Raw genomic sequence first — 288,358 nt, 5'->3', positions numbered from 1 at the left:
ACTTTAAATAAAACACTGGATTTGCTCCCACTAGGGGCCAGAAAAATGTTGACACAAGCACTTATCACGTCCCGCCTGGATTACGGGAACGTGCTGTACTTGGGAGCGTTTGAAAAGAATCTTGGCCGCCTACAAGTTTTACAAAATGCAGCAGCTAGGTTGGTAATGAGACTACCTAGAAGAGCGGCCTCCAAGTCTACCCTGGCAGCCCTTCACTGGCTTCCTATCAAGAAACTGATCTTGTTCAAATCCCTGCTCATATGTCACCGTATCCTCTGACACAAGGCTCCCTCCTATCTAGGAGATCAGTAGGGACAGGACAATTAGTTATTCCCAGGTTTCAGAAAGCAAGGATGGGTGGCCGCTCTTTCAGATTCCTAGCCGCACAAGGCTGGAAAAAACTCCCGAAATGCCTTAGGCTGGAAAGCTCTGAGTCCAGGTTTAGGAGTCTTCTCAAAACCCACCTATTCACTATATAGTGCCGAGCAGGAATCGGGGTTCGCTCCTTGACTTCCGTTAGGTCTCTTCTCTCCACAGCGCGGGGACACGCCGGGAAGGCGTTACCAGGCGCTTTATAAGCCTTTATTATTATTATTATTATTATTATTAGATCATCCTGGAATCAAGAAGGAACCTCTGCAAGGAGAAAGCTGAAACTGAAGAAGGAAGATTGCCCAGCTGTTGCTCTGCTGGATTGCCCTGCTGTTGCTTTGCTGCCAAGGAGAGGGGAAGGACTTTGCTTTGTGCTGTGTCCCCTTGCTTGAAGGAATCTCCAAGGGCCTGAGAAGAGCTGGCTCCCTGTTCCGAAGTCCCAGGAACAAAAGGACTTCACCCCCAGCTTCCCTTGAGCTCTACTGAGAGAGTTCTGTCCTTCCTGGAGTGCTTGACCCCTGTGTGGTGCCTCTGGAAGTTATACCTGTGCTGGGAAGCTGGAAACTAAGCTTGAGAGACTTTGCTACAGAAAAGTTATTGCATCGCTCGCTGCGGAGCGCATCCCCGACAGTGCGAGGAAATTCCCGCCGCTACGAAGGTCGCGATCACCGCAGCGCCTGTTGCCGCTGCCAGAGCCGTCGCATCCTTCGTTTGCGGAACGCACCCGATCGGTGCGGGAAGTCTAACATCGCTGCGAGTGTCGTCGCAGAGCCTGTCATCGCTGGGTGAGATCGCCGCACCACCTGCTTGCGGACCGCATCACGTCGCTACGAGAGTCATCGCCAAAGCCATCGCATCGAGGAGCTGCGCGAGAGACGATCACCGCTGGTCCGCGCATCGTCGCCCCGGAGATCGTCGCAACTCCAAAGATCGTCGCATCGTGCCTTTGCGAGAACAAACTTCCTTCGGACCCTACGCACCGGAATCCATACAAGTGGCCTTTCTCCCCATACAGACCGGATTCGTCGCAACACGCCCTCCGCTGCAGCGGGGCTGTCGCAAACGCCTCCCCAGGGTCTCAGGAGCAACGCATCGCTTGTTTTCCACAGCACCAGCTTCTGCTTTTGGAACTTTGTCGCAACTAAAGGTACTGTGAGCTAAACGTGACGCAACTGTGAACTTTTCACATAACTGTGGATTATTTTATCGCAACCTAAAGAATTTTATCGCAATCTTAAGAACTCTTTTGAGACCATATTCTTGAACTGTGTATGTTGGATTTTTGTTGTTTTGGTCTTGTGTAGTTTAGATTAAATACCTTTATTTTTCTAAACCGTTGTGGAGTCAGTTTGTGGTGTTTTCACTCTGTTACTGTGAGTGTTGGTACAAATACTTTACACATTGCCTTCTGATTAGCCTTGACTGCTCGTGCCAAGCTACCTAGAGGTTGAGCAGGGGTTATCTCAGAGGGTTTCCTCATTACCCTGACTAGAAGCAAGGGTCCCTATTTGGACAGTGGTAACTACCACTACCAACTAGAGACCCCCATTTCTAACAGTACCTCTATCTGAAACCACCTCCTTAGGAAACCCTACCCTGGTGAAGACACCTAGGAGAGCCTTGGCTACTGCAGGAGCTGTAGTAACCCTAAAGGGAATTGCCTCAGGGTACCTAGTAGCATGATCCACTACTACTAGAATTAAATTTGTTCCTTGAGGCTGTGGGAGGTTCAAGTGGACCCACAATGTCCACACCTACCCTTTCAAAGGGCACCCCCACCACTGGCAGTGGTATCAGTGGGGCCTTTGGCTTACCACCTGTCTTGCCACTGGCCTGACAGGTAACACAGGAGCTCACAAACTCCTTCACTTTTTGGTTCAGTTGGGGCCAGTAAAAATGGTTAACCAACCTTTCCTAAGATTTGGTTTGCCCCAGGTGTCCAGCTAGGGGAATGTCATGAGCCAAAGTTAGGAGGAACTCCCTGTACTTCTGTGGCACTACCACTCTCCTGGTAGCTCCAGGATTGGGGTTTCTTGCCTCAGCATACAGTAATCCCTATTCCCAATAAGCACTGTGGGTACGACTAACATCTCCCTTGGCTTCTACAGCTGCTTGCTGCCTCAGGCTTTCAAGAGTGGGGCAGTCTCGCTGACCATGGCACAGCTCTTCCCTAGTGGGTCCCCCTGGGCCCAGGAGTCCAGCCTGGTAAGGCTCAAGCTCCATAGGCTCAGTTACCTCTAGGGTTTCCAAGTCCTCTCCCTGAGGAGAGGGGTCCTGAGAGGCTGTGGCTGTGTAGAAGATGGTTCCCCAGTCTCCTTGCTTTTCTCTTGGTTGGTTGGGCCATACTTTCAGGCTCCAATCTCACTTGTTCACCCTTCTTTTTGTTCTGTGCTCTGGTTTGGATACACACCAGTCTAGGGATACCCAGCATGGCTGCATGGGTTACTTGCTCAACTTCAGCCCAGGCTGAGGTCTCCAGGTCATTTCCAAGCAGACAGTCAGTTGGCAATTGTGGGGAGACCACTACCAGTTTCAGGCCAGTAACTTCCCCCATCCCAATGTCACCATAGCTAGGGGGCGTTGGGTGGTAATGCTGTCAGCATTGGTGACTGGGTAAGTTTTCCCAACCAGGTATTGTTCTGGGGAAACCAGCTTTTCCCTTACCATAGTGATGCTGGCACCCGTATCCCTCAGGGCTTCTACTCTACTTCCATTGATGGAGGGGTATTGCAGATATTTGTTACAGTTGAGGGCCACCCAGCCACACTGGCAACCTCCATATTCCCCAAGGAGACTAGACTAGCTTGAGTGTATTCCCAGATTTGCTCTGGGCACTCCTCTGATCCCATCTGTAGATTTACTGTCCCTGGAGTAGCTGGAATGGGTGCCTTAGGGGCTTTGTTGTAGGGGCAGTTCTTGTCTACAGTTAAATGTCCCGACGTCTTGCAGTTGTTACAATAGGCCTTGTTAGGATCAAAGTTTCTTCCCCTATAGGGCTGAGGCACATAAGGAGTAGATTGGGACCCACCTACCTGAACAGGTTTTTGGGGCCCTTTGGAAGGCTCAGATTTTTTATCTTGGGGATTCTCACCACCTTTCCCCGGGGGGGGGGGGGGTTGTGACCACCTTCTTTTGGTCAGCCCCAGTGGCTGTCCTTGTCACCCTAGTCTTGACCCAGTGGTCTGCCTTCTTTCCCAATTCTTGGGGAGAAATTAGACCTAGGTCTACCAAATGCTGATGTAAATTTTCATCTGTGCAATTACTCAAAGTGTGTTCCTTCATAAACAAATTATACAGTCCAGTAAAGTCATGCACATTGTATCCAGTTAACCAACCATCCAGTGTCTTTACTGAGTAGTATACAAAATCTATCCAGGATTGGGTCTGAGTTTTGTGTGCCCCCCCGAACCTAATTCTGTACTCCTCAGTGGTGAGTCCAAATCCCTCAATCAGAGTCTTCTTCGTGAGGTCATAGGACCCTGCATCTGGCCCAGAGAGGGTCAGAAGTCTGTCTCTGCAGTTACCAGAGAACAGTTCCCACAGGAGAGCCCCCCAGAGAGGTTTCTTTAGCAGTCTGATATCACAAGCCCTCTCAAAGGCTGTGAACCACTTGGTGATGTCATCACCTTCCTCAAATTTAGGGACAATCCCTTTGGGGATTTTAGGATCATAAGATTGCTCTCTATCCTTGCTATTGGTATTGCTGCCACCAGAGACGGGGGCTAGGCCCATCTCTTTTCTTTCTTTTTCTAGAGCCAGGAGCCCGGTCTCTAGGTCTAATCTCTTGGCCAACGTTGCTAGGAAGTTGTCCTCTGCATTGGGGTGCCCCCCAATGGGTTCCCTGGGGCCCAGTCCACCTGTGTGGTTCCCAGGATCCCAAAGGCTGACTCTTGGAACTAGGGCTACAGAGACCCCCTTCTTCCCTAACGATGGGGGGGGGGGGGCATTATCCTCCCCCTCTTCCCTCTCTTCATCCTCTGTGTGGGTGTCACCTTGCTTAGAGGGGTGGTCTTTTGCATACTCAGCCAGGAGCTCCTGGAGCTCTTGTTTGGTTGGATGCAGACCTACAGTTATTTGTTTAACTTTGCATAGGGCCCTCAATTCCTTCAAGTCCAAGTGCAAGTAAGATGTGAAGTCGAGCACCTCCACCAGGTCTTTGTTATCTTCACTAACAGCTGGGTTCCATTGAGACATTATAACCTGATAGTTTTAACCCTCTACCCTAGCTTGTAGTGACTTTTATTTTTCAGAAATTCTAATGGGACATAAGTAAGGCCTTACCAGAGGTTTAGAATTTTTGGAAAGACCAATTTCAGAATTCTAAAGGTAATTTATGAGTTCTGTCATGTGATCAGATGGTAACCAAGTAGTCCAACAAATGCAAGTTTGTATCCCACCGCTGATCCACCAATGTGAGAAAGGGGCTCTATATATACTGGACAATAAGGCAGTACAGTGTGTATAGAGTCCACAAACCCCAAAGGTATAAAAGAGGTTAAAGTCAGAACTGACCTTACTCTCCAAAGTGGTAGCTTGGTCGAGCAGTAAGGCAGTACCAGAGGACAGTGTAAAGCATTTGTTGTACACACTCAGTCAACAAAAGGTTTCACACACTCAAGAACTGAATTCCAGGCCAATTGTTGTTATATCCTCAGATATAGTTGTTTTATTTTTAGAACCAACAGTTATAAAAATATACTTTTCGAGGTACGAGTACTCTCATGTAAATACTTTGCAGAGGAGCAATAAGTTTGTACACACAATAATTACCGGATAGCTAATAAGCAATACTGTTCTGATACACACTCTAGCATTGAGCTCAATCGGTTTTTCATAGGAAAGTACAGTTGATTACTTTATGGATTACTTTGGTAGTTCCAGGACTAGATCTTAGATTCAGTCCTGGGGTCTAAGCCGAAACCAGAATAGCAAAAACGTTTTAGTTACTGTGATGAATTTTCCTGAATATAAAGCTGTTTTAAAAGTTCACACTTAGAAACTTTTCAAGGTGATTCTGACAATGTCATCCAATGGGAGGAAATCCAGGTTACAGGTAAAGTACGATCGTGTTACTTTTGTAACCCAGCACTAGTCTCCTAGGGCCAGCACTGGGGGCTTAACTCAAAACAGGTAGGTAATTGCGTTTCAGTATTTTGTACGATTTTTAAAGAATATTTGCAGTTTTCAAAAGTAGACAGAAGAAATTTCATAGAAAAGCAGACAATGGGTTCCTATGGAGAAAATACAGGTTACTAGTAAACCCGCTAGGGATTACTTTTGGGGTTCAGTACTGGGCTAAAAGGTACAGTACTGGCTTCTCTCCTGATCGCAGGTGAGTATTTTTGAATTCTTTGGCTGATTTTGTAGGAATATTTTCAGTTTTCAAAACTTCACACAGAAAATTTTCGGGTCAAAATGGGTCAATGTTATCTAATGGCAGGTAAGTGAATTACCGGTTTCCAGGTGAGTGCTTGGTTCGTGAAGTTAGAGTTCTGGGCGTAGACTCAGGGGTCCCCCAGGGTCAGGTGAGTACAGTTAGTTCAGTCCCAGCGGCACAGGGGCGACCGGGTGCAGAGGTAGATAGGCCCAATGTTATCCAATGAGGGAAAGGAGGCCTTTGTTGGTGGCTGCTGGCTAGCCGGCCACGTGGCTCTGGGATATGGGATCCTGGTCACTTGCTCTGGCCAAGGGGGGTAGTAGGATAGGGCAAAGAGGTTACAGCGAGCGGCACTCGGGCGGCTGGGTGCAGGGTGCTTTGGAGCCGTCGTACGCTCAATGTTATCCAATGAGGATCTTGAAAAAGGATCAAAGGCTGCAGGCTCGCCGACGGTGACTCTCCACGGGCGACCAGCCCTTCGAGAGGTAAGTTGGGATGATGGAGCACAGGTAGGTACCCCAAAGGGAGGCACAGGGAGCCGCGGGGCGCCGGGTGCAGGGGTGTCTTTGGGGGTCGGAAAAGCTTACCCTCGGCTGGTCGCGGTTGGGGTGGCCCCAGGTTCTGAGTCTGCAGGCGTCGGCTGGTTCATCGAGGAGGGTCTTTGGGCACTGGACTTCGGGTCCCAGTCGCCGGGGGGAAGTCCTCGTGGTCTTGGTTCGGGTTGGCTGGCCCGGGCTCGGCTGGTGCAGAGTGGGCTGGTCCGGAGCTTCCTGGTGAGCACCAGGTGGGGTGTTGCAGCAGAGCCTCTGCTTATGGGAGTCCCAATCTTCGAGAGGGTCAAAGCAGGCAGGTCCTCTGGGTGTCCCAAGGTTGCTGTCCGTGGAGGTCGCCGGGATTAGGCAGGAGCAGGTTCCAGGATCAACAGGCCGGTAGGGCTGGGTCCAAGTCAGTTGTTGTTGTCCTGTTGTTAGCAGCTGCGCGGCGAGTCTTCTTCTTCTTTATCTTCTTTCTTCTTTTGCTATCGGGATCTGAGGAAGGAATGTTCAAGGAGCCCCTAAATACTAAATTTAGGGGTGTTACAGGAAGGGCAAAGGCAGGGACCAATGGGTCCCTGTCCTGGGTTGAGGACACCCCCTAGCCTGCTCCTCACCTGTGGGAGGGGGGCAGGAGCATAGCTGGGATTGGGCAGAGCTCCCCATCTACAAGATGGGCGGAGCCCGGGTCGTGCTTCACCTCGCCTCCTCCACCTGAGGGGTGGAGTTGGCAAAGGTTGGCACACCCTCCTTCCTGACGTAGTTTTTCCCACCAGTCTTCCCGCCAGAGTGGGGGTAGAACGGGTGGGGGGGTCAGTTGCTGGGTACAGCAAATGGTCTGGAGAAGCTCTAAGAGGCGGTATGCCTTTGAAGCTTCCCCCTGTCCATCCTGGGGGAGGAGACATAGCACCTTGCCTAGGGTATGCATTGTTGCAGGCCCAGGAGATCGGGGGGCTCTCCACCCAGGGGTCCAGCAACATGTCTGCTGTGTGGCAGCCTCTGCAGCCTCTCAGCCCAGACGTGGATTGTAGGTTCGGGTTTTGGAGGGCATCTCTAAGATGCCCTCTCGTGCATCTTACATTAAATCCCACACTGGCATCAGTGCGGGTTTAATGTGCTGAGAAGTTTGGTACCAAACTTGTCAGTCTTCAGTGTAGCCATTATGGTGCTGTGGAGATCGTAATGACAACCTCCCAGCACCATATACTCTTAAATGGCATCACTGCACTTACAGTGCCCAGAAATGGCCCTGGGTACTGTAGGGGCACAGGGCTCATGCACCTGTGCCCTCACCTCTGGCATAGGGCACCCAGCTAGGGGGGTGTCTGAAGTATGCCAGGGCAGTGAGGACTGTGGGCATGGCACACAGGGATGTGTGCCATGTCGACTCTCGTTTTAGTTCTGTACTTAGGCACTCAGCCTGCAAAGGCAGTGTGTGGGTGCCAGGGTACATGGCCCCTGAGGGTGGCACAATAAGTGCCGCAGCCCTCAGGGGTCTTCTCTGGTCACCATGCCCTGGGTACCTAGGGTACCATTTACTAGGGGCTGACAGGTGGCCAGAGATGCCAATTGGTATTTTGTTTCAGCATAGCTTTTCTTTTTAGGGAAGGAACACAGACCCTGGGTACCTGATTGGCAGGGACCCAGGGCATACTCAGTCAAAGCACATCCGCAGTTCAGAAAAAAGTGGGGGCATACCAAGGCAAGAAAGATGGCACTTTCTCACATCAACCCTGAGCCCCCTGTTGTCCCTGCTCGTCCCCCTCACCGCTGCATCCGTGCAGCCTCTCGTGCCCATTCGCTGCCCCTGCCACATGCCTCCCGCCTCCCAGCTGGTCCTCCCTCCCAACTCCCCTTATATGGCAACCACTGTGCGGCTGCGCCGCTGGCGCGCCTAACCGACCGCCAGAACCCCTGGCCTCCGCACCAGCCATGAAGTCCACCTCCGATACGACGCCAGCACCCTCAATGCTCTCAACCCAGGACGGACCTTCACCTGCTGTAGGGCCACCCCGAAGCGCACCCACAGTCCTTTCGCCAGCCGGAACTGTAGCTTCTCCTGCATCAAAGACGCTGTGACACCCGCCACGCCTGAACACAACCAGCTCCGATGCATCCTGATGAACACCCGCCCCGCACGCAAACACGCCTTCGAGCTCTGGGACCTACTCGACACCTCATCACCAGACGTCGCCTTCCTGACTGAGACCTGTATGAACAAAGCCTCCTCTCCAGACATCGCCATAGCCATCCCCGACGGATACAAGATCGGCCGCAGAGGCCGCACCAACGGAGTCGGAGGAGGAATCGCCATCGTCCACAAGAAGACCATCAGGGTCTCTACAAACACCAACGACACTCTCAGCACCGCCGAACACATGCACTTCCAGATCCACATGGACCCCAAGACCACCCTAAGAGGCACCCTCGTCTACACACCACCCGGACCCCGACCACAATTCTGCGACGCCATCACCGACCTCATCAGCATGCACGCACTGACCTCCACCGACTACATCCTCCTCGGAGACCTGAACTTCCATCTGGAGAACAACAACGACAGCAACTCCTCCACCCTGATAGACAACCTCGCCAACCTCGGACTGGAACAGCTCGTCACAATGCCGATCCACATCGCCGGACACATGCTCAACGCCATCTTCTCCTCAAGCTCCCACGTCTCCTTCAGCCACGTCTCCGAACCCACCTGGACCGACCACCACTGCATCCACTTCACCTTCTGGAAACCCGTCGCACATCACCGCACCCTACAGACCCCCCGTCGCTGCTGGGGCAAAATCACCGAAGCGCAACTACAGACAAACCTCGCACTCAACCCACAGACCAACCCCTCCAACCCCGACGATGGTGCTCGCACCCTCAGGTGATGGATGAACGACTGCGCCAACGCTTTAGTCCCGCTGAAAAAGCAAACCCTCAAAGACACCAGCAAGAGAGCCAACTGGTTCACCCCGGAACTCCTAGCGTCAAAGCGCACCTGCTGGAAGTTGGAGAACATATGGCACAGCAAGAAGAGGCTGGGCAGCCCACAAAGACGCCATCCGTAACCACCACCACCTCATCAGGACCACCAAGAGGACCTCCTTCAAAGACCGCCTTGACAACAATGCACACAACAGCAAGGAGCTCGTCAACGTCATAAAGGAACTCTCCAACCCCAGCTCCAACACCAACGACATCCCGCCGTCGCAAGCCCTGTGCGACTCCTTCGCCACCTTCGTCCACTGCAATATCACCGACATCCATGACATCTTCAACCCCGGACGACCCTAACAGGCCCCAACACACCGGACCCACCACACCCCACCGACCACGACCCCCTGACAATGTGCATTAATTATAATGGGGTGACCCAGTGACCCTCAGAACCTGGGTAATAAGCTTCAATACTAAAATTACATCAGTCCAAAGTTTTACATTAGGAGATTACTAATGTAAAACTTTGGACTGGTGTTATCTTATATATTTACATGTAATTGTGTCACTGAACAGTCACCTAATCACTGATCACAATCACTCACCTCAGCACTTCACCCTAATTGTAATTTTAGTTGTTTTTGGACAGCCCAGTTTTTTTATATTTGAATTATTTCATGCAAGGTGACACAACTAATAATAACCTTGAAAAAACTACAAATTGTGGTGTGTGTTCTTCATATGGAGTATTTCCATGATTAATAATGTGAAATACACTAAAAGCATTAAGTATAATTTAACTGACCTAAGAAATTGTTTTGAATTCCGACAGAACCACTGTTTGCTTGAAACCCCTGACAATGTGGGCCAACGTGAGTGTAGGAGAGTAGGGTCTGCTATCCTATGGTCACCCCAAATTTTTGCTTTTTGCTTCACTGGTTTTCGACTACTGAGGCTGTGGGCCTGCTGATCAGACCCCCAGCCTGCTGTTCTCTCACTAAATTACTGACACATGTGCTATAGGCACATACCACAATTGGAAATGGACTCCTTGTCAGCCCCTGTATAATGCACTATAGGTGCCCAGGGCATAGGGGCCACCAAGGCCTACCAGGAGCTGCAGCATATCTTTTGCCACCCCTGGCTGGTTCTTAAATTGACACAACTGGCTGATCACTCAGCTGGGGTAAGGTGGTGTAATCACCCCTTGCTTAGATATAGTATACCTATATCTAAACCTATATCTGGACACATGTAAACCTGTGAGCCACTCCTATGGAAGGCCTCATCAATCCTGGAGGCAGAGTGCGTGGTTTTATGTGAGATGGAGCTCTAGCATGAGCTGAGCCTGTCTGCAGCTGTCGGGAACAACTCCCTAAGCTGTTTCAGGATAATGCCATACCATATACTCTTAAGTGCCTTATAATCCTCGCGGTTAAATAGCAACTTTGGTTTGGCTTTATCAAAACATGTCGTGTAAGGTGTCATACGATTTGGAATACTATCCCCTCGCCAGTTCTGGCGACGGGGATAGCATTCCACCCCTCTAGAGGGGTAGGACATGTTGCTTTACTTAAATGCGGTTAATTTCTCCAAAGACCGTAGATCCACAAAATGGATGCCTCTGCCACAGACAAATGTCTGGACCCCTGCAGCTGACCGAAACTCGGCCAAATGGGTCCTGGACAAAGGGTTTCCTGTCGCAGGAGGGTGTCACCGCCCTCCAGACAGGAGATAGTGGATTGTAGCAGGGAGGTTTGAAAGAAACCAGACACTGCTTGGGGCGCACAAGGCTGCCCCTTGCATAATCCGGCCAAACCGGTTCTGGGGCACTCCAGCCCTCGTGCCAGGGCGGCCTGGATCAAAGGAAGGGGGTGTATCCACCCACTTCCTGGGTCCCACCCATAGGGGGGACCTAGCAGGTAATCACGCCCCCCAGATTCGAATAAGAGTGGGAGCAGTGCCAATGCACATCAGATTTCCTGGAAGAAACATTAGAAACGAAACTCTGGACCCTTGGACCTCCATCTCAACGTGGAAGCCTGAAGAATCTCCCTTGTGGTCAAGGAGTGACCACCCTGCAGCAGCAGGCACCATCCAGCCCTCGACGTCTACTTGGTTGCAGTTCCCGCCGGAACTCGAGCGACTGAGATCAACGAGATCAAGCTTGCCTGCCTTCCAACAGCCCGATCCATAGTCCCTGCAGAGCTGAGACCCGTGGAGGCGACCGGAAGCGTGGGGCACGCCATCTTGAATTGACCACGAGACGCTGACCGTGCAGCCCACGAGTGACCCTCGAAGCTGTGCACCGGGGTTTGAGAAGCCCCCACCCTGAGCTACTCTTGAGCCGAAGTTCAGCCCTCCACACTCATTGAGTGCTGCGTGGGGCCCTTCTGCTCCATTTGGCTCAACGCGTTGGCCCGGTCACTTGCCAGCCGGCTAGTGGTCCCTGTGCCGACGAAACTACAAAGAAGACTCGTGAATCTGGTTGCTCCAGATCCACACCAGCTCCCCTGAAAAGGAGCCCCCACTCTGACCTTCCTGGTTCGAGTGAGAAGCAATCTCCCGGTTCCGCGTGGATTGCTCTTGCCAAGTGTTGTTTGCTCCAAACTTGAAGCCGACAGCGCCGACGGTGAGAGCCTGCGTGGGACAGATCGTGACCTGCTCCTGGACGTTGCAGATGCCCCAGAGCCCACGTGACAGCGGAAAGAAGCTCCTCGACGACCACCTGATTGCGCCCGACATTGCCTGGTTCCGTCCTGGTTCCACCCTGGTCACTGCTGAGTGACCCAGACTCTGTCCCCTCTGCTTTCAGGTACCCTTCGACTTGAGTCCACCCTTGGACTCCACCGGACACTTCATCTTCAACCCGCCTGCAGCCCTTTCAGCTTCAAGCACCAAGAGCCTGCGTGTCAAAACCCGACGCCACTTCGACCCTGTGCACCCACTTCCTGTGGGTGAGGTAACTTTGCTCCGCCGGTGTTCCCACACTGGTGCACATCTCTAGGGTCTGTGTCTTAAGTTTTGTTCCTCTAGGTTCAGCGGAAGTGTCCTTAAACTCTAACTTTACACTTTTTACGCACCATTGGTTAACATTGGTGCATGCGTGCGCTTTCCGCACATCTCCCGAATCCCGAGGGCCATTCCCGACTTCAGCATTGCTTGTCCTGACTGCTCCCAGCGATTCCCTAGGCCCTAGGCCTAACCACTGCTCGATTGGTATCTCTTATACCACTTGTTTAGTATATGGTTTGAGTGGCCACCCGCCCTCATCCATAATTGTGCAACTTGTATGTTTAAACAGTGCTTTTGATTTAACGCTTGTTCCCCTTTATTCATAAAGAATACTGGGGATTGTTTTTAGTAATAAACACATATATTTTTATAATATATACTTGTGTGGTGTCCTTTCATTTGATATTACAGGATTGTATGTGGTAAAACAGCTCGCTTAACACGACCTCTTAAGTTAAGCCTTTAGGCTGCTTAGTCCATGCTACCCCTAGGATAGCTTGTCTAATAAGGTTGACTTACAACCAGACACCATAAGGGATTGTTTCGTCTGATAATAGGTGGTTCCAGAATTGGAAACATCACCTATCAGGCCAACTTCTCACATTGGTGAGCAGCGGTGCGGATTTGAGCTTGCTGTTGTTTTACCATTGCAATCTTTGTATCAAATTGAAAGATCACATCAAGTACCTCTAGGTACATATAAATCAAAAGCTTAGCATATTAAGTTCTACTGAACTTAGTAGTTGTAGATTAAAGGGATTAGCACACCCTGACTACAACTCACTAGTAAGGTACAGTAGGAAAACACTTAGTGTAGGTAGGTGCATCACTTACACCACACTAGAGTCATGTCTGACACAGGAAAAGCCTCAGGGTCTACTCCTGTGACAGTTGACCTTACCCAGGCAACTTCCAGCTATGACAAACTAACCCGAAAGGACTTGGTTGCCTTGTGCAAATCAAGAGGGTTAAAAAGGGGCAGAAGCCCCACCTGCCAAATCCTGGTGGACATCCTAGAGCAGGATGACTTAGAAAGGGCGAAGGAAGCTTCCCTAGAAACAGGAAATGGAGGGAACCCCCCTGTAACTGATCCCCCTCAGGAGGAAGATGAGGAAGAAGAAGAGGAGGAGGAGGAGGACTCAGAAGTTGAGGACCCACTAGAACAGGATCAGAGGGGTAGCCAGGTCCCAGTTGCCAGGCTTAGCCAGGCCAACTTAGACCTACTGGGGAATGGAGAGGGCCAGCACCTCCCCAGATCCCACCATGTTATTCTCCCAGGCAACAGAAGGGTGAGATCTCCCTCAGGGGACTCTCATATTTCTAGTGCCTCCAGAGAATCACAGAGAGGCATGACTGCTTCTCAAAAGCTAGAGCATAGGGCCAGAATGAGGGCTGTCAAACTCCAGATAGAGAGGGAGGAGGTAGCCTTGGCTCAAGCTAGACTTGCCTTGGCAAGAGAGCAGAAATTAAGTGGCTTAGATGCCACTGGTGGCAGCAATTTTCCAAGAGAAAAAGACAGGGGCTATGACAATAGAAACCTGACAAAAATTGTGCCCCCCTTTAAAGAAGGGGATGACATCCACAAATGGATGACTGCTCTTGAGAGAGCCTGCATGGTACAGCAGGTTCCTCAGGATCAGTGGGCTGCAATTTTATGGTACTCCTTTTCTGAGAAAGGGAGGGACAGGCACCTCACAGTTAGACCTGAGGATGCCAAAAACTACACTGTTTTGAAGAGTGCTCTTATTGAAGGGTTTGGCCTAACCACTGAGCAATACAGGTTGTTGTTCAGAGACACCCAAAAAGCACAGAATCAAGACTGGACTGATTTCGTTGAGTGTGCCACTAAGGCTTTGGAGGGTTGGTTGCAGGGAAGTAAAGTTTCAGACTATACAGGATTGTACAATCTTATGATGAGAGAACAGATCCTTAATAACTGTACAAACCAGCTGTTGCATCAATACCTTATTGACTCTGATCTGACCTCTCCCCAAGAATTGGGAAAGAAGGCAGACAAATGGGTCAGAACAAGGATTAAGCAGAAACCCCAGAACCAAGGTGGTGACCAGAAGAAAACAGACCAGAAGGGTGGTAATCAGAAAGATAAAGAAAAAGACCAGAAGTCTTCAGGCCCCCAAACTAATAGTAAGGAGGGTGGTTCCCAAAATGGAAACAAGAAGAAGAAGAACAAAGGTCCAAAGACACCTTGGTGTAATACCTGCAAATCAGTTTCACACTGGGGCAGTGAGTGCACCAAGGCAAATCCAGTCTCCACCACTCCAGCTCCTAAAGCAACTGCAACCCCAAGTACAGTAAGCAGTGGTGGAACACAGTCCAAGGGTGTAGCTGGGTTGACCCTGGGTATTGAAGTAGGATCTGGCCTAGTCAGAATCCCTACACAGGCAGTTCTCCTGTATGATGTGGACATAGAGTTGCCCACTGCAGTAAGCCCCAGTAACCTGGGCAAATACAGGCAGACTCCCTTAATTAATGAGAAACTGGCTCAGGCCTACAGGGACACATGTGCCAGTGTCACAATGGTGACACCTGACTTTGTGGACCCTGGACAGATTGTACTAGGTGAAAGTTACCTAGTGACCAATGCAAGCAACTGCACTACTTCTCATAGTGTAGCAGTTGTGAACTTCTCCTGGGGAGGGGTAAATGGCCTAAAGAAAGTTGTTGTGAGTGCAGACCTTCCAGTAGACTGTCTGTTAGGCAATGATCTTGAAAGCTCAGCATGGTCAGAAGTGGAGTACAGGACTCATGCAGAAATGCTAGGGATTTCAGAGCATGTCCTTGCCATGACAAGGGCTCAGGCTAAGAAGTGCCTTCCTGAACCAGTGGTGGATCTTGGAACAATAGACCAACCACAACCCAAGAGAAGGAGCAAGAGAGGAAAGGCTGAGCCTTCCACCTTGCCCCAGGTTGAGGATCAAGTTTCAGAGGAAACTGATTCTGCAGTCCAAGAGGAGACTGTCTCAGAGGAACTTGAACCTGACCAGGTTGAGTTTCTGGGGACAGGGGGACCCTCAAGGGCAGACCTGAGGCAGGCTCAATTAGATTGCCCTTCCCTTGAACCCCTCAGACAGCAGGCTGCTGCTGAGGCTGCTGGGGATGCCCAAGGTACCCATACTGTGTATTGGGATGATGGACTCCTTTACTCAGAGGCTAGAGACCCCAAGCCTGGCATGACCAGGAGGTTGGTCATACCTCTGCAGTTTAGTGGGTTCCTTCTTACCTTGGCCCATGATATTCCCCTTGCAGGACACGTAGGCCAGAACAAGACGTGGGACAGGCTTGTTTCACACTTTCATTGGCCTCACATGTCAGAAAATGTCAAGGAGTTTTGTCGCTCCTGTGTCACTTGCCAAGCCAGTGGTAAGTCAGGTGGCACAACAAAGGCCCCCCTAATACCACTACCTGTGGTGGGAATTCCCTTTGAAAGAGTTGGAATTGATATTGTGGGTCCAATGGACCCCCAAACAGCATCTGGGAACAGATTTATACTGGTGGTAGTGGATCATGCCACAAGGTATCCAGAGGCTATTCCCCTAAGGACCACCACAGCACCTGTGGTGGCAAAAGCCCTCATTGCATGTTTCTCAAGAGTGGGCTTCCCAAAGGAGGTGTTATCAGATAGGGGCACCAATTTTATGTCCAGCTATCTGAAAGCAATGTGGAAGGAGTGTGGGGTAAACTACAAGTTTACCACCCCCTACCATCCACAGTGCAATGGGCTTGTGGAGAGATTTAACAAGACCCTTAAAGGCATGATAAAAGGATTACCAGAGAAGCTCAGGCGGAAATGGGACATTCTTTTACCCTGCCTGCTCTTTGCTTACAGAGAGGTCCCACAGAAGGGGGTTGGCTACAGCCCTTTTGAACTTTTGTTTGGCCACCCTGTGAGGGGTCCATTGTGTTTGGTGAAGGAAGGATGGGAGTTACCTCTCAAACAACCCAAACTAGACATAGTGGACTATGTACTTGGTCTCCGCTCCAGGATGGCTGAATACATGGAAAGAGCATCCAAAAACCTGGAGGCCAGCCAAGAATTACAGAAAGCTTGGCATGACCAAAAGGCTGTACTGGTAGAGTTCCAACCAGGACAGAAGGTGTGGGTACTGGAGCCAGTGGCTCCAGCAGCACTCCAGGACAAATGGAGTGGACCCTATCCTATCATTGAAAAGAAGGGGGAAGTCACCTACTTGGTAGACTTTGGAACACCCAGGAGCCCTCACAGGGTAATCCATGTGAATCGCTTGAAAGCATTTGTGGACAGGGAGGACATGAGCTTGCTCATGGCCACAGATGGGGATCAGGAGGAAGAGAGTGACCCTCTCCCAGACCTGCTTTCTCAGAACCCTGATGATGGTTCAGTTGATGGAGTAGCCTTGGCAGGCAGCCTCACTGACCAGCAACAGATGGACTGCAGACAAGTTTTGCAGGCCCACAGGCATTTGTTTTCACTCACACCCAGCCAGACTGACTGGTGTACCCATGTAGTGGACACTGGTGACAGTCTGCCTGTGAAGAATAAGATCTACAGGCAACCTGACCATGTCAGGGATTGCATCAAGGCTGAGGTGCAAAAGATGTTGGAGCTTGGAGTGATTGAGCCATCAGAGAGCCCATGGGCCAGCCCAGTAGTCCTGGTGCCAAAACCTCATACCCAAGATGGAAAGAGAGAAATGAGGTTTTGCGTGGACTACAGGGGTCTCAATGCTGTCACTAGGACAGATGCTCACCCCATTCCAAGAGCAGATGAGCTCATTGACAGATTGGCTTCTGCCAAGTTTCTGAGCACATTTGATTTGACAGCTGGCTACTGGCAAATCAGACTAGCTGAAGAGTCAAAAGCCAAAACAGCATTCTCTACCCCTAGTGGACATTATCAGTTTGTGGTAATGCCCTTTGGTTTGAAGAATGCACCTGCCACTTTCCAAAGGTTGGTGAACCAAGTCCTTACTGGGTTGGATGACTTTTGCGCAGCATATCTAGATGATATTGCTGTCTTTAGCTCCACCTGGGAGGATCACCTGATCCACCTGAAGAGAGTTTTGGAGGCCCTGCAAAAGGCAGGCCTAACTATCAAGGCCACTAAGTGCCAGATAGGGCAGAGTAAGGTTGTATACCTGGGCCACCTAGTGGGTGGAGGCCAGGTTCAGCCACTGGAGAGCAAAATCCAGGCCATACAGGACTGGGCTCCTCCAGTTACCCAGACACAAGTCAGAGCCTTCTTGGGCCTGACTGGGTATTACAGGAAGTTTGTGAAGAACTATGGGTCTATAGTGACACCATTAAATGACTTGACATCCAAGAAGATGCCAAAAAAGGTTCAGTGGACAGTTAGCTGTCAGAAGGCATTTGATGACCTGAAGAAGGCCATGTGCTCTGCACCTATCCTGAAGAGTCCTGACTACTCCAAACAGTTCATTGTACAGACAGATGCTTCTGAGTTGGGGGTGGGAGCTGTGCTCTCACAACTTAATCAAGATGGTCAAGACCAGCCCATTGCTTTCATTAGCAGAAGGCTGACCCCTAGAGAGAAACGTTGGTCAGCCATTGAGAGGGAGGCCTTTGCTGTGGTTTGGGCACTGAAGAAGTTGAGGTCCTACTTGTTTGGAACTCACTTCCTGGTTCAGACAGACCATAAGCCCCTCTTATGGCTTAATCAGATGAAGGGTGAAAATCCCAAACTGCTCAGGTGGTCCATTTCCCTACAGGGGATGGACTTTACAGTGGAGCACCGCCCAGGGACTGACCATGGTAATGCAGATGGTCTCTCCCGGTACTTCCACTTAGAACATGAAGACTTATCTGGTCAAGGTTAGTTTAATGTCCCTGCGTTTGGGGGGGGTTGTGTAGGAGAGTAGGGTCTGCTATCCTATGGTCACCCCAAATTTTTGCTTTTTGCTTCACTGGTTTTCGACTACTGAGGCTGTGGGCCTGCTGATCAGACCCCCAGCCTGCTGTTCTCTCACTAAATTACTGACACATGTGCTATAGGCACATACCACAATTGGAAATGGACTCCTTGTCAGCCCCTGTATAATGCACTATAGGTGCCCAGGGCATAGGGGCCACCAAGGCCTACCAGGGGCTGCAGCATATCTTTTGCCACCCCTGGCTGGTTCTTAAATTGACACAACTGGCTAATCACTCAGCTGGGGTAAGGTGGTGTAATCACCCCTTGCTTAGATATAGTATACCTATATCTAAACCTATATCTGGACACATGTAAACCTGTGAGCCACTCCTATGGAAGGCCTCATCAATCCTGGAGGCAGAGTGCGTGGTTTTATGTGAGATGGAGCTCTAGCATGAGCTGAGCCTGTCTGCAGCTGTCGGGAACAACTCCCTAAGCTGTTTCAGGATAATGCCATACCATATACTCTTAAGTGCCTTATAATCCTCGCGGTTAAATAGCAACTTTGGTTTGGCTTTATCAAAACATGTCGTGTAAGGTGTCATACGATTTGGAATACTATCCCCTCGCCAGTTCTGGCGACGGGGATAGCATTCCACCCCTCTAGAGGGGTAGGACATGTTGCTTTACTTAAATGCGGTTAATTTCTCCAAAGACCTTAGATCCACAAAATGGATGCCTCTGCCACAGACAAATGTCTGGACCCCTGCAGCTGACCGAAACTCGGCCAAATGGGTCCTGGACAAAGGGTTTCCTGTCACAGGAGGGTGTCACCGCCCTCCAGACAGGAGATAGTGGATTGTAGCAGGGAGGTTTGAAAGAAACCAGACACTGCTGGGGGCGCACAAGGCTGCCCCTTGCATAATCCGGCCAAACCGGTTCTGGGGCACTCCAGCCCTCGTGCCAGGGCGGCCTGGATCAAAGGAAGGGGGTGTATCCACCCACTTCCTGGGTCCCACCCATAGGGGGGGACCTAGCAGGTAATCACGCCCCCCAGATTCGAATAAGAGTGGGAGCAGTGCCAATGCACATCAGATTTCCTGGAAGAAACATTAGAAACGAAACTCTGGACCCTTGGATCTCCATCTCAACGTGGAAGCCCGAAGAATCTCCCTTGTGGTCAAGGAGTGACCACCCTGCAGCAGCAGGCACCATCCAGCCCTCGACGTCTACTTGGTTGCAGTTCCCGCCGGAACTCGAGCGACTGAGATCGACGAGATCAAGCTTGCCTGCCTTCCAACAGCCCGATCCACAGTCCCTGCAGAGCTGAGACCCGTGGATGCGACCGGAAGCGTGGGGCACGCCGTCTTGAATTGACCACGAGACGCTGACCGTGCAGCCCACGAGTGACCCTCAAAGCTGTGCACCGGGGTTTGAGAAGCCCCCACCCTGAGCTACTCTTGAGCCGAAGTTCAGCCCTCCACACTCGACGAGTGCTGTGTGGGGCCCTTCTGCTCTATTTGGCTCAACGCGTTGGCCCGGTCACTTGCCAGCCGGCTAGTGGTCCCTGTGCCGACGAAACTACAAAGAAGACTCGTGAATCTGGTTGCTCCAGATCCACACCAGCTCCCCTGAAAAGGAGCCCCCACTCTGACCTTCCTGGTTCGAGTGAGAAGCAATCTCCCGGTTCCGCGTGGATTGCTCTTGCCAAGTGTTGTTTGCTCCAAACTTGAAGCCGACAGCGCCGACGGTGAGAGCCTGCGTGGGACAGATCGTGACCTGCTCCTGGATGTCGCAGATGCCCCAGAGCCCACGTGACAGCGGAAAGAAGCTCCTCGACGACCACCTGATTGCGCCCGACATTGCCTGGTTCCGTCCTGGTTCCACCCTGGTCACTGCTGAGTGACCCAGACTCTGTCCCCTCTGCTTTCAGGTACCCTTCGACTTGAGTCCACCCTTGGACTCCACCGGACACTTCATCTTCAACCCGCCTGCAGCCCTTTCAGCTTCAAGCACCAAGAGCCTGCGTGTCAAAACCCGACGCCACTTCGACCCTGTGCACCCACTTCCTGTGGGTGAGGTAACTTTGCTCCGCCGGTGTTCCCACACTGGTGCACATCTCTAGGGTCTGTGTCTTAAGTTTTGTTCCTCTAGGTTCAGCGGAAGTGTCCTTAAACTCTAACTTTACACTTTTTACGCACCATTGGTTAACATTGGTGCATGCGTGCGCTTTCCGCACATCTCCTGAATCCCGAGGGCCATTCCCGACTTCAGCATTGCTTGTCCTGACTGCTCCCAGCGATTCCCTAGGCCCTAGGCCTAACCACTGCTCGATTGGTATCTCTTATACCACTTGTTTAGTATATGGTTTGAGTGGCCACCCGCCCTCATCCATAATTGTGCAACTTGTATGTTTAAACAGTGCTTTTGATTTAACGCTTGTGCCCCTTTATTCATAAAGAATACTGGGGATTGTTTTTAGTAATAAACACATATATTTTTATAATATATACTTGTGTGGTGTCCTTTCATTTGATATTACAGGATTGTATGTGGTAAAACAGCTCGCTTAACACGACCTCTTAAGTTAAGCCTTTAGGCTGCTTAGTCCATGCTACCCCTAGGATAGCTTGTCTAATAAGGTTGACTTACAACCAGACACCATAAGGGATTGTTTGGTCTGATAATAGGTGGTTCCAGAATTGGAAACATCACCTATCAGGCCAACTTCTCACATTGGTGAGCAGCGGTGCGGATTTGAGCTTGCTGTTGTTTTACCATTGCAATCTTTGTATCAAATTGAAAGATCACATCAAGTACCTCTAGGTACATATAAATCAAAAGCTTAGCATATTAAGTTCTACTGAACTTAGTAGTTGTAGATTAAAGGGATTAGCACACCCTGACTACAACTCACTAGTAAGGTACAGTAGGAAAACACTTAGTGTAGGTAGGTGCATCACTTACACCACACTAGAGTCATGTCTGACACAGGAAAAGCCTCAGGGTCTACTCCTGTGACAGTTGACCTTACCCAGGCAACTTCCAGCTATGACAAACTAACCCGAAAGGACTTGGTTGCCTTGTGCAAATCAAGAGGGTTAAAAAGGGGCAGAAGCCCCACCTGCCAAATCCTGGTGGACATCCTAGAGCAGGATGACTTAGAAAGGGCGAAGGAAGCTTCCCTAGAAACAGGAAATGGAGGGAACCCCCCTGTAACTGATCCCCCTCAGGAGGAAGATGAGGAAGAAGAAGAGGAGGAGGAGGACTCAGAAGTTGAGGACCCACTAGAACAGGATCAGAGGGGTAGCCAGGTCCCAGTTGCCAGGCTTAGCCAGGCCAACTTAGACCTACTGGGGAATGGAGAGGGCCAGCACCTCCCCAGATCCCACCATGTTATTCTCCCAGGCAACAGAAGGGTGAGATCTCCCTCAGGGGACTCTCATATTTCTAGTGCCTCCAGAGAATCACAGAGAGGCATGACTGCTTCTCAAAAGCTAGAGCATAGGGCCAGAATGAGGGCTGTCAAACTCCAGATAGAGAGGGAGGAGGTAGCCTTGGCTCAAGCTAGACTTGCCTTGGCAAGAGAGCAGAAATTAAGTGGCTTAGATGCCACTGGTGGCAGCAATTTTCCAAGAGAAAAAGACAGGGGCTATGACAATAGAAACCTGACAAAAATTGTGCCCCCCTTTAAAGAAGGGGATGACATCCACAAATGGATGACTGCTCTTGAGAGAGCCTGCATGGTACAGCAGGTTCCTCAGGATCAGTGGGCTGCAATTTTATGGTACTCCTTTTCTGAGAAAGGGAGGGACAGGCTCCTCACAGTTAGACCTGAGGATGCCAAAAACTACACTGTTTTGAAGAGTGCTCTTATTGAAGGGTTTGGCCTAACCACTGAGCAATACAGGTTGTTGTTCAGAGACACCCAAAAAGCACAGACTCAAGACTGGACTGATTTCGTTGAGTGTGCCACTAAGGCTTTGGAGGGTTGGTTGCAGGGAAGTAAAGTTTCAGACTATACAGGATTGTACAATCTTATGATGAGAGAACAGATCCTTAATAACTGTACAAACCAGCTGTTGCATCAATACCTTATTGACTCTGATCTGACCTCTCCCCAAGAATTGGGAAAGAAGGCAGACAAATGGGTCAGAACAAGGATTAAGCAGAAACCCCAGAACCAAGGTGGTGACCAGAAGAAAACAGACCAGAAGGGTGGTAATCAGAAAGATAAAGAAAAAGACCAGAAGTCTTCAGGCCCCCAAACTAATAGTAAGGAGGGTGGTTCCCAAAATGGAAACAAGAAGAAGAACAAAGGTCCAAAGACACCTTGGTGTAATACCTGCAAATCAGTTTCACACTGGGGCAGTGAGTGCACCAAGGCAAATCCAGTCTCCACCACTCCAGCTCCTAAAGCAACTGCAACCCCAAGTACAGTAAGCAGTGGTGGAACACAGTCCAAGGGTGTAGCTGGGTTGACCCTGGGTATTGAAGTAGGATCTGGCCTAGTCAGAATCCCTACACAGGCAGTTCTCCTGTATGATGTGGACATAGAGTTGCCCACTGCAGTAAGCCCCAGTAACCTGGGCAAATACAGGCAGACTCCCTTAATTAATGAGAAACTGGCTCAGGCCTACAGGGACACATGTGCCAGTGTCACAATGGTGACACCTGACTTTGTGGACCCTGGACAGATTGTACTAGGTGAAAGTTACCTAGTGACCAATGCAAGCAACTGCACTACTTCTCATAGTGTAGCAGTTGTGAACTTCTCCTGGGGAGGGGTAAATGGCCTAAAGAAAGTTGTTGTGAGTGCAGACCTTCCAGTAGACTGTCTGTTAGGCAATGATCTTGAAAGCTCAGCATGGTCAGAAGTGGAGTACAGGACTCATGCAGAAATGCTAGGGATTTCAGAGCATGTCCTTGCCATGACAAGGGCTCAGGCTAAGAAGTGCCTTCCTGAACCAGTGGTGGATCTTGGAACAATAGACCAACCACAACCCAAGAGAAGGAGCAAGAGAGGAAAGGCTGAGCCTTCCACCTTGCCCCAGGTTGAGGATCAAGTTTCAGAGGAAACTGATTCTGCAGTCCAAGAGGAGACTGTCTCAGAGGAACTTGAACCTGACCAGGTTGAGTTTCTGGGGACCCTCAAGGGCAGACCTGAGGCAGGCTCAATTAGATTGCCCTTCCCTTGAACCCCTCAGACAGCAGGCTGCTGCTGAGGCTGCTGGGGATGCCCAAGGTACCCATACTGTGTATTGGGATGATGGACTCCTTTACTCAGAGGCTAGAGACCCCAAGCCTGGCATGACCAGGAGGTTGGTCATACCTCTGCAGTTTAGTGGGTTCCTTCTTACCTTGGCCCATGATATTCCCCTTGCAGGACACTTAGGCCAGAACAAGACGTGGGACAGGCTTGTTTCACACTTTCACTGGCCTCACATGTCAGAAAATGTCAAGGAGTTTTGTCGCTCCTGTGTCACTTGCCAAGCCAGTGGTAAGTCAGGTGGCACAACAAAGGCCCCCCTAATACCACTACCTGTGGTGGGAGTTCCCTTTGAAAGAGTTGGAATTGATATTGTGGGTCCAATGGACCCCCAAACAGCATCTGGGAACAGATTTATACTGGTGGTAGTGGATCATGCCACCAGGTATCCAGAGGCTATTCCCCTAAGGACCACCACAGCACCTGTGGTGGCAAAAGCCCTCATTGCAGTTTTCTCAAGAGTGGGCTTCCCAAAGGAGGTGTTATCAGATAGGGGCACCAATTTTATGTCCAGCTATCTGAAAGCAATGTGGAAGGAGTGTGGGGTAAACTACAAGTTTACCACCCCCTACCATCCACAGTGCAATGCGCTTGTGGAGAGATTTAACAAGACCCTTAAAGGCATGATAAAAGGATTACCAGAGAAGCTCAGGCGGAAATGGGACATTCTTTTACCCTGCCTGCTCTTTGCTTACAGAGAGGTCCCACAGAAGGGGGTTGGCTACAGCCCTTTTGAACTTTTGTTTGGCCACCCTGTGAGGGGTCCATTGTGTTTGGTGAAGGAAGGATGGGAGTTACCTCTCAAACAACCCAAACTAGACATAGTGGACTATGTACTTGGTCTCCGCTCCAGGATGGCTGAATACATGGAAAGAGCATCCAAAAACCTGGAGGCCAGCCAAGAATTACAGAAAGCTTGGCATGACCAAAAGGCTGTACTGGTAGAGTTCCAACCAGGACAGAAGGTGTGGGTACTGGAGCCAGTGGCTCCAGCAGCACTCCAGGACAAATGGAGTGGACCCTATCCTATCATTGAAAAGAAGGGGGAAGTCACCTACTTGGTAGACTTTGGAACACCCAGGAGCCCTCACAGGGTAATCCATGTGAATCGCTTGAAAGCATTTGTGGACAGGGAGGACATGAGCTTGCTCATGGCCACAGATGGGGATCAGGAGGAAGAGAGTGACCCTCTCCCAGACCTGCTTTCTCAGAACCCTGATGATGGTTCAGTTGATGGAGTAGCCTTGGCAGGCAGCCTCACTGACCAGCAACAGATGGACTGCAGACAAGTTTTGCAGGCCCACAGGCATTTGTTTTCACTCACACCCAGCCAGACTGACTGGTGTACCCATGTAGTGGACACTGGTGACAGTCTGCCTGTGAAGAATAAGATCTACAGGCAACCTGACCATGTCAGGGATTGCATCAAGGCTGAGGTGCAAAAGATGTTGGAGCTTGGAGTGATTGAGCCATCAGAGAGCCCATGGGCCAGCCCAGTAGTCCTGGTGCCAAAACCTCATACCCAAGATGGAAAGAGAGAAATGAGGTTTTGCGTGGACTACAGGGGTCTCAATGCTGTCACTAGGACAGATGCTCACCCCATTCCAAGAGCAGATGAGCTCATTGACAGATTGGCTTCTGCCAAGTTTCTGAGCACATTTGATTTGACAGCTGGCTACTGGCAAATCAGACTAGCTGAAGAGTCAAAAGCCAAAACAGCATTCTCTACCCCTAGTGGACATTATCAGTTTGTGGTAATGCCCTTTGGTTTGAAGAATGCACCTGCCACTTTCCAAAGGTTGGTGAACCAAGTCCTTACTGGGTTGGATGACTTTTGCGCAGCATATCTAGATGATATTGCTGTCTTTAGCTCCATCTGGGAGGATCACCTGATCCACCTGAAGAGAGTTTTGGAGGCCCTGCAAAAGGCAGGCCTAACTATCAAGGCCACTAAGTGCCAGATAGGGCAGAGTAAGGTTGTATACCTGGGCCACCTAGTGGGTGGAGGCCAGGTTCAGCCACTGGAGAGCAAAATCCAGGTCATACAGGACTGGGCTCCTCCAGTTACCCAGACACAAGTCAGAGCCTTCTTGGGCCTGACTGGGTATTACAGTAAGTTTGTGAAGAACTATGGGTCTATAGTGACACCATTAAATGACTTGACATCCAAGAAGATGCCAAAAAAGGTTCAGTGGACAGTTAGCTGTCAGAAGGCATTTGAAGACCTGAAGAAGGCCATGTGCTCTGCACCTATCCTGAAGAGTCCTGACTACTCCAAACAGTTCATTGTACAGACAGATGCTTCTGAGTTGGGGGTGGGAGCTGTGCTCTCACAACTTAATCAAGATGGTCAAGACCAGCCCATTGCTTTCATTAGCAGAAGGCTGACCCCTAGAGAGAAACGTTGGTCAGCCATTGAGAGGGAGGCCTTTGCTGTGGTTTGGGCACTGAAGAAGTTGAGGTCCTACTTGTTTGGAACTCACTTCCTGGTTCAGACAGACCATAAGCCCCTCTTATGGCTTAATCAGATGAAGGGTGAAAATCCCAAACTGCTCAGGTGGTCCATTTCCCTACAGGGGATGGACTTTACAGTGGAGCACCGCCCAGGGACTGACCATGGTAATGCAGATGGTCTCTCCCGGTACTTCCACTTAGAACATGAAGACTTATCTGGTCAAGGTTAGTTTAATGTCCCTGCGTTTGGGGGGGGGGTTGTGTAGGAGAGTAGGGTCTGCTATCCTATGGTCACCCCAAATTTTTGCTTTTTGCTTCACTGGTTTTCGACTACTGAGGCTGTGGGCCTGCTGATCAGACCCCCAGCCTGCTGTTCTCTCACTAAATTACTGACACATGTGCTATAGGCACATACCACAATTGGAAATGGACTCCTTGTCAGCCCCTGTATAATGCACTATAGGTGCCCAGGGCATAGGGGCCACCAAGGCCTACCAGGGGCTGCAGCATATCTTTTGCCACCCCTGGCTGGTTCTTAAATTGACACAACTGGCTAATCACTCAGCTGGGGTAAGGTGGTGTAATCACCCCTTGCTTAGATATAGTATACCTATATCTAAACCTATATCTGGACACATATAAACCTGTGAGCCACTCCTATGGAAGGCCTCATCAATCCTGGAGGCAGAGTGCGTGGTTTTATGTGAGATGGAGCTCTAGCATGAGCTGAGCCTGTCTGCAGCTGTCGGGAACAACTCCCTAAGCTGTTTCAGGATAATGCCATACCATATACTCTTAAGTGCCTTATAATCCTCGCGGTTAAATAGCAACTTTGGTTTGGCTTTATCAAAACATGTCGTGTAAGGTGTCATACGATTTGGAATACTATCCCCTCGCCAGTTCTGGCGACGGGGATAGCATTCCACCCCTCTAGAGGGGTAGGACATGTTGCTTTACTTAAATGCGGTTAATTTCTCCAAAGACCTTAGATCCACAAAATGGATGCCTCTGCCACAGACAAATGTCTGGACCCCTGCAGCTGACCGAAACTCGGCCAAATGGGTCCTGGACAAAGGGTTTCCTGTCACAGGAGGGTGTCACCGCCCTCCAGACAGGAGATAGTGAATTGTAGCAGGGAGGTTTGAAAGAAACCAGACACTGCTTGGGGCGCACAAGGCTGCCCCTTGCATAATCCGGCCAAACCGGTTCTGGGGCACTCCAGCCCTCGTGCCAGGGCGGCCTGGATCAAAGGAAGGGGGTGTATCCACCCACTTCCTGGGTCCCACCCATAGGGGGGGACCTAGCAGGTAATCACGCCCCCCAGATTCGAATAAGAGTGGGAGCAGTGCCAATGCACATCAGATTTCCTGGAAGAAACATTAGAAACGAAACTCTGGACCCTTGGACCTCCATCTCAACGTGGAAGCCTGAAGAATCTCCCTTGTGGTCAAGGAGTGACCACCCTGCAGCAGCAGGCATCATCCAGCCCTCGACGTCTACTTGGTTGCAGTTCCCGCCGGAACTCGAGCGACTGAGATCGACGAGATCAAGCTTGCCTGCCTTCCAACAGCCCGATCCACAGTCCCTGCAGAGCTGAGACCCGTGGAGGCGACCGGAAGCGTGGGGCACGCCATCTTGAATTGACCACGAGACGCTGACCGTGCAGCCCACGAGTGACCCTCGAAGCTGTGCACCGGGGTTTGAGAAGCCCCCACCCTGAGCTACTCTTGAGCCGAAGTTCAGCCCTCCACACTCGACGAGTGCTGCGCGGGGCCCTTCTGCTCCATTTGGCTCAACGCGTTGGCCCGGTCACTTGCCAGCCGGCTAGTGGTCCCTGTGCCGACGAAACTACAAAGAAGACTCGTGAATCTGGTTGCTCCAGATCCACACCAGCTCCCCTGAAAAGGAGCCCCTACTCTGACCTTCCTGGTTCGAGTGAGAAGCAATCTCCCGGTTCCGCGTGGATTGCTCTTGCCAAGTGTTGTTTGCTCCAAACTTGAAGCCGACAGCGCCGACGGTGAGAGCCTGCGTGGGACAGATCGTGACCTGCTCCTGGACGTCGCAGATGCCCCAGAGCCCACGTGACAGCGGAAAGAAGCTCCTCGACGACCACCTGATTGCGCCCGACATTGCCTGGTTCCGTCCTGGTTCCACCCTGGTCACTGCTGAGTGACCCAGACTCTGTCCCCTCTGCTTTCAGGTACCCTTCGACTTGAGTCCACCCTTGGACTCCACCGGACACTTCATCTTCAACCCGCCTGCAGCCCTTTCAGCTTCAAGCACCAAGAGCCTGCGTGTCAAAACCCGACGCCACTTCGACCCTGTGCACCCACTTCCTGTGGGTGAGGTAACTTTGCTCCGCCGGTGTTCCCACACTGGTGCACATCTCTAGGGTCTGTGTCTTAAGTTTTGTTCCTCTAGGTTCAGCGGAAGTGTCCTTAAACTCTAACTTTACACTTTTTACGCACCATTGGTTAACATTGGTGCATGCGTGCGCTTTCCGCACATCTCCCGAATCCCGAGGGCCATTCCCGACTTCAGCATTGCTTGTCCTGACTGCTCCCAGCGATTCCCTAGGCCCTAGGCCTAACCACTGCTCGATTGGTATCTCTTATACCACTTGTTTAGTATATGGTTTGAGTGGCCACCCGCCCTCATCCATAATTGTGCAACTTGTATGTTTAAACAGTGCTTTTGATTTAACGCTTGTGCCCCTTTATTCATAAAGAATACTGGGGATTGTTTTTAGTAATAAACACATATATTTTTATAATATATACTTGTGTGGTGTCCTTTCATTTGATATTACAGGATTGTATGTGGTAAAACAGCTCGCTTAACACGACCTCTTAAGTTAAGCCTTTAGGCTGCTTAGTCCATGCTACCCCTAGGATAGCTTGTCTAATAAGGTTGACTTACAACCAGACACCATAAGGGATTGTTTGGTCTGATAATAGGTGGTTCCAGAATTGGAAACATCACCTATCAGGCCAACTTCTCACAGTGAGCATCGAAGACACAATCAAGACCATGGGCACAATCCACTCCAGCTCGCCGTCTGACCCTCTTCCACACCACATCTTCAACAAAGCGGGCAGCTCTATCGCATCCCACCTGCGCAACATCATCAACCTCTCCTTCGAGACCGCGACCTTCCCTGAGAGCTGGACACACGCCGAGATCAACGCCCTACTGAAGAAACCCAAAGTGGACCCTAGCGAACTCAAAAACTTCCGGCCCATCTCCCTGCTCCCTTTCCCAGCTAAGGTCATCGAGAAGATAGTCAAAATCCAGCTCTCCCGCTACCTCGAAGACAACAGCATCCTGGATCCATCCCAGTCAGGATTCTGCAGCAACCACAGCACCGAGACCCCCCTCATGCCGCCACAGACGACATCAGGATCCTACTGGACAACGGCGAGACGGCGACCCTCATCCTTCTGGACCTCTCCGCCACCTTCGACACCGTCTGCCACTGCACACGACTCCATGACGCAGGGATCCGAGACAAGGCCCTGGACTGGACCTCCTCCTTCCTCTCCGGCAGAACCCAGAGAGTCCGCCTCCACCCGTTTCGATCCAAAGCCTCCGAGATCATCTGCGGCGTCCCGCAAGGATTCTCCCTCAGCCCGACGCTGTTCAACGTCTACATGGCACCTCTTCCATGCATCGCCCGACATCACGACCTCAACATAATCTCCTAGGCCGACAACACGCAACTGATCCTCTCCCTCACCAAGGACCCCCTCACCACCAAATCCAACCTCCACCAGGGAATGAAGGCCGTCGCCGACTGGAAGGAGGATTGCCGCCTTAAGCTGAACACAGACAAGACGGAGATCCTCATCCTCGAGCCCAACCCCTCAGCATGGGACGACTCCTGGTGGCCCGCAGCGCTGGGGACACCCCCTGCACCTACCAACCATGCACGCAACCTGGGAATCATTCTCGACTCGAAACTCACCATGACCAAACAAGTCAACGCTGTTTCCTCCACCTGCTTTAAAACCCTCCGTATGTTTCGCAAGATCTACAGATGGATCCCAACAGACACAACAAAAACAGTCGCCCAGGCCCTAGTCAGCAGCAGACTCGACTACGGAAACACCCTCTACGCTGGAGCCCCGACCAAGCTCATCAACAGACTGCAAAGAATCCAGAATGCCTCTGCACGCCTGATCCTCGATGTCCTGCTTTGCGACCACATCACCCTCCACCTGAGGAACCTGCACTGGCTCCCCATCGACAAAAGAATCTCCTTCAAGCTCCTGATTCACGCACACAAGGCACTCCACAAGACCGGCCCAGCCTATCTCAACAGTCGACTCTCCTTCTACGTACCCAACAGGAATCTCCACTCCGCAGACCTCTCTCTGGCCACCGTCTCACACATCCGCAAAACCACAGGCGGAGGCAGATCCTTCTCCCACCGCACCACCAGGACCTGGAACACCCTCCCCCTCAACCTACGATAAACCGAAGACCTTCTAACCTTCAGGAGACTGCTCAAGACCTGGCTATTCGACCAGTAGCAACACTCCCCCCCCACTCCCCACCCACAGCGCCTTGAAACCCTTGCTGGTAAGTAGTGCGCTTTACAAATTATTTGATTGATTGATTGATATTGTTCTACTTACAACTGTTCTATTGATCTCCTATTGTGTGCTTTATGTTCTATCCTTGTGTAGAGGATAGTAGAGATTGTTATATTAATAAATACATATTTTTATATAACTACTGTGTGGTTCGCCTTCATTTAGTCATTCAGGAGGTGATATTCTGGTAAAACAAGCTGCTTTACATTCCTTCAAGATTAAGCCTAAAGGCTGCTCCCCACAGCTACCACTAGGAAAGCTTTCTTAAGGTTATCTTTGATCTCATACATAATAAGGGCCGTTTGGACTGGTGCAATGTGCCCACTTTAATTAGTGGACAGCACATACCAGGCCAACTTCTCACACTTTGGAATACCGAAAGATCGAATAGGCGACTATTAGAATTGACCTCATTTATTTATTACATTTGTAGAGCTCAACTGTCACTAAACTAGTATCCTGGCGCTAAACTTACATATAGGTAATCTACCGTCCGCAGACTGCACAGGCACACATTGTGGACCAACTGGTTACTTAGGAAATAGCCAGATCTTCAAGGCCTTCCAAAATTGCAACAATTCTATTGAAGGCTGAACAAAGCGCGTGGGGGTATATCACTCCACAACTCCACTGCTTCGACTATAAAAGCCCAACCTCCTTGTCTTGACTTTCGGAAAAGGTGTTTATGTTTATGTTTATGTTTGACATTTATAAAGCGCAGCTTATACCCGAGGGCGTCTTGGCGCTGAGATTTGCAGAATTGTTGTTCAGTGCGGCTTGTAGTATCCGAATTGATTCAGAGATAACAACTATTGGTTAAACAACCATGTCTTTAGTTTCTTGCGAAACTGCAGAAGTGATGGGCTTAGTCTGATATCTTGTGGCAAGGTGTTCCATAATTTAGGTGCCGCTGTCAAGAAACGACGGTCGCCCCATGAAACTGTTTTGGACCGAGGGACCATTAGTTGGTTGAGATTGGAGGACCGGAGCTGTCTAGGGGGCAGGTATCGAACCAACTGGTCCTTTAGAAATTGGGGACTTTTATTGTTTAAGGACTTGTAGACTAAACATAAGGATTTAAATTTAATCCTATTATGGATGGTCAACCAATGTAAATCTTTTATTGTTCCTGATATTGCTGCAAATTTTGGAAGTCCGGAGAGTAGACGTGCAGCAGCATTTTGTATCGACTGCAGCTTTTTAAGGACCCTGGCCTGAGTGTTTAAAAATAAACCATTGCAGTAGTCAAGGGCCGACAGAACCAGGGAGCTAACCAGAGTTTTAATGGCAGCTGCTGGTAAGAACGGACTTATTTTCTTGATCATGCGTAGCTTATAGTGTGCCGTTGACGCTACTTTATTCGCATGGTCTATGAAAATGAGAGCATCGTCGAAGGTGACTCCTAAATTTCTGACCTTAGCCACTGGGGTTGGGAGAGCTCCGAGAGTAGATGGCCACCAGGTTGAGGACCAAGGTGGTTCAAGTGGTCCAAAAATGACCACCTCGGTTTTTTCAGAGTTTAGTTTTAAGCTGTTTATCCCCATCCAGTCATCTATGGCCAACATTCCTTCTTGAAAGCATTGAGCCACCTCCAGACCATCGCCTTTAATGGCGAGTACCAATTGCGTGTCATCTGCGTAGGAAGTTAGGCTCATCCCATGGCTTTTGATGACACTAGAAGGTCCGACACATAGATATTAAATAGTGTCGGACTTAGGGATGAGCCTTGAGGAACTCCACACGGCAGAGACAACTGAGCAGATTGGTATGTCCCCAGGGCGACAGCCTGGGTTCTGTCCTTGAGGAATGAGGCGAGCAATTTAATTGCCGTTTGTCCAATGCCCATATTACCGACACGGTCGATCAAGATCTTATGATCGACCGTGTCGAAGGCTGCAGACAAGTCCAACATTACCAGGAGTGCTGTCCCACCCTGATCTCGTATAACTCGCACTTCATCTGCCGCCTTAATTAAGGCTGTTTCGGTCCCATGATATTTCCGGAATCCGAACTGTGTGTCATCAAGCCGTCTGTAATTCTCAAGATACTCCGAGAGTTGTAGATTCATAGCCTTTTCGACCACTTTTGCTATGAAAGGGAGACTGGCAATGGGCCTGTAATTCTTCAGGTACTATGTTGCTTTTGTTTTTTTAATTCTTCTGTGTACCACAATGCTGTTGGCCTAGCTCGGTTATTGGATATAGACTTCGTGGGAACCAGGAGATTAGTAGCATGGCCCATCCAGTCGTGGAACTGTGATGTTGCCATGCTAGGATCGAGTGAGATCACTGGTCGCGTGATGTCTAGCTGATCTATCAGTTTTGAATGATTAATATGTTTCCAAGCTTTAAAGGGAGTGTGGGGAATAGTTTTACATTTGTTATAATCCGTGGTTGGGACTCTTATAGTAAAAAAGATGGCGTGGTGATCGGTCCAAGTCATCGGCAGAATGTCGGAAACTTGGAGGCCCTTAACATTAGAGAAAATTCCGTCTAATGTATGTCCTGCCTCGTGTGTGGATGAAGTCACCAATTGTCTGAGCCCTAATATATCCATGTCTGAAAGCAAGGCCAGAGTATCGCTCTGGCTCTTGTCTTCCAGATGGAAATTCATATCACCTAGGACCGTACAAGAGTCCTCAATGGCCAGTGATTCCAGTATGGAACTTAGGCCTGACAGAAAGTTTGCCCTGCCTCCTGGAGGTCGATAAAGGAGTATCCCTTTAATATTACATAGGGCACTGAGCTCAACTCTGAACTGTAAGGCTTCGCATGAAGTTTCTGGGATAGGTGATGTTGTAATACCAAACCTTTCTCTGGCTATGATTGCTAATCCTCCTCCTCTTTTCCCACCTGTTCTATCCTGTCTATAAATGTTATAGCCATTGGGTGTAGCAACCACAAAGTTTGCCCAGCTGGAACGAAGATGCCTTCCAGGAGTATACCTTTTCAGTCTGCGTTGTAAAGGGCCAGGCCTTTTCCTTGTAGTGCCTTTAACAAAAATACACATGGCCTGTTATGGATCACCATTTTTAAAAAGGGTGGAATTGGAGAAAATTGAAAGATAATTGAAAGAGCTGATGCTAGTGCTGTTGTAAAGTTTTTGGAATGTGTTTTAATGAGGGAAGCATTGCTAAAACATTATTAGTGACAATGGTACACAATTTAGATTTATCAGTGTGCGATTTCTTAAAAAAGAATGGTAATATACGTCATCATACTGATCTGTATCATCCAGCTGGTAACAGGACTGTGGAGAGATTCAAAAGAGTTGTCAAAGGTACTATCCAACTAGGTGTGATGAATGGTAAGAATTGGAAGTAGAAGTTGAAAGAGCCTGGACACTTCTGTTTAGTTGCAATCCAGTGTCGGTCTTCCAATGGTTCTTTTTAGCAGCATAGAAGCGTAGAAGGGAGTAAAAGGTCATAAATCAATTTAAATACAGTGCAACCGAAACGGCTACACAAGAACCCAAATTGACAACCAATTGAAGGTTAGTAAAGTTTATTACAAGTTCAAAAATAGCTGGGAATACACAAATATTAGCATGAGTATAAAATACAGGGGAAACAAAAGAAAACCAAAACTTCTAAAAAGGTTCACTCAGTGGGGCGTTAAAAGAACAATAAGTTCAAATCTCTCTGCACTTCTGTGTACCGCATTTAGTTCTAACTATCTCTACTCTAATTCTAGAAGTCGAATCTCTAAATTAGCATATAAGCAAAAGATTTTCAAGACAAAAGGTGTCAGCGGGTAGAGCCTTCCTAAAAAGTCACTCCACCATGAGATGGGTCCTAGGCATGAAGCTACAAACAAGGGAAGGGAAGCGAGATAGTACTCGGGTGCTCTCTGTCGAGATGGCAGGCAGGATTGGGGTTTCTGTCAGTCTCTATAATGCATCATATATTCAAAATCGTAGTCTGCAAATACCCCATAATGCTCTTCTCTCAAATACTCTACAATGGGCTAAGCCACAAACTTTTCCATGGCGTCAACTCCCTTCATGGCCTTCTCCATAGCCTTCTCCATGAAAGCCCGACTGTGGCAGTTTGTCCTTCGTCTTTTCTCCTTCTCCCGTGTGAAAACACCTCCCACCACCTTATCTTTCTCAGACTGGCTAACTGTAAATCCTTCACATAATAATTTCCTTTCAGAAATGAGGACATTTCAAATGTGTAGCAATCAAATTCGGGCCTATGACTTAGTCTAAATCAATGAATTCACCATGCTGTATATGTAAATAATTACATAAACCATTAGTATTCATTACAAAAAATGTCTTTAGTTCCATTAAGATGTGTCTTGAACTGTACATCTTTAGCCTACAAGGGCGTCTACAATTAATTGATCATTGAGTCACATTCACTAATGAGGCGTATAACAAATTGCACTGGCTACATTACCCAGCACAAGTAATATGTGTTAATTATCAGCCTCTACATTAGAACATACAAAATTCATAAGAACATGCTACTTGATTGATGTTTCTTCTAGCATCAAATTTCTCTCATAACATTGAATAATATGTGAGTGCATTCTACAAGCGATTACATTGCACTCCTATAGGGTACACCATGTAGGATACAAATTTTACACTTTATCAGCCCCCCTCTGATGACATTAAGTGATTACAAATCATCCTATCTCATTAGGTAAGCCTATCAATGATCATTTAGGATAATGATTTATCAGAAGGACCGATCTAAGCAGATGTGGTTGCCATCCTCCAGTGAGGAGATTTGTAAGGTTTATTCCCTTCCCTAACTACAACTCTGTATCTATCTTCCTACTTTATCTATTAACTTCTTTTCTACATCATTTAATACACAAGTCAAGTTATGTCTATGGGCATAAGCAGTATCTAACATAGCAGTGGGCACAAAGTAATTCCCTATCATTTCAATCATCTTCTTTGTGTTTATAAACTTGCACTTCGAACAGTACTGCATCAGAGTTAGAAAAATAATTCATATTGACCCTTCTTATAAAACATGCTAAGGAGCAAACTACAACTAATGCCATAAGTCAAATGTAAGTGGTGGTAAGTAATACCTTCCTCTATTGATGCGGGTAACTGCATGCACACATATCAATCTCTAGCTTCAATAGTGTCTACATACTCATACAAAAGCCTAGAGCAAGAGTTAAGGATGTAATCGCCCTTAGACAAATCTACATGGAGATGTTGTTCTCCTTGAGCAGCTAAATCTTTGTCTGATCCCAGAGTACCTCTTTCTGAAACCCTTGGCTTAGAGGTAACCACCTCAGGGACACCAACTCTATGCATCTCCTCCGAAGATCTAGAAGCTGACTCTACTATTAGTACGACTATCACTACCACTACAATAGTTATAGGGGTGCCTATGAAACATTTGTGCCAATGGTTCGAATTTCCAGTCTACATTCTAAAGCAGATTCAGACCCAAATTTGAGTGAGAACAAAGCAGCCACAGAGTCTCTTTTCTCTGTTAGGTTTCACTCGAACAAAGCAGGAAACACAAAAGTCTCTTACGCTGGTTTCCGATGCTTCTCTCTCTCACCTTTTTCTTTTTCTTTATGTTTTTCTATGTGCACAAGTTTGTAAGACTGTCTTAACACTACTCCATCTTCTTGTAGGTGTAACCCCCTAATTTTATTCTTTGTCTACTCGGGTCTAGGTAATCTTCTTCCTAAGCAGTTTTAGCACAGTCATCAAAGTTCATTCAACATCTCTAATAAGATCTGAACCTAGTTGTTCTCCAACCAATTGCAACAGATCAGCTCTCAACTCTGCTTCTTCTGCTGACGCTGGACCCATAGGAGGGAAGGTGACATCATTCAGGATCAGGGTTCGTAGGCCACTCAAATTTGGTGGGTAGGAAACGGCCAATGAAAGTAGAGCATGCAGGTTAGTCCCTGGAATCTTCAACAGGCTTTCGATTATCAGCACTGATGTCCTAGAACTCGCCCTCGTTGGAATTAGCAGACAGGTAAGTCCACTCAGGAGAAAAGTACCTCTGACAAGGCACCCTAACTCTCTTTGACCTCCTTCAACAGGCTTTCGATTATTAGCACTGATGTCCTAGAACTCGCCCTCGTTGGAATTAGCAGCCAGGTAAGTCCACTCAGGAGAAAAGTACCTCTGACAAGGCACCCTAACTCTCTTTGACCTCCTCGAACTTTGTCTCTCACCTTGTTTGGATTCGTACATTTCAGCAATTGGTGCAAGCTCTTTCTCAGATGCAAGTCTCAGATGTCTTCTCCGTTCCGTTTTGGCCAGGTCTCATTCAGGTCTGTCCTTGATTTCGACTGCACTTGCCTCTTCCATTCACTAGCTTCTTCATCAGGGTCGGACTCTCGCTCAGACACCACTGTTCTCTCCCCTTCAGAAATGGCGTAAGTATATTTTTATTCAAATGGATCTCCTTGTATTGCTCTAAGTCTTGTTCAGCCTCTGGCGATCCCTCTACAGCTAGGCTTACCCTCAGTGATGACCCTCCGGTCACGTCCGTCAATTTTCCTGAAAGAGGAAATGTTTCTTCAGAGGGTTTCGGTACTCTGCATGAGTGAGAGGCATGAACCCAATTCAGGACTCTGCAGTACTTAACAGCATAACAGCAATCGTAATCACTAGTATCACTTGGTATGGACCACGCCAGCTGGGTTTGAGACAATTCTTTCTTACATGTCTTTTTATGAGTACTCAGTCGCTGGGAGTCAAATTGTGACAGAGTTCTCGCGTCGTTGATACAGACGCTGCTTCAACCTGATGAGACACAGAACTAACCACAACAGCCAATCATTTACAGTAGTCCAGAACCAAATCATCTGATATATTCACAAGCACGTTGGCAGGCAATCTTATCACTCTCCCCATAAGAACCTCATGAGGGGAGAAGCCAGTTCTTCTATCAGGAATACTGCTCAGACTCATCAGCACAAAGGTGCACTGCATCAGGCCATTCAGAGAAGCTGAATCACACACCTTTGCCAATCTTGAGTTCAGGGTACCATTGACCTGCTCAACTATTCAAGAGGCTTCTGGTCTGTAACTTCAATGTAGTCTCTGTTTTCTAACCGCAAAACTGCACACAGTAACTTCAGGACCTCATTATTAAAATAAGTCCCTCGGTCTGACTCCCAATATAGAAGGAAATCCGAACCTCGGAATGAATTCCAACAACATCTTAGCTACCATGAGACTGCCACATCTACTGGTTGGATAGACTTTGACCCAAAGGGAGAATAGACACATTATGACCGCAATCTATCTCAATCGATTGCACACAGGCATCTCGACAAAATCCAGCTGCATCCTGTTGAAAGCTCCTTCTGCCCTCCCTTTGTGGCTTAAAATAATGTCAGTCCTTTTTCCTGCATTCATTTGCGGATAAGTTACACACCGAAGACACAATGCCTCTGCATCCACTCGAAACCTTGGATTAAACTATGTATGCCTAAACATCCTCACCAGTGCATCTCTTCCCAAGTGTGCTGCACCATGAATTTGTCTTGCTATCGAGTGCAAAACTGCTCTCTTATCAGTCGATACCCGGATATCATCCTCTCTCTTCACACAACCTGCTCTGACCCACCCTGACGTTCCTCTTCAGAAACCTCCTACTGTTAACACTTCACCTCACCCCACATTTCGGCAACAGCCAACATCATGCTGAAATCTGTCACATCTGTTTCCTCGTTTCTGTATTACCCATTGAAAGGACAAGCTTTCATAGTACAATAAAGCATAATTTCATTTGTGTAATTGTTTTCGGCAGTAACATGGTCCGTTTCCTTGCAGTGCGCAGAGCACTTTACAACTGAAACTTCCTTCGGTAAATGTAATGCTTTCAACAATTTTTGCACAGTTTCCCTGTTTCTGATTGGAGACCAAGATGAGGTCATAAAACCCCTTTTTACTCCACAACTGTCCAAAGTCATGAAACACTCCGAACCTGTATTGGCTGTCAGTATATATTGCCACTCGGAGGTTCTCAGAAACAGGGCAACAAGTTCAGCACTTGCGCAGAGTATACTCTGTGTAACCAAGCAACTTCAACCACTCCAGAAATAGTACAGACAGCAATAGCTGCCTTCAGATTTCCTTCATTGTCTCTTAAGCATGAGCCATCGACAAATAGGACATAATCCGAACTGGGCAGTGGCTCATCAACAATTTTGGGACGTGGTATGGTGCACAGTTCAGTGACATTGAGACAGTCCTGGTCTTCACTTGCCTCCCCCTCTGGATTTGGAACAGGTAACAAGGTAGCAGGGTTTAACACAGAACAGTGTTTCAATGTAACACTGTCAGCTGCCAAAATTATCTGCTCATTTTTGGTCACCGATTGTTTGTCAAATGCTGCATCTTTTTCCTAGTTAACAGAATTTCCAATGAATGAGGAACATATACAGTTATGCTGCTCTTCCAACTTTCAATACTGATACCAGTTGCAGCAAAGGATCTGAGACATTCGGGCAACGCTGGAACTACATGATCCAGTGTAGCACATAAATAGGCCACTAGTCTATGGACACTTCGATGCAAATGGGTATGGACAGAGAATGCGCAACCCTCCAGTTCATGACTGAATAGTGAAAACACTTTGATGTAATCAGGCATTCCTAATGCAAGAGCACCACACAACCGCTCTCTCAGCTCCAAGACAGCAAGCAATAAGTTGTTATCCCATGGCACCGGAACTGACACGTCCTTGTGTGTCAATGTCAGCAAGGGCTTGGCCATCAGAGAAAAATTTGGGATCAACTGTCGACAGTAGTCCACCATTCCCAAAAACATCCTGACCTCTTTCTGAGTGCGCAGCGGGTTCATTTGCATGATCGTCGAAACCCATTCTGGTGACACCTTTCTCTTGCCTGTCTGAATTCGATGTTCCAAGTACTGTACCTCATGCAGACAATACTGAAGTTTGCTCTGTGACACTTTATGTCCATTGTCAGCCAGGTAATTAAATAAAGCAATGGTATCATCTCTGCAAGCAAGTCTTGTGTTAGATGCAATCAAACGATCATTGATGTATTGGACCAGAATCGAGTTGTGGGGTAAGACTAGGGACTCAAGATTCTTCTTCAAAATCCCACAAAGATACCCTTGTGGGTTACACCACCATGTTAAGACACAGTTTCCCAGCCGTAAAGCGTATAAAAATTGCTTCTCCTCATGCAGTGGGATCGAGAAGAAAGCTTGTCAGAGGTCGATAACCGTGAACCACTCAGATTCACATGGGATTTGAAACAGTATCATAGATGGATTTGGTACCACAGGAAAACAAGGAACCATAATGTAATTAATGCTTCGGATATCCTGAACAATGCAGTTCTTGCCCCTGAGCTTCTGGGAGCCCAAAATAGGAGAATTACAAGGACTCACCAGGATCTCCTTCAGGATGCCGTGTTCAATCATTGAGTTGATCACAGATGTGATACCAGCTACAGTTTCAGGGGTCAAATTATACCCTGGGGTTCTCTGAAAGTCATCAGTTGGCTTAAACTGTATGCAAACTGGTTTGATTCCTTTGATGAGACCTATCTCTTCACCTGTGAAGTCCCACACCACCATTGAGACAGTGTCCCAAAGATCTATTGGCATATCCTCGACCGTCAGCAGAAGAAACATGGTGACATACAAATTCTGATTTGCCAACTTGAAAGTAATATCCTCACCTTTTGTTTGCAATTCTATTCCCTTCGGGGTGCAGTATATGGTACAATTCAATTTACACAACAAGTTACGACCCAATAAACATAAAGGACTCGAGTCAAACACCACAAACTGGTGTATCCCTCCCTAACCCTGCGCACGTGATCTCAATAAACCTCAATAAACCTCCAATAACCTCAATAAACCTCTAAGAAAGTTAGTGTCCAGCCAGGTAACTCGTGGTCCCGCTGGCCTATACTCCATTGTCCACATCTAGGCCATCTTCAGGGTCCACTGGAGGCACCAGGGTCAGACCTCGATACTCCGCCCAACGCTTCCAAATTTTGTAATGTTTCCGGGGGCATCCTCTGGCCTCAAACACAGGCCCCATTAATTAGTCCATCCCTGCTTTCCACGCATTCAACGGGGGGGCACGATCTCTCTTCCATGCTTGTGCCAAGTCCCGTTTCGCCACTATAAGACCTAACAATAAAAGGTGGCGCTTGTAAGTATTCCCCCCCACGCCCTCCAGTACATGGAGCAGGACCAGTCTAGGGGTACGGGGAAGATCCCATCCCAGCACCTCCGAAAGGCAGCTCCACACACCCCTCCAGAATCTGGTCAGGCCCACACACGACCATACAGTATGCAACAGGGTTCCGCACCGCAAGCACTCCGGGGATCCAATCAAGCCTGCCTTCCACAATCGCTCCCTCGTGTAATAGGCCCTATGCAAATATTTAAATTGGACCAGCCTGAGACGCACCGCGACAGCAGTCCCTCGCAGGGACTCCAAGGCTTCCCTCCAGTCATCCTCATCCAGGGAACCCACATCCCCTTCCCAGGCTTCCTTCAGTGTGCATAGAGTAGAGGAGCAGTGGGTGACAAGGGTTTGGTAAATGCGTGAGACCTTCTTGTCTCCAAGATCCCCCATAAAGACTTTCGCTTCCAGGGGGCTGAACGGTAGCGATTCCAGGCCCACTAGGCTGGGCTCAAGCGCGTGGCGTAACTGCAAATATCTGAAAAATTGGGTATTGGGCATATGGAACTCGTCCCTCAGCTCCTGAAACGATTTGAGGGCTACTCCGGACACAACGTTTCCCAGCAAAGAGATCCCTATAGAATCCCATCCGCCAAACCCTGCCAGCGCGGCCAAAGCGGGGAGCCGCCCATTACGCCACAGAGGGGTCTCCGCCGTCAATCTGCCCCACCAGCCCATGCGACGCAGCGCCTGTCGCCATATCACAAGGACCACTTGTGTGGCATGAGGCAGCTGCCTCCTCAGTGCGGCTGAGTACAAGAGCGTATGCAAGGTGTTAGTTTCCATCACGGAGCGCTCCAATGCATAAGCTGGATCCTCCCTATCTCCGTACCACCAGTCATTCAACACCAACAAGTGGGAGGCCTGGTAGTATGACAGCACATCAGACGTTGCGAGGCCACCACAGTAGGTGGACAGAAAGCAGGTACGCAGTGCTACCCTGGCCGTGCCCCGCCCACAAAAAGCATACCAGCACCGAATTAACTTGCCGAAACCACTGGGGCGCGACGAGGTGCGGATGATTCTGCAGCTGATACAGGAGGTACGGGAGTGCAACCATTTTAAAGATCGCAGACCTGCCATAAATGGTGAGGGGCATTGGGGACCCCGTTTTAATGTCCGACTGGACCTTTTCCCACACCGGCAGAATGTTGCGCTCCCAAGAGATCGTCATAGACTCAGACAGGAACACGCCAAGATACAGCAAGCCTCCATCTGCTACCTGCAAAGTCGATGCCCAAGAGCCCGCATACGCTCCGTCTCCCAACACCCATAGGGTGGACTTACGAGGGTTAAGGTAAGGACCCGAAACCTCACCAAATATGCGCATAATCTCCAACACCCGAGGGCCCGATCTATCTAAGTCCGTGAGGAAAAAGAGGACATCGTCCGCGTAAAGTGCGATCCTGTCCGTGAGTCCCCGGTCCCACTGAAAGCCGCGCAGCTGTGCGTCAATTCGCACCCAGGAGGCCAAAGGCTCCATAGCCAGTGCGAATAGGTACGGGGATAGCGGGCAATCCTGACGGGTCCCCCGACTGATTGGGAACTTCTCGGAGACCGCCCCGGAGACTCGCACGGACGCCGTGATGTCGGTGTATAGCAGCTTGAGATAGGAAATAAAAACCGGGCCCAGGTTAAGATGGGGCAGGAGCGCAAACAGGTAGGTCCAGCTTACTGAGTCAAACGCCCTGTCAATATCTGCCAGTAGTAGGGCCGCCCTCTCTCCCGTGGCCCCCATCGCGTCCACTGCCGTCTGTGCCCGACGAATATTGTGTTGCGTTGCCCTGTGTGGCATAAAGCCCGTCTGGTCCGGATGGACCAGATCCGCCACATAAGGGACCCTGTCTTCAGCAACTGTAATAACCTTCACATCGGAAATTCATCTCCCCTTCCCTGGTCCGATCACTTTCTCATCCCGCTCACCTGGACCCTGCCCGCTCACCCCCCCCCCCCCCCAACCCCCCGATGGCACAACGATCACGCAATTGGTCTAAACTCCACTTATCTGAGTGGGAGGATCTCCTACAAGGTACCAAACCCACTACCACATCCGTCCCCACCCAAGACAATGATACCTATAACCTATGGATCACCAGCTCCCTTGATACAGTTTTACCGCTAGAAAACTACCACCCCAAGCGGGGCAATCCTACAGCCCCGTGGTACACAAATGAACTACGAGAGGCAAAACGTGTTTGCAAACGACTGGAGAGGAAATGGCGCCTCAGTTACCTCCCATCACACAAATCCAGCTACAGAACAGCAATTAAAAACTACAAAATGGAAATTCATCTAGCTCAGGCTAAATACTTTGAACTCAAGATCGAGAACGCAGCTTCTAAACCGAAAGAGATCTATCAAATAGCCAAAACACTCCTACAACTTCCAGAACCATCGAAGCACCATAACAACACTCAGACCCACTGCGAGGAAATAGCTGAGTTCTTCCACCAGAAAATAGAAACCATTAACTCTTTTTTCCCCCACCCCGTCACTCTACCCACAGATCTCACCAACACAGGGTGTATGACAGTCCCTTTCCACGATCTCAACAGCTTTCCCCCTTTAGACCTTACCAAGTTGGAGAAACTTATGGGACAGGTTAAATCTGGATCACCCACTGACCCGGCACCCCCCAGTACTCTCACCCAGATCACACATCTGATCTCGCCCACCATCTTAGACCTGCTCAATTCCCCTCTCCAAACTGGCATCGTCCCTCTTTTATGGAAAAGAGCAATGGTCAGAGCCCTGTTAAAAAAACCTAATCTTGACCAATCTAACCCGGCTAACTACCGCCCCATCCCCCTCTTACCATGGCTCAGCAAACTCCTCGAGAAGCATGTCAACTCCGTTCTCACCGACTTCCTAGAAATCAATAACATCCTAGATCTTTCCCAGACCGGCTTTAGGCCCCGTCACGGAACGGAGACGGCACTGATTGCAGTGACGGAGGAGGCACGAAGGATCCTGGACGATGGTGGATCCACGGCCATCGTCCTACTCGACCTAAGTGCCGCCTTCGACACTGTTAATCATAATATCCTGCTCCATCGTCTTGAGGGAATAGGACTGTCAGGGACCGCTCTCAGCTGGATGAGATCTTTCTTGACTGACAGATCCTTCAGGGTTTTTGAGAAGGACTTCTCCTCTGCCAGTAGACCTCTTAATTGTGGAGTACCTCAGGGCTCCTCCCTGAGCCCCACCCTTTTTAATGTCTACCTGCGTCCCCTAGCTGATGTCGTCCGCCCATTTGGTGTGAAGATCGTCTCTTATGCGGACGACACGCAGCTAGTGGTATCATTGGACCCCCCCCGAACTCTCATCACAGCCTACACAAATGCCTGGAAGCAGTCGCCACCTGGATGTCCGGCTCCTGCCTCAAACTTAACGGGGACAAAATAGAGATAATGCTCCTTGGAAACAACATCGCAAAAACCATCGACCCCATCTGGCCTCTCTGTTTAGGCAACCCCCCGCAACCCAAGGAGCAAATCAAGAGCCTGGGCATCTGGCTTGACCACACCCTCACCTTCAACCATCAGGCTTCCAAGCTAGCTGCAACTTGCTTTGGGTTGATGAGACTGCTTCGGAAAATTCTTCCCCTCCTCCTATTCCACTCAAGACGAATTATGGTTCAAGGATTGATCCTCTCCCGCCTCGATTGTGGTAACGCTCTGTACCTTGGAGCTCCCCAATTCACACTCAACAGACTCCAGGTCATTCAAAACTGTGCGGCAAGAATCCTCCTGAACATTCCTCGCCGAACCTCAGTAAGAACAAGACTGAGAGACCTTCACTGGCTCCCGGTGAGAGCCAGAATCGAATTCAAGAGCATGTGCATTGCACATCGCTCTTATTGGGGAACAGGCCCCCCCATCAACTCTTCCCTTTTGAAAGCATATCAGCCCACCCGTTCTCTCAGATCCGCGACCTCTCACCTCGCCTCAGTACCACGCATCAGGAAGGCCAGATGTGGTGGTCGATCGCTCTCCTACAATCTAGCTAGGATCTGGAACTCCCTCCCTCTCCACATCAGATCCGAACCTAACCTCCTCACCTTTCGGAAAACCCTTAAAACCTGGCTATTTAGCAACACCTTGGCCTAAAACCTCACTCCGCCTCCCCCTCCCGCCTCTCTGAATCAGCTCAAGCTCCCTATAGCGCTGGGACGCCCCTGGGTAGCCAACGCGCTCTACAAATCCTCATTCCATTCCATTCCAAGGGAGAAGACGGTTCGCCAGTGCCTTAGCCAGCAGCTTAGCTTCGACGTTAAGCAAGGAGATAGGGCGGTAGGAGTCATGGCGATCCGGCGGCCTACCCGGCTTTTGAAACACCACCACTTCAGCGTGGCGCCAGTCAGCTGGCAATCTCCTCAGCTCCCGTGCCGCCTCCAGCACAGCTCTGTAGTGGGACCCCAATTGGAGGTGGAATTTCTTATAGAACTCGCACGGGAAGCCACTCGGCCCAGGAGCTTTCCCGGGATTGAGCTGACCTAGCGCATCACCCAATTCCTCCGCTGTAAGAGGGAGGTCCGGTGCCGCTCACGTATCATCAGAGGGGGCAAATCGGCAATAAATGTATCGACTTCAGCAGCCGGCAGGCAGTCCCGTGGCACGTATTGCCCCGCGTAATATCAAGCAAAGCTAGCCGCCAGCTCCACTGGATCCGTTAAAGTGACCCCGGCAGCATCCGTGAGTCCCGGCAGCGTCAGTGGTTGCAGGGAACACTGGCACAGCCTATGGAGCATAGTGCAGGACTTGTATCCCCATTGGTAAACCCTACTTAGCGTGGCCAGCCACGCCTGTCGGGCCTCATCCATCAACACGGACACGTAGGACCGCTGTGCCTGCAAGAGTAGCCGCACCGCCACATCATCTCCCCCCCCTTGACACCGCCTCTCAAGAACCTCCACACGTGCTGCGGCAGCAACTATGGCTTCCTTACGTTGGCGACGGGCCGTCGCACACCACGCGATGTCAATTCCCCGCAAAGTGGGCTTCATGGCCTCCCATACCACCGTCACGTCCGTGTCCGCCCCCAGGTTTTCTTGCCAATAATGGGCGATCGCCCCCTGCAGATGATGCACAGTCAGCCTGCTGGAGATGCCATGAAGACATCCGCCACCGAAAGGGTTGTCTCTTTCTGCACAGCTCAACATCCACAGCCACTGGGGAATGGTCAGATAGCCCCCTGGGCAAAATGTCTGCCCCACGCACTCTGCTCAAGAACGCACCGGGCACAAATATATAATCCAGGCGCGAGAAGGAGCCATGCACAGCTGAGACGTAGGTATACTCACGAACTCTAGCATGCAAGTGTCGCCATACATCAATCCAACCCAACCCGTCCACCATTGCACTCAGCCGGGTGGGGGCAATCATAGTCGGAGTCTCCTGCAGTCTCCGACGGTCCATACTCACATTCATAACATCATTCCAATCACCCCCTAGCACAGCCAGGGACTCCGGGATCTCCGTCCACACCTCAAACAGCCTCTCAGCCAGGGACCACTGCAATGGGGGAGGCGCATATATACTCCCAAACACAACAGATTCTGAGCCCACCATCCCCTTCACAAAGACGAACCGACCTTGCGGGTCAAGCCACTGCCTCTCATGCACATAAGCCAGCCTGCGGTGGACCAATATGGCGACTCCCCTAGAGCAAAAACAAAAAGGAACAATGTGGAGAGAGGGGTCCTAGGGGAATAGAGTTTATAGACCCGCTTGTATCTTGTCCCCCAACTTAGACTATATAGAAACACACAGAAGATACCAAGGGTCTTTATGAAATATTGATACAGTCAGTACTAAATCTACAAACTTCAGAACATCATAGGCCTGATGAAAGCCCGGATGGGCTGAAACATGTAGACCAACATACATCTTTGATGAATAGTAATATTATTTACACACTATATTCACTCTGCTTTTAGACATGCCGTCTTGATGGTCACACCTATTAAAATTGTTTATTAGTCATCAAAACAGGCATTTTTAATATCACTTTCTTTTGAGCACTGCAACTTCCCCATCAGCCTCTCGAATATCTTTCTTCTGGGTGATGGTTTTTCTTCTTCAGTTGATGGTCCCTTTCTAGCTATCCTCATTGAATGTAGTGAGGAAGTGTCTAGCGGACATCATCTGTTTCCACAAAAACCCAGATGATGAGGCTCCGCCAACTGGTGGGCTGATGGGTTTCTTCTTCCTGAAGTAAGGAACTCCCTTGGTTTCTCTCCTGAGTTATCTAGATAACCTCTTGGTATCTGAAGTTTGTAGATTTAGTACTGACTGTATCAATATTTCATAAAGACCCTTGGTATCTTCTGTGACTCCCCTAGAGCCCCTGGTAAACCCAGCGTGATAGACCTGGTGGTAGCCAAAGCGTTGTAGGCTAAGCACTTTCGTCCCCATCATATGAGTCTCCTGTAGCAATAGGACATCTGCAGCTTCCCTCTTGCCCCAACGTAGAATCGCCCCCGCTTGATTTTATCCAGCATCCCTCTGACATTCCAACTCAATATATGCATGGACGCCCTAGGGGGTCCTGAAGGTGATGCATCAGCCATAATCCCAGGGAACATCAAACCAGAGCAACCAGTAACAGGCCCGGGCAGACCACACAATCAGAAATGAAGCAGTAGAAATCACGTCCAGCCCCCACCAACCCCCCTCCCCCCCCACCCATCCTCCCCCAGAATACCCCCCTCAACCCCACATCCCCCCCCTATACCTCATAGAACACTGAAGTACCTGTCGCGGCATGGGTAACATCGGGCCCAAAACAGAGCGCCCAAGGCCAACCATACCAATGGATCCCAACTACCCACTCAACTAGGAAGAAACCCCCCCCTCCAACTCCCTCCCACGTAGGAGACAAGAAGCCCCTGCATATAGGCTCCCTGAACCCCACCCCGCAGCCCCAAACAATCATGGAGAGGCCATGCAAACAGTCATCATGTACTCAGTCTTCGGCTGTTCGATTAGCGGAGGGCAGCCCTCCGAGCACCCCCGGCAGGGGCCCAAGAAGCCAGCAGATAATCGCACTCCTCAGCGTCCATCTATGTTCCTTTCCGGAGTGGTCAGAGTCGGCAGTCGGCCCATCCTGTGCTTCACTGCGAGAGGAGGAGCGTTTCCGCGCCCTAGATCTCCTGTGCCGCTTGCTCCGGACAGCGTGGTCACCTCGCTCCTGCGACAAGCCCCTCGACGAACCCGGGTTCAAGCCCGCCTGGGCGTGTGGCCGGACCCTCACCGTCTCGTCGGTCCATCTGAAGACCTCCTCTGTGGTATCAAAGAAGTGGGTCCGTGACTGAAATACCACCCGCAGGCGGGCCGGATAGAGTAAGGAATACTGGAACTTCAGGCCTCTCAGTTTCGCCTTGGCCGCAATGAAGGAGTGGCGCTGCTGTTGTACCATTTTTGTATAGTCCGGAAAGATCATGATCTTCTGGTTCTCGAACGTGAGCTGATCCTTAGCCCTCGCCTCCCGTAGGATGGTGTCCTTATCATGAAAGTTCAGGAGCCTAGCAATCACTGGCCGGGGCCGCTCCCCAGCAGGCGGCTTCTGTGTTAGAGCCCTGTGTGCCCGTTCTATCACAAAACAGCGCGACAAAACATCCGGGGGTAGCCAGCTCTCCAGCCACTGGGTTAAGAAGTGTTCCATGTTCCCTTTCTCGCAACCCTCCGGAAAGCCCACAAAGCGTAGGTTATTCCTGCGCGCCCGCCCTTCGGCGTCCTCCACCCGGAGCGCCAGGCCTCTTTGAATGTTCTCCATCGCTGCCACTTTTTGCTTTAGGGTTCCCACGTCGTCCTCCACGCACGAGATTCTGGACTTGGCCTCCGTGATGCGAGTCACCGCATTGCGAAGATCTTGACGAAGCAGAGTCACATCAGCCCCCACCGCTCCTATCTTGGCGTCCAGCATATCCCTGGATTGGGTGATCGCCGCCATAAGCGCCGCGTTGTCCGGCCCCGCGCCCTGGCCACCGCCAGACGCTCCGGGCCCCCCACTCGGCCCGGTGAATTTGTCAATGGGCCCCTGTTTGGCGGACCCACTGCCCCCTCCACCTCTGGTCATGTCGGGGATGTATGGGGGGCAGCTCCCAACAGTCTAGGCGCGAAATGTCTCAGGGAGGGCCTACTGCGCCACGAGGATCAACTAGAGCCACTCCACCCTATGGGCTCCACTGCCCCAAGGCCCACGAGTCCAACACGCAGTCGTCTACCAACGATCAGGGACGCCTCTGGCCTCCAGGCAAGCCCGGACGTATGGTGGGGGGGTATAATGCGGCTCCAGTCCAGCTATGCCTCCCCGTCCGTGTGGCATAAGTCCAGGCCCCTCAGCTGCCAGCGGATCGTCGGCTCCCCCACACCACCGCCCAGAGTCTTGGGGCAGTCGACTGGCACACCAGCAGCTCCTCCGCCACTCGTCAGCACACACGGGAGCCCGGGGACACTCACTGTTTACTTCCCGCCACTGCTCACGGGCACCCTCGAATCAGGGAGTCCACTGGCCAAGAATCCGGACGAGCACCAGCACAACAGCAGCTCTACCGCCACTCAGCCGCCTACATGGGGGCCCCGGGGACACTCACTGTGCACGTCCTGCCTCCGCCGCCACTGCTCACGGGCACACCCCAGATCAAGGAGCACCAAGCTGTGCAGGCCGGGTAGGATCTCGCCCCGGTGGGCTACAGCGCTGTCGGCCCCTCCGCTTCACTGCGCAGGCCTCCTCCGCTCACCACTATATACTGCCGGGGACCTCCAAACTCGAGGCCCCGGTCTCCGGATCGCGATGTAAACCGCAGTCCGCCTCTAGAGCCTCCTTAGCGCCAGCAGCCACACCTGTGCTTGAGGGCCCTGCCGAGTCCCCACTCTCCTCTCCGCTTCCGATAAAAGCCCCAAGGCAGGGGCCCAACAGCCGTAGCAGCCGGCCAGCTCCGGATGTCCCCGACCGGGTGCCGCCAAAATCGAAGCCCCGGCTGCTCACGCCGGGACTAGGCCTCGGGCCGCCACAGCCGCCAGCTCCGCCCCCGAGGGTCCGGGAGCGCAAATCGCCGCACCGGAAGGCGCCCCCAGCCGCTCGCCACCACAGCAGCAATTGTGGGCTACAATGCGGATCCGGGGGCCAGGATAAGTCGTCGGATCAGGATCGGGCTGGTGGGAGCTCTAGCAAGCTGCGTCCACCATCTTCGCCCGCGAAGCCACCTCGTTTGATCAATTTTTACCCAATCGATATCCTGTGGGGACTATGTTGGATTGTAACCACGTGATCACCTGACCATATTTCTTCATTACCATCGGTGACTGAGCATAATTTACTGGGTCCCTATCTGGTTCCTTTTCAGGCCACTTTATGGTTATGTTACATGCAGACCACAAATCACTAGGGATCACAATTTCAAACATTTTCAAATCAATCCACAACACATTTCACAAACCGATCAACATGTTCCTGAATGTGTGTTCTTAAGCCAAGCACGCTCTTCCTCTATCTCCTGGTCAATGTAGATAAGTCTGTGATTCCCTTGCAACATGTTAGTTCGGGTGAAATCTACATCATACTTATAAGAAAGTACAGTCAACTTCTCATGTGCCTGTCTTGCCCCCCTAGTGATATACTTCGCCATAAACAGTAATTTGTCAGGTTCATATGTCTCTACTCAATCAAGTGCCAGATTCTGATTATCTCATCCAATTCAGCTCTGATCCTTACCACATCCACCAATTTCGCCTCCACTGCAGACCTCATAATACCCTGACTGAATTATGTAGTCTGACTCTCCTTGGTGTTACTGTGATCTCTAAGCCATGATTCTAAATCTCAGACATCAAAGATGTGCTTACTGCTGGAGGTTCCCTGTTGTGCCCCTTCTTCCTGTGGCATGCTATTTTGTACTCTAGGAAGTGTTCTCCACATTGTCAGGTACAAATTTGTGTTACTCACAGGTAGGGGCCTCATAACATGATAATTACTTTGATCTACTAAAGGGTAAGCCGATGCGCCACAAGGAATACTCAAGTATACAGGAGCCAAATCGTTAAACCCATCCACCTTCCGTTGACATGTCAGGTGATGTTCCTTCAATGCCCACATGTTTTTGATTACTTTCCTTCCCTGCTGAGCTCGGATCGCATATGGGGAAAATAGGCCCAAATGTGACCGGTACTTTAGGAGCTTTCGTTAACCTCGAAGCAGCATTGTTAGGGTTACTCAGATTTGAGCTCCCTGTTGCCCCTCTTCCTACCTCATCTCTCCCCTCTGAAAAGCCCACTCCTGTCGATATGCTTCCCACAACACCAGTGCTGACAATCTCCCCATGGGTTCTCCCGCTCTCATCCTGCAGTGCACAATAAGGGGAGTAGACATTATGTAACTAATCAATCCAACAGGCTATCATGAGTGTCATTGTTTCCACCTATCTCCTTTTTCCCCTTATCTCTTGTATCCTTCTGTCTCAGCAACGCAGGATATAATCTCTCTGACTCTACCATGTCTACCTTCTATCTCTTTAACTTAGCATTCCACTGTGCCTCTTGGTAAGCTCACATTGTTTTCTTCATCCTTCCATGATAGTTTTCTTTCTGTTTATCATGAGCCGCACAAATCCATGCATCAAGCACCTCAAACTGTGTAGGCCTAGGTAAATGTTTATTGCACGCATAACTCTCCTCAACTGGTTAAGTATCCCCAGCTTGAAAGTGGCATACCATGGAAGTGCCAATGCCCCCTCTTTCTCAGTGATCTTGTGCCAATTTTGAAGCCAAATAATAGTATTGAGCCCTTAATTTGGTGCCATATAATGACCTGGTGTGTCTTCCGGAGGTGCTTCTTCACCCACTCTTGTGATAATGCCCTCATTCCCTCGAAACATGTCTCACAGAACCCTAAAACATTGCATGTTTTAGTTCCTGTTTCTGAAGCTCTACAATCCAAGCACAATTTAAATCAGTTAATGTGAAGATGCAATCTCAAACACCTCAGATGTAATCAACAATTGTCAACTAATCCCAATGCGGTGTTACACCAACCAACCTATCCCAGCGCGGTGCAAACTGAAGTCACCCTCACTCCTTACAGCGGCTCACCCTCCTTCACAATTTCTGTGTACACATTCACTCACATAGTCATCTTATAAGCTGTAATTGTATTTCTTTCTAAAAGAAAATAGAGAAATGCTCATACAAGAATACACACTTACAGCGAAGCCTTGACCATCAGGGATTCACCATCATCCCTTTCACACAAAGTTCCCTGTCTTAGGTGGGACCATCGACAACGTCTCATGATGACCCCTCAGCTCTTCAGCAGACAATCACAAATCTGTGTCTTCTACACCTTACATATCACAGGATCTTAGGTTACTTCGGGCCTGATGACCATAAATCTGCACATTGGATCACGTTGAACCCGACAACTACATTCACTCAGTTCTTGTGACAAATCCGCAAGACATCATACAATCAAATCATCACCGCAATCTAACACACTTCACACATGCCCTATTGATACTCACCCTTCCTTTCGCTGCTGTTTTCACCATGCATCGCCAGACTCCGTCCTCTGCGGTTCATGATCATTAGGGCTGTGCCTGGGGAATTTTTGGGTCAGGGCTCTAGACCATTCTAGATTTGAGTTCTAGGTTCTCCACTCACTGCATGTGCTAACCATCCGACTCTGCTACCAACTGAAAGAGCCTGGACCTGTCTGTTCAGTTGCAATCAAGTGTTGGTCTTCTGATGGTTCTTTTTAGTAGCATAGAAGCATAGAGGAGAGTAAAAGGGCATAAATCTATTGAAATAAAGTGCAACCCAAACAGCTACACAAGAACCCAAATTGACAACCAATTGAAGGTTAGACAAGCTTATTACAAGTTAAAAAATAGTTGGACATACACAAATCTTAGCATGAGAGAATAAAAATACAGGGGAAATGGGAGAAAAACAAACATTGTAAAAAGGTTCACTCGGTGGAGCATGAAAAGAACAATAAGTTCTATGACGATTACGCATGAGATGAGAGAGCAAAAGTTCAAGTCCTCCTGCATCGGCACTTCTGATTTACAGCATTTAGTTCTAACTATCCCTACTCTAACTCTAGAAGTGGCATCCCTAAATTAGCAATTAAGCAAAGGATTTTCAAGAGAAAATGTGTCAGTGGGTAGAGCCTTCCTAAGAAGTCACTCCACTACGAGATGGGTCTGAGACATGAAGCCACAAACAAGGGAAGGGAAGCGAGATAGCACTCAGGTGCTCTCATCAAGATGGCAGGCAGGAATGGGGTGTCTATTGCTCTCTAATATGCATAACATATTCAAAATCATAGTCTGCAAATATCCCATAATATTATTCTCTAGTGTACTCTACAATGGGCTCAGCCATAAACTTTTCCATGATGTCGACTTTCTTCACAGCCGTCTCCAGGCACACCCCTCTGTGACAGTTCGTCCTTGGTCTTTTCTCCTTCTCCCGTGTGAAAGTACCTCCCTCCACCTTATCTTTCTCAGCCCAGGCTAACTGTAACTTCTTTATTCCACAACCTTGTCTAACAGAACAATACCCCTACTCTTCACTGGCAGTCGTTGTCCAACCAAAATGCAAACGTGAGACTGAAAGCATTCTACGAAACTCATATAAGAATTTAAACATTTGTTTCAGAAATGAGGACATTTCAAATGTGCTGGCACAAAATTTGGACCTATGACTTAGGTTAAAATAATGAATTCATCATTCTGTATATGTTAGAAATTACGTAAACCATTAACATTCATTACAAAAAATGTTTTTAGTTACATTAACACGTGATCTTGTACCCTACATCATTAGCATCTAACACAATATATCATTAGGTCACATTCACTAATGAGGCCTATAACAAATTGCGTTGGTTATATTTCCCAGCACAATGTTGTAATCTTGTTCTTTGTCTCTTTTAATCACAGCAAGAGAACCGGTGTCATCTTTGTTATTGTTCCACTACCACGACCTGATTGGGTGTATGTGGGTTAATCACTATATGAAGGTCATATTGATGTTCCCACACTAGTATAGGTGGGCCAGATTCCGCCACATACACCTTACGAGTGATGATTCTTCCTCCAAAAGTGATTACAGAGTCCATGTACCCCAAGATCGCAATGGTCTCTCCTTTGTAGTGGATGCCAACCATCTCTCACCACTTTCCTTCTTCGGCTCGTTGTCCTGATTACTTTCTCTGAACCATGAACTTCACGCTGCAAGCTCATCCCTGAGCCAGCAATTTGTCGCCAAAATAACTTGTGAATATAAAGCACCAGGGCTCATTGACTTTTGAAGTAAATAGCTTTATTAAGCCTCGTGGTCGAGCATGATCTTTCTCCACGCCAGCTCAAGGCCAACTGCCAGGAGTAGAACGCCGAGCTTTCCAGTAACCACCGAAACAGGGAACAATAACAAAGATGACATCGGTTCTCTTGCTGTGATTAAAAGAGACAAAGAACATGTTATACTTAGCTTGGGTGACTTCCCTGCTACTCAGCTGGTGTGGCTCTTGGAATGCCTGATGACAATAGAATCATGGGTGCCTGGCTTGTGTGGAGTGGCAGTTGATGGCAGGCAGGCTGAGTGGCAGGGAGGCCGCTCCTGGTGGGGTATTTGTCATCTTGACTTATTTACTTGAAACCTAACTTGAAACTAAGCTTAATTAAAACCAGCGTGTTATATATACCTGGCTCAAGGACCTCTTTAATTACAACATTTTTGGCGACGATGGCGAGAATTAAAAGAACCTACACATGAAGGAAAGAGTCTGGGTCTAAGATATTTTAAAGAATCTACGCATTGAGGAAGAAAGAATGAAACTAAGACGATAAAGAATTTAATAAAAGACTGTGTAACGTAGAAACGCCTTGAATGCCCCACCAGTGTCCTATACCATTCGGACAGCCTGAAGAATGGGCGTTTGAAAGTTATCTGCTTTGATCAGAAGTTTCATGAGTGAAGACTGCGAATGAAGTAAGTGGAATCTGCCCACAATTTTTAGGTCTCGCCTAGACGAAAGCAAAAGCGAAGCTTTTGCTGTCTAGGGAGACAACTTATGTCGCCACTTTCCTGGGATTCCGGGGAATGTAGACAGCAGACTGTGACGAGCTTGTCCTCCTGGCGATTGTATCTCGTGAGCGCGCACGTCGCGTCGCCGTCCCTGCTATTCCCATGCACAGAAAGGCTCCCGCACGCATGCGCACATACACACACTGCATACACACACACACGCACCCCCCTTTAACAGACACACGCGCAGACAGACACACGCACGCACAGACACACTACAACAGACACACGCGCACACCCCACCCCCACTCACCCCTCCTCCTCCGCAACACACTCACCTGTTCTGGCGGTGCTCGGCGTGCCTCTCGGGCGGCGGTTGCGCTTTGCGGGGCTCTCTCACCACATGAGAGCCCCGCCTTCTTCATGCGCCCGGCCGCTCTTCACCCGGTCCCCCATCTCGGGACCGGGACTCGATCAGGAGCCCTCGGGGCTCCTCGGACAGTGGCTTCTCTCTCGCGCCGCGATGGGGGCGGGACTTCCGGTTGGGGCCGCGCTGCGATTGGCCGGCTGCCCAACCGCTTCCGGGTCGTCGTAGGCAGCGCGGCGGCCCGGCGGGAAGCGGGAACTTGTTTTTTAGTGCTGCAGTAATACCAGGATCAGGGCGCAGACGGCATTCCGTGTTGTGTGGTAATAAGGCCGCTCGCACAAATTCAGCGGACCAGCCGTATATCTACGGCGGCCCCATGTCTACTTCGGTGCCATGCTGCCCTATTAAAGTCACCCCCGCCACACACACATGGCTTACCACCCTGTCTTTCCAGCCTCCGCTCGCTTCCCCTGCCCCTCTGCCTATCCATGCCTCTGGCGCTCCTGCTCATTAGTTTCTTCTCCCTCCCTACCCGCTGTCTCACTCTCTTCTCCCTTTCTATCGCTGTTCCCCTCTCCCCCTTACGCTGTTTCCCTCGCATCTATCGCTCTCCACCTACCGCTCGAGTCCCCTCTTGCTTTCTACCGCACACTCTTCCTCTTTCACCGTGCCTCTCACCCTCTTTCTATCCATCCAGTCCCCTCGCCTCTGCATTGCTCCTTTCTACCATCATGTTCCCTCTAGCCCTTCTTTTCTAGCTCTCTCCCCTTCATCCCTTCCTCTGTGTTTCTCTTTCCTCCCCATATTCCATCCTCCTGTTCACCGTGCCTTCTCGTTCCTGCTTTAATTTGCAGCAATATTTTCCTCTGCCCCCCCCACCCCTTCATTCGTCATTTTATCTTCCCTTGCGGTTAGTCGCTATACATTTATAGCTTTCTTCTTTAAGTGTTCAGTACACACGTGCTCACATTTCTTTTGATTAATCTCAAGCTTTCCCTCTATGATTACAGCATTGTTCCAAGTCTGTAAGACACAAAGTTTCCTATTCATGGATTTTATTTGACAACCTATCTCTTTTTAAACAAGCATTTACAATGCCATAGGTCTCGCATTTGCGAATGTTTATGCTATTGGCATTGGAAATGACAATGCCTTTTATTTATTTGTTTAAAAAACCAACACATTAATAAAAGGCATTGTAATCAACAATGCCAATAGCTCAAACTGTAGTAAATGCGAGACCTATTGCATTGCAAATGCTTGTTTTTTGAGGAGCCTGCTTTGTTATCCTGCTGTCTGGGAATATTTTTGTTTTGGGCATTCTCCCCTGGTACAAGATTTTCACTGTGGCGCAACAGGTTTGGCACATTCTGATCAGTGATGTGCTTAATTTAGTGCCTCAGCCTGTGTTGGGAGCGTCGGACTTTGAATTCTACTTTGTGGGCAGCTTGGAGGGTTGACAGAAGCTGATCTATTGGATACCTGACTTGTTTGGGCTGTTATCAACTCGTGTGTATTATCGGTACAGCACCATTGGGATAAATCCTGCACCGTAACGTTTGGAGGTTCACCAGCTGCTGTGGTATCTTAAATGAAGACTCTTTGGCTCCCCAGAGGAATTTCAGCGGATTGTTGTGAATATCAGCACCCCTGGTGAGCCTTCACAATTTAGTGAAGGGCAGTGTCCATGTGCTGCGTGTGTGTACTAACTGTGAGTAATTTATTTTGTTCATTTTAATACCGAGTGTGGTTGCGTGTGCTCCATGACAGTTGAACCGCAGCTACACATTCAAAATGTCACGGATCACGAGCCATCTACAGAGCGCATACACTGAGCACGCGCTGTCTTACCTGCCTCGTGCGATCCAGAGTGCGCGCAACTCACCTCTTTACATGGATTGGCTGGTGAGAATTCTATAAAGTTTTCTTGTTGAGTGGTAGCATCCATTGCTTCATGTTGACGTTTGTGAGCACGAGCGTGCTCGGAGCCACCCGGCGAACATCTTCTGAGCGCACTGCCATCTTGAGTTTGCTGCATTACATCGTGTCTGGTGTAGCTGCTTATTACGTTTTTGCTAACCACGAATTGGAACTGTGTTGTATTGGAATCGTGGCCAGGGAGGTTGCACGGAGCAGTTAATCGATTGTCTGTTTTCTCTTCTCACGTATGTTTGCAACCAACTTCAGTATGATGGGTATGAAGTCGGAGAGTGGCGGATTGCTCACCGTTGGTGGTATTCATTTCAGGCATCTTCATACGTGTTCCCTGTGCAGCTCTGGTGAGTGTTTAGAATTCTTTCACCAATAAGTTGCAGGAGAAACATTTTCGTATACAGCGAGGCGCAATCTGAAAATGTTCGAAGAGACATTAGCTGCAACATGACACACTAACACTTCATCTTTTCGGTGAGATCATCTTTTACGTTATCTGTTCTCTGGAGTTCTGCAAGTTGTTGAGGAATAAATACAGCTTCTGGCAGTTTAAGGATAGAGATTACAACTTCATTGGAGACCTCGGGTGAGAGACCGCTCACCGGAGCATGAGACTTTCCCTTTCATTATATTGCTGGTCACTATAATGTTTGTATCGTTGTTTGTGTGTGGGTTCAAGGTCATGGTTTGTGCCTAAGGTCTGTATCAGTGTATATTGCACAGTGCAGCCATCTTAGGGGAGGTCATGGGGTGATGATAGTTCTTGGGGTGTTTAGTGCCTAAGTGCTGTTTAGTTTCGGTGGTGAGTGTTCAGTGTGTTTGTGAAGTTGGGGGTGGTGAGTGGTGTGTGCCATATTAATGTGTATTTGTGGGCTGGTTAGTGTCTCATTGCAGTTAATTTTGGGGTGGTGAGTGCCCTGTGCAGTTTATTTTAGGGTGGTGAGTGCCCTACGGTGGTGAGTTTTTGGAGTGGTGAGTGCCCCCTGCAGTTTGTCTTAGGGTGGTGAGTTCCCTATGGTGGTGAGTTTGTGGGGTGGCGAGTGTCTGTGTAGTTTGTTTAGGGTGGTGAGTGCCCTATGGTGGTGAGTTTTTGGGGTGGTGAGTGCCCCGTGCAGTTTGTTTTAGGGTGGTGAGTGCCCTATGGTGGTGAGTTTTTAGGGTGGTGAGTGCCCCGTGCAGTTTGTTTTAGGGTGGTAAGTGCCCTATGGTGGTGGGTTTGTGGGGTGGTAAGTGCCCTGTGCATTTTATTTTATTTCTGAAAGTTTACTAGATTTTCATGCATTTATTGTTATGCTAACTAGTGCCATTTATGCTTGTTTTAATTTTTTCCTGAGGGAGGGGGCAATGTAAATGTTAAGTTTGAAAATGCATTGCTTATTTTGGGAGATAATGTCTTTCTATTTAGAATGCAATGTAAATGCTTTCTTTTCACAATGCATTGTATATTTTCATTGTATATTTTGATGGTTGTTCACATTTCCTTCCTTCACTTGTGAATTGTTGTTTCCCTAAGGAAGGGGGATATGCTATACTTAGCTTGGGTGACTTCCCTGCTACTCAGCTGGTGTGGCTCTTGGATTGCCTGATGACATAATAGAATCCTGGGTGCCTGGCTTGTGTGGAGTGGCAGTTGATGGCAGGCAGGCTGAGTGGCAGGGAGGCCGCTCCTGGTGGGGTATTTGTCATCTTGACTTATTTACTTGAAACCTAACTTGAAACTAAGCTTAATTAAAACAAGTGTGTTATATATACCTGGCTCAAGGACCTCTTTAATTACAACATAACAAGATTACAACACACAAGTTATAAGTGTTCATTATCAACCTCTACATTAGAACGTACTAAATTCATAAGAATACTAGATTGACGTTTTTTCTAGCATCTAATTTCTCTCATAACATTGAATAATGTGTTTTCTATAAGCGATTACATTGCACGCCCAATTGTACCCCACGTGGGCTCCAATTTTCCACTATATCAAAGTGAAGAAAATGCTTTGGGCTTATAGGTCTGTACCTCAGGATCAGATATAGTCCATTTGAGGTACCGTAAGACAGGTTAGCTAATAAACCATATATAACCATAACCACATTAAATTGCGTGCTGACTTAAAACATGTAAAATAAAACCGCAGATCGGTTAAGGCTGCTATCAAAGAAAATACAAAAACAAATTATGTAAAGTAGATGTGGACAAACAGTTCGGGAAAGGCGACAGGTGTCAACTGGAAATGTTCTCTTTTCAGAAGACCGTAGAACCTGGGAGCATCATGTTAGTCAGTGCGCATGCCTTAGCTGGCCTCACAGGCGAACAGACTAGACTGAAAACAGACGGAGCTACGGTGAAGGCCAGTGAATGCTGTGGATGTGGATGTGGCGAATCTCCCGCGGGGATTTAAAGAATAACGTCACGCTGCCTCGTCACGACACTTTCTGGCGAGGCGAGCTAATGCCCACGCGGATGGAGGAAATGCGGGGGGTGGGGGGGAGTGCACGCTGTCGCGCGCAGCGGGGAGGGGGTACGCTTCCGGAGCGCAGGGGGCGTGACGCGGGCGGTGGGCGGCGCCAAGGGAAGGTTTGGACGTAGCTCCGTATCCGGCCGGGATAGGCGGCGGAGGGACCTGAACCTGGAGACGGGAGACGGTGCCCGGGCACCCCGCGCCGCGCTGGCAGCCGCCGGGAGAGGTAACGGAGCGTTCCGTGGTCCAGTTGCTTTTACAGGGGAGTTTTCTTTTTGTAAAGGTCAAGCCGAGATCTCCTCCCCCGGGCTCTGTACCCCGGGCGTTGAGTGACCGCAATTGCTTTCTAGGATCTGCAGGCCTAGAGGTCCTTCCTCTCCGAGGTTCAACATACCCAGAGCAAAGCCTTTAGCATCGCTGCTGCCCAGAGCATCCCCCAGCAGGGACCGTTACTGGGAGAAGGTGGGGCTCTGTGCATCCTAAGTATAAATTAAAGAAAGTCAACCTCCAACGCTAGGGACCAGCTTTACTGAGACTGAGGCACTCGAAATGGCCAACTAGCAGTCTGCCTAGCCATGCCTGTAGGGGTGCCATGTTTCCATCACCCGTCGACTCGCCCCCTCTGTCGGCTCCTCTGGCTGTGTGGTGCTGATGGCACACAAAGGAGTCGCAGAGCAGGGGCTGCGCGATGAGCATTGTTGGATGCTGTGCACTGGGCATTGTTTGCCTACGGTGCCGGGAGGATTGTTCGGAAGATGTGAAGAAACCTTTGTTCTGACGTGCACGGATTTGTGCAGAAGACTGTTTTGGGGGTTTTGTATGGTCTGGCCAACTTTGCAGTAGACCGAGTTTGTCTTTAATTTGACAGCTGCTTCTATCAATGGTATGATTAGAGGGCCTTCTATGAAGTCGCCGAGGTGCCTGTTGATACAATCGGTGCCTGTCACGAATCGTTGTTTCCTAGGTAGGTAGATGATTGACTGCAAAGAAAGATCTCTCTTTGCTTACAGATGTTTATTTTGGCACACCTCACCTCTTTGAAGCAGCAGCAAACCCAGAACTCACCCAGTGTTGGTGGATCTCAAAATATCAATACCACAAAGCTCACATTTGTATTAAACGTCATGCTGATAACTCCATACCATTTCGGATCTACTTCAGTCTGTATTTTTCGGAAAAACTGCTGTTTTATTAATGTGATAAAAGTAGTCGAGGTTTCCTCACGCTGTACTTAAAAGATGTGGGAGAACACAATCGGATGTCACCTAGTCATTGACGCGATAATAAAACTGATTATTTACAGTTTAACATTGGCAAATTGTTGCTGACTATAATGCACAAAATCAATACATAGGTGATGAAGATATTTAAGACGGTTACTTACGAACTTGAAGAACAAGGTCAGCCTCGTCAAGAATACGCACATACATAACAGAGCACAGATTAACATATACAAACTAACGTACAACACAATAGCAAATTGGTCGTAAGAGCTCCAACCTACAAGCAGTTGGTGGTCAGAAGAGCTGAAGCTGGAAGATGATTGTGTTAATCCGCAAAGGATGCCTGGCTGTACCTGCATTGGTAAAATAACCACTTATTGCATTGCATTTCGGTAAAATAACACATAATAATGTAATGCATTTCATACCTATGCTCATCAAGGTGGACCAAGTTTAAATTGATATGTTTTGCCATTTAAATGCCCAATAAAAATGATAATCCTCCTACTTCTCCTCATTTATCCAATGGCTCCTAAGCAGCATCCATCTCCATTTGCGGAGCATTATGTATCTGTTATGCGCAATTCCACCCTACTCACATCCACACCTCGTACAAATGGACCACATGGTTGGGTCCCTTTGTGTTTACAACAGAAGAATGCCTTCCAGTCTTCCCGTTCATTCTCATGAATAGTCCTTTGAAAATACGCTCCGTTTGTTCTTTTGCAATAAGCAGCCACGACCGAGGTAAATTATCAGCAAAATGTAACATACAGAGTTGTTTGTACAATAGGAAACACACTGTTCAGTTGGCGAGATAAGAGATTAGAGGGCATCTCGGGGACAAAAGGGAGAGTGGGGAACAATTTATGATATAATCTGACAAGTTACTGGTTATTACTGGACTTCTGAAAGGGGTGATTTGAGTTTGATGCCTAAAAGTAAGCTTTCATGAACAGCCGCCTGGGGTATAGGAAGATGCAAGATGTTTTCCTGAGAAGTTTTGTAGCAGTTTCTGGTGTTTACAGTAGTTGCAGTTGATTTTATAGTGAAAAACGTTTTACTATGAAGAATTGGAAATTGATTTGCTAGATAGACATGTTCAAGGTGACAAATTGTTTTGTGGCAGAGACAATGTATTTTAAAGAGGCACACTTCTGTTGTGAGCAATTGAAGTTGGGTCTTGAAGGGGACTAGTTCAGTTGAAGAGAAGACTCAGTATGGAGTCAGATGAAAGTAGTAAAAGTTACTGGTGGCTCTTTTTGTAATGTTGCCATTAGAGGATCAATTCTCATAGCCCTTTCCATAGTTAACACCTGTTAGTAGCAAAACCTTGTTTAAAAGATCTATGCTCGTCCATCCAAAACTAGGCATTTCTAAAGGTGGTAGAAGCGTCTCTTTTAGTGGACACATGATAAACACTATTTCTTCATCTAAACATCTGCACTGATGTTAACAACCTCACTGCTGGAAAGAAAATCTAAATGTAACTTTTTCTAAATAGTTTTTAGCAGTTACTCCTCCATTATTGAAACACCTTCAACCGAATTAACAGTTTATTAATCCGAGATTCTGTGGAATTCTGAAGCATGCCTTCAGTAATTGAGCTAAGAACTGAAACGACTCCTGCAGTAACAGGATTTGGCCTTCGTCAGATCTTGTGTGCTCAGAAGACTGGGCCTGGTTTAACGTTGGATGGAACAGAAAAGCTTCTATTTGTGTAGGAAGTGTTAATTCTGGAGGATAATTCGCCAGAAGAATTCCTCACCCCATACATAATCTGCTTGAGGAAATTGTGCTGCACATTTCTCATCTGACGTTTGTACTTCCTTTGCAGTTCAGATGATTTTCCTTTGCCACCCACCTCTAAATTAGGCCTTCTGTTCGTTCACTGTCTAGGTAACATATGGCAATTGGAGAGCTACCCTTTTCAGCATCCTTTGAAGAGGCCTTTGGGCTGTTAGCACGTTGAAAACGTAAAAAGTAAAAAAAACAAAAAAAAACGACTTCTTGTACTCCGGAGATAAGCCCACCGTCCGAATAAACCCCAATTCGCGTTCGGCACACAACAAGTGTGTAAACTTGCTCAGTGAAAAAGGAAACACCTCAATTTGCATTTTTCTGTGAGTGCTTTTACGTCTTAATTTCTAGATCATCTTGTCAGAAAGAGGCATAACACACAATTTTGATATTCTCACATGCTTTACCTGGTTTCGAGCTGCAAAACTCAGAAGCTTTTTATTTTTTTTGTCCTCATTCGCCATCAGATAAATTCAGAGCTTATTCGATTTACTCCTATGGCCCCAACTGGAGCGCTCTGTATCTAGATGGATATACTTTACACAGAGCCTCTCTACAGACAGAGCCTCTCTACAGATTTGTTCTGTATCACCCGGGCGCCTCACTGAAGCCAAAGAGATTAAGTAAGTTAGTGTTAAGGCTTAATCATTGTACTGATTTCATTTTATTGATCCAAGCTGCTCAGCCATTTCTCACATGGGCCCCAGAAATCGTTTCTACTGTTTGTCTTTTTTTCTAATCTAACTCTGTCCAACTTCATTGTGTACTTATTAGAGATCACCCAATCCAGTAGAGTTAAGGAACTATCCTTGACCCATTTTTTGCAGATTTCCCTTCGTGTTAGTAAAATCAGATATAGACCTAATCTATTTTCCCAATTTGGCATAGACTCATAATGTGGAAACAATCCTAAATTTGCGTTCGGCACACGAGAGTGTAATATTGCTCAGTGAAAAAAGAAACCCCTCAATTTGCAGTTTTATTTGGGTGCTTTTACTTCTTAATTTCTAGATCATCATGTTAGAAAGAGGCATAACACATAATTTTTGTATTATCACATGCTTTACCTTGGTTTCGAGCTGCAAAACTCAGAAGCTTGATATTTTTCCCTTTGCACATTTAGTCCATTATTACAGTGAAATTTGCATTGAGTAAAATTTCTGTTCCAAGTCATATTTGTGCAGTACTTGAAATGGTATACTAGTTAGTGTTTATTTGACATCTACCCGTCAGTACAGTCTGAGAGACTGTTTCTTTGGCAACTTGTAACAGCGTTTCAGTCCCAGGTTTACTTTTGCATCCATATAAGGTAAAGGCAACTTTTAAAAACACCATCCAGTGAAAGGAACAAGCTTGTCCTTTTAATGCTCATCACCAAACAGTCGGAGATCCTAGCACACCCTGATTCCTGTAGTCTTAAAGATACAATTCTACCTGTCCGCTTGGTTTTAAATGTAACTTATCAATGGTTTTGTTTGTTACACTGAACCCTAGTTAAGTGGACTCTAAGCAATACCAATTACGTTTATATCCCTCACCAATAGCTTGACCGGGGAGGGGTAGCTGGCCCTATGAACAGGTGAACATACACACACAAGTAAGAAAAGTTTAGAAGCATTGACTCTTTTTTTCCACCTCATTTTTAGGTCTCGTCTGAGCAGCACATGCATGCGGTCTCTCCGAGACATGCTGTATCTACATTATGGGCTTCAAGCACTGTCCGTCTTTTCTGTTGGTTCCTCTTACTGTCCTTTGTAAATGCTGGCTTTTGTTTGGTGAATATGCTTAGTAATCCCTCCTTTTGGACTTTTGTAACCTCCCATGAGGACTGCCCATTACATGTGCTCCTACTCTTCATGTTATTTAGGATAGTTTGAGAGCACTCTACTTTTTTGGCCTGCCTCTGATCATGTTAAGTGTTTGTGTTCTGTTTACTTTGTGCCAACTTGATGAAAAGTTTGCAGCCTCTTCATTTGCCAGGCTTGTTTTTTTTTAGGTGGGCTTTTCTAACTGTAGCTTTCACCCGAGCGTATGTTCACCCGATTTTGTACATTTCATTCTAAGGGAGTTCAACCATTTCTGGATTGGCATTTAGGTACTTTGTACTTTTGTTGAATTCTGTATTTTGCTTCAAATCGCCATTGTGCACTTTTTATTTTTTATTTTTAATAATAGACACCGGAAGTCGACTCCACGACTTGAACCCTGTTCCCCAGTTCCTAAGTCGGCAGCTTTGTATGTGACGCCACATCGTCTCTCTATTGAGGACTCAAAGAGAGTTCTTTTGCTAATGCGCTGAATTTCTCATGCACGTCTTTGCCCCTGCATTGCTGTCTGTTACCTGCCCCTTCTGCTTCCATGCCCTTAAAGCTGGTGCGCGCTGAACAGCAACCTCACAGCCTAAGGTCAGCTTGGCATGCATCTATTTTTGTCTGGCTGAAATGCTGCACTCCGATGCGGGGCTAAGAGTGTTCTCCATGATGAGCCTATTCTGCACTTCAGATGCAAACCTGTCTGCTTTGTTAGTGCTAGTTGTGTTTTACTATCCAGCTTCTTACATGTCCCTATTTGTGATGAATAACGTTAGTTGTATCTCGTGTTTGTTTTTACTTTTGAATTAAACAAGGTAACTTTTCCCTTTATAAAATATATAGACCCATATAGAATAAGATCATTAGATGTTCAGTCTGTGCAGTATGAAGTACACGGTTTTGTGGGGTATTGTTTTATATTACAGGTTTTGTTCAGCCTACAGCTCGCAGTATTAATAGTTGATTCAGCGTTTCATCCTTTTGAGGTTGATAAAAAGCTTTGTTTTTTTTAAATGGACGATGGTAACACTTGTATGAAGTACAGTACAAGCACGAGTAACACAACATGTTTAGAAAACAAGTTATTCATTAGCATTTGTTTGTTAATGAAGTATAAAACCCATTTAATGCATTTAGTGTGCCTAGTATATACTTACAGTATATGGAAATACATCTTTCTCCAATTAACTTTGCCTTTGGGTGAGATCATAGTATACAAGATTCTCACCTTCTCCCTGCTGTTAGGACAGCTGCTGAGCTTTCTGTTTTGTGGCTGCTAGCTATATTTATGTCTTGCCTACTGGACAGCACATGTACTATCTCCTGCAAGATATACTGTCAACTTACTGTGGGCTTATAATCTTTCCATTGCTTACCATTGGTTGGCTTCATTGTCATTACCATTTGCTTGCTTCGTATTCGTTGGCATGTTTAGACTGTCCGTCTTGTTTGTCCCTCCCCTGAAGCATGTGACAATTACTTGTCTTTCCATTGCTTCCTTTTCAGGCGATACTATTTTCTTTTAGTTTAAGCACATTACAAGACTGTTTGTGTTTTCCAGCTGTCTCTCTTGTTTACTTTTTTCCCTTCCGCTGCTCTCATTTTTCTCTCCCTAGTGCTATTCCCCACCCCTGCGTTGCTATATCGTCTATGTGCTCCCACCCAGTTCCACTTTGTCTTGCCTGTTTGCTCTCACCAGCCTCCATGTTGCTTCCGCCACCTGTGCCCTCTTGTTGCTCTACTCCTCTCTGATTAAGCCCTTCCTGTTGCTTTCCTCCCAATCCACACTTTGCTTTTCTTTTAGATTAGCAATCCAATTTAGATTAGTAAATAAAAAGGAAAAAAGGCACTCGCATCAATCTGTAGGCGCATGTGTGCTTGGTGCATATTCCTACAGTATGACTCGGACAGCCGCATATGCTTATGTTTTTTTCTTGTTTTTTTGCCAAGCTGTACAGCATCAGTGATGTTGTGCAGCATGGCTAAAGCCATTGGCATAGGTCCCCAAAGTTGGACCTATTGGCTTTACCAATGCTTGTTGCTCTTTGAAATGTAGTGTGTGTGTGTGTGTGTCATTGCTCACTGCAGACTTGATGATTCTTGAGCATTCTGCTGCAATAGCACATTTTAGCTTCTACCTGTAAAGCACTAGTATGCTGGCTTCAGCGTGATAGGTTTGAGTGAGGGGCAAAAGTATCCCTCCATCCCCACTGCAGCTCGTTAAGAAGGGATTTCCTCGAGGATGGTGAGATTTCCCCTTATTCTCCCTTAAATTAGCTCTTTAAATGAAACATGTACAATCTCACAATCATAATCCCATGTATATGGTTCTGTAGTTCTTTGTATTTAAGTGTATCTTTAAAGTTCCTTATGAATTCATCCCACATCTGGAGTGCTCTGTGCACTGGTAGCACCACAGCATCATAAAGTCACTTGTTGTACTGAGGCTCCCCACGTGAAGTGTGAACTGTCCATACAGTCCGCGTGGCTTGTGAGTGTTCAAAAAAGCCCTAGGTTAAGAGGGGGCACTCGTAAAAGTATAGTGTTTTGATGACGTGTTTACCCTTTCTATGAGTGTTTAAGGCTCTCCTGTCCAAAGAACTGTTTGAGAAAACCGTGGCCACATTTTTTAAAAAATGTACAAAAAGCTGTAGGTGGTAAAGATAGTTCAGAAAACACACTTTCACGCAACATATTATTTTTCATAGCTTTTATCTATGCTTTATCTACTTCGCTTCTTTAATTTTTCCACCGTCACTTCCAAGAATGCTCTTAACTACATGGCACGGATGGAAATCTTCTTAGAAGCGCAGAATGGGGGGAAAAACATAAATATTGTAACCCTTACCAGTACACAGCACAGTTAGACCATTTTTAGAGGCTCATTCAGCGGTGCTGTTATTCTTGTTTTAGAGACCTTAGTTTCGCCTAATAGACTGGTAACTCCAGTTTTACAAAGTATACTCTCGGATGACAGTAGTAATTACTAGTCAAACGTCACCTTTTTAAGTACATATCTCAAACAGTCATTCTGTCTACAAACATTAATTTGCTAGTTGATGACATGCGCTCTTTTTGCTACCGATGAGTCTTTTCATTTGAGAGAAAGGAAACTTAACCATCAACATTAAAAACGTATTGTTTTATTTTTAAAAATGCACGGGCATATGAGCTTTTTATTTTCCGTAAATGCATGCTTGGTGAGCAAATACCATCAGTAAGATCACCTTCATCCAGTGCTATTGTGTACTATTGCCATGTATGGATACATTATGCGTCCCTCTCTAGCACCATATTTTGCCATGGATGACAACTGTATCACTAGAATTATAGTACTTGCTAGAGCCATAATTCTACCAAGAGCGGGTACCAACATGCTATGAATGTCCACAATAGCCTGATTTTATCCACCATTGTACCACAGTCTTACCACAGTCTTTGCCATACCAGGAGTGGGCACCGTCGTGCCATGTATTCGCCCAAAATGCAGCAAATGACCATTGTTCTTCCCTGGCCACTTGTAAATCAGAAGTGTACACCATCATGTCATGGATGGCAATATTTTGCCAAGATTTACAGTTACTAATTCAAGGTTGTCATGCCAGATGAGGGAATCATCTTGCTATTGATGTCCGCAATAGGTTTCGATTTACCCCAATATGCTTCGGCCATTATCAGGTTGGGGGGTGAGCACCAACATGTCATGGCTGTCCAAAGGGGTGGTCACCGTGTTGTCACGAATGTCCACTATGTGACAACAGTTACCACAGCAATTCCTCTCAAATAAATTCACAAGCTTACACTCTCACATGTCGTTCAGGATGGTTTTTTTTTTAATACTTTCCTTCTGCGGTTATTAATGTCCTGACATCTGCTGTTGCTGCCTCACACATCTGCCTCTGCTGCAGGAGTACTGGGCTGCTATCCAAGCTGGATTTCCCAAGAAATGACAGACCTTGCGTCATCTACACTGAAATTGTGCGTGACCTGATTCTACATTGCACCGTCAGTAGTGTGACTCATGGCCTGCGTTTGGCTTTGGCGCACTGATGCACAATACTGTGCTTTGAAGCGTGGGACTGCTTGTCGGACCAAACCCCTCTGTGATAGAACATTGTGATCTCTAATTTTAACCCATAAAACTTTCCTTGGCTGATGGGCTGTGCTGCCCTGGCATTTAGTGCACAGTTTGTATTTTTTATCTCTGTTGCATTGATTGTCTCTGGAAAAAGTGTGGCATAAGCATCTCTGCAAACAAGTGTGGCATAAGCATCTCTGCAGAGTCTTACGGAGTGACATGTCGTCAGAGCGTGGTGGATAGGATGGGCAGCAATCAGACACCTAATTTGGCAACCCCCTCCGCATACAATTAAACATATTCGCGGATTGTCAACAAAAAGGGAATTATGGTGCACTGCTTTGTAAAACTGGTGGTTTATTCATTAAATGACTATTGTCTGGTGAGCCAAGCTACTACTTATCGGCGTGTTTTCGTTCATCAGATAGACTGCCCAACAGATAAAGAACAGCACTTTCAATATCTCCAAAAGATCCCTTTTGTTCTTTATTTGTGGAAAGTCTACTTTGTGCAAAAGATTGGTTACATTGGAAAGCCTAGGATTATGTTCTTGACTAAATACATTTCCTTTTATTCATTTCTTGCCAATCTAACAAGGCGTTTCACTGAAATAGTCTTGGGTTACACATTGTCTTCATGCAGGTGTGCTGAAAGGTGTTCTGGATTACCTGGTAGGGGCAGGTGAATCAGTAGGTGCAATTTAAGAACTCATTGTAAAAATATGTAGCAGAGATTTTTCCCCTTAGGCCCAGAAAAGTTCCTGCAGACATTTAAAATTTTAGAAAATTACCTGCCGTTTTCAGACCTTAAGCTGAATTTTCAAGCAGATAAGAAGTGTTCTGAGACATAAGACGTAACTGCAGAATGACAAAGGATAATGAACCGGGCCACAAGTAGCCTCTCAATCAACATATTTTATCAACACCATTGGCACTGAGTTGCTAATTTATTGTGATAGTAGCCCAGCTAAGGTTGCATGGAGGACTGAGCAGTGCAGTGTGTAGTGAGTATATTCAGGTAAGCTCCATCTGCTGGCACACGTTGGTAGCTCTCCATTGTTCCAGATCACTGAACTTGGCAAACACATGCTCCAGGATGAAGAAACCAGAAAATTTGCCCTGTGGCAATATATTAATACACAAAGCTGGTATCAGAACAGAGAGTTTGACTGGAGGTTTTGGAGGGGTGTCTTAACAGTTTGACATCAGCATACATGGCGGTGAGGAGATGCTGTAGAAGGTGAAAGATAACCTACATATTTTAATTGTCTTCCTTTCTATACATTCTGGAAAATTGAAAATAATGAAACACAGCAAGAAATGTTTGAGGTTATTTAATTGTTTATGGCTTACATTTGCATTGCTGTAGGAAACTTGGTTCACATCAATTGGCAGTTTCAGAAGCTCTACCACAGACAACGAAGTCCTCTTTTGTGTGACAGAATGGTTAACATTGTTCAGAGTTCTGTTCAGCGTCTGAATCTTTCTGTAGCTCTGAAGTCCTCAGGTTAAGGGTTTAAGTCACTTAGGAATTTTGATTTTCAAAATCTTCTAAGCACCTGGAGAACTTGTGTTCAGCTGATCCCATTATGGTTTATATTGGTAGTCATGCATATCTTTTTTATTTTACCATGGTGCTGTCAGTGGATTATCTGAATATTTCCAATTCAGCCATTCCCATTCAAGGAACCGCAAAGACGTGAGTGGCAGTTACGTTCTGGGGTGATGAGGCAAAATGTACCCTTTGATTAAGGCTAGAGTTCCAAGACCATATAAGGATAAGAAGCAAGAGGCTAAGTTCCCTTATAAGGATGTGGAACTCGAAGGCGACTTGTAAAATCCCTTTACATGTACAATTGAGAGTATGTATATCCCAAATGGTCAAATAAAGTACGATTTTGCTACATGGCTTATCTAATGTGACCCCAGAGAACCAAAAATATATTTAATTTGCTGTATATCTGTAGCCTATTGTCCTGTTTGTATGCTCTCCTCCCGGAGAAATTCGAAAATACATTTTGGTATGGACAAATTCATAAAACACTAATTCCACAATGAACCAATAAATTTCCACCGGATATTTGTCAATCAAAAGTATTTTTTTATCTATAACTATTATAAGCTATTATGTGGATCAGTCACATGCCATATTTTTGTGTGATCTCCTGTATGTAAACTCAAACAATGAAACATATATAAAATACAAGACATCCCCATTTAACAATAATACAATAATTCTTGTACATTACAAGACTGATGTTATTCCATTTCCTATCTTCTTGCTACTTTATTACTACAATCGTAAAGTGAATATTAGGGCAATTTATATCCCACTTGGAGGTATTCCTCAGTTCAATAGATCGCGGGGCACTAATCCCTTTGTACTTGCATTAATTGCTCATATTGTGTTTTGGTGGACTCTTCCGTTTCTAGGGTTGATGGCGTTTCGGTCATACTCATTAACAGCCTCATCAGGACTAGGAAGACCATAGAACCTTGTGGCCCGGTGGAGAAGCAGACCAGGACAAGTGGTTAGGATCAGTTACTTGGGTTTATTTTAACAGTATATGTGACACAAAGAATTCTGGGATTTGTAGTCCTGTCCTTAGTTTCCTTTACTGTTGGAGTGAGGGTCTTGGTTGTAATCCAGTACATGGGGTGGCTTGGCTTCCGCAGCTCGTGAATAGACAGGAGCGTAAGAGGAAAAAAAAGAAAATAAAGGGAAAACCGCAAGGAAGGTGTTTTGCCTTCTACAAACGTCGCGGGGTTCAAGGGGTGCAGGGAGGCTTTTCACCACTACCGTCACCAGTGACTTTCGTGCAGGAGACGTCTTTTTGCAAGGGAGCCCAGTTACGGCGTCAGGGATTTCATTCCTTTACACCCCCTCCCTTCGAATCCTCCATTATGCACCGCCAGTTAAAACCAAGATGCCTCCGTACCTTGTAAAGCCACGACCCTCCGGGGCAGTGGCGGGAGTCTCCGCGTTGCCAGGTCGGGTCTGGCTGCCCGTCTGTTCTTCCCTTGGCCGCCTCCGGAGTCGGGCGTTCTTCAGCACGTCCTGTGCCTTCCTCGTGGTCCTGCCGGTTTCCAGATTCCTTCCTGGGCTTCACAACGAATGTTTCTACGAGTGTCTGCTCTTGCCTCTTGGTCTCGCTGGGTCCGAATGAACGACCTCCTCCTCTGGCGCCCTCCGTCTTGAAGTGCTCGGGGTCATGTGACGCAGTCACATGATCTGGAATGTGATGTATTCCTATAGGTTCTGTATCGATCCCCCTATTCCTGACCCTATTCTGGTTAACAAGCTAACTAGCAGCCATCCCATGATGCAGAAACCGTTATCTGATTACGCCAGACCACGGCACAGGAGCGCGTTATCTGATTAGGTCATAACGCTTGCCATCTAATTAGGCAAAGCGATATTCCTCCAGCCCCTGATAAGGCATACGGAGTTCTCAAAACAAATCAAACCTATGACAACCTGGGAAAAACCCTGCGGCCATTGTTTTGATTTCCCCGAGAACTTCAGTAAAAGAATGTGCTAACGACCAGCTCGTATGACATCCTTATTGACGTATCTATGTCCATCCTTACGTCAATCTCGGCACCTTACAGGTATAAATATTACCGATATTGCCTTAAGCAAACACACTCGGTGGTGACGAGATCGGAGCAGCGAGACTTGCCGAAGCCCAGCAGAGAGCGAAGCCCACTGGCGCTGCCCCGCCTTCCTGACGCGCTGAGAACGAGACGCTGTTTTCTCCTGCCGAGAAATCCAGCTCCGGCGCTTCCGAGCAGCCCTCGCAGGCAGCTTGGAGTATCGAGACCACAGACGAGAGATACCATCCTAGATTCAAGGTACAGAACTGAATAACCCCTTGCAGAGAATTCTTGAGTCAGTCACTTGGCAAAACAAACTTAACTTAAACTGCTACTTTCTATCCCCACCCACGTATTAGGCTTAGGTCAGGTACACCGGGGTAGGCGTGGTTAGAAGCACCAGTTGAGTACGATTAGTCAAATGTTTATATGTATGTATCTATTTTATCCATTTTAAACACCATATGGCTTAGAAACCATATAAATGTTTTTACAGTATTATTTTATAATTCTGCTTTCATTGTATGCACTTTACTTAACCATAAGTATTGCAATAATATCGATTCATTTCTCTTGTACGAGAAAAGAGACTGATCAATAAATAACATCTTTTATTGAACACGCCCGTCTCTTCCTTTTCTCTACAATCTGGTGAAACTAAGAATGCACGTACTGACTGAGTAAAATAAGTTGTCTTTTGTTTTCACACGACTCTAGAGATATACTCTTGATTAGGGGAGAGCAAAGTTGTCATGTTCTATGGTTGTCAGAAACTAAATCCCTTCTTGTCTATCCAGGGAGGTTCAACTCCTCCTTGTCTATTCGAGAAAGTTTCTAGTGAACTCTGAGCTAGCTGGCAAACCCAAAACTTTAAGTCTAATATCGACAGTAGAAGACCTAGTTAACGTCTGGTCTAGGTCTATACTATTGGAGGTATTATTCCAATGCGCAGAGCCTATTGGGATAATAGGAACTACACTACATGGCGCCCAACGTGTTTGGATAGGCGATAAAACTAACGCAAGATTTTAGAGTAACTCAGTCGTGCTCTTTCACTCAGACCCCTTTTTCCCATAATACTCCAAAGACGTCTGGAGTGGGTGAGAGGTAAAATCCGCCAAACCTCGCAGGAGGGAACTCCTATGTATGGTTCTTGGTTCAATCAACGTTGAAGGATACACTGTTCCAAAATATTGTGCATCTAATCTTTGTTTCCATAAGGAACCTGATCTGCAAACAAACAGAATAACCTTCCTGACAGTAAAATGCCAGAAAGTGATGATGAAAGAGAGAGAGTTAGATTAGCAGCTGAAATAATAGAAGCTGATAATACTATGCAAGAAGCAGACCCGGATATAATACTCATCCCGGTCAACAAAAGAAGGTCTATAACGTTAAAACTTATAAACAATGGACTGACACCAAGAGGTGGTACAGTCATATTCGTAATTGAGGCACACGAATATCGGCAGACAGAGGTGTTCTATTCATGGATAAACTTTCCAGCAGCAAATGCTGTAACAAAGGAGTTCCACTTTTATAAAATAGAGGAACCTCCTGATGACTACACTCCTTTCGAGGAAGTGGAAGTACCACTCAAATTCCAAGAGCACCTGCTCTTGTTTAATGGCGCCCTAAAACATAATAATCACATCACCAGGCTCGGTCCACTAGGTAGACCAGGAGCAACGTGGCCAGTCCTAGCCGGATACACACCACATCCAGACATCGAAAGGATGTCTGCAGCAGATGTTTTAGTACAACTAAAACAATTAATTAAAATATATAGACAACTAGTCCAATATGTAATGCGGACTTCAACCATCCAACCTGTAGTTAAAATTCCACAGCTGACCCCACATCAGGGGAACACAAATAAAATTACACCACAGAACATACAGTCCTGCCTAGGTAAAGTACCAGCTAAACGGGAACAAATACCATTCTGGTTAGCACAAAAAATCACCCAAATAGAGGCGGTGTTTCCAGACACCACCCCTGTGGATAAACACAGGATTCTGACTATCTGTCTTCCAATGGGAATCGCACCACACGTGGAGGACTGTGACACTTGGGGTACAGTCTTTGCTTCCATTTACACAAAAACACATGGAGTACCATCCATGTCAGTAATACCAGATGTGCTAAAACAAATTCAAGACGAATACGGTCCAGAACCCGCTTTAACTCTCGGTATGAAATTACTAAAAGACTTCAAGCAGGTCTCGGCAATATTACTAGCCAACATAAAAGGGGAAGCAGCGAATGTGGCGATCCGCCAGAGGTTAAAAGAGACAGATATAGCAGACCAACCAGCTGAAATTGCCAGAATTATAGAAAAATCCTATGAAGAACTAGGTAGAGATAGTTTGGGTGGAATACCAGTGAAGCCCCAACTAATTGAAAGTCCTGAAAAAATATTTATTAAAAATAATCTAAACAGTCAAAAGAAGAACTGGGATGGAAACAAACAATCCAATCCAAAAGAAAAGAGATTCCAGTCGAGAGGAAGGTCTCCTCGGCGGAGAGAAAGATCTCCAGACCAAGGACCCAAGTCTCCCCAAAGGGAGCCCTCTGGGAAAAAATACAACCTTAGAAATAGGGATAACATAAAGAAACCGGATAGATATCAAGATTTTACACGTCCCTCTCAATCTTTTCAGACTTCCTCGCAGAAATCGGAAAGAAGAGGACGATCGGAACCCAGGGAAGGGCACGTCAAGTCCAAAGACAAGGAACCTGCTCATCCAAATAAAAAATTACAGTTTCCAAAGAAGAAGGTAGCCAGTATTAAAATATTCAACAATGCCGAGAATACTGAGGACACAGCTGAAAAACGGAGAGTGGGCTCAGACAATGCTAGACAGCGCAGCAGAAGTGAGCATAGCACGCAAAGTCCTTATGAATCATCTGGAGACAGTGGACACGAATGAATACATTCAAGTGGAAACTGCAGACACCAGAGTTAGCAAACCTCACAAAATATATGAAATAACTTTACGTATAGAAGGGGATAAGACTAGAAAAATAAGGGGCCTTTTTTGGGATAATCTCTCCAAGGGCTATGACATCCTTCTAGCTGAAAAAGATTGGCCACCAGAGTTCGTCAGGGAGTGCCCACATGGCGAAGAAATAATTATGCCTGCCTTCTCAAATCATATTCCAATTCATAAAAAATATACACTTGCAAGAAAGTGGGCAGTAGCTCAAGCTCCTGCTTTATATAAAAATCATGTAGGATGGGATGAGGACTCTCCTCCTCACAAAATCCAGTTGAAATCACAACCTACTGCACAAAGGCAGTATCCAATCAAGCAAGAAGCTAAAAAACAGGTAAAAGAAATTCTAGATCAACTAGAATACCAGGGGGTGATTGAAACTTGCACCTCACAAACGAACAACCCTTTGTTTCCTGTCTCCAAACCAGACAATTCATATCGTCTAGTTTTGGATTACAGACACCTTAACTCATGTTGCAAAACTTTTGCAGTACAAAACTCGCATAGTGCTGCACTAATGAATAACATAGTGCGCAAAAAATATAAAACAACATTAGACATCTCTAATGGATTCTTTTGTCAAAATATAGCACCAGAGAGCAGATACTTATCAGCGTTCTCAATAAATGGCGCTCAAAAAGAATTCTGTCGGTTACCCCAGGGGTACAAGAACAGCCCAGGAGTATTCTCAGCGAGGGTAACAGAGTTACTACAAACATATGATGACGAAGCATTATCTTATGTCGATGACATATACCTAACAGATGATGACTTGGATACTCACTTGAAGAGAGTGAACACCATAATACTTGGGTTCGCAGCAGAGGGTTACAAATTCAAGTGAAGGCAAAAGCCTGGCTGACAATTTCCTAGAGAAATGTGCCGTACTCCAAGCACCTAGAACACTAAAAAACCTACAGTCAATTTTAGGCTTCCTAAATTTCGGAAGAACATACATTGCAAACTACGCAGAAAGGGTCAAACCCCTTTATGATCTAATAAAACCAGATTTAAAAAAAAACAATTGGACTCAAAAACACACAGAAATTCTGAGATCCTTACAAACAGATATGTTAATTAAAACAAAATTAGAAACACGTGATAACACACGCAACCTTGTGATTCGAGTCATCCCAGGAAGATGCGGATTCACATACCTGACCTCTAATGAGGGAGAAAAGGTACCAATTGCATTCAAATCACACTTATACACAGAAGCTGAAAAGAAATTCAGCATTAAAGAAAACATTGTTCATGCAGTTCAAACTGCAATAGCTAGAGAAAAAGATAAAGCTGACGGTAGACACATCACAGTCAGAACAGCAGAATCAGCCTTTGAGGCATTAACAACCCCGTGTAATTTACCAACAACAGCATTGAATCCGGAATGGATACAATGGGTGAATTCCATTACAATGGACAAAGTAAAATACTACTTTGATCCAGAACTAGAGGAACTAAAATATCTAGAATATGAAAGAATATTCCCTCTGCCAATCGACATTCTGCCATTACGACAGTACGCTTGTGTAATCTATACAGACGGACATGCTCAACCATCCGTTTGGGGAGAACAAGCATACAACCCCACATGTGAGATTACAAAAGAAGTGTGGCGCGGAGGTATATTAAGACCTCTATTAACAAAAACACACTCAGTAGAAACTAATTCAGAACAACAGACTGAAATAATAGCATTGAAAATGGCGCTAGATAATGCAGATCGCGAATTCCCGACACTCATGGTGTCCGATTCGTATTACTGCGTCAAATCATATAACAGCGATTTACAGAAATGGATTCAAAACGGTTACAAAGATGACACAGGTGCAACAATAAAGCAAAAACTGCTTTGGGAACAAATAGTTCTGTTAAAGAAAGAACTACCAAAGACTCACGTGATACACTCACTGAGTCATCAGCGCGATGGCGTTCACGTTGCAGGGAATTCATTGGCTGAGAAAGCCACAGCGGTAGCAACTAAATCTGCTTCCGTAGCTAGAAAAAAGCGTGCAGTAAAATACATTGACGGTGAAACAATGCTGGCGGTGAAAACGTCATCAAAAGGCGACTGCTCAGCGTTACCGATCAGTTACCCACTCAAATATACATACATAATCGATGCGAACTCTGTTCCTTTTGCTCGAATCCCTGGAGTGGGGGATAGAGTAATTCCAAACAAGGACAGGAGAAATTTGTTAATAGCAGACGCACATATGGGCGAGGGTCTCGGACACCTAAAACTAAAAGATTCTCTGGAAGAACTACAATCAGTGTACTGGTGGCCAGGCATGAGCCTGCATCATCACATTTTTGTAAAAAAATGCCCGGGCTGCAACAGAGATCGCAGCGGCGAGAGGAACGGGGTAATACCATGGCGTTTCACTCAATAAGGGTTAAACAATAATCAGTGAAACAAGTGTAAATAATGCGTCCCATTAACAAATAAAGACTACGTTTCCACTTATAAATGTAGACCCCAGCACTCGGCTGACGTCGGGACTGTTATACAAAGATTTGCGAGTCTAAATGGCATATACGCTAGGAGCATACTACGTTTGACCAATGTTTTCACTTTAGCCCTCAAGCTTGTGGGAAAGCACGGCCAAATTAGCATAGCAAAGCGGGATTCTTCTCACTTCCTTCCTGAGGGATACAGGATGGTGTAAAGAAAAAACCAAGGCATAAAGCAATCTATAACAGCAAAGGTATTAGGTTCAGGAGCTGGTGGGTCAAACATCTAATAAGTGTCCAACGTAGTCTAAATAACTTCCCAAGAAATTCTCTGAAGGGATTCAGTCCGTACGAATTATTGTTTGGAACTAGGATGTTAGTCTTAGATCTCGACAGTCAGACTTCAGTGGTGAAAGAGAAAAGCTTTGATATCAAAGATCGTTTGGCTATTTTACAGGACTTAAACGAAACAAGAAAAGACCTGAGCAACATAAAGTTGAAACAGCAGCCAACAACCACTGAAGAACCACCACCTGTCCCAGCAAGACCTGTCTGGATTCCAAAAATCGGGGATCTAGTCAGAGAAAAGATCGCGGTAAAGAAGGAATTTGGGCCTTCTTACAGAAAAGCAGTTCCTGTCTTGTCCATCAACGGGACGAGATCAGTTGTACTACCGCCACTTGCTGGTAAAAAGGAGAACCGAGTTGTATCCATCGACCTGGTAAAACCACAATCATGTGGCCGATAACAAACAGTAGGCCAAGTGGACTCCCGATAAGTAGTAGAACACCAAGGTTTGCTACAAGTACAGAGGTGCTAACTAAAAGGCTAATCACATTCGAAACGCCTACAGAACAACAACAAGGACTATGCAACAATACAATGGAACTCACACCTCTGAAAACCCAAATAAAACCATTTAGTAGAGACACACCAACCTACAATGAAGTAACAAATGAATATGCTGAAGCTGCAAGAAACAGTAATCCTGAAGCGATTGGTACAATAGACAGAACGGCATCCGGCTACTTCATCAACTTTGATGATTCTTCTGAAGATCTAAGTGAATCAAAGACACAGCCATCAACAAAAACTTTTAAAGATAAAGCTAAGGAACTCTTGAAAGCACTGAAAGAAACCTATCTGATTTCTCCATGGATTGAATTTTGGGTGTCCTTTGGTGTATTTATCCTCATACTTTGGCTCATCATGATACTATGCTTGGGACGCTTCATTGAGGGAAAATATGCAAAAATGGACAGAGCAAGCCAGAAAATCAACTTGATCCTCAAGCCACACACGTCTTCACACGTCAAGTAAAGAGAACTTTCTTCAGTCAACTTCACAGCCAATCCTATACCGGGTGGGGTAGCATGGGACAATACTGACTATGAAATTTATGGTCCGGTTGAGATCCTCAAATATCCACACCAAATTAAGATCTCGTTGAGTGACTTTGTAAAACCAAACTCATTTGCTGATGATTGGGACTTTGAAAGTATTAATGACATGATGTCTGATCTAGTGATGTCTGCTAAATTGACCAAACATGATTATTTGCAGGGTTCATCTAATTATGATAGTATGTACTGCTACAACCACTATGGTAACCATTTTTTACATAAATCAGCACAACCTAGAAATGTTTTAAATTATAATCAATGGGAACATTGTGCAACCCCTCCAAAAGGAAGCTCAAGAACCTTTTATGACAAATATTCATACTTTTCAGGGTTCAACACAAGTAATGCTGAAACATTTTATTTCAAATTGTCAAATAAGACAGGAACAAAAACCATGCTTACAAACACGAAATTGATATATTCGGACTCATTTTTTGAACAAATGAATACATTTGGTTTTGATTATTGGGATAAAAATGTGGAAATAAAAAGTGTTTGGGGTACAAAAGAATGGCAAGTACAAGGTATAGAATCATTGTTTAGAGCCTGCATGATCCCAGAACAAATTATATTCTTGAATGAAACTATTCAACAAACTACCTGTCTTGGATTAGCCAAAATCAAAGACTTAAATAAACCGTCTATTCCAAAACCAACAATGAACAGCAATAACTCTGCAGATGAAGAGATAGACGTAAACTATGTATTAAACCAAAACGGAACAAATCCTGATTGGAAACAATGGTTAATCTGGCCCACAGATACTAATAACTGTCAAGACAGATTCCTGAACAAAACACAGGGGTTCACATTGACCAGGCCAGACCCTAGATATTCCCAAAGACAACACCCAGGGATAATCACCACCTACAGTGTGGGCAAACTCTGCCTTCAATGGCTACAAACTTCCACACTGACAGAAATTAAGCAACACCTAACTTTACTTACTGATGGTGCTGACTTGCGTGATTTCATTATGGGACCGCGCAAACAGCGTCAAAAACGCTTCATAGCAGCCTCTATATATGCAGCTTACAACGAAGCCTGGAAGATAACTCAAATTGAGACAGCAGAAAGTATACGGGAAATTGACCGTATCAATTTGGAAAAATCACTTTCTGTAGTGGACAATGGGTTAATGACTCTGTCCTCCAGAATCTTTTCATTGGACAGCATTGTGTCATCAGCAATCGACATAATATCGCAAGACTTACTGTTGTTACAACACGGTCAGTCTCAATTGCGTTCTATTGTACAGCTTGGCTGGACGTTACAAAATCTGCGTTCTGGCTATGTGCCTTGGCGTTTAATCAACACAACGTCACTATTCCATATCTTCAACCTTACTGATAAACAAATCAGTATGGCACAAAAGGGTGCTGATTATACAATCCTGAGCATTGAGAAACTCGAGAGATTACCATTGACAATGTCAGAACGACCTGTCATTGAATGGATAATACATGGGATAATTAATATTCCAATATCTACTTTGAGGTTTCAATACTGCCAAAAATATATACAGGCTGGCATGTACGAAAAATTGGGAAAAGGGTACATTAAGACAACATGGAACTTGCCCTATTCACATGCATGTGTCAGTAATAAAGGACAGAAAGTGTTTCTTAGTGGCAATAATTGTGCAATGTCACTAAGTGGTACACTTCTGTGTAATAGAATTAGTTTGCATGGAGCCTGTGAAGGGAACTCAAATAACCTTTCATGTCACCAGCTAGGCACACCTGCAACAGAGATAGAACCATTCTTTAAAAGACTCTATAACGGGAGTTACATTCTAATTGTGGATCGCAGATGTTGTAGTCTACTGCCCGGGGTTCCTTATCTCGTTAGTACGACTGCGAAGGTCATGTGCTGTGGACGCTTATTGTTCCCCAGCTCCTTTCCAGACAGGGAGGCAAGGGCATGGCCTAACTTGAAAATTACTTCTATTCGAGTTGATACTTTAAGCAGAATGAAAACAGTGCTTCTTCAGACGCCGACCAGGCTCACGTCATCACAAGAAACATATGATCTCCTAGTCGCAAGGACGACTGCAGAGATTCACTCATTGTTATCAACTAATTCCCCCATACATTTCGCAGAAATCCTGAATGAAATCTTAAATATTTCTGATACCAGTGGAGTCTCAAATGTATTTAAGACAGTATTTTCGATGGCATTAACACCATTCAAAGCCATACTGGGTATTTTTCCAGACTTCGTCCATTCGATTTTTGGAGGAGTTCCCCTCATTTTGGGACTAATTGCAGGAATCCTATTCTTAGTCCTTATATTTCGTTATGGCAAGCCATGTCACAGACAAAACACCTGCGACAAGGAAAGAAACAATCCGAGCCATTGGATACCGGGACCGGATATCAAAAATCCTGGGACTAACCCGGCTTAGAGACCTGAACATGACTTGGTTTCTTTCATTTCGGCCGATATGGCAAAGATGTGTTTTACCTGTATTAAGGTGCATGCTGTGCGGAGAAGAATGCGTGTTGGACACCTGTCTGACGCTACAATCGGATGCGCCAATGGATGCAGAAACATTGTTGGGTCCGGTAAAGGCTCATGCATTGTGCTGCCCTCAACGGCTGCCAATCCTGATGACGGCATTCGTGGAAACTTCACCACTACGATTAAGGGGTAGTGAAGATCAAGATGAAAGCAGCATCGATCAGGTACAACCTTCTGTCAGCAATACTACTCAAAACGTCAATGGAGACAATCATGCACATGAATGCATGGTTACATCCTTTTCCGAGTTAGTGGAACTCTCACAGGAAGCTGTTGACAGCTTTTTCAGCAGTCTCAATGATATGATGTTCTCACCAGAGCAGAAATAACGACTCTTGAGCAAGCTAGCACACGGCGTTCCCGACACCTTGAATTTGGCCTTCAACTTTAATAATAAAGTAGCAAGATCGACTTTTCCTCCAGACAGCAATTTTTTTAGCAGCCCCAAAATATTTTTTATAATTTTTCGGGACACTTATCTTCTGCTTAAAGTAAGAACTATTCTTAGAGAACTAATTTCTGTTTTTAGAAACTTCATAGACATTAGCTGCCCGCTGGTATGTTCATAAATATATTTTTTTTTCTTGAACTGTGATGAAGTGGTCTCGAACTTTTCTTCTGTATTAAGAGCCATTTCATGTGTAATTCTCATATTCAATTACTAATAATGTATACATATGCGTGATTAATTTAGCATTATTCTACTGCTTAAGTGCATATAGTACATGTGACTATTTTTTTCCCGTATATTACGTAATTTCGAAATGCATTATATGTATTTTGGGGTGGTAAGGTATACACGATACTCTACAGTATGTTTTACTATGCCTAGATTCGTAAATATGGCCATAGTTAGCGTGGAGTGGGTGTGATGTATTCCTATAGGTTCTGTATCGATCCCCCTATTCCTGACCCTATTCTGGTTAACAAGCTAACTAGCAGCCATCCCATGATGCAGAAACCGTTCTCTGATTACGCCAGACCACGGCACAGGAGCGCGTTATCTGATTAGGTCATAACGCTTGCCATCTAATTAGGCAAAGCGATATTCCTCCAGCCCCTGATAAGGCATACGGAGTTCTCAAAACAAATCAAACCTATGACAACCTGGGAAAAACCCTGCAGCCATTGTTTTGATTTCCCCGAGAACTTCAGTAAAAGAATGTGCTAACGACCAGCTCGTATGACATCCTTATTGACGTATCTATGTCCATCCTTACGTCAATCTCGGCACCTTACAGGTATAAATATTACCGATATTGCCTTAAGCAAACACACGCGGTGGTGACGAGATCGGAGCAGCGAGACTTGCCGAAGCCCAGCAGAGAGCGAAGCCCACTGGCGCTGCCCCGCCTTCCTGACGCGCTGAGAACGAGACGCTGTTTTCTCCTGCCGAGAAATCCAGCTCCGGCGCTTCCGAGCAGCCCTCGCAGGCAGCTTGGAATATCGAGACCACAGACGAGAGATACCATCCTAGATTCAAGGTACAGAACTGAATAACCCCTTGCAGAGAATTCTTGAGTCAGTCACTTGGCAAAACAAACTTAACTTAAACTGCTACTTTCTATCCCCACCCACGTATTTGGCTTAGGTCAGGTACACCGGGGTAGGCGTGGTTAGAAGCACCAGTTGAGTACGATTAGTCAAATGTTTATATGTATGTATCTATTTTATCCATTTTAAACACCATATGGCTTAGAAACCATATAAATGTTTTTACAGTATTATTTTATAATTCTGCTTTCATTGTATGCACTTTACTTAACCATAAGTATTGCAATAATATCGATTCATTTCTCTTGTATGAGAAAAGAGACTGATCAATAAATAACATCTTTTATTGAACACGCCCGTCTCTTCCTTTTCTCTACAATCTGGTGAAACTAAGAATGCACGTACTGACTGAGTAAAATAAGTTGTCTTTTGTTTTCACACGACTCTAGAGATATACTCTTGATTAGGGGAGAGCAAAGTTGTCATGTTCTATGGTTGTCAGAAACTAAATCCCTTCTTGTCTATCCAGGGAGGTTCAACTCCTCCTTGTCTATTCGAGAAAGTTTCTAGTGAACTCTGAGCTAGCTGGCAAACCCAAAACTTTAAGTCTAATATCGACAGTAGAAGACCTAGTTAACGTCTGGTCTAGGTCTATACTAGTGGAGGTATTATTCCAATGTGCAGAGCCTATTGGGATAATAGGAACTACACTACAGGAAAGCCGAGAGACTTAAAGGGATAGTAGTCCTCGGCGGCGGGCTGAAAACATAAGAGGGAGAAAAATAAGGGGGAAAGTGTTCTATCGGGGCCTCCAGGGACTGCGCATCCTCACACACCTTAACCTTCATGGAGATGACTTCATAAGTGTTGTGCTCCGGTCACACTGCCCCAACTCTTCGACCATTTGGTTCAGAGCCCTGATGTCTCCTCAGTTTGTTTTACTTTCCATCAATTCTTGTTGCTTTTCAGTGCTGGTTAACGCTTGTGGGCTAGTAGTAGTAATTTGTTTTTTATACAGTACTTCATATAACACTTATGCTGGTTCGCAGCACTTAAAAGCAGGTTCTACTATTACCCAATTTAAAGCACTTGATTTACTGACAACAGAAGGATGAAAGGCTGAGCCAGAATCGTTTTATCTGAACTCATGACCTCTGGCTCACAGTATGTTTAACATAGTGTTCAGCTCACTGAGCAATCCTGCTAGTGAACATTTTAAATAAAACATCAACTACAACTGATGTTGCTCCACTCCGACTCCTCGCCTTGCCCCAGCAGTTGGAGTAAGAGATGCGCAACATTAGCCGGCAGCCCAATCAAGAAATGGGCGGTGCAGTGTGAGGTGGGTCTGGCTGGCACTGATGCGCGCATTTTTCTCCGTGAAGAAAATCTCACTTTTCTATAAGAGATGACTACACATACCAGCCTGCATGCTTTGCCTCACATACTGTCTCTTCAATGTGCTAAGGTGGCTGTGCTACCTGTCTCTGACTGTGGTCACGCCAATGCAGCTCAGACGGAAAGAGAGCAACTGCCCACACTTAATTATTTGCGGGTAATAATTTACTGCAAAAGAATAATGATATGATTTTCTTTTTGCATGTGCAGTCTGATGTTCAAACATTCCCAAAATAAGGAAATTAAAAACGTGCTTTTTTTAAGCTATAGCCCTCTACCACTTGTGATATTTCATGTTACTGTTTTCCTTGCGAACTGCGGCAAGATCATTTAGGGGATTGTTCTACAGGTTGATGGCCCTAATAAGTTTGATGTTTTAAAGGGTTTTCTTTTGATCATTTTTAATTAAAGTTCCACTGCAATTGCATTGCATCCTCACCAGTGCTTATGCATGTTATCTTTGTAAACAAGTGGGGGGATGCATCAGGGATGGTTGAGTTGAGATGAGGAGAAGAAGCAACTGGCCAGAGAACAATGTAGAACTAGCGGGTACAAACACATGGGCAAAAGGGCAAGGGGTGAGTACAGGCTGGAGAGGAGAAGCAATGGATGAGGGAGGAGGAGAGATGCAGCACGTGGTGGGGAGAAGAGCTAACTGGGCAAGTGCAATTTAGGTAAGGGGGTATCACATGAGGGAGAGAAATGGAAAACACATGCCCTCTTATGGAGTGCTTATAGAAATGAAGTAGTTCCCTGAAAGCAGACATGAGATCTAGGCACTCGTATATCGTAAAGCTGTAATGCTCCATTGGGGGGACAAACACAAGATTGATGGAAAAACCATCGACTAATAAGCAGGAAAATGAGTGACAGTAAGGCCAACCAATGGTAAGCAGTGGGCGGGCTCCTAGCACCTGTATGTTCTTGGTAAGCCCACAGTAAGTCTTGCAAGAGCCTCTAAAAACGTTTTCGCCAGGTGCGGCGCTTCCAATATAAGTTCCGACAAGGTAAAACGGACTGCAAAGTAAGGCGTATGATTTATCCGATTGACAGAGATCCCAAAAATACGTGGAACGCTGGGCGCACTCGCCACGGTTCTGAAATTGGACAAATCATACGGCTTACTTTGCCATCCGTTTGACCTTGTTCGAACTTGTATTGGAAGCGCCGCACCTGGCGCAAACATTTTTAGAGGCTTGGACCAGACATTTCTCTGGATCTGAGATTTGGTATCATTAGAGTCACACTGAATTAACGATTGTTGTATGCCCAATCGGGTCGAATTATCACCGGTCTAGATGTTTAAGCACCTATTATACTTACAGAAGCCTTGAAGAAGTCAAGGGTCTTACAACCCACTGTCGAAACACGTGTTGTCGGTTTTGCGCAGGAACACTGCAATAAAAAAATTAACCACGCCGGTTAAGGACCTCGTCTTCTTCATTTGTGAACTTCAAGAGCAGTGTTGTACTATTTTTTGTACTCTATTGCTTGTGCATAGGATTTGTTGAAATTGATCGTTTCGGGCCACCTGGTCCTTGTTTTGGGAGTTTAAGTTTTTTTTTTTCCCCCAACCTGTAGCACCGCATTTATTCTTTCCCAAACAAGTACTTTTCATGCTATTTGGTTTAGCGCCGCTGTAAATACCTGTGAGAATTAATAACCCCCCCTCTTTCTCATGTCTTGCAAGAGGCAGCACATACACTCTCATGTACCCGATGCCCAGAACATATTGTTTAGGGTCAAGGGCAACAAGATTTCATGTGTATTTTTCCCTTGGGCCAAGTAGGCCAAACCCCCTGCAGCACAAACCCTTTGACTGCCAGTTTGCAGTACCACATTATGGATCAGGGGAGGGTATTGTCTGCAGTTAAGGTAATATTTTTACCCATATGTTAATGCTGTTCAAACTTGCATTTATTGTTCATTAATTGAAAGCGTTTATTATTAGGGTGAGCGCTCTAAGTAAATGTAAGCTCCGACTGCACTACTGACAGAGGTTCCAGTATAAAAATGTGTACACACGTTTTCAATGTTTAGCAATATGAGGCTATGTATAATGCTCCCAGAATGCTCTCAGATTTGATGCAAATATTTGTAGAAGCTTGAAAGCAAGATTGATGATTCTTTGTTTTTAAAATAAAATGTTAATAAAAAAATGAAAGCAGGGAAGAAATAATTATGCTAAAGTACTGTAAAATGTCCGGTGCCATTTCTTTGCAGCATCATTTAGCAACGTGTTTCCCCAAAAATCAGTGTAACCACTTTTAATAAGATTGTGGGAAACAAAAATAAATATGCATTGGCAAAGCCAGAAGGTCTGAAGTTGGTGGTCAGCTTTTAGTTTAGTCAATGTGTGACTTGTTTTGACATGGTTTTTGTAAAACCATATTGGTGTAGGAGCTGACGGGCCCTAGCCATTATAACAAACATAGGTAAAAGGAAAAAAAAAATTTTTTGTCTCAAAGCACACCCCGCCACAGTAGTTACTGGTACTGATCAAAAATTCTTTGTGCGCTGTCAATCACAGTGAAGCCAGCCGATGCAGAGAGAGACAGAATTTTACACAAAACGTAACGGTCAACGCCAGGCCAAATAAGGGGCCCAATTATTAAAGAAAGTTTCAAAAGTGCACCCATGGTGTATGTCCTTGCTTTCTGTGCTGCTACACAGCTTTCTTGAATTCCCGAGAATTTACAGAAGTAGGATAAGAAATAGTACTCGTAGAAAATATTTGTGAACTTCATTTTAGCATGAGCAAATATGCATGTGTAGATTTGCCCATGCGAAAATCCGAGTGTTTGCAAGTTCACTTAACCTCCAACCACTTTCTACCCCAACTCTGGAAGAAGGTTTACGTCTGCCATTGTCAGGAGTAAATCTCCAACATTTCTCGGTATGGGGAAAGATTAGAGAAGAGTTGTTGAAAACCCTTAAAACATGCAAGTTAGTAGGTTTGCACAGACTCAAAACGGCATTCTAACCCTGGAACTATTTCTTACCCCTACCTTCATCCCCAGTATGTAGATCTGTGGAAACGTGGCAACATAAGGGAATTGCAAGTAATCAAACACTACTATAATCAGAGAGGCTGTATCAGAGCTCTTTTATAATGAGATTGCTGCCATAATTTGCTGTTGCACTACATTGCACCAAAGGGGCAAGTGGATTTTGTTACAGGACAAGTAGATTTATGAAGCAACTTGCCCCATGGACAAGTAGATATTTTATTAAATTCCACACCCCTGATAATATATTGGACAATGGTTCAACTTCTTAATTAGAGAGAACACAGATCATTAACTTGTTTTTCTGCTGTCCTTGAGAACGAGGTAATACTCATTATATCCAGCTTCCTCAGGTGATAAAGCAAGTATCTTCAATAGACACCAGGCGTCATAGGTTCAACAAGGCATCTTTGAACCACAAATGCATTTTAGGACAGCCATAATTCTTTACAGCTGTTTAACTTAAGTGCAGGAATGCCCCCTTCAAGTGAACCTTTTTAATGAGTGATTATCAACCACGTCTTCCCTTGTATAGAAATGGAGTAACGTAACCAAATAAGTATACGTTTATAATAGCTTAGTATCAACTCCAAATATCAGCTTGTTCTTCCCAGCTTTATTCACACATAACTCAAATCAGAGGCATGCAGCCACAGTATTCTTCTTAAAAGATTCAAGAAGAGTACATTAGCTCTTTTAACAAAGGGGTCGCAAATAGTCTCCCATATTTGATGTTAATATAACTTTTATCCCGGCATAATCCTACACATTTTGCTAGTCAAGCTCTCCAGCTGAAGTTTCCAGGGCAATTACTATTAAATAAAAGTGAAATTGCAGTGATTATCTCCTCTATTTTGGTGCCAACGACATGCCACCTAAAATAACAGCAGCCCTTTGCAAACTTCGAGATCGTTTTACTGATGGTGATATTTAGGCCATTTGCTGAGATATATTAATGAAGCCTAGCCAGTAGACGCTGTAAGCCAGTAGTTGTATGATCTAGAATAACAGGCTCTACTGCATGCATTTTAATTGTCTTTATATACCCAACTGTTGAGAAATACTGACTATTTTGAAATAGTGAAGCAGATCTACAATGTTGAAACTGAATCTAGCCATGAAGCCTTGCTTTAGGCAATTCCCAGTTTTAAATCTACACATGATGGATCAATCCCGACCAATTACCAACTTGACCCACATTATTGTAAAGTGTTATTATTGTAAGAAGACTTGGTATAATTCCTTACCTGAAGTTTTATAAAGAGCCTATTCCTTCTTGCACAGTTACTTTACTGAACAATCCAATAAAAAGCAATATAATGGGTATCTCTTATGAATGTTCTCAGATCAGCAGAAAAGTCTCTTAATTAATCCAGCATGACAGCAATCAATCGGCGTATAATCTAGGATCAAATTTGTTCCATTTGCAAATACATTGGCATTTGAGCTGGTAAATCACTAGGTAACTGTACGTTCAACGTGAAAAGCATCACATTCTGGGGGACATTTAACAATGTATGCCTATAGCAGCTTTGGCACTGAGTTTCAGAAACAGCTTTCCCAGTCCCACAAGCTAAATCGTCAAATAAGCCACCAGGGAAATCAAGAGCAAACTAAGTTCTCTTAAACTCACCTGTCGGCACAAACCTAGCTTCCAAATTACAGTTGTGTATGGAGTCAATTAAATATTGAGCTAAGTTAATTGTTATACCTCTACTAGGAAAAACATAAACTCGACCTAAAAACAAGGGTGCACAGTCAGTTTTTCCAGAGGTGATCTGAATACATACTCCCAAAAGATTAGCGTTCGCTATTGCATCCGTACAGATAACTCTGTTCATTGTAGTTGAAATTAACACTACTGAGCCATATTTCCCTCTGCCTTCTGCTCTTGTCCCTGCATGTGCCTCGCATCAAAACAGCCATTTTTGGTGGTGTTTTTCTTTTTCTTTTTTTCAATAAACTATTTTTCTTGGTGATGAACAAACCAGGGCTCGACCAATGTTACTAGACCTACAGGTCTAGAAACTTGAATAATCTACTCAACCTAACTGTAATGTACTAGACCCATAAACTGGTCTCAAATTGTATGATCCTAGGCAAATGGTCAGCCACTCCACCGGACTTCATTGGACTGATCACAGCTGCGTACACTTCAGCTTCAGGAGAACCACGACCCATCACCACCCGCAACAAGCTCCCCACAGGAGCTGGAGCAAGATCACCGCCGACCAGCTCACCACCTCCCTCAGCCAGAACCCTCCCGCCAGCACAACAGACCCCAACGAAGCAGCCCGCATCCTCACTCAGTGGCTCACCAACTGCACCGACGACCTCGCACCGCTGAAGAACCCTCCCAGCAGACCCGGCATCTAGAAAGCCTCATGGTTCACCGACGAACTCAAAACATCCAAGATAAAATTGCCGCACCCTTGAAAAAGCCTGGCGCCACGACCAGACCACAGAAAACATGACTGCCCTCAAAAACGCCACCCGCGCACACCACCAGCTGATCCGCACCACCAAAAGGACAACATTCAAAGAACGACTGGACAACAACACCCACAACAGCAAGGAACTCCTCAGCATCGTCAAAGAGCTCTCCAACCCCAGCGCCGGAAACAACGACATCACTCCCTCGCAAGACCTCTGCGACTCACTCGCCTCCTTCTCCACTGCAAGATCGCCGACATACACAACCGCTTCGGCGCACCAACCACGCACCACACCACTGAACCAACGCCCCCCACCACCACCCTCTGCGCCTGGACCCCGGTCAGCACCGAAGACATCACCTGCACGATGAACACCATCCACTCCGGATCCCCAACCGACCCCTGCCCCCACCACGTCTTCAACAAGGCCGACTCCATCATTGCACCCCAACTCCGGGACATCATCAACATCTCCTTCAACACCGCCACCTTCCCGGAGAGCTGGAAGCATGCCGAGCTCAGCGCCCTCCTGAAGAAACCAACAGCGGACCCCACCGACCTCAAGAACTTCCGCCCCATCTCGCTCCTCCCTTTTCCCGCCAAAGTCATTGAGAAGACCGTCAACAAACAGCTCGCCGCCTTCCTCGAGACGAACGGATCCCTCGACCCCTCACAGTCTGGTTTCCGAGCCAACCACAGCACTGAGACCGCCCTCATCGCAGCCACCGACGTCATCAGATCCCTGATCGACAACGGGGAAACATTCTGGGACTCTCTGCAGCGTTCGATACTGTCTGCCACCGCACCCTAATACAGCGCCTCAGCAACATCGGAATATAAGAGAAGGCACTGGAGTGGATCATCTCATTCCTCGCCGGAAGAACCCAGAGAGTCCGCCTCCCCCCGTTCAGATCCAAGGCCACCGAAGTCATCTGCGGCGTACCACAAGGATCCTCACTCAGCCCCACCCTCTTCAACGTCTACAGGAGCCCCCTCGCAGCCATCGCACGCCAACACAACCTTAACATCATCTCCTACGCCGATGACACCCAGCTGATCCTCTCCCTCACCAACGACCCCGCCACCGCCAGAGCCAGCCTACGCGAAGGAATGAAAGACGTCGCCGAGTGGATGAAGAACAGCCGCCTGAAACTGAACTCAGACAAGACGGAAGTCCTCATCCTGGGATCATCCCCCTCCGCCTGGGATGACTCCTGGTGGCCCCCTGCCCTGGGCACCACCCCCAAACCAACGCACCACGCACGAAACCTGGGCTTCATCCCGGACTCCTCCCTCACGATGACCAGACAAGTCAACACCGTCTCATCATCCTGCTTCAACACCTTGCGCATGCTCCGCAAGATCTTCCGATGGATCCCCACCGAAACAAGGAAGATGGTCACCCAGGCACTGGTCACCAGCCGACTGGACTACGGGAACACCCTCTACGCGGGAACCACTGCCAAACTACAGAAAAGACTCCAGCGCATACAGAACGCCTCTGCACGACTCATCCTGGACATCCCCCGCCGCAACCACATCTCCATCCACCTGAGAGACCTGCATTGGCTCCCCGTCAGCAAGAGGATCACGTTCAGACTCCTCACCCACGCACACAAGGCTCTCCACGACCTGGGCCCCAAGTACCTCAACAATCGCTTCACTTTCTACACGCCCACCCGCCAGCTACGATCGACCAGCCTCGCCCTCGCCACAGTACCACGCATTCGCAGAGCCACCGCCGGAGGAAGATCCTTCTCCTACCTGGCCGCCAAGACATGGAACTCCCTCCCCATCCACCTACGGCTGACCCATGACCATCTCTCCTTCAGGAAGCAACTCAAGACCTGGCTTTTCGAACAGTAACGGACCCCTCCCTCCCAGCGCCTTGAGACCCTTCCGGGTGAGTTGCGCGCTATATAAATTGCTTGATTTTACAGATCTGCCTTTTTCTCCATTCTCACATCTGAGAGCACCTTCAAATACGCGAGTTCAGCATTTCTGCTGTACATAAAACTTTTGTCTGATTAAATAGACTAATTTTTTTCTCAATACACTTTCCAAAGGGGACTTGAAGCCCTGCCCCTTATTCCCTTTGGCTTGCGTCATAGCTTAGGCTAAAACCTGGCTTTCTATTGTCAAGGAGGCTTTTTAGTCCTTCCTTGTTACCACCCTGTCCACTTTTGGCCCAGCCCAAACGGACTGGATCCTTTACTTGCGGCGTGATACTGTCTCCTTTAATTAGTGGGTGAGAACTTTCTTTTTGTCATTCCGGCTGCAAAGCGCGTTGCTCTAAGTTGTATCGGTTTTTTAAATTACTTAAATGAGCGCGGGGCCCGCTAGCGACACTGCGCTCACTTTATATATTTTCGTGGCGTTGTGGGCTCTGAATTGTGTGTGCTGCTTTTACATTCTGTTCTGGGATCGCTTTCAGCTGAGCTCGCGCCCCCTGCAGCCTCGCTCTGGTGACTGTTCTCCCTCCCACACCCACCCCTCACATCCATCCCAGGAGCGGCGCCGCCCGAGCCCCAGCGCTCCCATGTGTGCTGGAGCCCCAGGCTGTTCGCGCATCCCCCTGCCAGCCAGGGCGGCTCCGGTGGAGCTGAGCGGCAGCCAGAGAAGTTGAGGCCATTGTGCATCCTCCCTCCTAAGCAACACCGGCACCCCCAAGTAGGCGCCAATCCCACTGTGGTGAGGGTGTGCGAAGAAAGGGTTTGTGTCTGACCGTCTGCTGCTACCTCAGGGGGTGGGGTCTCTTCCTGTTACTTTTATGCTTGGGAATGTGAGGTTGGATGCTGCAGGAACTGTTAAGGTGGTCTGAGGGTTTGAAAAGTGTACTCAGCCCTTGCTTTTGAGAGTGGTGTTAGTGACACAAGATGCTGAAGTGGCTAGTTCTATCCTACCGACGATGGGTTGCTGAGCCAAGGAGCTGTAGGGGCAGAGTGCAGTGAAGCGAAGGCAGATGTAATCTAGGGGCTTAGCCCCCTTTTCGTGCGGTGTTTCGGAATAGAGGATGAAGCCCTCAATGCTGCCTACTAACGCAAGGTGTTGAGGCACAGTGGCTCACCTCTGTCAATGATTCTTCTGACCCCCCTGTGGACAGCTCTCTGCTAGTGATGCTGTGCACTGCATCTCTTTTGGTGCACAAGCCCTGATGCCGGCTCGGTGCACAGTACACTGTCACTTAGGTGGAGAAAGCGACATAGCTGGTACATCGGATTCCCACAACTCATTTTAAAGCAACTTGCACCACCTATAGTCCCTTGCTCATCACACATAAGGTAAAGTTCTGCTTTTCCATGGCCCTACTTCTTCAATAGGTGCAGGAGGATGCCGATATGGATCTTTGATATATTCATTTCTCCGGTGATTGTGGGATTCTGGACCTGTGATGGAACCCACCACCGCCCTCTCCTTTTTGTTGCGTTGCAGTCTGCAAACGCAGTGCAGCTCCGCGCATGGACCTGTAGGGGGCACGATCTGGGACTGGCTGCCGCCAAGCACACACCGTTTCCTACGGGGTCTGTGGAGGCCGAGCCCAGTTCGCCCGCTACACAATGAAGCCTGCAAACTACCATGTGACCATCTACCGGCCTGGGAAAATCTCAATGTGAACAACTGCCTACTTCAGCTCAAACCTGATATTTCCATCATTCAGAGTGCCCGAGAAAGACCGAAAAGAACTGTTCCACCTGGCACGTCCTAATCTGGATGGTCAGTGTGCTCCCTCGCTATACTATCACTGCCAATCAAAGTTGGTTTTCTCCAGTGCACGCTGCAGGGCCCGGCACTGGCCACCAGAGGGCGTTGCAACTAGTTTACTGCAGCGTGGAGAACAATGGGCTCCTTCTGCAGGATCTGGGGGGGGAATAGTCAGAGGAGTGGGGGGGGAGAGTCAGAAGTTGGGGAGGAAGAGTCCGAGGTGGGGGTGAAGGAGGTTGTTTGTCACTTCTTGGACTCTGTTTTGCATGGTGTGTAGACTTTATCATGCCATTTTACCAGCCGAGTGGTACTCCTTATATTTACTGGGAAAGAAGAAAGGCAGAGTAAATTGTCAAGGTTGTGTCCTGTGCTCTTAAAATTACAAACACACCTCTGTAGCGGGCACATAAACCCACTGGGCGATCGTGGTTGTTGTTACCCTGTAATACACAACGTTTCTCAAGTAGGCCAAGTTTTAAACGTTGTACTTTGGGAAGAGCTTGACAGTGAAGGGTTAATCGTCCTGGTCTTTCATTTCAAATGTATGTATGTGAAAGAAGACATTGTCATTTACAACACCATTAGCTCAAACTTAAGCAAATGCAAGACATATTGCATTTCTAATGATTGTTAACCCCATCCGCGCTAAGCGTTTTACCGCTGAGCGCTAAAGATTCGCAATTACCGCGTTACATGACGAGCTCAGCTCGTCATGAGCGTACGACAGGCGTACCTCATGACGAGCCGAGCTCGTCATGAGCGTGGAAGGGGTTAATAAAGCAATCTTTTTTTCTTAAATGCAGCCAGTTTTCCTTAAAGAAAAACGGAATATGGTTAAAAAACAAAAAAAATTAAACATTTGTTCTACATTTTTAAGAGTAGGCAGTGGTCCATTGGACCACTGCCTGAAATTAAAGCATATTTGTATCAATTCATAAAGGGGAAGGGGACCCATGGGAACTCATTCCCTTTTACGAATGGTTACTACCACTCTTTTGGTGTCTGTAAAAAAGAGAATGTTTTGCAACCGTAATTTGGTCTTAAAACATTCATACATATCACTGCCTAACATGCTACTTCTGAATACTCATTCACAAAACCAAATAATCTGATACGATAAGTTACCAAATTACAATTTGGTTTTTATACATTTTACAAACCATTCTCGTGGTCGTAAATGACCCGATTCTGCGAATTGGGATGTTTGCGATCTTTAAACCGGTTTTGTACATATGGCCCTATATGACTAAATCGTACTGTGGTAGTGCACTTTCATTTACAGACAGTAAATTTCCCATGGAAATGGCCAACAACGTTCCCACTCAGATGCAGTTTTACTGATAAAACTAAATAGTGTATAAACAATCTGTGAAAATTGGGTTTCAGCAAACCTATTTATCATTTACACATTTTTTTTAACAAACTTTAGTGAGCCATTGTTCAGAGTGCATTACAATATAACAACTGTTCATGGCATTTTTCATTTTTGGTGTAATATTGACACATCCGTTTCCATATGGAAAGATACATACGTCAACCCTCGTATCTGTCAATTACACATTATAGAAATAATAATGCAATGAATGCAGCATGCAGATCCATATATATATATATGCATTATGAACGCATCCAAGTGATCGTAGCTGGTTTTTATACTTTTATTCTCCAAACTAAATCAGAACTATCCCCCTCCCTACCCCACCCTCCCCTTCCTGGTCTGTCCGTATGCCTCCACCTATTCCATGCCATTTTCTTTTTGTAAATCATGGATTCCAACCCATATTGCCTGTACACCGTTCGTCATCCCTCCCCTCCTCCACAGTTGTCTTTGTCTACGTAGTAAATCTCTAATAGAATCAGGGAAGTGGGATATCCGACTGTGAAAGGTCTTCTAACATAATGTCCCAGTCCATGGAGATGGGACGTTTCCTCAACCCCCTCGCCTCCTCTCTTCGAAGCGCTGCGCTTTCAGCGCTACCCCACCTGATTACATCCTCTTTCCATGTATGTAACGGGGCTCCTTGGTGACTTTGACCTCATTGTAATTGCTCTGATCGCTAATATAAGCGCTAGATCTAGGAATCGTAAGTGGACCTTCTGAGCTTTGGTGCGCTTGCGTAGGCCCAAGAAGCCCTCCAATATGTTATCTGTCAGTATTAGATGTGTGACCTCCCCCAGTATGTTACGAATGCGTCCCCAATATTCCCTAAGGTGTGTGCAGGTCCACAGCATATGAGCAAAACCAGCCTCCTCCTCCCTGCACCTCGGGCAGTAGCTCTGGGCCTCCGGGAATATACAATGTATCCGCTACGGGCTCAAATACGCCCTATGGAGAACCATATACTGTATAAACTTGAGCTTGGCATTTCGGGAGACCGGTTTAGGGTGTTTCAAAATGCTTTCCCATGCCGGGTCTGTGATTACCACATCTGTAGTTTCTGACCATTTCTCACGGAGGTCCGCAAGGCATATGGAAGCCTGTGTTCGGATGCCGGTATATAACCACTTCACTAGGTGTCCACCCCTCCCCATGTAGTAAAGTAGATGGACCAGGTCATGTTGTGGAGGTTCGCTACGCTGGGGTGCCCATTTCGTCTTGATATAATGCGCCGTCATAGCATGTAGCAGATAAAGGTGGTCAGGAGCCCCCGTGGTCCTTACAAATGTATCATGATCTAGGAGTATGCCGTCTCGGAAGAATGGACCCACTTCCGTTACTCCCACATTTATCCAGTCCTGTATCCTAGCCATTGTGATCCTACAGCTCATGAGTGGCAGCCCTAGTAGCGGGATATTGGATGCGTAGGGGATCGTGGTCGACGTGTAATGTAGGGCCTTTTTCCAACATTGTAGTGCCGCTTTCAACAGCGGTGGAATATCAGATGGTATCTTTGCTCCTGGTAGCAGCTTATTATGTAGTGTCCCCCTGTCTAGCTCGTGAGCGGTACAGTTTATTTCTTGTAAGTTCCTGCCCGCCGTCCAGAACGACAGCCACTGTAATTGGGCGGCGTAATAGTATGCTCGGAAATCAGGGACACCCAGTCCTCCTTAGTTCGATGCCAACTGTAACTTTCTGAGACTTACTCTGCTCCTGCCTCCGCCCCATATGAGTTCCAGCAAGAGTGTGTCTAGAATGCGAAATGTGGCCTGGGACACCATCAGGGGCAGATTAACAAAAAAGTACAATAGCTGGGGCAGCATCACCATCTAGGAGATGGCTATCCTCCCCATCATGGACACTGGCCAAGAGGTCCAAAAGGAAATGCTCGAGCGCAGTGAGGCTATAGCCCTCATCAAATTACCTTCTAGTTTGTCCGATGGGGCCCTGTATATGTTCATGCCTAAGTACTTAAATGTGTTTAATGTCACAGGAATCTGATAGGTGCCAAATTGGAGTATGTCCGGACGAGGACCGTCTTGAAAATAAAAGGCATGGGACTTTCCTACGTTTATCGCCAACCCAGATATAGTCTCGAAGGCCGAGAAGACTGCAGGGAGTGGGTCTGCCCCACTCTCCAAATCGCGTAAATATGAGGATATCGTCTGCGTATATTGAAACGAGGTGTGTACTATCTTGTATTGGAATTCCCAAATCCCCTGACGACCGTCTCAAGGCTATGGCCAGTGGTTCTAATGCGAGCACAAACAGAAGAGGGGAAAGTGGCCACCCTTGCCTAGTACCTCTGTGTACCTCGTATTCCGGTGATATGTATTGCCCTTTGCGTGCCCTTGCCGTAGGTTCCACATAAGTAGGCGTATCCATCTCAGAAAATCGTGGGGGAGACCAAAATGCAACATGGCTGCAAACATGTAGTCCCATGTTATGGAGTCAAACGCCTGACGTAGGTCTAACGCCAGACATCTGGCCTTGTCACATTCCCTGGGAACAGCCCTCATTATATGGTGGAGTCTTCTAGTATTGAGTGAAGTGTTACATGCCGGAAGAAACCCACATTGGTCACTGTGTATAAGAGTGGGGAGAGCGGGGACCAGGGGATTGGCTAAGGCTTTACTAAGAATTTTGTATTCGGTATCCAGTAACGACAGCGGTCTATAGTTGGACATTTCAGTGCTTTCTCTACCGGACTTAGGGAGTGACACCACCATAGCTTGCATCGTGGATTGCGATAATCTACCAGTTTCCCAAGCCGTCTTATAGAGCTCCTCTAGTTTAGATGTTAGAATCTCCGAGTACGTCGCATAAAATTCGACAGGCAAGCCGTCTTGGCCCGGGGCTTTGTTACGGTTAAGGCCATTGATCGCTGCTTTTATTTCCAGTTGGGTTATGGGGCCTAAAAGGCACTTCCGCATGGTCTCTGTGACCTTGGGAAACTAAGTCATCGAAGGAGGCCTTTGTTAGGTCATCATCGATGTGCGTTGGTGCCGCGTATAGAGAACTGAGGTGATTACAAAAGGCTTCATTAATCTCCATTTGAGTATGTAGCAGGCCCCTCTGTGGTGTAGGAATACAGGTGATTAACGGTGTCTCCCATTTAACCTTTATTAGTCGTGCTAGTAGTGTACCTGACTTATCGGCATCCGTGTGTTTCAGTTGTGTATATGCTCGGTAATGCATGAGTCTAAGTGTTTCCAGAGTGTCTGCTTGTCTAATGCGGGCCTCCTGGAGAGTCGCCCTTTTATCAGCATCTGTTACTGTAGCTTGTTCTAACTCTGTCATCAGTGATTCTGTATCTACAAGTCTTTTGTGTGCATTCTGTCGCGCCCCTACAGTAGCAATAATTGCCGAGCCTCGAACCACCACTTTGAACGCGTCCCAATCTATGAGGTTTGAGGAGGCTGTATTCCAGTTGTCTGTGAAATAATTACTTATGGTATCTGATAATGTGGTCCGAAAGGGGGCATCCTCCAGGAGTTGAGGCCATAGTTTCATAGTCGGTACAGGGGTCGGAACCCTGCCCCAAGTTAGAGTAACCTCTAAGGGATTGTGGTCCGAAAATGTCTTGGCCAAGTATGTTAATTGGTGTATTTGTGTAGCTATCGAGTGGGAGCAAAGAAATCTATCGAGCCTGGTATGAAGCTGGTGGACCGGAGAATAAAAAGAACATTCCCTGTGCGTAGGGTGAAGCATGCGCCACGCATCTATGAGCGCCCATCCCTGCATCCAAGTGGTCAGAAATTCAGCCTGTTTGTGGGTATTTGCTCCGTGGAGCGGTGGATGGGATCTGTCTAATTCAATGTCTAGGACTGCATTGCAGTGACCTCCCAAGATACAGGGAATAGCTTCCCATCCTACCAAGGCTCTACCTAGATCAGTGAAAAATTTGTCTTGATCAACATTTGGTGCATATATACTACCCCGGAGTACAGGCAGGCCATCTAAAGTGCCCCCTCAAAAGGATATATCGTCCCTGGTCATCTACCTGGCGATCCACTTCCACAAACGGAACCCCATGGCGTATCCAAATGGTTGCGCCTCTGGCAAAGGCCGAATAATTAGTGGTGTATAAACGGCCTCCCCATTTTTTCCGGGTCTACACCACTTCCGCCTCCATCAGATGGGACTCCTGCGAGAACACAATCTGTGCCCTTCTAAGAAGGTAGGCGTGTACTCTGTGTCGTTTGCTCACAGCCCCCAACCCTCGTACATTTCGGGTCAATAGGTTGTATGTGCCTAAGCCGGTACGTGCATGAGACATACCTGTGTTACAAGTACCATTCTCCACGTAGTGCGGAGCCCACGAATATTTGCAGACCAGGAAGTCCCCAACCCTTGTAAACTAACTATAAACGGTGCAGCCAATAAACTGTGCTGAACCAAACCAAAACTAACAATGTATATAAACCATAAAACCGCACATGCGCTTTGTGGGGGGTAGGTGCAGCCAACCATACTGCCGTCGGTATGGGCATATAACTCCTGCGGCTCTACTGGGTCCCGGGGGGGTGCGGTCTGTACCTCTTAAATTATACTTGTCAGTGCATTGTATAATAACAGTTTTCGTAACCAGGAGGTCCGCTGGCAAATGCTGCCCACGAGTATCTGGGGTTAATCATTAACTTGTGGAATCTCGCTAGTCTGAATTACTGATCAGGATGCACCTAATAATAAAACACAACAACACAGTTTACAACACAGGCATCGCATACACTGTTAAACGCACAACCCCACAAGTACCATCAAGAAATGATACTGTCTAACTGTTAAGATCATGTCCATGATCCAGCGATCCTCCCCATGTGGACCTGATTGCGGGAAAAGTTCAGGACCGTCCCTCAGTTATCCAACAGTCCATCACCTGTTTGGGGCTTCGCCGAGGGGAAAAGAGTTATGCTATGTTCCGAGTCAGAGTGTATGGTGCTGTCTTCCGAGTCCGTCGAAATCTTTGTATTGTCTTCACGGAAGGATCCAGCGACCGCCAATGCCTCCTCTCTGTCCATCCTCTTCTGGGCTGGAGTCAGACCCAGTCTTGCCGAGTTCTTGGACTCTCCTCCCCGTCCCCTGAGCAGCTGTTGTTGCGACGGTACAGGGCTGGGTTGCACCGATCCTGACAGTCTCTCCTGACTATGGTCCAACTCCATCACCTCAAGCCATTTTTCCACATCAGTGGGGCTGTCAAAGAAATAAGATTTCTTGTTGTGCATGATTTTGAGCCTTGCCGGGAACAGTAAGGCATATTTAAGTTAAGCCGCCCGTAGCTTTTCCTTCACTGCTTGTAAAGAGGTCCGCTGCCCCATCATAGTGTAGTCCGGGTATATTGAGATCCGCTGATTTTCAAATTGGATGTTCAATTTTTCCCTCGCTTTTTGAAGTAGGACGTCTCTGTCCCTATAATTCAGGATTTTGACTATTAAAGGTCACGGGGGGCACCCACTTTCGGTGCACCAGTCGGAATCTGGTGCGCCCTCCCCACGCAAAAATAGGGGGATAGACCTTCCCGGGCGACATGTACCCTGAACCATGCTTCCATAAAATCCGCAGGTTTTGCTCCTTCGCTTCTCTCCGGCAGGCCAATATCACAAACGTTATTACGTCGGTTGTGTCCCTCCGCTTCCTCAATCCGGTCCTGGAGGCCAGTCTCTTGGTGTTTTAGTTGTTTTATTTGCGTCGCCTGTTCTTTGAGTTGGGGGTCTATGCTAGTCAGCGCCACGTCATGGCTTCTCACAGTGTCAGCGAGCTTCCTATGGTCTGCCCGCAGTAGAGTAAGGCCGGTCGTGAGGGCTCCTATTTGGTGTTCCATCAACTTCTTGGAGTCTCGGATTTCCTGCAATATTAAATCCAACTTTTCCGAGTGGGACTCCATAGGGGCAGAGGCTGACGTGCCCGGCGGCAGCCCTTTGTCGTCGGGTTCGTGCCCCCCCCCCCCCTTTCAGGCAATCCGGCGTCCAAGACTTTGCCTTTGAGTCTGCCCATCGTGAAAGTCAATTAATTGTAAATTGCGATATGAATGTTATGGGCTCGCACCACGTGCAATCAGTCCGCCTGGTAGTGACCAAGGCTGTAGATTCTCCTCCTCACCAGGCAGTGAATTGTAGCTTCTTCAAGTTCCTAAGCAAGGCCTCTCCCCCTCCAATCGCCGTCTTCGTCACCTCTTGGTGCCTCAATTTACAGAGCAGCCCTCGGGGGTCTCCCACAATAGGCTGCTTTCTGCAGTGCTGCGCCTCAATCCTCCTCCGTAATAGTCTCCCGCACACCCTCCGCTCCTGTCCCGAACCGCTCCAATGCAGCTCTGCCGGCAACGCATGTGTCAGCGGCCACTCCTTGTAATTTGTGTGGGGGGGTTGTGGAAAATCTGCACACAACCCAATGCTTAATGGTGTCACTGAGAAGCCCCCAATACATCGTATCTGCAAACTGTGTCAGGCTTCATATGCGGCTCCCCTGCCGTGCGTCTCCTTTGTAGTGCGGCAGGCCCCGGTGAGGCAATCTGAGGTGGGGAGAGCCACCCGGTCTCAGCACGAGTCTCCTCTCTGCTCCCCCCTCCGCGCTGTGCTGCAGCGTCGGTGCACAGCTCCCCGTACCTTCTGCTGGTCTCCCAGTCCGCCAAGCGCCTTCACGTGGGCAATCCGGAGCGGCCTCCAGACGCAATCTCGCACCCCAGAAGCTCATCCGATCAAGGACGGTGTGGGTTGCAGTTCAGCGCCAAGCCTTCCTACGTCCTGTCAGCAGGCTGCACGTCCCGCGGCCTGCCTCCGATGTCCTCGAGTCCTTCCCTGCATTCTCCGCCTCGTATTGGTGAGAAGATCTGCGTCCCGAACAGGTTGGGGTAATTCTAGGATCTCACTAACTCCATCCCCCCCCCACCCCCCCAGGGTCCGAAGCCTCATCAGGCTGCGACCGCCATTGTACGCGGTTGGCCACGCCCCCCATTTATCATTTACACATCACCAAGTGAAGTCTTTTGATTTGTTTTCATCCTATGATAAGCACTTTTTCATCACACAGAATTACATAAAATGGGATTTCATAACTACTGAAATGTTTGTGCAGTTCACTTATTAGCTATTTAATGTGTTATAAAATAACCTGACACTCTAAAGCCTTTCATTTCATAATCTTCATACTCTTTGTACAGCATGTCAGACAGTTCACTTTAACAAAATACTGGAACACTGCAGTCTGAGAAAGAAAAGTAATTGTAAGAAGGCATAAATTGACTTCTGCCCTGTCTTTGAACATAGAGTAAATGTGACCAGTTAAAAATAAAATTTGAAGGAATCTTTTTTTTTTTTTTTGCTGTTTCACTTTTTGAGTGAACAGAATACCTATTCTTTATTAGTTCACCAGAACGGGCGAGTAGTCCCTAAATATAGCTTGCCCTGATAAAATCTGACTCGGCATCGCGAATGGGCTAGTAGATTTCTCGAAGCCTGCAAACTCCAACTCTGATAGATAATGATAAGGTCCGATATCCATCTTTGTTACATCTGTCTTTTTTCAGTGACCTGTTTAAAAAAAAAAAAGAAAATTCCCATTCTATGCTAGTATAGCTTCATTCTCCCTCAATTTGCCTTACTTTGCAGCTTACCTAACGTTATGTTAAAAAAAATGTTATGTTAAAATGATTTTTATAGAGCGCACGGCTACTCAAAAAGAGTGTCCCGGCGCTTTTATTTGATCTTTGTTCCCTTATACCTATGGATTTTAAGTCTTTTCTTGTAAACATATTATCCAGTTGATCTCCTGCATAGGATTTGGGCCAGCTGTAACCTGTCATCCTTTCTCTTCACACTAACAATTCCTGCATTCACACAGGATATTAACTTCCCTATTGTGACTGTACCTTATGGTGCATTTGGATTTTGTGTCAAGTTATCAACACAGTTTTTATATGCTCAAGAACATTTAGAGTTCTTACTGTAAGTTAATGATCAATTATAGTAAACGTTTAACTAATTGCGCAATATTTGTTTTATTTATTGCTCCAAATCTTAGTTGTATCAGCATTATCTATTCTGAAGGTACTGGGCTAAGTTCCCACCTGATCACATTTGACTTTAATAAGTAGCTGCAGTACTGTGCTCAAATTGTCCATTATTTCATTACGAAAATGGCTATGGAGGAGCTCTATTCTTGTGGTATCTCCCTGGTATTCTTTGTTAGTTGTTACAAAGCCCACACTTGCCGTATCCGAAGATCTAAAATGACCGAAATACCTTAATAATAACCTTAGTATTTCACCACAGTTTTGGATATCTCTGATCAAAACAGTTGGGTTTAAAATGATAATTTTTCCGTACTAAATTTCCTACTGAATAATTCACCTTTCCTAACTAACCGTGGCACACACAACATCTCAGCACTCTGGTTAGCTGATGGGTTAGGTGCACTGAATCTAAAGTTATTACATCGTGCAGTGAATTCATCTTGCTATGCCAGCTAATTTAATGGCTGTAAACCATAATTAATAAATTATTCAATTGAAGGCAATTCTATGTTAGGGGAATGCAATTTATTTGTAAGACTTTGGAATTCAATATAAAGACATGTATTAGGGGAGATTACTAAACTCTGTGGGGCAGGGGGTTGCTGTTTTGATCCAGCTTTATAATCATTTTAGGTGCAGTGTTTGAGAGCCTTTGTTTCTATACTACTTATTATTCTTTCTCCATTTGGCAGGTTCCCTGAAACTAAAAGCTAAAGAAGGTTTCTCTTGTTAGGTAATACTAGACTCCCCATATTAGGGAGTCTGTATAACCTTCATTGGATCCAATTTTTCCAGTGATCTTTTACTAAGATTTTCACATGTAGCACTGAGAAGTTAAGTAACAGTATCCTACCAGAATATCTTGTAATTCCTGCAGATGCTGATCATTTTCCAGGCTCAGAGAATAAAGATGCAAGTCATCCCTATAGTTTTATTGAGAATTATTTATATTAATGCATTAATGATTCATGTAAGTGTTTAGCCCTCATGAACAGAAATATGAATTCAACTCTGTGAACTTTTGATTTGCAACCCATCAATCCAGTAATACTTTTTTTGTTCTAAACTGAAGTATGGATACTTTCCTTATATCATCAATCATTCTATTTTCTGTGTATGAAGAAATATCGGGCTTCAACCCATTTTTGAGAATCATTATTTTGCTCGATTAGCTACTCTTTTAGATTTACAATAATTTATTTTTTTATTTTTTTTAAGAAGTCATTTCTCCAGAAAGACACTTCCATGGATTCGTTGATATCCTGCTAATTTAATTCTGGGGAGAAATTGATGTATTGTGCAGTTGCTCATTAATCACTGTTCTCTACCACGCAGCGCTTTGTGCATGGGAGGGACAAAGTCTGTCCTTCTCTGCCTCATAGACTGTCAAATGAATAGGACCAAGGTGTGATGGTTCATTGTACGTGGATATGCATGTTTCTTTCAACACCTTCGGTCAGCAAGTACCTCTGAGCAATCAGCAGCTCATCCGAGCCTCTGTAGAGATAAGGTAGCTTATGTCGCACAGATCTTATGTCTACTGAGCCAGTCCTATTCTTAACGTCTTGCTGGTAGACGATCGACAGCCTGTAACTAAGTGAAGGCAGTGGTCATTCTTACTCTTCTAATAAATAATACATGTTTAGAGTTTCCACAGATTCCATGCTTGTCAAAGTAGGCATTTAGTTTGCATAACTAGAATAAGACAAAAGCTTTTTTTCTGAGAGGTATTGGGACGGGCTATTATCATTGCAAACTTCCTACATTGGTCGACTTGATTTATAAACTTTTTGAATAACATTTATTTAAATAACCTACAAGAAACAATACATGCTGCTAGAACTGGCCTGGACTTTACAAGCTAATACAGTGATAACCTAATTTCTTACTACAGGTGTATGCCCCCCCCCCCCAAAAAAAAATCTAGATTATGAGCTGGTTGATTCTTTTCTCAATGTTCTTCCATTTTCAAAAACAAACCATTGCATGTCATTTTAATCGCGCAGAACCTCTTCGGTATTAATGCACATCACAGGGATTTGCGATTGGTGCAAAGAAACTGTGCTATAGGTTTTGAATTACTGTACCCTCAACATATAGTATAAACACACGAGAATGACTGAAAAAAGAATAAAGAAATGAAATAAGTCATTCTTGGTCAAGTAAAACATTGACCTACCAGTCCTAGCCCTGAAATACACTTCTTTAGCAGATGTACATGTGTTAAGGCAACATACTCACATTGCAAGAGAGGCAGTGACTCTAGGAGTCTTTGCAACATTCTTTTTGCAGTGGTGAGCAGAAGCAAAGTCCGAGTGACCGTTTAACAGTTCAGTGGATGGAGAGAGCTGACCCAAAACCCTTTCTTGTATTTATATACTTATAGAGTTTTTTTTAAATTAAGTTATTGGACTTTGTCTGATAGTTGAGACAGCTAAAGTTATCTCTAGGCCAGACCTAAATAATTGTTTATAATCTCAGTTAAGAGGTGTTGTTACTACACAGCCCAGTGGAAATTTTGTATTGATATATGATGACTGAACGACAAAACTGTCCGCGCATGATTGAAACCTGTGACTTGTAGGTCTCTGGTCAGGTGTCCACCAATTTAACTATTCTTATAGGTTGCCCGTTTTAAATTTGATGCTAAATCATCTCCTCCACTGACGGTTCTGAAGCCCGCCCTGTTCAGAACTCCGCTCAAAGCAGACAATTCCAGTGTTCGTCCAGTATCTTGTTAGTCGAACTCGGATGCCAGCACAGTCCAAAGTGCAATACATTGTAAGCAGAGAGCCCTGCCCAGTTTACACCAAATATAGCCAGCTGCCTACCGGAAAGCACAAACCATCCCTCTCCTTGTACGGCATTAGTTGAGCATATCTTCCGCCCTGAGCCCAGAACTGTACCAATCCTAGGCAAGTGGGTAACTCCGTGCACCTTAATTTCTGTCAGTTAACAGTAATGGCTTTATGGCCTGGAAAGTCAAATAATCGACCTACAGATCATTTAATAATTGACTAGTCCAACTAGATCTCTGGTCCAACTTCTAACTGTAGAAGTAATATATTCTCAGGACATGTATTTTTTTTATTTTTCAAAATATTTCCACTATGCCAGCAGAGAGGGCTGGTGGCTGAGTGATTAAATGCATCCAATGCAAGTATGTGTTTGAACCCGGTGGTGAGTCCACTCTGCCTTTCTGAGGTTGATAAAATGAGTACCTTTGAGTATTTTAGCAGGCAGTCCTATATTTAAAGGTTCAAATGGAAATCTGGTACATTGCATTTCTGTGCTTGCTTAGATCCATGAAGTGACTTGATTCCTTCTCCACATGTAAAAACAAACTGAACATTGGCACTCATACGTCGGAGGGACTAGAGTGGCTGAATAGGAGACTCCCGTACCTTGAATTAAGTGTGATTACAAGATGGGGTTCCCTCTCTGTCCCAGAGTTAGGAACATCATTGATGAGACTCGGTACACAGATGGTGTGTGTTTACCAAAAGGGCAAGCAAAGCCACGTATGAGTGCCCTACCAGATAGTGACAAGACAAGGTGGGTGCATATCTTGAACCATTTGTAGGGATCCGTATCCTGACGAATGCCATCGACCCTTTTGGGCGGCTACCTATGGCAGAAACCTGTTGATACAGCAGATAAGGTAATGGGGTTGTTACTTTCCCATATACCCTTACATTGAATCTTTTTAGGTCTCGCCCTGGAATTCGCATCCGAAGGATGCGTCCAGGGCTGGAGACTTAAAGCTGTCCGATGCCGGGGAATGAGGGACAAAAAACTGTCACGAGCTTTAGCAGGCGGATTTGGCTGCGCGAACGCGCACGTTCCGTCCTGCACCGCCCTCCCAGCCTACCGCGCATGCATGCACACAGACGGACACAGACACAGACACAGACACAGACACAGACACAGACACAGACACAGACACAGACACAGACACAGACACAGACACAGACACAGACACAGACACAGACACAGACACAGACACAGACACAGACACAGACACAGACACAGACACAGACACAGACACAGACACAGACACAGACACAGACACACACACACACACACACACACACACACACACACACACACACACACACACACACACACACACACACACACACACACACACACACACACACACACACACACACACACACACACACACACACACACACACACACACACACACACACACACACACACACACACACACACACACACACACACACACACACACACACACACACACACACACACACACACACACACACACACACACACACACACACACACACACACACACACACACACACACACACACACACACACACACACACACACACACACACACACACACACACACACACACACACACACACACACACACACACACACACACACACCCCCCCCCCCCCCCCCCCCCCCCCCCCCCCCCCCCGTACATGCTCCCCGCCGCTCAGCAACGCACTCACCGGCTTCCTCTCCTCAGCTGCAAGGCCCGGCAGCAGGACTCTTCTTCCCTCCTTCGGCACCGGGGCGCAGGGTAGGCTCCTGCCTGCTCCGGTGCTCCCTGCTCCCAACACGGCTCCAATCGCGGCTCTTCCGTGGGAGGCGGGGTAGGCTCCCGCCCTCCTACTTCCTGTTTCCGGGTGTCGCGCCGGCCTGCCTGACTTCCTGGTCGCAGGCCGGCAGAGTAACGAGGATGTTTTGCGGTATGTATTTATTTAGTTAATTATGCATTTTTATATAGCGCAGACTTTACCCGAAGGCAGTATTTATTTATTTATGTAATTATGCATTTTTATATAGCGCAGACTTTACCCGAAGGCGGTATTTATTTATTCATGTATTTATGCATTTTTATATAGCGCGGACTTTACCCGAAGGCGGTATTTATTTCTTCATGTATTTATGCATTTTTTAGCTTGTACTCCAACATCCACTCTCGCACCAGACAATTTATACTACCCTGTCTTGTAGTTGGGCTTGGGAATTCATATTCCGGACAAATCGAACTCTCTGGGAGACCCAAGCTGGGGCCTTCAGAGGCAAAGTAATTAAGTCGAGAGGTCCCACCTTTTTACTAGATGATAGATAGACACGTTTTAGCCAATTTGCAGCTTCCTTGAAAGTTCAAGACCCTTTTATTTGCTGAAAAGAGATTAATTAAATATTGCCGCGCTTTCTGAACATTCCCATGAGATGGCAGTCCAACGATCCCTTTCCAGGCAGTAGCTTCAGGTGTCACTGAAGCAGACAAGGAAGTGAGCCCCTTAATTGGCATTCCTCGCGGTTTTGACACAAACCTTAGTTGCCTCAGTGGAATTACTGGAGTGCGCATGTGTTTACACCAATAGCCCGCGCAGACCTACCAAGGACCTTTACAGTAAAGCCAGCATATTGGTACGTCCCTGGTAGCACCGTGGGCCCGTCTAGCCCCAATTAACCTCTTCTTTATTGGTTTCCAATAGGTTTACTCGATGTGATTAGCACCTTCAGGGGCAGAGCTACACAATCTTAGTGTCTCTAACAGGAAGGCAGCCAGGTTCACAACACATATTGCATTGCAAATGCTATAGGTGTCACATTTGTGAAAGTTAAAACTATTGGCATTGTAAATGACAAAGCTATTACTTTAGCTATTACTATAGCTAAATAAAAAAAATGTAATTCGCAATACCAATGGCTCAAACTTTCCTAATGCGAGACCTATTGCATTGCAAATGCTTGTTTTAATCCTGCCAAGTGGGATCTATAATAAAGATAGCGGATACCCACTTAGTTAGTTTTAAATACTAATTCCTCTGCTTGAGGGATCCCGCTTCTAAGATTTTTCTTTTCTATATTCTTTTTTTCTCAGCACTCCTTTCTGGATGTTGGTTTGCACCAGGGAGTCACAGCGGCCCTGCGAGGTAGCATGCCACTTATTTACACCCCTTCGGGATTCCCAAATTGGGTTATATATTTTTGACTTCTTGCCTCTCACAAGTCTAGAGGATTGCGGTGTTTCATTCTTCTTTCAAAGGCAAAGTTTGTCTTTTCTCGAACAAGGCTGGGACTGGCTGGCCCACGTCGTATAGGGGAATACATATAAACAATAAAATACATTTCAGGGTATTACCCTCATTTACAAGTCCTTCTCGTGTAGTGAGTTGCAAGGAACGATCTATGTATTGCCGCATACAATTGTGCAGTGTGCCGATACAGAGTGCTAGAATACCTTACACTTTTTTCATTGTTCTAATTTACAGCATTTGGTGATTAACAACCTGGCCAAATGCGACCCAAGATGATTAGCCAGTATAGTTAACTAGTTAAGGCTTTGCCTCCCTTATCACTGTGACTTTCTTTTCCGGATTCCTTTGAACATGCTCAAATGATGAAAAACTGATGGCAAAAAATTGCTATCTGCGGCAGGGCCACATCATGTGCTGCCATTGTCCAAGTCACACAAAATAAAGATTAAAGCTACCTTTCCTCCAATCTTAACCTGCCTTTGTGGTGCCTAATATAACCAGGTAAAAAGAAAATTGCATTACACTCAAATTTACTGCATTTGTTAATATCCTAAAAAATCCTGCACCGTCCATTCTTTTTTCGTATACCTGCCTTTCAGACCCAGTCCTCAATTTTATCCTTATTCTCTAATTTTTGCAATAATTATTCTTCTGGCAAGTTCCAGAATCTTTTTAAGTAGATCGAAATATGATATGAAAAGGTATTGTATTTAAATTAACAAACTCCTATGATGGGGAACAGTATATTGCTCTTGATTAATAATAAAAGCACGAGAGTTCCTGCAGCCAGAACCCAATGGTTGTTCATTATCAGCTGCTTAAGCTTAGGAAAAAGCAGGGATCAAAGTAGACTGGGAGAGTTTGAAAGAAGAAAAGGCATTGCACCATTTTAGTTAAGTTAATCTGAACTATGAGAAAGTATTGAAGGTTGGGCTGTAAATTCCTCTTTGACCTTCTTTTGCAGTGGATTATAGTTTAATTCAAACAGTTTGACCGTTAATCATGATTCCAAGTGTTAGTTTAGTATACTCACTTCCATGAAGATAGAAGTTTTTCTGCTGCTTTCAAGAAGATCACATGATTTCTGAAGGTATTTATTTTATATTCAGTCACAGAAGAAAATTCTGTTATACTTGCGACTCCTTTGGGTAACTTACCCTTTCTAGAATGTAAATAATCAACCTAAACTATGATTTTTGAATTCAAGCTAAATCTGAAAACTGATCGTCACACATACTCTTCCCTACAGTATTTAATTCGAGGTAGCTCCTTCATATAAATAGCAAAGCAGTCTGGAGAACTGGGATGGGAACCCCATTAATTAAATTAACGGGAAACCGCCACTACAACTCGGCCGTTTCCATGCATAGCCTTATCCACGCATGTATTACAACGCATGCGTGGTTACCACGCATAGCCTTTACCACTCATTCCTTTACTACGAGATACATAGTAAAGGCGTGTGTTAAAGGTACAATTAAAAACGGGGGCTTGGGGGGTCCCTCCCCAAAAAAACACACCTGTTTCTGTTGTCTTCACAATCAATAAAGATTGATTGTTGAAAGATGTGGAGGCAATCGGCGTCGTTGGAGCAAACAGAAAGACACTTCCGCTTCCTCCTTACGACGAACAACGCATGTAGGAAGAGCATGGAGAGGAGAGGTAAGGGGGATTTTAGTAAAAAAATAAGAAATTTAAGGGATGAGGGGCTCTTGTCGCGCAGCGGTAAATTTTTATAGTTCGGGGAGGGGTATTTGATAGAAGGGGATGTAGGTGGGGAAATCGCGCAGGACAAGATTTTTAGTGTTCCGGGCCGGGGTATTTCTTGAAAGGAATGGGGGCGAAGATACTTTTCCTTTGTAACTTGCGCGTTACAATACATCCAAATGTGTCTTGAGGATGAAGTGAGGGGTATTGTTATATTGGTTGTATTGTACAATGAATTTAAACAGATCATCTTGAAAGTAAACTGCATATAAATGCAGCATGTGCCATCTAGTGGAGACAATAGATTCTTGTAACACAGCTGAATCCCACCGCTGAATTGGGGCATGGATCGGGTAACCTTCACCATGAATATGCCATTATCATGCATTGTTTTTAGAACGAAAATCGTTGTAAAGGTATGCGTGGTAACGGCGTTTTCGTGGTAAAGGTTATGCGTGGTAATGTCATTTGTGCTGTAACGCATGCGTGGTAAAGGCATGCGTTGCAACGGAATGCGTTGTAACGTCATACAACCAACGTAACTATATCATAAAGTCCCAGTTCCTCAGGTCGAATGCCTTTTCTGCACCAAATAAAGAATTACTAAAGAGTTTGTTGTCTCAGCGTAGTCAGTTTACTGTCCCAAGTAGTGAGTGTTTAGTGGCGTTGGCTATCCCAGAATACCCCTGTTTAATCTTCCTGGATTATTGAAGGACCTAAATCTTCCATTTGGTTTGTACAAACTTTCATCAGAATGTTATAGTTCAAATTCCGCTGAGCAATTGGTCAGTAGAATGCATACTTGGTGCTGTCTCTACCAAGCTTGGGGAACACCACTGTATTACAGATTTTAAATAAAGAGGTGTAATTGCTCCTGTTGATGTTGGTGAATAGAGATGTTCGTTAACATTTACAGCTCATTTTGGAGTCCATCAAGTCCTGCTACCATTCCATTTGACAAAGACTAGATTAGTTTACAAACCTCTTGATGTGTTATTTCTCACATGATCACTTCACTTTGTATGGTATAATTAAATTCCTGCTTGATTGTATTAAAGATCTTATGATACAGCTTAGTGTAGTACTGAGTTACCTCTTTCTCTCTCTCCCACTTTAGACTCCCCTGCACGTTTCAGGATTCTCAAGTGCAGTAATTTTGTTTATAATCTGCCTACATCTCACCTTTCAAGCTAAATAGTCAATCTACGTTGTTTACTTTTATGCCTTTCATCACAATTGAATTATGTTGAAACCTCTTCCTCACTGGCCATATTTGTTTCAAATGGTCCACATTGGTGCTCAAATTTCCTATATTTTCTAAAGAAGTACTTATAAGAACCTGTTTTTGTGAGCCCTGGACCACACACCCTCTGATATCTTAGTTTGTAAGCCCATAATCTGTGGGCTGCTTTATCGCTGATTTTTGGATCACACGTGTAGAAAGAAAATTAATTTCCTTTTCTGTTGTATAGTTTCTTAGGAATTTATTAATAGTCGGCATAACTTTGGCTTCAAGAAGCACTCTCCCCCTTCCTCTTTTTTTCAGTTAAACTGTAGTAGAGAGCAGTAGAGAGACGGACTATTAGTATTATTTTTGCTTGAGTTTTCTTGTGATTTTTTTTGCGCTATTTGTTTGCCGGCAGCTAAGCTACATAGTGACACTGTATCATTGCGCTCCACCAATACACTGTTGCTAATTTGTGGATGCTACACTGTGTGCTGAGTACTGCAACTTTGTAACGTTGTTTTGTGGTTGGCTATGGCACCTAAAGTAGCGCGTGGAGGGAAAACTAGAGCTACCGGAGAAAGTGCGGTAGGAACTCGAGCCGCACTAGCTGCCAAGCTATCTCAAGAATTAAGTAGTAAAGACTCTGAAATCAATGGGCTCGGCACCCCTAAGATTCCACAAATGTTTGTCAGCTACTGGAAAAAAGCTGGGACCCCTGTGGCTAGATCTATTGATCTGGATGTTCATGATGAAGTTAGTGCACTGGCTGGTGTTAAGTCGGTGCAGGGACAATCATCCTTAGTTGCACCTCCAGTAACAGTACCCGCTGGTCCTTCAGCCCAAGCACAGGTATTTCAAGTATCTCTGGCTGGCGACAAAGTAGTCAGTGATGGGGATGATGCTAATGTGGCTAATTGTGAAGACGTTAACGACCCAGTGAGCAGTAAAGACAGTGAGTTTTACTCACTCTCTGAGCATTCGGATGGATCTGATTTGGAAGGTGATTTGGAGGGGGACCTTTCACTTCAGGAAGAAGGACCTGGAGATATTACTACTACCATGAAGGCCGACAACCAAACTGAAAATATCTCTGGCGAAATATCTGATGAAACAGGCACAGTTTGGAAGAGACGTGGAAAGAAATGGGGCGCCTGCCACAGAACTATCCGATTAGGATCTCTCAGGTGGGGAACCGCTGTTGGATCTATCTTATCAAGCAAGTGGGGGCCCAGTTGTGGAGAAGAATCGTGAGGCCCCGCTTTCACGGTCTATATTCATACTGAAAATCGAGATCAAGCGAGCTTTTGCCCTAAGTGTCGCTAGAGGAAAACTACAGATCTATTTCTGAGCACAGGCTGGAGGCTCGAGCAGAGCACTTAAAAACCCACACTGCTTGTCGGAAACTACAAAATACTGTTCAGCGCTTGGCTAAAACATGAAATGACTTCACCGATAGAATGGCGGAACCTGAAGGTCGTATATCCTCATTAGAAGATCAAATGGCAATCCAAAAGGAAGAAGTTGCAGATATAAAGGCACATAAGGAGGATGTACACGATAAGCTTGCTGACTTAGTGAATCGACTGCGGCGTAATAACTTGTGTATTCTAGGGGTCCCAGAAGGGCTTGAGGGGCAAGATATTCGTAAATTTGTAGCCGAGCTGTTTGAGGAAGCACTTCCTGAGGTGAAAGAATGGAACTGGATCCGGGAAATCCAACGTGCACATTGATTTCCATTTCATCAACGACCTGCTAGGAGTGGCCAAGCTGTGCAACATCCACGAGCCGTACTGATCTCCTTGAATAACTTTATGGCTAGACAGGCATTGTATGACCTGGCTAGACCGGAAAAAAAGAGATACGGTAAAGGAATGCAATTCTTTGTGCACCCTGATTACTGCCATTCTACGGTTGAAAAGCGATGGCAGCTACGCCAGTTGATTGTTCCGTTCCAAACCAAGGGTTTACAGGTCTTCCTACTTCAACCAGCAACTTTAAAGACAGTTAAAGGACAGACTTGTTTTTTTTACTTCTGAGGCCGCTGTTAAAGAGTATCTTCATTCTTTGGGTTAAAGGTGTAGTGCATAGACATGGTTGCTACTTGTCTCCAATAGGATATGTAAATTTCTGGTAATATGCACTTAGTTTGTCTTTTTCCTTTGTTTTGATTTTAACTGCATATACTTTCTGATTATGTGTGGGCCGAGCATCCAGGGAGCCACTCACCGTGCATCACAAGGGCGATAGGCCCTATTTTCTTAGTTAAGGGGGAGGAACACTTCCGGGGTGGGTGGGGCGGTTTTGCTGGGGGGGGGGGGGAGATGTGTAGGGGGGCACTATTGGGGTAATGGGTTGGGTGGATATCGGGTTACGGGTGAAACAGGTAAAATGTCAGTTCATAGCATGTGCTGTAATGATTTAGGAGTAATTATTTTTTTTTTGTGCATTGATGACCAGCGACTTGCTGGTGGTAGTGGCTAATAATAGTCTACATATATGCTCATTTAATGTATGTGGGCTGAATAATATACTTAAGCGGAAACGCGTGATTGCGGAACTGGGGTTAATTAACCCTGATATTGTTTGTTTACTGGAAACGCATATACCTTGAGTGAACCGTAGGATACTGACTGAGCTGGGATTTACATTATTAGTGGCATCCAGACAGTCTATTATGACTAAAGGGTTGGCAATTTTGGGGCGCCGAGCGATAATTGGTACAGGGAGAGAGAGGGTGGACAACTTCGGGCAGTGGGCAATAATAGAATGCATTATAGGGGGGACTAAGACTACAGTATGTACTGTGTATGGATCTAATTTAGATTAAGTTGAGACTTTGGAGTTACTGAATGTTGAGCTTGCAATGTGGGGGACTCCCTTGTTATTGCTAGGGGATTTTAACATACAGGGGGAATCTTAAACCTGGGATCCCCAATCTATTGACTATAGAGGCCGCAAGCCTAAAGTATTTAGAGCGCTACGTCAATTATTGTCTCAACATGGTCTTGTGGACGGGTGGCCGCTGGGGAATCAGGGTGACCCCGGGTATACATTTTTTTCCTCTCCACACAATAAGTTTGTTCGGTTAGACTATATTTTTTTACCTAGATTTTTAACTATGGGGGCAAAGATGCAGGTAATGCTGCGTATTACGTCGGACCATGGCCCAGTGGTCATAGACTTGCTTCCCTTCAATATCATGCGGGAACAACGCTTATTTACATTTAGCAAAAAGCTTATAACTGATGAGGAATATATGTCACATTCAAATATGGGCTAAGTGGTTCTTAGAACATAATAGAGGAACAGCTAGTCAATCAATGGTTTGGGATTCTTTTAAGGCTGGGATAAGGGGCGAAACCTGTAGCTACGGTTGGGCTAAACAGAGGAAACGGAAAGCCTTAATAGAGGACCTACTTGTAGAGTTGAAAGAGCCCGAACATGAGCTTATTTTAGCAATTTGTGCACATAGGGATAGTCTAACTGCCCAGACTAAGGTGGCTTGCTGCAAGGCGAAGATTAATGGGGTTTGGAGTCAGGTAATAGCAATTCAGTATAAAATACAAAAAACTGAGAGATATGAATATGGCGAAACAACTGGTAGATGCTTAGCCCAAAGACTTCGTGGTCGGCAAGCATCTCAACAAATTGAGGCATTGAAGAATGATCAAGGAGGTATGGTTGAGACTATGGAAGGTATAATGGAGATATTTCAACTATATTATAAAGAACTATATACCCAGGATTTTGTATCTCAAGACCAGATTGAGAAATACTTGCTAGAATTTGACTTACACAAGGTGGGGCTCACTGAAAGAGAAGAATTAGAAGCCCCAATCTCTATGCTAGAATTACAGACAGCACTCGATGACTTGGCGGTTGGGAAAGCAGCTGGGCCGCATAAACTTCCTCTTGAGGTTTATCGAATATTTTTTCCCATTATAAAGGACGATCTGCTCACGACCTTTATAGCTGCTCAGTCTGGGAATCCCCCTCCATCGTGGGGTGATGCAAATATTGTGGTTTTCAAGAAGAAAAATAAGCCTCCTACACTCCCTGGGTCATATAGACCTATATCATTAATAAATGCGGACGCAAAGATATATTAAAAAATACTCGCAACTCGACTAGTCCACATTGTTCCATTATTGGTATCTCGACATCAACATGGGTTCCTTCCTGGTAGAAGTACGGTTAACCACTTGCATAGGGTCATAGCGTCGCTGGACTATGCCACTGTATTACATAAAAACATCGGTATAATATTTTTAGATGCTGAAAAAGCATTTGATCGCGTTGCATGGGCATTCCTCTGGTCTGTAATGTGCAAAATGGGGTTTGGGCCCCAGTTTTTGCTTGCTTTACAGACTATGTATAAACGACCGAGGGCTAAGATCAGCGCGATGGGGCAAGTATCAGCTTTTGTTTATATTACCCGGGGCACAAGGCAAGGATGCCCATGCTCACCGCTATTATTTGCTATTTATATTGAACCACTATTGCGAATGCTTGAGTCTACACATGGTATACAATCAATGGTAGTGGGTGAACATCAAGTGCGTGTTCTAGCCTATGCTGACGACATAGCGGTCGTAACATCTGATCCTGAGCAAGCACTATGCGAGATTGAGCACTTGACCCAAGTTTGGGAAGTCCGCGGGCTATAAGTTAAATATTTCCAAATCCCAGGTTGTGTGTACTGCGGGGCTCTGCCCTGATGAGCCGCGAGTGACGCAGGAGGCTAGATATCTGGGGTTCAAAATTAGGATGTCGTTTCAAGACATAGTCTCGGTAAACTGGGTTGATATATTAGGATCTGTTAAGAGACAGCTGGAAAAGGTGGAATGCCTTCATTTATCAATGGTAGGTCGACGGAATGTTTTAAAGATGTGTATACTACCCAGGGTGCTTTATTTTTTTCGGACGGTACCGTTGGAGTTGACACGTGCACAATTAATGCAGTTACAGTCTGTTACGGATAGGTCCATTTGGGGTTGGAAGAAGGCCCGGCGGGCTTCGAAATATGTGACGTTACCACTGTCGAGAGGAGGATGGGGCGTGCCAAATTTTGTCTTTTATTATTTAGTTTGTCTTCTTCAAAATATGAATATCTTGGTTATTGGGGGAAAAACAATGTCTTTTGAAACCCCGAATATTTACTTGATGTTATTAGGATGCCAGTCTTGTCAGGTCTTGCTTACATTTTTTTAACCAACCTATTTCAAAAGAACAAGATTTAAAACTGTATCTGCAGCATTTAAAGGTTGGAGATGGATGCGTAAAATGATTGCCCTTAATCGAATCAAATATTATACTCCTTTTGACTCCACAGAATTATTTCCCTCAATATTTTGGGACACTAAGATGAGGACATGGAGAGACGAAGGGATCTGTTGCTTAGGGGATGACTACAATGCTGGGGTTATTGTTTTATTTGTGGAGTTAACTGAACAATATGCAATTTCTAAAAATGATTTTTTCAAATATCTACAGCTAAGGGATTTTATTTTTAAGCATTGTAGCACTCTCTCTATTGTAACCAATGAACTTCTTGAAGCTTTGATTACAAGGGCTAAGATTGGGACTTTGTACGATATTTTATTGGCTAAGCAGCGAGATCATATCGAGGTTCAAGATTTGAAATGGAGTACTAGACTTGGCAACTCTGGTCTGTTTGTTCAAGAATCAATTCTTATGGCTAGCAAAGTAATTTTGACTGCTAATTTACGTGCCCAACATTATAAAACTTTGTTTAATTTATAGCATACACCGGAAAAAAGGTTGAAGTGGGGCGATGCTCATGATGGGCAATGTTTCAGGTGTCAAACCCCGGCTGTTGTCATTGTACATATATTTTTTGATGTACTGTGTTGGGACCTTTTTGTTTTATCTATTGCACAATTTCTGTCTCAAATAACAAGCGTTACGGTTGCGATATCCAGAGAGATGATGTTATTTGAGGTGTGCAAAGATGTTATTCAGCTTTATTATCCATATAGATTTTTCTTTTTTATGGCTATGGCAGTCGCCTGATTATGTATTGCTTCTATGTGGTTGAAACCAGAGGCGCCATCGTATGAGATGTGGCGTGCAAAGTTCTATAATGTGTTTCATTTGGAATTTAGCCTGTATTGTATTAAATCTTTAAAGAAAAAACAATTAGGGATTAAGATTTGGCAGCCCATGATGCAGCATATGGAGAGTTCGCTCTTCGATTAGTGTCTTTGTTTTGGTTGTCTTCTGATTGCTTTTAGCCATGTTATTTGCAATGCTCTTTTTTTCTCTTTTTTTTCTACAGCACATTGAATATTAATTGATCTATGTATGATTTTTACTTGTTATATATGCTATGAACTGATTAATGAAAATATTTTTTTTAAAAAAGGAATTTATTAATATTGATTTTATTTTACAATGAAAGTAATTGTTCTTGTAGTTTCCAGTATATGCCCTTGAGCCGTAGAAAATTCATGGTCTATGACTAAACAAAATATTTTTTCTGAATTAACATAATCTGAAGGCTCCTACATAGAGAAATCCATGCAAATCATAATATCAAAATATGATGAATCATACCTTTTAAACAAAAGATAAAACAAAAATTCATACCAGTATCTGTGTGGAGTATTCACAACCTCACTGCCTTTGTACAGAAATCCAGCTTGCCCCCTGTCATTTCTGGAATTTAACCCTCAAGGCCCAAATTGTTTAAGTAATGTACTCTCACAGCTCTATAGGATACATGGTTCTCAAAGTGATATTTCAAGGTTAACAAGGCAGTCTTTCTCTTCATTCTAAAAAAACACTTCCAGTTTCAAGAAATTGTCAACCAGTTTTCTCCTTAGCAGAGCCATTTTGGGATTTTTTTTCTTCACCCGTAGCTCATTATATTAGACTTCACTTTTAAATTTCCATTTTCTGCGGTGTAATTGCTACCGATCTAGCTGGTGTACTAGCCGAAGAATTGGGTACCTCTTGAATGCAATTGTATTAAGTATGTTGACTGAATGTCTTTTGCAGGAAAATAGTTGTGAGAAGTTGGCCTGGTATATGATGTCCACTAATTAAAGTGGGCACCTTGCACCAGTTCGAACAACCCTTATGGTGACTTAAGAGGTCAAAGATAACCTTAGAAAGCTATCCAAGTGGTAGCTGTGGAGAGCAGCCTTCAAGCTTAGTCTTGAAGGAATGTTAACCTCTTGGATGCTATGGGAATTCCCCTGCTGTGCTGGGATTTCGTGATCCTCATAGGTTCATGACGAGCTGGGCTCGTCATGAGCGTGCGAGGAGGCTACTGCATGACGAGCCCAGCTCGTCATGAGCGTGGAAGGGGTTAAGCAGCTTGTTTTACCAGAATGCAACCTTATTGTATTGGTTAAATGAAAGGAGAACCACACAGTAGTTATAAGAATATATATTTATTATTAGAACACCTTAAATACCTCACAGTATCTGCCACATGCAGATAAACACAAAGCAACCAATACTGTAGCACAGAAACAATTTTAAGTAGCACTAATACACAGTGGGCTCCCGGGGGAGACCAAACCATATACTAAAATAATGGTATAAGAACCACATCTCGAGTCGAGACGGTGTCTAGAGGAACCACCCAAGGTGAGTAAATAGGGGCCCCACAGAGGATGGGTGCAGTGTGAGAACACGACCGCGTGCTACGTGCAATTCAATGGGAGAGTTGCAGTTGTACAGTTTAACAACCCTTCCCAGTGGATTACGAGGAAACCCTTTGGAACATACAAGGTTGGAGAGCCACTCTACCCGTGCATACCGAAGTACCAGAGTTACCTATCCCAGGGAAGCCGGGTGCATAGGGCTAATGTGGTGTCAGAAACCGCCATCGTTCTCAATAGGAGCCACTGGTGGAAAGAATAAAAGTGTCTGATGGAACCCAGAGATGGATTCTTGATGGAAGGAGCCAGAAAGCCGAGGGGACAGAGTCTGGGACACTCAGGAGTGACCAAGGGCTCGGTAGACGAATGCCCACCGATGTTGGGTGCTTCAGGTATGAAGGAGACCTTGACTATACAGCTGCAGGGATCAGGAGACGTCGAGGACGACCAGGAGCCGGAGCGGGAGCACGAACAAGCCTTGGCAGCGGCAACCGACGAAGAAGGTCAAGAAAGGTTACGGTCTGGCCCAGCAAGGACCAGGGGAATCACCACAGCAAGGGGAGTCAGGGCAGGCCTGGAGCAACCAGGGGAGCCCAAGAAAAGCTGTGTTGTCCCTCAAATGGACCCACAGGCCGAAGGCACAAGAGTAGCGTGGGGACCTCTAGCAGTTTCACAAAGTAACCGCTTGCAGGGCACAGAGTGTGAGGAGGCCAAAGTCTGTTGTATGATATATGCGTAGAGGTTGGGGCAATTGACAGACCAATGCACGAAGTTGGGGAACACCAACAAGCATATGCACTTGCAAAAGTACACTGTGCACAGGGGTTCGGGTTAAGTGGTTCCCACGAGGGATACTGGCCTCAAACTTGGTTAGAGGGCAGCTCGACCTCAAGGAACGTAGGAGCCCACCTCCTGTGTTGCTGGAGCCTTCGGTGTCCGCAGGAGCTCAGGATAAGCAGACCGGTCGGTTGCGTTATGGTGCCTGTGAACGCAGGGGAGTGACTCCTTCACCCCAAGGGAGATACTTCAGTTGTCCTTGATGCTCCAAAGGTCCTGCACATAGTCTGAATGGTGCACGGGCACAGACTATGATTTGGACGGAGAGGGAGACAAGGTCGACTCAGTCGAAGTCCAGCGAAGTCCAGAGTGTCCAGGCGGTCAAAGGTCGGTGATTTCTTGTTCAGAATTTTGTCCATGTTGAATCTAGGGTCCTACAGCCAGGTACGCCCTTTTGTACCCACAGGAGAGGGTTGGACAGATTCAGGGTACCCTCACAGGGGAGGGTCAGGACAGGGGGGGAGGTTACTCCCATGACCTTTGTCCAGTTTCACGTCAGAGCAGGAGCCAAAGGACTGGACTATGAACAGGGATACCAAATGAGCCCCTTTTGCAGACTTTCATGCACTTTAGAAGTGCACCAACCCAGCTCCAATGCACTAAATCCTGTCCGGGAGGTGGTCACCTTCCTGTGACAGGATACCTATTGTGCTGCTTTCCTCTGCTCAAGCTTGGCTCAGCAGCAGGAGGGCAGAAATGTGTTTCTGGTGGCAGCAACCATTTTGTGCTGTCCGGGTAGAGAAGGCTGGTACCGGGTAGACCAGGGACCCGCAATGCTTGATTCAGAAGGGTGGAAGCATACCTCCCACACCGGTTACCGGTGTGGAGGTATGATTCCAAGGTGTTTGATACCAAACACGACATGGTTTGTTGCAGCCATTTTCGAGATAGCATTTTACGAGAGCATATAATGTACCTCTAACAATATATCTGGCGGCGTTACCGACAACCCGGGAGAATGGTGTCCGAAGGCTGCAGGGGTGCTTAGCTCATTCAGGGGCACCCTTTCACATAAAACCCAGCACCCTGCCTTCAGGATTGTCGGCACCGGCTATAGGGTAGACATACAGGTTTCAAGTGTAGTGACCTAAAGATATAGGTTTACAGTATCTAAAGTAAGTGGAGCATGCACCAGCTTGCACAGCCTGTAATGGCAGGCCTGTAGTTCTATTTTGCCTGGCCTCTTAAGGGTGGCATAATACATGCTTCAGCCCATGGGAGGCCTCTGGGGTACCTAGGCCCTGGGTACATGTGTGCCATATACTAGGGACTTATAAGGGTACCCCAGTATCCAATTTGGAGTGTACCTAAGTATGTGTCATGACGTTTTAGGGAGAAAGCAGATAATCTAGGGTCTTAATTAGCAGGATCCCAGTCAGACTAGAAAAAATCAGCAAAACACCAGGCAAAAAGTGGGGGTAACCATGCAGTCCGATCATACCTTCTTACAAGAGTATACACCTTCCGCCTTTCTAATTCACTCCTCACCAAGTTCTGCTTATGCCTTGATAACCTGTGACATTTACAGAGATTACAGTCAGGCCCACAACCAAGACAAGTGCCACTAGGGTTAAGAGTCAAAAAAGGTAAAAGTTTAAATATGTGCTTGAAGTGGAAATATAGAGGTGCAGGTACTCCTTTTACAAAAGTACCTGCTGGCTTGCTGCTGGGAAGTGCTGGTACTCTCCTATAAAAATCCCTTCCAAATTAAGGAAGTACAGGTACTGAGTGCCTGATGGTACCTACCCATTTAAAGTCCTGGCCTAAATCTTTCATGTTGCAGCCTTTTTTTTTCTTCTCGATGATTCGATACATATCCTGCTGCTCGATACGTCACGTCGCCGGCACAACAGCCACTTAATAGGGTAGCTCCGTCAGACCTGAAAATACACCCGGCAATTCAGTACGATAGGCACAACAGCCATTATATTCCACTTGTGATTATGAATTTAAGGTGACGTTTCAGGGAGAGTTCTTAGCTGAGCCATCCGGTTAATTGCGTCTTCAGTGTAAAATAACGAATAGCAGTATAATTGACCTGACAAAGTTCTTGCCTAAAAGCGGTAAACTCGTTGGCTATCTGGTGCTTTGTTTCAAATTTTAAAAGAGGAATAAAGAAATCTGACCATTGCTAATATTGGATAGACATTCATAAATTACTTTTCCTTTGGATATTTGGACTGGGTGGTGCAACCTACAGTTGGCAAAAGTTTGTTGGTTGTTTGATCGCCCTTTGGAGACAGCAGGGGCAGTGGTGTTGCACACGATGGGAGCATAATGCTCAAATGTTAGTTTGACCATAGGAGTTTTTAGAAAAAAGGATTGTTTTCCTTTGTCTTGAGGGAGGTGCGACACATACACTTTTAGTGTTTGTAAGGTTTTGTTGTTTATTTTCTGGTTCTAATGTTGCAGCCTTTTGTCGATAGACTGGGTTGCTTGCAGTCCAGTCTGTGCACTATTTGTTGAAGTGGACAGGCCTTTAATGCTGGTGTCTCCCTCCAGCTTGTCATGCTCTACCCCTGAGCAATATCTGCTATTGGGCCAGGCAGACTAAAAACCCCAAATCTCCTGTATATTGTTGTGCTTAACCAGTTATTCGGTTACTCCTTTTCATCTGGGACAGCTGGTTTGTGCTGCCCTGCCTGAGAGTGATGGGGACATATATCAACTATGCAGTGACCAGCTTTTGAAAGTAGGAGTGCTAAGTTTAGTGCTGTCTTTTTATTGATCCAGACAGTGCATGTTTTAGTGATTACCTTTGCATATGTTGGTATTGAGAAGGTGATGGCCAAGAACTGCTTATGCAGACTGACTAGCTCATGGTCTGGCCACAGACTGGTGGCCATCATGGGAACAGGTCAGTAGCTGCAGGTAAGATTATCCTTGTGATACAGGTTGAGCGGACTACGGACACTGCCATTCCTCAAAACAAACCCATCCTGGTAGCTCTCAAAGTAAACCTAATGGGAGACGGAAGTTTTGGTGGTTTCCACTGGTATGTCACCCTGGGGTGATCTTTATTGGCCGCAAGAACTCGGTCCTACTCCACTACCAGCAGCAAATGTAAAAAGCTTGGGCATAAAAATTGACTGTGACCTATCCATGTCTGCCCAGGTCTCTATGGTAGTTGGTAAATGCATTGGCTTAATCAGGCAACTGCGTAAACTAGCCCCTCTTCTATCCCAATCGATGCTCCGCACGGTAGTTTCAGCCACAATTATTTCACGACTAGACTATGGCAATGCCCTTTATTTAGGCTTGCCAAACGGTCTGCTCAAGAGATTGCAGGCTGTCATGAACGATGCGGCTAGGTTAATTTTCAATCTCCCCAGAAGAGCTCATGTATCCCCTTTACTGCTTAGGCTCCACTGGCTGCCTGTGAAACAGAGGGTGGAGTTTAAGAGCCTGTGTGTAGCACATAAGGCAATATATGGACAAGCACCGGTCTATATAAAAGACCGCTTGATGCCTTATATCCCTAAACGATCACTTAGATCCTCGAACGCTCAGCTGATGGTTTGCCCTCGGTTCAATCTGGCAACAAAGGGTGGAAGATCTTTTTCCACACTAATACCACAGTTATGGAACAAATTGACGGATACACTTCGCAAAGAGACCAATCTCCTACATTTCAGAAAGCAATTGAAAACAACTCTATTTAGAGAAGCCTTAGGTCCCTTTTAACTTCCTGATCCTTTTACCTCTTTATAGCTGGGAATTGTTGTGTCTTTTTGGTCTGAAAGCGTCTTGAGACCTGTAGGTGAGTTGGCGCTATACAAACTAAAGTAACAATAACAATGAGGTGAACAGGCATCCTGATTTCTGCCATGAAATTTAAGGGCCTTATTAAGAGTCTGGTGGTCCACGGACTGCCAGATGCACAGCAGCGACAGTCTTCCAACCGCCCTATAACGACCAGGGTAGTTGGGCGTCACTGGGACCACAGCAACCAACAGGGATCAGAGTTCCCTGTCTGTGGTGCGGCGGTCTTGATGCTGCAATAGGGCCCCCCCAATCATATTACGAGTTTGCTCACTGCCACACTCTTCATGGTGGTGCAACCGCCATGGAAAGTGTGGCGGTGAGGAAGCCGGGTCCCTTTGTACCACTGCACCATGGGGTGCATGGAGGAGGGCACATGTGCCTCCCTGTTTGCAAGCACCCCTAGTTCCTCCAGCGCATGGACTTGACAGTCAGTGTCCTGCAGTAACAGCCTTTAACACTCCCATTGAAGTGCCTATTTGATAGGCACTTCCGTGGGTACGCAAAAGATCTGCCCTCCATACCGGAGAAAACTCCTAATCTGGTGGTCGGTTCAACCACAGGTTTGGCTGTATGGGAGGGGTTGGTCCTGCTCCTGCACTGCCAAACTCATAATAAGGCCCCAACTCTGTTTAAGGAATATGGCAGGTCAAAGGACAGAAACATGCACTTTTAACCTAGAGGGCTTGTTTGGAGAAACCAAGGGCATATTGGGAGTTTCTGGTAAAAGAAATTAATATGAAAAAACTAATAATTAAACCATGAAATAGTAATTGAAATGTTTCTCTTTTGTGTTATGAACCGCCCCTGTACTTATTTTTTCAATTGAGTCAAAAACCCAGTTTGCTCTAATTAGCCCATCATGGTGACCACCAAGACCCCTAATGTGATTGCTTGAAATGGCTTAAGATGACGGATATGAAAAAGGATGAACGACCAAGCCTCATTTGATTTCTACCCAACTTGACTTAATGGCAAGGAAAGGCAAAGACCCCTTTTTCAGAAATCTGAAAATGGCGCTTTGGAGAAAAATACAAACTATGATGCTGCATTGTAAATGTATTTATTGGTAGTGTGCATCTGGCTGAAAATCCGTGAAGTGCTATAACAAGAGGTGTACTCCAAATTCAGGATATTTCTACAAAAGTGAGCTGGGTCTGAAATAAGATCAGAGGTTCTCTGTTTGGTTTAGTTCTTTGGTTTTTCTTTGTTCCCCCTAAGTTGGCAGGGTATGCTCAGACGTGAGTCCCTTGCTCACTTTGCCACTGGAGTCAAGCAAGCCCAGCTGAAGACGGCTGTAATGCCAGAAACCGGTCCTGGGAAGCTTGATTCCGGTCCAGGGAAGACATGGCTTGGAAGTTCGGGCTGGACTGTTATCATGAGGCACAGGGTCAGACTGATTTGCATATGGCCATGTCTGAACCGGGGTGGCGGAGGGAGCTAAAGAACGGTGATGGATTAAATCCAGATCAGTTGACTGGGGGTGAGTGTTTGTATTGTCAACGCTCCGTCCATCACCACCTTTGTTTTTTCTGTTCCATGACAGAGCGAGTTTGGAGGAATGAATAAACATGCTGCTTTATGGAGGAGCATTTCAAATCCTAGAGCTCAGATTGAGGTGGCTTGTTTTCATAATGTTGTTCTTTTTGTTTCACTTTTTTTCATTTGAGTTAATGCCATAGTTTTGCATGTTGGTCTTCTGCGTTAGTGTGTGTTTGTGCCAGACAGCAAGGGTTGGAGGTTTTCCCTTCCTTTTGGGTGATGACAAATACTAAAGATCATGTGGTTCAGCTGGGACAGCCACAGGTCCAACAGGTTGTAACTGATTTAGTATTTGCTTTTGCCTCTTGACGACACCAACAGCATGCTGAGTACTTGCTCATTAGTGTACCTCGGTAAGAGTTGGGTATACCATAGTAGTCTGCCACTATCCAGCTGGAAAAGGGACGCAGCATGGACAGTAGTTCTTAACTTTGATTCTTTAAGATATTGATTTGTTGTGTTTAGTCGCGAGTGCTGGTACTAGGTGGGTTTTATTGCCAGTGTGGGTTCTGTGAGACTACTGAAATGTAAAAATGCTTGTCTGGACTAGTTCATGTCGGTATTGGAGATACAAGAGCAAACTGTTTAGTACAGTATAATAAACTCCCATTCATGATGGCAGACTGTTGATCAGAGGATAGTAGTCAACAGAACGTGCTGTAGTAGAGATATCAAGCAAGACCAAATGAGTAAACATTTGTGTGACAGGAGTATGGTATCATCCACAATCTGTGTGGTTGTTGCCTCATTGCTACAGCGTGGTCTGAAACCAGACAGTCTGTAATCTGCAGGAAGAAGGATGAAATTCGTGTTAAACTGTCTTGTGGTAGGTGGCATCTCCTATAGATGGCATCTGCTATCTTTATAATCCCGGTAGATTTGTTTTAGGATGTTAGTTAGTGAGGTCGAGGGGAGACCAAATCAGTGGATGGGGCCATAAATCCTCAGTACTGATATGAGCAATTAATAGTACAAGTTGCTAAATGCTTCAGAAACCTCTTAATGAAGGCAATATTTGTGGATTGTATGTATGACAACAAATGCAACCCCAGATTCCACAAGGAGTGTAAAGCTTTAAAAATAACACAAAAGTAAGCTTCTAGACTCTTAAGAGGGGAAAATAAGGGCTTAAATACAAGCTTGCGTAAGAAGGAAAAACAGCAGCATTTTCAGACGATAAAAGAAGAAAAGTTGGTTTGTACCACACATCTTCTACGTAGAAGACACTTAAAACAATATCCTATTTTGGTAGAAAGTATTGTTTTGCTAAGAAATGTTGATGTGTTTCAGATGTATAGGGAACATGATTGCCCAAGTGAACCTTTATCTGAGACCATTGGATGTAGAGGTTTTTTGGTGACTGACTGTGCCACATAATAACTGCAGCAGAACCCAAGATTGGGACTGCATAATTTAGGTTCAGTAATACTTATCTTTTATGCCTCAGATTTGAATTTTGGGCCAGAGCCACACAACGTTCAATCGAATGCAACACTCTTGCCAATCAGGCATTGTAAAGGTTCTATTATTAGGACTGAATATTCCTTTGCTGGGTAGAGATGCAAGGGTGAAGCTGTTGTCAATTTTGGAGTTCCATCTACACATAATCTAACAGGTTTTTTGCCTTGGCCCAGACATTCTGCTTAGTGTCCTCTTCTTGAAACCAAAAACAAATAGCCTGATTTTACAGATGAGCCTGATGGAAACACATATATTACATTAACCTTGTGCTCAGCTGCTTTCTCTATAACATTAAGAACAAACGAATTGTAATCTGTCTTTCACCGTTCTTTCAGTCATGGCATGAAATGCAGTTCACTTAGTATAAGAAGTTCTTATTATCCAGAAATATTCATTAACAGCCTGGGGAGCATTGGTTCATTGTGATAGAAGACTCCCTAAGTACCATGGGTAGGTAATCCATTTTTTTCCCCACACATTTTATTTGGTTTTTCCTTAGATATGTGGGCAAAGGCCCTACAATGACCTGTAGGAGAAAGAGCCATAATTTCACAGCGAGTCCAACATTTCGACCATAATCAAACACCTGCCCAACACGCAGGAGGTAAAAGTACAGTTCTAGATCTCAAAACATGCATATGGATTAATTGGTCATTAATCTCCGTTGTCATCATACACGGGGTGTTCAAAGCAATGTTCATAAACAGACAATAGCAATAAGATATATAGCTCCATTTAGGGGTCAGTGGATGGGAGAGGAAAATCTGGACCCGCTGGGCGTCCTATCGAGGAATTGAGATTCCTCGATAGGATGCTCAGCGGGTCCTGATTTTCCTATGTTTAGCAGGGCAACCCTGAGCAAGGAACACTGCCACTTCGGCCCCCATACATCTATCCCATTCGGTCTTCCATTTACCCAATATTGGGGGAGAAGTCCCTTTCCACATTTATGCGATGTTGCATTTGGCTATTGCGAGGGCTAAAAATAACAAATGTTGATTACAAACGTTTCCCCCTATATCTTCGGTGCTATGTAAGAGGAAGAGTCTCTCGTTCAGTGGAAGTTCCCATGCGAGCACCTCCTGTAGGCAGGACCTATTTGTGCGCCAGAAGGGCTGCAACGCTGGGCAGCTCCAGACTGTATGCAAAAAAAGTCTCTTCATCTCGCTCACATTGCAAGCATACAGGGATAGAGGGGAGGGGGATCAGTCCTATCCGCCACAGTCTAGTCCGCTTATAGAAAGCCCTACGTAAGTATTTAAACTGTATCAGACGGTACGAAGTGGAGACCACTTCCCCTCGTGGACTAGCAATAGCTTCAGCCCAGTCGTCGTCGGTTAGGTCAGGGATATCGGTCTGTCGCGTCTTGTCGAGCGTTGTCTGTGCATGGGTCGTTAAGGTCTGATAGATCTGCCGAATCTAATGAAGGCCTAGATCTCTCATTAGCAAGCGGCCTCCCAGTGGATGAAACTCGGGAAGGGTCTCGAGGGAGCGTATCAGGGGGGGTGAGTGCATGGCGAAGACGGAGATATTTGTAGAATTGTGTTTGCAGTTGCCGATAGGTTTTAAGGGAGGTACCCTTCATCACATCCCCGAGGGTCGATATCCCCACCAGATCCCAGCCCCTGAACCCTCCTAGGGTGACCACAGGACGGAGATATGTTCCTTGCCATAGTGGGGTCTCCCGGGTAAGTTTACCGTGCCATCCCATCTTTCGGACCGGCGCCCACCAGAGCAGTATCACAACTTTACCCGCAGGTGGCATAAAGACTAATTTTGCTGAGCTATACAGGAGGTGTAGAAGGGGGGACCTGTGCCATTGCCGTGTGCTCAATCGCATACGCCGGGTCAGTAGGGGAGTTGTACCACCATTCATTGACCACGAGCAGATGTGATGCTGCGTAATATGAGTAGATGTACGCCGCTGCGATACCTCCGCAGTATGTTGATTGTACACAAGTGCGCAGAGCAGCCCTAATTGCCCCACCATTCCAGAGAAATGTATTTTGCATGGTGTTAACCTGCGCAAACCATGAGCGTGGGATAGAATAAGGGAAAACTGTATAGGATCCGAGGTAGTGATACCATCTTGAAGATGGACGAGCGCCCATGTAGAGACAGGGGAAGGGAGGACCATATCGCAGTCTCAGGATGAGGCTAGCCAGCAGTGGAGTGATATTATGGGCCCAGGAGATTTTGGGACACGAGTACAAAGATACCGAGGTATTTAAATCCGTCTGTGGCACGGGAGAGTTGCAGAACCCATGTGTCTCGCCCTTGGTAGCCGCACATAGGATAAAGGATGGATTTGGCTGGGTTTGTGTGTAGGCCTGTAGTGCTTCCGAATATTCTCAGGATCTCTAGGATGCGCGGCCCTGAGTACCAGGGGTCTGTAAAGAAGAAAAGTACATCGTCTGCGTATAGCTCGATGCTGTCCGAGTGTGACCACAACCATTCGAAGCCTCGAAGGACCGGGTCGTTCCTAACCCATGTCGCCAGGGGCATAAATCCCGACTGGTCGGGATGAATTAGATCTAAGACACAGGATCGGAGGCAATCGGCAAGGACCTTTCCCCACAACTTAGGTTCAAAGTTAATAAGGGAGATGGGACGATAGGAGGAGGGGTCTTCAGGAGGGCGCCCTGGCTTGAGAAAGCGGACTTTTTTGGCATGCCTCCAATCTTGAGGTAATATGGAGGCATCCACAGCCTCTTGAATTACGGCTAAGATGTGAGGGCCCAGTAGATGTATATTTGACCGGAGGAATTCAATCTGGAATCCATTGGGGCAAGGGGCTCGTCCCGGGTGGAGCACATTGAGGGCCCCCGACAGCTCGTCTAGCGTAATGGCGGCCTCCAGACAGTCTCGTTTGGAGTCTGGAAGTTTCCGTAGCGGGATGTCGCGCAGAAATTCCGCGATGTGTGGGCGAGATCTGCTCCTGCCGAGCGTATAAAGTCGTAAAGTGCCACACGAATTCTACAGCTACACCCTTTGGCGATGCCAAAGGGACCCATCAGTGCCGCGGATAGTGGGGACCGTCGCCAGAGATTTATCTGTTTGACAGATTCGGTGGAGCATTTTACTCGATTTATCTCCCCATTGGTATACCCGGTGTTGCGACGCCTCCCAACTTTTTTTAGCCTCGTTCATTCGATATTGCTGCAATTCCTGCTGTGCCAGCCGTAGATTGCGCTGGATAACAGGACTAGGATCCCTATTGAGCTGCGCCGCTAGGGTCATCTGACATGATTCTAGGGTCGCCAATTGCTCCCCCGTAAACGTTTTTCCTCTGTGCTGTAACCTTTTTCCTCTGTGCTGTAACCTATCTCGGCACCTCCGACCGTAGGCTTTAGGGCCTCCCATAATATGCATTTAGAGGGGGCGGATGGATGTTAGAATCTAAATACTCTGTGATAGCTGTGCGGAGCATATCCTGATACTCTGGGCATCGGAGGTGCCAGGGGAACATGCGCTATCGAAAGGGAGGTCTGCGGGAACTTGTGTGGAATCGTAGGGCGAGGTAATCCATTTTTAAATAACTGGATTATCTTATTTTGGCTTGACAAGTAAGGTCACAGACTCCTTCTCTCCTTTTTAATTACAAATGTCTCTTGTTCCCTCTAGTACTTTATCTTCTACTAAAGAGAGTTGGCTTGATCCTTTACCCTAGCCCTACCATGGCTGACCCTAAGAGCCCGGGACCTGAAAATGAACCTATGTGAGTTTGGGATCATCTGAAGAAAACGTTCCCATCTTGTGTGGCTAGAAATAATTCTACTGGGAAGCACGTAGTTGACAATTTGTCATTAGTTCCTAGACCTTTCTTTATATTTCAGATTAGTTCAAAAACTTTGCACTTTGTGAAGGTTGTCCTAATTTTTCCGAAAACGTGTCTCATGAAAAAGATCTCCCACTTGGAGTCAATTTTTAACGATCCCTCTTTCTGCAATCATACTGTTGCAGAAGGTCTTTCTCGCAATTTTACCTTTTGTGTCCTATGCAAAGATTGACGAAGAAAAAAGCCATCCGTGCAGGAATCTTTTAGATACTCAGAAATCGTAAATGTCCTGAAAGACTAAACTAAGTGAAGGTGGCTTTAATTCACCTGCTTGAATTAATTTAATACTGCCTTAGAGAAGGATATTGTCCCCCGTATGTCTCTTCAAATGTTCCCCAGATGTATAAGAGAGAACCTGAAATGCACCAGTTGTCATGTTTAGTCCTTGCACTGATCCAGATACTACATTATATCTGCACTTGATCTGTTCTGCGTATTGTCTTTTACCCCATTCGGTGTAGTGCTTGCACCTGTCATGTCTTTAAGTTACAGATTAAAAAATGCACAATCTCTGCTTGAAAACGACAGTTTTAGTCGTCGCTTTTGTGATAGCCATTGGTTCGGCTTTCCCAGTCTGTTGATATTCTGTTCTAAATAACGTTTTTTTTTGTTGTTTTTTTTTTTACGTACTGTTATCGGAATCTGGGTAAACGAATGGCTTGCCCACTCAGGACACTTACCAGAATCGAAAGTATTACACAAAGAGTTGTTCACAAATTCAGTGGCAGCCTTGGGATTGTCTGACATATGAACAAGCATGGAGTCTGTGTCATTACTTTGTTGCATTTGGAGTCTGAAGGTTCTTTTTAGTGAAACAGAACATTTCTGGGAAACACTGGGCAACTGCAAGCAAACAGTGTCACCTTATTCTCTTACTTTTTACAAACCGGCAAATGAAATAATTAAAACTGTACATTTTAGATGCAGTTATAAATATTTCCCGTTTTACTAATTAAAATTATTGCATTGTGAGAAACCACCAAAAAGGAGCTGTTTTCTACTTGTTTGGTGTCTGGTATGCGGAGAGCTGACCGAAGCGATCATTTTAGTTGTGTTTGATCCTGTGTTCTACATTTAATTTTCCATTCAGACTCCTTCTCGTTGTCGCTTACCATGCTAATGAAATATTTGGATTTCTCTGTGCTCCTCTTGGGTCCAGATCCACATTTTGAAAAACCAACTATGAGGCCATTGTCGCTAGTCCTGCTCATAAGAAATAGTGTCATCATGTGATTACAATCTTAGGGGTAGCAGAAATTACAACCCACCTTTTGTCTTATATGCATTACATGAAGCAAAATTGCTCATTAGCCCCAGATGATAAACGTAGTTATAATTTTTTTAATGAATCTCAGTAGAAAATATTAGACTGCAGCATGTTAATAAACCATGATTAATAAGTAATAAGACCCACAAACAACCAGCTGTTTCAGGTATCCAAAGTTACGGCTCTGCTTCTATATTAAAGGTAAAATTGCAAAGAGCAACTTTGGAACTGCGTTGCTGCCCCTATATAACGGCCCTTGTAAAAGGAGAATGGCCATACATGTATAATTTGTAGTTTTTCACGTCTTCTAAAGACCTGCATGAAGAAAAGGCTTTGACCGTTTGTGGAAAGGCATTCGTTCCTTAGTGATGCACCGTTAACCATCCGAGAGTTGGTGCCCGACCCACTTGAACGTTGACATTTTCATCTGTGTTATGGTGCTTCAGTAGAGTTGTAGAGCATGAATATCAAATACTATTGAGGAGACTGGCATTTGGTCATCTTCAGCATCAGACTCCTTTCTGTGGCCTAGATTTGCAAATGTACTCCGATCGCTAACGTTAGTGGTAACATTGCCAAATATTTTCAGTCCAAAACTGTTGGATTTAGGTCGCACTGTTATGTTTGAAGGATCGTTTAAAAAATAAATATAAGTTTCAGTCAGCTGGCCTGGAAAGAACCTTTCCGTAAATTAGTTAGTTTGCTGGTCTTTCTCCAAATAAAGGCAAGTCTTCAAGATTAAAGGTGGTATTGTCCATATAATTCGTAAATTATATTGGAGTTTCAAAGAAGAACCCACTGTGGAATTCAAATCCAGGTTTTATACAGACTTTGTGGGAATGTTTGCCTGCGGTAGCATCAGCAAGAAGAGGAGGGTTGACTTGCTTTTGCACAGTTCAAGAGTAGGTTTCCTTTTTAGGTCAAAACCTGATAGAAGACGGCACAGTTGTCCAGTTAGAAAAGACTTATTAGTGAATTCTTTATAGCTGACCTGGAAAGAACCACGCCCATTGCTTTCCATCAACTTATTGTTTGTCAGTCAAACTTTATTTTCTTGCTTTCTGTTTAGTGGTTTTGTTTTAGCCTGTCCATCTAGGCGTTCTCTCCCTTGGATCATAGCTTGTTTCCCATCTCTCTCATTGGCTCCTTTTACCTTTCCACAATTGTCTACGTTTCAGGAACTTTTATTTGTTGCTTTTTCCAAAAGCACTCCTTGAGAGTGCACACGCTTCCCCCTTTCTCTGTTTTCCCACAACTACCATCATATTGCTTTTGTTCACATAAAAATATTATTTTCCACAGCATCGTCCTTCACGCTGCTCTTGTGGCGCCGCGGCCAGGGCGACTGACGCTGGAATCTGGGGATCACGGTTCGATCCCCGGCTCCGGCGGCAGGTTAGCCCAGCACCATGTGACTCTGGGCAATAGCTTGCTTAATCTTCCCGACGGCCCCCAGCGCCTAGAGACCCTAACGGGTGATTGTGCGCTTTACAAATGTGGATTATTATTATTATTAACGTACCCTTTCACTTTTATACAGTATTATCATTTGAGCTGCTCTCCCATGGGCTTTAACACTACATTGTGCTCTCTTCATTCATTTCCTTCCCCATCTCCACACTGTTCTATGATTCCCCCTGCACCCTCCATGTTTCCCCTACACATACCCTCCATGCTGCTTTGCCACACCTGTGCCCTCCTGTTGCTTCACCACTTGTATCCCAGTATTGCTTCCACCCACCCTCTGTGGGGCTTTCCTCCTTCTGTGATTCACTCTCCTTGTTGCTTCTCCCGCCTGCATTCTTCCCACACCAGTATCTTTCCCCACTTGCATCAAACTTGGATCGGTAAAGAATATAAATGCTCACACCATTTTGGATGTGCACTCATGCTTATTAGTGAGTGTGTATACAGAACGATGTGGTCAGCTGTGTAGTCTCTTTTTTCTGTTCATTAGCTATTCTGCACAGCGACAGGGATTTCTGAAGCCATTGGCAAAGCCAATAGGCCCTAAAGGCGCGACCTGTTGGCTTTGCAAATTCGTGTTATCATCATGTATCCGATTGCCTTGTGTTTAGTGCTTCAGTCACTCTCCACCGCCCCCATCCTGTATATGTAATGAATTACTGGTAACTTCATCATACTATAATTATGCTATAACTACTTTTTGGTGACCTACACCTCAAGATGGCTTCTGCCATACTACATAGGTAGAGAGTTTTGTATTTTGCATATAGTGCATGTTTCTTTTGATGCAGACAGCATAAACCTGTCTACTGAAACAAATATAATACTGGCACTTTTGTGTTTGATTTTAATTATTACATTGAAAATGAAGTTTATTAAAGTTGCTTAGAAAGGGGGGAGTTGGAGAAAAGCTTTTGTTTTTTTAAAAGCACAGTCTGTCGTATGAATGAGGGACTTTTGAAGATGCTGTCTGCAAGATTCTGGTAACAATAGAAATTACAGTGAGTGTTCAGGTTTAGTTTTCCTTTCATGAAGGGGAAGTTGATTTCACAAAGAGAGACGATTAAGCTTGTGGCAGAGTGGTTTTATGTATCCATTATTTAAATGCATTGTCATCCTTTGAGACAAAATGACTGTTATCAAGGAAATTGGACTGATACTATGCCTTGCATTTGATAAAATAGTTCATGAAATTGGTGTAACTGCAAATCATGGCAAATAATTCAGTAGCTTGTTTATTAACTGTATACGTAGATATAAAATCTGTCCAGGTGAAAGATGTGCTGGGCATCCATCGAGTACCCAACAGAAGAAATAATCTATTGCAGTGCAAGTCCTGTGATTCTCATTTCCTAGCCTTGTGCTAAGAACACTTTAATGGTCAGCAGTGTCCCTGAAAGAGCTATAAAATTCGGGCTGTAGTCCTTCTCAATTTATCAACCCTAAAAAGTTCTCTAGCATCCATTATTGCTTGGTGAAGGAGAAAACTGTCTTCAAAGTTGGAGATCGCTTTACATTTCGAATACTCCTGCAGCTTTGCAATGACCTGCTTCAAAAAATGTCCACGTAAATGTCTAGCCGCATGTTCTGCAGTGAACTGAACGAGTTTCACCAAAAGATTAGTAGAAGGGAAAGCATAGAAACTCATTACACCAACAAAACGTGCCAAAGGATAGATTTGACTATTGTCGGAACAGAAAAGGGACCAGACAAACTCTTAAATGGGTTGAGCTGGACACCCTACTTCATCTTGACCTATTTTATTTCCTGAACAGTCAGTAATACAGAATACGTGGTCATTGATATTGAAGAAAAATAAGAGGACTAGTGGGGCTGATCTTCATCATTTGTAATATGTCAGCGTCTTTCTTGCATCACGATGGGCTGATTTATTGCCATCACCTGTTCTTAAAACTGTTTGTCTGCCATATAATGGTTCATAGTGTTCCATATGTTTGTTGAGTTTTAATAGTGACTTGTACGGTAGCCACAAAAAGAATACATGAGACTATTAAGTAATTGGCTAGTGTTGCTTGAGTCCGAAGAGGTGGTTTCAAGAAAGCCATGATTCAAGCCCTCTTTTTAGGTCTCGCCTAGCAAATGCAGCGCATGCGCTGGTTCGCCTTGGCGAGCATCTATTGTTGTGGCTTTTGCTAGCGAAGGGAGACAAACCATGTGCGCACACGGACATCCGATGTGAACGAACACGGCGTCTCCTCTCTGCTTCACACGCTCCCACTGCGCTCTATACAAGGCAGACACGCGCTTGTTTTTAGATTTTATGCAGCCCAGCCTCTTTATTTAGGCCGTTTCCGTTTGTTTGTGTCTCTGATCTACCTAATTAGCTCGTCAAAAGACGACACAAGGGCTGGCAAGTTCTACTTTCTCCTCTGAGCAGGAATCGTTGGTAATTGTGCTTGCGAGGAAACAAAGCCAAAAAAAATACCTCCGCATGATCCAAGCCTAATTTGTTCCAAGCAACAAAGGAAACAAATAATTCCTGGCCTGAAGTATCCAGATCAGACCAATCCCTGCACCAGCCCTTGCTAATACTTTTTAGTAAAATCGTAGTGACAGTGTCTGCTTGGGGTGTTTACGTCAAGAGCTCACCCAGCCTGACTTCATAGCTATCTATCGGTTGGGGCTCCAAACGATGCATGTGTATTGAGCCGATTCAGTGGTGAGATACATGTGGATACAGTGTGCATGTCACCTTCCTCTACTGAACACCTCTGTATACCACAATTCATGGAGTGCAAGACCAGCGATTATGAATGCTGCCTTCACCTTGCAGGTTTGGCATAGGTTGTCATTTAAGTACATGGGGAGTCTGACCCCCTTCGGTGCGTAAGGAGCAACCCTTCGGTGGCCCTTCAGAAGGACCCCATTCAGCCAAAAATCAATGCATATCTGCGAAATATCGGAGTCTAATTGGCACCTCCTCACATTTTCCTTTGGGGGTGGGGGAGCATCATTTTGCCTTATGCTACTGGTTAAGGAAAGGGTAGTAAGGAGTATTATGGGTTCAGGGTTGGGTATATTAAAATTAGAATATATAAAGCAAAAACATTAATTAAAAAAGTAATACTTATTTAGAGTTAAAATAAAATTATTATTGTAATATAAAAAATTATTAAATGTAAAAAATGTTTAGAATTTAAGAAAATACACATACATATATTTATAACAAAAATGTCCATATCTATGTAGGAATGTGGGTGAATGAGCTTAAAATTAATACTCATCACCTTACCTGTGAGGTAAAGGAACTCCAGATGTACAGAATCGTGATGTAAAGAAGATACCTTAACAAGGACTTCCAATGTAATGTCTTGTGATGCAGCATCTGATATTACACTGGTTGCTGTGTGCTCGCATGAGTTTGTCTCGGATGCTCAAGTATCCTGTGCCCCTCTAAATTATATTGTGCATTCACACATTCCATTAGTAGAACTCTCATGGAGTAGCGTGCCGTATATCTGCAAAGCGCTTCTGCTCCTCGTCAAAGGCAAGGCGTACTAAATAAATGCAGCTAGAGTAAAACTCTTGTTATTTAAAGAAACATAGATGGCATTGTCCATCCCACCAGTTCTCACTATTGTACTATGAATCAACCCTTTCTCTCCCCCAAAGTCTCTGCCTTCTGTTATGAGGATTTTCCAGAGGCACTTGATTGAAAGTCGTTATTTTCTATTAACTGCACCATCACACATACACATGACTGCTTTCACTTCTGTAGAGCAACAACAAAACATATACAATATGGAATAAAAAATATATTCCCCCTCAATTCCTACCGTAACCTGGGTCAGTCACAGTTATCTTTTTGTGTGCTGTAAAAGCTGATGTACACTGTTTACGTTAGTAGCTTTGTTTGTTTCTGATGGGTAATGTGTGAGGTACAAGTGTTGTGGATATGGGCCCGTAAGAGATTGTTGACAAACATGGATAACACACTCCGTCCTCAACAGAGATTCCTATTCAATGAAAAATTACTTTTGTGCCTTGTTCGGCCTTATACTTGGCAAATCCTTTGCCTATCTGGAGAAGTATACATGCTTGGAAAAAAAGTGACCCGTTACAACTGAAGTCAGAAAAGGAAAAATAAAACCTAAAAGGATTTTGGGCACAAATATTTTACACTGGTTACTATAAACCTATTATTTTTTTTTAAATAAAGCAGTCTACTTTTTAGGGGTCATAGCCACAACACAGACACACGCCACAAACTGAATGCAACCCCAGTGTGCACGCCACCGGCACTCACACATTCCGGCACCTACAGAGAATGCACGGACACACCCAAAGAGCCACCCGGGAACATCGGCAGATTAGAGCCACAATCTTACTGAAGAAAAACGCCACAGGGCAACGCGTTCAGCCCATCCTTTCTAGGTCCTTACATTTAAATTCTACCTGGCCTCCGGTGTCACCCTTTCCTGCTAAGCTACAGCGTGCATCGACTTCTATATACAGTGTGGCACGAGAACGCAGTCAGAATGTGCACACGCTCTTTTATAAAATGACCCACTCATAAAATAGCAGATACGGAATCGCGCACATATCTATGTGGACTGAAATATACCAATACACACATTTTGGCATAACACGCCTGGACATGGCCTCTAGCGCTCATTGGGGCAGCGCCATGATGGTGGGGACTGTCTTGCTGTGCTGGATCGGGCTTTGCGGTGCTATGACCCAGACACCACTTGAAGGTAAGTACAAGCATTTTTTCCCGTTTTGCAATGCCTCTCTCTTGCTGTGCTATTGCTCGAAATGACAATCTTGTTGCTGTTAGTTTCTCGGTGGCCTGTAGTGTCTGTCACGTTTATACGTACCACACCATGAACGGAGCCGGGTCGCTATAGTGGTGAAGTCCCAGGTTTTTTTTGCAGTTTTATTTAGCGCGAACTAGACCCGAAGGTATTGAAGCGCTTTACATGACCTTAAGTGAGTGCGGTTTTCTTGTGGGCTTGAAGTGCCTGTACATAGGTTGTGGTTCCCCTGTGGATTTGAAGTGTGCACTGGGTCATTGGCTCACATGTGGGTTTGAAGTGCCTGTGCAAACATTTTGGTTCTTTTTTTTTTTTTTAGAGCTTGGTTTGTCCAAACATATGCTGCGGTTTTCTTGTGGGTTTGAAGTCCCCCTGTGCATAGGCTCTGGTTCTGTGTGGATTTGAAGTGCCCATGCATAGGGTGTGGTTCATTTGAGAGTTGGAGGTGTCCGTAAATTGTTTGCGACTCTTTTATGGGCTTCAAATTCACATGCATAGTTTGTGCTTATTTTATGGGGTTGAAGTGCCTGTGACAAGGCTGTAGTTCTCTTGTGAGCTTGAATTGCTCGTTCATAGACTGTGCATAGACTGTGGTTCAAAGTGCCTCTGCACAGGTTGCGCTTCTTATGTGGTTTGAAACACCAGTGCGTAAGTTGTGGTACTTTTGAGATCTTGAGGTGTCTGTGCACAGGTGATGGTTCTTTGCTGGGTTTGAAATGCCTATGCATGTACATCGTGGTTCCTCTGTGTGCTTATAGTGCCCAAATGGGTAGTCAGTGGTACTTGTCAGTTTGAAGTACCCATGCATAGGTTAAAGTGCCTGTTCAGTCTAAGTTTTTTTTTTAGAGCTTGAGGTGCCTGTACATAGGCTGTGGTTCTTTTCTAGGTTTCAAGTACTCAAGCATTGGCTGTTATTATGCATCTATATATACACGTCTTCCCAATCAGCAAGATTGCCACATAATTCACTTAACAAAATCTTCACAATTTGTCATGGTTTTAGATGGAAATATAGAAGTCCAGGTACTCACTGTTTAAAATGTCTATTTGCTATTACGAATTGCTGGTACTCTCCTAACAAATACATTGCAGCAGTGCTGAGAAGTGCAGGTACTTTTAAATTAAAGAAGTGCAAGCACTTAGTCTCGGACAGTAAATGTCCATTTAAAGCACCTCACTTTCCAGTAACAGGAAAAAAAGCAAACATCAGTCTCCATGTCAAAAGAATAGTTTGTCAGAAGCCTAGACTGACATTTGATCTAGTTCACCTCCCAAGAAAAGAGATGCACCGTGGTTATGGCAGACAAAGTACTGCGAGTACACTAGTGTAAATGCAATAGGTTTTGCATTCAAACCTTTTTTTTTTTTTTTTTTTTTTAGCAATTGCCATATTAAATTACAATGCATTTTATTTATGTTTTACAAAAGAAAAAAAGAATGTCATTTACAATGTCAATAGCTCAAAATAATGTCAGTGCGAGACCTATTGCATTGTAAATGCTTGTTTTCAGTGGGAATGGCTCTGCTTCTCGAAGATACTCTGCTTAGGACAGTTGTTGCTATTGGAATGTGTGTCTGTTCATTCCTTGGCCATCTTTTCAAGGCATAGCTCTTGTGGTGTTCATGTTGATAATGGTGTCTTGCATGGTATGAAGGTGGTTTCATTTGTGTTGGTTACTGAACGATAGGGCGACACGAAAACCACATGGGCCACTATGCATACTTTAGCAGACTGTCTGCTCCAAGACTAACCGACTGTTGCTTTAAAGCAAGCACTCTGTACTGTTTGAGTGTTGAAGACTTTTACTACTTAATTGATTTTTGTATTTCCCTCTTAAAGAATCTTTTCTACCAGTAAAGACTAACAACACATATGCACTAAATCTTGGTAACTGCTCCTCAGAGAAATTCTAAATGAAAGTTCTGAAGAAAAAATGATTGACAGTAATTCATTTTAATCAACTGTTGATGTGGGCCTCTACGTCCCAGCCTCGCCTTCCATTTTATTTACCCTATTTAAATGATGGTGCTAATACCTCCTCCCCTGAGAGTTTATGCAATCTGAAGGTCACATGTTTAATTGGAACACTGAAGCTTTTGAAGTCGATCACGAGTACAATTGAGTTAGCTTATAACAACGCCCATTATTGACAGCTCTACAGCACATTAACACATGCAGTACCTAGCTTTGTGTAAAATCACAAATTGATCTTGCTGTTGTCAAAAGCTACGGTCAACTCACAGTATACAAAGGCTTTTCCTAAAGGTACATTAATTTTACTGTTTCTAAATAACATTTCTCAGTTGTCAGCACTATAGCCATTCAAAGCACCATTATCAGCCATCTGACTTTTCTTTTTGTTGTTTAACTTTGTTTTATTGAGTTTCAAGAACATCCGGTATCATGCAGTACATTAATCATACCCTTTACAAACCCCCCTGGGCCAATGACCCTAAAAGGAGGTGTTAAGGCCCACAAGTCACAGGGATATAATGTGCCCATGGGTGCATGTCCTGGTCTAACAACGCTAATCTGCATACCCAACCGTCCCATTAAACTACAACAACACCTCCCTTATACACCCTAACTCCCCCCCCACCCTACCCAATCGGTGTGCCATATCCGCGCCCTTTGAAGGCGCCATGCCAGAGCGGACTCAATTCTGATTATTGGGGGTGTCATCTGTGGAAGATGTATCTGTGAGCCGCAGGAGGTGGAGGTATTTTGGACACCTAATTTCGTTGAATTCCTTGGCTAAGAGGGAGGGGAAAGGCTGCCAGATGGTGGCAAAGGATGCTGTAGATTGGGTAAAGGGAGCTTCAATCCGCTCCATGCCCACTATATACCAAAGTTTATGTAACCAGCCCGTGTGCGTGGGACGCCTATGGGTTCCCCAGAGCGATAAGATGTGTTGTACAGCAGCCCCCATCGCTAGCCCCATTAGCTTCCCTCTGATGGACTATAGTGGGAACGTGAGTGGGTTAGGAAGCCCTAAGATTGTGTAGGCTAAGAAGTGCGCAATTTCTGTGTCGATATCGTTAAGGACTGCCATCCAATAGTCCGTCACCTCCTTGCAGTCCCATAATAGGTGGGTCAGTGTCCCGGTTTCATCACATCCCCTGCAGCAGGTGGGGCTGCGGTCTGGGTTACCTTTAAGTCTGGCCGGTGTCCAGTACCAATAAGTTGTGATCTTAACTGCTACTTCGCTGCTGGCAGTGTTCCTGGCTGTGTGGTGGGCCCTGTAGTAATTTGGCTAACCATTCTTTGTCAGAGAGGCTTCTCCCTAATTCGGTTTCCCATCTTCGAAGGGCTGATCATTTTGTATAGGTCCGTGATTGCTTGCCGGTCAGTTTTTTTTTTTTTTTTAGTAAAGAGCCATTTCTCGTTTGTCGTGAGTTGCCTGCCGACCACTGGACGAGTTTCGGGCTGTGTCAACCAGTGCCTGATCTGAAAATATTGATATCGTCGTCGTGCTTGTAGGTCATACAGTTCCGTTAGGTCCGCAAATTGAATGAAGCCCTCCAGGTCAAACAGGTGACCCGCAGACCTGCACTCAGGGTTTCTCCACTGTCCGAACGCCTGTTCCTCTAGTCCTAGAGAGAAGTATGGGTTGCGAAATAGCGGCGTGAGAGGTGAAGGCAAGGTGGTTAGCCCCCTTTTGATCGCCACCGTATCCCACACCTGCAGTATTGAGCGAGTGATGGGAGACTTATTGATGTAGGTCGGGCTGACAGAACGTTTCAGGAAGGGAATTTTCCAGTGACGTTTGCGCCATCGCTCTGTCCTGGAAGAGCCTTCTCTTCTCTGATTCAGGGCGGTTCCACTCTAATAAGTATTGCATCTGTGTCGCCTGGAAGTATCTCCGCAAGTTAGGGATTCCCAATCCTCCCTCGAGCGGAGCGCGGTGGGCAAGATCTCTGCGCATCCGTGGGCGTTTCCCGGCCCAAATAGAATGGTGTATTGCATCCTGCAATTTCCATAGCATTCCCCGCGAAGGGGTCACTGGAATGGTCTGAAATATATAGAGGATTTTGGGGAGGATGGACATTTTGACTGCTGCGACCCACCCCTGAAGTGACAGTTGCTTCCACCTCCTCAAGTCACCCTGTATTTGGGAAAGAAGATCCGAGTAGTTCCGATCGACTCTCTGCATGGTGTTTGGCGTCAGGGTGATCACCAGGTATGGGATCGATGTTTGAGATAGCAATCCCCCTTAAGCCGATGGCCCGCCGTCGAGCTTGTGCGAGTTACTGCGTAGCGGAAAGGCCTCCATTTCTCTCAGGAAAGCCGGCACGGATTGCTTAGGGTTGTCAAGTGCAGCCAAAATATCGTCGGCATACAGGCTAATGGTGTGTGGCACCCATTCCCCCCCACCCCCCCCCGAAGGTGATGCCCACTATCTCAGGATTGTCTCTGATTCTCTGCGCAAGAGGTTCTTTGTATAGCGCGAAGAGAAGGAGCGATAGTGGGCATCCCTGTCTGGTGCTGCGCCTGATGTTAAAGGGTTGCAAGCCAATGCCATTAACGCGGATCGTTCCCCGGGGTGTATCGTAGCAGCTGGCGACCCATGCCCGGAAGCGGTCCCCTATTCCAAAGTGCGCCAGAGTCTTATCTAGATACCCCCAGTCCACCCTGTCAAACGCCTTTTCAGCGTCTACCGAGAGAAGCGTGGTGTTAGAGTTGTTGTAGTGGGCTTTGTCAATTAAGTGCAGGAGGCGTTTGGTGTTATCGCTGCACTGCCTGTTAGGAATAAAGCGCGATGCCCGGTAAACGCGGGCCCAGTCTCGCAGCTAAAATCCCTGTAAATACTTTGAAGTCAAGGTTGAGTAGGATATGGGTCTGTAGGCGGCACATTGGGTAGCATCTCTGCCCGGCTTTGGCAATACTATGACATCAGCTGCGAGCATGTCGGGGGAGGGGTATTGAACCTGGCCCTTGGAAGGAGTTATAGAGTCTGGTCAGGATCAGCGCTAATAGAGGGCAAAACGTTTTATAGTCCTGGCCCTTTCAAAGAGTTTAGGCGTGATATTGCGCTGATTACTTCGTCCGGATAGGTGCGTCTAGTGAAGCGGCGCCCGCCTCATTGAGCGCGGTGATAGCCGCCCCACTGAGATAGGCTTCCCCCTCTTTGTCCAGAGAGAGATCCTCGCTGTATAGCGAGGCGCATAAGGCCCGAAAGGCCTCCGCTATTTTGCCGTCATAATGTAGTGCCTGACCCTGAGCGTCGTGTGGGGTAGTAATTTTGGACCGTTTGACCCGTGCCCTGAGCTTACTAACAGTCGCCCCGTTTTATCGCCTCCCACATAATAGGTGTGTCGCAGCTGAAGGGGTGCGTATTCCGCGCGGTCCAAGTACAGCCCGGCGAGTTGCGCCCTAGCCGCCTTTAGCTGTCACCATATCCTGGGGGGCCCTGTGCGACTATGCACTCTCTCTAGTTCTGACACCTGAGCCGAAAGCATCTCCCTTTTTCCCTTCCGGTCTTTGGCATCTGCGGCTGATATAGCTATGAGATCCCCCCCGTACAACTGCTTTAAGTGCTCCCCAGACTGCTGTTAAAGGTACGTCAGGCTTGTCATTAATGCAAGGTAGTAAGTGATGCTTTTGTGCCATTGTTGGGTTATGCCTTTCTGTTGCAAGAGGGGCTCTCGCAGGCACCAACGGCCTCTTTGTGTTTTGGTTCGGGGGATGGCCATCGTGAGTATTACTGCGTCGGGTGATGCACCGTTACATCGCAACTTTTACAACGGGAGTCTTTTACAACGGAACTTTTACAACGCAGGATCCATTACATCGGATGCCATTACAACGCATGGCATTACATAGCAGATGCTATTACAACGCATGGCATTACATCGTAAGTATAGGTAAGTATTTTTTTTTTTTAAATTTTATTAATATTAATTATAATTAAATATATTTATTTATGTTTTTTAATATTATTAATTTATTATATTAATTAAAGTAATTTTTAAAATAAGTACAGGTGTACAGGGGTGTTTTTAGGTTTCAGGGTAGGTTTTGGGGTACAGGGGTGTTTTTAGGTTTCAGGGTAGGGTTTGGGTTTTGGGGTACAGGGGTGTTTTTAGGTTTCAGGGTAGGGTTTGGGTTTTGGGGTACAGGGGTGTTTTTAGGTTTCAGGGCAGGGTTTGGGTTTTGGGGTACAGGGGTGTTTTTAGGTTTCAGGGCAGGGTTTGGGTTTTGGGGTACAGGGGTGTTTTTAGGTTTCAGGGCAGGGTTTGGGTTTTGGGGTACAGGGGTGTTTTTAGGTTTCAGGGTAGGGTTTGGGTTTTGGGGTACAGGGGTGTTTTTTGGTTTCAGGGTAGGTTTTGGGGTACAGGGGTGTTTTTAGGTTTCAGGGCAGGGTTTGGGTTTTGGGGTACAGGGGTGTTTTTAGGTTTTAGGGTTGGGTTTGGGTTTTGGGGTACAGGGGTGTTTTTAGGTTTTAGGGTTGGGTTTGGGTTTTGGGGTACAGGGGTGTTTTAGGGTTCAGGGTTGGGTTTGTGCTTAGGGCTAATAAAATTATATTTACCATTTATAAATTAATTAAAATATATTTATTAAATTAAATTAATTATATTATATTAATTACATTTTTTAATTAAATTAATTAAATTAAATAAATTATTTTAATTAATTTAATTACAATTTTAAAAATATTTAAATTAAATTAATTTCATTATATTAATTAATTAAAATTAATTACAATTTTTATTAAAATTAAATAAATAGATTTAAATTTATTAAATTAAATTAATTACTATTTTAAAATGTATTTTAATTAAATAAATTAAATTAATGAAATTAACTTAATTACATTTTTTTTAAAAAGGTATACTTACCTATACTTACGATGTAATGCCATGCGTTGTAATAGCATCTGCTATGTAATGCCATGCGTTGTAATGGCATCCGATGTAATGGATCCTGCGTTGTAAAAATTCCGATGTAACGGAATGCGTTGTAAAAAACCGCGTTGTAGTGACACCAATCCCTGCGTCGTGATCTGAAAGTGCGGCTGGGATAATGTCCACTTCCTTTACTGTTGCGGCAGGTTCTGAGGACCATATAAAGTGGTCTAGCCTTGCATAAGTGCGGTGCACGTGGGAGTAAAAAGTGTAGTGAATGTTGTGGGGATGTACCTCCCGCCAAATGTCCGATAAACCTTTACTAACCAACCACTTCTTTTCCTCCGAAGAGATTGCCCCTGTGGAGCCCTAACGGTGACCCGATCTATCCCTCTCTTGGTCCATCACTAGGTTAAGGTCACCACCCACTAAGAGGAGTCGCGTTTGGTGGTCTAGGGTGTCAGATAGGGCCCCCGGGGGAAAGGATTCTTGTCCGGAGTTGGGGACATATATGGACCCTACGACCAAGGCCGTGCCTCCCACCCGTAAGTTGTAAGCTAGGAGCCTGCCTTTGATTTTGGCTACCTTGTCTCCCACCTGGCCACTAAAGTGTCTAGCAAACAGTATAGCTACCCCTGCTTTTTTGTCAGAGGTGGAGGAGTAGTACTGGTGCGGGAATGCTCTGGAGTGCATTCTGGACCAGTCTTTGGAGAGGAGGTGTGTTTCCTGCAACAAGCAAATCGAAGCGCCTGAATTCTCCAAGTATGATAACACTGCCAGTCTTTTGATGGGGTTGTTAAGCCCTTTTAAATTCAGGGTAATTACCTTCAGGGTAGAGTCTGACATGGTATCCCTGGTCCTGGGAGATGCGTATACTTAGGGGAGGCTGCCCCCATTCGGCGACTCTCTTCTTTCCCCCCTTTGTGTGGCACACCGGTTCCCACCCCCTCCCCCCTGGCCTACACCCATCCCCCCTTACCAACAAACCGGACCCCCCCCCCCCCCCAACCCGGTACCCCCTACAATCAGTCAAAGTCCAATGCCTGCCCTCCTGAGTCGCATGCATTTGGTGAAATTACTTGTGGGAGCGTGCAACCTCATTGCCGTTTGCCTGTCCCTCCCTCCCGGCCACCTATTAGTCGCAGCAAGTGTGTCCCCCTATGAAAGTCAAGTTAGGCAAGAGGTGAGGTATCCCTGGATACCGCGTTCACGGCCGCTGCTCTTTCTTGTGATAAGGTTGCTTGATCTGGTTTCAGGCCAGCCGCTGTTGAGGTTCTTTGTCTGCGCACTTTTTGCCACCCGCAGTTTCGTGATTGCTGGGACTGGGGTGGCGAGTCTTCGGGATCTGTGTGGGAGAGGGCCAGGAGGTCGCAGGTTTTTCGGAGGGACCTCATTTGATGTAGCGCTCCGTTCCACCTAAAAATCAATCTAAATGGGTGGCCTCAGGAGTATGTGACCCCTTTGTCTCTTAGGAAGGAAGTGGCTTCTTTAAACGCCTTTCTTTTCTGGAGCGTAATGGAGGAGAGTTCTTGGAAGAGTGCCACTGAGTGACCTTGGTATTGAATAGGTTGTTTCAGTCTAGCTTCCTTTAGGATCTTCTCTTTCAGGGGGAAATCAGGAAGAAAGGTGAGGATGTCGGGCAGGGGCGCCGTAGCTCGTCGCTGTGTACCCACTCTGTGCCCCCTGTCAACCCGAATGTCGCAGTCTGGGCCTTTGCCAAGTATGTCCCTGAAGAGACCTTGTAGGTATTGTGCTACATCTGCTCCCCCTGCGGATGATGGGACCCCCCGGACTCGTATGTTGTTTCGTTGCGACCTATTTTAGAAATCCTCAGCATGTGCCTGGAGGTCTACCTGTTGCTCCTTGAGACAGATAAGTTCTTGTTGAAGGTGTTCCAGTTCTTCACTCCTAGTGTGGTCGTTGTCTTCTATCGCGGCCACTCGCTCTCCTAGGTCGTCCACGTTGCGCCGTATCTCCCTCACCTCTCCTGCCACCTCTTGTTTGAGGGTATGGAAGTCCTCTTGGAGAGAGTTGAAAAGCGATTCTAGAAACGCCCGGGTGATTGGTATCTCTCCGTCAGCGGTGTCTGATGGTTGGATTGGGAAGGGGAAGGAGGGCCCTTTTCCCCTCTGCTGGGTCCCTTTTGGAGCATATCTGTGAGAGTGCGCTCCCCCTTCTTGCGCGTTGAGGCCATGCCTGACCGTCCACCCCAAAGAGCCTGAGCCAACGGTCCCGGTGTCTGAGTGTAGGTGCCCCCTGGAGCTTCAGTGGGTCTTCGCTGATGGTCTGCGGCTCGTGGCTTAAACCCTATCTTTCGTCGGAGACTCCTGGTTCAGGTTGCGGGGGCCCCCCTAGGCCTGCCGGGGAGACAGGCAGGCACTGGTCTCTGGCCGCGCCTGGATTGGGTAGCCCGATTGTCTTCCCACCAACAAAGTCAGCTCTTTATGTGCTATGTCAGGAGCGGTGTGGCACATTTTCTAGAGGGCCGGTGCTACCCTATTGTCACCCTTCATGGCTCAGCACGAGATAGTGCAGATGACTTCAGGCACCCATCAGAAGGGCACCGAATCCCTCTGCTCAAGTCACCTCCTCAGTGTCTCCGGTCCCACAGTACCTGGCGGGGGTTCCAGGCCGTGTTTCTTCTTCCACCTATGCAGCGGTGGTGAGGGAAATAGTGCTATGGTGCAGGTGTGCAGGCCTAGGGTAGGGCCCTCCCTCGTCGCGCTGGCTGCTTCCAGGCTGTACGTGGAAATCAGGGCTCGCACTGGGCTTCATTAGCGGGGTGGGGGTGGGGGGGAGGCGTCGTTCCCAGTGATTTTCCCCCCATCCCCCCCGCCCAGGTGCTGGGTCACTGACAAGTGTGATGTACTAGGCCCTCTATTCAGCCGCGCCTCCTCTGGCCGCCACAGGCCAGCAGCCCCAGCCTCAATTTCGCGCCCCAGCAGGTTGGGTCCGTGCTCGTGGTGGGCTCCGTGGGTGTCCACGGAGCCCCCGTATGCGGACGAGGGTCCGGTGGAGTCTTTCAAGGTCGGGGGTCAGCGGGGTCCCCCACAGTCACAGCTAGTCTCTTATGTTTGGGCCTAGGTTCAAGCCCGGCTACGTACTCTCTGTGCCTCCACACCGACCCGGGCTCCGCGTGTTGGGCCCTCGGGGGTGCGCCCCTCACCCGCTCCTCACTTTCTGTCGTGCATAGTTCAAGCCCTGCGGCGCAGGTGCAACTCTTGGTGGTGCTAGGCGCCGCAGCCCCGTCCTCAATTTTTGCGTCCCGGCCTGGGGGCTGGGTCCATGTTTGTGGCGTGCTCCACGGTGGTCAGTAGGGCCTCCTCGGGTGGATGTGCCTTTCCGGTCTAGGGGTCAGCGGGGCCCCCTACTGGCGCAGCTAGTCTCTTTCGGCGGGGTCTAGCTTCAAGCCCATTTCCCCGATGCGGGCACCCGATCAAGGCGGAGCCGCCCCAATTGACGAGCCCGCAGAGTGTGGTATATAAATAAATAATACCGGATCTAGGTTTGACTGAACATAGCAATAACAGATAGCTCAATAAATAAGAGTCAAGATTCGAGGTAGTAGGAGTTTGCAGGTTTAATACAGCATAAAGGACAGGAACAGGACAACCTGCACGGGAACAGGATGGCAGCGCTGCCTGGGACAGGATTGGACTGGCGTAACATTTAATAACAGTACACAAGCATATATACTAAAACTGTTGCATTGCAATACATACAATAGGCGGAGCAGTGGGTGTGGTCAATAGCAGTCGCGAAAGATAAGGGTGAAAGTGGGTGTAACAGGAGGCGTATACATAGACATGTGATGTAAACGTAACAGAATATGTCATAAATGGGGCGGAAACATGGAGGGGGCTACCTAAGGAGCCGGGACCTCTAACCTAAATGGTGCGCGCAAACTGACAATGACGTGTTACTAGGAGAAGCTGGGGGCTATGAACTCTGTGCTAGGAGTAGAGACTGAAGTCTGGAGAGTCAGGGCGACATGTACCTAAACCCTATCTAGTATCTAATGTTTAGAGGACATGTTGATATAAACTAAGAGTCAGGAGGGGAGAGGCTAACAGACTCTAAGACTGGAGCATGCATTATTCTACATGTAGTGCGTGCTGAAGAATATTAAATGACCATAAATACAGTATTTCTCTTACATGGAGACGTAAAGGCTAGACAATGACGGAAACTATTGATGCGATTCAGTAGCTTAGGAATGCAGAGAAGGAGGGCTGGACTGATAACTAGAATCATAACATACTCTTGGCAGACTCGTAGGCAGAGCCAGGCTGAGCCGGGCACTGTGAGGTAGGAAGTAAGTGAAGGGTCGAGGATACAGGTGGGGGCTGTATCGCTCCTCAGCGAGGGTTCAGGAGACAGGAGCTGAATCTGGTGTCCGGGCCCTTTTGAGGCCTAGAAACGGGGACTTTTCAATGAAATAACGTGCACACTGGGAAACGTGGCAACGTAACTTTACATAGGCCTGATATTCATAGTATTCACGAGAACTGGAAACTGACATACTAGAGATGGACACAACTGTAATTGCGTCTTTAATCGATCATGGGGAAATACATATGCATATTAATCATGCACACATAACATAGGATGGGGAACACGTAGGGACACAGAACATGGCAAAATTTACTTTTCCACATTCCCTCCTTGTCACTACGTTTCCATCAGGAAACATCAATATTCATGATACCATCTATCATTTCATACAGTATCATTTGCTCGTCTCGAATTTTCTTGGAACGGGATTTAGGACGGGACTTGGGACTAGGAATACAAGAGGTAGCACAAATGCCACAAATCGCAGGGCCACATTGTATACAGAGGCAGCAACTGAATATGATCGCTACTGCAATACCCAGAAATGACAATACTTTCCATCCCCAAGCGGAAATTATATTCCAGAACCAACCGGACCATGTCCAGGTGCCTGGATCTTGGTGTAACATATGGGCAATTTTATGGAGTCTGGTTATAGCTGAATAAACAGACGGCGCGTTATTAGGAATGAAAATGCAGCAACTAGATCCGATGACTCTACATGCCCCGCCCCTATCGGCCAGTATGACGTCAAGGACGAGACGATTCTGGAGCACGACAATTCTCATAAAGGATTGCTCCTCGGTTAAGTTACCTAGAGAAGAAGTAGTCTCAATCACTACTGCTTCAAGGGTTCTCGTTAATCTACGTATCAGTTTACCATTCACGACAGTACCTAAATAGGGAAAGACACCTTTATTGATATCTATGTATTGTTCTAGGGCAGTTTCAGTATAATCGACAATCGGGAGGTCTCTCTTGTGTCTAGTATGTACTAGGTGGGAATTCCTATGGTAGTCGGGTGGGGCTAGGAAAACTGGTGGCAGTAGGAAGGCAATGTAACAGGTTCCCTCCCAATCGAGGGGCAGACGAACATATGCGGTCTGACCACAAACAAAATAAGAATGGCGTGAAGCTTTGAAAATAGATTTCCCACTGTCACTATACTTGACAATAGTAGTACAATCACTATGTCCTACAGGTACGGAACCATTCTTTCGGACACATAATTCGCCTTTAACTGGTAGTACTGACATAGCAGGTAAGTCTGGAGTAGTATCAGACTGAACATTCAGGACCATGAAATTCGAAGAATAATTACCTAAATTATAAACTTCATTTTCTAGATCTAACCCTGTTCTGTGGGGAAGACCTTGCTTGTCTGGGAAACATGTACTGTTAAGAAAAGACATATCTGTTGAGGATGACGTTAACGTGGACCATGCTCCACATGAACCATTATGTGAAAATGGATAAATAAAGAGTGGCAGAACTCCCTTCGGTGTCTGGAAAGGGGGGAGTCGACCACACACCCAACAATTAGTGGCATTGCTGGTTTGGTGTGAATAATGTAACATGCGGATAAAGGAATTATTACGCATAGCAAGACGATATGAGAGTTCATGAGGAGGTAGATCACTAAACGTGTGCTCTACTGTAACATTAGAAGACTTATTTACATGAGAAACTGGAAAACACAAATAAAATGCATAACCTGTGCAGGTAATCATGAGGCTGAAAAACAATATGAAACTTAGAAAAACGATACATCGGATTGAGTTTTGACTAACTCTCTCTCTACGGGGGTCTATTTTATACATGTCAGAAACCGGTCTAACCGTTTCACCTAGGGGAGGACTTAGACAATCAAACTGGCTGACTTATTTTACTAGACCTTAATTTTAGCTTATACTCCTGTTGCGGAGTTTTCTCTAACAGGGAGGGATCTGTATCATTGTCTTTTGCGGGACAGTCCTTGAGAATAGTACTTTGGCAATCCTTAAAATCCTCGGAAATGTTCTTTGAAACAGTCTTTAATCCATAAAACTTTTTCACATGTGACAGGTGGACCCAGCCCTTCCTGCCTTCCAGCTTGACGGCAGTACGGGTGGCCAGGAGGACCTGCTTGGGCTCTTTCCAGCGGGGCTCCAGCGGACTTGAACGATCAAAATTCCGGACAAGAACCATGCATCCGGGAACGATTTCATGCGGTGCCACCTCGGTATTGTCTGGAAATGCGGCGGCAACCTGTGAACGACAAGAGTGTAGGGCAGACATCAAGGAAGCTAGGTAATCTGTCAGCATATTACTTGAAACATCGGTAATACTTCGAGGTCTAGGTGTACCCCACATGTTAGGGGGGCGGCCGAATACGACCTCATACGGGGACAGACCTGATCTGGAATGTGCGACCATGCGCATATAAAACAAAGCGACTGGCAGAGCTACTAGCCAGTCCACACCTTTCTCTTTACATATTTTGGCGATGCGGATTTTCAGGGTCTGGTTATGTCTCTCTACGAGACCGGCTGCTTCAGGATGGCGTACACAATGGAACTTCCACTGGTACCCTAACAAAAGGGAAACATGTTTCATGAGTTCAGATGAGAATGGCTGGCCGTTATCAGAATATACGACTCTAGGGAGTCCGTAGCGGGGGAAGAATTCACGAACCAACTGCTTGGCAGTGGTCGCGGCTGTGTAATCTGGGACTGGATATGCTTCTGTCCACCTGGACAAAGCGCATACAACTACAAAGACATACTTGAAACCTCGACATCGCTCCATCTGAATATAATCCATCTGGAGGACTTCAAAAGGGTGGTCAGGGGGCTGGAATCCACCTTGTTCCACCGGGACACTTTTACCTGGATTGAACTGGCAACATATCATACAGGTACGGACTTTCTGCTTGGCTGCAGCTCGTAAATGCTTGTTGAACCAAATGTTCTGGATACTGTCCAACATAGCTTTTTCTCCTAAATGTGCTGGACTATGTGTGGTATTGATAATGACTTGAACCATAGAGTCGGGGAGGAACCATGTGACTTTTCCCTTCGTTACCCATCCCTGATCTGTCTGGACCCCTCCTTGTTCGGACCATTTCTTGATTTCATCGGGAGTAGCATGTAACTGGATATCTATGACATCTTGAGTAGGGTCCTTAACTGTCATGCATGTAGTCGGATCTGGAGTATGGGTCTGTGTTGGATTAACTGAAATGTCTGGAGTCTGTGCTGTAAGCTTGGCTGTGCGATCTGCTAGATCATTACCTTGAGAAATTATGTCAGTAACTTTCGTATGTGCTTTGCATTTCATGATAGCAATAGATGTCGGTAAGTGTATGGCATCTAACAGAGCTTGAATAAGGAGACCATGCTGAATCTTGGTTCCATGAGAAGTCATGAAACCTCTCTCCTGCCAGAGCACTCCAAAGTCGTGTACGACTCCGAATGCGTAACGTGAATCTGTGTAAACATTGACTTTCAGGTTCTTAGCGTGTATGCAGGCTTGGGTCAGAGCAACTAGCTCTGCTGCTTGAGCAGACAGGGTGTCAATACGGTGTGTTTCTATAACTTCAGTGTCAGTAGTCACTGCATACGCGGCTACTAGTTCTCCTGTACTTGTTCTCATACATGAACCATCCACATAAAGTGTCAGGTCGGGATCTGGTAATGGAATATCTGTCAGATCTTGTCTTGGCTTAGTCATAGTGTTAACTACTTCCACACAGTCGTGTGTGGCAGGATTCGAATTAACTGACGGTAACAGTGTAGCAGGATTTAGAACGTTGCAGCGTCTGATTTCTATGTGTGGCTGGAACAGTGTCAATTCATAACCTGTTAAACGTGCAATTGTCAAGTGCTGAGTCTGTGTTCGGTTTAAAAGAACTTCCACGGAGTGTGGAACTTGTACTGTCAAGGAATGTCCTAATACTATGGAATCACTTTGTCTGATAGCTAGTGCTGTGGCTGCAACTGACTTGAGGCACGCAGGCAAAGCCTGGGCTACAGGATCTAGTGTGCTCGAAAAATAAGCACAGGGCTTGTATTGTCCTGCTTGATCTTGTGTGAGAACAGATAATGCTGTACCTTCGCGTTCTGTGACAAAAAGTGTAAAAGGCTTACTGTAGTTCGGTGTAGCTAGAACTGGAGCTTGACATAAAGCTTTCTTTAACTCATTGAAACTAAGTGTATGTTCAGATGACCAAGGGAGGACAGTCGATACGGCTGCCTCCTGTGTCGTTAACTGTATCAGTGGCTTAGCTAGAAATGCATACTGAGGAATCCATTGTCTGCAATAAGAAGTAAGGCCGATAAAAGCACGTACCTCTTTCTGTGTCTTGGGCTGAGGAAGACTCGCTATTAACTGGATACGGTCTGGTGTCAACTGCCTACCCCACTTGGACAGTAAGTGGCCTAAGTAGATCACTTGCTGGACACAGAATTGAAGCTTCGAAGGGGACACCTTGTGCCCCATCTCGGCAAGGAAATACAAGACTGTAAGTGATGCTCGCTCGCAAGCACGTTCAGAACGGGCTGTGATCAGTAGATCATCGACATACTGGAGCAGGGCAGTGTCAGTTGGCATGTGAATATTGTCTAGTTGTCTTTTAAGTGCTTGACTGTAAATACTAGGACTTTCTGTGAAACCTTGAGGAGCTCGTGTGAACATATAGCTCCTTCCATTTAAACAAAATCCGAAAAGAAACTGGCTGTCTGGATGAATGGGGACACTGAAAAACGCGTTCTTGAGGTCTATGACTGTAAAAAATGAGGCTTCGGAATCAATGGCTGTCAATAGGGAAGAGATATCTGGGACAACTGGGTACTGGGGAATAATACATTTATTAAGTTCTCGAAGGTCAATCACTAATCGATATACTGGGGGTGCATTTGGATCAGTACGTTTCATGACTGGAATGATCGGAGAATTACATACATTGGAGTCAGTTTCTACAACTACTCCTTGAGCCATGAGCTCGTCAATAATTTTGGATAAGGCTGCTACAGCCTCAGGTGGCAATCTGTACTGTCTGATTCGTGGTAACACTACACCTGGCTTGAGAGTCACACGATGGGGTGTGATTTGCATATAACCTACATCAGTTGGACCATGCGCCCATAGATGCTGCGGAACATTAGACAATCTCGGATCAAAATCTCGTAATACATAGTGACCCTTGAAGTCACGTAAAAACAGGCGTATTCCCTCTGGGGAGCAGCATATGACTGCACCTAATTCTTTCAGTGTTTTAATACCTAACAGATTTTCTGGACATGACTTCGTAAGTAACAGATCAGTAGTGCGGGACAATGGACCTACTTCTAGAGTAACTGGCTTAGATATCTCGTTTACAATAGGCTTTCCTGAAAATCCAAGGGAAACATTTCTAGAGCCTGAGAGCGGAGCCCCTGGAACTTCGGCGTGACTAATGGTGGTCCTACTTGCCCCTGTATCAATCAGAAACTTTCTGTCTTTCCCTAATACTTGACTGTGAACATAGGGACCTTCTTGATCTACAGGAATCTCGATGAGAGGCAAGCCTACCTCCCTCTCTAGGCTATTTCATGAATATGGCTGATACTCTGGATACTCGGACTGTGCATACTGGTACATCTGCTGTGTAACATGCTGTGTTGCAGCAATAGGCTGTGGTGCTGGAACTGTCTGTTGTGCATTCTGTGGCTGAGAAGTCTGTGAAACTTGTTCTTGTCTAGGCGGACGTGGTCTTTCTTTAGTTTTACCAGTAGCTATATTGTGTTTCAGAACTGCACACTCGTTTATGAAATGACCTGGCTGTTTACAATAATTGCATGTCCCTTTAACGGGAGCTGCAGGATGACTGGCTTGATTCGTACCCCTCTTCTGACTGTCTTGAGGAACAGATTGTGCAACTAGTACTTTCATTTTCGTGTCTTTCATACGTTTTCTTTCGTGTTCTTGCTCTTCTCTGATTCTATTCTGGTGGTACTGAAGCATCTGTAACATCTGGGACGGGGTACTAGCTTGCCATGTACTTTCGACTTTCAAAACTCGATTCTTAACTTGTGGACTTGAATTCTCGACTAATTTAGTAACAAAGAGATGAGGGTATGACTCGCTACTTGTCTTGAGGCCACTGTTTATAATAAAACATTTTTCAAATCTAGAATAAAAATCACTAGTGTCTTCATCTTGTTTCTGTTTACAGGCTGAGATTGCATCCCAGTCTTCCTTTTTAGTGGCTAATAATCTGGGCAAAACTTGTATTAACAGTTCTGGTAATTCTTTACATTTCTCTCCAAGACCGGTACCTGGTACTCGTATCTTATCTTCAGCTTCTAGAACTGCCCAATCGATCTTTTTCTCTCCCACCTCCCATTCTTTTTCCTTGAGTTTTTCATATATGCCTGCGGGCAACAGGACTTTTAACATTTTAATTATATCTGGATACGTGTATTCTCCCATACGGAGCATGTCTTTTAATTCTCGGTGGAACCCTGCTGGATCTTTGTCATGACAGGGAATTAATTTCTTCATTTCTAGGAGTTCCATCTTCGTAATCGGAGTGTAAACAAATACTCTTTGCATTTCACCATCCGCTGTCCTAACTGGGTGTACTTCTCGTAACTGATTCTGTCTGTCTATATAAAAGGGTTTACTTTCTGGAGGTGAAACATGAACAAAATGCGGGTTCAAAAACGCACTATATTTGTGACGCTGTTCTAGAATGACACTAATTAAATCGGTACCTAGACCTTTCCATCTATACTGGAGTAACTCGTTCAGGACATCGTGTAACGGACCTGGATCAGAATGTTGACCCTCATACAATGTAATGAGGTGCTGGATCATATACATACCCACCAGTCGTTGCTCGGCTGGGGGCAGTTTCAGAAACATTTGTGCCACTATTTCGTCTGGAAAAGTGGTAGAATCAATAGCCCATCGGACTGCTGATCGGACTAGTTCTTGTTCATGCATGGTACTGAGTTCACTATAACCGATTCGTGATTTCAGAATTTGATCGGTAGCTTGAAATACTTGTTCTAGAGAACCTTGTTCTGGTGCTGGGTGATGAACAGTTTTCTTCTAGTCTAGACGTGAATGTCGGTCTGGAAATCTAGATTTTCCTACATACGCTATTCTGGCGGGATTCTCGTCGTCTACCTCTTCAGTAGAAGAGTCATTCTCTTTCTCGCTTACTTGTGCTGCTTTACGTTGTTCGTGTAACTTTATTATTTCCTTACGAATTCTCTTGTACATACTCTCTATACTACTGATAGTTCTGTGTTTACCCTCGGCTATATTATCACTCCACCTTGTCAGGATTCTCATTTCGGCCGGATCTTTGGTCGGATAATCTTGTTCCCTTATTAAACAATTAATCAGAAACTTTAATATCATGAGCTGGATCTCAGCTTTCCTTTGAGACATGGCTTCACCAATGCTTTCTGGATCATTCCCTGTACGGATGAAACGATATATTCTGTCTAGATCTTCTTTCATATTCGGTAGGGTGTCCAGATACCCGGTCACCCGTCTTACACGGATGGAATATATGACCGTACTATCATCACCTGTGACTGGATCATAGCGGCATTCAGTAAGAGCTCGTCGGATTTCTGCAACGGACTTATATTTGGGCGTACGCTGTAACGCACTTTCATGTAACTCGACTATCGTTACTCGTTGGTGTGGTGGCGGGGTACCAGGAGGACCTCCTCCTGCGGCCCCTATACTGGAATCGTCGACTGATACTCTTCGTGCTGGCAGAGTGGGAAATTGTAATGTAGGCTGGACCGGGGGTACCGTAACAGGTACTCCGGTGACTGGAGGAGCAGGATTTACATTATTTACAGGGACTGGCGGAACAGGATTTGCATATTCTGGAACCGTGTCGTCCAAATAGGACGAAATGAAAATATCAGCTGCGGTCGGTTTGTGACGTACCTTGGTCGGAACTAATGGTGGCAGAAAATTACTGGATGCCACCGGGGTTGCTTTTGGCAAGCCCTCGGCAAGAAGAGGGTACATACCCTTAATAAGGGCATTTCTCTGTCTGTCTGACTGTTCGGTTTTAACTCGTTCACCTATCTCGATTAATTCCCTTTCGTGGGCTCGTTCTAAGGATTCTCTACTTAATTCTGACTTTCTGATTTCTTTTTCGGTTCTTTTATGAGATTCTTTGCGCCATAACTCGATGGCATCTTTCTGTGACTGTCTGGCTTTCTTTTTCCATAATGCTTCTTCTACTCGCATGATGCACTCAGCATCCCATGTACCCGATACGGGCCATCTATACTTTTCTTCTAACTGTTTGGTATACTCTACCCATAAATCTAGATATAATATGGCACTTATGCCATGCTTCTGATACATAAAGTGACCTGGACTGTCCCTAGGCGGGACAGGAACTGCTGCTTCTAACAGACCTTTTCTAGTTTTTAACTGACATAATTTAGAAAATAAGGGCATGACTGAACTGTAATCTAGACACAATACAAAATGAACACGATAATTACACCACTTTCATACCACGACATTAAAATACATGAAGAACATTTAAAATAACAGTTCGAACAGAATACCACCTGGAATACTGAATACATGAATTTCCTCGAGAACAGAACTGACTAGAACAGAGACTAGATGCACTGCTGAAACAGTACGAAACTTACCGGTCTCATAAAGAGACACGTCAGGACCCGCATCCACCGAAGTGGACACTTCGTTTTGGGATCTGTGTACCACCAAACCCCACGGACCAGAGACAATTAGATTGACCCTGTCTAGATACTACCCCAGCAACGGTACTCACCGGGCAGCAAGAACGGAAGGCCTCGGACTGGACTGGACTGCTTCGACGCCGGACGGACGAACTTCGGACTTCAGTTACGGGTGGGCCTCCAGATACCTCGGACCTTGGACTCTCGGCTTGGGCTCTGGTCGGGACTCGCCGCGTTCCTCCACCGCCTCGTCTGGATGCTCGACCGCCACCTCCGTCTCCTCCGTAGGCCTGAGGGATACTTGAAGCAGAAATATCTGCACGTGCACGGTATGGTTCCGTCACGGCTGCAGAGGGTCAGGGGGCTTGCGTGGCTTCACCGGCGCGTGGGGAAAGGGCAAGTCCCTGTTCGGGCGCCATTATGTGGTATATAAATAAATAATACCGGATCTAGGTTTGACTGAACATAGCAATAACAGATAGCTCAATAAATAAGAGTCAAGATTCGAGGTAGTAGGAGTTTGCAGGTTTAATACAGCATAAAGGACAGGAACAGGACAACCTGCACGGGAACAGGATGGCAGCGCTGCCTGGGACAGGATTGGACTGGCGTAACATTTAATAACAGTACACAAGCATATATACTAAAACTGTTGCATTGCAATACATACAATAGGCGGAGCAGTGGGTGTGGTCAATAGCAGTCGCGAAAGATAAGGGTGAAAGTGGGTGTAACAGGAGGCGTATACATAGACATGTGATGTAAACGTAACAGAATATGTCATAAATGGGGCGGAAACATGGAGGGGGCTACCTAAGGAGCCGGGACCTCTAACCTAAATGGTGCGCGCAAACTGACAATGACGTGTTACTAGGAGAAGCTGGGGGCTATGAACTCTGTGCTAGGAGTAGAGACTGAAGTCTGGAGAGTCAGGGCGACATGTACCTAAACCCTATCTAGTATCTAATGTTTAGAGGACATGTTGATATAAACTAAGAGTCAGGAGGGGAGAGGCTAACAGACTCTAAGACTGGAGCATGCATTATTCTACATGTAGTGCGTGCTGAAGAATATTAAATGACCATAAATACAGTATTTCTCTTACATGGAGACGTAAAGGCTAGACAATGACGGAAACTATTGATGCGATTCAGTAGCTTAGGAATGCAGAGAAGGAGGGCTGGACTGATAACTAGAATCATAACATACTCTTGGCAGACTCGTAGGCAGAGCCAGGCTGAGCCGGGCACTGTGAGGTAGGAAGTAAGTGAAGGGTCGAGGATACAGGTGGGGGCTGTATCGCTCCTCAGCGAGGGTTCAGGAGACAGGAGCTGAATCTGGTGTCCGGGCCCTTTTGAGGCCTAGAAACGGGGACTTTTCAATGAAATAACGTGCACACTGGGAAACGTGGCAACGTAACTTTACATAGGCCTGATATTCATAGTATTCACGAGAACTGGAAACTGACATACTAGAGATGGACACAACTGTAATTGCGTCTTTAATCGATCATGGGGAAATACATATGCATATTAATCATGCACACATAACATAGGATGGGGAACACGTAGGGACACAGAACATGGCAAAATTTACTTTTCCACAAGAGGACGCTCCCCTCGCCCGCTCCTCACCCTCTGTTCTGCATAATGCAAGCCTCGTGGCACACCAGCAGCTCTCGGCGGTGCCCCAGCGGAAGGACCCCTTCCACATGGGGTTAGTCCCTGCAGACCCGGCCTTAATTTTCACGATGCTGGTCTTGGTAGCGGGTGTCTCCGCCAAGCCCCTTGTGATGGACTGTAGAGGGGTCATCGCTGCCCCGTCGGCGTTTGTCGCAGCCTGCCCCAGTCTGGGTGGGAGCCAGCCTGCTCCTCCTCAACCCCTCACTCGCAGCAGGCAGTCTGCTTCTTTACCACCTCTGTCCAGGCGCCATTACGCGGGTCCAGACTCTGGGTGTGGAGGTGTATGTTCCTCACTTGTCCTGGGGGACAAGTGAGGTACAATTTGGCCGGAGGAAGGAGCCCGGGGCAAGGAGACTCACTGAGACACGTTCGTCTAGGTCACCATCTTGGCCACGCCATATCTGACATTTTTGTCCCACAACATCTAAATGTAGCCTGCTTATTGATTTATAATTAAAGATAATATGCTTGCAGTGATTAAATGATGTAAATCAGCAGTTCTTAACCTTTTATCTTCTGTGGACTACTACTTATTCATTACAGTAATCCACGTGAACCTGGGCACCACCACTTAATCATGATGGTACTCCAGGGACCCTGGAAGCTGGGCACTTTATTTATTGTTTTGTGATACACCAATGATGAGATATGAGATATTGACAAATGTAAAAAAATTTGACTGCTTAAGTTTAATGTGAAGGAAGGGGCCTTTCTAAATTCAATTGAGGTCACTCCTTGTCCCATACTAAATTCTGTTTGAAGTACTTGCACTGCTGCAATAAATGCCCAACTTAATTTTTAGCCTCCAATTTCAATTTTCTTAAACCTTTACAAACCTTTCTTAATTTTCAATTTTACATTGTGATACTTAATTTGTATGTACTTTATTGATCTGTTAATATTCTATAGTTTTCTAAGCAGTAGGTGACCCCCTGAGTAGGCATCACAGACCCCCATCGGTCCATGGACAACAGGTTAAGCATCACTGATGTAAATAATTGTAGACCAGTTGATTGAACAAAAGATGACGTCTGTAAATATTTTGGAGTTTTATGTGGTGTCCAAAATAATAATTTCATCTTCTTCTTCTGCAGAAGGACTACATGAAAGATGACAGAAGAGGTCATTGTTATAGCCAAGTGGGACTACACAGCGCAACAGGACCAAGAACTTGACATTAGGAAGAATGAGCGATTGTGGCTTCTTGATGATTCAAAAACATGGTGGAGGGTAAGAAATACAGCCAACAAAACTGGATATGTACCATCAAATTATGTGGAACGAAAGAACAGCCTGAAGAAGGGATCTCTTGTTAAAAATCTGAAAGACACACTAGGTAAGTGTTGTATATTCGTTGTCTCTGTGATTACAAATCTATTTTAAGACGGGACTTTTTGTGAGGAAATGGTTTATGATTTAGCGAGATATATAGAACACATCATGAATTTAAAATACTAAATGTGTTGCATAAGGAGTCTTTTTCCAATTATTTTACATCAGTAGTTCCTCTCTCTTTGTGTGAAGGGCGTGTTTTGAGTATCCTCTGGCATTTGATCACAAGATGAAATATCCGCTCATTTGATTGTGGATTTTAAAGTGTTCTTTGATTATTATTTTTTTAAAGGCTTTTACATGTTAGGAAAGAGTGATAGTTGTTTACGAGCTGAACTTCAGTCTTTAAACAATTACTGGCTTCAGTTTACGTTTTTTCTAGAAATGGAGTTAAATTTTCTTTTTCAAGCATGTTTCTCTTATTTTGACCAGTATTAGTGTCACTCTGGTTATTCCATCACAGGATCATACAAATTCTTAACCCATTTCATTAGAGCAGGTTTTCTGATTGTGAAAGCTGTTAAAGTCGAAACTATGTGATGTCATCAGTGCCCCAAATACTTTACCTTTTTCCTCTAAAACTGAAGGACCTTGATGTATATTTGTTAAAAAGAAAAAAGTGTTTTTTCTTTTGTTGTTTTGTCAATGACTGCAGCTAATACATTTTTTTGGTTTTATAACAGCTAATTTTATGTTAGATGTTAGTCTTTTCTCTTCTACGGTTTTACATTTATTCTATAGGTTTTAGAACTTTATTCCACTGTCTTATTTCCAGTGTTGATAGTTTCTCAGCACAGTACTTTGAGAAATGGGACAGAAGAGCCAAAATGATAAACTGCGCCATATCATTTCTGATAAGAACCAGACTGCTCATGAAGGATCTTCCCTGGTGTATTATATTTCCAATTGCTTCAAGATTTAACAATCATTTACTTATTTTATGTATTCATTAATTTGTAGTTTTCTATAGCCCAAATGAAACTCACAAGGATAGCTCAGCAAATACAAATTGTGTAGTAAACAATGTAGTGATATATAGGAGGTACTGATTTTCTCATTTCTGCATTTCTCTCAGGCATGACTCCATGCAGAAGTCTTTCAAGTGTTAAGGTCTTATGCGTTCTGGACTCCTATTCTGTAATTACAATGTCAGAATAAGCATAATTTTGACACTGAATCTAAAACAGCATAGTCTGTTCTAATGTTGTTCTTTTGTTTTGTTTTTTTAACCACCACCCTTTTTTGATTTTCCTCGAGTGCTAAAGAATGATAGTTGGTGAAAAGAACATTAAAGTAACATTTATTCACAACCAATATACTAAAAGTATCTTATACTGTTGGCACCAACAGGTATGCTGTAGAGTCTGGGTTATAGTGCTCCATTCATCATTGTATGTTTAAGAGTCTTTTCGCCCATTTATTTCTCCCCCAGTAATACCGTTGACCGTCACACAGTCCAATGTCATCTCACTGGGTCCCCCAAATCCTCGAACTTGCGGGGCATCCTCTACTCTCATAAGCCACCTTTTCTGCCCCTATACTTTGGTCCATACCATCACACCAACTCTTCCAACTTGGACATTGTGCATTTCCATGTCCCCTCAGTGCATCCTGTTTTGCTATCATCAGGCCTAGGGACCATAGTTTTGACTTACTTTCACCATATGTGTATCATTTGGGATGTCTAGAACCGTGAATTGTGATGTCGAAAGAGCACACTTTACTCCATGACAATGGTCTCCAAACCTTTTGGTAATAAGATCTACTTAAATTCGCTGAAAATCATCCTGAGTTAATATTTATGTAATTGTGACCACATCAAACAAGACTACATTAGTGGCCACCCCATGCAAGATTATCAGCAGGGCTCCCCTCAGTGCATCTGAAAGGGCAAGGTTGCCAATTTGGAATGTATCTACATTGGTAAAATATACAGCTCAACAGCAGTGTTCCTGGCACTATGTAAGTAAGTTTTGCCAATGACACAGGATTTATCCCTCCGCTATCCACTTTAAATATATTTTTGGACATTCAACGATTTTTTTCCAAATATAAGCTTATGAGTTCTGAAAATAAACACATTTTTGTCTTGAATACACACCAAGTGTTGATTTTCATTTATTAATGTAACTTTGCTAAAGCTTCTGTTTTAATATGCTGGACTTCATGCAGGAGAGCTACCTAAGGTAATGGGCGAGTTACATGTTGCGCACACGCTACTCATTGGAAAAGACTGCTCCAGCTAATTGGAAGAACATAGCAGTACCATATTATTTTAGAAAAATGTACTCCTCTGTCCTACTTTTCAGGCACTTACTCAACTCGACCAGTCCCATCTAGCTCTCTAGCTCTCTAGCTCTCTAGCTCTCTAGCTCTCTAGCTCTCTAGCTCTCTAGCTCTCTAGCTCTCTAGCTCTCTAGCTCTCTAGCTCTCTAGCTCTCTAGCTCTCTATCTCTCTCTCTCTCTCTCTCTCTCTCTCTCTCTCTCTCTCTCTCTCTCTCTCTCTCTCTCTATATATATATATATATATATATTCACTGAAAAAACCATAGGTTATAGACCATATATAGTTAGGAATTAGCATTTAAAAAACCTTATTTTACTCACACAAAACCATTGAAATTCCATATATAGTTAGTTGTACTAACTATATATCGCGCACCCGCAATCCACTGCTGATCATGTCACATATTACGTCATTCATGACATGGTCAGTGACATCACTGATGACATCACTGATGACATCTCTGATGACATCACTGATGACATCACTGATGACATCTCAAATGACATCACTGATGACATCACTGATGACATCACTGATGACATCACTGATGACATCACTGATGACATCTCATTTGACATTACTGATCACATCACTGATGACATCATTCATGTGATAATACGATGAACCTCTTCAGACTCTAATATAACCTTAGATACAATCAGTGTAAACAGACACTCATAGACTGTCACTCATCCATGGAGTTACTCAGACACTTAGTCAGTCATACAAAGAATCAATCACACCTCCATTTCCTCAACTATACAGTTATACACACCTTACTTATTCAAACATATACTAAAACATATTTACTCACTTATACAATCCTGGATACAAGTTCACAATGATCCATACAGCCACTCACACATTCACTGGCTCTTATGCACAGTTATTTATATATGTCAACTCTCACATGTACTGTATTTTACATATGTACTTACTTTAACATGTAGCACTGAGATATCCATTCACTCACCAATACACTCATGCACACAGTCAACTGCCCATACAGCTGTTTCCACATGCACTTTTGAACCCATACATCTAGTCAATCAACTGCTCACACATCTATGCAGAGAGTCATACACCTCCCAGCCACCCACACACACACTCAGTCTCCCATACAAATGCTTGGGCAACCAATCAATAACCCATACAGTTAATCATATAGCTACTGATCAACACATGCAGCAGTTTACAGAACAACAGACATAATGATGCACAAATTAAAACAGTTTAGTCACTAACCCATGCACTCAGTGAGACACATTTAATCAGTCACTCATACAGTCAGTCATGCCCCTACTAAATCCTTCATCCAGACACTTATACATCCACTCAAGACATATTTTAACTTTACAGAAAAATACAGTCACTGGATGTTGTCATCAGTGATGTTATCAGTGATGTCATTTGAGATGTCATCAGTGATGTCATCAGTGATGTCATCAGTGATGTCATCAGTGATGTCATTTGAGATGTCATCAGTGATGTCATCAGTGATGTCACTGACCATGTCATGAATGATGTAATATGTGACATGATCAGCAGTGGATTGCGGGTGCGCGATATATAGTTAGTACAACTAACTATATATGGAATTTCAATGGTTTTGTGTGAGTAAAATAAGGTTTTTTAAATGCTAATTCCTAACTATATATGGTCTATAACCTATGGTTTTTTCAGTGAATTTTCAAGGTTTTGTAAATGCTAATTCCTAACTATATATGGTCTATAACCTATGGTTTTTTCAGTGAATTTCATTGGTTTTTTAAAAGCTAATATCTATAGCTATAAAATGTATTCTTCTTTAAATCCAAAAATATATTTTATATGTTTATTAATAATTTTTTTTTAAATATTTTTTTTGTTTCGCTCCCGGTTCGCGAACCGAGAAGCTTTCCGTTAGCTCAATTTGATGCCGCGACCTGGTCCGCGAACCGGTAAACGTTCCGTTAGCGCAACTGCCGCGTTAGAAATCAACATCGTGACGCGTCGCGGAAGCGTGACGTATCACGTTGTCGCGTAATGCGTCTTATGACGCGCTGCGTTAGCGCACCCGGAAGTGCTCCGGTACGCGAACCGAGGCGCGAAGCGCAGCGACCCGGAAGCGATCCGGGGCGCGTTCCGCAGCGCGTAACATAAGCGTGAGAGGTCATGTGACTTGTTAATAAAACTTTTCATTGGTTCATTTAACTTTTGGTTTCATAATCATGTAAGGCTAGGTCAGGTGACCTAAAAATAACACTTTTCATTGGTTTACAACTATTGTTTTTCCCAAATGATGAAAACCCCTCCTTCTTTCCTCACTCTGACTTTCATCTTTGTGAGAGGAAGACCTTTTTTCATACTAGAGCAATGGCTTCAATGGTAGCTTCAGCTGGTGGACCCCCACCACCACCACCACCACCACCTCCTCATGGGAAGAGAGGACCACCTCCCCAGGTCATCACCAACACAGAGGAGGAAGAGGAAGAAATAGAGGAAGAGGAGAGAGAAGGACCACAGTTCTTGGTAGAGGTGCCCCGGGTTTCCCATAGGAAAGCCAGTTTCATTTGGCAGTTTTTTTCAATGCCTCCAGGCCAGAAAAAAGTGAATGCGAGGTATGTCACCTGCCTCATTTGCAAAGAAAAATTATCAAGAGGGACTGATAAAAAGTATAGCTATGGGAACTATACCATGCATAGGCACATGAGCAGGTGGCATCCACTCAATTACAGCCGGGCGGAAATAAGAGACATGGAACAGAACCCAACAGCAACTCCTGTGGCCAGGTCAACTTTGTTGATTTCTTTGACAGCAGCAGAGGCACGGGAAACCGTGCCAAACATCCAGGATAATTTTGGGCATATGAAGTTTACTTGTCTGCACTGCGGTGCATTGATATCATGTGGCAACATGAGTATCAATTCAATAAACCTAGCTTACAACAATCATAATTGCCCTAACCGCCCCACACAGTAATTTTTTTTTTGCTCCTGTTGAGCCCTTTTCAATGCCTGTTTTTTGTTGTTTCCCCCCCCAAAAAAACCCAAAAAAATATAAAATTGTTCAAAAAATACAAAAAAAACAAAAAATGTTCAAAAAAAAAAATTATAAAACAACAAAAACATTAAAAAATAAAGTTCTTTTCAGAACTACCTCCCCTTTCAAAAAAATTGCTAGAATGTTTAGCACTCTAGCAAGCTCTATTTCTTTTAGTTCGCTCCCAGTTCGCTTCCCGGTTCGCGAACCGGGAGCGAACCAAAAATTAAAAAAAAAAAAAAAAAAGAAGAATAAGTATAAGGAAAGTAAACAGAGAGTGATGTTAAAAGAAAGACAGCTATAGGGAGTAAACCAGAGATACTGTTTAATAGATCTATTTACCGAAGAAAAGACGGAAGAGGGTATAATTGTGGAAAACAAAATAGATAAGGAAGTGAAAGAAAAAAAAGAGAGTAGAACAATAACAAAGAAGAGTTTCTTGGAGAATGTGAGTGAATGTTCAAAATAAGATTAAAACATGGGGAATAACAGAGAGAAAAAATAGAAAACAGAAAACAAAAAATAACAGAAAAAGATTAATTGAAACAGCAAAGAAATGTAAATAACATAGAGCCATATCATCAACATAGGCAATAAAAGTTTTGCAGCTTTTATCGGCAGAAATATGTCACCAAAGCCGCTTTTGCGGCAGAAAACTGCCGCTAAAACCACTTTTGCACCAGTTTTCTGCCAATAAAAACAGCAATAATTTTATTGGCTGTGTTCATAATATGCCCCTTAGTGTGCTTCAACTACACAGAGAAAGCATTATGAACAAGTAGTGAAAAAGTGATCAGTCAAAGACACTAAGAGTAATAGAGACGGAGTGAGTGAACAAGAGTGAGGAACTATGAGAAGAGAGGGACTGAGAAAAGGAGTGGAAGGAGTTGAGTAAGTAGGTAAAAGAGAAAGGAATGAGGAAAGTAGCAAAGGCAGGAAACTGAGGGTTAAAGAAATAAAGCTGTGGAACTAATAGTAGGTGAATGTGATAGAAATGTAACGAAAAGAATACAAAACATTTACCTTGTAATTGTCGTTAAATTACTCACTTTTTGTTTTTATACTTTCAATCTGTGAAAGAGAGAACAGACATTTGAAAAATATTAAAACATGTATTTAAAAATTACAAAAGACAAGGGGAAAGATTGAAGGACAAACAGTTTTTCAACAACTTTGACACTGACATAAGCTTCTGCTTCTCCAGGCCCCCTACACAGTCCTAAAGATATACATTTTAAACTAACAGTATCTTGATATAGATGAAGTGAGGCCTATCTTAAAACATGGTGCATCTTTTGCACTGCTGTTGTCTCAGAAAAGTGTCGCAAGACACTAACATTTTAAATGATTGCTTCAGGATGCCAATAAGATGTGTCCTATCCAGAGGTTTGTTTGAGGTGAGACCTACTCAGGGTTCCAAATGAAATTTCGAGTTGTTTGAAGAGAACAGAGGACATAATACATGTGGAGGCCTACCAACGAAGTGATTAATGTCCACTGCACTCTTGAACAAATGTCAGACCTCCTCTGTCTCCAGGAACAGGCCTAAACCTCATCTACACAATGTGGTGTGTAATGTTAGGAAACACAGGTAATATAATTGAAAAACATGCAAATTTTTTTGCTCATTCCACAATCATATGACCTGTGTTTCCTTTGCTTAGGTATCTCATTGTGGAAATGTAGTCTATCATATGAAAGACTACGTAGAATATGAGCACTGTATGCAAGAACTTTGACACTTACAGAAGCCTCTCCTTCTCCATCCCTCCTACACAGTTCTAAATGTACATCATAAATGGAAACAGTACAGAATTAATTATACATGTTAAATGGTTTATTTTTGCTGTTCTCAGAATGTATCAAATTTCACTAAAAACAGTGACTTGAAGGTATTCATCATATAACAGCGGGGAAAAAAAACACAATCAAAATGATTGTGTTTAAAAAACCCATACAACATAACAAATCAGAATTCAGAACTCCTTAAAGTTAACTTACTTTCCATGACGTCAAAGGATGTCCTATGAACAGCTTACACTCTGTTGTGCTGTTATTACTTTCAGCCCGCCACTTTCTGAAAGAAAACCTCCATCGTTTTGAAAAACATGTTACATACAATAAATGACTTCTTGCTCTCTACCACAAGTTTCCACAAGGCCAAATCTTGTCAGAGCCATTTATAACTCTTGGATTTCTTGTAAGCCAATCCCGTCATTTGGCATTTCCGCAACTTTCAGAATTAAAATGTTGAAGATCATTTTCACAATCCTGGACTAGTAATATCTTCCCCTTCTTCCTCAGTCATGTTCTACATTTCCTATGACACTGATACTGCTTACTATGAAGCAGACTTACACTACCTCTATGGCTACTACAATTATTTAATTCTCTACATCACTTTTAATCACAAAGCAATGTAAAACAGTAGACAGCATTGCAGACTTACATTCCCTCTACTCTATGTTTTGATTGGCTGCTTCAATTAGCTTATAAAAAGAAATCGTTTTTCTGAACTCATTCAAAGTGCACTTATTTCTCCATGACGTCCAGTCTTATGGTTAGAAGTTATGTCTCTGAACTACACTTATCCTCAAGGCCAAATCGTGTAGGAGCCATTAGAACTTCTTGAAATTCCTCAGAGCACATCCCAAGATTCTTTTCCTAAAATTTTGGTTTTAAAAACACCAGGTAAGAGTTTTTAAGGTCATACGGCAATTTTTTTTGTGAAAATTAAAACAGAATCATTGCAGAATGACCAGCCATTTCTAGACTTTAAATAAGCTGTGTAATGTCCTGATGTTATTGAAGGACCGTCATGATATATAATTGCTGCAGTTACAAAAGTCCTTCCTGATATTGACAACTGCGAAGCCACAAAATTTTTAATTAAAGTTGTCAATTTTGTTCCATCAGGCCTACATCGTTGGAACATTAAAATGACATACTGGCCATATGTTCGTATAAATAATGTGGACATCATTTCAGATTTACATTGGCTACACTCCATGTTGTGATCAGCTGCTTTTACTAGCTTATTAAAGGAGACTGATTTACTGTCTGGCAAAGTTAAATATATAAATCTTTCTGAGTCTACACTAGTAGTACTTGATACCATACAGTTCTCGCAGTCATGCTGCCATTGATAAGAAAGCCCAAACAGCTGATCTACATCTACACCTTCAGCATGCAATACATCAAGGATATACATTAAAAACTCCTGACAATCTTGCTGAATATTTTGCCTGAACATCTGTCTAACAGATTTCGAATTTCAGACACACTTTCTATGTTTGTTCTATCAGTGCCACATATTTCCAAGACAGAATTTAACAAACTGCAAAATCTTTGATCAGAATTGACCACAATCTCTTCTTTTACATTTTCTAGAGAAAACAAAACATTAACCACTACATTAGCATAGCAGTTGACACCAGAACTGTTTTCAAATTGAAAACCAACAACATCTTCAACAGAATCCTTTTTGTTTCTGCTTATAATTTCAGGTTCATCGACTTTTCGTCTTTTTGCTACAACCTCCCTAGTATTGGTCACATTTCTTCGTTTCCGGCCTACCACACGTTTCTCAAACAAAGGATATTGAGGCAAATGTGGCGCATACTCTCTTCTTAACCTATTGTATTCCTTAACACAATCTAGATCCGCACAAATGTTTGTGACATCACACTCAATCAAGTACAATCCCGATAAAGTTCTAACTCGTGACAATGCCACATATGCCATACCCTCCTTAAACACAGAACTGCCAATATTCACCAATGCACTGTCTACACTTAAACCTTGCGATGTATGGATTGTCACCGCATATGCCAAGCAAACAGGAAACTGCTTACGGCGAACATATAAGTCTTTTACAAGCAAAAATCTAGCAGAACAACGACCAATTAGCTGTACTTCCTCAATGCCATCAAATTTAATTTTTAAAAATTCAATTCCATCTCTATTTCTGTATTTCACAAAATCAACAACATTACCCATTGATCCATTTACCAGACTTCTTTCAACATGTAAATTCCTTCTTAAAATTATACGGCAGTTCAAGCACACATTCAGAGTCTTTTCAAAACCTGCAGTTTTAGATATACTCTTCTCTAATGAATCCAATTTTGTTTTCAGATTCTCAGACAAAATAATTGTTGATCCCATATGCTCTACTCTGTCAATAGCTTCCAGTTTCACAATCTCTTGCTTTTCTAAATGCAACATTTTGTTGTTGAATTTGGCACATTCTGCAAGAGTTGGCATCAAACATATTCCAGATTTCTTCTCAGTAATTTTCTGAAAAATATTCTCAGGCACAACATCTTGTTCTGGATATAAATTTGACAGTAATCGTGCATGTAAAGCTTCTTTCCCATGCTCGGTCAGTTTTCCAATTCTAACATCTTGTACAATAGTCTTGTAAACTTCATCCTTCGCCTGACGCATATTTTCATGCAGTTCAGCATAATTGAAGTTTAACCATATATTGACGTTGCCAATGCTGCCTAGGCACTTCCTGGTATCTTCATGCGTGAGCATTTTGAACACAGGTTGCCCTTTCACTGGTGTCAGCTGCAGAAGATCTCCGAAAACAATGATGTGTTTGCCACCAAATAACACATCATACTCTGTTTTGAGAACTTCTTGCATTCTCAAATGCACAAAGGCAAGCATGACATTGGAAACCATGCTTACTTCGTCAATGATAAGAAGTTTAATTTTCCTCAAGATTCTTGAAACTTCAAAACAAGCATCTCCAGATAGCTTGTGATATTGTAATTTGTTGTCATGCTCCACTGGCAGCATCAGTAAACGATGTAAAGTAATCCCTTTAATGTTATGTGCTGCCAGTCCAGTTGGAGCGGTGACAACACAAGACAGCGATGACTCTGTCCTTTCCTGCAAATAACATGAAATTACTTTAATAAGGAAACTTTTTCCAGTTCCCGCTTCTCCACTCACGTACAGTCGGACAGGCTTCAACGACGTACATGAGCACTCTTTCTTGTCATGACTTAATCCATGATCAATTTGCATGGTAACTTCGTCATATATTTTCCTCTGCTCAACGTTGAGTTGTCTTTCCAACTCTTCTAAGTTAACCGCATCCTCCTGAGCATGTGCCATGGCTCTTTCCACTTCATTCATAGCAGTGGCAGCTTCATTTTCGATAACAGGTCCTCCTAGTGGATCCTGACTCAATGAAGCAGAACTCTGACTGTCCTGAGAACTGTCTCTGGCAATCTCGGCTGCAATCATTGCTTCCTGCTCAATTTCCGCATTCAACATTTCTACATATTTGGGAAAAGCAGGACATTCTATGGTCTCCTTGGCGGCATTGAAAGAGTCTTCGTAACAGAGAAAATCTCCAAGCAGTTCCTCTTCTGCACGCCAAGGCTTGAAAAGTTGCAAAAGTGCTAAATAGAAAAACTCCTTTTTTTCAGGAGATTCGCCACTCAATTTTCGATGGTTTACCAAGTGGCATTTTCTTTGCTTGACCAGACATCCCTCACTTCCTATTACAGCATACACTCCTTTCTCAGTATCTTCTTTGATGTTCCTCTTGAATATGTAATTTTGAAGAACCTCATATAAACAAACATTCTCGAGGTGAATGCTTCGATTTGGATAATATGTATCCAACATGTTGGTCTTCAAAATGTCGGTACTGTTTGGCTCCTTTTCCGCCAAATACTCAATTTCCCGCACAGGTTTGAGAACTCGATTACGCGTTGCAGCAAGACCAAGACTCGCCCAAATGATACTCCTGGACTTGGCATAGAGACTTGCTGAAGACAACCGGTCAGAACATTCGTACGCTCCAATTTCTCGATGCGACAACATCTTCAGACTGAAACTGTACAACTTCTTGCTGAGGCTCTTTTCATGGGAAATGTCCTCCCACATATCCTTCAATTCTGTCTTCTCTTTTTTGGTGATGTAAGACGTCACATACCGAGCCACAGCCATACAGTTATCAGCCACAAACTGTATATCCATGTTAGCATTCCACATGGACAAAATCACCGGGTTGTAGTCGTTGATGTACTTGGACTCTTCGTTCCTCTTCAAATTTTATGTGTTTTTAGGTGATTTCATCATCACATTATGTCGCAGCGAAGACATCAAACTGTTTACTCTTCCTTTAGAAATCACCGGTCGTGGAAAGCCGAAACGACATTTGGTGAAGAACTTGTCCTTGTTTCGGAATTTACGACGACAGTACTTTCCACATCGATGGCTTTGGAAACGCAGAACTTTTTCTCTTAGGCTTTTCTTCTCCTTTGCGTTTGGAACAGCACACGTAGAATACTCTTGTATAAAACTCATCACTGAGTCTTCTGGATCCGTTCCAAATTTAGGTGCATCCTTGATCCACAGCAACATATGTATATGAGGAGCACCTCTTGCTTGGTACTCCTTTCTCCAGAAGAAATCCAACACCTCTCCAAGAGGTGGATTCTTCTTATTCATGATGAAAGACATCATAGCTTCAAATCTATGATTGAAGTACCTACATACATTGACTGGATCCAAAGAGCACAGTTCTCCGGGTGTCTTGAATTCGATGTTTTCTCCGTTAGCATTTGCCTCTCGTAGAAATTCAAGTAAGTCTTCCCAGCCATACTCGGCACAGCTCAGAGTGAGGAACCATGTGGGAGTTCCTAAGTTCCTCAGCATACATTTTAAATCACCATGACGACGGTACCAGTACTCATTAGTACCACGCTGACACGCCATGAGATTAATCAGGTGAGAATCCAAAATACTGTCTTGGACATTGACTTTATCCATAAAGTCACTTGCCGAGATGTTTTGCATGTGTATACCACTTTTCAAGATGTGGTTCACTGCATATGACAGTCCAGACAGATCGCTTTCAAACAGGAAATGAAACAAATAGGGAATGCATTGTCGAAACCTAGCATCTCCTGCATACAATCGCAAAGTCCGGTATTCAGAAGCAGGAATTTGATGAGGTCGCTCATCATATCTTCCTCCCTGACCTGTTGGAAAAAGCTGTGGGAAACACCGAGCTTCCAAACTTTCCTCCCAAACACTAATGGGACTCCCTTTGGCTTGTTTCATTTGAAACAACTCAATAGCATTCCCCATGACTTCCTTGGAATGCAAAGGATGAACACTATAATGTTCATATATTTCTTCACTAGTAGAGGGTTCTACTTTCTCAATTTGACCAGCACACAAATCGCTATCCTCTTCCTCACTTACTTCCTCTTCTGCAACATATACATTCTTATAGTATTTATAATTTTTTTTCAAATACAATGTTGCCTTTTTAACTTTCCTAACATCCACTAAATCTTGCCATATTTTCTTATTCTTTGTCGGAACCCCATTAACTAAGATAACCAGAGGTTCCTCTTCCACTTTTTCTACTCCAATTGTGTTAATGTTTTTCTTCAAATCTAGAGGCAAATAAACAACTCTTCCCTTTAATCCTCTCTGTAAATCTGATGGAGGCAATTTCCCTGTCTTTGGCTCCATTCTTACAATAGCCTGAAAGGGATGGATACTTTGAATCAAAATAGATTCATAAGTATTTAAATCCTTCAATTCAGAAGGAATCTCAACCAATTCCAGATTATTATGAACTGCTCTAGCAGGCATCTGGTTTTGATTTAATTTGCAACAACAATAAGTACACACACGTTGATCCAATCCCAAATCAAAACAATTTTCTGCCATCAAGTATGTTGCGAAATCCTTCCATTCACTATTATTTTCCCTTTCACTTTTTGCATATAAATCCACTAACTTAGTCTGATTCTTATAATAAGTGCGTCGACAACACACACAAGTGAAATTTGGCCTCTCACTTGATTTGACCTGAAACATCGCAATTTCCCTCTGGAAATTATCTGTACTGGAAACCTGTACACTATCTTCCACATTACCCGCTTCTTCTTGGTCAATTTCAACATTCTCCTCTTTACTTCCAAAGTAACAAAACTCAATTTCTTCACATATATTCTTCACATCTTTTTCAGAACCATGCAAAAGAGCAGCGCAAAATTGTTTAAGCATAATTGCTGGACTCTTAGCATAATACAACATTCTAACTAATTTCCTCACTTTATTATGATGCACTGCTAGCATCCTGAAATGATGAAAAACACTCTGGCATACTCTCCTGGAAAGACAAGCCAGTGAATGACCATGCAAACCTGTCACTTCTCTCACTCTGCAAGGATCTAATTCTTGCAACAACCTCATTTTCTGCTTCAAACTTTTCTTATTAAATGACCGTACAAAATCACAAAGCAAATTGATGGAATCCTGTCGCACACTGCAAATACTACTACACTTCCAGGTGTACACAGGACCCTTAGCACGTCTTCCTAAAACCTCATTACCTAACACCTCTTCTGCCTCTGTTGTCACAAGTTTTTCTTTTTAAACTGGACAACCATCTTTCACTTCATAAGCACGACCACTGGTGTCAACTGCATGCACCAAATCATTATCCTGGAAATAACTCTCCTCATTAAAAAATGCCTCACAGCTTGAACTATGCATCCATTCTCCAGAAAAAACTTCACAAAAATTACTACGATTAACTATTCTCTTCCATCTACTATTTCTTTTGAAATCATAAATTGCCTTGTTTAGCTTCCTAATTCTATTGATTATCAAAATAAATAACTTACGTTTAATTTCAAATGCCTGATCAATAACTTTCTCAACTTTTTTTTTTCTCTTATAAAAAAGTACTTTCTGTTGACCTTTCTTAATATTTTTTAACAAATTGCCAATTATCCTGTTGCGGAACATTCGTTTACGAATGTCCCTAAACTGTTGTTTACTTCTACTATCATGCACAGAGTTATCTCTTGCTCTAGCAGTAACATTTTTGATTGGCCTTTCCTTTCCGTTTGAATTGCTTCTCTTTTTCTGGACTGAAACATTTTCTGTAGTAATATTTTTTTTACTACAAATATTTCTTATGAATGTTTTTGTACTCTTACCCGGTGCTTTCTTGGTGACTTGACGATTTTTTTTTTGTAGAGGACTGCTGCTGTAAATGATGGACCTGCTGTCTTTGACGTTTTGTAGCCTTTCTCATTCTCTCCTTAGTTGGCATTCTCAAAATTTGAAATTATCTGCAGTTGAATCTGTGGTAAAATATAATAAAATTTTTTATTAACCACTATTACCAAACAGTAAATCAATAACAGTCAACAAAAACTTAACACACTACTTAACATTTTTACATATAATATTTTTTAGTGCTTTGGCAAATTTAGAATACAGAAATAGCAGAAAAGAAATGGAATTCTTCTTCATTTACCTGTCCTGTTTTATATGTGAATCTGATCTAATTTTATGAGCATATTTTAATATTTTATTGAAGACACTACACATAACCTGTTTTTGAAGGTGCGTTTAATTTAAAATTAAACCGTTTACATTTTTACTTTTCATTTATTGTAAATTTTAAAAATAAATGTTTATAGTTCCATAGGCTCAAGCAGGTCAGCTTCCCACCCTATGTCATATAATTCGGACAAATCTGCATCCTCATCACGTTCTTCTTCATCCTCAGGATTTAAATCATCCAAGGGATCAACATCCACTGATGTTTCAATTACGAGTTCAATGATGAGGTCGAAATCAACTGATTGCTGATTGTCGCTCATGTTGATGTTGTCTTTATCTTTAAAGAAAGATAACAACAATGAGATGTTGCAGAGTAAGAGACAAATCTCAGAGATTATAATAGTAAAATTGTTTAACAAGAGTAACATTTTGCAGCTATTATTTAGCCATGTCCAGCGATGCTGAGCAGGTGAAGCCTATGTCTAATTTTTCAGTGAACAGGACTCATCTCTTCTTAACCTTGGATAAGCCTCACCGACTCTGTGTCCCCTGCACATACTTAAATGTAAAGGGGCAGATTTATGTTAAATGGCACATCCCCAGGCATGCACCAGTTAACGTGCACCACTGCTCTGCCACCCATGGTGTGCCGCATTTACAATCAGATAGGAAAAAGCTGCGTCAAAACCCTGCGCCTGCTTTAAGCAGGCATAGGTCTTGACACAACATTGTGGAGATGGGGCACCCCTGAGCCTTGCTGGAGCTGCATCGCACTTGCGATACAACTCCAGCAATGCGCCACCTTTACGGCACAGATGCGTCACGCATCTGTGCCATTTTTGCCCCATGCTGCGCCGCATTGTAAATGCAGCACACCATGGGTGGCGGAACAGTGGCGCAGGATGACTGGCACATCCCTGGTGATGCGCCAGTCATCATAAATCTATCCCTAAGCTTCTTATCTTGTTACAGATGAACCGCCATATGTATCATCAAACTATTTTGCATTTCCTAAATAGCGAATTTTAAGGGATAAATAGCGATTCTTTACCATTCCTAATTTGCGATGAGCAAATTGCTAATTGCAAATTACCCATTCATTTCCATGGGCCAGGAGGCCCATAGGAATGAATGTGCAATTTGCGATTAGCAATTAGCTCATCACAAATTAGGAATTTTTCCAAAGGTGCAGGGGTGTCTCAAGAACACCCTGCTGCACCCCTGAAAAAGAAATTTGGGGGCATATGACGCACATACATGCCGTAAGGGCATGTATGTGCGTCATATGGCACCTTTTGTTTTTTGGAAAAAAAGCTTTTTGAAAAGAATTCGCAAATTACCACCAACTAGAAGTTGGTGGTAGTTTGCAAATCCTTAATGGCATTTTTTGCATGTTTTTTGTTTGATACATTGCATTTAAGGAATCGCAAAATTTGCAAATCCTTCAGTGCATTCGCAAAATAAGTAATAGCAAATTTTGCTATTCCTTATTTTGCATCAAACTTGTTTGATACATACCATTTGTCTAATTAGCATTCGCAAAGGCCGAAATTCGCAGAATTTTGACCTTTCCGAATGGTAATTAGCTTGATACATATGGCCCCAAGTGAGGCCTGTCTTGCAACATGGTGCATCTTTTGCATCACTGCTGCATCGGTTTCATGTGGCACATTTTTTTTACACCATGACACATCTGCCTAAATGCATCAATTTGTAATTTTGTCGCCTCATAGCAAATCTTTTGCACCACCGCTGCATCACAAAAGTGACGCACAGTGGCGCAAAAGAGGCATACACCTATCATAAATCTGTCCCTAGCATTTTAAATGATTAATTCAGGATGACGATAAGGTGTAGCCTATCCAGAGGTTTGTTTAAGGTGAGGCCTACTCAGGATTGCAGATTAAAGTTACGCTTGATGAAGAATACAGAGGAGATAATACATGTAAAGGCCTACCAATGAAGTAAGTAATGTCCACTTTATTGCGCCAGTCATCATAAATGTATCCCTAAGCTTCTTATCTTGTTACAGATGAACCACCATATGTATCATCAAACTATTTTGCATTTCCTAAATAGCGGATTTTAAGGAATAAATAGCGATTCTTTACCATTCCTAATTTGCAATGAGCAAATTGCTAATTGCAAATTACCCATTCATTTGCATGGGCCAGGAGGCCCATAGGAATGAAGGTGCAATTTGCGATTAGCAATTAGCTCATCGCAAATTAGGAATTTTTCCAAGGGTGCAGGGGTGTCTCAAGAACACCCTGCTGCACCCCTGAAAAAGAAATTTGGGGGCATATGGCGCACATACATGCCCTAAGGGCATGTATGGGCGTCATATGTCACCTTTTGTTTTTTGGAAAAAAAGCTTTTTGAAAAGAATTCGCAAATTACCACCAACTAGAAGTTGGTGGTAATTTGCAAATCCTTAATGGCATTTTTTGCATATTTTTTGTTTGATACATTGCATTTAAGGAATCGCAAAATTTGCAAATCCTTCAATGCAATCGCAAAATAAGGAATAGCAAATTTTGAATTAATGACATTTTAAGTCATTTCCCCATGTACAGTGTTTTCAAATTATGATTTGAAAATCGTTTTTAGGGAAAAGGAATGGTTTGTAAATTTATGACAAGGACATAATGGTGTATGCTTCTTTATAAGGCATTTCAGTGTCTCTGATGTCATTTTTCCCATATTACATTAAAAGACCTTTCCCCGTGGAGCACATTCCTTGTAAATATGCTCCCACCTGTGCATGGTAAATTTAGATTTTGACTGTTTGAGTTACATAGCCATGTTAAAAGTGACCCAAAAAAGTTGCAAAGGCTTAAAAAAAACACTTTCATGTGTCTTAAGGACATTTTAAGTCATTTCCCCGTGGGCAGTGTTTTGTAAGTGGCGCAAAAGAGGCATACACCTATCATAAATCTGTCCCTAGCATTTTAAATGATTAATTCAGGATGACGATAAGGTGTGGCCTATCCAGAGGTTTGTTTAAGGTGAGGCCTACTCAGGATTGCAGATTAAAGTTACGCTTGATGAAGAATACAGAGGAGATAATACATGTAAAGGCCTACCAATGAAGTAAGTAATGTCCACTTCATTGCGCCAGTCATCATAAATGTATCCCTAAGCTTCTTATCTTGTTACAGATGAACCGCCATATGTATCATCAAACTATTTTGCATTTCCTAAATAGCTAATTTTAAGGAATAAATAGCGATTCTTTACCATTCCTAATTTGCAATGAGCAAATTGCTAATTGCAAATTACCCATTCATTTCCATGGGCCAGGAGGCCCATAGGAATGAAGGTGCAATTTGCGATTTAGCAATTAGCTCATCGCAAATTAGGAATTTTTCCAAGGGTGCAGGGGTGTCTCAAGAACACCCTGCTACACCCCTCAAAAAGAAATTTGGGGGCATATGGCGCACATACATGCCCTAAGGGCATGTATGGGCGTCATATGGCACCTTTTGTTTTTTGGAAAAAAAGCTTTTTGAAAAGAATTCGCAAATTACCACCAACTAGAAGTTGGTGGTAATTTGCAAATCCTTAATGGCATTTTTTGCATATTTTTTGTTTGATACATTGCATTTAAGAAATCACAAAATTTGCAAATCCTTCAGTGCAATCGCAAAATAAAGAATAGCAAATTTTGCTATTCCTTATTTTGCATCAAACTTGTTTGATACATACCATTTGTCTAATTAGCATTCGCAAAGGCCAAAATTCACAGAACTTCGACCTTTGCAAATGCTAATTAGCTTCATACATATGGCCCCAAGTGAGGCCTGTCTTGCAACATGGTGCATCTTTTGCATCACTGCTGCATCAGTTTCATGTGGCACGGTGTTTTTTACACCATGACACATCTGCCTAAATGCATCAATTTGTAATTTTGTCGCCTCATAGCAAATCTTTTGCACCGCCGCTGCATCACAAAAGTGACGCACAGTGGCGCAAAAGAGGCATACACCTATCATAAATCTGTCCCTTGCATTTTAAATGATTAATTCAGGATGACGATAAGGTGTGCCCTATCCAGAGGTTTGTTTAAGGTGAGGCCTACTCAGGATTGCAGATGAAAGTTACGCTTGAAGAAGAATACAGAGGAGATAATACATGTAAAGCTCTACCAATGAAGTAAGTGATGTCCACTTCATTGCGCCAGTCATCATAAATGTATCCCTAAGCTTCTTATCTTGTTAGAGATGAACCGCCATATGTATCATCAAACTATTTTGCATTTCCAAAATAGCGAATTTTAAGGAATAAATAGCGATTCTTTACCATTCCTAATTTGCAATGAGCAAATTGCTAATTGCAAATTACCCATTCATTTCCATGGGCCAGGAGGCCCATAGGAATGAAGGTGCAATTTGCGATTAGCAATTAGCTCATCGCAAATTAGGAATTTTTCCAAAGGTGCAGGGGTGTCTCAAGAACACCCTGCTGCACCCCTGAAAAAGAAATTTGGGGGCATATGGCGCACATAAATTTTAACAACATTCCTTTACGTCAAAAACGATTTTCAAGTCATAATTTGAAAACACTGCACCCAGGGGGAAATGACTTAAAATGTCCTTAAGACACATGAAAGTGTTTTTTTAAAGCCTTTGCAAGTTTTTGGGTCACTTTTAACATGGCTATGTAACTCAAACAGTCAAAATCTAAATTTACCATGCACAGGTGGGACCATATTTACAAGGAATGTGCCCCACGGGGAAAAGTCTTTTAATGTAATATGGGAAAAATGACATCAGAGACACTGAAATGCCTTATAAAGAAGCATACACCATTATATCCTTGTCATAAATTTACAAACCATTCCTTTTCCCCAAAAACGATTTTCAAATCATAATTTGAAAACACTGCACATAGGGAAATGACTTAAAATGTCCTTAAGACACATAAAAGCGTTTTTTGATTGCCTTTCCAGCATGGTTGGGTCACTTTTAACATAGCTATGTAACACAATCATTCAAAATCTAAATTTGCCATGCACAGGTGGGAGCATATTTACAAGCAATATGCTCCACAGAGAAAGGTCTTACATTAAAATGGGAAAAATAACATCAGAGACACTCAATTGCCTTATAATGAAGCATACACCATTATGTCCTTGTCATAAATATTATAACCATTCATTTTCCTCAAAAACGATTTTCAAATCCTAATTTGAAAAGACTCCACAGCTCCTATGCACAATAACACCCTGTCAGTACTAATACTTCACATTTTCTCCAATTACATTTTCTCAAAGAAACAAAATCTATTTGTAAAACACTTGAGACAAAGCAACATTTGAAGAACACAACTTTCTTCATAATTTTCTCCTTAAAGCACACTATTCTCTATCTAAATTAAAGAAATCTTTTCTCACCTTAGCAAATACTTTGAGTTTCAAAACAGTCTCAGAAACACACCAATTTGTCTTCAGCAGAGCAAAAGGTATGCACTCCAGAGTCTGCAGCTATCAAAAGCACAGAAATGCTGTAATTCTTCACACATATCTCTCATGTCACCCAATCAAAACTCTTCCCTCACTTTTTTTCAAATGAAAACCCTTCCCCCCTCTGCCATTTCATGCCTTTTCTGCATGGCAACCACCTCTTGGAAGACTTCTGGTGTTTGCAAGTTCACACAACAATGTTGCAATTGAACTCTGAACTCTCAGTGCACCTCATATCCAGTGCATTCTTTCATTTAATGATTTTTTCTTGACCACTCAAAATACATCTTTCAAACAACTCATCCATGCACCCTAACTTTCTGTTTTCAGCAATCAAAATCCACCAATCACTGTTACTGCTTCATTAACACAGAAACTCCACAGTTTTTTTCATTTTAAACTCTTATCTTATTTTTTCAACTGCCATTTCATTGCCACACTTCATCTGACTGCAGGAGAAGCTTCTCTCACCATGTTTTCTGTCTGGATTGTTGGACATAGTTACATCTATTGGGCTCAGAGGTATGCTGAGAACAGGAATTTACCTAACCTCAATTTACAAGATGTGGAAATTAAGTGGTTTGGCCACAGAGGATTAAAATGTCACCAATTGATACCATTGGTGAAAACCTTTATGCATTTGCCAAAACCTGACCTGTTAATTGTGCACTGTGGAGGTAATGATTTGGGCACTTTGACTGGGGTAGGTCTGGAAATGCTTTTAAAGGACACCTTTGAGCAATTGATGGCACTTTTTCCTCAGACTGATTTGGTATATTCAAATATATGCCAAAGACAGAAATGGAGGTGGTCAAACCAATTTTGTCCACAAATTGAGAAGTCGAGGAAGCATGTAAACAAATCTGTTTCAGCTTACATGAGAGACCATGGAATGGGCTCCCTGTACAACAATAACTTGCATTACTACATGCAAGATATCTACAGAGGAGATGGAGTTCACTTCTCAGATGAGGGCAACAGAATTTTCATTCTGAATTTAAGACTGTGCATTGGTACCTACTTATAAGTACCTAAATGTACCATAAACCCAAAAGCTCTTCTCAGAGCTACCCTACATCTGATCACTCACAATTATTATTTTACTCTAACATTTTTCACTAATTTTCAACAAAGTACGCTCCCTGGGGCGCTTCCCGGTACGCGAACCGGGAGCTAACCTCGCTAAATTTTAAAAAAAATGTTTTTTTTTCCGCACATATGGGCCTCCTCAGCCACCCTCAGAAAACCTAGGGGGTCAAGATAAGTTTACCGTGCCCCCTTCTACCCATTCTGAACATTATTTGCCCTCCATCTTGTATCTTAATTCGACCGAAACACAAAATGGTGGACTCCCGTAACGCTTAAGGTTCGCGAACCGGGGCGCTCACCAGTTCGCGTACTGGGTCGCTCCCTGGGAAGCGCACCATCAAAAAAGGTGGGAAAGTAGTTTACAGAAAAGCGACTGGAGACAATTTCACCAAATATAGATTAGCTCATACTACATACCAATGCCTACCATTTTCACAAATTTGATTGAAATTCCATTTAACCATTTAGCCTGTAGACCTCTCTAAATACCCTGAGGTAAATTACTTCACAAAACACATCTGAAGTGTTGGAATTGACAACCAATTAAAATGTTACTTTCATTTTCTACTTTTTTTACCTGACATTTGATTGGCTATGTACCTGAATATATATAAAGGAAGAGAGAGAAACACAGCCATTTTGACTACTACTTCCTGAACTACATTGCAAGATCATTTTCACTCACAACTTAAACTTCTTTTTAGAAGGTGAGATATTATTTTATAAATTTGAAAACATTTTCAGATAGTTATATACTATCCCTCTGTAAGAGTTAGACATTGAGAAAGGCTTCTTTATTATAATTATGGATTGATTTAGGTTTCTGTGGTATAATTATGAATTTACTTAGGCTTCTTCACAGGCACTTTTTAATAGTACTACTTCACGCCTGAAACCATACAGTGCCCATAGATTACTTCTCTGTTATAAACTCACAAGTACCTGTCTGAACTTAAACCCAACAGTGCCCTATCTCTACTGATTATATTTATTTTTTATGCAAATTACAGCAATAAAATGGAAGGTGAGCAGAATGTTTCCTTCGAAATTGTTCTGGAGAACAACACAGAAAAAGATATTGAGGACAATGATGACTCAGATTTCATGGATGAATCACGGGACCATGAATTAGTTCAATGTGTAGAATCTGTGGATCATTTACTTCATTATGATGACGGTCAAATGTGGGAACTTATGTTCACTCAACAAGAGGACATATCGGACAGTCAAATGCTAGACGTTCTATTAAATTTTGAAAAACAATCCGAAAAATAAAATTGTATGTAATATTAAAAAATTGTTTGAGTCTTTAATCATTTTTATATGTAATTCATAAACTAGTTAAATGTTAGAAATGTTATTAAATTTTCAAACACAATCACAATAATAAATAATTGCTTAAAAAATAAAAAAATTCAAAAATAATCAACAAAACCAACAATCAATTAACATACAGTATTTGAAAAGTCTATCATTCTTTTTTCCTTATAGTACGCTGCCCAGAACGCTTCCCGGTTCGCGAACCGGGCGCTACCCACGCAAAAAAAACAAAAAAAAAAATTATTTTTTTTTGCCCCGCGGGGCCCTTTTAAAGCCTCCACATTAAACCTAGGGGGTCAGGGAGGATCTACTATGCCCCCTTATGGTCATTTCCCCCTTTGTTTTGGCCTCCTCTTGTCTCTCGATCCTACCGAGAGACAAGATGGCGGCCGCTCCGGACTGTTTAGAATGTTGACAGACACCGGAGAGCCAATCAGCTTCGCTTCGCGAAGTTCCGTTACGCGTAAAGTCCGCGAACCGGAGCGCTGCCCAGAGCGCGCTTACAGATATATATCTTTTTTTAAACGTTAATTTCTCAAAATCCACTGAAGCACATATATTGAGACCTAGCAAAGGCACATCGGGCTACCAGTCCCTACAATTTTGCCAAGTTTCGTGGAAATCCATTCAGCCGTTCGGGCTAAAAGTGAGGCCAACCGCTCTATGGAAAACTCAATGTTAAAAACACGTTTTGGGACCCCCCTTTTTTCTCGGCCCCCCCTTGACGAACCCCCCCCCCCCAAATTTCCAGGGGCTGCTCAGAAACAAAATGTTCCATTTTCCAGAAAATTTCAGCCAATTCCGTCCACAAACGCCAAAGTTATTAGACATAGAATTTTCAAAAATCCCATAGGGAAAAAATCCTAACTATATATACCTACTGGCGACCGCCAGTAGGTAATATATATATATATCGGACTGGCTGATCGGAGAAATAACAAAATAAAAATGTGATTGGCACCAGAGTTGTGGGTCGACTTTTCGTTTCTTGCCTGGAATCAAGGCGGTGGAAAGCAACGATTGAAATTCATATATATATATATATATATATATATATATATATATATATCTAATATACTTGGTTTTGTGATAATGTTCTCTATGCAGTATTGCTAATTGAAAGGTGTAGGTAGGGATACCCTGTTTGCAATTTCTCTAGTGCATACTAACATCACAGCCCAGGTCTCTTAACCATCTACCTCGAATTACACACTCTGGTGTGTTACTCAGCAGGATCCGATAATTGGCACACATAGCCCTTTTCATCTGCAGTCCTTCTTAACCATGTGTTCAAGAGGACTAGCTTAAGGAATCGAAGCGCAGGAATTCGTTTGTGGCTTTCTTTTCATCTGAGGAATGTCCTCTTTCCCTAACATGCCTTGAACACTTCCCTTTTGGTTGCAGGTAGGGGGCAATCTCCCTTTTCCCAGTATGTAGTGAATGTTTTATCCCCCAGTCTTTCTAGGCTAGTTGATGGGTTCTTTGCACCTATTCATTTAACAATAGTAGCTGAGATACCTATTATCTAATCTTCCGAAGTTCAGCACTCCCATTGTAGATCAATCTGTATAGAGAGGGCAGTACAGTGCAGGAGTTACCTCCTTCCCACAATAGGATTGTTGCCTCTAGTTTATTTGAAAAAGGGTTCCGGTATCTCCTGCCCCCCAGTCATCTTGCACCACCTCATTGAGTCCGTCAACCCTCTAATCAATGCGATTGTGAACGAATCCCTTGACTCCGGTATTGTTCCTATTGAGTGGAAGAAGGCCACAGTCAAGCCCCTCATGAAAAAGCAAAATAAATCCCCTACTGATTTGTCCAATATGCGCCCAATCTCACTCCTCCCTGCACTAGGCAAAATTACCGAGCAACTAGTCCACGAGGAATTAAAGAATTTTGTGGAAAATCAATGCATCTTACACCCGCAGCAATCCGGTTTTCGTTCCGGCCACTCCACAGAGACCGCTTTGATTGAGTTGTCTGACACCATCAAGTTCTTGCAGGATGAGGGCAGGCAGGCCGTCCTCATCCTGCTCGACTTAACCGCGGCCTTCGACACCATCTCACACACTATTCTAATTAATAGGATGCGTGAGATCGGTGTCTCGGGCTCCGCACTTGCTTGGATTACATCATTTCTATCCAATCGCTCTCAATCGATCTCCTTAGGCCCCTTTGTTTCCGGTGAACGATCCATCACCTCAGGGGTACCACAGGGTTCCATCCTGAGCCCCCTCTTTTTTAACGTGTATATGGCCCCCCTTCTTGCGTTGATTGAATCACATGGGATTCTCGTGACATCCTACGCTGATGACACCCAGCTTGTCGTCACTATTGATAAAAGACTCCCGGATGCTGCCATCAAATTCCAAAACTGTCTGTCAGAAGTCTTTTCTTGGCTCAACCTGCACCATTTAAAATGCAACAGCGCCAAAACAGAAATAATTCCCCTCGGTAAAGGCACATTCTTTTCCCCCAAAGACTGGTGGCCTCATAATTCCGAAGCACCACCGAGCGCGGTAGCCTCAGCACGCAACTTGGGTGTTCAATTTGATGCTTCCCTCAGCTTCGATGAACATGTGCGCATTACCGCAGGGCGCTGTTTCAGTCTGATCAGGCAATTAAAGAAATTTTTTAATTTTCTGCCTATCAGTGCCAGGAAATCAGTCGCGGTGGCGCTTATCCTCTCCCGGCTGGATTATTGTAACGGCCTCCTGGCAGGTATCAAAAAGTCCTCTCTGAAAAAGCTACAAACTGTCCAACATGCAGCAGCCAGGCTTGTTCTGAAACTCCCCCGCAGGTCCTCGGCCTCTGCAGCCCTCAACGCCCTCCACTGGCTGCCCCTCCACAAGAGAATCCTTTTCAAGCTCTTAGTCACTGTATTTAAAGCTAACAGGTGCTTGGGTCCATCCTACCTGATTAAGCGCTTCCAGCGCTACAATCCAACTCGCTGTTTGAGGTCATCGGGCGCCAACTTCATCTCTGAACCCCGTATAAAATTAAAATCCAAGGGTGGAAAGACCTTTTCTTTTCTGGCGGCCAAGGCATGGAACCGCCTTCCCCCCAGCCTTAGGCACGCCCCCTCCGAAAGCCTATTTAGGAAATCCTTGAAAACTTGGATTTATACTCAGTCCGACTCTTCAGTTCTCGCAGCCATTTGATCCATGCTCCCCATAGACGACTTTCTGTGTGCTCAGCGCCAAGATGCTCCCTCCGGAGCGAAAGTCAGCGCTTTACAAATGACAATAAATATCAAATATCAAATATCATATAAGGCCTTCTGCAGGATATATAGAAATTTAGAACAGGTAATCATTTTGAATATGGCTGCTCTTCTCATTAGGGAAAGTGACACATTCTTCACTCTGGCGCATCGTCTCAGAACTTGTCTATCTTTACATCAAGATTGCAGCTACAAATGTTTCCTGTACCACTAACCTACGGCAAAACCAAGCTTTACTTTGCCTACCCTTGTTGGTTTTGTTTCATATCAAACGCAATTCCTAATGAATAGCACATTTACAAGATTCCTTAACTGACTCATTCTTTTTTGACTGTTTTCTTGTGTTCAACACCAGAATGCCATGCAAATGTAAAACTAAGGATAAAATGACAAACATTTCTCATGTTTCCTTTAGGTAAGTGTCCAGAATTTGTCAAGATCGACACAAGTTCTACCTCATGACATTCCCTCTCTTCTGCTAAGAAAATAGTTGTTCCCCACCTGCAAGTGTGGGGCTGTCAGTGGTGACACGAAGGAATCCAAAATGCAATGTGAAGAGACTAGGATTTTTGCATTAAATTCAAGTATTCCTTACAATGTGGGTAGCTGCAGTATTTTGGCCCACACCCAGGAAAACATATCAACCTCAGACATTTATATAAACTGGACACCCAGGAAGCCCAGGTTGTATGACTTGCATGAACCCCACTACTTTTTTCATACCCAGAAAGCCTTGCAGATATCAAACATAGGATATAATCGGAATTTTTTTCCTCACGTTTATGAGAGAGAGTCCTACAATCCAGCATTCCCACATTTTTTTAAATAAAAACAGTACTCCACTTGTGTGGGTGGGCGGGCCTATCAGGCAAAAGGAACCAGTTAAATCTTGGACTGTGTGAAGTTAATGTAGTGTCAGTGTGGTCTTCATATAGTTATGGTCTTGGTCCATTCCTATGATGTGCATTTATTCTACCCTCACAAGTGGTGCAGCATTTTCATTGGGAGAACCTCCGTGTGATAAGACTTTGGCTGGAAGTGTCTGAGATTTCTGTCACATAAATATAGAAGATATATATATTTTTTTACCCATACGTTGATATTCGCAGTGCTCTCTGGGAAACGAATGTGCTGGGATCCATACAAGCCACACCCCTGGCATTTCTGAAAGCTCAAGAACCACAGGAATCCACATTGTTGGCAAGACTCCACGTAATGGAAATTGAGATTTCTTTAGGTTTAGTTTTAATATCTGGGTTTGCAATGATAAGGTAAGTTTCCCATCCTGCCACCCACTGGGGCTGAAGTTTTTAGTTGGGGGCGTGGCCCAAAGTCTAGGTGGTCTGTTGCCCCACTTATTACGTTTCTCACTTTTATCCCTTGGTAGATGGGAACATTCATAGGTAATACCCCAGTTTACCCTTTGCCAGGTGAAGAAAAACTGTCTGGTACCTAAGGAATTGCTGGTGGATAGGGTTCCCGATACCGGTATGGGACTGCCCTTTTTTTTTTTTATTAAGTCATTGTGGTCTTTCTCTGCTGAGTAAGCAGATAAGACATTGATCTTCTATTTGGCTGCTGTTGGCAGGTAGAAAGCCCACATACCATTGTGAAACTGTATTGGGTGCAAGTCTTGGCTCTCATGGTACTGGGCTGTGTCTGTTCTCCCCCCCCCCCCCCCCACCCCCACCCGGACAGACAACACACTCTTTATTCCCATTAGGCGGCAGTTTGGAAGGTTCTCCTTCAATATTTCTGCATCGAGGGCAGAAAGCCCAGTAGATAACAGGGTTTGGTGTCTAAAAGATTGCCATTGGATCACACACCTGTGCACCAGATAGTGTTTCTGCCACCCAGGGAGATGGAAAGGTTTATGCACTCAGTGCTATTGCCATAGGATCCAAATTGCCTCTCACTTGCAATGGCTATAGCCACTAGAATTTGGGCTCTAGGCCCTGGGGTAGGGATGAGGAGGGTTGGAGTGGTGGGCACAGATAAAGATTGACTGTTTTTTTTTTTTTTTTTTTTTTTTTAAAAACCTTTATTTGAGCAAGCAGAAATGTACAAGGATGGGCCTACAACCACACGGGCCAGCCGCTAAAAAGGAGGAGAGACATATCACATAAGCCCGCAGAGGTAACCGTCAATCAACAATGCAATACTCCACATTATATACAGGACCAAAACAGGTTTTATATATATGAAAGAACAAACATACAAAAAAGGCGAGAGTGTATCACTGAAGGTCAGCCCAAGGGACGCAAGGGGGGGATAGCAACGGAGATGAAATAATAATATCCTAAGCACTAAGGAGTATGGAGCGGGGGGGGGGAGGGGGGAGGGGGGCAGAGACCAGGAAGAAGAAGGGGGGAAGAGCCGGTGACACCAGCTCAGTCCCTATATGAAGATTCCGGGAACGCCAGCCTAGGGAGATAGAGTAATCTCGACAGTGTCAACAAGGGGAGGAGTACAAATGTCGCCACGGTATTCGTTCCATTGACCCCACACCTTCACCCATGCCCTGGGTCTACCCCTGGCCACATAAACAGTTTTCTCACGGAACATGGACCAATCCATATTATCCTCCCATTGCGAGAGGGCAGGGGGCCTGGAGGCCCCCCAGAGTTGCGCAATATCCCGCTTCGCGATCATATAGCCCAGGGTGGCCCATCTAGTCCGTGCCACCGAATAGTCCGTGGGCTCCCAAACATTCAAAAGACAGCGACGAGGTTCCGGTCGCAAGGATATCCCCGTCACCACAGTCATCAGATCAAGCACGGCCACCCAATAAGCAGCCACCATCGGGCACTCCCAAAGAATATGCAGGAAAGTAGCACGCATACCACATCCACGCTTACACAGTCCATCGGAGGAAAAGCCCATCACCATCAGTCGCGGTCCCGTCACGTACACCCGATGAAGGATCTTCAATTGGACCAAACGGAGTCGAGCCGGTATAGCCACCTCCTTCGGAGAGGAGAGGGCCGATTGCCAATCCTCATCATCAAGTTCCAACCCATCTTCCATCCACTGTTCCCGAAGCCGGGCCAATAAGTCAGTCCGATTGTTGATCAACTTTTTATAAATCAGGGAGATAGTGCTATCAGGAAGATGTTCGTCAAGGATACGGTCTTCAAGTGGGGAAGAGTCAGGCGGAATCTCACCAGGAGCAAACACCGAAACCAAAGCGTGCCTGATCTGTAAATAACGAAAGAATTCCCGACTACTCAGGCCGTAGTCAGCCTGGAGGGCCTGAAACGGGCGCACCGAACCCTTAGAATATACATCCCCCACTTTAGAGATCCCAATCAAGTCCCAACGGTCGAAACCCTTGGAAGACCAAAGACCGCCCAGACGTTCTGAAGCATAAAGCGGCGTCGCCAACGTCAAGCGACCCTCCCAGCCCAGGCTCACATTCGCAGCACGCCACACAGTCAAAGCAGTCAAAGTAGGTCCCACAAGATGGCGCCCAGCGGAGCGAGAATAGAGCACTCTATTAAAGTCACCTCCCGGAAGCTGAAGTTTATCCATCTCAAACGCCGGATTACGACCCGGAGAGAACATAGCGTGATTAATAGCGGACAGATGGGAAGCCCAGTAGTATCTCTTAATGTCGGGGAGCGCCATGCCCCCATCGTACCACGGGATGGAAAGTTTAGCGAGAGCAATGCGCGGTCGCCCATCCCAAATAAGTTGCCTCTGAAGGCTCTCAATCTCCCGAAAATAGGTCTTGGGGATAGGATCATAATAATTCTGGAGAGCGTAGAGAAACCGCGGTAGTGACATCATCTTAAACAGGGCCGCCCGACCCAGTGGAGACAGGGGAAGTTTGCGCCAGCGGGCAACGTCCAAACGGAGCCTAAGCAACGAGGGAAGGAGATTACGATCAAAACGAAGGGACGGATCCAAGGTAACGAACACCCCCAAGTATTTGAAACCATCCCGGACCACCTGGAGAGGAAGTCTACTCGGCAACGGAGGCAAGATACCAGACAAAACGTATACACAGGATTTAGACCAGTTGATGACGAGGCCTGAGTTAGCGCCAAAGGACGCAAGAACGTCAAATAAAACAGATAGAGACTTGCGAGGGGAAGTAAGATACAAGAGGATGTCGTCCGCATAAAGCGAGACGCGGTCTTCGAAGTCCGGGGCCCAACGAATACCTTTAAGGGACGGTTCCCAACGGAGCCAGGCCGCCAACGGTTCAAGAGCGAGCGCGAACAACAGAGGGGACAAGGGGCAGCCCTGACGGGTACCCCTGCCCAAGGAAAAGGGGGCCGACACTCTACCGTTCACTACAACTTGCGCCAGAGGTTCCGCGTACAACAGCCTAATCCAGCCAATAAACTCACACCCGAATCCGAATTTCTCAAGTGTCGCCCATAAATAGGGCCACTCCACAGTATCAAAGGCCATGGAGGCATCTAGGGACGCCAAAATGGCCGGTTCAGTCAAAAGCCCCGCCCTCGCCAGCGCGCCGTGAAGGCGACGTAAATTCAGAGCAGTGTTGCGATGCGGGATAAAGCCAGACTGATCCGGATGGACCAACTCTCCAAGAACCGAAAGGAGACGGGTCGCCAAAAGTTTAGCCAACACCTTAGGTTCAACGTTTAATAGGGATATGGGCCTATACGAGGAACAGAGGTCACGTGGTTTACCCTCTTTGGGAATGACGACGATTGTCGCCAGACGCTGATCATAGGGAAGCATGTTCCGCTCACGAGATTCTAGAAACATGGCGCGGAGATACGGCGCCACCTTATCGGGGCATAATTTGTACAACTCAATAGGCAAACCGTTCGGGCCCAGTGCTTTGCCCGAACGGAGCGATCGAACTGCATTGGCTATCTCATCATTCGTAAAAGGGGAGTCCAAAGCAATACGGTCCAAGTCGGTGACACAGGGCAAAGCGATATCACGCAGAAGAAGGCGGGAGTCGTCAACATCCCTCACAGACACGGGAGCATATACCACACGGAAATATTCCGCAAAACGATCAACAATGGCGGTCGGATCTATCACTTTCTCACCACTCGCAGACTGAATCACGGGCACCACACAATTAACCCTTTCTTTCTTGTCCAACCACGCTAGGAGTTTTCCCGCCTTGTCACCCACATCATACAATCTGCCCTGCTGCTCACGAAACATCACCTTTGCAGCGTCAGTGACCAGAGATTTATATGCAAACTGTTTGAGACCCAGGGCATGGAGTTTGTCAGGCGTGACACCAGATTCCAACTCGTCCTCCAAAGCAGAGATCTCCCCCTCAAGTTCCACCACCTCCTTCCTCCCTGCCCTCTTAGCTTCAACAATCAAGGAAAGGGCCTGTCCACGAATCACGGTTTTAAAAGCCTCCCACAGGGACACAGCCGAAGAGACCGACCCCTCGTTTTCCAGGAAATATGAATCCATGGACTTGAGCAAGAGGGTACGAGTCTCAGGGGAGGAAAGATACCAAGGGTTAATGGGAGCCACTCGGCCCGCCGCCTCTACCCCAACCTCAAAACGAAGCCAGAGCGGCGAGTGATCAGAAATACCCCTCGGCAAGTGTAAAATCTCACGAACCGCCGATGATTGGGCTGCGGGCATCAGGAAATAATCCAGCCGGGACAGACTGCCATGGGCCCCAGAATGGAAGGTGTATTGGAGTTGAGTAGGATGTAACAGCCGCCAGCAGTCCACAAGGCCAAAGGTATCTAAAAACCCACCCAACCACTGCTGAGCCTGCGGGGTATCTCTAGGGGGATGGCGATCGTGAAGGCCGGAAAGCACCGAATTAAAATCACCGGCAAGAAAGAGAGTGCTATCAGGGAGATCCAACAGAACACGGCCCAAGTCAGTAAAAGTAGAGGCCTGCAAACCCGGGGGAACGTAAACATTGAAGAGAGATAGGGTGCGGCCTTCATATCTACCCACCAGGACAGTATATCTCCCACGGTCATCATGAATCACCTCATCAATAGCCAAGGGGAGGGAGGTTCGAACAAGAATACCCACACCCCTAGATCCGGAGGTAAACCCTGAGTGCGCCACAAGGCGGTAGCCCCATCTATTCATCGCATAACAAACATTACCAATCAAATGGGTTTCTTGCATGAAAACAATGTCCGGTGACAAATGTCGAATACATTTTAAGACCACACTGCGCTTAATACGATCACCCAGGCCATTAACGTTCCAGGAAAGAAATTTCAACCCTCTACCCCCCATCCCAACCACCCGAGCCAAGACCCCTCGTCCATGAGCTAGACATCAGAAACAGCAGCAAACACAGGAGCAAATCGCCTTGAAAACAACACACAGAAAAGAAAAAACTACCCAACCCCCCTCCCCCAAACTGAAGAGAAACACCCCCCACCCTGCACCCCTGCAAAAAGCTAAAGAGCCACCCCAACCTGCAGTGTGCCTGTCGCCCAAGAACCCCTATTCTACACAAAGACCCCGGAGGAGGAAAGGTCTCCGTTCCATCCACCCCCCGACCTCAGCAAGAACAAAAATAACAAACGAAAAGACAGAATGATCACAGTGTAGAGGGACGCCGGCCAACACCCCTGAGAATGTATTCAAAATAAGACATAAGAGCCGAACAGTTAGATCTCCACACCACCTTCGGCACCGCCAGGGTGAGCGGCGGAGTCTGTCTCAGGAGGACGGTCAGGCAATGAGTCCAGCCAGTCATTAACAGCATCTGGCCGATCAAAGAAAAGGGTACGTTCATTGTATTCAACCCGGAGTCTAGTGGGAAAGAGCATGGCGTAACGTAGGCCCCGATCCCGGAGACGTTTCTTGGCACCACGAAACTCCATACGTTGTCTCTGAACCTGTTGGGAAAAGTCCGGGTAAAAGTTCACCGTAGCGTTCTCAAAGGCCACCGGGCCCTTCACCCGCGAGGCCTGCAGGATAGCGTCCCGGTCTCTATAATGAAAAAGCTTCGCTACAATGGGTCTCGGCGGGGCTCCCGGCTTGACTTTGCCCCCTGGAACACGATGTGCACGTTCCACCGTGAAAAATTTTGTGAGACCAGAAGGGGCCAAATGGTTCAAGACCAGATCCTCAACCAGGAGATCCACCGAGTGGGGTTCAGGGTTTTCCGGTACACCAACCAGGCGAACATTGCAGCGACGCGCCCTATTTTCAAAGTCCTCCAGGCGACGGGTCATGAAGTCGTTCCCCCGACGGAGATTTCCAATCTCAGTTTGGAGCTCCGAGACGTCAGTCGTAAGGCTAGAGGATTTAATATCCAGTGATTGTACCCTCTCATTCGTCTTGCCGAGATCAGCACGAATCAGATTCACCTCAATAGCCACGGTGTCAAGTTTGTGGGCCAAGGCCTCGTACTGTAGGCCGATGGATTCTCTCACACCCGAGATGGCGCCCATGATATCCTGTAAGGAGGGCTCCGCCGATTCTTCCAAAATTCGTTCGGACGCAATATTAGAACCAGGCAGGGCAGCTCCGGGGGACCCCTTAGAATGGGTATAACGGTCCATGACATTCGATTGAACTGGAGCTCCGCGCAGAGGTGTTTTCGTCTTGCGCGTCTCTCTGTCCCCTCTGCCCGCCATTTTGAAGATGCGTCACAGGACGAGCCACCAGGTTCGACGGGCCCGACACGCAAAGTACAGGATCAGAAGTACATAAAAAGGGGGCACAACTCGGGTGGAGGTCGCCAAACCAGCAAATAGGTCACATGAAAGCCCAACAGCCGATCTGCCTCCAAGTCTCAGTCGCAACACGACATCCACAGCCGTGGCCCAAGTCGGAACAGAATCGAAACCGAAACCTAGGAAGGGGGGACCCACAAGGCCAGATCTTCTGCCGTTGTTGTTCAATTGCAGGACGGCTACAGTACCGCACCCCGTCCCGGGCGCACCTCAAGGGCGGAGCCCAAAAGTTCAGAGCACCATAACTCAGGAATACGAGATCCAAATCGATTCCGGAAAAGTGCCAGGGTAATCAGCCAAGCGTCCCCTACACGAATTCTTGCAAGAAATCAGGATTCAGCCAGGATAAAATGTCGGGAGCGGCGAGGGTCCGGAGAGCGCTGTGCTCAAGCGGCCATCTCGGATGCCCGCCAAGCTCCTCCCCAAGATTGACTGTTAAAGATCCAGGAGTGGGGGATTGTGTCCCAGTACCAGGACCGACCAGCCCTACTCCCCATTCTTGGAAAAAAAACTATTTTAGCCCTGTAAGAAATTGGACAGTAGGTCGACTGGGGTGTGAGCCCTAGTCAAGCAACAGCCACAATTCCTTGCAGGGTGAACCTCAAAACGTCACTAAATTAACCTGTGCTTAACCCTGGTTAGCTTGGCACAAAAAGCAGCCTAGCTTAACTTAGAGGCAAAGTATTTATGCAGCGCACAAGCATAAACAATAAAGTGAACACATAACACAGGAAAAATCCCAAACCAATTCAGAACAGTAAAGTAAATTGGAATCAATTATTTGACACCAAAATGACAGAAATCTAATTGATAGAACTGGAGTTATGAATTTTTAAAGTTTTTTGTGAAAATAGCACCAAAAGCACAAAGCGCCCAATTTGGATATATGGTCACACTTTACCGGGTCAAAGTCACACTTTCAGGCCAATAGGGATGGAGTGTAGATCGGCTGTAGTAAGCAGGTTAGACCTGCTGAAGTTCACCTTCTCAAAAGTCAATGCCAAAAGTCACTTTCATGTTGGAGGGGCCTTGAGGAGCAGGGAGAGAGTCGCAGGAGGTTGCCGTTCTAGTGCAAAGAGCAGGTTTAGCGGGCGTTGTTGGAGCTTCATGTTGATGGTCCCTGCAAGCGGTCGATGCAGTTTTGGTGTCTGAGGTCCCATTTTTTATACCCTAGTTCCCTAGTTCTGGAAGGTGGAAGAAGCTTCTAGACAGTGGCTTTGAAGTGAATGTAATCTCCTTACTCCCCTGGCTCCAAGCTGGCTGCAGTAACAGTGTGGGGTCGTTAGGCCCTCGGTATTAAGGCAGAGCACAGGCTAGTCAGTTGTAAATGAAGCTGTGCTCGGCTCCACCTCACCGCCCACCTCATTCCTCCAGCAGATGGCCCGCATTATCCTTCAATTGTGTGACTGTCCGGGAGGAATTCATAAAGTCTAACTAACTGTCTATTATATCGAGTCATGTGACTCAGGACAGGCCATGGGCAAACAAGAGCCTCCAGGATAGCAGAAACACTGCAAGTAAGGGCCTGGGATCCACCCCAATTTCAAGATGATTCAGACCCCACTTCATTCTTTCATTTTAAAATGGGATTCCCTGGTGCCTAGTGGGCTTATTTCCCCTCCAGGTGGACAGGTTGTGGGTGAACCGCTCCCACTGCCCTCCTGGTGGGTGGCAGAAAGACAATACTGCACTTTGCTGGGGGTGGGGGGCAATTGGCCATGCCTATGCGCCACGCCCTGTCCATTGCCTTTAGAAGCTATCCCTGCTTGGGGTCGTCTCTCCTGCAGTTATTCTTGTGCGGGGATCCACTTATTACAGGTATAATTGGGGAGATTTTGAATGGTTTCTTTTACTTTTTGAATGCCTCCCCTTACTTTCTCTTTCTACAGTAACGACAGTGATCCATGTTAAATCATGGAAGAAAAATAAAAAGCCGCTGTGGTAGCTCTTCCCCAGCAACCCTAGGTGGGGGCTACAACAGGGAACCCCCTCTGCTCCAGCACCGTAGGGATTTCTTGCCCACATCACAGAGCTGTGATGTTCACGTTTTCCACACTACAGAGGTATGGTGGAGGGTGTCAATGTCATCTCCTCTGCTTTAAAATGATAAATATACGTAAAGAAATAGCTGTGTTTCAACAGATAGAATATCAATAATTATATAATAGATTAAACAAACATGTATATATTTATGTCCACAACATAAGAAAGAGATACAATTTAGACACATTTATACTAACCACCAGGACACGAAGAAAAAAACTCTTGGAGTATAACGTCATAGAGCTCATTAAAATTATACAGAATTGCTTCATTTTGTCCAAATATATAAGCATCTGCTGAAGTCGAGCAACTGCTTCATATGCCAAACCCCAGAAATTGCAAAGGAAAGAAAACCCCAGTGATCCAGAATCCATACTCCAGTGACAGTCCTTACATAACTAGATAAAGTGCATCGTTGGTTACAGATCTATATGCTAAGCATGTTCGGTTTGTTATTAGTTAGGGAAATAAATTGAAGTGTACTTGAGGCACACCAAATCGCCCTATTCTCCTCAAAAAAATTGTCCTCCTTGACTTAGACATTTCCTGTGACTTTAGGCAAACTATGTTCCTAAAGATGATTACACACTTCTCTTGTCAGAAATTAAGTGTGTGGTATTTCAATAACAAATTACTATCCTTTATAATGCGAAGGTGTTAGTTGATCAAACCATGTTCTTACTCAAAATTGTTAGTTGGTGGAGCAGGATTTCTTTGTGGTTGTGTTTTAATGAAAGTACCTAATGTGCATTAATTGACATGGAGGTGCACAGCTGAACATTTGTGTTTTGTTTTTTTCCTGATAGGTTTAGGTAAAACGAGAAGGAAGAACAGTGCTCGAGATTCTTCTCCAACCCCAAGTACAGATGCGGAGTATCCATCTAATGGCAGCAGCGCAGACAGAATTTATGACCTTAACATTCCAGCTTTTGTCAAGTTTGCTTATGTAGCTGAAAGGGAGGATGAACTATCCCTTGTCAAAGGGTCGCGTGTGATAGTTATGGAAAAATGCAGTGACGGCTGGTGGCGAGGTGGTTACAATGGGCAGGTTGGTTGGTTTCCTTCCAACTATGTGATGGAAGAAACAGATGAAGCAACTGCAGATTCACCAAGTTTCCATAGTCTACGCAAAGGGACATCGATGAGTAATGGCCAGAGCTCTAAAGTCCTTCATATTGTCCAGACATTGTATCCATTCAGTTCTGTCACAGAAGAAGAACTTAACTTTGAAAAAGGTGAAACCATGGAAGTAATTGAAAAACCAGAAAATGATCCTGAGTGGTGGAAGTGTAAAACTTCTCGAGGACAAATAGGCCTTGTTCCCAAAAACTATGTTGTTGTTTTAAGTGATGGTCCCACAAATACAACTACTTACGTACCTCAGATAAGTTACACTGGCCCATCTACTGCAGGACGATTTGCAGGAAAACCATGGTATTATGGGGATGTCACAAGGCATCAAGCAGAATGTGCGCTAAATGAGCGGGGAATGGAGGGGGACTTCCTTATAAGAGATAGTGAGTCTTCGGTAAGTAATATTCGTATTCTAAATTGCATAGTGTAATTCAGATGTTGCAATTTAAACTGTTATCTGTGAGTGACTCTGGCAAATGAATATGGGTTCATGTTTCATTTGATCTTTATAATTGTTTTTTTCCCCGCAAATAGCACATGTTGACAATGTGGATATTTAAAATTGCAATCTTATGAAAATGGATGGTGTATTGCTAAGAACAGCCACACATCAAATGGATTTATATGGGTAACCATGCTGCTTAATAGTAACAATAGGAACTTCCTGTGCTAAGGCGGAGGGGCATTGCCCCACTGCTTTTGACCAATGGAAAAAGAAAAATAATAGGATAATAAGAAAGGTTATTATCATTTTATTTTTCCTCGCCTACTTCCTGCAGCTGAGCCGAGGGCGGAGCTGTCCATTCTCAAACATCAGAAACAGTCGCAGGAAGGAGGATTGGTGGCACTGCTTCAAGTGTGCATGATGGTTTGACTAGCCGTCTAAGGCTGGCCAAACCGTCATGTGCATTTAGTTTTCTCGACTTAAGCTGTGCTTTACAGCCGGGTGGAGAGCACGTAGAGGGTCGTAGGGCCTTAGCGAGTGCCTAACCAAGGCACTCCCACCAATCACGGTGCTGCTCTCATTCTGAGTAATACCAGAATGAGGGCAGCATCTGGATTGGTGTAGGAGACCCTGTGTCATGCCGGGGTCAAGGAGCAGAGGCCAGGTAAGCATTATTATTTTCAATTATTTTTCTCCGTGCTGCCTTCCCTCTTCCCGCTCACCCACCACTTAAATGCATCAGAAGCAGCCACTGCTTATATTTATTATGATTGATTTGTTAACATGCTGAGTGAAGAGGGTATACACGTCAGTAGCCTCCACTGAAGCATATTTTGAAGTACTATTGCTTGACCTAGGCTCCGCAGCAAACGTGTCACAAGATAGTGCAACACATTAGTGTTGTGAATTATGTAAGAAAAGAAGTCTGCACCAGGAATATAGTTCTAGTTATCCTCCTATATTGTGGCAGTTGCTCTGATTTGGGATCTTCCCAAAGAGACTAATCTGAAATAGACCCGGAATACATTAATATGACACATGTTGTTTCATATTTTTTAAGTACCTATTCCTATAGCAGAAGTCTTCGCAGAGATCTTTTGTCTCTACTTTCTGGATTAGGTAGCCCTTCTAAGAGAAATGCTGTAAATATACCTCAGATACTTTATAAAAGGTTACACATTGGTTGAGTAACAGAAAATGTAATGATAACTTGTTTTTATGTAGCTCTTTATTCCATACACTTTTGGCATTTGTAAGTGCTGCAAATATCGGAAGTTACTATTACACAATGTAATTGCATTTGACTACTGACCTCCGGAACGCCGAAGGCTGTATTAACCTTGATTTTGAACTTGCTTGCAAACCCTGCATATTTCAGCTCTTGTGGTTTCATCTCACAGAGACATTCTGTCAGCGCTGTAGGAGATATGGCAATAAAGGAGGAGGAGGGAGCTTTTCATGCTCCCAGTGTTTTCGGCCATGAAAGATCCAGCAGATGCAATTTGAATTATTGTTTACATCAGATAACAGCTTTGAGAGCTTGGAGCTGGAGTAGGAGGGTGTTCCAAAGAAGAGGCATGGAAGCTCTAATGACCTGAATTTATATGGATTATGGGATGAAATGGGAACCATAAGAAGGTGGAAGTTGGCAGAGTGTTAACATGATGAAGTTGTATGGCTAGGTACAGCTTCAAACACAATGGAGTATAGTTATATCTGTGCGTGGTGGTTGGCAGGGTGCTATCCAACTTGCTAGTGGTTCTACAAAGTGCGTGTGTATCTTGGCATGTTCTAGAGTGCTAGTGTCATCATATTTATAAACGTACAAAAAGGGAGGAAAAGCATCCTGAAGGAATTCCGCCTGGTGACCATTTCAGTGACCCAACTTACTGAAAACCAGCAGCATATCGTTCAGCGACTTAGTTGTCTTGACAGTGTTTGTGGAGTTTTTTGTATATTAAGTAGCCTTAATATGCCAACCCTGGATGTTGCAGAAAGGAATTAACGATTCAAGCAATTGTGTTCAAGTTAAATTGTACTTCAGGGTTTGGGCTATTGGCAGGGCTTTGGAGTTCTGACAGACCTGCTCAGGGCAAGTTGTTTGTAATTTACAGTAAGTTTTCATGTTTATTTTGTCCACTGAAAAAGTAGGCCAAACCACCTCCAGGACAAAAACTTTAGTTGCCAGTTTACAGTACCATAATTCCATCAGAGCAAAAGTATTGTATGGCACTAAGGCAAGTTTTGTATCCATACTTAGAAGTTCAAACTTGTATATATCATTCGTGAATGCAAAGTATTTCTTATAAGGATGACGACTCGAAGGAAATGCACAGAGCTGTAAGCTTAACTGCTTGCATTACTGAACGGGTTCCCAGAATGCTCCCAGATTATATGCAAATACATGCCGAAGTATAAAAGCAAGTTTGTTGGCTTTCTTTCAAAAACACAAAATGTTATGTTATGCAGATTGGTAGAGCACACTATCACCCAGAACGGTATCCTGGCGCTGAGCCAATCCTAGGACTTAGTGGGACTACTCGATAAGCCGGGTCTTCAGCTTCTTGTGGAATTATAGAAGTGAAGAGTAGACTCTTGTATGTAGTGATAGGTTGTTCCACTCTTTAGGGGATATGTAGGAGAAGGCTCGATCGCCGTATCTGATATTCCGTATGCTTGGAATGTGTGTAAGTAGGAGTCTGGATGACTCCAGGTGTACAGAAGGTTTTTGAAAGCATATGTGATTGTTGAGGTATGCTGGTCCAGTGTTATGTAGTACTTTGAAAGTGTAATTGAAGAGTTTGAGTTGTACTTGTTTATGTATGAGGTGGCAGTGTATTTCCTTCAGGTGTGGGGTGATGGGAGTTCAGTGGTTAAAAATGATTCTGGCTGCCGAGTTCTGAATGGTCTGCAGCCTTTTGGTGAGTTTATTTTGTTGATCATAGTGTTCCTATAGTCCAGCCTGCTTGTGACCAGGGCATGCTTAGCGGTTTTCTAGGTGCTGATTGGGAGCAATTTGAAAATCTTCCACTGCATCTTCATGATATAGAAGCACGAGGCAGTGACTGGTTGACTTGGCCGAACATGTTGAGCTTGCTGTTAATGACGACCATGAGGTTCTTGGCATGGGTGGTGGGGGCGGTGGGTGTTGATCCTTGTTCTGTTGGCCAAAAGGGGAAATCCCACTGTGAAATTTTGTTCCTGAAGATCATGATTTCGGCTTTGTTGGTGGTCAGCTTTAGTCACTTGGTCTTCATTCAGTGGGAGATTTCAGTCATGTATGCAATGTATTTGATACGGGTACTGTAGGTCTTCTGCATGAGGGAGCGAATGAGTTTTGTGTCGGCATAGGAGAGGTCGTTGATGCAGTGAAAGCAGATCATGCTGGCTAGAGGTATCATGTATGCATTGAAGAGGGTCTGGTTCAAGGAGGATTCTTGTGGTGCCAGGTTGCCTGACTAGATTTTTCCTGTCCCATTCGGAGTGCGTGTACTCTGATTCCAATGTCATGCATGCGTTGGATAAGGATGGGGTGGAAGACATTGTCGAATGCTGGCCAGAATCATGCAGGTGTCATCCATGAGGGTAATGAGGGCAGTTTCCATGATGTGGTTGCGTCAGAAACCAGACTGAGTAGTTGGTACTCGTTGAGGTATACAGTGCGGTGTCTGTGGATGATTATCTCTAGGGTGGAAATGGTAGCGGGGCATCAGCCTGTAGTTGGCGAGTGTTGAAGGATCCATGGAGGGTTTTTTCAGCAGTGGGAGGACAGTTGGGTGCTTCCAAGTATCGGCAAAAGATGCAGAAGAGGTGGAGGCATTCAGAATGGGTGTGAATATGGGGTGGTGGGTTGCAGTCTTCTGGAGTAGGTGTGGTGGGGGCAGGGGTCCGATAGGGCCCCTGATTGGATGGGATTCATGTTGGTGATGATTTCTTCTGGGCTGATGACGAGTTGTGTGTAGCATTGGTTATTTGCATAAGATTTGGAGGAATTTGGGAGGTGTGGTGGATCAGGTTACTTGTTGAAATTGCTGAAAATGGCTCTGATTTTTATTGCTGAAGAATTGAGAGCGGTTGTTGTTAAAGTTCTGCGAGGGGGTTATCGAAATGGAGGTGGCTGCTGGTGAGGTAAAACCCTTCACAATGGGAAATATATCTTTGCTTCTATTGGTGTTTGCATTGATAGGCAGCTGTTGCTATGTTCTGGTTGGTGTACTTGGAGTTCTTGCTTATGAGAAACAAGGCTGGCAGTAAAAGAGGAGCAGTTACTGCAAGCCTTGCTTCTCGTAAGCAAGGACACTTAAGTACAAAGTGCGTGTTTACGCACCGCTTGTAGGTTATCAAAACGCACAAATAAAAAGCATCGTCATTTACAATGCCAATAGCTCAAACTCTCGCAAATGCAAGCCCTATTGCATTGCAAATGCTTGTTTGTAATTGCGATGTGTGGTCGAAACAAATATTTTTGCTGAGGACAATTCCACACATCGTTTGTGTGCTGTATGCTTTTATTAGTAAAGCTGTATGTCTGTGCAAATGCAGTAATCATTTCAGTTGAAAATGTGTTCGCTGTAATGAAAGTGAGCTACCACAGAATGCACACCCCACTTTATTCCACACCTCTCTATAACACTTCACTCCACTCTTCTCCGTCAATGCAATATATGCCACTCTGCACCACTTCACTCTTTGCCACTGCACTGTATACCACTCTAGTCTAGGCCACTCTGCTGTACTCTCCCATCACCCTACTTTGCACCATTCCACCCTTCTCGGCAGCACTACACTTTGCCACTGTACTCTACTCTCTACCACTCCACTGTAATACTATATGCAGTCCTCTGCACCACTCTATTCTAATCTGCACCACTCTACTCTATGCCACTCTACTCTAAACCACTGCACCCTACTCTAAGGCTTTCTACACCACTACTGAAAACCAAGGCACTCCATGCTACTACACTGTACACCAGCCTACTCTCCCACTATACTCTACAACACTCTACGCCACCACACTTTACGCCACTCTACACCATTGAACTGTACTTCACTGCACTCTACGCCACTCTGTTGTACTCTGGACCCCTGCACTCTGCGCCACTCTACACCCTTGCACTCTACCACACTACTCTGAAACACTTCACTCTATGCCACTGCACTCTACTCTGCCCCACTGTTCACCACTCTACTGTGCGTCAATACATTCTACACTACTCTCCATCACTCTATTCCACTCTGTGTCATTCCACTCTGCCCCCACTGCACTCTGCTCTGCTCCGCTCCCTGCTACTGCACTCCACTCTTCTCTGCTCTACTCTATGCTGCTGCACTCATGCTACATCGCTGCAATTCACGCTACATCATTGCACTCAACTCTACGCCAATGCACTTCACGCCACCCTAGTCTACTCTGCACCACTCTAATCTACATCACTGCATTCTACAATGCTTAGACACTCCACTCTGACAGTCTGTGCTATTCCACACCACTCTCCACAATGCCACAAACCTTTAGCTATGCCGAACAGCAAGCATTCTGGTTACAATGGGCTAAAACACATTGGCAAAGCCAATAGCTCTTGCATAGGCAAGACCTATTGGCTTTGCCAATGCTTGTTTTTTTAGTAATATATTAGCCTAGAGAGAAGTTGGTGTCCAGGATGAATCCTTGTGATTGGCATTCTGTAAGATTTGTGGTTAGAAGCTGCAATGGCTCAAATCGTTGAGCCAAGTTTGTTCTGTATCTTGTTTGTTTGTGGCAAGTAATAGTAATTCTGTCTTGGTTGGGTTAAGGTTCAGGTAGCTGCTGGACATCCATATCTAGATGATGTGCAAGTAGTGTTTCATGTGTTGAATGTCAGGAGACTTTCAAATGGAGTACTGACTCATAGGCAATTGTAGAATCTTGATGCTGTTATCTGTAAGTTGAGCACCAAGCGGCTCCATGCAAAGGTTGAAGATGACAAGAGACAGTATGGAACCCTGGGAAACTCCACATGTGGCAGGAATAATTTGTGACCTGAAGGTGCCCATGTGAATAAACTGCTGTCATTTGGAAAGGTAGGAGAACTAGTCATGGACATTGCTGCTAAATCCCATTTGCGACTCAGTGAATTTGAGGGTGGGAGGGTCAACTATGTCAAAGGCAGTTGAGGTCCAGCATATCTGGAGGCCTGGGTCATCTTCCTCTGTGCTCATGAGGGTATAGTGTGCGATGTGTAAGGTGGTCTTCACCATACAGCAGCATGATTTGGAGCCAGACTGGTAGTCATTGCAGATGGTTAGCACTATGTGACCTTGAAGTTAAACAAAGACTGCTTTTTTCAGTGATCTTGCTGATGAATGGTAAGTGAGTGACAGACCTGTAGTTTGTGAGGTCATCCGAATTTAGTGTAGGTTTTTAGGAGTGAAAAGATCTGGCCAATCTTGATAGCTTCTGGGAGGATGTCTTGAGTGAGAGAGGCAATGACAATGGTAAGTAGAGGTAAGAGAGCATCCCCGGAGAGAGCTTTGATGAAGGACAATAGTAAGAAATCAGTCTAATAAGTGGCTGATATAAGTTAATTTGATACTATCTGAGAAGTTATGTAGTAAAACCAGGTGTTTAGTTGGAGATATAATATAAAAAGTAGGATACCCAATATACCCTTGGAGGCTCGGGCAGTTAAACAATAATAAGTAGAAAGCGCCTACAAGGGGTTTTATTTCAGGAAGATTCAATGAGTGACATTTTTCTAAAGAAGAGTCTCATAAGAATATCCACCCTTGAACATCCACCCTTGGGTGGGTGTTCTTATGAGACTCGCCTTTAGAAAAATTTGAGAACAGTCACTCATTGAATCTTCCTGAAATAAAACCCTTGTAGGCGCTTTCTACTTAGTTGGAGATATGTCTGTTTTACTGGTGCTGATCTGCTTTGTCGATTGGGCCTTCCTGTAGGACTGCATGGTAGTGCAGTCTCTTAAGATACAGATCAAGCAACATCTGTTCTGGGTGCATCTCCGGCAATTCGAATGATTAAGGGGTCCAACATTATGTGATTGCTTTGGTTACAAGTGCCAATTAGTTAGGATCCTAAAGTACAAAAACATATCCTTGGTTTCACTGACAAATTTAACATGTAAAGTTAACAGCACTGATTAGTTCTCAAAATTGTAGGTTTTCTGCTGGTTAAGCTCCCGTAGAAACCTCAATGCATTTACAATAGAAAATAATTATATAATATTAAAAGCCTCCAGAATTAAAGCTAGCAATTTATAGAGTATTCTTGTAAGAAGAGTAGGGTAGACTGTATGCACAATGTAACAGTGTAGCAATTGGTTGTACTATCAAAGACCTCCATTGCTCAAACCAAACCTAGCTTGGAGTGCTGGAAAGGTGTGTGGTTGTTCTCTGAAACTAGTTGCCCTAGGCGTGTTATCTCTGTTTGACAATGCAATACACTGAGCTGGGTCACCACCAAGTCCTGCATTGAACTAGAGCGGGGCATTGCAATGCAGGAGTGGATGTTTCTTAAACTTAAAGCAGCAAGATTGCAGATGAACAACTAATTTTCCACAATCGTGTTTTTAAATGAACAGGGATTGTTTTTTTGTAGATGCTGGTTAAGTATCAGTCGGCCCCTGAAATAACTGTTGTTCCATTGCCACCCAGACTGAACAGTGAAATTGTTGGGGTAAAAAAATATGCAGTTTGGGGCAAATGATGAACCTGACCGCTATGAAGTCAGAAGAGTTTTGATGATTTCACTTTCGAAGTTTTTCCAACCCATATATTTAATTTAAGATCACTATTGATCTGGGAGAGGCGTGGTCTTTGTATTAATATCAGGAGCATTGCAAAAACATTTTAGCAAAATGATCAGCATCCACTGCCTGTTCTTACAAAAATGATTGTACAGTCCAGGCTTCAATTCAATTACTTTATTCGGTTTTCATAGATTAGAAAAACCATAAAAGTGCTTATAAAAACAGTGGTTTAACCATAAAAATATAAAAAAACGTTCTATGTATATGAACACGAGCAGCATTAAAATAAAAACAATCTTTACATATGTTAAAAAGATAAGCTGTCGGGGTCGGTAAAAAGAAAAAGACAGAATATGGGGGATGACATTGAACAATTACACATACATGATCAGGATATCAAATTCATACTGTCGTCTAAATTTGCCCTACATCTGAGCATTGATTCCAGAAATCTGGCTACCTGGTTCGCTATATACTCTTCCCCTAAAAATTTAAATCGAAGAAATGCTGGGTGGCATCTTCGTAGACTCATTGTCTTTAAAATAGGGATTATCCAACGCTTTCTTTGAACTATGTAAAACTTGCAAAACAAGACAACATGCATAGTCGTTTGAGTGGAAAATTAATCACAGGGGCATAGGGATAAGCTTCTCGCCCAATCATTGGTTCGGGGGAAGGTGACAAGGCGATGGAGGATGTTCATCCTGAACCTTGTTAAGAGTAACCTTTCATAGGTGGTTAAATTAAAAGTAAGGTATGGCTGAATGAACAAGGTTGTTTGAACCATTAGCGAGTGTTGTGCGCTTTTTTTTGTCACCTCGTTGCTCAGACGCAGTTGCTCTAAGTGTGTCATACAAGTTGTTTTAAGATCTTTTCTTGATGTCTCAGCAATTCCTGGGGGTGTGTGGAAATATTTTGCCATTCCCAGGTCATAGAAAAAGTTCTTAATGTATCTTGTGTGCATTTTCAAATGAAAGACAATCCAGAATAAGATTTTGGCAGAATGTTGTTTTAGTAGATGTCCATATTCGGTGCCACAACAAGAGAGGCTGGATTCTTACTATATCCGTCAGGAATGGGAAGCCTAGCTCTATGTGGCAGGAATAAGTTGCAGAGCCCTGCGGTAATGCAAGAAGATATCTTAGAAAGGAATTTTCCACATCTTGGATAGAGTCAACCTTCCCGTAACCCCATACACCCGCCCCGTAGATTGCAGTGGCTATGCATTTTGCCTTTTAGATGTGTATTAGTTCTGTTGGAGGCCGCTTCCAGGCTTTGAAACTGATCCCAGACCCACCACTCAAAAGACAAGGAACAGTGACTGAGAATCGATTGCCAACATGGGCACGAAATGGACATATGGAAGACAGATGTTATTGCACAAGCAATTGGAACGCCAAGTATACATACTAAGAATAGAACTGTACTAAACAAGTCCAACCCCGGTACAAAAAATAATGATCTATAAACACAGGGTTTTTTTGGGGGGGAGGGGGGCACAATAATATCAGAAACAAGTCCTGAAGAAGTCTCTAGGAAGAAACGAAACGCATTGGCTACATTCGATGGATAACATATGACAAAAGATCAATATGAATAAAGGACTAAGAAGAAAGATTTCTTCTAAACAAATTTGAATGGAGTCTGTGCATTATTTGATTTATGTTCCTTGGATTGTACAATAATTTTTGTAAGTGAACAGGTAGTGGGTGCTGATCATTTTGCTAAAGTAACTAGGGGATTTATGTCCTCATGGGGGATTAGGAGGCTGGCCCTCCAGATCGGAGCACCACTTGTTAACACTATATCCCTTAAGTGATCGGTGCAGTGAGAAAGGTCTCCATTTGTAAATCATTTGCGTTCCAAAAACATAGTTGTACCACAGTACGGCCATCATGTTGAGTCTGTCCCCTTCCGTACACGAAAAGATTGAGCTGTGCCCATCATATTAAATAGTTTGTAGTACTAGTTATGAGAGGTAATACATTATCGTTGGGCATCTTCTCAAGTCCTGTATTTATATAAATGTCGACGTATTCTGACTTCTAACTGCTGATTCCTCACCTAAGAATATTCCCTAGGCATCAGACTGGACCCAGAAAATCTTGAGCAGCAAGTCTACGCTCTGGAATTTGGCATTGATTGGCTCAGAGCTAGCATCCTTCACGTCAGAAGTCATGTGCCCTTAGAAGCACAACCCTGGTGCGTTGACATTGGTTCATTTCTTTCTGAGCCAACAGTGTGGATCTGGACTGCTACTTTATTTACCTTTTGACCATTTGTGCGACGTTTTGTCAATTTATTTTCGAGCATTTGCTCCTAGTGTGCATAGGGGCATGTCCCCTTCAAAACCTTCAGGTTATAAATCTCACAGGGACTACCACAGGAAAATGTAATTCTCGGATCCTCACTTTGCCTGTGGTCGACCTCAATGTCTATGACTAGTGCAAGTCCATGCACCCCAAGGCGGTCTGCAAGCGGCCGATTAAGCTTCTGGTGGCGTAGCTGAAGAAGGGCCTGTGCCAATACCTTTTCCGAGGGAGATCTTTGGCTTTTCCTACGGACGCTTGTCTTCCTGCTCAAGACACCCTCTTTGAAGTCAGGTAAGTCGAAGAAGCACAAAAAGTAGTCTTAGCATTCTTCGGCTTTCCCTTCCTGACCTTTTAGTTAAAGGACCCCCACTCCACCTATGGATTCAGCGTTCGGACCTGTTCCTCTTTTCCAGGAGTTTCCTGGAGTCAAGGTGGTTCCTGCTCACTTAAAAGTAGTTTGACGCCAGGCTTGCCATCTTTGGGCCAAGGACTCCCTCTGGTATGTCTTCAAGCTCCACAGAGCCAGGAGATGTCCTGTCTGGGTTACCACCAACACCATCTCGATCTGCGCCCAGATCCTGACTGACGCCACCACGGGTGCCTTCTTCCACTCCTTTCCATCTGGCTCCATCACAGATGCTACTGGCGTCGCTCGATGATGAGCCCATCATCATCCCTGAATGATCTGGCACACTTCGAAGCCGGTGCCGTAGAGCCCTACCAAACCTGGACCTATTGCCCCCAGAAAGACTCCAGAAAGGAGAGATGCGGAAGGGTTTTCTCTTCCATCAGCCTATCCTTGCAGTTGGTGAACACTGCATGCCCTTTGGGCCGATACTTCCATGTTTTGTAGGACTGCTTCATGAGGAGGGCCGCACTATCCTCAACCAAGCCTTGTTGAACGGTCTGGATGTAGCAAAGTTTGCCATCAGGTGTGGATACGTAACACGGACTCCTGGGTAGAGCCATGCCTCTACGGTGGCACTGTGTCACCATGCCTAGTATCGCTCCACTGGGTTATTGGGAGCGGAGAGGAATGGGGATGTCCATAGGTCCTTGATTAACATGCCCTTCAATAGCTCTCGACCGTCTTCAGGAGAGCGGGAACAGTGTTAGTTCTCTCTGGCTTTGTCTAACTGCCTGTCCCAGCAACAGTCCTTTTGCCCCTGCCTTGACTGTAGTCTGGGCACAAATGGGCACCTGCAACACCAACTGTACCCACCAGTCCAGAAGCCTTTCCATCTCTTTTGCCAATGAGGTCAAAGATCCCAGAGAGGATACGTAAGCCATACTCCTCTTTTTGTCCATTCCCCAACCCCTCTGGCTGCTACAGCTTCTAAGCCTCTTTAGAGCACCCTCTATCCAGCACACCCATCTCGTTGGTGGCAGACGCCACCTGCCTCCATAGTCTGCTGCTTCCTACGACTATTGGGTGATTCAAATTGTGTGCAAGGGGTGGCCCTACCATTCATGGGAACCCCGCCATCTTTGCTAACATCCCAATAATTGTTGACCGAGGACCATCTCTCGTTGATCCTTCAGGAGTACTGGCTCTTTCAGCCAAAAGAGCAATCAAGAGGGTGCCTGCGCCAGATGTAGCACTTGGTTCCTATTCCCTAAACTTTGTGTTGCTGATAAAGAATGGAGGGCTTCCCCATACTAGATTTGCGCCACCTCAGTGCCTTTCTATAAAAAGAGCAATTTAAGATGCTCATCTGTGCTAAGGTCTTGTCTGACCTGGAAACAGGATGGCAAAAGGATGCCTATTTTCAGCCCGCCCTTGTCCTGTAAGCACACAGGCATTACCTGCGGTTCACAGTGGGCCACAAGCATTTCCATTTCACCATACTCCCCTTTAGCCTCACCAGTGACCCCTGGGTGTTCACAAAAGTGATGGCAGTGGTTGCAACTCCTCTTCAGAGGTCGGCGTTCTAGTCTTCCCCCTACTTAGACGACAGGCTGCTGAAGGCAGGCTCGCCCAGGCAGTCGTCACCGACCTCCAGACAACGGCGAACGTTTTGCCCTTGCTAAGGTTCATTATCAACATGCCGAAGTCACACCTGACTCCTTCTCAAATGCTCCCTTTCATCAGAACTATTGTGGATACTGTGCAGTTCCGCTCCTATCATCTAGGATATTCAGGGTATGATCTCATTATTTTAGCCTCAATCCTGGATTTTGGTGTGACTGACACTGAGGCTACTGGGTCTGATGGCTTTCTGTGTTCTGTTGCTGAGGCATGCCAGGTAGCATATGTGGGCTCTGCAGTGACATCTGAAGTCCCAGTGGGCACCGCACCAGTCGATTCTCTCCGACCTGGTCCAGATTTCAAAGGAGACTGCAAAAGATCTGCAGTGGTGACTGACTGACTACGATTGGGTCCGTAGCAGACCCCTCTCTCTACCCCACCCAGAGCTGAAAGTGGTGACCCATGTGTCACTTCTGGGTTGGGGGGCCTCTGAAAGAGGTGGGGATCAGAGGGCTTTGATGTGTGTCAGAATCTCAGCTCCACATCATCCTTCTGGTACTGAGAGTTAACTGCATGGGCTTCAAAGTCTTCGTCTTGTCCATCAATAAAAGGCCAGTTCAGCTGTTCATGGACAATACAACATCCATATGGTATTGCAACAAACAGGGCAGGGTTGGGTCGTTGACCCTCTTCCGGAAGGCTCTGCCCCTATAGACTTGATTGGAGTGTCGGGGCATCTTCCTGGTTCTGCAATACATGGCAGGCTTATTGAATGCCAGGGCTGACAATCTGTTGATGCCTTGCGATTCACAAATGGCGACTAAATTCTGAGGTGGCACAAGGTGTCTTCCAAGAATGGAAGCAACCTTGGCTCGATTTGTGTACCACTGTCGAGCCGTGCAGTGTCAGCATAGCTGCGTGTTGGAATTTTCAAAGCGGCGCTCACTTAGAGACTCATTCCTCCTCAAGTGGAATTCAGGACATCTGTACCCGTTTCCGCTGATACCACTCCTGCCCAGAGTTCTCAAGAAGATAAGGAACAACCCGGCCCACGTCATCTTATTAGCTCCAAATTAGCCACGGAGAGTATGGTATCCTGAACTGAGCATGAGCATCGGTCCTACAATCAGGCTGCCCCTTCAGGAGGATCTCCTGTCATTGCAGCAGGGAACAGTCTTGCACACGCACTCTCCACCTTCATGCATGGTGATTGAGTGGCAACAGTTGAAAATGTTCAGTTTTCTTCCAGAGGTCTGTGATGTCATCTTGGCGGCAATGCCGGTCCTTCACTAAAACTGTGTCCACCTGCCATTGGGATAAGTTTGTGGCCTAGTGTTCTTCATGTCATGTGGACCCCCTTTCTGCACCACTGTTTGAGGTGTTGCTGTTTGTTCTCTCTGGCACTGTTAAATGTTACCTATCTGCTGTTTTGGCTTTCATGAATCTGCCAGATCTACCCTCCCGGTTCAAGTCACCAGTTATGTCTCATTTTCTGAAAGGTTTCCAACACTTGTACCCTCCTGTTCCTTTCTTAATGCCACAATGGATCCTCAGTCTGGTTCTCGTGTTTCTCACGTCTTTCCCCCTTGAAACCCTTACACAGCTGTTCTCTGTGGCTCTTGACTCTCAAAATGGTCTTTGTAGTGGCCATTACATCAGCAAAGAGGGTCCATGAGCTTCAAGCGATCTCGGTTCACCTTCCGTGCACCAGCCTTTTCACTGAAAAACTGGTCCTTTGGTTACATGCCTTTTTCCGGCCAAAGCTTGTTATCCCCCGTTATGTCCGAGTATCCTTCTGCATACCTTTTTTGCTCCACCTCATCCTTCTGAGGAGGAGAGACTCCATCCCCTGGACATGAAGAGAGCTCTCTCAATCTACATTGATGGCAGTAAAGACAATTGCATGGGCGATCACCTCTCCTTTAGGTTCACTGGAGCAAGAAAGTGCAAGGCTGTGCAGAAGCCAACCATCTCTTGATGGATTTTCCCCTGCATTAATTCTGCTACTAAGAAAATACCTCCTGAAGGCTTGCGGGCCCATTCCACCAGGGCCAAAACTGCAACTATTGCATTAGCACGCATGGTACCTGTCCACAGCGTCTGCTAAGTCGCTACTTGGATTTCGCGTCACACGTTCACATGCACTACTGCTTGGACAATCACTTCTGCCGAGACAGTGTGTTCATTTGTTCCTCCAGGATTTTCTGGTTCAGCCAGTTCCCTGGGCCTACTACGGGTAGATATTGCTTGGGTATCTACTGTAAGGTGAGGAATCTGCAGTTAGAAGTGTGTCAGAAGAACAAGTTACATACCTTCAGTAACACTTTATCTGGTAGAGACACTAATTGCAGATTCATCACCGACCCTCCCCTTCTCACCACTCTGCGAAGTGGACTCGTCACCCTAAAGTTCCGATTAGGCACTGCACACTGGTAAAACATTATATTTTACAAGGCTCTGCAATTTTGGCACAGAAATAGTCACAAATTAAACTGATGCCAGCGTACCGGGTGGTGTATATATGGGCACCGCAATGTCACTTCTAACGCGAATGACGCCAACGTGGAGCCAATCGACACTACCTGCCGGCGCAGAGAGGTAGTGCTCAAGATTTTCCAAATCAAGTCTGATGCTTGGAATATATTCTAAGGTGAGGAATCTGCTGTTAGATAGTCTTTATCAAAAAAAGCGTTTGTGAAAGTAAATATCTTGGTCTTGGAGACCTAGCCCATTTTGCAGCCTCATTGTCATTCCTTGGTAGTGATGCATGTCCTAGGGAGAACTTTACATTTCCCCAATTCATTTTATAGTACTAGAATTGTGAGAGGGATGGATTCAGCAGCAAAGTTGGTTGGGATGTAGTAGGTTTGAATGTAGTGAGAAGGATATTGACCATGTGTAAAACAGATTGCTATGACAGGACTATGTTGGTATGCTCTTCACTGATTCTGCCTGTCCAATTGCAGGCCAAGAATAATAGAAGAGGGTAACAGTGGGCAGCCCTGTCCTTTCTCCTGATAGATCAAAAGATGTAGAGATAGAAAACCTCCACAATCACTGCTGTCATTTGGAGAACTGTAAAGCAACCAGACTTTGCACAGTCTTCACCCAGAATAGCCTTTCCAAGAGTGTGGGAAAGGTATACTCACTTGACCTGATAAGAGCCTCTCTCTGCATCGAGTGATGGAGCTAGTTCCTCTTCAAGTATGCCTTTGGCTTGCCAAAGTAAGTGTACAGATTCTGAAGGTGAATTGAGTAATATGGTCACCAGGATTTTACCGCCGACGTTGATTAATGAAATGGGGTGTTAATTTATACGCTCTAAAGAATCCATACCCTCCTCATGTAAAAAAATAAAAATAAAGTTTGTGACCCTGTTGCATATAGGACCCAAGGAGGTGGAAGACTCAACTTCTTTTAAAGTTGCCTGTAGTAGGAGTACAACAAGTGGTATACCAGTCCTATAGTATTCCCAAGGAATCTCTCCTCCGCAGAGAATGTGCTATTTCTAATTTCGAAATTTCCCCTCTCAACAGTGCCCTACCTTCCTGTGATAAAGTGGAAGTAGGTGCATGGATCTTATAAAGTTGTACACTGCATCTGTTGTGTCTTGGCCATTAGACTGAAAGATTACTATAAAATCTGAAATTATTTGTAATTTCTAGGGGTTGAGTGAGCAATTTTCCATCTGATGTGCATATTGCTTGGATGGATAATTTGAATTCTTTCAATCTTAGCTGTGGTAGAAGGAGCCTCCCTGTTTTCTGTCCATGTTCGTAGTGTCTCCAGGACAAGGTCATGGTGATTGTCATTTAGTTTTGCCCAACTTGCACATGAGGAGGTGGCCAAGTAGATTTTCCTGTCACTCAAAGCATCTGCACATTCGACACAGTGCTTATTTTGCTAGATGTATTAGCCATAATGCATATGATGAGCTATGTGGGTAAGATCAATTTCCAACTGTACTGTGGAATGATCTTTGAATACACTTTGTCAAATTTTACATTAGGTTATGTCCAGTAGGTGTAATACCTTGTACTAAAATAATACTAACCAGGTAGATGTTCTATGTACTAAGGTGTATTTATTATGTATCTCATGTATCTAATTCTGAAGTAGGGCTAAATCAGTATTATTATTTGTGCCTAACAGGCCATTTCTATCTAGGATAGCATTGGGCACTAGGTTCCAGTTGCCTCCAACTATTACAGAGTGGAGCCAATTATAACAAATACATTGGAGTGCAGGAATGGGAAGTTTTATTATTGGTGCATATACTACGTCAGTGATCAATGATTTATCCTGTATGTGTAGCTTTGTGAATGTATATCTCCACTGTGTTCAGCCATGTTTTTAGCACCTTATGAGGCTACGATTTCTTAGTTCGAATGGCCGCACCACACTTAATAGAATGGCTGGCAGAATATGGGTCTAAGGATTGGTCATTGACCTTAACCATTATGTTACTCCTTATAACACTTGCCACCAAGTCCTGCCCAGGTCTGCTTGATTCTAAGCCAGACTAGTGGGTGTCTTGGATAAGGGCTACATTGATGTTTTCAGTGTGGGGGTTGTACAAGACCTCCTTTCTTTTAAAGTAATGTTTTAGGCTATTGACATTAAGTGATCTGTTTTGTAAGTGTTTGGTACTGCAGAAGTTGGTGCTATGTGTGAGGCAGATGTATTCTTTCAGTATCAATCAAAAGGGTCGTTGGGTGCAATGGCGAGTGATACCTTAGATTGGTATGTGCGCTGTGCAGTGAATACAAGCTGTAAATGTAATACTGTTAGTCTGATGTATTATGAAATATTGACAGTGCAAACCATACCTAGGTTCTATTTATAATCAGATGCAAGCTAAATATGTGGGTGCAGCAACGCTTTGTTTACTAAATTGCATAACCAGTATGCTACATTATTTTCAGGGAATAGATTGTGTTATCACAAAGTTTTAATGTTTACTATAAAGGTATAAAATAATTTTAATCACCAAAATGCACCCATTAAAACATTGTTTTTTATTTTTGTCCTCATCTCTACCATAGTTGCGAACTGCTGAACTGTTGAAACAAGGGCGTATAATGGTACAGACGTGCTGCCTCAGTCAAAAACTGGTGTGGGTTGTAGGGTGTGGGGAATGAAACCAACCCAACAGCGACGACTTATACCATACCAAGCCTGGCGCCTCGTTATTCAGTTGGCAGATACTAACCATTAGCCGGTTACACCAATGCTTTTAACCACCGTCGTGCCGTGGGGGAGGCTATGTCGCTTAGCAGGGAGATTGTGCCATGGCTAGGTAATCATCGGACCTGGGGAAAAAAAAAACAAAAAAAACCCAGAACAACTAATTAGACCAGTCGAGTAGAGGCCAGAAAGCTCTCTTTTCTGGTTTCCCAGCCCTGGGGAGGTCTAATTTCGATATTTGAAGTATTGATACACACCAGTCATGTATAGATGGAGAGGCAGCCTCCTTCCATCACTTACAGATTTCTCTGCGCGCCACCAGAATGGAATAAAACAAAAGGTTCTTGGCTGGGCTTCGGTTCTGATCCAATATACCGAAGATTACAAGGCGAAGGTCAATCACGACTGTAAAGCCCAGGGAAGATGTAAGTTTACTACTTATAGAGTCCCAAAAAGACGACAAATGAGGACACTCAAAAAACATATGTGCATCCGAGGCAGATATTAAACCACATCTGGCGCAAGCCACCGGGCCACCTGTGGAAAAATTAGACAACCTCTGCGGAGAGTAGTATGCCCTATGCAGGGTAAATAGGTGGTTCCTGCGGAGCCAAGCTGGTTTAACTATGTCCCATAAAACATTACAAGATACTAGCCAAAGGTCGTTCACATTCAGGCTAGGCATCAAGGAACCCCACAGCTGCTCGGGAAGGTGGAAATCCCCATCAATCTCTTCCAGGATTAGATTATACCATAGAGAAACTTCTTTTGTTACAAATGGTTTCTGTAATAGGGGATCTCTGTGTATAGTCATAATCTATTGAATAGTCTCGCCCATGTGCGTGGACCCCGGCAATAAAAAATAATCTCTTAAGTTGTCATAAAATTGCAGAACTGCAAAGACACTTAAGAGAGAATTTAAAGACAAATAATGCAGCCTATATCCACAGGCTACACTGTCCAGTACTTCAACTAGAAATTCCACCAAAACACACACAAACAGCACAGCCTGCCCAGTTTCTCCCAAAGAGAAACTTGCCTCTACCAGTAAAAGCCTCTGGAATGATAGAGAGAAAGGCATGGACAGACAAGCCCCATAGGCTGCCATTATGTGGCTTAAATAGGATACTGTGCCTTTAAGAGAACTTTCCAGAACTTCTCCCAGTATCCCAGAATGCACAGCAGGTCCCTCTTACTTTCAGTTCTTTTTTCCGGCTCCTGCTAACAGGACCCTGGTGCATTGAGCTCTGCCTTTTTCAAGGGTTTATTGGAAATTTTGTGCACTTTTGGATTAAAAGTGTTTCAGTTTGTGTGCTTGGTGTTTCCCTTCACTCCTGTGTATTTGTTCAGGCTTTTTAGAGCTCTAAAATGCCTGCTCTTTTCGACAAGTGCCCAGCATGTGGAAGGAAGAAGGCCAAGTCTGATCCACACTACGTCTGCATACTTTGTCTCCCTGAAGCACATGTCCCTGAAGATTGTGAGATCTGCCAGACCTTCACCACAAGGACTCTGAGGGATAGGCTGAAAAATAGGCTTCAAGGCCTGGAGGAGAGACGACTGCAGGCTGCAGGTGGGTCTGGGCAGGCTGGGAAGGCTCCCTCTGCCCCTGCTGAGTCCTCTGGGGGGCTCCCCAGAGGCAGGAAGCCCAGCAAACGGTCACGGTCTCCGTCGACGTCGATTGCATCGACGTCGAGAGGGATGACGACGGTGTGTTCCCCATCTCCCCGGGGCTCCGGGTCGAGACAGCGTGGAAGGTCGACGTCGAGAGGCCTGGGTAGGCCGCCGTCGAAATCACCGCCGACGGCGTCTTCGTCGTCGTCATCGACATCAGCGTCGAGTCATCGACGTCGACGAAGAAGGACCGACAGGCATCGGCGCTCGCCGTCGAAGCGACACCGCCGATCGCCGTCGAGCAGACGGTCGCCATCGAGGGGCTCCTCGACGTCGAGGACCGCGAGAAAACGGTCGATGCAGAAGAGGAGTCGACGCTCGTCGTCGAGGACTGACCGTTCGTCGTCTAGGTGGCGGCGTTCAGCATCGAGGAAGAAGCGCTCGACGTCAAGGGAGCGGCGGTCGACGCCAGAGTCACGGGGTCGACGTTCGAGGCCGGAAAAGCGACGCTCGACGTCGAGGAGAAAGAGATAGGCGTCTCTGAGGCTTTCCGCTTCTAAGCGGCGCAGAAGGAGTTCTGGCGCCAATAGCCACACTGGGTCTGGAGAAGGACGCCGGAGGCGTCTCTCACGTACTGGAGGGTCTGGCTCACAGTCCTCTCCTCCGAAGAAGTCACCGGGCTCAGTGTACTCGGTGGTTTATACACCACCTCGGCCTAAGACGTCTCCCCCTTTGCCTAAGGGATCCTCCCATCAATCCTCCTCTGCCTCCACTTCCTCCAGCGGGACAACCTCCGCCACCGGCCCCACCTCATGGGCCCGCACCTCGTCCGGAGATGCCTCCAGTCCTGCCACCGAGATCGGTGTCCCTGCCTCCGCTCCCTACTCCGCCTAAGGGGACTCCAAAACCTAAACCCCAGGATAGGCCACGGAAGACGCCTCCACGGAAACATGCGGAGCGCCCACGTGCTGGGAGATCGCGCTCACGTTCCCGGAGGAGGGACGCTCGCGCAACAGGTCGTCCACAAGGTCGAGGCGGCGCCACTGGAGGCACAGGTCTCGTTCCCGGACAAGGTCTTCAGGGACCAGAGACTATTCCCCGACTTTGTTGGAGTCACCGGAAACAAGAGTTTCACCGATTGATGATCTGGTGTCTTTCCACAACGTCCTTTTACGAGGTGCAGCAAAACTGGGCATCTCGTTGAGGGTGCCCACGCCCAAGACATCGGTGATCTTTGAGACGCTGCATCAGAAACATCTGTCTCGGCCATTACTGCCCTTAGTTCCGGGCCTGGAGGAACCGGCCATGGACCTTTTTCTTACCCCGGCGGTGACTAAAGCGGCCCCCTCGAGACTACAGAAAAAATACAGTGCTCCCGACTCGGATCCGGCTTTTCTACGGGTGGAACCCCCTCCAGACTCTGTGATTGTGACGGCGGCTTGTAAACAGCATGCCACCACTCCGTCCTCCACAGTTCTGCCAGATAAGGAATCCAGGTGGCTGGATTCATCTGGGAGAAAGGTTTGTGGGACGTCGGCGACTTCCATGAAGGCTGCGAGTGCCACGGCCTTGTTGGGACGCTATGATCGAGCACTCTGGGAATCTCTGCAGCAGTTTGTGGAACATCTGCCGCATGATAAGCAAGAAGATTTCCAAGAGGTGTTGAATGAGGGGATGTTGGTGGCGAATCAGGTCATCAGTGCCGCGGCCGACTCTTCCCTGCTGGCGGCGCATGGTTTCTGCCATGGAATTAACCAGCGAAGACACGCTTGGCTCCGCCTCACGTCATTAAAACCGGACGATTGGTTGATCAAGGCCTCCTCCTTCTCGGAAGCGCAAGCACACTTCCAGAAGACGTGCGTTCTATTGAACAAACTGGGGTTGCACATCAACATGTCCAAGTCTGTCCCGACTCCGGTCCACTGCATACAGTACTTGGGAGCCTCCATCAATACGCTGTCAGCAAGTGTGTTTCCTTCGGAGGAGCGACGATTATCACTCCTTCGGAAGGCTCAGGCTCTTATGACCACTCCATCTACAACAGTGAGGACGGTGTCTTCTCTACTGGGATCGATGGCCTCGTGTATCTTCCTAACGCCTCATGCACGCCTGCACATGAGACCGTTACAAGAGTGCTTGGGGGATCAGAGGAGAGGATCTTGGGACGACAAGATACGATTGTCTCTGCATGCTCTTCAGTCTCTGAGGTGGTGGTGTTCGGCGGAGAATCTCCTGAGAGGGGTTCCCTTCCACAAGGACATTCCCACGCAGACTATCGTGACGGATGCGTCTCTCTACGGTTGGGGGGCGCACTCCGGAGACTTACAGATTATGGGGACGTGGTCACAAGCGGAGTCCACGTACCACATGAATTTCCTGGAACTCAGAGCTGTTCACTTGGCGCTGAAGGCTTTTCTTCCGTCCTTCCAGACCAACTCTCTGCTTGTACAGACGGACAATACGACCACGATGTATTACCTCAACAAGCAGGGGGGCTCGAGATCGCGCACCCTGTCGCAGGAGGCGCAGGCGATCTGGCACTGGCTTCTGGCCAGAGGACTGACGATAACGGCTACCTATCTACCAGGTGTGCAGAATGTTCAGGCAGACGCACTGAGCAGACTGATTCAGGAAAATCACGAGTGGGTCATAAACGACGAAGTGCTAGGAGAAGTCTTCGCAAGGTGGGGGACTCCAGACGTAGATCTGTTCGCCACCGCCGAAAACAGCAAATGCCGAGACTTCGCCTCCAGGTACTACCAGCCGGGGACGCTGAGGAATGCGTTATGGATCAACTGGTCGAGCAACTTTCTGTACGCTTTTCCACCCATTCCTCTGATTCCGACTGTGCTCATCAAGCTGTCCCGGTCCAGGGCGCGGATGATCCTGATTGCCCCGGAATGGCCCAGGCAGTGGTGGTTCACGGACCTGCTTCACCGGTCTCTACTTCCTCACATACGGCTGCCGTGCAGGCCGGACCTTCTCACAAAGTTCGGCGGACATATGTTGCACCCCAACCTCTCGTCTTTGAGTTTAACGGCATGGCTCCTGAGATAGTGCAATATGGTCATTTGAATCTGCCAGAAGATTGCATTGACATACTGAAGGAGTCTAAACGACCTTCCACTCGGACTTCCTATGCTTACAAGTGGAAGAGGTTCTGTATCTGGTGCCAATCCAAGAACTATGACCCTACGACGTGTAAGGAGGATGTTATTCTTCCTTACCTTTACATTTGGCGCAATCTGGCCTTAATGTTCATTCTATTAAGGTTCATCTTGCTGCTTTGACTGCCTACAGGAAATGCCCTTCACAGACTTCCTTCTTCCAGATCCCTGTGATCAGATTTTCTGGAAGGCTTGAAGAAAGTATTCCCTCCTGTCAGGCTTCCTTCGCCTTCATGGGAACTGAATGTGGTGCTGTCCAGATTGATGAAGGAGCCTTTTGAACCTATTCATAAGGCTTCGTTGCAGCACCTGTCCTGGAAGGCGGCGTTCCTCGTGGCCATTACATCGGCCCGCAGGGTGAGTGAAATTTAGGCGTTGTGTTGCCAAGAACCTTATACTGTATTTCATGCTGCTAAGGTTGTTATGCGTACTCGCCCTAAATTTCTTCCGAAGGTTATTTCTGATTTTCATGTCAACCAGACGATAACTTTGCCTAAGTTTTTTCAGAATCCTTCCCCGCCAGCGGAAAGGTCCCTGCATTCCCTGGATGTTAGGAGGGTGTTGAAATTTTATCTGGATAAAACCAAGGATATTCGTGGGTCAGACCAATTGTTTATCAATTATGGATCGGTCAGGACGGGTCTTGCGACCTCTAAGCAGTCTATCTCTAGGTGGATTGTGTCCTGCATACAATTGTGTTACCAAAAAGCTAATAAGACCTTAGGGGGTAACCTAAGGCTCATTCCACCAGGGGCAAAGCTGCCACGACAGCTCTGCTCCGTAATGTTCCTATTGCAGAAATCTGCAAGGCGGCCACTTGGAAGTCGGTCCATACCTTTGCTAAGCATTACTGCCTGGACACTGATGCCAGGGCAGACGCTCAGATTGGGCAGGCTTCGCTGCGAAATTTGTTCGCACAATAGTGGTGTTATTTTACTTTTCTCCACCGCCGTTTTGGTGTGGGGATTGGCTTGCCATTCTATTCACTAGATTATGACTATACACAGAGATCCTCTACTACAGAAGGAGTAGTTTCTGTCCTGTAACTCCAGTTCTGTAGTAGGGGTATCTCTGTTATAGTCATAAGCGCCCGCCCTCCTCCCCGTGGAGAGAGATGTTCATGTAAGGAATGCTACAGGTCAGGCGTGTTACGCCTTCAAAAAGAACTGAAAGTAAGAGGGACCTGCTGTGCATTCTGGGATACTGGGAGAAGTTCTGGAAAGTTCTCTTAAAGGCACAGTATGCTATTTAAGCCACATAATGGCAGCCTATGGGGCTTGTCTGTCCATGCCTTTCTATCTATCATTCCAGAGGCTTTACTGGTAGAGGCAAGTTTCTCGTTGGGAGAAACTGGGCAGGCTGTGCTGTTTGTGTGTGTTTTGGTGGAATTTCTAGTTGAAGTACTGGACAGTGTAGCCTGTGGATATAGGCTGCATTATTTGTCTTTAAATTCTCTCTTAAGTGTCTTTGCAGTTCTGCAATTTTATGACAACTTAAGAGATTATTTTTGATTGCCGGGGTCCACGCACATGGGCGGGACTATTCACTAGATTATGACTATAACAGAGATACCCCTACTACAGAACTGGAGTTACTGGACAGAAACTACTCCTTATCCAGCAAAAGAGATTCCAGTTGACTGCCTCCCCCCAGCAGCAAGTTGTTACGACGAGGGGTTTGGATAGAAAAAGCTTATGCCCAACTTGATATTTGGAGATATTTAAATCTTAAAAAATTGGGACCTACTTTACTCACTAGATATTCTCATGGAAGCAAAGACCCTTCTACAAATAGATCCCCCATGTAGATATTCCAGCCTCCATTAGTGGAATTGCTAGTGTATCCCTCACCCAACCTGGAGCGGCGGGGAGGTCCCATATGGGTGATCTGCGAGAATAATATCCCAATTTTATAGAAGATCTGATATTAAACCAAGTTCTTGCTAGACTCTGCAGTACCTTACGTTTGATCTTCTTGAAGTATTTGGGGTCGCCAAACTTAAACAGAAAGCCCGACTGCCCAACTCCTTCGCCCACCAGCAAGGCCGAGAACATCTTCCCTACCCCCTGATCTGTTGGCATTTTAGCAACATGCGTGCGTGTGATAATTGAAATGCCCACGCGTATATCTGCAGGTCTGGACCCGCCAGACCACCCTTCTCCCTACGCCGTCTGATTTTCTTCCAAGCAATCCTTGCATTTTTTTTTCCAAATAAATGAAGTAATGTCCGCCTGTAAACTTAGCCAACATAGATGTATCAAAATAAAGTGGGATTGTGTTAAATAAAAAAAAAGACAATTTAGGTAAAATGGACATTTTCACCAGATTTGCACAACCCCGGACCGACAAGGGAAGATACCCCCAGGAAGCCATCAACTTCCGACACTCTTTAGCCACTATAGAGAAATTAGCAATCAAATTAATATCTTTAACAATTTTTAACCCCAGATATCTCAAGTATGTACTAAGTTGCTCATTGAATCCTGTTCCATCACTATTCCACACCATTATCTCGGTCTTTGAGGCATTTACCTCATACCCTGAGACTTTTCCGAATTCCAGGGCTAGGCTGCGGGAAATGCGGTGCTAATCTCTGAGGTCATAATCATGACATCGTCCGCATATAAGGCCACCCTCTTCTCCCAATCTCTATACTTAAATGGCTTGATGGTGTTATTATCCCATAATGTTTTTAGCAAAAGGCTCAATATAGAGATCAAAAAGCAATGGGGATAGAGGGCAGCCCTGTCGTGTTCCTCTTGTGACATTAAACTGATCGGACAGCGCTCCATTAACCAGAACAGATGCCGACGGACTATTGTACAGAAGTATCACAGCTCTGCGAAAGCCCTCACCCATGTTGAACTTAGCCAAGCCCCCCGACAGGTACAACCAATTGACCCTGTCGAAGGCCTTGGTGGCATCCAACGTGAGGATAGCAAGAGGCATGGAATTGGTGGTCGCCATGTCTATGGCTCCTATTAAGTCATAAGTTAGTTCGAAGAGCTGGCGACTCTTAACAAAGCCCTTCTGGTTGGGATGTAAAATATCAGGAGCAACCTGACCCAATCTCCTAGCCAAGATTGACGCAAAGATCTTATAGTCGACGTTAAGGATCGATATGAGACGGTACGAGCCACAATCAGTGGCAGGCTTGCCCGGTTTTAGAATAACTGTAATAGATGCGTTGTTACAGGATTTTGGGGGAAAACCCCCCTCCTGTAATATTTGATTAAAGAGCACAGCAAGGAAGGGAGAAATTTCTCCTACAAGATTTTTATAGATTTCGGCTGGCAGGCCGTCAGGGCCTGCAGCCTTGCCCCCCTTGCTACCGTGTATTGCTGTCACCACCTCTTCTTCTGTAATCGTCTTATCTAGAAAGGCACTTTGTTCTAGGGATAGTGATGGTAGGGAGATGCCATTCAGCCACTCACCGATGCTTTCAGGGGAGATGTTTTTATCCTCCTGATATATATTCTGAAAGAATTCTTTAAAGGCTAATCTAATTTCTACGTCAGATGAAACGGTCCCTACACTAGTTGTAATTGAATCAATGTTGTTACGCGCCTGATCAGTTCTAGATTTCCAGGCCAGCAATTTGCAGGCCCCTTCTCCAAATTCAAAATGGGCTAGCTTGCTAGCTTCCCATTTCTGAAGGATACGCTGATTTAAAACAGAGGCCAGTTGCCCTTTGAGTTCCAACAATTTCTCCTGTTTGGCTAAAGTAAGATTAGAAACGTTACTACAGGCATCTAGGTCAGCTTGCGTTGTTAAAAGGTTAGCTTCAATAGACGCAACTTCTTGCGTGTACTGCCTCCTACGAAATACGATCTTGTTCTTGATGACTCCGCGCAGGAAGCACTTAAAAGCATCCCACACGATGCTAGACCCTGCGGAGCCGATATTAGCTCGCATAAACTCTCGTGCCTCTGATTTGAGATACGAGACATCATCCGACGATGAAAGGAAGGAACGGTCAAAAGACCATGATCTATTCGGAGGTTGCACAATACCGGCAAGATCTAAAGCTACTGAAGAGTGGTCTGACAGGTGTGAGGGTAAGTAACTCACGTTATTTACAGAATCCACCAAGTTGCGACTTATTAAGAAAAAATCAATCCTGGATTGATGGTGGTATTTAAAATTATGAAACAAAAATCCAGGTTGCTGACCTGCCCTTGCCCGCCAGATGTCTATATAGCCATATTGATGCATGTAGTTAGGTAAGAAAGCTCTAGATTTGGAGAATGTTTGTTGACGACTAGATGGAGTTTTATCTAAAGAGTAATCGAGCACGATGTTAAAATCCCCTGCTATTATAATAGGTTCTGGGAAGTGCAAAAGCTGAGAAAATAAGGATTCCATAGCTGTGGGATCGTCCCTATTGGGTCCATAATAACCCGCTACGGTCAAGCGTGAGCCCGCTATTTCTACTGTGGTGATTGCCCACCTACCTCCCGAGTCTACCATCTGCCTGATTAGTCTGGTGGTGATCGTCTTTTTAAAAAGAATAGTCACACCCCTTACATGAAGTGTTTGGGAAGTGGATACTGAAAGATCTATCCATCTATTCCTTTTAACCACATCGAGTAACTCAGCCTCAACTAAGTGTGTCTCCTGGAGTATAATGACCTGCGCATCGGAATCCCGCAAGTATTGTAAGATCCTATTTGCCCTTGGTCTGGTGCGCAGGCCATTACCATTCCAGGAGAGGATCCTGAGATTACTCATATGTGATACACCATCCACCATACCTATACCTATACAAAAGAAACTTGCAGCCCTTAGCTAATGTCAGAATTGTAGACCTTGCCCGTAAGATGTTAAAAAAAAGTCAACAACCAAACCAAAGATGAGGAACAATTTTTGCTTTTTTTCTCAACCCCCTTCACCCCGATGCCCCCTCCCTCCTCCCATGAGGAACCCTTGTACTATTTAACCGGAACAGATCCGGTTGGTGGTACTCCCTACCCTTTTCCGAGCCCTCACAAAGCGCCACTAGTTAAGTGATTTTTAGCTAAATTGTGATTACATTTTACCCATTATAGATGTGAAGGAACGCCTGCCTTCCTATTATTCAATACTACTGTTTCCTTTTCATTTCCTTTTCTTTACTATCTTCTCTTGTGCCTGGCATCCCCTTATTTTTTCCCTATATATTTTTTTTTTTCACAAAAATGCTTTCACCCCCTATCCTTATCACCATGTGCCACACTTAATAATAAATACAGAGATATATAATCAAAACAAAACAAAATGAAGACTATAGACACGGCAGGAAGCTTATGCAACCCCAAGCCTAGGGACTAAGCATGGGCGGATTTTGTGAATTGGCAATCCGCGAAATTGCGTATTTACGGATTCGCAATCCGCGAACTCTCACGAATTTTGCAGATTCCTTTTTTTTTTTGTGTGTTCGCAAGTGTTTCTGCCATTTCGCAAGGGTTTTTTACCAGTTCGCAAACGCGAACTTACTTGTCGGGTAGCAACGGTCGCGACCATGTTGTTTCTACGTCTGGTTCATCACAGCACCCTCTGTTTCACCACTGCCACCCTCTGGCTCACCCATGCCACCCTCTGGCTCACCCATGCCACCCTCTAGTTCATCACTGTAGATTATGGGGGGAAAAGCACACTTGCCCTGCCTCAACTGACATGAATGAATTAGGGGCTGATTAATGTGTCACTGAATTTGAACTTCCAGGCTGGCACCTGCTTCCTTATCTGTAATTGCTTTCCGTTGCAGTGTAATTTTTTTAACAGTACCTTTGTTGTATACTTGTAGCTATTCTCTGAGCCTGCTGTGAGGGTCAGAGCAGGGTCATAGAATAGTTGCAAGTAGGCAACTGAACTCTGAAGGGGCCCCTCAGGAAGCACTACAGGGAATGGTTACTAATGATAAGATTGAACTTTTGCACCTGCTGAGTGCTTTCAGTTTTGCAAACATCCAAATATCCAGCAGCATCCACAAAAAGTAATCCTTTCAGGCACTACAGGGAATGGTTACTAATGATAAGATTGAACTTTTGCACCTGCTGAGTGCTTTCAGTTTTGCAAAAATCCAAATATCCAGCAGCATCCACAAAAAGTAATCCTTCCAGGTCAAGATCCAAATCAAAGTGACCAGCACATGAAGAAAGCACTGGGAGGAGCCTGCTGGACAGGAACAGGAAGGTGGAGACTGTGGGGCACTTCCTTCCTCCCACCCCCCCCCCCAAAATGGACTCTTTGCAACAAAAAAAAAGTGCAGGCAAATGTCAACCTGAGGAGTTATTCTGATAAAAATCATAATTTTCAAGGTTTATGCTGCCTGCTGGTGGATTTCTTGTGCGAAATTGCAAAGTTTGCACTCTCGCAATTGCGAGATTGTCACTGCCCACCGCATCTACGTGTTCGCAAGTGTTTACTCCCGCGAAATTGTATAGTATTCTAGTTGGCAAGTGCGACCAAGCAAAAAATCCGCTTCGCACGGATTTACGAATTTTCTGCAAGTTCGCGAGAGTGCGCGGATTGCGAATTTGCCGAAAATCCACAAGCGGAACGGATTTTACGCCCATGCTTACTAGGGACCTGCCTTAATGACTGACCCTCTCAACTGAAGCCGGAACCTTCCTTAGTACCCCCAAAGGACATCAGTAATTCATCTGCCGCCTGAACTGAACGAATACTAAACATTTTGTTATTAAACATTATTTTCAGAGCGGCAGGAAACCCCATTTGCACCGTTGCGCCTAGCTTCCTGAAAGCCTCCATTCTCCTACCTAGCTCCCACTGTTTTTCGAGGGTAACCCTTGATAGATCAGATCTTATCTGGAAAGTGAAACCTACTCCTGATAAGGTTTTTTGTTTAAGGGCAAGGTTAAGGATATGTTCTTTTAATGAATATGTGTGGAAATTCACAAGGATCTTTCTTGGCTTTGTCCTTTGTGGGTTTCGCCTAAACGGATCTCTTTGTATTCGCTGGATGTCGGTTGCTAAGTCCTCTTCAGATTGATCCAATTTGAGAGACTGCTTTAGGAGTGTTATGATGTAACGTTTGATGTCAGCTCCTTCGCTACCCTCTGGCACATTTAAAATGCGAATGTTGCTGCGCCTTGGGTTGTTTTCCAGAATTTCGATCCTTTCTGCCAATGCGATGTCAACTTTCTTTAGTTTCTCAATTTCCTCTTTCGCGTTGTCCAAATGGACAGACATACCAGCCACTGTCTCTTCCAAGACTCCCGTTCTTGAAAACAGACCATCGATCTTACTATCTAAAGACTCGCAATAACTTCTGATTTAATGCAGATTCTTCAAAACCCCTTTTAAGATCAGCCGACAGAGTGGAAAACATGAGCTGTAAGGAGGAGACTGAGATACTTGAAGACATGCCTGCAGTTGAGACTAAGGGGTCAGAAAGGGTGCCACTATTACAATCAATAGTAGAGTGTGTATTTGGAACAGATTGCTGTGGAATGGCTGAGTTCAGGAGCACCTTCTGAGCTTGACTCCCCAAACCAACCAGCTCAAGCTCTAATTCTGCACCTTCTCTGTTGCTTATATCGTTGTTATGTACATCAACATCGACGCTCTGAGTTCTCACAGGGCATCATGTGCTGACAACGTTGGGAGCTAGACTGTGCTGAAACGATCTCAAAAAAGCCCAGGAGCCTCACAATTGCAATTGCTTTCTGAAAAGCTCTGTGAAAAGCTTTTACTTTCCGCTCCGTTTTTGCCAAAAAAAAACAAAAACGTTACCTTTTATCCGGAGCTGCCACCGCGATATTGCGGTCTTTCTACTGTCTCCATGTGTTTCTACCTGGGCGAGCTACAGACAAGACCTGAGGCTCCAGGCGCTCTAGCGCACATGGTACGGCAGATTGGTCTGAGGCCGTGGTTTCAGGCTGCCCTGGAGCTCCGCCGAGGGAGGCATCTGCGGTGTCTCCGGAGAGACCCTCGAGTCAGCGTGGTTGTAAGGAGCGGTGAGCCCGAGGAAGCAGGAAATGCGGCGGACACAGCGTGTACAGTGTCTACAGCAGAGGAGGTGAAGGGAAAGGCAGTAGGGTGGGGGCCAGTGGAGAAAAAAGAGGAGCATTATCCTGCAGAGGTGAAAACAGGATTTGTGTTTGGCGGAGTAAGGGGAGAGAGTCTCACAAACCTCAAGAGGGTTCCCACACGAGCTTCTACAAAAAAAGTGCTCAGTTTAATTACGGCTAAATCCCACACTAAGGTGCTGCAATCCCCCTCCGGTTATGGTACTAGGGTGCTTCAGTCAACTGCAGGTTCAGGGGTAAGGTGTAAAGGAAAAAAATAAAACGGTCCGGTTACGCACAAAAAGAGAGGGATGGAGGGGGCTGATTTCTGAAGCGGACATACAGGCTTCCTTTCCACAAGGCTGGATAGTGGGGCAGCACCCCAGGGCGGCGCTGAGGGGTGTCGGGAGTTGTCTAAGTCTCCTTCTAAACCCTCATCGTACTTGCACGCAGAGGTGAAAGCTAAGCGAACAAAGAGAACTAACAGGTTAGTTAAGTCTACTAAGTCCACTAAATCTGTGCTCGACTCTAGCTCTAAGATAACGCCTTCCTTGCGCTCTTATTTCAAAGTTATCCCTCAGGTGCTAGACTTGGTTCAAAACCATTCTCCCCCAGCGTGCAGTCTTTTTGTCTCACCAACACCCTCTGACATGCTGGAACAATCTGCTCTCTTGTGCTCCGGGCTCCCTCTTGCTTCGCCTACTCATCCGTCAGTTTTGCTGTCAGTCTCTCCGCCTGTTTGCACTTCTACTGTTGCTTTGGCGTTGCCATTAATCACAAATATGGAGGAGGAGGGTAAGGAGTTTCAACCTGAGGTGAGAGGCGCACTAAAAACCTGCTCTATACAAGGCAACCGGGCCTCAACATTACCAGCAATATCAACTGTTAATGTCAGTGTTTCGCAGGCAGTGACATCATCAGAGCCCAGGTTTGAGCAGGGGAGTGAGTCAATTAACCTCGACTCCCTAAATAGTATAATTGTATCAGGTGATTACAATAGCGTCGATGTTGATGCACATAACAACGATATAAGCAACAGAGAAGGTGCAGAATTAGAGCTTGAGCTGGTTGGTTTGGGGAGTCAAGCTCAGAAGGTGCTCCTGAACTCAGCCATTCCACAGCAATCTGTTCCAAATTAAAACATTGTTTGTATATGTATTGCATACCAGTTTATAAAAATATTTTTATTATACAAAGTCGAACAAGTTAATTTTGGTTCAATTCAACATTCACAATATCTCAAGATTGTCAGAGTACAGCCACGTGAATGTACCACATTCAATTTAAAAAATATATTTTTGTTAAATAAAAAATTTAATTTTTCATTAAATTCAGTATCCACAAAATGTGTGAGAATTGTTTGAAAGTTGCCGAGCAGTCAATATATTAATTAACATTAGAGCGGTAAACATCATCTAAAATACTCACAAAATTGACTAAGGAAACTTTCATGGCCTTCAAAAAACTCCGATCTCGCACTATATTCATGAAGAGAATGGGCACCGAGGAAGCAATAAGAAAATCTTCTGACAAAGCAATAAAACAAGGTCAGATAACTGGAACCCCTGCAATTAGCAACTATTTTTTAGCTTTATCACCAAAAAAACAAACTCCTTCCAACGTCCAAGAAATTCTTGTAAAAGCTGAAACAATACCATCTAATGAGGCATCAGAGCTGCCTCTCCTTGACTTACAAACTACTCAAACTTCAAGTGTTTCGGGTCTCGAAATCAATCAGAAGATCCTATTCTCAACACAAATACCGATTCACGAGTCTTCCCAACTAACATCTCTAACACCCATAAAACAACTAGGTAGCCTCTCTGATACCGAGGATCTTTTCCAAAATGACATAAAGCTGATGGAAAATATCTCTGATCTTCAGTTACATTCAGACAATTTACTAACCAGATCTCAGGAGCAATCCTTAGATCATAAAATAGACCTGGACACATCATTGGATCCATTTCTCCCTAATCACATTAATTCAACTAATACTGCGACACCTATTTCAAAGGCTCTATACCTTACAGGAAATATTGGAATCAGTTCTATCTTTTTTAGGTAACATCTTGGAAAATTCCGATCAAACTTTGGATGTTCAAATTGGTATCTTAAAATTTTTGGTAGAAGAAAAGAGGAAAAAAGATCTTGCTGATGTAATAAATAGCAAACAGATAATTGAGGCGAAGCAGGATAATTACAACACTTCCTCCAATAATATCTTAAGTCCTGAATCTCAAAACAAATGTGACACTAGTACCCAAACATCTGAACATAAAATACATGATCAATCGAATATAAAGAACCGGAAAAAGTCTAAGGATGTCAAAATATATTCCTTGAAAAATCTTTTCAGAGAAGAGCCTCTATCCACAGCTAAAGAGTACTCTATTTTTTCGGTTGCCAAAAAACAACATTTGCAAAAAGGTACCGATGAAGGAGAAGATGGAACCTCCACTATACTTTTACCTGATGAAGTTGGAGATGACAAGATCCCCCAATCAAAACTTAACAAAGGAAAAAAATAGAAATAGGAAACCGTTAAGAAGAATCAATAAAAAGAAATCCCGAAAGCTCAAATTCAAAAATGCAATTACCCCTCAAAAAAGTATCTAATAGAGCAGGCCAAACAAACAAGGAAACAACAGAGAATAATAAGAAGTTGTCTCTAGGCGGTGACCCAACTGTGACTAATCATTTACAGTTTGAAGAACTTTTTCCAATTGATAATCTACCATTAAATCGAGGAAGGATAATTAATTTGTTACAGCAAATACATTCTTTACAAAGTATTACAAGCAAAGAAATAGACTTGGTGACCTTCCCCACAAAAGAAAATCGTAAAATAGCGGAAGTAGTCTTCTGGTCACCAGTTCTTCCTGGGATCATCATAAAGGAACAAGACACATTACATAAATGCGGCTACGATGTTATTGAAATATTTCCACCAAAGAACATCAAAACCAAAAATAAACCTATTGGCCTCCTAGGAACTAACTTGAATATTCCAATTAACAACTGGTACACCAATATCTCTGATCATGTTGACTCAGGGCTTTCTTATGCAAGGAAGTAAATGTTGAAAATTCAGGTAAATAACGGAGAAAGGAAAGTGTGGTGCCAAAACCAAGAAGAAATTGAGGTAAAAAAACCAAAGTCCTGGGCTTGGGTTTCGGAGACCATAAACAGTAATAAATTAGTCTATCAACAACAACTCACTGTTTAACAATGGTTTAAGGATTATCTCATGGAATATAGCCGGAAAAACAAATAATAAAATGAATGCAGCACTGAATAACTTTCCAGATATTTTAGCTATACAGGAAACATGGGCGACAAAATCCTTTAATCAGATGGGCTATTATGTTTATGATACTCCGGCTATAGCAGCAAACAGAGGACATGCTAAGGGCGGATTGGCAATTTTATTGAGTGAGGAGCACTCATGGTTCTAAGAAGTTATCGAGTCCAAATCCGACTACTTTCAATGTATTAAAGTCTTACTGAAGACTCATATCCTTGACCAAAAAAAGGCCTTTTTACTTTTTAACGTGTATATCCCTCCAGGCACCAACCAGGACGTCACTTTTGTGGAAACCATGGATGCAATTGCACAGATAATGGAAGATCGAGCAAACACGTCATATTTAATCATGGGTGACTTGAACGGAAAAATCTCCAATGCCGAGATAGGTAAATGGGCAAAACTATATGAAGTAGAAACGCTGGAACTATGTATCCCAATATTCCCTAAAGGGAAAGCTTCTGACAAAAGAGGAAAATTGTTATTAGCATGTTTGCCAAATTTAAATGGGACAATTTTGAATGGTAATGTGGATGGTGATAGACCGGCGTCTGTCACAAGACGAGGAAATGGATCTTCATCTACTATTGATTACCTAATATGTGGTATGGAGCTAGTGGATACAGTTTTACACTTGAGTACCAATTTTACAGATGATAGCGACCATGCTCTCCTATACTTAATCACTGGATGGTCGGTAAAGTCCTCCTCGTCGAACCTAATTATGTGCCATAAAAGTAATATTGAAATTGATAATAAACAGAGACGAATCTTCTGGAACTCAGCGACCTTAGATCACATTAATGAAACGATCTTACAAAATCAACTCTTATCTAGTATATACTCTGAAGACCAAATAACAAACTTTGAATGTATTATGAACAATCTCAAAAGAGCTCTCCTAAACAGGATAAAACAAGATAAAAAGAGAAACTACAAGGTGTCCAGCAAAAATACAACTAGGAGGAAGCTCAATAAACTCATTAGAGGGCAATACTTGAATTTTTCACCTGTTATTCAGCAAGAAATAAATAAATTAAAAAATCAACTAAGACGAGAGAAGAATAGCCAAAAAAGAATGTTGCAGGATAAAAATTGGGTGGATATCCAAGAGGCGGCGAAAAAATATAACCAAAGAAAATACTGGTCTCTGATTGCCAAAACGACTGGAACAAAAAAGAAACTGCATGCTATACCGGTTCCACCGCAAGAATGGGAAATTTATCTAACTGACCTATACAAAGAAAATATAACTGAATTTAACAGAAATGATACTGATATCACTATGGAAAATAAATTACATTCGATAGAAAAAACTACAGCATTTTCTATAGAAATGCATATTAAAAAAGCTAGGAGTACTTCAGCGTCAGGTCCTGATCAAATACCAATTAAGGTCTTTCAGTCACATCCAAAAGAATGGAGTCAGATGTTATCACCTCTGTTTAATTATATCTTCTGCACTAGGAGATTACCAAAGTCGTGGCAGGGGAGTACTATAATTCCAATACACAAAAAGGGGAGTCAAAATATCGCTGGTAATTATCGCCAAATAGCGTTGATGGACGCTACAGGAAAAATCTTTGCTGCGGAGGTCTTGGATAGACTAAAAGACTGGTCCTTCTCGCAGGGTTTAATACCTAAGTACCAAGCCGGCTTTCGTCCCAATCATTCAGTCACTGATAACATATCAATCCTCCACACTATCTTAGACAAATACATCGGGCAGAAATCACAACCAGTGTACGCTGCGTTTATTGACTATTCTACAGCGTTCGATCGCGTAGACAGACCTACACTATGGAAAAAATTGAGGAGACTGGGGATTTCCGAAAATTTACTGCAGATCGTAATTAAGCTCCATACCAACACTTGGTCCCAGGTACAAATGGGGAGCAAAAAAGGACTGACTAAACCGATTAAAACTTCTAACGGCCTCAAACAAGGGTGCCTTCTTGCACCAATTTTATTCTCATTATATCTAAGTGATTTGCCGTACCATCTGCAACAATGCTCTAGTTTGCCGCCAAAGATTGCTTTACAGAGCATTCACGCTCTGTTATATGCAGATGACATAGTAATGCTGGACCTTACACCTTTTGGTCTTCAAAAGCTACTGGACTCTTTAAATGTTTACTCTAAGGACCATTATTTAATCCCTAATCTAACAAAAACCAAAGTAGTAGCTTTTTCAGGTAGGAAAAAAAGTGTCAAATACTGTTGGAATCTTGATGGGATCAGAGTAGAGGAAGTAGAAGAATATACTTACCTCGGCAGGATTTTCACAAAGAATTTGCAAAACTCAAAACAAATAAACAACCTAAAGAGAAAATCAGAAATACATGCCGGGGCTCTCTCTAGATTGTATACTGCCACCGGAAACAGGCATTTCTCATCATTACTCCAAGTGTACAGAGCAAAAATACCCCCGGTTTTATCTTATGCTACTGAGCACATACCAACAAAGCAATGGTCGTATATGGACATAACCGAAGGAAAGATCTTGAAAAAAATATTAAAGGTTTCTAGATTAACATCTGTACAAGCTCTCAGACTGGAATTTGCATTAACAAGCTCCTATGCTACAGCCGTGGCAAACGTCATCAGATGGGCTTATAATATTCTGCATGCAAAGGAAGGAACATTGAGATTTTTGTTAAAGGCCGAGACATTCAATTCAGATTCTTTAAAACTTAATTTCTTCAGGAATATGTCAGCGGCATTTAAAATGGCTAATCTTACCAAAGATATTTTGTTTACTTGGTCAAAATCCCAATTGAAACTCTTTTTGAAATGCTTCACACCGAGACTGAGCTACAATTTGGATCTTACATATTGTAGTAAGTTATCCACATATAAAACCTTTACCGAGACATTGGATTATAAGCAAATGAGGCCGTATCTGGGGTTTTGCCTTACACACGGAGCTAGAAGGGCCATAACAATGTTACGCTTAGGAATCTTACCTGTATCTACCTTTACCTCCAGATGGTCACTAGCAGATTCCCCGATATGTAACCTCTGTCAAGGAGGTGATCAGGACATTGAGCATATTTTATTTGTCTGTCCCCATCCAAATGTAGTAAAAGCACGGGCAAGATATCTTGACCCGATATATCGGAAATGTAAAATTACCACAGTAAATAACTTGTTAACATTAGGAAAACAACCACCCAGTGAATGGGTCTGTTATAATTTCTACAAATTTCTAAAATCTTTTTTAATACTATATTAAATTTCTATTAATTCTCTTCATGTAAATTGTTTTTAAGTTTGTGGTCCTCAGTTGAGTACCAAAGCAAATAAAAATCTTTTGACTTTGACTTGACTTTGACTTTGTGTTTCACAGTGGAGTCCATCACTTCTTCAGGGCTGTACAACAATAACAAAAAGACCAAACGAAGACCAACTCAACAATAAATGAATTTGCCTACAATATACTCCAATCAATTCTAATTATTTACATGTAATTGATAAAAGACCATGCTATTGTTACTGATCCATATTATTGACATTTTTACAAACAATTCATGCTAGCATTTTGGCAAACATATTTTTAAACATCTCTTAAAATATTTTTGGCCATTTGGTATTTGCATTCTTTACTGGTATAATATACATAACAAGGGCCCCACTTCTGTTGTACAGATTCTAAAAAGAAGTGACAGTAGAATCCACATCGTTATCAAAAGAAATTTATATGGAGCAAAATAATCTATCCCTAATGTCCAAAGAAAGGTTAACTATTCCATATATTTTTGGATGGTTCATTTTATGATCAGACTTGTTTTGTCAAATTTAGCAAAGATCCGCAGAATAAACTTTCGGTTATTCATGTTATCAAGGTGTTCTAAAATATAATCAAACCATACTCCCAGATTAACTAATTCAACTCCTTTCTCCTATAAATTCAGCAGAATTAAACTGAATAGTTTAGTACTGGAACTCACTTTTTCACAGATCATCTCTATTATAAAGCAGTGGAATTTACCTCATTACAGTCCCACTTGGAATTTCGATAAGTTTCACAAACTCGTTCTAATTAGATTCATCATTTTCACATCCGAAGATTTTTTTTACATGCGACTTGGAGAATACAGGTGTAAATATCCAAATCAACTATACAGTCCCCTGAATAGAATTCTAAATATAATGTAAACTCAGCCTTTACATTCTATATGTAAACATCTTCAACCTTATGTTAACTTCAATAATTAATAAAGGTAATAGCTTGCACACCCTTCTAATGATCCAATTTGTAACTGCTCAGTGTCTTTCATTCTTGAGGTAAGACAAAGGACAAAGAAGAAACACATAATTAATATAACTTGTTATGCTAAAATAAATTAAGTATGATTAGTCATGATCACTTAAATGTTTCCCCTTAACAAAACGCACCTTTTCACACTGCACCAATAGATTTTCTTCAAGGAAACAGCATGTTAAAGAAAAAAAACGCTGTGAGCCCAAACTATCTCCTTTTACGCTCTAGCTTGTTACAGGCATCTGGCATCATAATTGGCAATTGCCACATGTTTCCAAATTTAAAAAAAATGTCAAGTTTCTTCCCTTTATATTGTAGTTCTACTGATGGAAGCAGAACATAAACGCTACCTAAAATGACTTTTCAATGTGTCTTGAAACGCTCTGCACTCACAGGATAAGCTAAACTTACTTTTAACTGGTATACGTGAATGTAATGATAATTTGCTTTGAATACAGCAAAACTTTTCCAGTTCTCACATACTTCAAATATTATTTTTAATATTTGCTAAGTTCAAAAATGCAGTCATTTGTATAAAGTATTAAAAACGAATCTCTTATTCATAACTCCCTCGCATACTAAACTGCTCTTAACCCGCCATGCACCTTTTTAATACATTTCTTTAGAATCTTTTTAATGCTTTCATCAGTGAAGAAAAAACAAGAAAATAATCTTTAACAAGTGAGTAAAACACATTACACTAAGCATATTTGATGGACGCTACGTGTCACTTGACTTGTACACGGGTCTCTTCACCTCTACAACCAAAAGCCATAATCCAGAATAAAATAAGATTGGCTGCACATTTAATATTGAACAAGAAACAAACCTCATATCATTTATTTTGGTTTTACAGTACCATAAAATAATTAAGCACATTAATCTTGTATGGCAATGAACAGGGTAAAAGGTACTATAACATGCTCCCTATACAGACTCTTGGAAATTTAAGAAAGAAGAATAAAAATCTGACTTTAAAATATGTAGGGCGTCTTTCTAGCTAGGTGTCCCAAGTTGTCTGCCTACCGGAGTTAGCCAGATCCTTCTAGGTCTGGCATAGGCAGCACAGGCAAATAATACATGGCCTATTGTTTCATTAGGGTATGGACAAGAGGGACAGCCCTTGGGCTGTAGTATATTTGTCAGCCAAGTGTTAGTAAAAGCATTGATAGGTAGGCAGCCATATCTGAACTGAGTATACAGTTTTCTGTCTGCCGGCAGTTTTATAAAATCAAGTTAACTTTCTAGCCGACTGCTGGATTTAATATCAGTGAAAACATCAGTTAAGACCACATATCCGTTCAGCCCTCCTATTGGTCAGTGAACCTTTCACAAAGGTTTGCATTTGGACTTCAAGGTTAAAATTAGTAGAACGGCATTGCCACTCATCACTATTTGTATGTCAGGCTGCACCTCACCAAGTCCTTCTCACCTCAGCTCAAAATCACAGTTTGCAGAGCCACTTGGTAATCGCTGTAGTGCCACTTGATTGCCTATGGGTTACGATTGCTCCCTGGGGCATTGCTAGTGCCAGGTCGATAAATCCAACAGGTATCTCTGTCTTAAGCCTGGGTATTAGGCCTAATAGGCTTGTACTTGGTGTTTGCGGGACCGCTATGCCCGTCCATTCCATTAACAATTTCACTACCTTACCCCAAAAAGCCGGCAACATTTAACAGGGCCTTTATATGAACGAATCTTGCACCCTCATTAGCGCATTTAGGGCATTCATCCTCCACCGCCAAGAACATAGTATGTAATCTAGCAGGTGTCAGATTGGTTTGGAATGACATTTAATTGGAGTAATTTGAACTGAGCATTTCTGGAGATCATTTGGACATACCTTACTACGAGCAAGATCAAGAATAGCCGATTCTGTTGATGGCTAAACATATCAGGTCAAAACATAATATCCCTCACTGTAGTGGAAAATTCAATCCCTAATTTCTGAGAGCAAATTTGGCCTATCTCTTGCCAAAAGTCTTTCAAATTAGGACACTCAAAAAACCTATGTATCAAATTTGCAGCAAAAAGATCGCATTTAGGACATTTTGTTTGTGTGCTAACTGTTATGTTATGTTATGTTAATACTGCTCTTTTTGAGCGCACGGCTACCCAGGACGGGTGTCCCGGCGCTTTAGCAAAGAGGCCTGAAACATAACCAAGAAAACCCAGAAGCGGATACACTATCGACGCACAGGTTATGCAGAGAAAAGGACGGTCTTCAGCTCCTTCCTAAAGGCTAGAAGATTGTTAGCCTTGCGAAGTGAGAGAGGGAGCTCATTCCAGAAACGGGCTGCCACAAACTGGAAAGACCGGCCTCCCATCCGCACTCGTTTGATCACTGGCACCTCCACTTTAGCCAGGTCGGCAGATCTCAATTTCCTCCGGGGAACGTAGAAAGCAATACGCTTCCTGAGGTAAGCCGGGCCCGTAAAGTGGAGGGCTTTAAACGCCAGCGTGAGGATTTTAAACCTGATTCTGCAAGGCATTGATAGCCAATGCAGCCTGCCACGCAGCAGAGAGGCGCTGACTCTCCGTGGAAGGCCAAAAATTGCCCTGGCCGCTGAATTTTGGACAGTTTGTAATCTGGACACCAGATATTTAGGCAGTCCGGCAAAAAGTGCGTTAGCATAATCTAAACGCGATCCCACAAGCGCTTGAACAACATTCTTGCGGTATTGTAGGGAGAGCAGTGGGAGAAATTTTCTCACCATTTTAAGAATGCCGAAGCATTTCCCCGCTAAACCCGTAATGTGTGGACGAAAAGAGAGACTGTCGTCAAACACAACTCCCAGATTTTTTACTTGGGAGGAAGGTTTCTCGGGAGGAAACATGTCAGGGGGCCACCACGACTTCCATCCAGGGTCAGGGGCACAGCCGAAAAAGAGCAGCTCGGACTTATCCGAGTTGCATTTCAGGCTCTGGTGCTGAAACCATGCAAAGACTGCACTCAAACAGTCTCTGATTCTGCCGCCGTCAAAAACCTCTCCCTTCCTGCAGGTAAACAGGAGCTGGGTGTCGTCAGCGTATGAAATGACCCGGGCTCCAAATGCCTCCGCGACCTTCGCCAAAGGGGCCATATAAATGTTAAAAATGGTGGGGCTCAGGATAGATCCTTGAGGCACCCCCACCTCTAGCGAAGGCATTTCCGCGGAGAACGGTGGAGCCCAGATCACCTGTCGACGGTCGGCTAAGAACGATTGGAACCAATCCAACACCGTCCCCCGCAGTCCTACCTCCTTGAGTCTTAAAAGGAGGCCTGCGTGTGGGACGGTGTCGAATGCCGCCGACAGGTCCAGCAAGACCAGCATAGCCTTTCCCCCAAGATCAAGCGTCTCCCTGATGGCGTCGGTCACCTCCACAAGAGCTGTCTCCGTGCTATAATTGGCACGGAAGCCAGATTGGGAGTCATGCAGCAGTTTGTTATTCTCAGTAAAGGTGGTAAGAGTATGCTGAACATGTTTCTCCGCCACCTTCGCCAGAGCAGGGAGGAGGGAGATTGGTCTATAGTTGGCCAGCTGCAAGGGGTCAAGCAGAGGTTTTTTGATCAGCGGGAGAATGAGAGCATGCTTCCACTCTCTAGGGACCACTCCGGAGCTCAAAGACATGTTGAGCAGGGGGTTCAGCAGGTTGTTTACAGCTGACGCCACATTGCTCAGGCATTTAGCCGGACAAGCATCCAAGGGGGATCCAGATTTCAAACGGGAAAGCAGCTCAAGTGAGGTTTCGCAGGAGAGCGGGGGAAACGCCGATAGCGTGGGCCCAGACTCAGTTTCAACAGAAGGGAGGAGCTTTAGATCGCTCTCCAAGGCCACAGCAGCTTTCAGAGGCCCCACCCTACCAAAAGAGTCCTGAATCTTTAGGATCTTAGCCACAAAGAAGTCAGCGAGCTGCCTGATCCACTCCTCCGTATGGGAATGTACACGGGCGCCTGCAACAGGATCCACGAATTCTTTCACAATTCGGAATAGTTCCCGGCTCGTATTGTCAGCCTGGTCTATTCTATGCTCGAAGTAGATCTTTTTGGCTTCGGCAATCTGTTTGTGATATAATTTTATAACACCCCTGTACTTCAGTTTCTCCTCAGGGTCGTACTTGCGCCGCCAGAGCCTTTCCGCCCTTTTACAGTCCTGGCGCGCTTTCCGTAAAATGGAGGTAAACCAAGGAGCAGAGTCCTGACAGGGGGCTGTCCTAGCCGGCTTTCGAGGGGCAAGCTCCTCAAATCTTGCCTGAAGCCAGTCTTGGACTAGCAGCAGGTCGGCTTCTAGGTTCCCTGTCATAGTACAAGGGTGTGAACAGAGTGCGTCAGCGAGCATATCAGCTGTCACCAGGTGAAAAGCTCTAGATTGGCGAGACCCGTCCTTGTGAGTTCTATGGCTAGTCTGACACTCTGCCAATAAAACGAAATTTATTAAAAAGTGATCAGACCATAGAACCGGTAAAGGGAGGGACACCTTAATCGGCACATTGGAAAAGATTAAATCAAGCGTGTGCCCTTTGACATGCGTGGGACTGTCGATGAAAGGAACCAGCCCAAACATCTCGGTAATATCCCGTAATTTGGACGCTTCAGCGTCAGTTGTTGAATCCATATGCAGATTTAAATCGCCCAGCAGCACACAGTGCGCTGAGCGCATACAGGGTACTGACAGCGCCGCCTGCAGGTCCTCAAAAAACGAGCCTATAGGCCCTGGAGGTCTGTAGACAAGAATCCCTGTGCAGGTATGTGAGGCTGACAGATGGAGAATAAAGCCAAGAGCTTCACATCCAGCGATGTTGTCCACAGGGAAAGAGGAGCATTCCAGGGACTTGTCGACAACTAGGGCCACTCCGCCACCTCGGCCTCCCGTTCTGTCTCTCCTTAAGATGGTAAAGTTGGGGGGAAGGGCACTAGCGATGTCCGGTTCAGAGCCCGCCCCCAACCAAGTCTCTGTCAAAAAAAGACAGGAAATTTTAGAGAGCGCGAGGAGGTCCCAGATCTCCACCGAGTGACGCGCCAGGGATCTAGTATTTAACAAGGCGCAGTGACATTCTAAGGGAGGAAAGGACAAGATACGAGGTGGTAGAGGTACAGGACGCCAAGCACAACCAGGACATCCTTTGCCCAGTTGACGACCACCAGGAAAAAGAGATTTACAATCACGCCTCACAGGGCGAAGCGCACATAAACTGTCCCTATATTGAACCATTTCGCTATTTTCTCTGGTGTATAATACAAAGTACAAATAGTACGAAACTGCTGTAGATTAGTAGCATGTACAGATTTCTTTACTACGCATAAACTTTGCTCTATATCGTTTTCCGAGACCACCTCCCCGAGTATCATGCTTCATTTATGGGCTAATTTATTACCATCCCCCTTTCTAAAACTGGCAAGGATCTTGTACATACGACTAATCTTGAATTTGGCGCTATCTTGATATAATAGATCCCATAACTCTGACTCAACTACATTAGTCAGTTTTAGATGAGTCACCGGAAAGCTCTTAATTTGCAAATATTTAAAAAACGTATGACCTGGTAGTTTAAACAGAATTTGCAGTTTCTGAAATGAGGCAAACCCCCCATGATCAAAAAAAGCCCCAAGTGTTAAGATCCCAAAATCCACCCATTGTCATTTTAGGTGCAAGGAGACATTTTTGTGGGAGATGTTAACTTATTATGGAGATTTCACTAGTCTGTTTTGAAATCTGCTTTTGTAATGTTTGTTTCTGCGGTCTGTTTCTACGTGCTATTCCTACGGTCTGTTTTCACATGCTACTTTGAAAGTAGCAGAAGTGACTTCTATAATTGTGGGTAGCTCGTCCAATGGCCTTGAAGTGGGAGAAGTGGATGGCAAGGCTGTTTATAGTTTATAGGCAATATGGTAATTCCTAGTTGTGTTTCAAGTCTCAGTGCTCGTCCTGGGAGTCTTACTAGTACCCAAGAAAGATGCACTGGTAGAGTCTGGACTTTCATATTTATTTGCAGGACTTGGATGACACCTCCACTACAGTCCCTTTTGTGATAGCCACCACTCCATTCCATGCTTCTAGAATTTCAAATACATCATCTTACGACCAGCATACTATTCAGCCAGGATGCCACATTTCCCCCATCTATGCAAACATTGCAGTTTGTTGAATAGCGCAACATATGTTAGTGACGGAGCACCAGCACACATACACGCACATGCAAAGTCTGGTGTAAAAACAAGACACCTTCAAAACTAATTTGTGAGTGAAAGTACTGCTTAAACGGTCTTCACTTGACCTGTCACACACATCATAGACTACCGTTGACAGACTTTCACAGTTTCCATGATGATGATTTCTTAATCTGCTTCATCCCAATTATTTTTAGGAGGAAAAATAGAAGTATTCCAGATGCCAGATTAACATCCACCCCACCGCCAAAAAAAAGTAACAAATGGGGAGCCTCGGCCATCGGCCAATAGGTCAAGGGAGCTCGGGATCGAAAAAGTTTGGGAACCACTGATCTAATGGCTATTTTTGAGAGACATAGCAGAGCAGCTGGTTTCAGGACTACCACGTAGTCCATGAAGCTCCTCCTATGGCTTGAGCTTTTCAAACTACTACTTTAAATTATCCACTCCACCACAAATTTAGCATAAGAAGTATGCAGTGGCGTTCATTAGAGCCTAACATTTTTTGAATGTGGCAACTCTGACAGAGGGTCATTAAAATCTGAGCACTCTGGAAGATAACCCGGATGCTCTAGAGGGTACACAATCGGAGAAGATGCCTCGTCCAATTCGGTTAGCTGATAACATGTTTATAAAATGGCGATAGTGACTGCCACTCACCTCAGGAATATGTTACACTCGCAGTAATACCAAAACCCGGACAGATGTGCATCAGAAAGGCCCGTCTCCGTCATAAATGCAGGGACCAAAGTTCTCATAAGGCCCTAGTGAACTTGTTGTGAAGGGTCATCGGGACACTTGTCCAACCAGATCAGTATAGATTTATACTAAAAAGTGTAACCAGGCATACTTTTAGGAGGACAAAAACCTTGCTGGTTCTGGCAGGTTGCTTATTTGGGCCCAAGAGGATCTTCTGCGGAGCAACTTGAAAACACATTTGAGACCATGCCGTGGCACTTACCTGTTCCTGACTCTTGGTAAACTGAATGCATGCCCTAAGTTCCTGTGCAGTTAGAACTCCTTGGAGGAACCAACAGCAAAAGTTAAGGTCAATGGTCCATTCTCACCTTCAAACTTGAATGAAAAGGGAACCAGACAGGGCCATTGCGCCCCTACAAGAGTGGATCAGACCAGATTCATTATTCCAAGGATATGGAAACAGTGTACCTGTTTACAGATGATCTTTTACATGTTCAATACCTGAAGTAGTCTGGTGGGAGGCTGATGCACATACTCAATATATTTGGAAGGTACTGTTGTCTGAAGGTTAACAGGGACAGGTGTTTTCTTTTACCAATAAAATGTGGGACACTGATGACTGATTGGCCAACTAACATGTGCTGCAAGACTGTACACTTTGAACATCTGGTACAGTTAATTACACAAGACCGAGTGTTGCTTGGGGATAAACCCCAATTTTTTTTAAAAAGAAAACCTCTTAAGGGTATGGAGAGGGCTCCCAATCTCCATTATTGGACTCAGGGCCATTTTTACAATGGTCACTCTCCCTCGTGTCCTATATAGCTTAGAAAACTACCCAATTGGGACCCCCAAGAGATTCTTTAGAAATATGGGCTTGGGATGGCAGATATATTTGTGTATTATTGGGTTCCTCATCTAATCTTATTTATCTTACTGAATGATTGGAGGTTTAGTGATAGAGATGACTCATCCTTTCCGCAAGAACAAGATCCGTTTTAAAAATACAAGAAACGCTCCTGAGCATGCTGTTAACACTGAACACTTTACCTCCACTACAAAAGTACCACTGGTTAGGTGGCAGGGGGTACCGGACAACATGGATTGGGCAAGGAGGATAACTAGAGAAACGTCCATGTGGTTGGGCGGGTGAAAGTAATAGCAATGCTGAATTTCTATTTAATTTACTGAATTGGTGACCAACAAGCCTTGGCAGCAGTAAGCACAGTAAAAGTTTCTGTATCTTCATTGGGTCCGGGGGAGAGAGGTAGCTGCCTGAAACTTTGGGACAGGCGGGACTACTACTCCCACAATGCGCTGGACAACCTGGATTTGGGCTATCCCACTGAGGGCCTGAGCACAAGTGATTCTTTTCATTCTGTGACTGTTTTTACCTGCAGTTTCCAGGCGGACTACTGCCACTAGTCCAGGGGAGACTAAAGGTGCTTCTGGCTTCTACAAGGGCCCCTCTCTTCAGGAGTGCAGAGATTTAGCCAAGGACAAGGGTTGTTCTCTCAGTTCCAAGTCTGTTGCCTCTGGGGCAAAGTATCCCTCATTTGCTTTGGTGGGCAAAGTCCTGTGCTCGGTGACACAGGTCTACCCTAGGCCGAACCTAGAAGTAAGTTATTCAGATCTGAGGTTCTTGTGTCCGGTAGTTTGTCCTTTAAATCCTAGATTTAAGGGAGGTAGGGATGTGGGGGCTAATGGGCAGGCTTGTCCCTGCAGCTAATCTGCCCCCGAGGTGACCTCATCCGGGTGTGTAGGTCACCTTTTATACCCAGATACCACTATTTCTGCCCTTCTAAAGATGGCAGAATTCGACTTTGAGTGTACAGATAAGGCTGCTCGCCCTATAGGTGTGGCCATTCTTCCTGATGGTGTACGCCTCCTGCATATTTAATTTCCTGCCTTGCTCGGGTGCTAGCTCACCTGGGACAGGGGGAGGGTTGTGTACTCAGAGGCACGGCCTAGATGCATATCGGAAGCATTGCAGCATTTTAAGCACACTGTTATGATGTGTCACTTCATGAGCCTCTCGAGAGAGGGGAGATGTGACCTCCTTCCTGCCCAGCATTTGTTCCTGACTCCTGGGAGCAATCACTTCCTGGCAGGAGGTCAGAATCCTCTCTTGGTGGCAGCAGGGGCAGAAAAGCGCAGGCTGGTCAGCAACAGCACAATGAAGCTGAGGCAACCAGGTGGGCAACCTCTAAGGTGCCACCTGGATGTATTCCATGTCACCCAGGGCACGGTAATCGTGCCACGGGTGAGAAGGCACATTGTTTGATACCAAACATTTCACATTTAGGTGGTGCCATAATGTAGCCAGCAGCCCTGGTCTGCCCTGGTGCACTTTGTATGGTATCCTATGGACTGCCAATGACTCCTAGTTTCTGTTAATTGTAAAGACACTATAGAGGCATGTAAGCTTGCTCTTAACAGGTGTACACTCTTAATATACCACACCCTGCCACCTGGGCACAGTAGGCCTTCTCCAGGGGTGGCTGACATATACTAAAAACAGTGCATTTGATTGTGCCATGAATGGTGAGGGCACAGTAGAGTTTGAGCAGTTTGCACTGCTCCTGCAGTAGCAGGCATGCTGTCAGTAGTTTACTTGGGTCACCCAGGGTGGCACAAATTCGTGCTGCATCCCTTGGGACCCCTTTATCACTTATGCCCCTGGGACCATATGCGAGGGACTTTCAAAGGGATAAAGTTTCTGTCAGTAGGGCTTGCCAATTCACACATAACAGTGTTGGGGAAAGAGCACTGGCACTGGAGCCTGGTTAGCAGACTTCAGAGCACTGTCAGTCGAAAATCAGCCTGTAGTAGACCAAATAGGACAACAAGTAGGAGGACATATGCAAAAAGCCTCGTTTTCTTACACTGCCTTCCTTCTTTGCCGCAAGACCTTTTTCATCCCGGCCTTGGCAGATTCGTCATTTGCCCTGCTATAAACATAGCATTGCAAGACAACTACATTTAAACACCAGCTTGATGCCTTTTGGTTTCGACACTAGAAAACTGCTGCAGAAATTCGAGAGATAGAATAACATCGATCTTGACCGGCATCGAAGACTAAAACAACCTTGATTTAGACAGATCTTGAATGCTACTTTTAAAAAGCATTGGCAATATAAGTCAGTCGTGCTTAGCTTTACATGGCATTGCTAATGCTTTTTAGAATTTGACAGTTCTATTCATGCATATCACAAGTCACAAACTTGTCATTTTTAGGTCTTTCTACAGTAGCGGTCTGTTGCCTCCTGTTGTTTCAAATACTTTCATATATTTACACTGGACTTTGGGTCAGCCCCTTTGCTAATGATGTGATGGCTTTCCTGCCTTTTCTTGTGTTGTCTCTCTCAAGAGCATTTTGGTATCTCAGTGTATTGATTAGATGGGCTGTATACTTCCACTGATAACATGAGTGACTATTTGCGAGATCATTCGCTTTTGGTTGCCCATTTTTATGACAAACGTGTTTTTTCCGTCAAAAAAACGATTGACTGGAAACCACCTTCCACAACAAAACAGCAACACAATTTTGCTCTTGCAAATACAGAAAACTGTACATGTCTAGTTTTAACTAGGTATTGTAGGGTGACTTCTTAGACCATAATGTAATGCATTTAAAGTCATGATAATCTCTATTAAGATAACCACCCAGAATTAGATATTAATGTAGAAACTATTAGAACAGCAAAAATCAGTAGACTAGCAATATTGCATATATAAATTTATATTGAAGCCACACCACTGCTGTTATCTTGGTTGCTGAAAACAGAAGCACAGTCAGCTTTTAACTTTAAACAAAAGACGTTCAAGGGCATCAGCACTATTCATAGTTCTTTGTCTTTCAAATTGAAGATGCAGTGCTGGACACCTGTGAGGCATTGGTTAATTCCCAATGGTACTAGCATTTGAATACAGGAAGGTTGTAGGCTTGATTCCATTTTAACAATCAAAAGCACTGGAGCTCGATTACAGCAAGGTTATATGTCTGACTTCAGGGACCTCTTAGTAATGAACTAAACTACTGCAGCTTGCTAGCAATAGAATTGTTTGACTCCAGTAACGTCTAGTAATGACGAAAACTACCAAAGCCTGCAGCCTGACTTGCACTTTAAGTTAACAAGACAGCTATTGGCTTTGGCAATGCTTGTTTAAAAAAAAAACAATATCTAGAGGTTTTGTGAATGCTTATTTTTTCTTTTGAGGTTCAGCTGCATTATATTTATATTAAGCATCTATTCAAAGTGGCCTGGGCGATATGTTGTCATATATAAAAGCCTTAAACCAAATAAAACTATGGAAAGTTTGGCATCATATTAATGTGGGTTGTAGAGTGTTTTCAAGTAAGCAGATATAAACAAATATTTTTAGCTGAGAAATAATACATCCTATCGTACGGTTAATAGCCCCTAGCGTAAATGCTTTTTGTGACGTAATCATTATATGTTGTTAACATTGTGTAGCAGTTCCACATTTTAATTTCAGAGCTTTCGTAACTGCAATTTCTCTTGGTGGTTTCCTAACCCATCAAGTAACATTGCAACGTTTAACCCCTTGCATGCTCCCGTTGGCCAACGGGAGCACTACCTACCGAGTGCTGCTGTCGGCCGACGGAGCCCTGCCCACCCTTTAGAACGCCCACACCGCGGCGGAAAAACCGCCACGGTTAAGGCGTTAATTTTCAGATCGTTGTTTGTAATCATCAAAGTATGACGCAATTAAATGTATTTGTAATCATCAAAGTATGACGCAACTAAATGTATTTAACAAATCACTTATACAGGCTATTGACTGTGCTGTTCCATTTTCCCATTTCACAGCCCAGTGACTTCTCTGTATCTTTAAAAGCGATGGGGAAGAACAAGCATTTCAAGGTGCAGTTTATGGACAGCGTCTATTGCATTGGTCAGCGGCGATTTAACAGCATGGATGAATTGGTGGAACACTACAAAAAGGCTCCCATCTTCACCAGTGAGCAAGGCGAAAAACTATACCTTGTTAAAGCACTGCAGTGACATTGAAGATGGACTGGACCCCAAAAAACGACATGCCTCCGATTAAGCACCTCATTCTATAGAGCAGCGCTATCTTCAATATAAAAACGTTCTAGAACTGTTGACTCTTTTTACGCAACACTTGTTCTGTGCATTATTCTTGTCCATTTTTTTCAGTTGTCTTGGCCTTTGTTTCTGTTGTTCAGCTGTGACTTGTTGAGGAACACTCCTAAGGCAACACGACCTGAACTGCTTTTATGTCTGTGAATGAAGACCACACCTTGCTGCAGGTTTACATATAAATCCGCTGCAGAATCGTAAACTACTTCGCTGGAGTGTTCAAATCTAAACAGTATTAACATTCTCAGAATGCACCTGCAAACAGATTTTTCATTTAGATTTCTACTATTGGGCACAAATTGAGTGTATTGAATCTATAGAGCTGATCAAGTGAAATATGGTAGTCCTAAGATTTGTGAGTTCTGTAGCTTTGTCGCTTACCAAGTACAATTGTATTTTACCAAAGTTCCTAGAATTTAGAAGCACTCTACGTTGTACTCTGCTGTGGCATTGTCTCTGTCGATTTGTGAAGAGTACACCAATTACAATAATGTATTAGGACTTCTAACACTATTCAGGTATGATTATAGCTAAAGAAAAAGTAGAATCTAGCAGAATTCATATTTAATGACCGCAAACAGATTTTATCATTAGATCAGGTTTTTTTTAAAGAAAGAATTGTTGAATATAAGGCAACCATCTCGATTAAAAAAAAGCAAATGCACATTCACCATGTAATTTGATCTAATCGTTGCTGGTTTTGAAGTGAACAGTTGAGTGTTAAATATCTGACTCTTGCTGAGTGGACACCAAGTAGATTAATACAAGGGGCATATGTCCACGCCTTTGTATTTGCTGCAGTCAGAAAAATCTAATTCAAGTAGTAAATGACTAGCGTATTGCACAGCACAATGTTTATTTATGGAAGGATTTGCATTCCTCTCCCTATTTAATTTTTTTTATTATGTATTGTAGATTTGCTGATTGGGGTGACAGGCTTGTAATCACGAACAAGTAATATTTTTGTCCAAGTGAATCAGGTAATGGCCACATCAAGAATTAAGGCCAGGACCTGTCCGATAAAAGCTGTCACTACTGTCAGGGTAATATTTTACAGCAAATGTGATGGTGAATAATGTAAATGAGTACATTTGAAGAGAAATGACTGAAAGGGGTTTCCAGGTAACCATTTGAAGGCCTTTCTGTACTAGAACAAGTACATCTTAATAGCTCGTGTTAGTACTTCTTTTGAAATGTAGCCACGTTTTATACTGTTTATACAAAACATTTTGTCCACGACTGATCTGAATGTCAGTTTCAAGTGTCCATTCATAGATAATTTTCGCGGTTTTGATGCCAATACAGTTATAAATATTGCACACAATATGAACAGAATCTGTTGAGTGTTTTTATAATTGAAACAGCTCTGTTTTTCGGTTTTGCTTTCCTCGTTGTAATTGTTCTGTACACATTACTGAACACTGGTTTCTCCTTTTTGATCATTCTAAAATAGTAGTATAGGGATCATGACAACACTTTTATTTCTATTACTTTATAAAGTTAGATGAAGTAGCGTATCCAGTTAGGCAGCATGAGCAGGAACTCTGTTGTCTTATTTCAGTTATCAAAAATTGCAGTTGGAGCAAGAAAGTCTTTTTTTCTGTCTCAGTTCCAGGACTCCTGATCTTGCAAAGGCCTATGTCTAATAATTAGGAACACTTTCTACCCTTTTACTAGTGGAAAACACGCCAAATATCCAATACAAATCTCTCATCAATGCCCATGGATGTGATGTTCAATGTTTAAAAAAGAAAACCAAAATGCCAGTAGTGAAAAGACAGTAGGTTGAAACTAGTTATCTTTGCTGCCTGCTCATGTTGTCTCACACTAAAGCTACTGGTAAGTGCAGTACATTGTTTACCAAAATTCTTTCATGTTCTAAAACGTTAACACTTTAAAGTATTTATTTTTCATTGCCATTCAACAATCAGTATTTTAATGGTTATGTATTTCACAGCAATGGTCTGATGAAGGGGACTGTATTGATTTGGGGAAAGGTTAACCACAACCGTTGGTTAAAGAGCGTTTTCCTATTAAGTACATTACCTTTCTCTGAAAAGGAGATCCTTGTAAACATGTAAGTTAAAATATTGTCTCAGAGCTTGTATGAACAATTTGTGAGTTGTAAAAATATCTTCCTGATGAGCAAATAAAGGATGTAGAGATGCAGAATTAAATGAGGATTATAATTTGCCTCTTAATTATATAGTCGGATGTGACAAATGGAGCAGTATTTCGGACAAGAAGTGTGAAACAGACCATTTACGTAATTTGAAATACCTCTGAATATTGTTCATGTAATTGGTAATTTTCCTCCATTTTGCTAATTTCAGGTTGGCTTGGTTGGTATTTTACCAATTCAAAGCTGAAATACTGTGCCTGGAGTGGTAAATGGCTTATTTTCATTTTACAGCTCGGCAAGGACAGCACTGTGCTAGTCCTATGCTTAAAGACTTCGCTGTAGAAATGGCAAAAGACTTTGTTCTTTTCTATCTCAGCATAGATGGCACTGTGCTAATCCTATGCTTAAATACTTTGAAAGAAAAACAGACATTTGAGGTGAACAGATCTAAAGTGTCGCTGGTGTTGAGAGTGCTCTATACAGGAGCTGCTTTCCACCTAAACTTGAGAACTACCCAGAGTTCTCTACTTAGTTTTTGCATAATGTATTCGTTACTCTATGCCTGAAAGGGTATTTTTTATTTATACTGGGTGCTTCCTTGTGTCTGGACAAAGCTATACCTCTCTAAAGAGCTCTAATTAGAGCGAAACACTGTGTCAGGGGTTGCTTTTGCTCATTTCAGGTTGGCTTGGTTGGTATTTTACCAATTCAAAGCTGTAATACTGTGCCTGGAGTGGTAAATGGCTTTTGTCATTTTACAACTCAGCAAGGACGGCACTCTGCTAGTCCTATTCTTAAAGACTTTGCTGTAGAAATGGCAAAAGACTTTGTCCTTTTCTATCTCGGCGTGGATGGCACTGTGCTAATCCTATGCTTAAATACTTTGATAGACTAGCATTTGCATAGCCAATAGGTCTCGCTTTTGGGACCTTCGAAGTATTTAGTTATGCAGCACATTATCCTTGGTGCAACAACATCAACTGTTGCAGGGCTAAACACTTATAAGGTCCCAAAGGCGAGACCTATTGGCTATGCCAATGCTTTTTATTTTTTGTTCTTGGGGGAAACTGGGCTAATGCCAGGAGGGTCAAGTGTGAGTGGCAGGGAGGTGAGGAGTGAATGCCAGGAGGTACAAGGGTGACTGTCAGGCTAAGGGGGTGAAGGATGAGTACCAGAGAGGTGAGGAGTGAGTGACAGGTAAATGAGACGCAAGAGTCAGGAGGGTCATGGGTGAGTGCCAGGGAGGGGAAGGGTGAGTGCCAGGGGTGAGGGGTAGCTGCCAGGTCCTGGGGGATGAAGGGTGAGTGCCATGGAGGTGAGACGAAAGAGTCTGGAGGGTCAAGGGTGAGTGCCAGGGAGGGGAAGAGTGAGTGCAAGGGGTGAAGGGTAGCTGCCAGGCCAGGGGAATGAAGAGCTAGTGCCATGGAGATGAAGGGTGAGTGTCAAGGGGGCGACATGGATGAGTGTCAGGGAGGTGAAGGATATGTGCCAGGGAGTGGAAGTATGAGTACTAGGAGGGTCGAGTGTGAGTGTCTGGGAGGTGACAATTGAGTGTCACAGAGAGTCAATGCTGAGTGCCAGAGAGGGAGAAGGGTGAGTGCCAGGTGCGAGTAGTGACTACCAGGCCTGAGGTGTGAAGGGTGAGTGCCAGGGAGGTGTGAGGGGTGAGTGACAGACTGAAAACAGTAGTGAGCTGGGGTCTAGAAGGAGGTGCAGAGATCATCACCCGGTGTGTGCCAGGCTGGGACGCACCAGTGCCAGGCCAGACTTGGGTGGATGCAAGAACCTCTGAAAGGCGGGTGCAGGTCACTCGTAACCTTAGTACACAAGTGGGGTGCGCAGGAGAGAGTAACATCTTCAAACAAGAAACTATCCAAAATTCTGAAAACTCCACTTTATGGTCTTGCAATCTTATGTGGAAAATAAATAGCAAATGAATGGGCTTCCGTAGCGCACTTGCAGATTGTTACAGCAACTTATTGAGATAAAGTTTGCATTGCAAATAAGCTAAAGCTAACACAATTTGAATTAGTAATGGTAAGATTTGCAATGAACTAGAGGCAAGTTAAAAAAAAAGTACCCCAGTATTGAACCGAGGATACAGAATAATAAAAATGGGGGCAATATTGGTCTCCTTTTCACAGCTGACAGCTAAAAAAACAGGGTGTTGTGGAAGACTCGGATTCTGGTGGAATCAGAATTTTTAAGGGTCAATTTTTCATAAAACTTTTTTTTTTTAGACAACTCTTTTGGACACACTAGCGTATAGTGACATGCGAGAGTCACTGCCCTTCTCCTAAGACACAACCTCTGTGAAACAAACCGATTAGAATAACTGTTTGCTGTTTAAAACTAGGTGGGGCACAAATGCAGTTTAGCATTCCGGTTATTACTTGAAGGAAGGATAAGAAACCTGGTGAACTTTGTCTGTACCACTGATATCTATGTGGATCGGAGAAAATGCATGGAGTGGTATGGTTGACCGGAGATGTGCAGGCTTCTTAAATATTGTAGAGATTGGATTGTCAAGCACTAGGAAGCAAGAGGGAATTCTGAATAAAACTAGAAACGCGAACACTTTCACAGCGAACGCAGCCGTGAAAGTGAAACTGATTGCATGAAAGTGTAACTGATCGCGCTACCTGGCCGAGAGGATGCTGATAGGCAGTGAGGGGGCAGGGTGTGTATGTGTGTGTGTGTGTGTGGTTGGTTGTGTGTGTGTGTAGTTGGTTTTGTGTGTGTGTGTGTGGTTGGTTTTGTGTGTGTGTGTGGTAGGTTGTGTGTGTGGTTGGTTGTGTGTGTGTGGTTGGTTGTGTGTGTGGTTGGTTGTGTGTGTGTGGTTGGTTGTGTGTGGTTGGTTGTGTGTGTGTGGGGTTGGTTGTGTGTGTGGGGTTGGTTGTGTGTGTGGGGTTGGTTGTGTGTGTGTGGTTGGTTGTGTGTGTGGTTGGTTGCGTGTGTGTGGTTAGTTTTGTGTGTGGTTGGTTGTGTGTGTGTGGTTGGTTGTGTGTGTGTGTGTGGTTGGTTGTGTGTGTGTGTGGTTGGTTGTGTGTGTGGTTGGTTGTGTGTGTGTGTGGTTGGTTGTGTGTGTGTGTGGTTGGTTGTGTGTGTGGTTGGTTGTGTGTGTGTGTGGTTGGTTGTGTGTGTGTGTGGTTGGTTGTGTGTGTGGTTGGTTGTGTGTGTGGTTGGTTGTGTGTGTGTGCGGTTGTGTGTGTGCGGTTGGTTGTGTGGTTGGTTGTGTGGTTGGTTGTGTATGTGGTTGGTTTTGTGTGTGGTTGGTTTTGTGTGTGTGGTTGGTTTTGTGTGTGTGTGTGGTTGGTTGGTTTTGTGTGTGTGGTTGGTTGGTTTTGTGTGTGTGTGGTTGGTTGGTTTTGTGTGTGTGTGGTTGGTTGGTTTTGTGTGTGGTTGGTTTTGTGTGTGTGTGGTTGGTTTTGTGTGTGTGTGGTTGGTTTTGTGTGTGTGTGGTTGGTTTTGTGTGTGTGTGGTTGGTTGTGTGTGTGTGGTTGGTTGTGTGTGTGTGGTTGGTTGTGTATGTGGTTGGTTGTGTGTGTGGTTGGTTTTGTGTGTGTGGTTGGTTTTGTGTGTGTGGTTGGTTTTGTGTGGTTGGTTGTGTGTGTGGTTGGTTGTGTGTGTGTGTGGTTGGTTGTGTGTGTGTGTGTGGTTGGTTGTGTGTGTGGTTGGTTGTGTGTGTGTGCGGTTGTGTGTGTGTGCGGTTGTGTGTGTGTGGTTGGTTTTGTGTGTGTGGTTGGTTTTGTGTGTGTGGTTGGTTTTGTGTGTGTGGTTGGTTTTGTGTGTGTGTGTGGTTGGTTGGTTTTGTGTGTGTGTGTGGTTGGTTGGTTTTGTGTGTGTGTGGTTGGTTGGTTTTGTGTGTGTGTGTGTGTGTGTGGTTGGTTGGTTTTGTGTGTGTGTATGTGGTTGGTTTTGTGTGTGTACGTGTGGATGGTTTTGTTTTGTGTGTGTGTGTGGTTGGTTGGTTTTGTGTGTTTGTGGTTGGTTGGTTTTGTGTGTGTGTATGTGGTTGGTTTTGTGTGTGTGCATGTGGTTGGTTTTGTGTGTGTACGTGTGGATGGTTTTGTTTTGTGTGTGGTTGGTTTTGTGTGTGGTTGGTTTTGTGTGTGTGGTTGGTTTGGTGTGTGTGTGTTGGTTTGGTGTGTGTGGTTGGTTTGGTGTGTGTGTGGTTGGTTTGGTGTGTGTGTGGTTGGTTGGTTGGTTTTGTGTGTGTGTGGTTGGGTGTGTGTGTGTGTGAGTGGTTGTTGTTTTTTGTCCTCATTGCCCAAGTATACCAGAGATTTGTCTCTTAGGTCCCATCTGAAATGAATGGAAACCGCCCAGTCATCTGTTATACCGGGACGGATCACTCTACACCTCGCCATCCTTACTCACCCATCGGTAGCTGTTCCGTCACAGCCCCAGTGTGCCATCGTCTGAGTATTTTGACAATATGATATAGAGCCTAATCATCGGACTTTTATATAAGAGATTCAACCCAGTTCTCGTATGGATTCTTGAAATTATTTCGCTTACTTTTAGAAACTCTGTCTAATGCATTTGTATGTTGTATTGAGGCCAACCATTCCATTTTAATCGGACAAGTCGCTTTCACCCAATTCTCACATATTTCCCTACGGGCAAGTAATAAAAGGAGGAAAATCAGTTTGTTTGTATTTTTTGTCAGTGATGCATAATTGACGGGAATCCCAAAAAAGATCAAAATTTTGCTTACCTGGAGCATTTCCAAGTATAACAGAGATTGTATTACTCACTTCCAACCAAAAGTCTTGGATCGACGGGCAGTCAAAAAACATATGGATATCATTGCCTCTCACGTTACCACATTTAGGACATTTTGCCACTGCTCCTTTCCCCAATTTGGATAGTTTGTATGGCGTCCAATAGACCCTGTGGAGACAAAAGAGGTGGTTCTGCCTTAAATATGCGGGCCGTACTGTGGAATATAAAGTGTTTCAAGATACTTGCCATAAGTCTTCGGTCTGCTCCACTGACAAGCTCTTCTCCCAAAGCTCTTTCGGCAGGTTAAAATCACCGTCCCTAAATTCTACTTTATTAAACTCTTCTTTGGTTGGCCTCCGAATTCCTATCCTTAAAGATTGAAAAGATCATGCAGAGTGTGTGTTCCGTGGCGTGTAGCCTACATGCTACGAAACACACTCTCTGCACGATCTTTTCAATCTTTAAGGATAGGAATTCGGAAGCCAACCAAAGAAGAGTTTATATTTGGAATTTCGTCACTCATATTGAATTAGGAGCCTTCGTGAAATAAAGTATCACTTTTTTGTATGCTCTCATGAATTATGGAGAGTTCTAATTGACTCTAGCTATAGCCCTGAAGAAGTCTATGGTTAACTGTACCAGGACGAAACACGTGTTGGCGGCTAGTGTGGTTTATGAAGAAAGACGGAACTAATAAACAGAAGATCTGAAGATTACTCATCTTTTGGAATTTTTTCACCTCTATTGATATACTGTTGCTAAGCTCAGGATATAATTTGTTTATCTTCTATATGTGGTTTTGTGTTTAACATTACCCAGTTTGGTTGTTGGTGGGTGAACGCAACCTTATCCTTTGAGCTTCTGATAGATTGGAAATCCTTATAATTGTCATACTCCAGCACAAATAATACTCATTCACCTTTCTCTTCATATTTGCAACATATTGAAGGGGGCTAAGAGGCCTTCCACTAGGACTTCTTACGCTTACAAGTGGAAGAGATTCTGCATCTGGTGAACGTCTAAAAACTATGATCCGACGACCTGCAAGGAAGATGTCATCCTACCATATCTTCTGCATTTAGCTCAGTCTGGACTTAATTTCTCTTCCTTTAAGGTTCACCTCGCAGCATTGACTGCATACAGGAAATGTCCTTCGCAGACATCCTTCTTCCAGATTCCTGTGATTAAGGATTTTTTGGAAGGATTGAAGGTGTTCCCTCCTGTTCGGAATCCTTTGCCTTCGTGGGAGCTGAACGTGGTGCTGTCCAGGTTGATGAAGGAACCTTTCGAGCCTATTCCCAAGACTTCACTGCAGCACCTGTCGTGGAAGGCGGCGTTCCTCGTGGCCATTACATCGGCCCGCAGGGTGAGTGAAATTCAGGCATTGTGTTGCCAGGAACCTTATACTGTGTTTCATGCTGCTAAGGTTGTTATGCGTACTCACCCTAAGTTCCTTCCTAAACTAATATCTGATTTTCATGTTAATCAGACTATAACTTTACCAACGTTTTTACAGAACTCTTCCACCCCAGTGGAGCATTCTCTCCATTCCATGGATGTCAGGAGGGTGTTGAAATTCTATTTGGATAAGACCAAGGATATTCGATGGTCCAACCAATTGTTTATCAACTATGGGTCGGTCAGGACTGGTCTGGCTACCTCTAAACAGTCCATCTCCAGGTGGATTGTGTCATGTATCCAGCTATGTTATCAGAAAGCGAACAAGACCTTAGGGGGTAAGCCTAAGGCTCATTCTACCAGGGGCAAAAGCTACAACAGCTTTGCTCCGCAAAGTTCCCATTGCAGAGATCTGCAGGGCGGCCACTTGGAAGTTGGTCCACACCTTTGCTAAGCATTACCGTCTGGACTCTGATGCCAGGGCAGATCCTCAGGTTGGGCAGGCTTCGTTGCGAAATCTGTTTGCACAGTAGTGATGGTGTCTGTTTTTTCTCCACCGCAGGGTGAGTTTTTGGGATGGGCTTGCCATTCTATTCACTAGATTATGACTATACACAGAGATCCCCTATTACAGAAGGAGTAGTTTCTTACCTGTAACTCCAGTTCTGTAGTAGGGGTATCCCTGTTATAGTCATAAGCGCCCGCCCTCCTCCCCGGTGGAGAAAATGGTACTGTAATGTATGCTACAGGCCTTGATTTATGCACCTTCAAAAAGTACTGAAAGTAAAAGGACTTGGCTGTGCATGCTTGGATACCAATGGTCTCTGGAGAGTTCCTTAAAGGCACGGTATCCCTTTTTCAGACACATAATGGCAGGCTATGGAGGCTTGTCTGTCCATCCCTTCCTCTCGATCATTCCAAGGTTTTTGTGACGGGGAAGTTTCTCTATGGATGGAACTTGACACATTATGGTAAATGTGATGTTGGTAAAATAGCCTTGGCATTTCTTGTTGAAGTACTGGACAGTGTAGTCTTGTAGGTACAGGCTGCATTATTGTCTTTAATTTTCTCTTAAGTGTCTATGCAGGACTGCAAAGAAGACAACTTAAGAGATTATTTTTGATTGCTCCGGGGTCCACGCACATGGGCGGGACTATTCACTAGATTATGACTATAACAGAGATACCCCTACTACAGAACTGGAGTTACAGGTAAGAAACTACTCCGAGGGAGAAAAGGTGTGCGCCGCACAGAGACCGTCGCACGTTACACACTGCAGCCAAATGGAGCCATCACCAAGTACTTCCAGTAACAGTACATTTCCGTTTCTGGGTGAGAAAGGCGTTCTCAGATTCCAGCTGCTGTCTTGTGATCTCACAACCCTCTACTTCATTCATTTTAATCTTTATTTCGGCACAATAGAGCCATAAAAGATACAACATAAAACAATCATTATCCATGTAAAATCTATACAGGAAGCAAATAACTTTTCAGATTTATGGATACGGTTTGGAAATCAGTACAATAAAATCTCAATATAAATAAATTAATTAATTAATTAAAAAGGCATTGTTAGATATGGGGGTCTCTAGTTGTCAGAGGTAGGTACCACTGTCCAAATAGGGACCCTTGCTTCTAGTCAGGGCAAGGAGATAACCCTCTGAGATAACCCCTGCTCACCCTCTAGGTAGCTTGGCACGAGCAGTCTAGGCTAACCAGAGGCAATGCGTAAAGTATTTGTACCAACACTCATAGTAACACAGTGAAAACACATCAAACTGACTCCACAACAGTTTAGAAAAATAAAGGTATTTTTAATCTAAACTACACAAGACCAAAACGATAAAAATCCAACATATACAGTTCAAGAATATGGTTTCAAAAGAGTTCTTAAGTTTGCGATAGAATTCTCTACGTTGCGATAGAATTATCTACTGATGCGTGAAAAGTTCACAGTTGCATCACGTTTACTCACAGTACCTTTTAGCTGCAACAAAGTTCCAAAAGCAGAAGCTGGTGCGGTGGAAAACAAGCGATGCGTTGCTCCTGAGACCCTGGGGAGGCGTTTGCGACAGCCCCGCTGCAGCAGCGGGCGTGTTGCGACGAATCCGGTCTGTATGGGGAGGAAGGCCACTTGTATGGATTCCGGTGCGTAGGTTCCGTAGGAAGTCTGTTGTCGCAAAGGCACGATGCGACGATCTCGTAGGGGCTGCGACGATCTCCTGGGCGACGATGCGCGGTCCAGCGGTGATCCTTGCTCTCGCAGCTCCTCGATGCGATGGTTCTGCGACGATGCTCGCAGCGACGTGATGCGGTCCGCAAGCAAGCGGTGCGGCGTTCTCACCCAGCGACGACAGGCTCTGCGATGATACTCGCAGCGATGTTCGATTCTCCCGCACCGGTCTGGTGCGTCCCGCAAACGAAGGATGCGACGTCTCTGGCAGCAGACAAGAGAACAGCAACTTTCTAAAAGTGCTGTTCTCAAACACAGGATTTAAAAACAACCTTTCCTAAAAGATGTGTTATTAAATTCTGAGTTAAGGGATACTAGATACTTATGTCCTATCTTGTTCCTATGGGAAGAAATGCTGTTAACCACTGTAGCCAGCATCCCCCATATTAACCTATGGAGCAAGATAGCCTTACAGTAGTGAAAAACGAAAATGGCTGCCATTCATTACCAGAGCATGTCACCTGCACTAGTACATGCTCTACCTTTTACATACACTGCACCCTGCCCAGGGGGGGTACCTTGGGCCTTCCATAGGGGTGACTGATGTGCAAAAAAAGGGAAGGGTTAGGCCTGGTCAGTGGGGACACTGACCAGGAGGACATGGCAGTTCTAAACTGCACACAGGCACTGCAGTGTCAGGCCTGAGACTTCATTTTAGGGCTACTCCTGTGGGTGGCACAATCAGTGCTGCAGGCTCACTAGTAGCATTTGTCATCACCAGCCCTGGCACACCCAGTGCACTTTACTAGGGACTTCATGGTGATACAAATATGCCAAACATGTTTATTCAATCAGAATAACAATTTACACAGGGAGCACTTACACTCTGGCACTGATCAGCAGTGGCAGAGTGTCCAAAGCATCTAAATCAGCAAAAATGAAATCCAGCACAGCATCAAAAATACAGGAGGTAGAGGCAAAAAGATAGGGGAAACCACGCCAAAGATGCCAGGTCTAACAGGCATCAATTAGTAAAAAACACATTAGAAACATTAATTCAGTTCATCTTATCAATATTCCTAATCAGTAATCACTTTAAAATTGTAAAGTTATATAGAGCATTAGGAAGCCCAAATAGCAACAATTATTTCATGTGCAAAATACAAAGCTGAATTACATTGCAGTTCATTTTATAGCTTCAGACCCACTTTGGCTCTTACAAAGCTTATTGCAAATAAGAATTGACTGATACCAAAAACTATCAATTGCCTCGTATCAGTCTTAATAACCCTTTCTGCTTCCCTATCTGAGCATATTCCTAAGTTGAGGCAAAGAGGCTTTATCCATCTTTTCCTAGCCGCCGCATAGGCCGGGCAGAAAAAGAGGATATGTGACTCGTCTTCTCCGCTATTACTTTGGCACATAGTACATTGATCACTAGCTTTATCTATACAGGTACTCGTCCATCTCGCTATAGTCTTGTTGGTTTTCAATATTCTATATCTAAATTTCATATATAAAGTTTTAGCGAGTGGTGGCTGAACTTCATCTAAAAATTGTTCAAAACAGGGACTGTCTTTAAAAGTAAGGAAATAACATATCAAGCTCCCACCCACTTGGACATTTATCACGCTGTGATCAATATAGGACCAAAAAGCCGTTTTCTACAATTTTTGGGAATTTTTGGTTGTTTGATGGTTCTTCCCAGAAATGTTCTAAGCCAATCCTGATTAACCAGGAGCGCACATGTTTTAACAAAATATTAGATGTATTCAGGTCCAATCTCATTATTTCCTCAAGGCCATTTATAAAATCGATTAGCTCTGGTGTACACCAGAGTCTCACCCATAATGACAATGGTCTCAGGGTGAAGTAGTGATCCGTTCGTTTCATGCTTAGATCAAGCATTAGAGGTATTATTGGTGTATTTCTTGGTAGTCTTAAGAGGGTCCTGTAGATTTTATTTTCATTATTTGCAAAAACATTATTACAAAACGGCCCCCATATTTCAGCCCCATACAGAGTGGCAGACTGGACCCTAAACTTAAGTACTGTCAGTGCGGGGGTTACAGCCTTTCCAGGGCTCGACCTGTGTTTTTTCACAATAGGCAGTGTGTTCTGTGCGAATATCATCTTACTTTTCTCATCTTGGATTTTCCACAAGAGTTTTGAATCCAGTGTAACTCCCAAGTAGATAAAACTGCACTGATTCTAGTTTTTGATCATTTAAGAACAGGTTTCTCCTAAAAGATTTATGAGGATTTATGGCCATGTATTTGGTCTTGTTAGTATTAATCTCAAGGCCTTTCTTATTGCAATATATTTGAAAGGAGTCTAAAAGGGATTGCAGACCTCCAGGTGTTTGAGAAATTAATATAGTATTGTCTGCAAATAAAAGTGAAGAAACCCTTGCTCCATTCAATTTGGGTGCATCATTTTTGCAGCCCTTAAGGTAGGATGGGATATCATTGACGAACAATGAAAATAATGTAGGGGCCAGAACACAATCCTGGCGGACCCCCGCTTGATTGGAATGGCGTTTGTTAGTTCGCCATTTGGTCCCCATCTTACCTTGGCATAGGTATTTTCATGCAGCCTTATAATTTGCTGCAAAAGGCAAACGGGAAGACCTTGGGAGCATAAGGACTCCCATACAAGTTTGCGTGAGACTAGATCAAAGGACGCCCTAAGATCGGCAAATGCGACATAGAGATGCCCTTTCCTTAAGTGGACATATTTCCAACATAAACAACAAATTCTAAAGACCTGGTCTATAGTGCTTATTCTGGTTCTGAAGCCTGCTTGAAACTTAGTAAGCACAGAGCTTTCCTCCAACCATATGTTCACACGTGTCGACAATTGTTCCTTATAAAAGTCTGGGCTTTACCTACATCTGAAGGAAGTCAGCCATTACATGCTCTCAGACCATGTGCAGCGATCATCCTCGTAATTTGGACTGCCAATACTGTACACTGGGCCGTACTAATATTATTTAGCATGGGAATACCATTGGCCCTGTCCTCATCTTCAAAGATGTCTCCAAGGCCAATGAGCGGCTCGTAGTTACAGTCTGGCCTCGTTATGCACCATGTGAAATTATCAACACTCTTTGTCAAGAGGGGTTCATCTGGTAAGGGATATTGTGTGCGTATATTTGCTACGGGCAATTCCACTTCTTCGCCTAATATCAGAGACTAGTTTTTAGATTTTAATCCACCTCCTCCTGAATCAGCCACTTTCACCATAAGCACATTAGTTGAGTAGTCGGTAACTGGAACATCCATTATCTCGGTTGTTTCCATTCCTACACACGTGGCCACTCTTCCAACTCCTTGTGTTATCGTCGAACACAGTCAATCTACCGCCTCCAAGGAGGATAAATCTTGGAATCTATTTGATGTATCAAGAGGGGTTAGATTGTCACGGTTCCTATATATTTCATCCCCAATTGGTCGGTAGAAATATCCCAGTGGGAGAGCATGAATGTTAGTAGTTGCCATCATCGATTCCTCACTTATTCTTAAGAGATTGTGGACGATGTGAGGACGCCTAAAATTTACAACTACGCAATCGCCTTCAATATCTTTCTTCTGATCCCCTACCCACCGCACCATCAGGATCTCATCCATTTTTTGGGGACTACATTTTTTGAACTTTTGAAGCCAACCAATAACCTTATTTCTAAGGGTGAACCATGTTTCGGTTTGGTCCCTCCTTAAAGCTGGTACTCCAGTTAATATTAGGACGTACGGGCATGCAGCTGGGGGTAAACTTAGATCGTCACAGTTGGCAATATGCTCAATTTCGTCAGAAATAGATACAGGTACCCTTAAATTATTACTACATGGGTTACTTGTTCCCTTTGCTAATTGTTCTCTTCTCTTCCCTCCAGATCGTGATACCTTACTTTGGGCTGCATTCATTTTTGGTAATTGTTCCCTTTCGCCCACAACACCAGTGTCATTCGAGGGAGCTACAAGCAATTCACCCATTACATTCCCATGAGAGGTCACTTCCTTACATTTGTGGTGAGTTGTCCTATACTCCGCAAGTAACTTAGCGCCATTTTCGACATTAATTCTCCCCTTCTCAAGCATAATATCTAGTTTAGATGTGGCATAATTTATTTGGACAATTTTATCATCCAGATCCCTTGGTCGAGTGGCTAGGGAATCATTTATGTGTGCTTGTATTGAGTCTAGAATGGTCTTAAAGATATCTGCAACAATGTTTTCGAGTGTCTCAGCCATACCATCCACTCTGTTAGAATATGACCAGATATCTGCTTCAGTCTGAGTTCCAAAGGATCTACTTTCGTGCCCCTTATGCTGCTTCACTAGTACGGGGTAGGTTTTATTCGCCATCCCTGGCCGCCCTACCCCCCCATTTTTGGTAGCATTTCGTTTCCCTTGCGGTACATTCTTGGCTTTGCTCTTTTCAATCCCCCCTTGCCTTACCCCTCGATGCCTAGTAGCCATTTGTGAGGTTGACGGGACTTCTACATCTGGTCGATCATTATCGGCAGAGGTAGAAGTATGATCTATCACAGAATCACCCGGGGTATGAGTGGGGGATGAAATACCATCATTACAGGTCATTAACAGTAGGTCATATAGTGGGGGCTGATCAGGTTCTTTATGTATTGGCAACTTTGATGGATCCAGGGATAGCCTTCTTTCAGCAAGGGCAATTTCATGGGTTATAATCGACTCTGCCCTTAAAATGAAGTTATCCAGTGTCCCCGCTATACCTTTCTGTTTACTCATGTTAGTATATTATTTTTCCAAGAGTATATTAAGTACGATACTGGACTTACAGACTGGGGATACTTGATAGGTATCACCCTTGCTCACAGTGGTAGTAATGATTATAGGCCTTTCTTCAATTACAACAAATACTGTTTCACAACACAGAAAAGTTAGCACCAGTAGACAACTTATAAAATGCCCACTACCCTTTACCGCCAATGTTTTACTTAGTACGTTCACGTAAATGTGATCATCCAATATATGAGATTGAAAGGGACCCAATTCAAACTCCTCATTTATACGTATCTAAGTATCAATGTGACCCAATTTCTGTAGCGCTCAGTCAAGAAGTACATCAACAATATAACAGCATATTTCAGAAGAATTAGAACATACCCATGTGCTAATAAAGGGTTTCCTTTCTTATTAATCTGTGCTACGGAGCCAAGAGAGGCGGCCCAGCCCAGCCTTGGACAGCCGTAGACGGCCCCGCCCATGTCCCGGGCTTCTCCAGGCACGCGCCCGCGCGCTTCCCGCGCAGCGGGTGCCCCGAGGAGTTATGTAGTGGCTGTGGGCGTGTTTCGGCGGTCCTCTGGCACAGGTGAAGCGAGCACAGGCTCCTGGGACTTGGAGTCCTTCGGGCGCGTTCTCCTCTCACCCCAGCAATCCCAGGTAGGCGGCAATGTTCCTCAATAGGGCGCTTTCTTTTCTCCCCAGGACTTTTCTACCAGCGGCGTCTCAGTGTCCTCAACAGCGAGGCGGCAACCCTCTACTTATAAAATGGAGGGGCTTATTTACAAGCCCCTTGTGCCGCCCGTACTTCACATCTGACACCCGGGCAGCACGAGGAGCTTGTAGATAAGCCCCGGAATCTGTGCACTGTTCTACCACCTGGTTCAAAAGCATCCACTGGAGTCTAGGTGCTGCTATGACCTCCCCAGCTCATAACCTGCAGTGTCACAACATCTATCAGGCCCATCACTGGACACCCTTGAAGAGTTTATCCACGCAGCGCAATGGGAATATTTATCTTGCGTTTATACCAATAGTTGCATTATTGCCCAGCTTGTCTGGCCTCTTTATGCACCATGTGAAGATGAAAAGCAGTATCAGCCGAGTGTTTTGCTAGAATCGAAATCTGACTACAGTGCACAGAAACCCTGTTAGCTGTGACATCATCCCGCTAAATTGCCCCTCCAGAACTTAACAGTCCTCCCTACTACAAGGTAGAGTGTATCATGCTCAACATTTGGTAGCAAATCTCTTCCCCCAAACACTGTTTCTGAGCACAGCGACCCCTCCCCACACTTGTGTGGAAGCAGCAGTGGGGTTTTGTTACAAGTAGTAGCTGAAAAGAAAGATACAGGGGCAGCGGGCCTCTCACCCTCCCGTGAACCAGTTACCAAGTCACTCGAGCTTAGCCGGATTTCCTAATTTCCTACCAAATTAGACCTGGGTGAAGGGGCAGTGGGGAGGGGAAGCAGGGGCCTGAATTGAATTGAAAAATTGAATTGAATTGAATTGAAAATTAATTTGTAATGCGCAGAACAATAACCCGAAGGTATCAAGGCGCCTATCGAAAGGTCAAGAAGGACCAGAAAAGGAGACATTAAGACCTTAGACATATGCTTGCTTGAAGAGAAGGGTTTTTAGGGCAGTGCGAAAATTCTGTAGGGACGGGAGGGATCTCAGATCCTGTAGGGAAAGGAGGAGGTGGCGCAGGTTATTTACCGTCAAAGTTTGCACAAGGCCTTTGCGAGCCTAAACACATTGATGCATTTTAAAAGTTTTTGTCATGTTTTGTGCATGACTGTAATAGGGGCGTCTTCCGTGTTAAGTGTGTTGTCAGTGTTAAGCGTGGAAAAAGGTGGGTCAGTGTGTGGAAGTGGCCATGAAACTAGGATAAAAGGTAAGGGATGATGTGGAGAGGGTGAGAGGTACTGCTGTTCAAATCCAAGCACGTGGTCCAAATAGTTTAAAATATAATTATGAAGTGGGCACTATGGACTAGGCTTTCTCTAAGTGGTCTCATACAAACCTTCCTATATAATAGTGCAAGGGTTGGTGAGCTGAGCCCTAGATGTGCACGAGGTACCGACCGTGTCTACGGGCTCACTACAGGCGGTTCTAAGTGCTGTGGAAAGAAAGGAAAATAAGTGTGCGGTGGGATCGTGTGAGCGCACGGTAGGGAGCCAGCGAGGAGACGCCATGCATGTGGACATCACCTGTCCGTGCATGCACATGGTTTGTCTCCCTTTGCTAACAAAACCCAAAACAATAGTCTTGCCAAGGTGAATCAGCACATGTGCTGCGTTCGCTAGGCGAGACATAAAGAAGCTCACAGACTGGATGTGAACGAAAGCAAATGTTCAGTCAGACGAGTTAAATATACTGTTAGAGGTAGTAACAAATAAGCATATACCAAGCGTATCTACAGGACCATCTATCAAACAAAACACTATCGGAGAGCAAAGAAAATCAATGTTGAAGCTAGGGCATTTGGACACATCTAAAAACGTTGGGAGTTGCTCTGGTGAAGCCAAAAAAGTTGTCCATAGTGGCAGTTGTCGATTGGGGATAGTGGAGGGAGAACCTATTCTCACAATATTGGAGAAACAAATTGTGTGCTGGGTAGAAATAAACCAAGGAAAACAAACTCATGGAAAGCTAATCGCCAGAAGAACAAGCATTGGCATAGCCAAAAGGTCCCACCTTTGGGACCTTATACGTTTTTATCAATGCAGCAGATTATCCTGTGTGCTACTACATTTACTGTTCTTTCAAAGTGGAAGCTTAGACACCAATAGGCATATTATATGACTGTATTGAGAAGTACTTATTTAAAGTGTTATTTTTATATAACTGATAGTTTGAACTCACATGGAGGCCAGCATACACAGTAGTGTACACACCAAAAACCTAAGATGCCAGGTAGTGCAGAGCTTTAAAAGCTGTAAACTGTAATGCTTTCGTTCACTTCAACCTCTGTCTCGGTGTAATGGACATATAACAGGAATATACAGTTAAGCAACTTCATATTATTTATTATTATCGAACTCAGGAAGATTAAATACACGTTTATCGAAATCCAAATTGATCAACAAAATGTATTAGTCCACTCGGGTAAGACACAGCTTAGCATATTCTATGGTCAACTACAGACTCCCAAACCTTTACAAAATATTAATGCTCTTAATTATAAGCATGCTTAGTAAAACCTCTACCCACTCGTTGAAACAACTCAAAAAGAATTCTTAGTGGGCAGATTAAATAAACATGTCAATGTAAGTGTTCCTGTTGAATTCATCCATACAATTCTAACATTATACTTGTAAGCCATGTATTAAAATCGAGGCTCCATTTCGTTGCCTATTACAGTTTGTAATGTTTGCCTTTGCCCCACTTTGTGAGAGTTTTCAAGCACTTCACAGCCTGTGTCCTAAGGACACAGGATGGTTGGTAAATGGAGCATTATGGCTAAGAATAATTTGCTAAATGTTCCAAGGGCAAAGACATCTACTGAAATTCCTACAGAAATAAAAGAAAACTATTATATGAACCTCAGAAGTCTGAGTAATAAAAGACAATTACTGAGAAACTCCACGTGTCCTTGCTTAACAAAAAACAGTGTACGTTTGGTAACAAGTGTAAAAAGAACATGTACACAATAAACTATTGGCTAGGGAACTGTCCTGTGGTCCCAAGTCAGCGTGAGGAGAAAGGGATACCATTTATGAAACAAAGAACTAAATTGAAGTCTGGATCTAAATGCAGTCAAAACGAAACCCTCTCGCCACTCCACCATACCAAGAGTAATCTCTTGATAAGTACTTTAAGGGAATGGAAAGTTATAATTTATAATTGTGTTGAAAAATTGGACCAAATAGTGCATATACCAGCACAATTTTCAAAGAATTTTGCCAGCAGGCTATACATTTTTGTGAGAAGTTGGCCTGATGTATGATGTCTCCAGTTCTGGGGGCACCTTATATCAGTCCAAACAATCCCTTATGGTGGTGGTTGTAAGTCAACCTTATAGACAAGCTATCCTAGGGGTAGCATGGACTAAGCAGCCTTAAAGGCTTAACTTCAGAGGGCGAGTGAAGCGAGCTGTTTTACCATATACAATCCTGTAATACCAAATGAAAGGACACCACACAAGTTATATATTATCAAAATATATGTATTTATTCTTAGAATAATCCCCACTACTCTTTATGAGCAATGAAGCACAAGCGTTTAAATAAAAGCACAGTATAACATAGACAAGTTGCACGTTTTGGATGAGGCCGGTGGCCACTCAAACCATATATCAATAAAGTGGTATAACAATCACTAATCGATCGGGGGTAAGGCCTAGGGCCTTGGGAATCGCTTGGACTACGATGCACTAACAGCAGTTAGGGTGGGAGTAGCCTGCGGGATTCGGGTGCAGTGCCTAAAGCACAAGCTTGCACCAATGTAAAGTCAATAGTGCGTAAAAGTTATTGAGTTACAGTTTTAAGAGTCTTACGACTGGGCTAGAAGGACAAAACTGTAGACTTAGACACTAGAGGTGTAAAACACTACAGGAACACCGGCGTTCAAGAGTTACCTCACCCACAGGAAGCGGGTGCCCAGGTGCAAAGGTGTGTCGGGTTTCGTCACGAAGATCTAGGGTGCCTGGAGATGAAGATGCTGCAGGCGTCCAGAAGAGAAGTGTCCGGTGCGATCCAAGGGTGGATCGAAGTTGTAGAGTACCTGAAAGCAGAGGGGACAGAGTCTGGGTCACTAGCCAGTGACCAGGAAGGAACTAGGAAGGAACCAGGCAATGTCGGGCGCAATTAGGTCGATGTCGTGTAGCTTCTCTCCGCTACCACGTGGTCTCTGGGGCACCGAGGATGTCCTGGAGTGAATCACAAGCTGTCCCACGAAGGCTCTCGCTGTCGGCGGTGTCGGCTCCAAGATCGGAGTCAACAGGCCTTGGCAAATGCAACCCACGCAGGAATCAAAGATGGCTTAAAACTTGGACCAGCAAGGTCTGAGCGGGTGCTCCTTTTCAGGGGAGCGAGTGCCAGTCTGGAGCAACCAGACTATCTGTGTAACATCAAGGTTTCGTTGGTACTGGGGCCACTAGCCAACAGGCAAGCGACTGGACCAACGCGTCGAGCAGGAAAATGCAAAAGGGTCCCACGCAGCATTCGTCGAGTGTGGAGGGATCAGCTTCGGTGCACAAGCTGCTCGGGGCTGGAGCTTCTCAGACTCCAATGCACAGCTTCGAGGGGGCCTCGGATGCTGCACGGTCAGCGCTTCGTAGTTTCTCCAAGATGGCCGCTCCCGCGCTTCAGGTTGCCTCCACGGGTCTCAGCTCTGCAGGGACTGTGGATCGGGCTGTTAGAAGGCAGGCACGCTGGGTCTTGCCGATCTCTGTCGCTCGAGTTCCGGCGGGAACTGCAACAAAGCAAACGTCAAGGTGCTGGATGGTGCCTATTTGCACAGGGTGGTCACTCCTTGACCACAAGGGAGATTCTTCAGTCTTCCACGAGGAGTGGGATGTCAAAGGGTCCAGAGTTTCGTTTCATAAGTTTCAGTCAGGATAATCTGATGTGCATTGGCACAGCTCCTACTTTTAAGTCTAATCAAGGGGCTGGATTACCTGCTAGGTCCCTCCTATGGGTGGGACCTGGGAAGGGGGTGGTTACACCCCTTTCCCTTTGTCCAGTTTCGCGCCAGGACTGGGGCAGGATGGCCCCAGAACCGGTTTGACTGGAATCTGCCCAGGGACACCTTGTGCGCCCCAGGCAGTGTCTAGTTTCATTCAACCCTCTCTGCTACAATCCACTATCTCCTGTCTGGGGTGGTGTGACACCTCCCTGTGACAGTAAACACTTTGTCCAGGCGTCCTCTGCCGAGTTTCAGTCAGCAGGAGGCCAGACATGTGTCTGTGGCAGCAGCACCCATTTTGTGATGCTGGCGCTCTGGTTAGGATTAACCTCGTTTTCAGTAAGTAACATGCCTTCACCCTCTAGAAGGGTGGGATGCTATCCCCATTACCAGGACTGGCAAGGGGACAGTATTCCAATGTGTATGACACCAAACACGACATGTTTTGATAAAGCCAAACCAGAGTTGCAATAACCGTAAAGATTATAATGCACTTAAGAGTATATGGTATGGCAGTATCACTGGAACAGCATTAAGGAATTGGTCCCAACACTGCAGACAGGCTCAGCTCATGCTAGAGCACCATCTCACATAAAACCATGCACTCTGCCTCCAGGACTGTAAAGGCCTGCCATAGGAGTGACTGATAGGTGTGGATGTGTCCAGATATAGGTTTAGACATAGGTATACTACATCTAAGCAAGGGGTGAGTACACCACCTTGCCCCAGCTGTGGGAACAGCCAGTTGTGTCGATTTAAGTACCAGCCAGGGGTGGCAAAAGATATGCTGCAGCCCCTGGTAGGCCTTGGATGCACCTATGCCCTGGGCACCTATAGTGCACTGTACAGGGGCTGATAAGGTGTCCAGTACCAAATTAGTTGTGTACCTAGGGTACATGAAGTCCATTTAAAGAGAGAGCAGATATCCTGGGGCCCTGATTAGCAGGATCCCAGGCCAACTAAGTCGAAAACCAGCTAAACACAAGGCAAAAAATCAGGGGTAACCATAGTCCGGTATCCACCTTCCTACTTAGCCCCCCCCCCCCAAACGAAAGGAGATAAGGCTATCCTTGACCAGGTAAGCCTATATTGCCTAAGTGGCCATATAAGGAAGTACCTGCACTAGCATGGTTACCCCCTGTCTCATGGTCCACTAAGCAATCCCTCACCCTAGGGGTATCAGAGGGTCTCCACCATAGGGAATCACTACCATGGGTGTGTTTTGGCAAAGCAAAACGCTGGTGTTGAGATGGAGTACTGAAGTGAGGCTCCACTAATGTAGGGCTCAGCTTCCTCCAATCATCTTCCACCATGTGTGCCTTTCTTTCCTTGACTGAGTTGCACTGTGCTCTCAGGGTCAACCTCTGGCTGCCTACAGCTGGAGGCTGGGTCCCTTCTGTTGGCTTACTGGAGGGACAGATCAGGTTTGGGGCCTTGGGGTCCCAGGTTTGACTGTGCCCAACAGTGTCCATTTGGGGGAGGTCCCTAACTAGTTGTAAGGGGATCCCTCAGGAATTTTTAAAGTTTTTACCTTGCTAGGGCTGCTAGTTTTGGTGCCCCTAATCTGCTGATGGGTGTGTTTTATTTGACAGGGGGCCCTTCGGGGCTAACTGACCTCCTTGACCTCTGTAGCCCTGGGCTGACTGAGGCAGGGTAGAGAGGGGCAGGATACCTGCTCCAGACTGGGTCCCACTTTGGAAGGGTCCACTGACATCAGGGGCTATGCCAGGCTAGGCCTGACTACCTCTGGGGCAGTTCCTTCACAAGGGGTAAGATCAGTTCCCTGAGGAGGCTGATCCTTTCCTAATGTCTGGTGGGTGGGAGATTTCTCTTCCTCCTCAATGCTCTCTGTTTGTGTGGAGTGATCCATAGTTTCAGGCTTCACAACACATGAATCAGTTTGAGTTTGGGCTGTGGCCATCACAGCCCCACCAACCTTTTCAGGAAGGGACTCAGTTTGGGTATGGGCTGTTATCATAACAGCTCTGCTAACCTTTTCAGGAAGGGATTCTGCTGAAGATGGGGCTGAGTCTTGCACAGCCCTACCAACCTTTTCAGGAAGGACATCTTGGATTGGGGCTGTAGCCATCACAGCCCCGCCAACCTTTCCATGGAGATTTACCATTTTAGAATGGGTTTCTTGTTCAACCTCAGCCCAGACTGAGATTTCCAAATCTTTCCCCAGTAGACAATCTACAGGCAAGTTTGCTGACACTGCCACTCTCTTTGGGCCAGTGACACCTCCCCAGCTGAGATTTACTACTGCCATGGGATGATTTTTCTGAACTCCATCAATGTTAGTCACCTGATATGTGGCACCAGGTAAAAGTTGCCTTGAGGGGACTAGGTTCTCAGTCACCATAGTGATACTAGCCCCTGTGTCTCTGTAGGCCTCAACTTTTTGACCATTGATGATGGGCTCCTGTCTATACTTGCTCAAAGTGTTTGGGCAATCAGTGAAGTTGGTAAACCCCATGCCATTTTCATAGACAAGAGTATCTGGATTAGGGGACCTGGTTAGGCCAGAATCCACCTGAGCTCCAAAAGTAAATCCACCCAAATTCTTGGGGGTGCTCCCACCACCTGGGGATTACTGCTGACAGTAACAGGAGGCGTTGGAGCTTTACTTGGAGGTATATTTTCCTTATTGTTATTCCTGGGACAACTGATAACAGTTGTCCAGTGGCCAGGTTGTTTACAGACATGACAATAAGGTTTCTTCTGGTCAGAGGAAGTGTTTTGGGACCCACCCCCACCCTTGGAGTTTTGGGGCCCTGTGGAAGACTTTTCTTTAGATGTATCCCCACCCTTCTCTTGAGCCTTGGAAGTATCCTTCTTTTGGTCATTACCCTGATTCTTAGGCCTAATCCTGGTTCTGACCCATTTGTCTGCCTTCTTACCCAATTCTTGTGGAGAGGTCAGATCTGAGTCCACCAGGTGCTGGTGTAAAAGCTGGTTCTGACAATTACTTAGGATCTGCCCCCTCATAATCAAATTATACAATCCTGTATAGTCATGTACTTTGCTGCCATGTAGCCAACCTTCCAGAGCCTTAGTAGCACAATCTACAAAACCAGTCCAGTCCTGAGTCTGAGCTTTTTGGGTATCCCCGAACAACAACCTGTATTGCTCAGTGGTTAAGCCAAACCCATCAATGAGAGCACTCTCCAGGACTGTATAGTTTTTAGCATCCTCAGATCTAACTGTGAGGAGCTTATCTCTCCCTTTCTCTGAAAAGGAGAGCCACAAGATTGCTGCCCACTGTTCTTGGGGGACCTGCTGTACCATGCAGGCCCTCTCCAGAGCAGTTATCCATTTATGGATATCATCCCCATCTCTGTAGGGGGCACAATCTTACTCGGGTTTCTATGGTCATAGGACCTGTCTTTATCTCTTGGGATAATGCTGCCACCAGTGGGGATCTCCCCACTTAACTTCTGCTCTCTTGCAAAAGCTAGTCTAGCTTGGGCCAGGGCTAATTCCTCTCTTTCTATTTGGAGATTCACTGCTCTCATCCTGGCCTTATGCTCTCTTCTTTGAGGGGAAGTCATTCCTCTCTGTGATTCTCTTGAGGCACTAGAAATGTGAGAATCCCTGGAAGGGCTTCTCTCTCTCCTATTGCCTGGGAGAATCCGGTTATGTACTCTGGGGAGGTGCTGGCCCTCTCCATTTCCATGAAGGTCCAGGTTGGCTTGGCTAAGCCTTACCACTGGTACCTGGCTAACCCCTTGATCATGATCTGACTCCTCACCTTATGATTCAGGGTCTACCTCCTCATTTTCTACTTCTGGGGAGGTGTTCTCAGTATCTAGGGGGTACACTCCATCTCCTGATCCTGAGGGAGCTACTCTAGCTTTCTCAAGGTCATCCTTTTCTAGGATGGCTATCATGATAGGAATGGTAGGGTTGTGACCCTTTCTCAGCTTCCTTTCAGTGCACAAGGCACTCAAGTCTCTGTGGCTGAATTTGTTATAGTTGGAGGTTGCCTGTGGATGGTCAACCGTCACAGGTAGAGAGCCTGTAGCTTCACCTGTGCCAGACATGACTCTAGTGTGGTGTAAGTGATGCACCTACCTACACTAAGTGTTTTCGTACTGTACCTTGCTAGTGAGTTGTAGTCAGGGTGTGCTAAGCCCTTCTACCTACAACTACTAAGTTCAGTAGAACTTAAATATGCTAAGCTTTTATTTATATGTACTTATGGTACTTAATGTGATCTTTCAATTTGATATAAGATTGCAAAGGTAAAACAACAGCAAAGCTCAAATCCGTACCGCTGCTCACCAATGTGAGAAGTTGGCCTGATGTATGATGTCTCCAGTTCTGGGGGCACCTTATATCAGTCCACACAATCCCTTATGGTGGTGGTTGTAAGTCAACCTTATAGACAAGCTATCCTAGGGGTAGCATGGACTAAGCAGCCTTAAAGGCTTAACTTCAGAGGGCGAGTGAAGCGAGCTGTTTTACCATATACAATCCTGTAATACCAAATGAAAGGACACCACACAAGTTATATATTATCAAAATATATGTATTTATTCTTAGAATAATCCACACTACTCTTTATGAGCAATGAAGCACACGCGTTTAAATAAAAGCACAGTATAGCATAGACAAGTTGCACGTTTTGGATGAGGCCGGTGGCCACTCAAACCATATATCAATAAAGTGGTATAACAATCACTAATCGATCGGGGGTAAGGCCTTGGGCCTTGGGAATTGCTTGGACTACGATGCACTAACAGCAGTTAGGGCGGGAGTAGCCCGCGGGATTCGGGTGCAGTGCCTAAAGCACAAGCTTGCACCAATGTAAAGTCAATGGTGCATAAAAGTTATCGAGTTACAGTTTTAAGAGTCTTCGGACTGGGCTAGAAGGACAAAACTTTAGACTTAGACACTAAAGGTGTAAAACACTATAGGAGCACCGGCGTTCAAGAGTTACCTCACCCACAGGAAGCGGGTGACCAGGTGCAAAGGTGTGTCGGGTTTCGTCACGAAGATCTAGGGTGCCTGGAGATGAAGATGCTGCAGGCGTCCAGAAGAGAAGTGTCCGGTGGGATCCAAGGGTGAATCGAAGTTGTACAGTACCTGAAAGCAGAGGGGACAGAGTCTGGGTCACTAGCCAGTGACCAGGAAGGAACCAGGCAATGTCGGGCGCAATCAGGTCGATGTCGTGTAGATTCTCTCCGCTGCCACGTGGTCTCTGGGGCACCAAGGATGTCCTGGAGTGAATCACGAGCTGTCCCACAAAGGCTCTCGCTGTCGGCGGTGTCGGCTTCAAGATCGGAGTCAACAGGCCTTGGCAAATGCAACCCACGCAGGAATCGAAGATGGCTTAACACTCGGACCAGCAAGGTCTGAGCGGGTGCTCCTTTTCAGGGGAGCGAGTGCCAGTCTTGAGCAACCAGACTAGCTGTGTAACTTCAAGGTTTCGTCGGTACTGGGGCCACTAGCCAACAGGCAAGCGACCGGACCAACGCGTCGAGCAGGAAAATGCAAAAGGGCCCCACGCAGCACTCTTCGAGTGTGGAGGGGTGAGCTTCGGTGCACAAGCTGCTCGGGGCTGGAGCTTCTCAGACTCCAATGCACAGCTTCGAGGGGGCCTCGGATGCTGCACAGTCAGCGCTTCGTAGTTTCTCCAAGATGGCCGCTCCCACGCTTCAGGTTGCCTCCACGGGTCTCAGCTCTGCAGGGACTGTGGATCGGGCTATTAGAAGGCAGGCACGCTGGGTCTTGTCGATCTCTGTCGCTCGAGTTCTGGCAGGAACTGCAACAAAGCAAACGTCGAGGTGCTGGATGGTGCCTGTTTGCACAGGGTGGTCACTCCTTGACCACAAGGGAGATTCTTCAGTCTTCCACGAGGAGTTCGAGTTCAAGTTCAGTAATTTGTATAGCGCACTATTCACCCAGAGGGTCTCAAGGCGCTTGGGGGAGGATGGGTGTTTTACTTATCGAATAGCCAGGTTTTTAGCTGCTTTCTGAATGAGAGGTGGTTCTGAGTATGGCAGAGGTGAGTAGGGAGAGAATTCCAGGTTTTGGCCGCTAAGTAGGAGAAAGATCTTCCTCCCATGGTGGATCTATTGATGCGCGGGATTGCGGCGAGGGCTTGATTGGATGAGCGTAGTTGGCGGGTGGGTGTGTAGAAGGACAGTCGTTTGTTGAGGCATTCGGGTCCTAGGTCGTAGAGGGCTTTGTGTGCGTGGGTGAGGAGACGGAACGTTATTCTCTTGTTGACGGGAAGCCAGTGGAGACCTTTCAGATGATCGGAAATGTGAGCTTGACGGGGGATGTCCAGTATGAGTCTGGCTGAGGCGTTTTGGATGCGTTGGAGTTTTTTCTGTAGTTTGGCTGTTGTTCCGGCGTACAGGGTGTTTCCATAGTCTAGTCGGCTAGTGACTAGTGCGTGGGTGACTGTCTTTCGTGTTTCGGTGGGGATCCAGCGGAAGATTTTTTTGAGCATGCGTAGTATGTTGAAGCATGATGATGAAACGGCGTTGACTTGTCTGGTCATCGAGAGGGAGGAGTCTAGGATGAAGCCCAGGTTCCGTGCGTGATCTGTAGGTATGGGTGCTGTGCCCAGAGCCGGTGGCCACCATGAGTCGTCCCAAGCAGAGGGGGACGATCCTAAGATGAGGACTTCCGTTTTGTCCGAGTTTAGTTTTAAGCGGCTGTTCTTCATCCATTCGGCTACTTCTTTCATTCCTTCGTGTAGATTGGTTTTGGCGGTGTTGGGGTCTTTGGTGAGGGAGAGTATTAGCTGGGTGTCGTCAGTGTAGGAGATGATGTTGAGGTTGTGTAGTTGCGCGATGGATGCGAGGGGACTCATGTAAACGTTGAAGAGGGTGGGACTGAGTGATGATCCTTGTGGTACGCCGCAGATGACTTTGGTGGCCTTTGATTTGAATGGGGGGAGGCGGACTCTCTGGGTTCTTCCGGCGAGGAACGAGATGATCCAGTCCAACGCTTTTCCTTGTATTCCGACGTTGCTGAGGCGTTGTATGAGGGTGTTGTGACAGACTGTGTCGAAGGCGGCGGAGAGGTCGAGTAGGCTGAGGGCAACTGTTTCTCCGTTGTCCAGTAGCGTTCGGATGTCGTCTGTAGCAGCGATGAGGGCGGTTTCGGTGCTGTGTTTGGCTCGAAAGCCGGACTGTGAGGGGTCGAGTGAGTTGTTGGATTCAAGGAAGGTGGCGAGCTGACTATTGACGGCTTTCTCGATGACTTTGGCCGGGAAGGGGAGGAGTGAAATGGGGTGGTAGTTCTTAAGTTTAGAGGGGTCCGCTGTGGGTTTCTTCAGGAGGGCGCTGAGTTCGGCATGTTTCCAGCTCTCTGGGAAGGTAGCGGAGTTGAAGGAGCAGTTGATGACATCGCGGAGATGGGGTACGATGATGTAGTCTGCTTTGTTGAAGATGTGGTGGGGGCATGGGTCAGTTGGTGAGCCTGAGTGGATGGAGTTCATCAGACGGATGGTGTCTTCAGTAGTGATTGGGTTCCATGCGCAAATATTGTGGGAGTGTTGTTTTGGTTCGGAGGTGGGTGGAGTGGGTTGTTCCTCGGACATTTTTTCAAAGCTGTTATGAATGTCGGCGATTTTGTTGTGGAAGAAAGAGGATAGAGAGTCGAGTGGGATGTCGAAGGGTCCAGAGTTTTGTTTTATAGGTTTCAGTCAGGATAATCTGATGTGCATTGGCACAGCTCCTACTTTTAAGTTGAATCAAGGGGCTGGGTTACCTGCTAGGTCCCTCCTATGGGTGGGACCTGGGAAGGGGGTGGTTACACCCCTTTACCTTTGTCCAGTTTCGCGCCAGGACTGGGGCAGGATGGCCCCAGAACCGGTTTGACTGGAATCTGCCCAGGGACACCTTGTGCGCCCCAGGCAGTGTCTAGTTTCATTCAACCCTCCCTGCTACAATCCACTATCTCCTGTCTGGGGTGGTGTGACACCTCCCTGTGACAGGAAACCCTTTGTCCAGGCGTCCTCTGCCGAGTTTCGGTCAGCAGCAGGAGGCCAGACATGTGTCTGTGGCAGCAGCATCCATTTTGTGATGCTGGGGCTCTGGTTAGGATTAACCCCGTTTTCAGTAAGTAACATGTCTTCACCCTCTAGAAGGGTGGGATGCTATCCCCATTATCAGGACTGGCAAGGGGATAGTATTCCAATGTGTATGACACCAAACACGACATGTTTTGATAAAGCCAAACCAGAGTTGCAATAACCGTAAGGATTATAATGCACTTAAGAGTATATGGTATGGCAGTATCACTGGAACAGCATTAAGGAATTGGTCCCAACACTGCAGACAGGCTCAGCTCATGCTAGAGCACCATCTCACATAAAACCATGCACTTTGCCTCCAGGACTGTAAAGGCCTGCCATAAGAGTGACTGATAGGTATAGATGTGTCCAGATATAGGTTTAGTGAAATGTGATACCAGTGGATCACTGGGACCATCCCCTTGGGAACACCTTGTATTCCTCTTTCCAACAGAGGATTCCACACAATAAGTTTAGCACATTTCATTTATTAGTCAATGTTCATTGAATATTGGTTCATAGCATATTCAGTAGTCGATAATTTCCAAATTTTGTAAACATAAGTGACTTGTTTATCCATGAGGCATCATTCTATTTCAAAGTATCCAATGCATTTCGGGCTACGGTGTGAGCCCTTCATCAGGGAATAACGCTGTGAAAAGAAATTATAATTTGTAACCTCTTTCCACGTTTGACCGTACAATATACATTCATAGGACAATCAGACATAGTCAAACTATGACTTGCATGGTGAGAAAGATACGTTCATACTGACAAAAATGAAAATGGTGACTTACATGCCTGCCTCGTGTTCCTAATCTGTGTTCAAAAGGTGTAGATAACTGAAAAAAAGAACGCGGGATGTATTACAAAGTTTAACACGGTGTCGGGGATTCAATCTAGCCATGTGGGTTTCACCAAACCCACTAACCTGCTGTTAAGCGAACCAGATTTCAAAACGAACGAGAGTGTTAGCTCTCGGGAAGTTTAAGGTTTCTTACTGCAACAGTGTTGCCGTTCTGTTTGTAGATTAAAGCGAGGTCCCGATCACGTGATTACTGAAGTCTAAAGAAAGACTACGGGTCAATGGTGGGTGGGAGTTGTAATTTAACTAAGGACTTGGTCGTAAAAATGGCACAGGAGCTAAGTTAAAAAGTAATTAGAAAGCTCTAAAAGATGAGGCAATATGGTTGTGAAAATAAAAATAATAATCAGGAAAATGATGGTCAGAGTGGGGTCGCGAACCGATGTCAGTGAAAAAGATGATCTCAATGTGATATGCTTTAGAGTGTTGAGCTATTGGAGAGCTCCGATGTAATGAACGCTGTCCTAAATGTCATAAGGTCATACACAGGGGTACCAAAATAAAAACACTGGGGCAAATTTACAATTCATGCTGTGGTTCATAAATAACATGAAAATTCACTCCTTTCATTGAGTCCATAAGGTTTATGAGTACACAGTTTGTATATCCAGTAGTTCTCTCTCTGGAGTATGTATTTCGTGTTGTCTCTTCCTTCAATTTTTTTGATGTTTTCTAGAATCAAGAACTTAAGTTGGGCAATGCTGTGTTTGGCTTCTATAAAGTGCATTGCAACGGTCGATTTTGCATTTTTTAATCTTACGTTAGATTTATGTTCTGTGAGTCTTATTTTCATCTTGCGTTCAGTCTTGCCAATATATAGCTTGCCACATGGGCACTTGAGGGCATATATAATATTGGACGAGTCACAAGTTGCGTTGACTCTTAATTTGATTTCCTGTCCTTTCATGGGATGATTAATTTTATTTCCTTTTATTATGTTATTGCAGTGTCCGCAATTATAACATGGTTTAGTTCCATGGTAGATTTCAGATGTAGAGATTCTGGGTTGAATCATTTCTCCTAGATTTCTTGATCTGGTGAATGCAAATAGTGGAGGATCTCTGAAACAGTGGTTGAAGTCAGGTTCCAGCGTAAGCATTTGCCAATGCTTGAGAATGGTCTTTTTGTACTTGTAACTGGTTGTTGAAAATTTAGATATGGCAACTATCCTAGTTTGCTCTTTTGTTTGACTTGGTTGTAATAAAGAACTTCTGTCTTTTTGTTCTAGTTTCTGTTTTGATTCTTCCAAAATATGTTGTGGATATCCTCTTAGTTTAAATTTGTTTTCCATCTCCTTTATTCTTTTTTGTAACGTGTTGGGGTCTGACGTGATCCTCTTAATTCTGGCCATCTGTGAAAAAGGTAAAAATCTCTTAAGGTTGTGCTCATGGAAACTGCTGTAATGGAGCATGTTATTGCGGTCTGTATTTTTGATGTGTAGGTCAGTTTCAAGGCCTTTGTTGGTGCGATTGATTTTAACATCTAGAAATGTGATGGTGGTGTCTGACATTTCCCAAGTTAATTGGATTCTTTCATCCACTTGATTGAATTGTGTGAGAGCTTCTTATAGTTCTTCTTTAGAGCTAGACCATATTATAAAAATATCATCTATGTATCGAATGAAGGTTTTTAAATTCCTTTGCCATTGTTCTTTTGAAAGTATGTGTTTCTCTTCATAAAACTTCATAAAAAGATTCGCATAGACCGGCGCAGCTGAATTGCCCATGGTTGTCCCAACCAGTTGCAAATACCAATGGTCTTTGTGTTTGAAGTAGCTTTGGTAGAGGGAGAAAAGCATTAATTCCATCAAAAATGTTTGGAAATTCACATCTAGGTCTGTACTAGTTAGTGCGTTCTCTATCGCTTCTATACCCATGGAATGTGGTATGCTTGTGTATAGCGACCTTGCAGATTATTTTGTCATTATGAGATAGCTTTAGACTTGGACACTCTGAAAAAGCTATCTCATAATGACAAAATAATCTGCACCAAAGCGGACAAAGGCGGTGCCATTGTGATAATGGATCGAGTACAATATGATCTGAAAGTCATGGAACATGTGAATGATAACAACACATATATGAGACTTGAACAAAATCCGACTATGGAATTCTCACAAAACTTAAAAGGAATCGTGGAAAATGCACATGAAATGGGCATAATAAATGACAGAACCAGAAAATTTCTGTTGAAAGAAAATCCGAAAAGTCCAACCCTTAACATGGTTCCAAAAATTCACAAAAATTTATCAGATCCGCCGCTAAGACCCATAGTGTCAACCCGGAACAGCATGCATGAACCCGTAGGACAACTACTGGACAAGTACTTACAACCCGTAGTCAAAAACATGGCAACATATATAAAGGATACCACAGATTTCTTAACGAAACTGGAGACCATCAAGATGGATCCTGAGGAAACCATAGTTTTATGTACAGCAGATGTAAGGTCGCTATACACCAGCATACCACATTCCATGGGTATAGAAGCGATAGAGAACGCACTAACTAGTACAGAACTAGATGTGAATTTCCAAACATTTTTGATGGAATTAATGCTTTTCTCCCTCTACCAAAGCTACTTCAAACACAAAGACCATTGGTATTTGCAACTGGTTGGGACAGCCATGGGCAATTCAGCTGCGCCGGTCTATGCGAATCTTTTTATGAAGTTTTATGAAGAGAAACACATACTTTCAAAAGAACAATGGCAAAGGAATTTAAAAACCTTCATTCGATACATAGATGATATTTTTATAATATGGTCTAGCTCTAAAGAAGAACTACAAGAAGCTCTCACACAATTCAATCAAGTGGATGAAAGAATCCAATTAACTTGGGAAATGTCAGACACCACCATCACATTTCTAGATGTTAAAATCAATCGCACCAACAAAGGCCTTGAAACTGACCTACACATCAAAAATACAGACCGCAATAACATGCTCCATTACAGCAGTTTCCATGAGCACAACCTTAAGAGATTTTTACCTTTTTCACAGATGGCCAGAATTAAGAGGATCACGTCAGACCCCAACACGTTACAAAAAAGAATAAAGGAGATGGAAAACAAATTTAAACTAAGAGGATATCCACAACATATTTTGGAAGAATCAAAACAGAAACTAGAGCAAAAAGACAGAAGTTCTTTATTACAACCAAGTCAAACAAAAGAGCAAACTAGGATAGTTGCCATATCTAAATTTTCAACAACCAGTTACAAGTACAAAAAGACCATTCTCAAGCATTGGCAAATGCTTACGCTGGAACCTGACTTCAACCACTGTTTCAGAGATCCTCCACTATTTGCATTCACCAGATCAAGAAATCTAGGAGAAATGATTCAACCCAGAATCTCTACATCTGAAATCTACCATGGAACTAAACCATGTTATAATTGCGGACACTGCAATAACATAATAAAAGGAAATAAAATTAATCATCCCATGAAAGGACAGGAAATCAAATTAAGAGTCAACGCAACTTGTGACTCGTCCAATATTATATATGCCCTCAAGTGCCCATGTGGCAAGCTATATATTGGCAAGACTGAACGCAAGATGAAAATAAGACTCACAGAACATAAATCTAACGTAAGATTAAAAAATGCAAAATCGACCGTTGCAATGCACTTTATAGAAGCCAAACACAGCATTGCCCAACTTAAGTTCTTGATTCTAGAAAACATCAAAAAAATTGAAGGAAGAGACAACACGAAATACATACTCCAGAGAGAGAACTACTGGATATACAAACTGTGTACTCATAAACCTTATGGACTCAATGAAAGGAGTGAATTTTCATGTTATTTATGAACCACAGCATGAATTGTAAATTTGCCCCAGTGTTTTTATTTTGGTACCCCTGTGTATGACCTTATGACATTTAGGACAGCGTTCATTACATCGCAGCTCTCCAATAGCTCAACACTCTAAAGCATATCACATTGAGATCATCTTTTTCACTGACATCGGTTCGCGACCCCACTCTGACCATCATGTCCTGATTATTATTTTTCTTTTTATTTTCACAACCATATTGCCTCATCTTTTAGAGCTTTCTAATTACTTTTTAACTTAGCTCCTGTGCCATTTTTACGACCAAGTCCTTAGTTAAATTACAACTCCCACCCATCATTGACCCGTAGTCTTTCTTTAGACTTCAGTAATCACGTGATCGGGACCTCGCTTTAATCTACAAACAGAACGGCAACACTGTTGCAGTAAGAAACCTTAAACTTCCCGAGAGCTAACACTCTCGTTCGTTTTGAAATCTGGTTAGTTGAACAGCAAGAAACGTTCAACTTCTTGAGAAATAAAACTCTCGATCCTTTTGAAATCTGGTTCGCTTAACAGCAGGTTAGTGGGTTTGGTGAAACCCACATGGCTAGATTGAATCCCCGACACCGTGTTAAACTTTGTAATACATCCCGCGTTCTTTATTTCAGTTATCTACACCTTTTGAACACAGATTAGGAACACGAGGCAGGCATGTAAGTCACCATTTTCATTTTTTTGTCAGTATGAACGTATCTTTCTCACCATGCAAGTCATAGTTTGACTATGTCTGATTGTCCTATGAATGTATATTGTACGGTCAAACGTGGAAAGAGGTTACAAATTATAATTTCTTTTCACAGCGTTATTCCCTGATGAAGGGCTCACACCGTAGCCCGAAATGCATTGGATACTTTGAAATAGAATGATGCCTCATGGATAAACAAGTCACTTATGTTTACAAAATTTGGAAATTATCGACTACTGAATATGCTATGAACCAATATTCAATGAACATTGACTAATAAATGAAATGTGCTAAACTTATTGTGTGGAATCCTCTGTTGGAAAGAGGAATACAAGGTGTTCCCAAGGGGATGGTCCCAGTGATCCACTGGTATCACATTTCACTATGTTTGTTACTGGCGTTTTTTAGGGGTATCAACGCCACCCATGGAGAACCCAATCTGGATAAACATGAATTAAAAAGGCTGTGCACCCATCCATAATCATTTTTCCAGATATAGGTTTAGACATAGGTATACTACATCTAAGCAAGGGGTGAGTACACCACCTTGCCCCAGCTGTGAGAACAGCCAGTTGTGTCGATTTAAGTACCAGCCAGGGGTGGCAAAAGATATGCTGCAGCCCCTGGTAGGCCTTGGATGCACCTATGCCCTGGGCACCTATAGTGCACTGTACAGGGGCTGATAAGGTGTCCAGTACCAAATTGGTTGTGTACCTAGGGTACATGGAGTCCATTTAAAGAGAGAGCAGACAGCCTGGGGCCCTGATTAGCAGGATCCCTGGCCAACTAAGTCGAAAACCAGCTAAACACAAGGCAAAAAATCAGGGGTAACCATAGTCAGGTATCCACCTTCCTACAATTTTCAAGACATTGCTAGGATATTTTTTGGATTCAATAAAGTACTGAATTCCAAATAGATACTACAATTACTAGCCAATTCAATGCAAAGAAAGAGTTCTCCTGAGTAAACCACCCAACCTGCGGGTAATGCTAGTCAGAGAGACCGGATAGAACGTGACCTTGAAACATGACTCTGGGTCAGAATGGGAATATAGTCACTGGAAAGGGTTGAATTTAGTAACAGGAGCTAGCACTTTAGCATCTTGATGTAGATGTGTTTTGAAGTCCTTTATGCTATCTTAAAGACTGAGTGACGAGCATTGATGAAATGTTGGGGTCCAGAGTTGTAAGAAACAAAGTTACATAAGGTGAAGATAGTAAGGATGGTACAGTTCAGTTTTGAGGTTAATTTATAGAGATATTTGAGGAATTCTGGTGTAATAACAGAAGACCTGAAGTTTAAGATTGAGGTGTGTTATTGGGAATATGTAGGATTACGTGCTGAGATAGCAGATGATCAAATTATAGACAAGAAGATAGGAATGATTTGTAATGAGCAGCTCTATGTAATGTTAGCAGGGAAGTGCCTTTGGTCAGTAGCAGAAGGCATCAATATGTGTTTGTCTCAAATGTACCCAATGGGGAAAGAGAAGCTGGTTGAGCAATTCTGGCAAACAGTTGTTTGTGCTGTCTTTAGTTATCCAGCAGAGAGTGCACCTGATCTGGAAAACCCAGAAAAGTCCTTTCTAATACACCCCTTTGTCAGCTCTCCAGGTTCGTAAGTAATATGTAATTAGCTGATGTGTAAACCAACCTTTAACCACAGTTGCTGACCAGGAATCCGGCGAGCATCCTACAGGTGCACGTGCATTGGTGATTGTTCATAAGAAGTTGTCCGGAGTCCAGAAAGTAATGGCAGCCTTTTACATGCCTCCCACATGTGCAGTGTAAGAACAGGCCAGGTTTGCGGCAAAACACTCTGTCCCAGGCTGCCTCCTGGACATTAACGGATAGTTTTAGGGTAGACTTGGGGGAAGGATTATTGGAAACTCTCCTGGTTAAAATACATAAAACAGTAATTTGAGAGGCTGAGCCTCCCTCTTATGTGGCGCAACCCGGAGCAAGCATGTACTAGTATATCACGTAAGCAGTTGGCTAATCTGTACTTTAAATACAATTTATTTGCCCGCCTATCAAACGCCCAAAAAGGAACTCTGACCAACACATTTTTTATGACTAAGGACTACTTCAAATTCGAGTCTGTTCTGAATGATATCAGCCCTCCTGGCTTTAGGAAACTCTATCTCCAATGGAGACACGGCTCCTTGCCAATCAGAGCCCTTACAAGCAAATGGTGCCCACCTACCCCAAAAAACTGCCCAGGCTGCTCTGCGGAGTCAGAAAATGAATTGCATGTCGTGTTTTTGTGCCCTGGATACCAGATCCCAAGAAAAAAGTGGATAGTTCCAATCTGTAAAAACTTGGGGATTAGACAGTGTCATGAATCATTCCGAATACTAAAAACTGATCTTTCCCCTCTAATCGTTTTTGCAGTAACCAAATTTTTAGCAGCAATGTGGACTATGAGACAGAATTATCTGAATGCTCAGCCCAGTGGGAGAGGGTAGAGACATGTACAAAGCCTTGGGGAGTTTGATTACTGACTATACAAGGGCAGGGCTCTCTGATGACCATGTTTTTAAATGCTTTTTATTCGATTTTGTATTTTTCTGATGATATAGCTCAACGGTTATGACTTGATGGTTGTTTTTAATGCAATGAATTGAATTGAAGTGTGTTAAATTTTAACGTTGAATGTAATGTGATCTCTTTTATGACAATATTGTCGAAATAAAGATGATAAAGAAAAGAATAGAACCATTAGAGAGGAAAATAATTTTATTAGACATAAGGGTCTCTTTTTCTCGTTTGTCAGGAGGGAGGAGATGCCTCAGCCTGCGAAAACAGGGATTAAGGTTTGTAAAAAGGAGTAACTGAAGGCTGTGGCTCCCTTCAAAAACAATGGCAATGCTGATACTCTGGGATGTCTGGTCCCGTAAGTGACCTGTATATAAAAACAGCTGTAGTAGACTATCAGCCCCCCCCCCTCCTACTTGAGATGACGGAGCTGGGGGCACACAATGTCCCTGCTGTGCACAGTAAAAGATCGAGCCATGAATCTGAGGAAATTACAGAAACACATGAGGAGATGGCCAAAGAAGCAAAGAGCTTAAAGTTTATACAGTACGAGGCGTATTTATACAACGAGAAAGAACACACAAATGCGCTATAGACACAATTACACTCACCAGTTGGTCAAAGGCTAGCTGAGGTGAGGTTGCGTGCCGTGCAAAGTGCTTGGGCCTTGCACGGAGGCATGATAATTGTTAAAGGAGCACTGTGCCTTCTACAGTAGTGGTGTGGCGCCGCGGCCAGGGCGACTGATGCTGGAATCTGGGGATCAGGGTTCGATCCCCGGCTCCGGCGGCAGGTTAGCTCAGCACCATGTGACTCTGGGCAATAGCTTGCTTAACCTTCCTGACGGCCCCCAGCGCCTAGAGACCCTAACGGGTGATTGTGCGCTATACAAATGTGGATTATTATTATTATTATTTCGCTGTACTACAACAAAACAATATTAATGGATTGCCTGTCCTGTAAGCAGTGCAAGCACGCTGCGTGTGCTCCTGTCAGTGCCCGGGCCATGCACTGGATTGGGTAATCTCAACACCAGGATGGCAAATATCCACCAGACCTGGCGAGCACGAGAGGGCGTGTCACCCCGGGGGCTCATTAATGCTGGAAGTTTCGGAGGACCGACAGCAGGAGGGGGAGGAGGCTTCAGTCTCCGAAGTGGCTGAAGTGAGGTCTGGTACTGCGATAAGTGCAAAGTGCTCAGGCCTCACACGGGGCATGAGGATTGTTAGAGGGGCAATGCCTTCTATAGTGGGGCTCCTGTTCCTTCAAAGTCTTGGAGGACAGGCTGCAGCAGCAGGAGGGGGAGGAGGCTTCAGTCTCCGAGAGAACTGATATGAGGTGCGTGCCGCGCAAAGTGCTTGGGCCTCTCACGGGGCAGGAAGATTGTTAAAGGGGCAATGTGCCTTTTACGGTAGAGCTTTCCACCGGTAGCTTCAAAATTGACAGCTCTGAATGTAAACAAAGCACATCATGGTGCCACATGAAGGACCAACTCATTGCTTACCGTGTAAGAACCGAAGTAAAGGGGCCAGTAGCCATGGGAGGATACAAAAGACAACATGGCCGTACTAAGGAGGGACTAACAAGCCTATTAAGGAATCAGACGCCAGCATTTTGAAGGACAAACACACAAGCCAATGAAAAATGTGGGCAGGGCTTCTCTGCTGTACTTTACCTAAAACAGATCACCAGAGTATCGCTTGCGCGCTGGCTCAGGCTCGACCTAAAAATGTAAATATATAAACAAAATTAAGTGCTGAATAGACACCCTCTCGCTCAGTATTGGTATATGGGGCTTATATAAATTTACAAAAACATTTTGGAATCTGTGTTCCTCGTAACACACCCCTTTTTGTAATCTTATTCTCTTCCTTTCCCTCCCCTTTTCATCTAGTTTGGTAGCATCGGAATCTTCTGCCTGGTGATTGTAATTGACAATCGGGAACCCTCTTGAAGAGATGTTGATGCATTGAGATGTTTGCGCTGCGTCTCCTTCATTAAATAATTATACTTTCGCTTTGCTTGCTCATCGTCTTGAAATGTAACAGAGGCGATTACATTTATACCTACGTTGACCATTAACACAGTTGTTATCTGCAAACATTTGCAGCATCATGGTAGACCAATAGACCAGCTTGGAGAGAATTATTCTATGGTGCCGAAATACTATGGCACCTTCTACAGTTAGCTTGTCGACAACTACCATTGCCTATAAATCCTGTTGGTGGTGTCCATCGCAGGTGGGACTTAAGTGTAGCGTCTTTAATGCTCAACGGTTCTTTGATTCATTCAACTTCTGCATCAGGTCATGAATTCAGTCAGTGCCAGTACACTAAATCTACTTTTCCAAGAGTGTGCAGCAGATAGCAGCCTGTCTTGCGAAAAATATAGTTGTAGAAAACTCTGCATTCCAGGCCCTTGTGGCTCACCATTTTGGAATGGCTGTTGCGCAAGTGAAAATTCAAATCTGAAAGAGACTACTAGTTATGGATTCCTCACCTTAGAATTACCCCAGGCGTCAGACTGGATCCAGAGAATTTTTATTCAGCAGTACCCTTGCGCGTCGGTGGACTCCGCATTCGTCGTTGGCGTTGTGATCGCAGATTGACATCGTGGTATCTACTTGGACGTCGCCCCTGCATGCTGAAATCAATTCTTTCATTGTCTGCACCCGCCAGCGCAGATACGGAGAGAGCCGTACCTCTAGTAATTTTTTTACTGTCTGTTTTTTGACTTTTGTAGATATCTTTTTCAAGTCCTTTGACTCCTGGTGCATAGGGATGTCATCTTGGCGGGAAACATCCTTTACAACGCAACTTTTACCACGCAGTGCCTTTACGACGCAACTATTACAACGCATGTCATTACAACGCATAGCGCTGGGGGGTGCTCTAGGATAGGGAATAGATTTAATTTACTATCCAACACCTTCCCTACTATCCACGGGGACTGGAGTTGGAATAGTAAATTAAACTATTCACCATCCAGCACCCCTAAGCGCTATGCGTTGTAAAGGCATGCGTTGTAAAAACTGTGTTGTAAAGGCATGCGTGGTAAAAACATGCGTTGTAATGTCATACATCCCATCTTGGCAGACCGGCTTCAAGCCTTGTGGCTCCTGCCACAAGCTGATGTCGGTGATGGACCCACATCTAGTGTGCCTCTGGTGTCTGGAGCACGACCACGACCCGAAGTTGTTCTCTGACTGTCGGGTCATGGCCCCGAAGTCTTTGCAGGATCGGTCCCGAAAGCTTCTGGAGGCCCAGCAACTGGCTCTGCGCTGCTCGAGGCCCCGGTCGAGAGGGAGGTCGCGGAGCCATCACCACCACTCCTCGTCGAAGTCTTTGTCTTTGGGTAAGTTGGAGCACAAAAAGAAGGCAAAGAAGCACAGTCGCTCTTCGCGTTCTCCCTGTCTGTCGGTTGACACGACGTGTGATGCAGTAGTCATCCGGCTCCGCTCGCGGAGCATGTTGGGTCGGCTCCGAGCCTCCCACCCTTCCTGGGAGCTGGAGCAATCCCTACCCCTGCCCAACTTTGTAGCTTTTACAAAGCCCTCCATTCTATTTTTGTCCAGCCCACCACTGCTAGCACGCCTTTGGGTACCACAGACTCAGATGGGGGTTCTAGACCTCTGATGCTGGTGGCTTTGGTGCCGCAGGGATCCTAGGGATCCAGGCCTAAATCCAGATCGGTGACGGTCGATCTCACAACACCTCCTCCGGCGTCAAATCCATTGGCGACAACTCCGCTCCTTCGGGCGCCGGTTGTGTCCCCAACTGGCGTGGACCCCGGGCTCCCCCTCGGCATGGACACAGAGCCGAACTGACATCAAAC

The 288,358-nt window shown here is 44.9% G+C and overlaps 1 protein-coding gene across 1 annotated transcript; it reads left to right on the top strand.

Annotated features, from left to right (window-relative positions):
- Nucleotides 1–59,462: 59,462 nt before the first annotated feature.
- Nucleotides 59,463–249,931, top strand: NCK2 (NCK adaptor protein 2). Its single transcript, XM_078657992.1, has 4 exons — nt 59,463–59,614; nt 160,923–161,164; nt 197,429–198,150; nt 247,461–249,931. The coding sequence occupies exons 2-4, from the start codon at nt 160,939–160,941 to the stop codon at nt 247,653–247,655; spliced, it is 1,143 nt and encodes a 380-aa protein (XP_078514118.1). The 5' UTR covers nt 59,463–59,614; nt 160,923–160,938; the 3' UTR covers nt 247,656–249,931.
- Nucleotides 249,932–288,358: the final 38,427 nt, after the last annotated feature.

This window comes from Lissotriton helveticus, chromosome 8 (assembly GCF_964261635.1).
Source record: "Lissotriton helveticus chromosome 8, aLisHel1.1, whole genome shotgun sequence".
Lineage (NCBI taxonomy): Eukaryota > Metazoa > Chordata > Amphibia > Caudata > Salamandridae > Lissotriton > Lissotriton helveticus.
Note: the sequence above shows the minus strand (reverse complement) of the source record. Positions and strands in the feature narration are given on the sequence as shown.

Bases quoted from the DNA above. Each gene is read 5' to 3' on its own strand.
- NCK2 (XM_078657992.1), top strand. From the start codon at position 160,939: ATGACAGAAGAGGTCATTGTTATAGCCAAGTGGGACTACACAGCGCAA. The intron at 161,165-197,428 runs GTAAGTGTTGTA...TTTTCCTGATAG, and splicing joins AAATCTGAAAGACACACTAG to GTTTAGGTAAAACGAGAAGG. The intron at 198,151-247,460 runs GTAAGTAATATT...CCCATTTCACAG, and splicing joins TAAGAGATAGTGAGTCTTCG to CCCAGTGACTTCTCTGTATC.